This window comes from Taudactylus pleione, unplaced genomic scaffold (assembly GCF_031769625.1).
Source record: "Taudactylus pleione unplaced genomic scaffold, aTauple2 ptg000321l, whole genome shotgun sequence".
In the NCBI taxonomy this organism is placed as follows: Eukaryota; Metazoa; Chordata; class Amphibia; order Anura; family Myobatrachidae; genus Taudactylus; species Taudactylus pleione.
The window spans coordinates 119,082-407,439 of NW_028284722.1; the positions used below are offsets into that span (position 1 = coordinate 119,082).

General features: G+C 42.9%; 2 protein-coding genes across 2 annotated transcripts; one reads left to right on the forward strand and one right to left on the reverse strand.

Annotated features, from left to right (window-relative positions):
* The first annotated feature begins 28,335 nt into the window (after positions 1-28,335).
* Positions 28,336-202,730, forward strand: FAM135B (family with sequence similarity 135 member B). The gene is made up of 19 exons (XM_088443003.1): positions 28,336-28,412; positions 31,894-31,973; positions 45,307-45,446; positions 46,309-46,379; positions 127,565-127,738; positions 131,150-131,276; positions 133,734-133,887; positions 136,576-136,625; positions 157,875-158,030; positions 159,525-159,598; positions 161,104-161,258; positions 161,808-163,593; positions 167,813-167,973; positions 174,421-174,512; positions 178,247-178,344; positions 188,758-188,909; positions 194,122-194,232; positions 196,197-196,310; positions 202,525-202,730. The coding sequence occupies exons 1-19, from the start codon at positions 28,336-28,338 to the stop codon at positions 202,728-202,730; spliced, it is 3,978 nt and encodes a 1,325-aa protein (XP_088299129.1).
* Positions 52,052-53,309, reverse strand: LOC148509517 (uncharacterized). The gene has a single exon (XM_088443008.1). The coding sequence runs from the start codon at positions 52,961-52,963 to the stop codon at positions 52,052-52,054; it is 912 nt and encodes a 303-aa protein (XP_088299134.1). The 5' UTR covers positions 52,964-53,309.
* Positions 202,731-288,358: the final 85,628 nt, after the last annotated feature.

Sequence of the window (288,358 nt, forward strand, 5' to 3'; positions counted from 1 at the left end):
GTTTACCCGTCGCTATCCGGGTCTCGCGCATGCGCATAGCGCTCGCGAGCGGGTCTGAATCAGGCCCTCAGTCCACACTAGATAACTTAAGGCCCTCATACATCAGCAATGTATTGGGCCAAATCCCCGATCCACAGGGGCCAGGGTCGGGACATTGGTGAAATCTAACATGTTGGATTTTCCTGATTTGCTGATCATGATCAAAATATGACAGCGATCTGCAAATTGGGGATTTTTAACATGAAGAATTTTACTGATTACCGTTGTATCGGCAGACATATATGGCCGCCCATTGGGATTTTTGACTGGCAGATGGACAGTTCCAGTCTGATCGGGGGGATCAGTAAAATGGTTGCTTATTGCCGGGTCGATGTCGTCACTACCATCACATGCTAAGCCGTTGCTTGGAGATGAGATAATCTCTAAGCGCCGGCTATTCCTATGCAGTGAACGGGACTAGGGTCACATTGACCCAGGTAACCAGTTCACACTGGTTCAAATTAAGTTTTGGGGCTATTCATCAAAAAGTAATGCAGGAGATATCACAGATATACACCTTATACACTAGTATCACAGATATCTCCTGCTTACCTTCCTCTCCCGGAATGGCCCACTGTCCCCATACACTAGTATCACAGGTATCTCCTGCTTACCTTCCTCTCCCGGAATGGCCTGCTGTCCCCATACACTAATATCACAGATATCTCCTACTTACCTTCCTCTCCCGGAATGGCCGCTGTCCCCATACACTAGAATCACAGATATCTCCTGCTTACCTTTCTCTCCCAGAATGGCCCGCTGTCCCCATACACTTGTTTCATAGATATCTCCTGCTTACCTTTCTCTCACGATGTGGCCCGCTGTACCCATACCCTAGTATGGGGAAAGAAATTCATCAAATACAATATTTTTGGAGCTTGACTGTGGGAGCATTTGTCATCTTCCCTATGGGAAGGAGTCCCGAGTCGTGAAGAGGGATCCTTTCAGATCCATGAAGGGGCGTTCAAACGGACAGACATGCCTGCGTTTTTATGAACACTCCCCCAAACATTCACACTATTGCACAATCAGCTGATCGGCGTACGCAGTCACATCTGGAAACGCTGCTGAATCAGGCCCAAAGTCTTTAGAACAATTGTGTTAACGGCACCAACCAGTTTGGGCTTCCCAGTTTCATTGGAAATAAATTATTCTACAAAATGTATTTCTTTTTTTTTCTGTAAATTTCCTATGGCGATCAAACCTGCTATATACAACAATCATTTATAGGGAGACTGCACACCCTAATAGTAATGATACAGGGACGCAGGGCTGTCTTTTGGGGGTGCCCTGCGTCCCAGATGTGAACCCCAGAGTGTTAGGGATTCCTGTGTATACAAAAATCATTTATATTCCAAATGTTATCCCTGTCTATTGTGTTTAGAACCAAATTTATATGAGCACTCATCATTTCATAGGCCTGTATGATTGTCTAATTAGGACTGGGAATGTTGGAGGAGGAAGCATACTGCAATTTAAATGCAGAATTAGTCCAATTAACATCATTCTGCTGGAAATGTGTCATCAACCCCCTGAAATTACAAAGTGAGGCTTATATTGCCCCAATGATATTGCTGTGTAGTGCAGGTCGTAATTGAATGCTGAGAGAGTGCTGCAATTCAAAATTAAAAACCTACAGTACATAGCAATAAGTCATCAATGTTTCACCTTACAGGAGTGGAGAAGAGAGTGATCTGCAGGGGAGAGAAGCATGTGTGTGTGTGTGTGTGTGTGGGTGCGTGTGTGTGTGTGTGGGTGCGTGTGTGTGTGTGTGGGTGCGTGTGTGTGTGTGTATGCGTGTGTCAGACATATGCTTGTTCAGGCTGATGTACCCAGTTTCACCCAGGTAGACCTTAGATATTTTAATTTCCTTCATAGCATCTTAACTTATACAGTATAGTTAGCTTATTTTATGCTTCTGGTGTAAAGGCGTGTGCTAGTATCAAGTTTAAGTAAATTAAGTTTTTTTATTTGCAAACTTTTTTTAGGCACTAAGAGCAAAATAAACAGAAACACATTTGTACACATGCATGTTGGTTGGGACATGTCAAGGAGGCTGGTGTAGTTGTCTCCCTTGCTGTCATAGGACATGATGGAGAACTCCTCCCAGTTGTCGACCACGTGCCTCACAATTAGTTTACGCACCTCCCTAGCCATTAGCTGAGTGTCATACATGAACATTCAAAAACTCAATTGCCATGTTCTAGAAAATAAAAAATACAAATACAAAGCAAGTGAAGTATCTTAATGGAAAAAACCTTGTCAAAGTGTTAAGTCCTTAGTGGCAACACCAGAGGTGGAGCTGCAGCACAGTCCAATATTCAGATAGGGGAGCTACACCAACTGCCACCCCAACTGCTGCCAAACATCACTGGCAGTTGGTGTGGCTTCCCTATTTGAATATTGGACTGTGCTGCAGCTCCACCTCTGAAGCCGCCACTCCACCCAGACAATGAGCTTACAGTCCCACAGCACTTAGGACATAGGGGGTCATTCAGACCCGGTCGTTAGCTCTGATGCACTCGGACCGGGTCGATGGCCCCCCACAGAGCATGCGCATGACGGCGCCGGCGCCGGCGTGCGCATGCGTGAGACCCGCTACGACCGACAGCGCCGGTCGTAGCGGGTCTCGATCCAAAGGGGGCGAGCTGTCGATGTTGATTGACAGCTCGCCCCGTTTGGAAGGCGGGCCGGGGGGGTGGCAGCCCAAACGGGGGCGTTCCCATGGGAACGCCTACCGTTTGGGGGCGGCCCCACTGACCACTAGTGATGTCAGTGGAGAGCTTCCGGCTCAGACAGAGCCGAAAGCTCTCCGGGGCTTACGACAAGGGAGACCCTACCCTAGGGTCTCATCGTAAGCCCCGATGGTCGCGATGGTCTTGACCATCGCGACCATCACTAGGCAGTCTTAAGGCTGTGGGTGTTAACCCACAGCCTTACCAGCGCAAAGGAGGACATCTTGAAAATTCAAGACGTCCTCCCCTCATTCAGACCGACCGCACGCTCTGTGCGACCGGCTCTGAATGAGGTCCATATTGCTTTGTCACCCAATCACCTCGGTTGAGAGGAAACATTTTACCACTGTTCACCCCCTTAATGGGACGAATTTAGAAAAATCCCTGCTTAGTGGGTGCTTACGTCATGGAAAGAATATACTTCATGAAATTCATGTTTCTAGGTCCAGGGGCTGGCGATGAGCATTGATGAGACAGTCAGGCAGGACATTGCACAGGGGCAGGAAACATTTTAGCCCTTTTCAGACCCTTACTGTAGGAGTCGAATTTTGAAAATCCCTGCTTAGTGGGTGCCTACGGTACATCATGGAAGACATATACTCCCTGAATTACATGTTTCTAGGTCCAGGGGTTTGGGTTGGGCGTTGATGAGTCAGTCAGTCACTCAGGACATTTGATTTTATATATATATATAGATCAAATATGTTATCTGTAATATACAAATACACACACACATGCACGTTCGCACTCACTCATGTTTGTGAGGAGGCTGCTCCTGACAGTGCTGTAACAGAGTTCAAATGTGCCCTGTGCCAACATGCATTTCTGAGTGCCCCGTGAAGAGGAGGCGCGGCAGGCAGCAACGGTAAGTGTAGCACTGATCATAGCGTTCTGAGGACGTTCTGGTCAGCTGTACAGGCTGCAGGGTGCCTGTCTGGAGCGTCTAAAGGATGTTGATCCTGGCTAGAGGGTGGCATTTCAGGCACCCTGGTAGCCAGAAGCAAGCGCCGTGGGGCTACGACCGTGCTGACCACAGAGACCTGCGCCCTGTGCCGGTTGCCCATCCCCGGTTACAGCCCTGGCTTCTGATATTTAGCGAGTTTATAGGGGGTGCCATCCTGACAGCAGGGACCTCAAAATGTTTCACTTTGCAAAGGAAAAAGGTATGTTCAGAAATTATTTATACAAACTAGAACTGTTAACTCATACTTGCTGACTTTCCGGCTGCCCAGCAACTGCTGTCTCGCAGGGACAGAAGTTGCGGTAACCGCTGTCCTAGCGAGTTATATCCCCGGCAAATTGAAGAAGCCTTTCACAGAAGTGGAAGACTTGTCCTGTGGAAGCTGACACCGCGCATGCGCACAGCGTCAGCTTCCGGAGCCGGGCGGGGGCTGCGGGGGAGAGATCGAAAGATCTCTCTCCAGCCCCTGGGCCTCCACAGGTTTACAGCAGTTACACCATCCGAAAATGGTGTAAACTACTGGGGCCAAACTCCAAAAAGCTTTGTTTTTTTGGAGTTTAGTACATAGGGGTCAGATCATAGTCCCCATTGATAATAATGGGGACTGCGATCTGAAGTGCCAATCAGCGCTTTGTCGGAGTTTACTGTGAAATCTCCTGCATTGTGCCATTAGTACATAGGAACAGTACATAAAATTATGCAGATGTAAGAGGGAGGGGGGGGGTGGCGATCCGATTGGATTACGTTGACATTTTAACCATGTCGTAATTTTTCTGTTGACATTTTGAATGCTGACGTGTGAACCGCCGACATAGTGACTGCGTACCTTTTGTAGTATATGCAGCTCCATTAAATCATTGGCTGCAGGTCCCCGTCTGAGTATTTAAATAGATGACCAGCCTTGCTCTGTACGATTGTTTAGACATAATGTAAATGAAGTACTGCAGGCACAGCCCTCCAATTTCATATTAGGAGATTTATCGTGGCTGCCTTGCGTCTCCGCTGCGCTTATCCTTGTCTGGATTAGACTCTTAACATGCACCACCCCAAATTTCATTTACCACCTTAATTGGCTCTGTAATTGGTTTTCAAAGGATCAGTGGAGTCTGACTCTACGGCCTCACGGTAATATCATTAGGCAGCAGCCGCCCGACTAGGAATACGGGAATGTTACTGTCACACAATTCATATTCCACATAAGCAAGACAAAGGCTCAGTACTGTAATGTGTGCTCTCTGTCTGATGTTTGTGTGAGGTCTGGTTTCTTTTAAAGTGCAATAAAATTAGAGCTGGGAACTCTTATTTTAAAGTTATACCAAACCCCACGTCTATCTGTATGGGGTTTATTTACTAAAATGGGGCAATAGGCTTCAATGGTTTCTCACCGATCAAAGATTTGTTTTCATTTTCTAGGTTTGCACTAGTAAATGACCAGGGACAGGTTAACAGTGGGGTGAGTGGAGCTCCAGCTCCAGGCCCCCACATACAAATAGGCCCATCATCATCATGGCAGCATGATGGTGACCGGCCACCAGCTGGCCACACGCTCGGCCATCAATCATAAGTGTTAAAATAGTATTTTTAGTTTTCTCACATAATTATACAATTTTTTAATTTTTATGTAATTAGAAAGACAATATGGCTGGGGTGTAACTTGGGGTTTTGGCGCCCAGGGCAAGTTGAAAAAACTATGCCCCCACCACCCCAATTTATGTGAACTGGGTCTATTGTCCAGGGTCACTTACAGTGGCATGGGCCTAATGCTTGGATATCAGTGCCATAGCCTTAAGGCCTAGTGCCTGACAACCTGGTGGTCTAGGGAGGGGTTAATGACGGGTAGGCCTCACAGACGGCCTACCTGTCCGGTCAGAGACATGGGCAACTTCTCCACTGTTTTTCACTGCTTGATAAATAAACCGCTGAGTTTGCTATAGAGCAGGGTTTCCCAAGCTCGATTCTCAGGGCAACCCAGCAGTCCAGCTTTTAAGGATATCCATGCTTCTTCACATGTGGTATAATCAAAATGACTGAGGTACTAATTAAGTCCTCTGTGGTTAAGAATGGATAGTCTTAAATCCTGGACTGTCAGGGGGCTTTGAGAACCCGAATTGGGGAATCACTTCTATAGACAGTGGACAATTTTATTGAAGAAGCTCCCCCATGTAATTTTGGGGCACTAGCATTAAATTAAGAGCAGTGATGCTCCGTTAAGTAGACACAAATCCTTTGGCTCCTAAAAAAAATAGCGTTGGGGCCCCCCACTCGGTTACGATACACAGTAGCACTCATCACCGTATACAAAACGCAAAGTTATCTAACAAATGAAACCACCCTGCACACTGGCCTATAAAGTACAAGAAATTGCACAATGGCCAGTGAAAGAATCTCAGGGACAGAACTACATGGGGTGCCGTGGCTAAGGAGTCAGGCGGTGAGAGGGGCTAAGCAGTGCCAGTGCAGCCCCATCCCCTTCTGAGGGTCACGCTCAGCTCTAGAAGTTGATGTATCCAGCAGTGAAATGTGTAGAGAAGTGCACCAGTGGATAAGTTGGCCATAACAACCAATCAGCTTAAAGGTAGCATTCATCAAGTACATTCTATAAAATGATAGGTAGAAGCTGATTGGTTGCTATGAGCAACTTCTCCACTAGTCCATTTCTCCCCTACTTGATACAGTACTTCAACCCTGTGTTTTCTTCAATGTGGCCGAGCCAGTGTCTGACTAAGTTAGGGCTGGAAACAAAAATTTTAATGCAATATATGTTTATATGTTTCATACTGTAGTTTTATTTTTTCCTTGCAATGTACTGTACAGTTTGCACTGTGGGCCTGATCCAGCAAGGAACGCAAGTGAGAGAACGCACGCCCTCGGCCGATGTTTTCGCACTGTGCATGCGTATGCATTGCACTGCGAGTGTGCTAACGACCAATTGCGATCAGGTAAGGTTACGCAGACTACACGCAGTGTGTACACAGACCCTTCCGATATTAATTGACAGGAAGCGCCATTTGTGGGTGGTGAAGGGGGGTGGTTGGGCGAACGCAGGCGTGCCTGTGCGTTGGGACGCCATTATAGGGGCGTGCATAATTAAGGCAATGCGGCAGCAAACGCAGCCAGATGGCTCAATGCACGCAAGGAGTGGCCACAATCCTGCACGAGATCAGATCAACCTTTATTGTGCGTATGGTTCCGATGATTCTCGATGTTACCGATGTTTCCGCTGTCTTGCAGACTACTCAGGCTTTGAGTAAAGGGAAGTGGACGTCATTTTGTAGTGTGGGGCGTCTGCATCTTTTATGCATTGATTAGCATATACATGCAGCGGCCGTGTGCGTGCGTGCGCACACTTGCTTTCCTTGCTGAATCAGGCCCTGTATACAGTCTAGTAGTATACCAGTCATTATATACTAGGAAATTATTCATTACTTTTTCATTATTACTATTGGTTCCAGTAATTGTAAGGGTACGGCTCTTCTAATTTTCCAATGTGAAAATGTGAATACTGTAAACACTATAATCCCCCCTCCCCTCTGCACTTGGACCCCCAAACCATTAATCCAGCTCTACTCACCTTCATAAAACTAGATAATACACTCAGGCAAGGAACCCATAAATATGTATGACTTTACGCAGCCTTTAGCACTTATAACTCATATGTATTCAGTAAAAAACACATTTCTGTATCACCCCAAGATATGTGTTTTCCATCTCCTGCAATATTATATGTGAATAGAATATAATCACTCATATAGACAGCATGCGTTCAGGAAGCCGGCCGTCACAATGCCGACAGCCGGCTTCCCAACTACTTCATCCCAGCGAGGGTTAATTGACAGGCATCTAAATCTAGACGCCTGTCATTTTACCGACACCGGGAGACTGGCGCCCGGCATACCGATTAAAGAAATGCCGGGTGCCGAGCGCAGACAGCCGCGCGGGGGGGGGAGTGTTAGGTTAGGGGCTCCCGGGGAGGACTTAGGGTTAGGCACCCCCCCGGGAAGTTAGGGTTAGGCTAGGGGGAGGGAGGGTTAGGGTTAGGCACCCCCTCGGGGGACTTAGGTTTAGGCGGCGGGTAAAGGGGGGTTAGGTGTAGGCACTTAGACGTGGGATTAGGGTTAGGCACAGGGGGGTGAGGTTAGGGTTAGGGGGTAGAATTAGATTAGTGTATACTTACCTTGGGACAATAGGGATTTCCTGCTCTGTCGGGCTGCCGTTGCCGGGATTTGAACCATGTGACCGGCGGTAAATCATACCGAATGCATATAGACAATGCATTTGAAATATATTTTGTATTAAATATGAACTTCATATACCAATTATGGTTCTAGAGTTTTGGTGGTATAAAAATATGTCTTTCGCTCTTTCTATCGTACATATTTCTGGTCAGACTCGCAAAAGGTGCCTATTGCAAAAGGCTAAGGTGCCTATTTCTCAATATTTGCTGGCTATCCCCTAAACACACCAGTTTTTGGGAGTTACCCACAAATATTAAGTTACCCCTGGATGTATAAATGAGGGACCGCAGCAGTCTCCCATTGTCGATTAGAGAAGCAGCCTCCATGATCCAGTGGCGTCATGTACACTTACAAGCGGCCGCCCTGATTCTGTGCAACCGCTTGCATCTAACGACCGCCTCTGAGTGAAGTCCATTATCCCTTTCATATCAATATGTTGTTTATGCATGTCTTTGAATTGTATTTGTCTTATTGAGCACCTGTTTTTTATTGTAGCTCATAGTTTTTTCCTGTAGATGTGATGGAAATGGAAGCTAGCGCTTTCCTGTGTCATTTTAATTATTCTGCCAGTTACGCCAAGAAAACCTTTAATCGACATTACAGCCAAGTCAGCGGTCTTTAAGGCAGTTGTGCTTATTCACTGGAAAGAAGCATTTGCAGTACTGTGTAATGTGTAAGGAGCATTTGCATCACTGTGTAATGTGTAAGGAGCATGTTGCTGACGGTGCGAGTCACAGTGAAGTCTCTGGAAGAAATCATTTATTTTTTATATAAAGATATAAAAGCTCATTTTCAAATCTGCAAATCAACTACCTCATTGTGACATCACACGCACCTAATATTAAGGAGATGCGTATGTACTGGCAAGGCAAACCTGCGGCATCGGCTGGGTGCAATTGTCTGCCCAACTGGCGGGAAGACTTGGGTGGATTGCAAAGTACTCTGCTAAAAACAGGAGCGCAGTCCTAATATTGCACTGTAGGCGTTATTCAGAGATGGACGCAATGCCGGTATTTATGCAGTTGAGCGATATTATCTAAGTCGCAGTGTTCATGCGCCATGGTACATTACCTTCACCGCCCACAGCGACTATTTATCTGCACTGTGATTGACAGTCAGGCAGCATTTGGGGGACGTAATGGGGAGTGAAAGAAAAAAGGGCGTGATGCGACTGTTTTGGGGGGGGCTTGTCGCAGCCACAGGCATTTCTAGAACATCGACATATTCACAATGTCGACACGTGAAATGTCTACATTCTGCCGTTGCTGAAATGTTCGCTGTTGCAATTTTCGAGAGTGTCAAAATTAGAACTGTTGACATTATGACTGCATCCCAAATATGAAAGTCAGTGGCATCAGGGGCAGAACTATGGGAGACAATGGAGGCGAATGCCGGCGGGCGCCAGCACTGAAGGGGCACCTCCTCCATTGCCCACAATATATTCACCCCACTGAGGGCTGTAACTATGTACCCGGAGTGTACCGTCATGGCCGCCCAATACATGGCACCTCTTCCCAGACCTGAGAAGCCACCATACACTAGTGGAGAGCTCCATATCAGACCATCAGCTGCCGCCTCCGTCTATCTATAATCTGTCCCTACTCATTGGTGTGACACCAAATTATAACTTGCCTCCGGGCATCTAGGTTGAATTTATGCCACTCAGTGTAATATCTATAATGGGTGCAGGGAGTTCTGTGCACACATACCCCCAGGAGTACACACCCTGTACCCATATATTATACTTACCCAACCGGAGTCCTGTGGTGGTGCTGCATAAATCACCAGGAAAATGGCGCTGCGCCTACTTTACCAGAGATTTGTCTAGTAGAAAAATCACAGCAAACACGCACTCACATACATATATATATATATATTCACCTCAATATATAGAGGTATATATACTAAAGTGCGGGTTTTTAGAGCCAATCAGATTTTAGCTATTATCTTCTAGAAGGTGCTAGATAAATGTTAAGTAGAATCTGATTGGTTGCTATGGGCAACAGCTCCACTTTTAAAAATTTTCACTTTAGTAAATATACCCCCATAATGTAGTATTCTTCCACACATAACTATATTGCATTGTTTTTATGCCAGAAATAGATACAGTAATTGTTCTGCCTTTGCTCCAGGACTGAATCTATAAATGTTAGCGGAAGTCCCTGCGAGCCTCTCTATAGCGCACAGCATAATAAGTCACTTTTACATGGCTCAGTCCTATGGGATTCAGACGGTGTTAATTAAAATGCTAATAAATGTAAAAATATCCCTTCTGTTCTGTTTTTATCCTCAGGGACACAAGCAACGAATAATATTAAAATAAATGTATGTTTAATTTTTTTTTACTTTTTTTGTTCTGTGCACGATATAAACGCTTTATCCTGAAGTGGAAGGAAATTTATAGAACCGAAACTCACCGCCCGTAAATTATCTAATCCATGTAACAGGCATGTACAGTAGCATCATTGGCTGACAGGACAGGTTCAGAAAGTATGGTTGGTTTACCTGTAATGACTCACTACAAGGGCTCTTTGGAGTTCTGATGTTTTTAAATTAAAAATGTCCCCCCCCAAAAAAACCACTGCTTTAGGCATCATCAAAATATTTGACAAAACCACTACTTTCCCATAAAAGTGGAGGGTTTTTTAGATCAGTCTCCTGGATTGTGTCTGAAGTGTCTGTATTCTAAACCTGTCGGAATGCCGACGTCGGGATTCTGACCGGCAGTATCCCGAGAGCCGGCATCTCGTACCCATCCCATGAAAAATATAATTATGGCCCGTATTCAATTTGAGGCGAAAAGTCCAGATCCGTGCAACGTTGCGGGAACCCCCCTGCAGCCTTCAGACAGTCCCCCAAAGGTAAACTGTGTCAAAATTAAAAAAAAAAACACTTAAGGACACCCCTAAAAATGACTTTGGAGAAGGGGGCAAAAAAAAAAAAGTTGGGGTAATAACTAACGAACTTGACTCTGTGGGGGTCCCCAAGTATGCCCCAGGTGTTTTTTTGATTGCAGGTGCTTGTGGAAGATGGATTTTACACAATTTTTTGAACTTCACTTTACCAACTTTTAAATATGCTGACCCCCATTTTCAAGTACCCCAAATTTGCTGGGATAAGTTATTTTCTGGAAAAAATACTCCTGAATACTATTCTGCACCACGTATAGAAAAACGATATTTAGCAGCTATTGAGCCCATTTAAAAACACCAAGTACCTTCAGAAAGCCAAATCGGGGGGTACCATAGCTAACCCCCATATCAGAGCATATTTTGGGGGGTGTCAGGCTGATTTCCCCAAATCTGGCAGTACTTTCCGCCTGTTCAAGTTTCGCCGGGTTCCGTTTTCGCCTATTTTCAAATTGAATACGGGGTAAAGTGGGCATGCGCGCGATAGGCGAAAAGTCCGGGATGCGAAAAAGTATCGCGGCTCGGCTCAAATTGAATACGGCTCTATGACTCCTATGAACTGTAGCAGCAAATTTGATACATTTAGCAACATTGGCCATACATTGTACCCACCACTACTGCTGAGGATTAAATTACATAACCACAAACTCTTATCTTAGTTTATTGTGGGAAAGATTTATTACAAAAGTTGGATCAAGTTCTACAGAGAAAGTATCGAGTTACAGTATAAATTACGATTTGCAAATGAACGATAACGATATTGTTATCGTTCAATCGCTCAACTTGATCATCTAGTGGATGGGCACCTTAAGGATTTAATAACTATTGTACTATCAATTGTTTCTACCTAGAAACAGCATCAATTATCGGTTTTGCCTACTAATAGTATTTAGCACAGCTGCCCATTCATTTTTCTAATCAATTTTTAGACTTTAGTAATTGTATCAATTGGGAGCACTTTTTTTTACTTTAAGGTGCAATTTATTAATTGTGATTTTTAATTGTGATTATTACATTGTATTTCATTAAACTTGGTTTTGATCTTATATTTAGGGTATATTGAAAATATTTTCTAATGTTACTGATAAATAATTTACTGACTAGCGCAGAGGTTCCAAAACTTTTTTCTAACCACGACGTCCTAGAGCAAGCCTGGCCAACCTGTGGCTCTCCAGCTGTTGTGAAACTACAAGTCCCAGCATGCCCTGCCACAGTTTTAGCATTCCCTAATTGCAAAACTTTTGCAGGGCATGCTGGGACTTGTAGTTTCACAACAGCTGGAGAGCCACAGGTTGGCCAGGCCTGCCCTAGAGTATCAGAATTGATTTTAAGGCACCCCTAAGCCAGAGATTTGTTATTGAGAAATTCAGAAACAAATGTAGTGAAATAGTAAAGTGAAGTAAATTGTGCTGACCTGTCATCCTCAGGCTCAGTTATGTGGTGGGGGACAGGTTTGTGCTTCTGTTTGACCACATATTTACATTACATTGACCATAAATAATTTGATTTGGTGCTGGACCACTAACCTGAGGCACCCCTGCAAGTGTCCCGAGGCACCCCAGGGTGCCGCGGCACACAGTTTGGGAACCACTGGACTTGCGCCTCATTTGTTTTGATTATACAGTATATTCCTAATTTTTGGGGTGTCCAGTTCTCCTCATATACATGGTGACAGCTGCCAGTTAATTGTTGTATTTGTTTAGATTGCCCAACAGGTTAGCACCTGTATTGTTGTGTATCTATAATAGTTGCACTCTGCACCCATTTCACACTGTACAATGGATAGGAACATTTAAGGTGCCCATCCACTTGCAGATCTGAAAACGACTGCACGGCATTGTAACTGTGCAGTCGTTTGTCAGTCTGTGATGAGCCTGCACTGAACGAGCAGTCGTTCAGTGCAGGGTCATCAATCATCTGCACGATGATAGATGTCTAAACAAACAGCAGGCATGCGCATCGCTGGTCGTTTTAGACATTTTTGCAAATGATTTACGAACGATTTGCAAACGATTGAACGATCATTATCATTCAATCGCTCAACTTAATCGTCTAGTGGATGGGCACCTTTAGATAAATGGTCCAAACTAACCAACGAAAATCTTACTGGGCTCAGGCAGCTTGTGAGACACTAAATAGTATATTTTTTCTTAATTTTCACCAGTGATCACCTCTAATTTCGGGCTGCGTTTAATTCTAAAGAATTATTTTTTTTTTAAATACTTTCTTATGAGGTTCTGAATAAAATTAAAACTCACAGTCTGCTTCAGCGAGATGCAGGGAAACAGCTGGATACTGTGATTAAACGTTCGTGTAGAAGACGGAAGGAGGAGAAATAGGTATGGAGTGCTGTAGGGGCTGTGAGTCACTTGTTTTGTTCTGTAAGAACATTGCCTCTTTCTTGGCGCAGTGTGTTGAATGCACAAGCAGGACGGAGGGGCGGCAGGTCTCTCTCTGTGCAGCAGGGCCTGCTACACGCAATCCCTTCATTTCAAAACCTATTAGTTTAGCAAGAGCAGCCATACGATCCCTCGTCCAGCACAATCTCGCTGGATGATTCCGTTCAATGTACTGTCGGAATATTTATTCCTATAGTTCATTTTGAAACAAAAAGATTTGACCTTTCAATACTTTACAGTAATGTGGAAGTTCTAGCATGTTGTTTCTGTTATAAGTATAAAAATAAAATATGAAAAGAATAATAATATAAGAAAAAAAAAATTAATGTATATTAAAGGGTAACTACTGTATAGACAGTTCGTAACTTTTAATACTAAGGATGGGATGTACTAAGCATCGCATTCACGATGTTGTACATCCCGCCTGTCATCGGGTACATACCGTGGCTGATTACCGCTATAGGTACCTAGAAATGCGGTGAAAATCGCAAAGGACAGCTCTCCCGATAAGAACTGTCCTTTGCGATGCCTTGGCATAGAGGGACTTCCCGGGTTTAAGAACCAGAAGTTCCTCTGTCATCCGGAAGGATGCAGGACGCAGACTACTGGGGGAGATGGGAGGGATCCCGAAAAGAAACCTATAGGCTTCTACTGGGTAACGCCACCTGAAGATGCTTTGTACATATGGAAAATACGGTAAAACCCAGAAAATTGCATTTTTCGGGGGTTTTACCGCATTTTTCCCTTTAGCACATCCCGCCCTAAACCTCCCTCCTAAGGGCGGTGTTTATCAAAGCTCAGAGAGATTCAATTGTAAGAGATAGAGGGCGGGATGCATCCAACGACTCTTTACATCCATGTCGGCAGTAGTTAAAATCACAAAGGACAGCTCTCTCGGTAACACCTGTCCATTGCGAAAGAAGGATTCCCGAGTCTAAGATCCAGAAGTCCCTGTGGCGTCCTTCTGTGCATACACAGATGAACGTCCGCCGTGCAGTGAAAATGTGCTCATGTAAGCGTGTTGATGCATCTGGGGACCTGGATGTAAGCAAAAATACGCCTTCTAGAGGAATAGCTTTTGCACAAGAAACCAGGTGTATAAACTGCACACTGATGCGGACACCTGGGGATGCTAGAACCCTGCACATGGGAAGATCTATGCATTTTCTATGTGTAGGTTTCTATTGAGCACTCAGCCCCAATGACTGCTGTATGATAAATAAAGCTTTCCACTGCATCTGTCCATGGGGTTCCCTTAGTGCCTGGCTGCAGCTCGGTTACAGAACTCTGGTTCCTGGATGTGAAGAAGGTCCGGTGATGCTGGCTTGACCACAATGTTGGCTCTGCTCTGGCCTTGTAGGGGCCAGGACATGTGTGTGTTTTCATCACAACCCCGCTGGGCCTTTAGTCCCCGTACATGTCCATATGAGTTTAAGGGGTCTATGGACTAAGGGCCTGATTCAGAGCCGGACGCTCTTTGAGTGCGCTCGCTCTGAATCAGGGCGTCTCTGTTTTTTTTTAAAGACAGCCTCCTGGCCGCTCGCTAAGCTGTGGGTGACCACCATCAGCTTTAGCGAGCGGCCAGGTGATGGTAGCGATGGTCGCGACCATCGCGACCATCGGGGCTTGCGACGAGACCCTTGTGGTAGGGTCTCATTCCCTCAAGCCCCAGTGAGCTCTCGGCTCTAATAGAGTCGGAAGCTCACCGCTGACATCACTTGTGATGTCAGTGGGGCCGCCCCCAAACGCCAGGCGTTCCTTCAGGAACACCTCTGTTTGGCCAGCCACCCCCCCCCCCCCTGCCTGCCTCCTCCAAAATGGGGCAAGCTGTCAATCAAAATCGACAGCCGTCCCGCTTTGGTGCGAGACCCGTAGCATGCGCAGTGGGTTACCATCGACCCGCTTGCAAGCGCTGTGCGCTCGCGAACGGGTCTGAATCGGGCCCTAAGCCTTGGAGAGAGATAAAGTGAACAGTGATAAAGTACCAACCAATCAGCTCCTAACTGTTATTTAGCAAACACAACTTGTAAAGTGACAGTTAGGATCTGATTGGTTGGAACTTTATCTCTGTCCACTTTATGTCTCTCCAAGGCTTAGTACATAGACCCCCTAAAACATTCATTTTGCTATGAAGACTGGCGATGCCATGTTGTGCCGATGCCGTCGGTGACTATTTTACAGTCTAGGAAATAACATAATTTTGGAAAACCAGTTTTTCCTCATTCATATATCATTCCTGTGCAATGCACTACTCTCGTCCTTTATATTCTGCCGCAGTATGCCGGCAATTGTTTCCACAATAAGGTACTGTAAGTGGAATAAGCAAATAGCTATGCTTTAGATGTGAAGTCCCCGCTGTGTAGAGTAACCTGCTAGAACATATCATTTGTTCAAATAACCCTAGATTGCAGGATGTGCTATTTAAACACTGTTTTATGGAACAGTGGGTGACGTGCTGGAGCTATAATAACACTGTTTTGATATGTTCCCTTTTCTAAAGAACATTCCAGCGTCGCGTCCCACGGAACATGTCATCTTTTAAAATAGTTCACAATCAAGGTGACCCACTCAGTGTGTTTCATCTGAATGCCCAGAAATTATACCTACAGTAGGAAGTTCTTTTCCCGGCAGCACAGACAATTATCCTAGATCGTAGCGCAGGAGAATCTGACTATCGGCAATGAACATTTTAGACATATCATTATTATTGTCTGTTTATATGGTGCCACGAGGCTTCCATAGCGCCGTACATAGGGCATAGAAGAACTAGAGATGTGCTACAGTTCAGATTTCCTGAAAAACGAAAACACACGATTTTAGGGGTTCCGAGTCGTATCAAGTCCCAGTTCCGGTCACTTTTGGCAGTTCAGAGCAGAACCGGGTCTCGGCTGTAAGTTTGGAATCTCGGTTTTGGAATGCATGTGAACAGGTCCAAATAACAACATATTAAACTGTTTTGATCAATTTTAAAGCAATCCAAACCAACATTTCAGGATGGTTTTGCCAAAACCAAAACACGGGACTACACGCACATCTCTCTATACTGGAGAACATCAGTGTAATGTTACATAGATACAAGGTGACCAATTAGACAAGATCAGAAAATAACAATGTATATACATAGTCATGTACCAGCAGGGCCGTATCTAGGGTAGTGCGGGCGGTGCCATCGCACAGTGCACCGCAGGGCAGGGGGCGCTGTTTGGGCCTGTCAAATTTCTATTTATTATCATTCTCATTTGTAGCTTCCTCTTATTTCATCCCCAGCATCTCCTGGCCTCCCCTATCTCTTCCCTGGCCCTTCCCCATGAGGCCATTCCCCTTTTTTGGGTGCATTATGTCCCTTTGAAAAATGAGGGGGGCGCCAATGCTCTTTCTGGCACAGGGCACCAAAAAGTCTAGTTACGGCTCTGTGTACCAGGTCACTTCTCCAACCTGGGCAAATCCCTGCAGTCTCCTTCCCTGCACCAGTGCATGTGGTGTGATGACATTTCAGAAGAGGAGGCAGGGAGCTATTGTAGGTGCCAGGCCCATCCTAAGGACATGTCCAGCACCTATATACTGTAGGCAGTGTCTCTCCTGCAACACACAAACACCGGAAGAAGGAGCTGGCATGGACACCGGTGTTTTGCCTGTTGCCTGTTAGAAATATACACAAAAAAAGAATTCTCATCACTCTCCTTTAGGACCTTTGTTACTTCTTCACCTGCATAACAAACAACGGCACTGAGTGGGTCACTTTGATTGTTAACTATTTTAAAAGATGACATGTTCCGTGGGACGCAACGCTGGAATGTTTCTTAGAAAAGGGAACATATCAAAACAGTGTTATTACAGCTTCAGCACGTCACCCACTGTTCCATAAAACAGTGTTTAAATAGCACATCCTGCAATCTAGGGTTATTTGAGCAAATGATATGTTCTAGCAGGTTACTCTACACAGCGGGGACTTCACATCTAAACCATAGCTATTTGCTTATTCCACTTACAGTACCTTATTGTGGAAACAATTGCCGGCACACTGCGGCAGAATATAAAGGACGAGAGTAGTGTGCATTGCTCAGGAATGATGTATCTCAGGAATGATGTATGAATGAGGAAAAACTGGTTTTCCAAAATTATGTTATTTCCTAGACTGTAAAATAGTCACCGACGGCATCGCACAACATGGCATCGCCAGTCGTCATAGCAAAATGAAGAGGTAGAACGTCAATAATGTTTTAGGGGGTCTATGTACTAAGCCTTGGAGAGACATAAAGTGGACGGAGATAAAGTACCAACCAATCAGCTCCTAACTGTCACTTTACAGGTTGTGTTTGAAAAATAACAGTTAGGAGCTGATTGGTTGGTACTTTATCGCCGTTCACATTATCTCTCTCCAAGGCTTAGTGTTATAGGGGCTATGGAACAAAATATTTATCAACGGATGATATTCTTGTTATCACTCGTTACTAATCTTAAATTGGTGTTCCAACCAATAAGCTCCTAACTCATTTTTCAAACACAGCTTATGAAATGACAATTAGGAGCTGATTGGTTGGTACTTGATCTCTCTCCAAGCTTTTGATAAATCTCCCCATTTGACAAATAATTTCATATTTCAGCTATATTTTCATTTCTACCATTCAGTAGATCAGGAAAAGTTGATTTCCTTGGTTGATCGCTGTGTTACCCTGCTTTCTATGAAATGTGCAAACATTTGCAAAATAAACAAGTAGGTCTGATTGCTTTTCATCTTAAACTGCCTATATATTTGAAGATAACTAATGTCTTCTGTATTTCCCTACTGAAACCTCCTTAGTCACTTTTCTGTATGTAGCACAGACATTTTATAGTGAAACGTATCATTCATCCTCTCCCAAATCATTGTCTGTGTACAGATAACTAGAATTTGAAGTCAGTTATATTCTTCACTCCAGTCTCTGGGCCTGATTCAGACCCGCTTGCGAGCGCTGTACGCTCGCAAGCGGGTCGAAGTTACCCAAATGGGCATGCGCACGACGGAGGCGCCTCCGTCGTGCGCATGCGCGAGACCCGAATAACGACGGGGTAGCCGTTGTTATGGGTCTCGCACCAAAGGGGGCGTGCTGTCGATGGTGAGTGACAGCACGCCCCCTTTGGTGGGCGTGCCGGGGGCGTGGCTGACCAGACGGAGGCGTTCCCATGGGAACGCCTACCGTCTGGGTCCGGCCCCACTAACATCACTAGTGATGTCAGTGGGAGCGTTTTTGGCTCTGATAGAGCCAAAAGCACTCCGGGCTTGCGGCAGACGAGACCCTACCACAAGGGTATCGTCGCAAGCACGATGGTCGCGATGGTCTTGACCATTGCGACCATCTTTTTGGCCGCTCGCATAAGCTGTGGGTGGCCACCCACAGCTATGCGAGCGGCCAGGAGGCCGCTCCAATTTTAGGTAGCCCAGCCCTGATTCAGAGCGAGCGCTCTGGTCAGAGCGTCCGGCTCTGAATCAGGCCCTCTGTTCTATCTAGCGTGCTATAGGGGCTATTAAACAAAAGTCAGTCTATGTTTTTAAAAGCATTTGGGGCATATTTACCAATATTTGGGGATTAGTCCCGAAAAATGATCATTTCTTACTTCTGCATATCGTGACCTTAAAAAAATGAAGTTTCGCCAAAATATACCAATAATCACCTGCAGGGTCAGGAGCTCTGATAGGAGCCTGTCCCTGCGAAGTTTAAAAAGCTAAGTGAACAATAATGTGACAACTTAATTTCAGTGTTCAGACACAGACTTCATTTTGGTGTACCGCCCATGAGCATGTATGGATTACCGGGTTAGAGATCCGTAGGATGCTGTACCTTTCTTAAAAAAAATTGGCACAATGTAGCCCCATGACGTTAGCTATCGGGGCCAGCTACTGGAAAGTAATGCTTTCTGGATCTTGATACATTTCACAATCTGTCAGTCTACATAGAAAGCTTTGGGGGCTGCTTTTACAGTTGAAATTGGAGGAACTGCATCAGATATCTGAGATATTAAAGAAGATCCTCCCTTCTTATATCCTGGAGATAATTACTTCTTGCGAGTATCCCACAAAGTTACTTTCATAAATATGCCCCTTGAAGTTATGTTCCCATGACTAACAAAGGGCATCTCTTGGCCGCCCATAAGCGGGGAGCTACTGACAGCAATCCAGGGACGTGCAGTCAGGGTAGGCAGGGGAGGTAGTGACAGCAATCCAGGGACGTGCAGTCAGGGTAGGCAGGGGAGGTAGTGACAGCAAAGCAGGGATGTGCAGTCAGGGTAGGCAGGGGAGGTAGTGACAGCAAAGCAGGGATGTGCAGTCAGGGTAGGCAGGGGAGGTAGTGACAGCAAAGCAGGGATGTGCAGTCAGGGTAGGCAGGGGAGGTAGTAACAGCAAAGCAGGGATGTGCAGTCAGGGTAGGCAGGGGAGGTAGTGACACAATCCAGGGATGTGCAGTCAGGGTAGGCAGGGGAGGCAGAGCCTCATAAATAAAGTCTAGATCTAAAAGTCAGTCAGTAAGTTTAGCATCCATTAATCAATGGTATATGCCACACTGATGATTAGATCAGACAAGGAGCGCTAAATAGAATTGGATTGCATACATAGCGATGCTACAAAAGATATTTATTAACAAATTAGACATACACTGAAAATATAATATAATACACACACAACGACACAAATACATAAAAATCAATATATAAAACAGACTGGATGTATAATATCGCTTAGTGAAAACAACCCAGGAGATACACCCCTGCAGAAGGTGTCTCCTATTTGATCGTTACATAGAGATATTGCCAATAGTAGATGGTTCCATACAGTCACTGACAGCTGGGTGGGGGATATACATAAATCATCAAAAATAAGAGATCTTGTTGTTGCACAGTATTCTATGCAAATATTAGATTATTAGAATAATCTGTTTAAATCTCCGGAAAGTATGTAGCCTCTAATCATACATATATAGAGCACTGTTGGAATCGATATTGAATATCACTCTCTCGATAGGTAAGTGATTGTAAACCTCCGTTAAGCACTTTCTGACACAGTTCCAAATAGTGTGGACTAGGTCTTGATAATAAATAGACAGCACTGTCCATGCAAATACTGAGGTGGAGACTAATTCACATTAATCAGTCTCCATAATAATACTTTACTGCCGGCCGGCTTGTAAGGAAATGCTCTGTCAATCAGGCACAGATGTATTCCCGCAGGTCACACTCCCAAAGTGGTTTAGGCTTTATGCACTAGTTGTGGGAATCCCCTGCATGGACCTCCAGTGCTGGCTAGATTGCTTGTCAGTTGCCCGGACCGTTTATCAATTTGGCATAGTAGATGACCAGCTGATGATATATGAAGAAATCCCTTACGCATTTCTCCGCTACAGATCTTTGCGGTTTCGTCAGAGGGTAAATTTCTGATGATCCTGTCTGAGTTTTTAAACTCACATCAACCAATCCACTGTTGGCAATCAATTTAATCAGGATCACTTGTGTGTGTGTGTGTGTGCATATTCACATTCACATATCCAAAAAAATACATATATACAGTCAGGTGCATAAATATTGGGACATTGACAGAATTTTCATATTTTGGCCTCTATTCACCACCACAATGGCTTTGAAATGAAACAAACAAGAGGTGCTTTAACTGCAGACTTTCAGATTTAATTTGAGGGTAATTACATCCAAATCAGGTGAACGGTGTAGGAATTACAACGGTTTCTATATGTGCCTCCCACTTTTTAAGGGGCCAAAAGTAATGGGACTATCAACTCAAAAGCTATTTCATGGACAGGTGTGGGCTATTCCCTCATTATTTCATTATCAATTAAGCAGGTAAAAGGTCTGGAGTTGATTCTAGGTGTGACATTTGCATTTGGAATCAGTTGCTGTCGACTCTCAATATGAGATCCAAAGAGCTGTCACTATCAGTGAAGCAAGCCATCATTAGGCTGAAAAATCAAAAGAAACCCATCAGAGAGATCGCAAAAACATTAGGTGTGGCCAAATCAACTGTTTGCAACATTCTTAAAAAGAAAGAACGCACCGGAGAGCTCAGCAACACCAAAAGACCCGGAAGACCACGGAAAACAACTGTGGTGGATGACAGAAGAATTATTTCCCTGGTGAAGAAAAACCCCTTCACAACAGTTGGCCAAATCAAGAACACTCTCCAGGAGGTAGGTGTATATGTGTCAAAGTCAACAATCAAGAGAAGACTTCACAAGAGTGAATTTATAGGGTTCACCACAAGATGTAAACCATTGGTGAGCCTCAAAAGCAGGAAGACAAGATTAGAGTTTGCCAAACAGCATCTTAAAAAATCCATTACAGTTCTGGAACAACATCCTATGGACAGATGAGACAAAGATTAACTTGTACCAGAGTGATGGGAAGAGAAGAGTATGGAGAAGGAAAGGATGGGCTCATGATCCAAAACATACCACCTCATCAGTGAAGCATGGTGGTGGTAGTGTCATGGCGTGGGCATGTATGGCTGCCAATGGAACTGGTTCCCTTGTATTTATTGATGATGTGACTGCTGACAAAAGCAGCAGAATGAATTCTGAAGTGTTTCGGGCAATATTATATGCTCATATTCAGTCAAATGCTTCAGAACTCATTGGATGGCGCTTCACAGTACAGAGGGACAATGACCCGAAGCATACTGCAAAAGCAACCAAAGAGTTTTTTAAGGCTAAAAAGTGGAATGTTATGCAATGGCCAAGTCAATCCCCTGACCTGAATCCGATTGAGCATGCATTTCACTTGATGAAGACAAAACTGAAGGGAAAATGCCCCAAGAACAGGCAGGAACTGAAGACATTTGCAGTAGAGGCCTGGCAGAGCATCACCAGGGATGAAACCCAGCGTCTGGTGATGTCTATGCGTTCCAGACTTCAGGCTGTAATTGCCTGCAAAGGATTTGCAACAAAGTATTAAAAAGTGAAAGTTAGATTTAGGATTGTTTAGTTTGTCCCATTACTTTTGGCCCCTTAAAAAGTGGGAGGCACATATAGAAACTGTTGTAATTCCTACACCGTTCACCTGATTTGGATGTAATTACCCTCAAATGAAAGCTGAAAGTCTGCAGTTAAAGCACATCTTGTTTCTTTCATTTCAAAGCCATTGTGGTGGTGAATATAGGCCAAAATATGAAAATTCTGTCAATGTCCCAATATTTATGCTCCCGACTGTATATATGCAGGGTAAAATATAAAAAATGTTTTTCCTCCCATATGCTGAAAAGACTTCTTTTTGAATATAAGATTTATATTCTCATTAAAAAATATAATAAAAATAAGATACACTAAACAGCATTCAAAAGATATCGATTGTTAGAGTAAAAAAATGCAAATAATGATATTCTTTGGAAGTTTAAATATAGCATAATTTCACATCAAACACATATAGTCTGAGATAGCGCAGAAGCAGAGCGCCCGCTCAGTTCCCAGGAAACACGGGTTCGAATCCCCCATCAGCTACTTCTTTATTTGATCTAATTTCTGTAGCAATTTCAAAGACTTAAATATATATTAGAATGTCTATCAAGATTGAATAACAATCTATTTGTAATTATAACAAAAAAAAAAAAAGAAATGATGACATCAATTAGATTATATATATCATAATTGTGTGTCAAACATGTGGACCCCGAGACAGTATAGAGGCAGCGCACCTGCCCAGCGCCTGGGAAACCCAGGTTCAAATCCCCCATTGGCTTCCTCCTCAGCAATATGTTAGTTATTTTATTTCTCATAACCAATGTTATTTTTGCAGCAATTTCACAGACTCAATATACATAAGATACAAAGTTACACAATAAGCCATTAATAATATCATTATTGTCGAGAATGATGTTGCATACTCCCATATAATCACTCATTTATATCTCTTAATTTTTAAATTTTTGATTATTAATTTTTAATTTTTAATATTAGGACCCTCTAATTAATTAAGCTAAGAAGCCTGATAGAAGGCTCAAGGGCAGCACAACCTTCAAAGGTCCAAAACAACTCAGGTTCTAATGACTCATTAGCGCCTATCTCCTCATCGTCACAATTACCATCATTAATAATAGTCATATCTTTCATTGGCATTTAAAGAGTGAACATATAAATGTTTCATTCTCATAATAAAAGATCATTCTATACATATCAGAGAATAACATCAATTACAAGGGATAATATACAATTCTACAGGATACTTCTTGAATAACATCAATTACAAGGGATAATATATAATTCTACAGGATACTTCTTTTAAGGATGTCTGTATATACCATCGTATGTACATGCACATATAAATAATTCCTTATGATCCATAGGATTAGCAAAAAGGACCAAATTCTAATTCTGGGCATATGACTTGTATATTATATGAAAGCTGGCACGATATTTATAATGTCTAGCCCAATGTCAAAAGCCATTGAGTTCTATACTTTCATTAAGCCCTTGTGGGAACAATGGACCTGATTCAGACCCACTCGCAAGCGGCTGTCCGCTCGCAAGTGGGTCGATGGTCTGCACTGAGCATGCGCATGACGGAGGGAGCTCCGTCGTGCGCATGTGCCAGACGCGACGAGTGAAGGAAAGTCCTTTGCTCATTGTGTCTGATCAAAGGGGGCGTGCTGTCGATGTTGATTGACAGCATGCCCCCTTTGGTGGGCGTGCCGGGGGCGTGCCTCCCTGACGGGGGCGTTCCCAAGGGAACGCCTCCCGTCAGAAGCCGGCCCACTGATAGAGCCAAAATCACTCCGGGGCTTGCGGTTGAAAACCTCAACCGCAGGCTCCGGCTCGCAGTTTCGATGGTCGCGATGGTCAAGACCATCGGGGCCATCAAACTGCACGCTCGTATAGGCTGTGGGTGGTGACCCACAGCTATACGAGCGTTCAGGAGGACGCTCCATAGTTATGGAGGCCGGCCCTCATTCAGAGCGTGCGCTCTGCTCAGAGCGTACGGCTCTGAATGAGGGCCAATGTCCCCAGAGCAAATATCCAATAGGCTTATCGTTTGCAAAGCATTCCATACCTATCTCCCCCCCTATTTGTGGAAGGTATATGTTCAATACCTGTTACGGTTAGTACTTTATCTTCACCATTATGTGTGTTCCATAACCATCTACTATTGGCAATATCTATATGTAACGATCAAATAGGAGACACCTTCTGCAGGGGTGTATCTCCTGGGTTGTTTTCACAAAGCAATATCATACATCCAGTCTGTTTTATATGTTGATTTTTATGTATTTGTGTCATTCTGTGTGTATTATATTATATTTTAAGTGTATGTCTAATTTGTTAATAAATATCATTTGTAGCATCGCTATGTATGCAATCCAATTCTATTTAGCGCTCCTTGTCTGATCTAATCATCAGTGTGGCATATACCATTGATTAATGGATGCTAAACTAACTGACTGACTATTAGACCTAGACTTTATTTATGTTTGATTAGGGTGTTTGATACGGATGCATCACTATTAGGAGCAGCTTATTGTTTGAAGACATACACTATTCATTTTATACTAAGAGTTATATATGTGCGCCTGAATATTATATGTGGTAACACATATATTTTTTTTTTCCTGAGAGGTAGAACATCCCCTGTCATACTCCTGAGATTTAGAAATTATAGAATAATACAAAGTAGATATTTATAACTTATAAACATCTTCTTGTTTACTGTAATCATTTTTATAGTTAACACTCACCGGCTTTGTGGGGCTCCCCGGGACTGCAGGGAGATGAGAGATGAGGCAGCAACAGCTCAGCGTTGCTTCTGTATAGTCAGACACTGCTTGCAGAGCTGGGGGTGGGGCCACACCTGGGGAAGTAAGCTGCACAGAAAGAGAGCTAATAGAGGCATGCGTCTGAGTATGGGGGGCGTGCCTTGAGCAGTGGTGGACACCTTGGATGTGCCATGTGACCAGGAAGTGCACAGCAGTGTTTAGAGATCGGATCTCAGCAGCAGCAAGAGAAGACAGTGATGCAGGTAAGATAATCCATGGACACTGAAGCTTAGTGCAGTGAGGGGAGAGTTACAGTGAGTAGGGGGTGAGACAGGATCCCAGCACTCAGACCCATCTCCATGTGTCCATGTATGCCTTCCCAGCCATTGACCTCACTGCACGTCACTGCAGCAATCTGTCTGTGTGTCTAGGAGCTGTGCGCTTTGTTGTAGATTTGTGTGCACATTGAAGTGCATATTGTATCATCACTGGGTTCTTTTTAAGTGACTCTGACCTCTTGTAAGTGCCAGAGAAATTGGTTCTTTAGCTTACTTGTTTGAACTCCTCTACCTTCTACTGCATGTCCACTGACCTATCTGGATTCTGATTTTCTACTTGAGCTACCAGACTTGAACTTGCCCTGTATCCAGCTTGCTTCTGTTGGTCAGTGGACACCTAGGTTGACCCACGAGTTTCCTACTTGCAAAGTCCAACATTCTTTTTTGTGACGGTCCCTGATGAGGACTGAGGTTTCCATTAGTCTTCATACCCAGGGATAGTCAATGTCAATCACTAGTGGCTTAGTGGATCCATCTCTACGATGTTCTGTTTTACCTGATGTACAAGCCAAATATATACAAGTGAACAAGTGGCACACAATGAACAAATTAACAAAGAGCAAAAAGACAAAAAAAAAACCTGTAGATAAAGATTGGAAGAATAACAAAGACATGGATAAGTGGATTTTCACATTTATTCATGATCTTCCATTTATATCGGACTTAAGGCTCATACACACTAAACGATATGCTCCATGAGCGATATCATTAAGTGTCTTCCCTGCCATGCCGGGCTCAATGTCGTTAACGGCCTTGAGCATACACACTGAATGAGATCGTCAACAGTATCGTTCAGTGACGGCACCCTCCCTCATCCCCGTACTTACAGAACCTGATGATATGGTCAGGTTGCCCTGCAAGTACGGGTGATGAAAGACATCATTAATGATCCGCGGGAGCCCGCATCGTTAACGATATCATGCATACACACTGGACAATATTAAACACGATGAACGATAACGATATTGTTATCGTTCATATCGTCCAATTTATCGTCTAGTGTGTACACAGCATTACTGTACACTTTTAGCTTTTCTGTTACTATGTTCAGATCGACTATTTTCACTTGTTGTATGTATTTGATGTTATTTTGATGGTTATCCACAGTATTGAGTAAAAAGCTGCTCTTTTGGATGCATTAATGATGTAAAGAGATTTGTTGTGTTGTACATTATAGCTGGATAGTCTATACTCACCAGATAGTGTGAATAGAAGAGATTTAGGACAAGTTTAAGCCTAGTAAAATATTACTTTCTAGAGGTTTTGTAGGAGGGATCCATCTTCTTGTTTTAGGCAGAATTTGGGGCCTGATGTAGACCCGCGCGCGAGCGCATAGCACTCGCAAGTGGATCGATGGTGGCCCAGTGCACACGCGCGGCGTGTGCGAGCCCCGGAGCGAGTGAGACCTTCACTTGCTCCGGAGCTCGCAGCAATACGGGGCAGCTGTCGATGTTGATCGACAGCTCGCCCCGTTTTGTAGGCGGGTAGGGGGGGTGGCTGAACAAACGGAGGCGTTCCCGAAGGAATGCCTGCCGTTTGTGGGTGGCCCTACTGACATCACTTGTGATGTCAGTAGTGGACTTCCGGCTCTATTAGAGCTGGAAGTCCACTTGGCATTGCGAGTGCTGAGAACCTACCACAAGGGTCTCCTCGCAATGCCGATGGTCGCGATATTCGCGACCATCGCCAGGCCGCTCACACAAGCTGTGAGTGGTCACCCACAGCTGTGCGAGTGGCCTGGAGGCCAGTTATTTTTTTTAAATAAGGACACCCTGATTCAGAGCGAGCGCACGCAAATAGCGTGCGCCTCTGAATTAGTCCCTTGGTCTTTAAGTGAAAATAAAATATCCCATAGACACTGAATATTTGATTGCTGCTCTACACAAGAACACATGGGCTCAGGAAGTTTTAATGAGGCAAAATATTTATATTCAGAATGTGTGAGTTCCAGAGGTAAGGAACAGCAAGAGGGAAAAATTGAGGACTGTGCATGAATAACACACAATGCGTTTAATGAGTTGTTTGCGTGTTTGGTGTAATTTCCTGCACTTTGTATTTTCCACACAAGATCATTCATAAGTGATTACTTTATATCGTCAAACCAAAACAAATATTTAATGCGCAGCTAGAGACCAGCCAGCCGCCATTCATATCTCATCCTGTTCATTCACAGCAGAAATGTATTTGCAATTGAAATCTTAATACTGCCTAATTGCTAAAACAGTAATACTCAGAATTTGTTTGACAGTCTGATAATGAATAATCTATCTCTCATTGTCACTTAAAAGACTGGAACAAGAAGGGTTTTTAAATCCCTTTGTTAATTTGCAAGTAAGAGCAATTCCTAAATTATAGATTCCGTTCATTTGGCTCAAAGGAAGCATTTAACAAATTAGTTAATGAGTTAGTAATCCAATGTGGTGCCGTCATTTTTTATGCTATTTAGAGGAAGCATTGTAGTAAAATTCACAAAATATGTGCCGCGTGTACTGCAGATAGAAATGGGTAACTCTCCGTCAATCCAGCTCATAAAGCAACTCGTTATAGGTAGAAATGTGCGAGTCGATTTTCAGAAAACCGACAACAACCGTATTTAGGGGTTCCAAGTTGAACCGGGTCCAAGTTCGGAATCGTCAAACAGAGTTCCGGTTTGGACCTTCCCGTAGTTCGGAACTTGGATTTAAAAACTTAACTCGGGTTTTGGATTGCATGCTCACAGGTCAAAATTACGTAAATTTTAGCAGTTTTTTTTATTACTATTTTTTTTTTAGATACAGATCCAAAACACATGAAAGTGGTTTTGCAAATCCAAAACACAAAGATGAATCCGGATCCAAAGCCTAGGGTTCGGTGGCGGCGCACATCTCTAGCTACAGTATAGTTGACCAATAATTTTATGTTACCTAATAAATGACAACTGTTTTATATTGAATCAAAAAGGGAAATACCATATGTCTAATGTGTTCTCCCCTGTTTAGGTGATGACCTGAATATACCATGTCTGAAGTACAAGGGACAGTAGAGTTTTTGGTGGCACTTCATAAATTCCATAATGTGGATTTATTCCAGAGAGGGTGAGTAATTGTGTGAATATATCACTACCCATGTCTTATACTACAATATAGCTGTAAAATGGCCATCTGGGAATAAGCATAAACTAGCTGAAAAGTATTTATTTGTACTTATATACTGTAAGATTATTAATATTTGAATGAGTAATGGGTAATGGTTCCATAATTTTCTTCTGCAGATCCTTATTTTGGGGAATGACCCCATGGCGCAATCAGAGTTAGTATTAGGCAAATTAAGGCCGTCGCCTAGAGTACCATCCATCCTGGGGGATTTAAATGAAATGCACCCCCTCCGTCGTTGGCTGACAATGATGAAGAATTATTCTGAGGGCTCCCTCCCCATTAGGGGCATATTCAATTGGTGGCGAGGTTTAGCGAGGTAAAAAACCTTGCGCACTTCGCGACAATTTTGGATTACCACAGGTATGCGTGCTCCAGATACCCGCGGTATCTAATAAAATAAAATGTGGTTGCGGGGTTCTCCGAGCTGAAAACTCTGTGGCGCGTAAAAAGATGTATTGAATAAAAATTATACTTACCTGTGTGGGCGTCTCTTTGGCTCCCGGTGGCTTCTCCTCCATCTTGTCAATGGGGAGGGGGCTGCTGGGAGTTCCGGGGGCTGCAGGGAGGTGCATGGGCTGCTGGGTGATGTAGGTCTCTCAGCGCTGCCTACGGAGGGTATACATTCACACGTTGGGGGAGGTCACACTCACTAGGGATCACACATACTCAATCATACACTACAAACATTCACATACTCACCCTGCTGCAGAAGAGCCGACTCCCGACGCTGGATGCAGAAGACTCTGCTTCGGAAGGTGAGTAATTAATGACTAATTAAAGTTAATTGGAAACTTCCGATAGCTTAATTAGTCCTTGGAGACGGGGGGGGGGGCGGGAGGATTTGGGGGTGCCGCTGGAGTTGCAGAGCAAATCCCACTGATTTTTCCAAAAATGTATGATTTTAGGAAAAATCAGACTTGCTCTGGAGCTGCGAGAAGAAAGACTCAGTGATTTCTATAGAAATCACTGTGTCCCATTTTCAGGCATCTAATTGAATAGCAAAACCCCACGGCTGCAGGAAAAAACCTCTCGCCGCGTTTTTTTTTAAAGAATTCCGCTGGATTCCCTCCTTAATGTCTTAAAATTTATTGTTTATACAGGAATAAACTGTGATATTGGAACCCACCAGTGATGAGACCCTGGTTCTCCAGGAATAAAGTGGTGACCGGTTAGCTCGTACTTGGAGATATACCAGTGTGTACTGCCATACATGGCTTCAATATCCTCAATAATTCACCTACTACCATATAGTCATGCAAGGCCAGGCAGTCCTCTATAATGACAAGTTGTATCTGGTATTTCTGATCATTTTATTGTGACCTTGATGTGATGGGAGACTTCATCCAAACGGCATAGAGCTATGGAAGGTGCAGGTGGACGTGGGCTGAACTTGACACCACGGTGGTTATAATGCTTAGTGTAAGTGCCGAGGTGGCTATCTATACCGGCAGAGACCTTACCACAGTCATTTCATAACTGCCGCATTCAATCATATGGGACAATTGTTTCTCAACCCTAAGCACCACTGGTTCCGGTGATCACATCTCTATACACTGTTTAGTGATGGGGTACAGGGGGTCATTAAGCAGATGCAAAGATAGAAAATAATAATATAACTGGTGAGAAGATGAGGGAAAAAGAGAGAGGGGGAGAGGTATCAAACCGTGGAGAGATATAAACCTAAGAAGTTGCACAAAGCTACCAAACAGCTTCTAATATTTATCTAGCACAGTATTTGAAATTTTAGTTATAGCTGATTGGTTTCTTGGGGCAACTACTCCACTTTATCTCTCCACAAGGCTTAATACATCTCCCCTAGTGAGATAAGGATAGGAAAGGAAGTGTAGGTGGAGAAGTGGGGAGAGGGAGCCAGAGAGGCTGTGATGGAGCTTACTGTGCCACACATGGCATAAATGACTGTAAATGCTAAACTGTTGTTTTCTTTTTGCCATCTATAACTAATAGAACCTTTGCTTTGTGTATTTTTCGTATAACATATTCAATGTAAATCTTTATTGGCTCCAAGGACGAATTGGAAGGGTACTTGGCATCCTAGGATCCCCTACTCTCAGGTGCCTTAGGCTGGGTACACACTACACGATCTATCGGCCAATATTTTGCTCAGACGCGGATCGGAACAATATATTGTACACATCATATAGTGTGTATGCCCGGTCCGTCGGACACTGCCGTTGTTCATCGCCTCCCGTCCCATCTGCTCTTGCTGTATGTCTGATGGGAACATACAATGACTGATGCGGTGCACATGGTGTAGTGGGTATGCACAACCGCACACATTAATTGGATACCATCCCCCAACACAATATATATCCAGCCTTCTTTCCAAAGAGTGATTAGTGTGTAGGCTCTATAGCGAGTGCTCTGGGATTTAGTGAAATTGTAACAAACCGTTACATCGTCTGTTACAGTGCGTACCCAGCTTTACACTTTGAAAATGCCCACCTCAGAAACTGCACCTCCCCTCAACCCTGCTCCACAAACACCATACCTCCCAACATGACCCTCTCCAGGAGGGACACAGTGCTCTGGTCCTGGACTTCCTCTGGTCCTGGACTTCCCTGGTAATCTATGATTGGTGGAGGCTGCAGAGGTTGGGCTGCAGCACAGTCCAATATTCAAATAGGGGAGTCACACCAACTGCCAGTGAGTCCCAGCCAGTGATGTTTGTCAGTGTGTGAAATGACAGTTGGTGTGGCTCCCCTATTTGAATTTTGAACTGCGCTGCAGCCTCACCTCTTACCAGAGAAGTCCAGGACCAGATTGTTTCCCTCCTGGAGAGGGTCATGTTGGGAGGTATGAAACACACACACACACACATACACACACACCTACACACACACTACTTAACATGTGCAGAGCAGGCTGAGGAGCAGCAGCACGAAGAAACGGGGAACGACTTTGAGGACTAGTGCTGCTTGTACGTAATGCTGCTCCTCCGTGTCAGTAACGGGCACACTGACTGCACTGTGATACCAGGCCAGCACGCACCCAGCACGCACCTGTGGTAATCCAAAATTGGCCGCGAAGGGCGCAAGGTTTTTTTTAACCTTGCTAAACCTCGCCCCCAATTGAATATGCCCCTAAGGGGGAGGTGTATGAAACCTTTTAGTGAGTTGCGCCTAGCAACCATTAAGCTTCCAACTGTCATTTCATAGACTGTGCTAGATAAATGACAGTTAGGAGCAGATTGGTTGCAACTTCTCCACTTTAAGGCCTGATATATGTTTCGTTAAGACATCAAAAATTAAGGACTGTGCAATTGAGTTTTATCGTGAAGTGTGGAGCACTGTTATATTATTAGAAGTGTTTTAAATATATATTACTGTATATTTCCACAGAGCCATGTTTCAAGCAATACTACAGAAAGTCACATTATTTACTCCCTTTCTTCTCTCCCCAGGTATTACCATGTAAGAGCTACATTAAAAATATCACCCAGGACACCTCACAAGGTGACAGTATCGCTCGTTGGGCAGAAAGGTAATGAGATAACATAACACATTATGCAAGTCATTCAGTGCTGACTTTTATTATTTTTCTATATAATATAATGAAAGCAGCAAACACTAATAACCATAATTGTGCTAAATTCCATCAACTTTCACCAAATTGAATGCAAATTCTAGCTGAATAGCTGTGGGGATGTAAGGCTTGTTTTAAATGACCTAATACATTGACTCATATAATATATACCTACCAATATGTTTCTTATGCTGGGCATACACTATACAATTATCTGTCAGATATCTGTCCAATCTGGCTGGTTGGAATGAAAAACCTGGTAATGTATGGGAGCAAATGACAGTCGATCATATGGTTTTAAACACTGGAAAACGGACAAAAACAACTGTTCAAATTTGAAAAAGCCCCAGTTGAAAGGGGCGAAACGCGTCAGTGATTTCCCCTAACTACACGGCACCACCTACTTATGGATGATTCTTATTGGATCCACCTGCTGCTCTATTGGCAACCGTACTTTTTTCCACACAGCGGCACTACAGGGAAATACTGGCCTCAATAACCCAACTGAGCAACGCTATCGGGTAAGCAGAAACGAAGGGAGACTGAAGGACTGCTGATGCAAAGTTAGCCCTGCTCTAATACCCGCTCACCCTGACTGGAGAAGCCGGCTCTCACTGCACACAGCGGCGCTGTATCGCTGGACTTATATCATGGACAGCCGAGCATTCCTAATAGCATAGCAGGAGCCAAGGGAGATTGTATGATTGTCTGTTCTCAGCCAGCCCAGCTGTAGCATTAGCTCACCCCGACTGGAGAGGTCAGCTCCTGGTGCACATTGCGGCGCTGTACTGCCTGATTTCTACCACGGACAGGTACAATTTAAATACAGCGATATAAAAATATCCGGCTGGCAACATTTTGTATGACATCTATTTGTCTTTGTGGTGGACACATTATTACCATTCCAATTGGATTGCTCTGGGTATTCAACCTTTATATTGATTTCAACTATGTATGTCATATTATGCACAAGTAGTTTAGTGGTCTCTAGTGTAGATTTATATGATCAATAGAGGTTTATTGTTTCAATGTATTTTACATTTTATTCATTGTGAGATATCTCTGTTTTTATATTAATGTGTATATTTCATTATCATTTATTAATAATAAAAGACTAAAATTTTTATAAATAAATTAGTTTATATTTCCCAGTTTGGAGCCATGACTGGTTCTTGTATGCATGTGAATTCTGCTACCTCGCAGTAGATTTTTTTTATATTAGCGCAGTCTGATACAAATTGTGTTTTTGGTCTTTCTATGGGTGTTCACAAATCCCATGACTAAAGACTTGCTGCTTTCGGTTAACTCATAATTTTTGTACAATTGTTTGATATAATTTGACTTTTTAGATTACGCCGGGATCATTGGTTTGTTGAATTGTTCAAATTAGTTAAATTCGTGTGTTTTAACCAACTTGTCTTAACAACCATTTTTGTCCATTTTCCAGTGTTTGTGAGCAAATGGTCGATTGTCGTTTGCTCCCAGACATTACCAGGTTTTCATTCCAACCAGCCAGATTGGACAGATATTTGACAGATAATTGTATAGTGTATGCCCTACATTAGGGTGTAACTATAGTCTGCTTCTACTTTTCTAATTTACATTTCCATTGCCGAGCCGTAACTAGGGTAGTGTGACCTGTGCCATGGCACAGGGTACCGCAGGGCAGGGGGCGCTGTTTGGAACTGTACATTTTCCTGTTTATTATCATTCTCACCTGTAGCTTCCTCTTCTTTTATCCCCAGCATCTCCTGGCCTCCCCTATCTCTTCCCTGGCCCTTCCCCATGAGGCCATGGCCCTCTCTCAGGTGCACTATATTATGTCCCTATATATCCCCAGCATCTCCTGGCCTCCCCTATCTCTTCCCTGACCCTTACCCATGAGGCCATGGCCCTCTCTCAGGTCACTATATTATGTCCCTATTTATCCCCAGCATCTCCTGGCCTCCCCTATCTCTTCCCTGGCCCTTCCCCATGAGGCCATTGCCCTTTATCAGGTGCACTATCTTGTGTCCCTATTTAAAAAATGGGGGGGGGGGCACCAATACTCTCTCTGGCACAGGGCACCAAAAAGCCTAGTTACGGCTCTGATCCATTGTAACCTTGGGCGGGATGTATCATACATTGCGAATTGCATGAAATTCATCCCGACACTTATCGTATGCATAGAGGCGTTTAGAGACGCCATATGGATCAGCAACAGCATCAAATGATGGCATTGCCTATCGGCACAAGCTCCAGTAAGTTTTTCTTTCCGGAGCTTGGTATATACCGGCACATCACAGTCCCATATATATACTAAGGGGGCTGCAGTTCCGGCAGGCTGCAGGGGATATCTCTGATATAAATTACTGACCACTTTAATGCATATGGGATTGCGGCATACCTCAGAAAGCTGCATTTTTTGGAGGTTTGACCTCCTTTTTGGGGTTAATACATCCCGTCCCCAGAATGAAATAGTTAATTGAATTTAAAAGGGCCATTAAATCCAGTTAGGCCACTGTAATGGTAATATGAGACATAAACGTTTGTTGAATGATCCTAACACTCTATGTAAAGACATATATCGCATTCACTAGTGGCTATTGATTCTACACCAACTTTATGGTTTTGTGGTATCAAATTGCTCTACGCCAGCTGAACTGTGTCAAAGAGACATCCCATTTATTCAGATACTGTGCTTGTGTGTAGAAGAACTCCTTTGTGAAAACAAACCCAAACATTCTCATTTTAACCCTTAGTTGTAATTAACCTGCACATTTAAGAACTTGCAATCAATGGAATAGCATACATCCATATAGTGACCATGGAATTTACCTCATTAACTATACGACTTAATAATGAAAATGCACCTAGATTACACTGAGAGAGGACAGACCATGGTCCTCATTCAGAGGCGCTCACAAAATGCGAGCTGGTGCTCTGAATGTGGGCGGACGCTTGTGTTTTGAAGTGCGGCCTCCTGGTCGCTAGCTAAGCTTTGGGTTACCACCCACAGCTTTAGCGACCGACCAGGTTGATGGTCGCGATGGTCGCGACCATCTGGACTTCAGACGAGACCCTGAGGTTTGGTCTCGGCAACCGCAAGCCCCAGGTCGGCTTGAAAATGCTCGTGATTTAGGGTTAGGCACTAGAAAGGATGGTTAGGGTCAGGCACCTACCCCGACGGTTAAGGTTAGGCACTAGAAGGGATGATTAGGGTCAGGCACCTACCCCGACGGTTAGGGTTAGGCACTAGAAGGGACGCTTAGGATCAGGCACCTACCCCGAAGGTTTGGGCTAGGCACCAGTGGAGGGTTAGGGTTAGGATGAAGATTAGGGTTATAAAAAAATGTGTCGTCCATTTTCATGTCGACCATATGCATGGCGACCCTTTGACCATGTCGGCCATTTGTACGCCAACCTTTAGTGTGTCGACATTTATTGTGTCGACATTTAGTGTGTTGACCTTTTATCCCTGGCGACCTATTGCCTGTCTAACATCTGGTGTCTATCTAGACATTGTCTACCTTTTTACTGTAGATCTTTCAATCTCTCTTCGCACAATGAGATTTTCAGTGACATGCAGTGAACAATGCAGCTGGGATGCATTAAATATGCAGGGTCGTCTGCTGGGAGACAAAGGTTCACCTCTGCGATTAACAAAAGCGGATCTGCTAGATACAGCTTCCTAGGGGTAGATGTAACTACGAATCTAAAGGAGGTTGATAAAGGGGTATGCAAAGGCACGATGACTGCAGATAGTTTATTAAAGTGACCCTGTCCATTCACATCTGCTTTTATTATTCTGTCAGCGTGCTGTGCATGGATGCCTACTGTACTTGTGCTTAAGGAAACAGCAGAAGCTGCAGGTGCAAACCTGAGCATACACTTCCCTTGGTATAGCGGTTCCTAATGCAGAGGCAAACGCAGGATTTCCAGGGGGGGTTTCCAAATGCTTAATTTTAGAGCGAGTGTGGCCTGTCAATGAAAAGGGCAGAATTAGTACTTAACCAGCTTTAATAAGCGTCATACAAAGTGTATTGTGTGTAAAAATTCTAGCATATACAGGACTAGTGATCACAGTAACCCATTATATGTGTCATACATAGTGTATTGTGAGTCATAATTCCAGCATATACAGGACCAGCGATCACAGTAACCCATTATATGTGTCATACATAGTGTATTGTGTATAATAATTACAGCAGATACAGGACCAGCGATCACAGTAACCCATTATATGTGTCATACATAGTGTATTGTGTGTAATAATTCCAGCATATACAGGACCAGCGATCACAGTAACCCGTTATATGTGTCATACATAGTGTATTGTGTGTAATAATTCCAGCATATACAGGACCAGCGATCACAGTAACCCATTATATGTGTCATACATAGTGTATTGTGTGTCATAATTCCAGCATATACAGGACCAGCTGGACGCTTGCAAGCGGGTCGATGGTGCCTAAGTGCGCATGCGCACGACGGAGGGAGCTCTGTTGTGCGCAGGCGCGAGACCCGGCGAGCGACGGGGAATCCGTCGCTCGGGGTCTCGCACCAAAGGGGGCGCGTTGTCGATGGTGTGTGACAGCGCACCCCCTTTGGTGGGTGTGCTGGGGCGTGGCTGCCAGACGGAGGCGTTCCCATGGGAACGCCTACCGTCTGAGTCCGGCCCCACTGTTTTGGCTCTGATAGAGCCAAAATCACTCCAGGGCTTGCGGTCACCGAGACCCTACCGCAGGGTCTCGTCGCAAGCTCGATGGTCGCGATGGTCTTGACCATCGCGACCATCATCATGGACGCTCGCTATAGCTGTGGGTGGTAACCCACAGCTATGCGAGCGTCCATGAGGCCGCTCCAAGTTGAGGTAGGATGGCCCTGATTCAGAACGAGTGCTCTGGTCAGAGTGTCCGGCTCTGAATCAGGCCCTGTGTGTCATAATTCCAGCATACACAGGACCACTGATCACAGTAACCCATTATATGTGTCATACATAGTGTATTGTGTGTCATAATTTCAGCATATACAGGACCAGTGATCACAGTAACCCATTATATGTGTCATACATAATGTATTGTGTGTCATAATTCCAGCATATACAGGACCAGTGATCACCGTAACCCATTATATGCGTCATACATAGTGTATTGTGTGTCATAATTCCAGCATATACAGGACCAGTGATCACCGTAAGCCATTAGATGTGGCAGTAGGGCCATCCTGCCTGAGCTGAATGTATTTATTTTAGATGTGGGCACCATTCCAGAGTATTAGAGCAAGTCCGGGAGTCTGGGGGAGCAGCAGAATATCCTAGCACTGCCCTGGACATATATGTACATATTGGGCTCTATAGCAGTGCATCTCTAACAGTGCATGTTTTCCAGATCTTCTAGTTGGTGCACAGGTTATTTATTACTGGCTGATACATGTTAAAATATCCACAGGTGGTGCTAATTATTTCATTTGTGATACTGAGAAGAACATGCAGCACTAGTAACAATCTATTATATTACTATTTCTATTGTCGTCATGGTGTGGGCTGGGGAGGGGGGTTTCCAGGCAGACGGAACCCCCCCCCCTGCATTTGCCTATGTAATGCCCTGTCAATATACCAGTAGTTAAATAAAGGCTGCACTTTCCATAACTGCAGTAGTTTATGGAGCTTCTGGAGAGGAGCCAGGAGCTGATGGATGATTATCTATGTGTGAGCGTGAGATTTAATCAGTTTATGCTTCACTTGAGCAATCAGAAAAACAAATACAAAAATACTTCTCTCGTTTTGCTGGCTCGGAAATTAAATGAACCACAAAGTGACTCTGTGTTGGGCAGCAGGAGATTCAATAACTCAAAATATATTTGCTACTTACTTTGCTGAATCCCTGTCGCCTGGCGCTGACTTTCAGCACCATGTTACTCTGTTACTCAGCACTCAGCATCCCATATTGTGCTCACTGTGACTAACCAGACTGGGCTTTAACATTTTAAGGAAGTAGCAAATAAATCCTCTCAAGGATTACAATATAAATGGGGGAGATGTATCAAACCCTCGAGAGATAAAGTGAAGAAGTTACCCATAGCAACTACACAGTTTCTAACTGTCATTTTATAGGCTGTGCTGTATAAATGATAGCTCATCTTCCTCTCCAAATGTACTACATCTACTTCCCCTCTCCAACAAGCCCTACACTCCCCTTTTCCTCCAGAACCCAATTCAAATTCCTCACACTCACAAAGGGGCTGATTCAGAGCCGCTCGTAAGCGGCAGTACGCTCGTTCCGAGCGATGTTCGCACATCTGCGCATGCGTACGGTTTTTAGTACGCATGCGCGAACCAGTCAGTGCGGCCGAAAATCGTTTGTTCGCTATATAGCGAATGCCTGCAACTTTGAGTGACAGGAGTAGGCGTATGTGGGTGGTAACAGGGGAAGGCGCTTGAAAACGGGGAGTGGAGATCCGAACGCAGGCGTGCTTAAAGGTCAAAATGGGTGTTTTATGGGTGTACATAATTACAACAGCAGCGTCATTGACCACGTCATATGGTTATAGTCAGAACTGCTCGCAAAACTGTGGTAGGAAAAACCAGCCACAAGAATAGCGAGCAGTTCATACGCTGTTCGATGTACTCGATTAATCTAATAAATAGCGGACATGACGTATGATGCGAATAGCCAGGGGGCGTTTTTATCAAAATTTCGAGCGCAAATTTTGCTCGCTCGTTCAGACTTAGAGGCGTGAACAGACCGCAAAGAGCGAACGGTTCATTTGAATAGCCACCCCTTTTTTTAAAACGAACGACCGCAAATAGCGAGCGCCTCTGAATGAGGTCCAAAGCCCTCACCCAATCATCTCCTAATTACTGTACATCTGACCTCATCTCCCTTCACCCTCCCGTCTGCACACTTTCCTACACAAATGAACGCCCTCTCTCCTGCCAATTGATTACTTCCTCCCACTCACGATTCCAAGACTTTACCCGTGCTGCTCCTTACCTCTGGGACTCTCTCCCTACCAGACTCTCAACCTCTTTGCAAAACTTCCAGGGGCTCTCAAGACCCACTTCTTTATCTAAGCCTCCCAGCTCTCATCCTAGCCCACTACTCCAAGCTCCTTGCTCACTGTCTCTCCCCTCTATATCACTTCAGTCTACAGTATCTGCCTCTCGCCTTTAGACTGTAAGCTCTCATGAGCAGGGCCTTCTTCCCTCATGTGATCTTCCTTCCCTTACTTATATCATCATCTCCTCCCCACTGCCTACAACGGCACCTATCGATTGGGTTCTGCTGCTCCACTGCTCTATTTGAGTGTTATGACCGCTGATGCAGCAATGTCTATAAACCTTGTCCATGTCCTGCAATGTTCTGTATGTAAGTCACTTCTTTCTTGTTTCGGTCATACTGATTGTTTATGTACTTGGTAATGCTGGACCACTGCTGGACTTTCTAGGGTAAGAAGATCATCCTCTCCTATGGGAAATTGGCACAAAGGAGATGAATCACAGCCTAGCCAGTATGGTAGAAGAGAACGCAACAAGTGTTGCAAAACAAATAAAAAATCGACCAGCCTTATCACATCCATGCTGTAAATAAACCTTAGCAGAGCCACTCTATAGTATAGGTGAGGGCCACACAGAACAATAAAACAATAATTAGCCTCCAGTGCAACATTTACTCATTTCAAGATTCCACAGTCTATAGGACACCAACTGCCTCTCCACTAGTTGTCAGGAATATCTGTCACATCACTTAGATGGTCTCCAGATATCATACAATAGGTGTTTATCCATACATGCCGACAACGTGGCTGCCTCCTCATCGGGGGAGGGGGGGCTTGACTCCGTGATCGCGTCACCACGGCCACGCTCCAGCCACACAATGCCAAGATTACCTGCATTGTGCTGCCGGGAGCGGGGCCACGTTGACACGATTCAGCGCGGGTCACTTCATCGGCTCCCCTGGACTGCCCACTTAGGCACTTACAAGCCGGAGCGCCGGCCGCGAGACTTGCCCACCTTTTTGGGGGGCCGGGAGTGTCACACGATTTTCGGGAGGCTTCCCACCTTCCCGGGAGAGTAGGCAAGTACAGTATGTGTTTATTGTGTTCCAGATACTTCTATAGGTGCCCATACATGGGACGATTTTTTACATGATATGGCCAGTTACGACAGGTTGGACAGACCAATCGTGTGAAATTAGGTGTATTTTTTGTGTTCTGCGACCCCGATGCGCGTCCCCGCCGTCGTCTAGTTGGATCGCAGATCAGATGGTTTTGCAGAGAGATATACGATCTTTTGAGTACAATGTGATACACTTCTATGCATCTTATCGGAAGCGGTATGAAATACCGCCGGCCGCAAGGCTGGGAGTTCAAAACCCGGCAGCGTGAGTCAGACAGCAGGAGAGATCCCGGCAGCGGCAGCCCGACAGCGCTGAAAATCCCGATCGTCTCTAGGTAAGTACTTACTAACCTAACCCCCCTAACCATAACCCTCCTTAGCGGTGCCTAACCCTAATCCCCCCTCTAAGTGCCTAAACCAAACCTCCCCTTCCCCGTTGCCTAACCCTAACCTCCCCCTTGAGGTGCCTAACCCTAACCCACCCTCCCCCTAGCCTAACCCTAACCCTCCCGGGTGAAGCCTAACCCTAAGTCCCCGCGGGAGCCCTAAACCCAACCATCCGCCCCCTGCTGCTGTCCGCTCGCGGTGCCCGGCATCCCTTCAATCGGGATGCCGGGTGCCAGTCTCCCGGTGTCGATAAAATGCCCAGCGTCTACATCTAGACACCGGGCATTTTCACCCTCGCCGGGATAAAGCAGTCGGGAAGCCATCTGTCGGGCTCCCATCAGCCGGCTTCCCGATTGCATCCCATCTTATCCTATGATCGTAACAATCAATCGTACACCATTTGACCACATCTTATGAAAAATTTCAAGGGAAGAATTTCAAGGGCAATCGTACAACTCATCTTACCAACTTTGAATCGCACCGTGTATGGGGGCCTTAAGGGCAGTACTTTTTTCTATGAAAAAAGGTACCAGTACCCAGCTAAACTCATCTCTGGTTTGCTGGAGGTCCTGTGTCCGGGTACTTTAAGTATCTCCTTGCTCCATACAGTACCGTATATTGAACAGAGGTGATAAAAGACCACGATAGGTGTGTAAACGTATATATATATCAGTGCTGACGGTAGAAAAAAAGCTTGCGCCATGGTCAGAGGCGCTGGGGAGCAATCCATGTACTGGAGAGGTGGTAGTGCAGACTAGGAAGTCATGAGGGTACACAATGAAACAAGTTTCTACTACTTCGTTGGATCAATATTTGCATCATCTTGAATTTCTATCATTTTCTTGACCTTGATAACTGTAGGAAGATTCCACGTCTTAAGTCAGTTATTAAAGATTAGGCAAACTGAACTCCGAGACATCTTGTAAGAATTAACTTCTAAACAGCATTGAGTCAGAGATGCCCTAGAGTCATGTGTATATTCTTTTAATTAAGTACCAGGGAGCTGGTTCATTAAACCTTAAGGTCATTCTGCATACGTGACATCACATCGGGGAATGAGGAAATGTGCCAAACGTGGTGCATAGGCATGGCTATCTATGGAAACAGGGCATACATAGGGGCTCATTCAGAGGTACACGCAGCAGTGGCCGGTGGCGCGTATGTTTGCGGAATTGCGGCGGCTATAATATTCAGATGCTAGTTTCAGCCCTTCCACCTTGTGTACTAGCCTGCGCCTTACCCACTTTCAACATCTCTGGATGCTGTTACATCTCTGGTGATTCTTGACACTCCACCTTCGGCGCCCCATTGCGCGCACCATTGATATTTGCATGAGCTCTGTGGCAGGTGCAGGGTCTGCGTCTGAACATGTTGCGTGTGGCTGGGCCTCTGTATCTGAGAATGCAGCCACTGACACACCAGTGACACTCCCATAATACGCCCACGACACAGACTTTTTTTGCGCACACTTCAGGCCACCTCCCAGTCATCACCCAGGAAGGCCCATGGTTTTGCCTTACCAGTTATGATACCAGCTAAGTGCTAAAACTCCCTTGTTCGGGATTAAGATAGGAGTCGGTATTTCGATGCCTATCTTAAGTCCCCCATCGGGCTTTATCAGTCAGGATATAGACCGGCGGCATTTAGTCCGCCGGTCTATTAACTACAATTCCTCTATGCTTTACTGAGCGTCTATTCATGTGCTTCTGGCCACACTATCAGGGACTTCAGAATGGTTCTCTAACCGGTTCATGGAATAGTTTCTATAATTTGAATATTTGGGATAAATGAATGTTTGAGCCACACTGATTATTACGATCTTGTTTGGGTTTTTCTGGCTACATTTTATAGTATTGTTCAGGAATTGCCATAGGAATGGCAAACTTTGACCTTGAACACAGAGATTCTTGCTGTTGAAATAAAAAATAAATATGAAACAAAATCTATAAAATGTAACCATTTATTCTCAAACAGAAAACAGATTGAATACAAGTATGAAGTTCTAGAACTGGACAGAGGGGGTCAATCAGACCCGGTCGCAAGCACCGATGTGCTCGCAACCGCACTACGCGTGCGCAAGCCCCGGAGCGAGAGAGAAACTCTCTCGCTCCGGAGCTCGCTACAAAAGAGGCGGCTGTCGATGTTGATCGACAGCTCGCACCTTTTTGTAGGCGGGCCGGGGCGGTGGTTTCGAAAACGGAGGCGTTCCTTTAGGAACGCCTACCGTTTTGTGGGCAGCCGCACTGACATCATCAGTGATGTCAATGGGGAGCTTCCTGCTCAATCAGAGCAGGAAGCTCCCTGGGGCTTGCGAATGCCCAGACCCAACCTTAGGGTCTGGTCGCAAGCCCCGATGGTCACGATGGTGACCACCATCGCGACCATCACCCTGGTCGCAAGCTAAACTGTGGGTTTTAACCCACAGCTTAGCTTGCAACCAGGAGGCCGCACCAAAAAACAAGAAGCGCCCGCCCTCATTCAGAGAGAGCGATTGCTTCTAGCGACCGCCTCTGAATGAGGGCCAGAATCCGTTCAAATTATTTGCTCTCATTTAGTAAGTATTTAAATGCACTTATTTGTTTAGCACATACTGTACATATTCCACAGCACTTTACAGAAATATTTCAGTCATTCACCTCATTCTCTGCCCTGGAGCTTACAATCTATGGGGGTCATTCAGACCGCTCACGAGCAAAGTTCGCTCGCTAGCGGGTCGATGTTGTGAGAATGCGCATGCGCACAATGGAGGGAGCTCCGTCGTGCGCATGCGCGAGACCCGGCGAGTGACGAGAAATACGTCGCTCGGGGTCTCGCACCAAAGGGGGCGTGGCTGTCGATGGTGACTGACAGCACGCCCCCTTTGGTGGACGTGCCCGGGGCGTGGCGGCCAGACGCAGGCGTTCCCATGGGAACGCCTACCGTCTGAGTCCGGCCCCACTGACATCAGTAATGATGTCAGTGGGAGTGACTTTGGCTCTGAAAGAGCCTAACCCTAACCTCCTCCCCAAGTGCTTAACCCTAACCTCCCCCCAAGTGCCTAAGCCTAACCCCCCTTCCCCGCTACCTAAACCTAAATCTCCCGGGGGTAGTGCCTAACCTTAACCTCCCCCCGGGGGTGTCTAACCCTAACCTCCTCTTCCCCTAGCCTAACCCTAACCCTCCCAGGGGGCTGCCTAACCCTAAGTCCCCCCCCCCCCGGGAGCCTCTAACCTAACCCTCCCCCCCCCACGGCTGTCCACGCCCGGCACCCGGCTTACATTCGATCGGTAAGCCGGGTGTCGGGCTCCTGGCATAGGTAAAATGACAGGCGTCGGGATTTCGATGCCTGTCATTAGACCCTTGCCGGGATTAGACAGTCGGGATTTAGACCGTCGGCATCCCGACTACATACCGTTCAGAAAGGTGTGTAACAAATAACATTAGTGTCATGCAATGATCTAACAATACTAAGCAATGAAAACAATAACAGACAGTATGTATTAAAAAACAAACAAACAAACCTCTATTTATTACTAATGGGAATTGCAGTGTTATGGTAGTTCCAGAATAATGAAAGGGTGATTATTTGTATACCAATAACCATCACATACTCACCTACCCGCATCACCACAGACCCACCCTGCCTACTTCAGTGGGGAGAAGACTCCCTATAAATGACCCCAGCCTTGCCTTTTGGTCTGAGACCCTGGCTCTGTGCTTCATTGCGGAGCCTCCGTGATGTTCTGGCCCAGAAGTGAAACGTGCATTGGCATCATGACATCACAACGCAGCTGAGTCCTTCACCTTGCCGGCGGACCACTAAATACGCAACTGCTGACGTAATCTAGGAGGGTGGACTATTATTCCGGGAGTCTAAGGGGTAAATTTACTAAAGTGAGAGTTTTTAAAAGTGGAGATGTTGCCCATAGCAACCAATCAGACTCTACATCTATCTAGCACCTTCTAGAAGATAATAGCTATGATCTGATTGGTTGCTATGGGCAACATCTCCACTTTAGTAAATTTACCCCTAAGAAAACTCTCCGAAAATTTGTGACTCTCCAGTGGTGTAGCTGGGCCCCAAAGAACCCTGTGACGGCCCCGCACACTAAGCCATGACGTGGCGCAGAAGGGGCTGGGCCGCTGGCACCAGGAAGTGCAGCACTGTCCGAAGCATTCTGAGGATACTGTGAGCGGCTGCACAGGCTGCAGGGTGCCTGTCTGGAGCGTCCAAAGCACTGCTGCAGCAAAAGTAGCTGCGCTAGCCAGAAGCAAGGGCCGTGTTGCGTGACGGCGCTGCACACCCCTAGTAACGGCCCTGGTTGGATACCTGCGTTTATGTGGTTGGAGCATTGTATGGTCTTGCAGTGTTTCACCACCATACATTTCATTAACCATAAATAAATAGCTGAACATTTTAAACACCAAATAATGGGGCTCAATTATTAACGAGTTTTATCATATACAACAAGTTTTAAAACTCTTTGCATATGATAAATGGTGCTCCAGCCAATCAGCTCCCAAATGTAATTTTTCAAACAGATGACAGTTGGGAGCTGATTGGCTGGAGCACCATTTTTATACACAGCGACTTTTATCACTCGTTGTGAGTAATAAAACTCGTTGATAAATGAGGCCCTGTGTGTTCTAAGCTACTCCTGTGATATTTAACAAGTCTGCCTGGACTATAGGAAGACCTTGGTGAAAAGCATAGAAAAATAACTGTATTTAGTAAAAATCCAAGATGGTAGACACAACATAAACTAACCCACTATTGCTGCATGAAGGCAGAACACCACTTTTATTTCTTTCCTTCTTTCCTTCCAGATGACGGCGGAGAATATTCGCCATGCGTGTACGATAATGTCGTGTACAGTCGGATATTCCAAATACTGTATAGGAATGAAGACATCGATATCAATGATGTCATGCTGTTCAAGGTGCACCTATTTCTGGACGGAGAAAGGGTTTGTATTTTGTGTTCCTCCATTTACAGGCTAAGTATAGAAAATGCTAAACCACAGATTGTCACAGGCCCATAACAAATACAGCTGAAGGAATTATGGCTCGTTTCCATTTCTCCATATTACATATTCAAAGATGCTAAATGTTTACACCTTCCATGGTAAACAAATAAGAACTGAATTTGCATTGATTTGTATGCATTAAACAGAAAAGAAATAGAACTTTCCATCACTCGTACGTTAGTAGATATTTCATCTGCAGGATGAGATCTTCTGTTAGGGTTCCGGACTATAGACAGACAGTAATCAGTTAGACCATGTCTAGGTAGACACCAGATGTTATACAATTAATAGTTAGACAAGGATAAAAGTCAGACACACTAAAGTTAGACATGTACAAAAGATGTACAGGGTCAAAAGTTCGACATGAAAAAGATCGACACAAAAATGGTTGACACATTTTTTTTTTAGGATTTGGGATAGGTTTTGGGTTAGGCACTTACTGGAGGGTAAGGGTTAGGCACTTACCCCCACGGTTAGGGTTAGGCACTTACCCAGACGGTTAGGGTTAGGCACCAGGAGGGAGGGTTAGGGTTAGGCACCAAGGGGAGGGTTAGGGTGAAGATTAGGGCAAAAAAACAAAAAAATAATAATTGTCGACCATTTTTGTGTCGACCATTTTCATGTCGAACTTTTGACCCTGTCGACCTTTTGTACCTGTCGAACTTTTACATGTCTAACTTTAGTGTGTCTGACTTTTGTTTGTGTCTAACTATTAACTGCCTAACATCTGCTGTCTATCTAGACATTGTCTAAGTAATTACTGTCTATCTCTCATACCACACCCTTCTGTTATTCCTTTTAGGTAGAAGAATCCCTGAGTGAAGTAGATTTCCAGATGAAGTTAGATCTGCACTTTACAGACAGTGAACAACAGTAAGTATAGTTACAGTACTTAGTTATGAGCTGGCTCGGTGGTTTAGTATTGTAACTTATAAGCTGGTTCGGTGGCTTAGTAACGTCACTTATGAGCTGGCTCGGTGGTTTAGTAATGTCACTTAGGAGCTGGCTCAGTGCGAAAGGACTGCCTGCAAAATATCTATGTCCGATTCTTTGGGGATTGCACACGTCACTTTTCTGTTGTGTGCCAAAAAAAAAGGACACACAGTAATTACCTTTTCTTCGTGTAAGCCCCCACTAGTGCTGTATAATATACTGGACGTAGATTTACTAATGTATATTTTCCTGAACATGCATATAACATATGTACTATTGTTGTCATATTACATTTTGGAAATAGGGTTAAACTATATATGTGATATGTTTGAGGGTATTGTCACTTATTTTGTACCCCTCGGTGTGGAGGTTTGTTGAGGTGGATTACAGTGCTGGTGACCAATTGGCTCGAGCCATGGAACTGTCCGGAAGGTCCTGGCTGCCTCATGCCGGTTCTGGCTCACTCTGCTGGTGAGAAACACAAATAATATCCTGCACAGGACAAAAATGTAATTCAATTTATAGACCAGCAATTTAGTACATTCTAATAATTAGTTACAACATTATTATTACATAGCTGGAGGTGCCCCCTGGAATCGAATATCAAATACTCATAAAAAAAACCTTCCATTGGCCTCGGCTATTGTGCAGCAAGTGAGTCCTGTGTGGGGCGCTCTTTTATAATAAATTAATTGATATAATTGATATCAGGAAATATACATACTTACAATATAACTTTTAATCGGTTCCCTCTTTAAAGAGATTGTGGATTATTTTTACTCTGCGTGAAAATATGACAGAGTCACCCATCAATAAACATCCATAAATACCATATAGTTGATATCAGAAAATGAACATAATTAAAACAAAACTTTTAATCGGATCCTTCTTTAAAATAAATTGGGAATTATTATGACTCTGATTATGAAAATATGAGTCACCCATCACTAAGCACACATACTTATCCTATCCATCAATAAGTACACATACATATCCTATCCATCACTAAGCACACATACATATCCTATCCATCAATAAGCACACATACAGATCATATCCACCAATAAGCACACATACATATCTTATCCATCACTAAGCACACATACATATCCTATCCATCACTAAGCACACATACATATCCTATCCATCACTAAGCACACATACATATCCTATCCATCACTAAGCACACATACATATCATATCCATCACTAAGCACACATACATATCCTATCCATCAATAAGCACACATACATATCATATCCACCAATAAGCACACATACATATCCTATCCATCACTAAGCACACATACATATCATATCCATCAATAAGTACACATACATATCATATCCACCAATAAGCACACATACATATCCTATCCATCACTAAGCACACATACATATCCTATCCATCACTAAGCACACATACATATCATATCCATCAATAAGTACACATACATATCCTATCCATCACTAAGCACACATACATATCCTATCCATCAATAAGTACACATGCATATCCTATACATCAATAAGCACACATACATATCCTATCCATCACTAAGCACACATACATATCCTATCCATCACTAAGCACACATACATATCCTATCCATCGAAAAGAACACATACATATATCCATCAATAAGCACACATACATATATCCATCAATAAGCACACATACATATATCCATCACTAAGCACACATACATATCCTATCCATCAATAAGCACACATACATATCCTATCCATCAATAAGCACACATACATATCCTATCCATCACTAAGCACACATACATATCCTATCCATCAATAAGCACACATACAGATCCTATCCACCAGTAAGCACACATACATATCCTATCCATCACTAAGCACACATACATATCCTATCCATCACTAAGCACACATACATATCCTATCCATCAATAAGTACACATACATATCCTATACATCAATAAGCACACATACATATCCTATCCATCACTAAGCACACATACATATCCTATCCATCAATAAGCACACATACATATCCTATCCATCACTAAGCACACATACATATCCTATCCATCGAAAAGAACACATACATATATCCATCAATAAGCACACATACATATATCCATCACTAAGCACACATACATATCATATCCATCAATAAGTACACATACATATCCTATCCATCACTAAGCACACATACATATCCTATCCATCACTAAGCACACATACATATCCTATCCATCACTAAGCACACATACATATCCTATCCATCACTAAGCACACATACATATCCTATCCATCACTAAGCACACATACATATCATATCCATCAATAAGTACACATACATATCCTATCCATCACTAAGCACACATACATATCCTATCCATCACTAAGCACACATACATATCCTATCCATCAATAAGTACACATACATATCCTATACATCAATAAGCACACATACATATCCTATCCATCACTAAGCACACATACATATCCTATCCATCACTAAGCACACATACATATCCTATCCATCGAAAAGAACACATACATATATCCATCAATAAGCAAACATACATATATCCATCAATAAGCACACATACATATATCCATCACTAAGCACACATACATATCCTATCCATCAATAAGCACACATACATATCCTATCCATCAATAAGCACACATACATATCCTATCCATCAATAAGCTCACATACATATCCTATCCATCACTAAGCACACATAAATATCATATCCATCAATAAGCACACATACGTAAATATCCATCACTAAGCACACATACACATCCTATCCATCAATAAGCACACATACATATCATATCCATCACTAAGCACACATACATATCATATCCATCAATAAGCACACATACATATCCTATCCATCACTAAGCACACATACATATATCCATCAATAAGCACACATACATATCATATCCATCACTAAGCACACATGAATATCATATCCATCAGTAAGTCGCCCATTCGTTTTATCATTCTATTTGTTAACTTATCTTAACCTAAGCCTAGAAATGAACACACTGACACATGAAATGCAATTAAAGAGGTCACAGCCATAATTTATTGATCGAATTAGAATTGGTAATGGGTGGCAAGACAAAAGCAGTGCTCCGAGGCCACAGCCTTGCTTGAAACAATAATAAATAAACGGAAGCGGATTCCCGCCCCGCGCAGACTGGCCTGAGGTAGTACCATCCCCCCTTAATTGGCACAGCCTTCGGCCCTTCCCTTGGACAGGGACCAGGTCCCCCCTTATGGGCGGTGACCAACTTGCCGCTCTCAAAGGAAAGATGCTACCCAGTCACTCCTGCGCTAAATAATAGGCCGCCCAGGAGCACTGCTTCCCGCCAGGCTGAACTTCTACCTGTTGGAAGAAAACACAAAAATGCAAAATCCAACGAAACCAAAAAAGCATACCAACCAGCTTAGTCGGGTGGGTGGGTGGTTTGAAGAAACTGGAAAAGAGGAAAATGGCTCCTCTTACCAAGGAATATATATGGGTAATTTGTAACCTCCCACAAATCCTATGATAGGCTTATCACATCAACTGACCACTACCTAACCACACCTTACCCAGCCTTAACCCTTAACTAACTAACAAATTTTAAATATCAAACAGGGTGCTTATCTATCCTCAAACTTAATTAAGTATTCGTATGCATTAAGTCACCCATTCGTTTTATCATTCTATTTGTTAACTTATCTTAACCTAAGCCTAGAAATGAACACACTGACACATGAAATGCAATTAAAGAGGTCACAGCCATAATTTATTGATCGAATTAGAATTGGTAATGGGTGGCAAGACAAAAGCAGTGCTCCGAGGCCACAGCCTTGCTTGAAACAATAATAAATAAACGGAAGCAGATTCCCTCCCCGCGCAGACTGGCCTGAGGTAGTACCATCCCCCCTTAATTGGCACAGCCTTCGGCCCTTCCCTTGGACAGGGACCAGGTCCCCCCTTATGGGCGGTGACCAACTTGCCGCTCTCAAAGGAAAGATGCTACCCAGTCACTCCTGCGCTAAATAATAGGCCGCCCAGGAGCACTGCTTCCCGCCAGGCTGAACTTCTACCTGTTGGAAGAAAACACAAAAATGCAAAATCCAACGAAACCAAAAAAGCATACCAACCAGCTTAGTCGGGTGGGTGGGTGGTTTGAAGAAACTGGAAAAGAGGAAAATGGCTCCTCTTACCAAGGAATATATATGGGTAATTTGTAACCTCCCACAAATCCTATGATAGGCTTATCACATCAACTGACCACTACCTAACCACACCTTACCCAGCCTTAACCCTTAACTAACTAACAAATTTTAAATATCAAACAGGGTGCTTATCTATCCTCAAACTTAATTAAGTATTCGTATGCATTAAGTCACCCATTCGTTTTATCATTCTATTTGTTAACTTATCTTAACCTAAGCCTAGAAATGAACACACTGACACATGAAATGCAATTAAAGAGGTCACAGCCATAATTTATTGATCGAATTAGAATTGGTAATGGGTGGCAGGACAAAAGCAGTGCTCCGAGGCCACAGCCTTGCTTGAAACAATAATAAATAAACGGAAGCGGATTCCCGCCCCGCGCAGACTGGCCTGAGGTAGTACCATCCCCCCTTAATTGGCACAGCCTTCGGCCCTTCCCTTGGACAGGGACCAGGTCCCCCCTTATGGGCGGTGACCAACTTGCCGCTCTCAAAGGAAAGATGCTACCCAGTCACTCCTGCGCTAAATAATAGGCCGCCCAGGAGCACTGCTTCCCGCCAAAGCCCGGTTCATAGAACCAGGCCCGCCACCAAACTGTGACCCTCCAATACCTAAAGGAAACTACATAAGTCACTGATAAACAGCTCTAACCCTACTCCCGTTAGGTGTACCCCATCAGGCCTATAGAAGCTCTCCTCTTCGTAACGTAAACGTGGATGCCGTATGACGCGGCCACCCACACTGAGGATAAAACGGCCAACTGCCATATTGACCTTACGACGAACTCCGTCTAATGCCTTACCACCCTGGGGTCCTCGCCAAACTCGCCGTGGAACAATGTCCGACCAAGCAATGCGCACATTGGGCCAACGGTTAACTAGCACTTGCAAGTCGTTCCTAACAGCATGTATTAGCTCAATGCCTTTGCAAGTGCCCAAATCGTTCCCCCCTAAGTGAATGACCACCCAGTCCGGGGCCCCGAACTTATCCTCTGCCGTCCATAAGGCTTCCAGTAGTCGCTTCCAGCGCATACCGCGGAAACCTAACCAACGGACGTCATCTGCACCTAACAAAAGGGGGGCCTGCAAAGCTAAGGGGTGCCGACCAGCCCAAAATATAAATGAGTGTCCTACAAACCACACCCGACCGTTAGCATTCCTGGGTAACCCTGCAAGAAAAGTTACCTAGTCAGAAACTTAATCACAATATAACAAATAAATGCATCTAAAGGAAGGGAAAACAATAGTTGGGTGACCCAGCTGAAGGTGAAAAACATAAAACCTCTTTGAGGGCAAAACTGAAAAGCCCCTCAAACTCCAAAGCGGCAGTAGGCATAAGGCCCCTGGGTTTCCCAACAAACTCGCAAGGAGCTCAGCTACTTAAGCAACTTATCCTCCCTTAAATAAGTTTTATAAGCTGATGACTTCCATCGACCCAACTTTTGTAAGGTGTCGACCGAAGCACCATCAACCGCTGCGCAGGTTGCTGCCCCTATCCTAAATGAATGTGTCCCGAACTGGTCTGTGGGCAGGCCTAAGGCTATAAGGCAATTTTGAAACAGCTTTATGAACTGAAACTTAGATAAAGGTGTAAGATTAACATGTACAAGCCACTGCGCGCCACTTGGAGGGCGAAGAGCATTAAAACGCCGCGCCAAGGCAACTGGGCAGATAACAGCGTCTGAGTGTTCTTTTATAGAAATCCAACGACCCCTGCCAAGTTGGTCAGTCTTGGACCTATGAATTTTACACAATATCAATTCCTTCTTAACTACCATGTGTTTAAACAATAAACCCGATGTCGCGGAACTCTTACTAGAGGCTACAAGCTCTCCGATTCTAAACGCCCCGAAATATGCCAATGAAAAAGCTAAACTAAAAAGGGCCGATTCGTACTCGCCTAAAGCAACCCCTGATACAGCCACAATCAGATCTTTAAGCAAAGCCGGGTCAATTGGTCTACGCGTGTCGCCTATGCTAGGGTGTTCCTTCGCCCACCCCTTCATCACTTTGGATAGCAGAAACGATTTTGTGGGATCTGCAACGCCATGTAGTTTAGAAAAGTAAGCGATGCCAGACAGCGCCGCAGACATAGCAGCCTTAGAACGACCCCTTTCATGCCAGTTCCAAACAAACTCTGCCATACGGTCGTCAACCGTCTTACCTCCCTCACGTGTGGAAGCCAAGAAACCCTGCCAATTGTCCCAAGCTGCCGTGTAGGTCCTTAACGTGCTAGGGGCCAGAGACTTCATTGCGAGGCCTTTGATGCCGGCACGACAATCTGCCATACATGGGAGGGGCAGTTTAAACCATGAATAGAAGCGTAAGGAGCGAGAGAACGAAACCTGTCCCACTGCAAACGAGATAAGGCGTCTGCTATCTCATTAGACACTCCCGGAACATGCTGCGCCCTAAACTCAATGTTCCTCCGTAAGCAAAGAAGCGTCAAGTGCCTCAACAACTTCAAAGCCAACGGAGACTCCGCCCTCTGATTATTTACTGCCTGAACAACACCCAAATTATCGCACCAAAAAAGGATCCTCCTATTACAAAGCCTGTAAGCCCATAACTCAACTGCCACTACGATGGGGAAAAGTTCTAAGAGCAGTATGTTCTTCGTAAGGCCCAAAACTCCCCAAACTTCTGGCCAAGGCTCCGCGCACCAATCTCCTTCAAAAAAGGCGCCGAAACCGATGGAACCGGACGCGTCAGTAAATAACTGAAGCTCTGAATTATCTACTGGGGCCCGGAGCCATATACGAACACCGTTAAACTCGCGCAGGAAAAGCAACCAAACTCGAAGGTCTTCCCTCAAATCTTGGGATATTCGAACGAGGTGATGGGGCTTCTTGATACCCGCCGTGGCTCTTTCGAGCCGCCTACAAAAAACCCGACCCATGGGAATGACTCTACAAGTAAAGTTAAGGAGCCCTAGCAACGACTGCATCTGCTTCAGCGAGACTTTCTTTGACAAAACAAACGCTTCAAGCAACTCCCCCAAACGTCGCACCTTTTCAATCGGCAAACGGCATAACCCTAGCACAGTATCTATTTCTATGCCCAAATACGTCAAACGTGTAACCGGACCCTCCGTCTTGTCCCTGGCAACAGGAACGCCTACCACTGTGAACAAGGCCTGCAAGGAAAAAAGCAATTCCTCACAAACCTGGGTATCCGCTGGCCCCACCAACAGAAAATCATCTAGGTAGTGGGTAACCCCCGCTTGCCCTGTGCCCGCCTGTAAGCACCATTGCAAAAAGGAGCTAAAACATTCAAAAAAGGAACACGAGATGGAACATCCCATCGGCAAGCATCTATCTACATAATAGAGTCCCGCAACTCTAAAACCCATGTACTTAAAAGATTCGGGGTGAAGGGGCAACAGCCGAAAAGCCAACTCGATATCCACCTTGGCTAATAACGCCCTTCTCCCAAAACTCTGTACTATATCTAGAGCCTGCTCAAATGATTGGTAAATGACCCGACAATCCGATGGATCTAGCGCGTCGTTGACCGACCCTCCCTCGGGGTAAGAAAGATGCTGTATCAACCTAAACTTACCCGGTTCCTTTTTTGGTACGACCCCTAAAGGCGATATGCACAAACCTTCCAATGGTGGGGACTTAAAAGGGCCGCACATGCGCCCCAACCCTATTTCCGCTTTAATCTAAGTCGTACTACTTCCGGGTGTAGGCGTGCCGACTTAAGATTTCTTTTAGACACAACCGAGACCTCCCGTGTCACCGGTAAACGCAAACCTTCACTAAACCCATGAAACAAAAAGGCTGCTTCCTCCCTGAGAGGATAACGAGCCAACCAGCTCTTCAACGCCCCTAGGTCCACCAGCGAAGGTGCTTTACCTAACACCGCCCCGCGACTCGTCGGGCTGATCACCTCGATTTGTCCTTCCACCGCCGGTACGCCCGCATTCTTTAGCCGGGTGCCCGCTCCCGCAGAGCATGCATATGTGTCTATACCGACAGCCCGACCCTCTATTACATTGCGCATTATTATATGCGTAGCATTTTCCTCTGCCGGCTCCTGCACCGCCTGGGCGGGCCGGAAAGGGCTGTTTACGCACTACCAAGGAATCCGCAGAAGCGCGAGGCAGTTGGTTGACTTCCAGCCACACCTCTACGTCCTTGAAGCCAAACTGAAAATTCGCCTGCCCCTCTTGCTTTTTCCGGAATGTCTCATCATATTTCCGCCAAGCTGTACCCTTGCCTGACGAGTGCATGCCGTGCACCATATGCATATACTTGAGAACATTCATGTACTCAGTCGGGCGTGACTCAAGGTATGAAGCTGCGAAAACGAACATCCCTGCTTCCCAATTCTGGAATGAACGGAAGCTTTCTTCCGTGCCTGCACCAGCTGATTTTGCCCGATCTAAAGCCTTTTTAGCATCCGCTGTAATGGAAAACATGTCCACGAATTTCCCCTTCCTGATCCTTTCCCTAACCTTAGACCTCAAACCCCTAAGAATGGCCGTGTTTGCGCAATGCACCATATCCCCCGTAGAATCTGGGACCTTAGCTGCTGACACTGTGCTGGTCTTTTTGGGACTCCCCCGCTTCCCTTTAATCTTGTGCGATAAGTATCGCATAAGCTTACGCGGCCTCTCTGATGAACTTGCAGAATCGCTAGAGTCAGTGGAAGATGAGTGTGTGCTGTGCAATGTGGAAACAGCATGCTCACCAGAAACTGCCGTCGAAGGACCAGCCACTTCGTCCAGAGTGTTCGCCAAAAGTCCCTCGTTGCGCGGTGCACCCACCACGACTTGACTCGCCGAAGCCATCTCGCTGTCCGTCCGCTGAATCTCAGCTGCCCGATTGGAATGCTCCCCAACTGCAACCTGAGGACTTGACGTAATCACAGGTGACTCAGACTGCACATCAACTCCCCCCGTGGAAAGGGGGGCATGGGGGGGCCGCAGGGGCGCATGGACAGCTGCAGGTGGCTGAGGGGGGGGGGGGCGGGGTGGGAAGGGGGGGTGGGATATGCATGGGCTGGGCATATGCTGCAGAAGTGGCCGGAGGAAGGGCGAAAGGTGGCGGCAGGGCATGGTAATACGGGCCGAACCCTTGCGGAAGGGGGGCGGGCCCAGGGGTTAACGCAGGGAGGGCGTACTGGAACATAGTGGGGGGGAGGGCCTGGTGGAGCCCGATGGGGGCAGAAAAGTAAGGTGCTGCATTTGAAAAATGGGGTGGGCCGTAGGGGCCGGTGAAATATGGTGACCAGCTGGGCTGCTGCGCTGGTAAAGGGTTGAATGCAAGGGGGGGTTGCTGCATGTTGTAACCGCCACCCATAGGTGCGGGGGTGGCGATGGGTAATAACAAGCTGGGGGGGCACTTAGGGTACCAGTCCTGATGGACCCAGCAACTGATGCCACGCTGCAGGGGGAACCCTGGTGGCTGAATAATAGAGGTGAGGGCTGAGGAGGAGGGGGCCCCCTCGCTCCAGGGGTAGAGGGGGCTGAAGGGGGGGATGCAGAAATGCATAGGGCCCCCTGTGCTGGATCCTGGCTTAAAATGGCCGCCGCGACCCTGTGGGCGGGGCCAACTGAGGGCGCAGGGCGCGGGCTGGCCGAGGCAAGTGCGGGGAGAGGCGCTGGGCTACGGCCGCCCGTGCTGCTCGCGGCGCCGCCGGAGAGCCAGGCGGCCATCAATTGCGGAGAGGCAGCGGGGGAGGTGAGGGAGCGGGAGCCGGCGGGGGGTGCCCGCGCGGGAACGCGGGCGGGCACATGCTCGCAGCCTGCAGCGTGGTGCGGCCCGCGTCTGGATGGAGGGGGAGCCGCAGATGTAAGGGGCCTGGAAGCCTCCATCAATCGGCGGGGGGGGGGGGGCGCTGAGCGGCGGGGTCTGGGCATTATGAAACAGGAATGAGGGGGGGGGGCAGTAAAATCAGAGGACAGAGGGAGGGGGGGGGGTGGAAACAGCAGGTGGATGGGATGTTAAACACAAAAAAGGGGGGGGGGCTGGATAGAAGGAGCTGGAAGGAAAGGGGTGAGAGAAAGATGAGAATAAAAGAGATAGGTAGGATGTGAAATAAAAGAGAAAGAATTTAGACCAAGATATACAGCTATGCAGATACTATATGGAATACTTAGCCAGCCTGGTTTGAAGAAACTGGAAAAGAGGAAAATGGCTCCTCTTACCAAGGAATATATATGGGTAATTTGTAACCTCCCACAAATCCTATGATAGGCTTATCACATCAACTGACCACTACCTAACCACACCTTACCCAGCCTTAACCCTTAACTAACTAACAAATTTTAAATATCAAACAGGGTGCTTATCTATCCTCAAACTTAATTAAGTATTCGTATGCATTAAGCACACATACATATCCTATCCATCAATAAGCACACATACATATCCTATCCATCAATAAGCACACATACATATCCTATCCATCACTAAGCACACATACATATCCTATCCATCAATAAGCACACATACATACATATCCTATCCATCAATAAGCACACATACATATCCAATCCATCAATAAGCACACATACATATCCTATCCATCACTAAGCAAACATAAATATCATATCCATCAATAAGCATACATAAATATCATATCCATCAATAAGCACACATGAATATCATATCCATCAGTAAGCACACATACATATCCTATCCATCAATAAGCACACACATACATATCATATCCATCAATAAGCACACATACATATCCTATCCATCAATAAGCACACATGAATATCATATCCATCAGTAAGCACACATACATATCATATCCATCAATAAGCACACATGATTATCATATCCATCACTAAGCACACATACATATCATATCCATCAATAAGCACACATACATATCATATCCATCACTAAGTACACATATATATCATATCCATCAATAAGCACACATACATATCATATCCATCACTAAGCACACATAAATATCATATCCATCACTAAGCACACATACATATTAGGGGTGAGCGGGTTCGGATTTCTGAAATCCGAACCCCCCCGAGCCCCCCCGATCCGAGTCCGATCCGAGTCAGGCTCGACTTTTCCCGCCTGACTCGGATCTGACATCGAGGCAAAACGTCATCATCCCGCCTTCCGAGTCTCGCGGGTTTTGGATCCTATATAAGGTACCCGCGTCGGCGCCATTTTCTCACTCGGCTGTGGACAGTGAAGAGGGAGGGTGGGAGTTAGTGCTGTGTAGTGTAGTGTAGTGTAGTGCTGCTGTTGTCCACTACTTCAAAGTCCATAGGGGCTGGCTGTGTTGTGCTGTGCTGCTGTTGTTAATAGGGGCTGTGTCCACTACTTCAAAGTCCATAGGGGCTGGCTGGACTGTGTTGTGCAGTCAGTTCTCCATAGGGGCTGTGTCCACTCCAAAGTCCTGTGCAGTGTCCCAGTCCTAAAGGGGTGCTGTAGTGTTGTCCAGGGGGTGCTCTGTCCATCAGGGGTGCTCCCCCCAAGTGCTAAAAAAATAATATATTTTCTGTGTTTGTGAATTGTGTGCGCAGTAGCCGCACGTGCATCAACAAAGTAGTGCCAAGCGTGCGCCTGTGTCATAAGTAAAGGGCCGGCTGGCTTGACCGTTAAAGGGTGCTGTAACCCCCGAAAGTACACTCCAGTCCAAACCAAAAAAAAATTATTTTCTGTGTTTGTGAATTGTGTGCGCAGTAGCCGCACGTGCATCAACAAAGTAGTGCCAAGCGTGCGCCTGTGTCATAAGTAAAGGGCCGGCTGGCTTGATCGTTAAGGGTGCTGTAACCCCCGAAAGTACACTCCAGTCCAAACCAAAAAAAAAATTATTTTCTGTGTTTGTGAATTGTGTGCGCAGTAGCCGCACGTGCATCAACAAAGTAGTGCCAAACGTGCGCCTGTGTCATAAGTAAAGGGCCGGCTGGCTTGACCGTTAAGGGTGCTGTAACCCCCGAAAGTACACTCCAGTCCAAACCAAAAAAAAAATTATTTTCTGTGTTTGTGAATTGTGTGCGCAGTAGCCGCACGTGCATCAACAAAGTAGTGCCAAACGTGCGCCTGTGTCATAAGTAAAGGGCCGGCTGGCTTGACCGTTAAGGGTGCTGTAACCCCCGAAAGTACACTCCAGTCCAAACCCAAAAAAAAATTATTTTCTGTGTTTGTGAATTGTGTGCGCAGTAGCCGCACGTGCATCAACAAAGTAGTGCCAAGCGTGCGCCTGTGTCATAAGTAAAGGGCCGGCTGGCTTGACCGTTAAGGGTGCTGTAACCCCCGAAAGTACACTCCAGTCCAAACCAAAAAAAAAATTATTTTCTGTGTTTGTGAATTGTGTGCGCAGTAGCCGCACGTGCATCAACAAAGTAGTGCCAAGCGTGCGCCTGTGTCATAAGTAAAGGGCCGGCTGGCTTGACCGTTAAGGGTGCTGTAACCCCCGAAAGTACACTCCAGTCCAAACCTAAAAAAAAATTATTTTCTGTGTTTGTGAATTGTGTGCGCAGTAGCCGCATGTGCATCAACAAAGTAGTGCCAAGCGTGCGCCTGTGTCATAAGTAAAGGGCCAGCTGGCTTGACCGTTAAAGGGTGCTGTAACCCCCGAAAGTACACTCCAGTCCAAACCAAAAAAAAATTATTTTCTGTGTTTGTGAATTGTGTGCGCAGTAGCCGCACGTGCATCAACAAAGTAGTGCCAAGCGTGCGCCTGTGTCATAAGTAAAGGGCCGGCTGGCTTGACCGTTAAGGGTGCTGTAACCCCTGAAAGTACACTCCAGTCCAAACCTAAAAAAAAATTATTTTCTGTGTTTGTGAATTGTGTGCGCAGTAGCCGCACGTGCATCAACAAAGTAGTGCCAAGCGTGCGCCTGTGTCATAAGTAAAGGGCCGGCTGGCTTGACCGTTAAGGGTGCTGTAACCCCCGAAAGTACACTCCAGTCCAAACCAAAAAAAAAATTATTTTCTGTGTTTGTGAATTGTGTGCGCAGTAGCCGCACGTGCATCAACAAAGTAGTGCCAAGCGTGCGCCTGTGTCATAAGTAAAGGGCCGGCTGGCTTGACCGTTAAGGGTGCTGTAACCCCCGAAAGTACACTCCAGTCCAAACCTAAAAAAAAATTATTTTCTGTGTTTGTGAATTGTGTGCGCAGTAGCCGCACGTGCATCAACAAAGTAGTGCCAAGCGTGCGCCTGTGTCATAAGTAAAGGGCCGGCTGGCTTGACCGTTAAAGGGTGCTGTAACCTCCGAAAGTACACTCCAGTCCAAACCAAAAAAAAATTATTTTCTGTGTTTGTGAATTGTGTGCGCAGTAGCCGCACGTGCATCAACAAAGTAGTGCCAAGCGTGCGCCTGTGTCATAAGTAAAGGGCCGGCTGGCTTGACCGTTAAGGGTGCTGTAACCCCCGAAAGTACACTCCAGTCCAAACCTAAAAAAAAATTATTTTCTGTGTTTGTGAATTGTGTGCGCAGTAGCCGCACGTGCATCAACAAAGTAGTGCCAAGAGTGCGCCTGTGTCATAAGTAAAGGGCCGGCTGGCTTGACCGTTAAAGGGTGCTGTAACCCCCGAAAGTACACTCCAGTCCAAACCAAAAAAAAATTATTTTCTGTGTTTGTGAATTGTGTGCGCAGTAGCCGCACGTGCATCAACAAAGTAGTGCCAAGCGTGCGCCTGTGTCATAAGTAAAGGGCCGGCTGGCTTGACCGTTAAAGGGTGCTGTAACCCCCGAAAGTACACTCCAGTCCAAACCAAAAAAAAATTATTTTCTGTGTTTGTGAATTGTGTGCGCAGTAGCCGCACGTGCATCAACAAAGTAGTGCCAAGCGTGCGCCTGTGTCATAAGTAAAGGGCCGGCTGGCTTGACCGTTAAAGGGTGCTGTAACCCCCGAAAGTACACTCCAGTCCAAACCAAAAAAAAATTATTTTCTGTGTTTGTGAATTGTGTGCGCAGTAGCCGCACGTGCATCAACAAAGTAGTGCCAAGCGTGCGCCTGTGTCATAAGTAAAGGGCCGGCTGGCTTGACCGTTAAAGGGTGCTGTAACCCCCGAAAGTACACTCCAGTCCAAACCAAAAAAAAAATTATTTTCTGTGTTTGTGAATTGTGTGCGCAGTAGCCGCACGTGCATCAACAAAGTAGTGCCAAGCGTGCGCCTGTGTCATAAGTAAAGGGCCGGCTGGCTTGACCGTTAAGGGTGCTGTAACCCCCGAAAGTACACTCCAGTCCAAACCTAAAAAAAAATTATTTTCTGTGTTTGTGAATTGTGTGCGCAGTAGCCGCACGTGCATCAACAAAGTAGTGCCAAGCGTGCGCCTGTGTCATAAGTAAAGGGCCGGCTGGCTTGACCGTTAAAGGGTGCTGTAACCCCCGAAAGTACACTCCAGTCCAAACCAAAAAAAAATTATTTTCTGTGTTTGTGAATTGTGTGCGCAGTAGCCGCACGTGCATCAACAAAGTAGTGCCAAGCGTGCGCCTGTGTCATAAGTAAAGGGCCGGCTGGCTTGACCGTTAAAGGGTGCTGTAACCCCCGAAAGTACACTCCAGTCCAAACCAAAAAAAAATTATTTTCTGTGTTTGTGAATTGTGTGCGCAGTAGCCGCACGTGCATCAACAAAGTAGTGCCAAGCGTGCGCCTGTGTCATAAGTAAAGGGCCGGCTGGCTTGACCGTTAAGGGTGCTGTAACCCCCGAAAGTACACTCCAGTCCAAACCTAAAAAAAAATTATTTTCTGTGTTTGTGAATTGTGTGCGCAGTAGCCGCACGTGCATCAACAAAGTAGTGCCAAGAGTGCGCCTGTGTCATAAGTAAAGGGCCGGCTGGCTTGACCGTTAAAGGGTGCTGTAACCCACAAAGTACACTCCAGTCCAAACCAAAAAAAAAATTATTTTCTGTGTTTAGCCGCACGTATATATCAAATCGATATAACATAAATGGAGGACCAAACTTTCTCCGATAAAAATAAAATAGAGAAAGATCAAGAACCACTTCCTCCTAGTGCTGAAGCTGCTGCCACTAGTCATGACATAGACGATAACATGCCATCAACGTCGTCTGCCAAGGCCGATGCCCAATGTCATAGTAGAGGGCACATACAATCCCAAATGGCAAAGTTCAGGAAAATGACCTTGAAAAAGACATTTAAATCAGCTGAAGAGAAACGTAAACTTGCCAATATGCCATTTACGACACGGAGTGGCAAGGAACGGCTAAGGTCGATCCCTAGTATGTTCATGACTAGTGGTTCAGCTTCACATGACGATGGAAGCACTCCTCCCACTAAAAAAATCAAAAGAGTTAAGCTGGCAAAAGCACAGCGAAGAACTGTGCTTTCTAAGAAGATATCACAAATCCCCAAGGAGAGTCCAAGTGTGGTGGTGGTTGCGATGCCTGACCTTCCCAGCACTGGACGGGAAGAGGTGGCTCTTTCCACCATTTGCACGCCCCCTGCAAGTGCTGAAAGGAGCACCCACAGTCCACTTGCTGATATGCAAATTGAAGATGTCACTGTTGAAGTACAACAGGATGAGGATACTGGTGTAGCTGGCGCTGAGGAGGAAGTTGGCGAGGAGGATTCTGATGGTGATGTGGTTTGTTTAAATCAGGCTCCGGGGGAGACAGTTGTTGTCCGTGGGATGAAAAAGCCCATCACGGTCATGCCTGGGCAGAAGACCAAACATTCCACCTCTTTGGTCTGGCAATATTTCTATCCAAATCCGGACAACAACTGTCTTGCCATATGTACCATATGTAAAGGTGAAATAAGTAGGGGTAGGGACGTCAACCACCTAGGAACATCCTCCCTTATACGGCACCTGCAGCGCGTTCATAAAAAGTTACTGTCAAGTTCAGAAACTTTGGCTCAGACCGTAAGCAGTCCAGGGACACCTAAATCCCGTTGTCCTGTTGTATCCAAGCGCCTGCAAACCACACCGTCAACTCCCTCCTCGTCAATTTCCTCCTTAGTCAGGATCGGAAGTAGTCCTGCAGGCCATATCACTGGCATGACTGACTCTCCTATCCGGGATTCCTCCGGAGGATCCTGCATTGCTACGCCTACTGCTGCCGCTGCTGCTGTTGCTGCTGCTGCTGGGAGTCGTTCATCATCCCAGAGAGGAAGTAGGAACACCACTACTTTTACTAAACAATTGACCCTCCAACAGTCCTTAGCGAGGAGGATGAAGTACGACAGCAGTCATCCTGAAGCAAAACGTATAACTGAGGCCTTGACTGCTATGTTGGTGTTAGACGTGCGTCCGGTATCCGCCATTAGTGCAGTGGGATTTAGACAATTGATGGAGGTAGTGTGTCCCCGGTTCCAAATCCCGTCTAGATTCCACTTCACTAGGCAGGCGATACCGAGACTGTACAGAAACGTCAGAAAAAGTGTCCTCAGTGTCCTGAAAAATGCCGTTGTACACAATGTCCACTTAACCACGGACATGTGGACAAGTGGAACAGGGCAGACTAAGGACTATATGACTGTGACAGCCCACTGGGTAGATGTATCACCTTACGCAGCAACAGCAGCAGCGTCACCAGTAGCAGCATCTCAGAAACGCCAGCTCGTTACAAGGCAGGCTACGCTGTGTATCACCGGTTTCAGTAAGAGGCACACCGCCGACAACCTCTTAGAGAAACTGAGGGAAATCATCGCCCAGTGGCTTACCCCACTTAGACTCTCCTGGGGATTTGTGATATCTGACAACGCCACCAATATTGTGCGGGCATTACATCTGGGCAAATTCCAGCACGTCCCATGTTTTGCTCACACAATAAACTTGGTGGTGCAGAATTTTCTGAAAAGCGACAGGGGCGTGCAGGAGACGCTTTGGGTGGCCCGAAAAATTTCTGGCCACTTTCGCCATTCAGCGACTGCGTGCCGAAGACTGGAGCGCCAGCAAACACTCTTGAACCTGCCCCGCCATCACCTGAAGCAAGAGGTTGTGACGCGGTGGAACTCAACCCTCTATATGCTTCAGAGGATGGAGGAGCAGCAAAAGGCCATACAAGCCTATACATCCACCTATGACATAGGCAAAGGAGGGGGTATGCACCTGACTCAAGCGCAGTGGAGAATGATTTCCGTGTTGTGCAAGGTTCTTCAGCCCTTCGAACTTGCCACACGTGAAGTCAGTTCAGACACTGCCAGCTTGAGTCAGGTCATTCCCCTCATCAGGCTTTTGCAGAAGCAGCTGGAGAAAGTGAAGGAGGAGCTAAGACGGAGCGATTCCGCTCGGCATGTGGGACTTGTGGATGAAGCCCTTCATTCGCTTTGCCAGGATTCCAGGGTGGTCAATCTGTTGAAATCAGACCACTACATTTTGGCCACCGTGCTCGATCCTAGGTTTAAAGCCTATGTGGTGTCTCTCTTTCCGGCCGACACAAGCCTGCAGAGGTGCAAAGACCTGCTGGTGAACACACTGTCAGCTGAAGCGGAACGTGACACGTCAACGGCTCCTTCTTCATTTTCTCCCGCAACTGGGGCTGCCAGGAAAAAACTTAGGTATCCTAAGCAACCCGCTGGCGGTGATGCAGGGCAGGCAGGACCAAGTTTGGACATCTGGTCCGGACTGAAGGACCTGGCAACAATTTCTGACATGTCTACTGTCACTGCATATGATACTGTCACCATTGACAGAATGGTGGAGGATTACATCGGTGACAGCATCCAAGTAGGCATGTCAGACAGTCCATACCTGTACTGGCAGGAAAAAGAGGCAATTTGGAGGCCCCTGTACAAACTGGCTCTATTTTACCTGAGTTGCCCCCCCTCCAGTGTGTACTCCGAAAGAGTGTTTAGTGCAGCCGGGAACCTTGTCAGCGAAAGGCGTAGGAGGTTGTTTCCACAGAATGTGGAGAAGATGATGTTCATCAAAATGAATTATCAGCTCTTCCAGGGAGACCAGCCTCCAGAACGTACAGAGGGACCTGTGGTGGTGGATTCAAGTGGGGACGAGTTAATACTTTGTGAGGATGAGGATGTACACACTGAAGAGGGTGAGGAATCGGTGGATGAGGAGGATGAGGATGACATCTTGCCTCCGTAGAGCCAGTTTGTGCAGGGACACATTAATTGCCAGCTTGTTTTGTGGGGGCCCAAACGAACCAATCATTTCAGCCACAGTTGTGTGGCAGACCCTGGCGCTGAAATGATTGATTTGTTAAAGTGTGCATGTCCTGTTTATACAACATAAGGGTGGGTGGGAGGGCCCAAGGACAATTCCATCTTGCACCTCTTTTTTTCTTTGCATTATGTACAGTTTGGGGCCTAGTTTTTCTAACTGCCATCCTGTCTGCCACTGCAGTGTCACTCCTAGATGGGTCACGTGTTTGTGCCGCCCACTCGTGTCGCTTAGCATAGTCATCCAGCTACCTCGGTGCAACCTTTTGGACATAAAAACACTATTGTGAGGTGTGAGGTGTTCAGAATAGACTGGAAATGAGTGGAAATTAAGGTTATTGAGGTTAATAATAGCATAGGAGCAGAAAAACCTACAAATTCTGTGATTTTAGCTGTTTTTATGCTTTTTTTCAAAAAAATACAGATCCAAAACACAAAACCCAGAACCCAAAACACGGAAGGGTGGTTTTGGCAAAACCAATCCAGATCCAAAACACGAAGAAAGATCCAGATCCAAAACCAAAACACAAAACACGAAAAGTGGCCGGTGCACACCCCTAATACATATCATATCCATCAATAAGCACACATACATATCACAACCATCACTAAGCACACATACATATCCTATCCATCAATAAGCACACATAAATATCCTATCCATCAATAAGCACACATAAATATCCTATCCATCAATAAGCACACATAAATATCCTATCCATCAATAAGCACACATACATATCCTATCCATCAATAAGCACACATAAATATCCTATCCATCAAAAAGCACACATAAATATCATATCCATCAATAAGCACACATAAATATCATATCCATCAATAAGCACACTTACATATCATATCCATCAATAAGCACACATAAATATCATATCCATCACTAAGCACACATAAATATCATATCCATCAATAAGCACACATACATATCATATCCATCAATAAGCACACATAAATATCATATCCATCAATAAGCACACATAAATATCATATCCACCAATAAGCACACATACATATCATATCCACCAATAAGCACACATACATATCATATCCATCAATAAGCACACATAATTATCATATCCATCAATAAGCACACATACGTATCATATCCATCAATGAGCACACATACGTATCATATCCATCAATAAGCACACATACGTATCATATCCATCAATAAGCACACATACAAATCCTATCCATCAATAAGCACACATACATATCCTATCCAGCAATAAGCACACATACATATCCTATCCATCAATAAGCTCACATACATATCCTATCCATCAATAAGCACACATACATATCCTATCCAGCAATAAGCACACATAAATATCCTAACCATCAATTAGCACACATACATATCCTATCCAGCAATATGCACACATACATATCCTATCCAGCAATAAGCAGACATACATAACCTATCTATCAATAAGCACACATACATATCCTATCCATCAATAAGCACACATCCATATCCTATCCATCAATAAGCTCACATACATATCATATCCATCAATAAGCACACATACATATCATATCCAGCAATAAGCACACATACATATCATATCCATCACTAAGCACACATAGATATCCTATCCATCAATAAGCTCACATACATATCATATCCAGCAATAAGCACACATACATATCCTATCCAGCAATAAGCACACATACATATCCTATCCATCAATAAGCACACATACATATCCTATCCATCAATAAGCACACATACATATCCTATCCAGCAATAAGCACACATACATATCCTATCCATCAATAAGCACACATACATATCCTATCCATCAATAAGCACACATACATATCCTATCCAGCAATAAGCACACATACATATCCTATCCATCAATAAGCACACATACATATCCTATCCATCAATAAGCTCACATACATATCATATCCATCAATAAGCTCACATACATATCATATCCATCAATAAGCACACATACATATCATATCCAGCAATAAGCACACATACATATCATATCCAGCAATAAGCACACATAAATATCCTAACCATCAATAAGCACACATAAATATCCTATCCATCAATAAGCACACATACATATCCTATCCAGCAATAAGCACACATATATAACCTATCCATCAATAAGCACACATACATATCATATCCATCACTAAGCACACATACATATCATATCCATCAATAAGCACACATACATATCATACCCATCTCTAAGCACACATAGATATCATATCTATCAATAAGCACACATACATATCCTATCCATCACTAAGCACACATACATATCCTATCCATCACTAAGCACACATACATATCCTATCCATCACTAAGCACATATACATATCCATCACTAAGCACACATACATATCCTATCCAGCAATAAGCACACATACATATCCTATCCAGCAATAAGCACACATACATAACCTATCCATCAATAAGCACACATACATATCCTATCCATCAATAAGCACATATACATATCCTATCCATCACTAAGCACACATACATATCATATCCATCACTAAGCACACATAAATATCATATCCATCAATAAGCACACATACATATCATATCCATCAATAAGCGCACATATATATCATATCCATCAATAAGCACACATACATATCATATCCATCAATAAGCACACATACATATCCTATCCATCACTAAGCACACATACATATCCTATCCATCACTAAGCACACATACATATCCTATCCATCACTAAGCACACATACATATCCTATCCATCACTAAGCACATATACATATCCTATCTATCAATAAGCACACATACATATCCTATCCATCACTAAGCACACATACATATCCTATCCATCACTAAGCACACATACATATCCTATCCATCACTAAGCACATATACATATCCCTCACTAAGCACACATACATATCATATCCATCAATAAGCACACATACATATCATATCCATCAATAAGCACACATACATATCATATCCATCAATAAGCACACATACATATCCTATCCATCAATAAGCACACATACATATCATATCCATCAATAAGCACACACACATATCATATCCATCAATAAGCACACATACATATCCTATCCATCAATTAGCACACATACATATCATATCCAGCAATAAGCACACATTCATAACCTATCCATCAATAAGCACACACACATATCATATCCATCAATAAGCACACATACATATCCTATCCATCAATAAGCTCACATACATATCATATCCAGCAATAAGCACACATACATAACCTATCCATCAATAAGCACACATACATAACCTATCCATCACTAAGCACACATACATATCCTATCCATCACTAAGCACACATACATATCCTATCCATCACTATGCACACATACATAACCTATCCAGGTTTAGCAGTTAGTACATTCACTCCCTTTCTTCATTAATTCATTTATGTAGTAGCATTATATGTAACCAACATACACATAAATTAGAATTTAAACACTATAATGCTTCTAAAAACGGTTTTGATAAATGTTGCAGATATAGTATATACATACAGGACAGATATATTCTCGATATACTTTTGTTATATGAGAGATAGTTTTTTTATCTCAGTCTTTCTCTCAACTATAAATGCCAGCAATCAGTATCATGTATTAGAAACAAATAATAGACAATAAATAAATAAATGACACATCTAGTCATGTATATAATGTTGCAGCCCCTGTCTCCTGTGATTATTAATTATACTTCATGGAAAACAATTGGGGGAAAATACATGAACACTGCTATTCATAAATGAGCTGGCAGCAAGAACCAAAGAGGTTCAAAAAGGACAGATAAATGGTTATGTAAGGTGTGAGGGTCCGGTTCCTTCTGCTTTCCCAGGTCTTCAAATTGAACGGACCTGGGATGAGAGAGGAACACACGGCACCACCGTTGGAAACAAAAGATAGTCATGAGGGACAGTGCGCCTGTGTATGGTGTAAGGAGGGCCCTGTTACTTAAAATATTGCAGGAGCCGGTTGCGCCCTCGGGGTAAGTCACGACCCACCTGAAAGAGAAATACCTGACTTGAAGAGAATACGTCTCAGAGGAGCCTGCTGCCTGCCGCAAAAACGGTGCTGCCGTGTGTTCCTCTCTCATCCCAGGCCCGCTTAATTTTTGAGACCTGGGAAAGCAGAAGGAACCAGACACTCACACCTTACATAACCATTTATCTGTCCTTTTTCAACCTATTTGGTTCTTGCTGCCAGCTCATTTATGAATAGCAGTGTTCATGAATTTTTCCACAATTGTTTTTCCATGAAGTATAATTAATAATCACAGGAGACAGGGGCTGCAACATTGTATACATGACTAGATGTGTCATTTATTTATTATTTATTGTATATTATATGTTTCTAATACATGATACTGAGTTGCTGGCATTTATGGTTGAGGAAAGAAAGAGATAAAACAAACTATCTCTCATATAACAAAAGTATATTGATAATATATCTGTCCTGTATGTATATACTATACCTGCAACATTTATCAAAAATATTTTTAGAAGCATTATAGTGTTTAAATTCTAATTTATGTGTATGTTGGTTACATATAGAGCTACTACATGAATTCATTAATGAAGAAAGGGAGTGAATGTACTAACAGCTAAACCTGCCTATTTTACCCATTAGGGGATATGTTGTTAATGATTAAATATGATCACCACAATGTAATTATTTCATACACAATTACAGAATGTCTAATATATTTATGTGTGCTTAGTGATGGATATGATGTGCATGTGTGCTTAGTGATGGATAGGATATGTATGTGTGCTTAGTGATGGATAGGATATGTATGTGTGCTTAGTGATGGATAGGATATGCATGTGTGCTTAGTGATGGATAGGATGTGTATGTGTGCTTAGTGATGGATATGATGTGTATGTGTGCTTAGTGATGGATAGGATATGTATGTGTGCTTAGTGATGGATATGATGTGTATGTGTGCTTAGTGATGGATATGATATGTATGTGTGCTTATTGATGGATAGGATATGTATGTGTGCTTATTAATGGATATGATATGTATGTGTGCTTAGTGATGGATAGGATATGTATGTGTGCTTTTTGATGGATAGGATATGTATGTGTGCTTATTGATGGATATGATATGTATGTGTGCTTAGTGATGGATATGATATTTATGTGTGCTTAGTGATGGATAGGATATGTATGTATGCTTATTGATGGATAGGATATGTATGTGTGCTTAGTGATGGATAGGATATGTATGTGTGCTTAGTGATGGATAGGATATATATGTGTGCTTAGTGATGGATAGGATATGTATGTGTGGTTATTGATGGATATGATATGTATGTGTGCTTAGTGATGGATAGGATATGTATGTATGCTTATTGATGGATATGATATGTATGTGTGCTTAGTGATGGATAGGATATATATGTGTGCTTAGTGATGGATAGGATATGTATGTGTGCTTAGTGATGGATATGATATGTATGTGTGGTTATTGATGGATATGATATGTATGTGTGCTTAGTGATGGATAGAATATTTATGTGTGCTTATTGATGGATAGGATATGTATGTGTGATTAGTGATGGATAGGATGTGTATGTGTGCTTATTGAAGGATAGGATATGTATTTGTGCTTATTGATGGATATGATATGTATGTTTGCTTAGTGATGGATAGGATATGTATGTGTGCTTAGTGATGGATAGGATATGTATGTGTGCTTAGTGATGGATAGGATATGTATGTGTGCCTATTGATGGATAGGATATGTATGTGTGCTTAGTGATGGATAGGATATGTATGTGTGCTTAGTGATGGATAGGATATGTATGTGTGCTTATTGATGGATAGGATATGTACGTGTGCTTATTATTGGATATGATATGTATGTGTGCTTACTGATGGATAGGATATGTATGTGTGCTTAGTGATGGATAGGATATGTATGTGTTCTTATTAATGGATAGGATATGTATGTGTGCTTATTGATGGATATGATATGTATGTGTGCTTAGTGATGGATAGGATATGTATGTGTGCTTAGTGATGGATAGGATATGTATGTGTGCTTATTGATGGATAGGATGAGTATGTGTGCTTAGTGATGGATAGAATATTTATGTGTGCTTAGTGATGGATAGGATATGTATGTGTGCTTATTGATGGATAGGATATGTATTTGTGCTTATTGATGGATAGGATATGTATGTTTGCTTAGTGATGGATAGCATATGTATGTGTGCTTAGTGATGGATAGGATATGTATGTGTGCTTAGTGATGGATAGGATATGTATGTGTGCTTAGTGATGGATAGGATATGTATGTGTGCTTATTGATGGATAGGATATGTATGTGTGCTTAGTGATGGATAGGATATGTATGTGTGCTTAGTGATGGATAGGATATGTATGTGTACTTAGTGATGGATAGGATATGTATGTGTGCTTATTGATGGATAGGATATGTATGTGTGCTTAGTGATGGATATGATATGTATGTGTGCTTAGTGATGGATAGGATATCTTAGAGATGGATATGTATGTGTGCTTAGTGATGGATATGATATGTATGTGTACTTAGTGATGGATATGTATGTGTGCTTATTGATATATAGGATATGTATGTGTGCTTATTGATGGATATGATATGTATGTGTGCCTATTGATGGATAGGATATGTATGTGTGCTTAGTGATTAATATGATATGTATGTGTGCTTAGTGATGGATATGATATGTTTGTGTGCTTATTGATGGATAGGATATGTATGTGTGCTTAGTGATGGATAGAATATTTATTTGTGCTTAGTGATGGATAGGATATGTATGTGTGCTTATTGATGGATATGATATGTATGTTTGCTTAGTGATGGATATGATATGTTTGTGTGCTTAGTGATGGATAGGATATGTATGTGTGCTTAGTGATGGATAGAATATTTATTTGTGCTTAGTGATGGATAGGATATGTATTTGTGCTTATTGATGGATATGATATGTATGTTTGCTTAGTGATGGATAGCATATGTATGTGTACTTAGTGATGGATAGGATATGTATGTGTGCTTAGTGATGGATAGGATATGCATGTGTGCTTATTGATGGATAGGATATGTATGTGTGCTTAGTGATGGATATGTATGTGTGCTTATTGATGGATAGGATATGTATATGTGCTTATTGATGGATTGGATAGGTATGTTTGCTTATTGATGGATAGAATATGTATGTGTGCTTAGTGATGGATAGGATATGTATGTGTGCTTATTGATGGATAGGATACTTATGTGTGCTTAGTGATGGATAGGATATGTATGTGTGCTTAGTGATGGATAGGATATGTATGTGTGCTTAGTGATGGATAGGATATGTATGTGTGCTTAGTGTTGGATAGGATATGTATGTGTGCTTAGTGATGGATATGTATGTGTGCTTATTGATGGTTAGGATATGTATGTTTGCTTATTGATGGATAGGATACGTATGTGTGCTTATTGATGGATAGGATATGTATGTGTGCTTAGTGATGGATAGGATATGTATGTGTGCTTAGTGTTGGATAGGATATGTATGTGTGCTTAGTGATGGATATGAATGTGTGCTTATTGATGGTTAGGATATGTATGTTTGCTTATTGATGGATAGGATACGTATGTGTGCTTATTGATGGATAGGATATGTATGTGTGCTTAGTGATGGATAGGATATGTATGTGTGCTTAGTGATGGATAGGATATGTATGTGTGCTTATTAATGGATAGGATATGTATGTGTGCTTAGTGATGGATCTGATATGTATGTCGGCTTATTAATGGATATGATATGTATGTGTGCTTAGTGATGGATATGATATGTATGTGTGCTTATTAATGGATATGATATGTATGTGTGCTTAGTGATGGATATGATATATATGTGTGCTTAGTGATGGATAGGAAATGTATCTGTGCTTAGTGATGGATAGGATATGTATGTGTGCTTATTGATGGATAGGATATGTATATATGTGTGCTTATTGATGGATATGATATGTATGTTTGCCTATTGATGGATATGATATGTATGTGTGCTTATTAATGGATATGATATGTATGTGTGCTTATTAATGGATATGATATGTATATGTGCTTAGTGATGGATAGGATATGTATGTGTGCTTATTTATGGATATGATATTTGTGTGCTTATTGATGGATAGGATATGTATGTGTGTGCTTATTGATGGATATGATATGTATGTGTACTTAGTGATGGATAGGATATGTATGTGTGCTTAGTGATGGATAGGATTTGTATGTGTGCTTATTGATGGATATGATATGTATGTGTGCTTATTGATGGATAGGATATGTATGTGTGCTTACAGATGGATAGGATATTCATGTGTGCTTATTGATGGATAGGATATGTATGTGTGCTTATTGATGGATAGGATATGTATGTGTACTTAGTGATGGATAGGATATGTATTTGTGCTTAGTGATGGATAGGATATGTATGTGTGCTTAGTGATGGATATGTATGTGTGCTTATTGATGGATAGGATATGTATATGTGCTTATAGATGGATTGGATAGGTATGTTTGCTTATTGATGGATAGGATATGTATGTGTGCTTAGTGATGGATAGGATATGTATGTGTGCTTATTGATGGATAGGATACTTATGTGTGCTTAGTGATGGATAGGATATGTATGTGTGCTTAGTGATGGATAGGATATGTATGTGTGCTTAGTGATGGATAGGATATGTATGTGTGCTTAGTGATGGATAGGATATGTATGTGTGCTTAGTGATGGATAGGATATGTATGTGTGCCTATTGATGGATATGATATGTATGTGTGCTTATTGATGGATATGATATGTATATGTGCTTAGTGATGGATAGGATATGTATGTGTGCTTAGTGATGGATATGATATGTATGTGTGCTTATTGATGGATAGGATATGTATGTGTGTGCTTATTGATGGATAGGATATGTATGTGTGCTTATTGATGGATAGGATATGTATGTGTGTGCTTATTGATGGATAGGATATGTATGTGTGCTTATCGATGGATAGGATATGTATGTGTGCTTAATGATGGATAGGATATGTATGTGTGCTTATTGATGGATAGGATATGTATGTGTGCTTAGTGATGGATATGATATGTATGTGTGCTTAGTGATGGATATGTATGTGTGCTTATTGATGGATAGGATATGTATGTGTGTGCTTAGTGAAGGATAGGATATGTATGTGTGCTTAGTGATGGATAGGATATGTATGTGTGCTTAGTGATGGATATGTTTGTGTGCTTATTGATGGATAGGATATGTATGTGTGTGCTTATTGATGGATAGTATATGTATGTTTGCCTATTGATGGATAGGATATATATGTGTGCTTATTGATGGATAGTATATGTATGTTTGCCTATTGATGGATAGGATATATATGTGTGCTTATTGATGGATATGATATGTATGTGTGCTTAGTGATGGATATGATATGTATGTGTGCTTAGTGATGGATAGGATATGTATGTGTACTTAGTGATGGATAGGATATGTATGTGTACTTAGTGATGGATAGGATATGTATGTGTGCTTTTTGATGGATATGATATGTATGTGTGCTTAGTGATGGATAGGATATCTTAGTGATGGATATGTATGTGTGCTTAGTGATGGATATGATATGTATGTGTACTTAGTGATGGATATGTATGTGTGCTTATTGATGGATAGGATATGTATGTGTGCTTATTGATGGATATGATATGTATGTGTGCCTATTGATGGATAGGATATTTATTTGTGCTTAGTGATGGATATAATATGTATGTGTGCTTACTGATGGATAGGATATGTTTGTGTGCTTATTGATGGATAGGATATGTATGTGTGCTTAGTGATGGATAGGATATGTATGTGTGCTTAGTGATGGATAGAATATTTATTTGTGCTAAGTGATGGATAGGATATGTATGTGTGCCTATTGATGGATATGATATGTATGTTTGCTTAGTGATGGATAGCATATGTATGTGTGCTTAGTGATGGATAGGATATGTATGTGTGCTTAGTGATGGATAGAATATTTATTTGTGCTTAGTGATGGATAGCATATGTATGTGTGCTTAGTGATGGATAGGATATGTATGTGTGCTTAGTGATGGATAGGATATGTATGTGTGCTTAGTGATGGATAGGATATGTATGTGTGCTTAGTGATGGATAGAATATGTATGTGTGCTTAGTGATGGATAGGATATGTATGTGTGCTTAGTGATGGATAGCATATGTATGTGTGCTTAGTGATGGATAGGATATGTATGTGCGCTTAGTGATGGATAGGATATGTATGTGCGCTTATTGATGGATAGGATATGTATGTGTGCTTATTGATGGATAGGATATGTATGTTTGCTTAGTGATGGATATGATATGTATGTGTGCTTAGTGATGGATAGAATATTTATTTGTGCTTAGTGATGGATAGGATATGTATTTGTGCTTATTGATGGATATGATATGTATGTGTGCTTAGTGATGGATATGATATGTATGTGTGCTTATTGATGAATAGGATATGTATGTGTGCTTAGTGATGGATATGTATGTGTGCTTATTGATGGATAGGATATGTATATGTGCCTATTGATGGATTGGATAGGTATGTTTGCTTATTGATGGATAGGATAGGTATGTGTGCTTAGTGATGGATAGGATATGTATGTGTGCTTATTGATGGATAGGATACTTATGTGTGCTTAGTGATGGATAGGATATGTATGTGTGCTTAGTGATGGATAGGATATGTATGTGTGCTTAGTGATGGATATGATATGTATGTGTGCCTATTGATGGATATGATATGTATGTGTGCTTATTAATGGATATGATATGTATATGTGCTTAGTGATGGATAGGATATGTATGTGTGCTTATTGATGGATATGATATTTGTGTGCTTATTGATGGATATGATATGTATGTGTGCTTAGTGATGGATAGGATATTTATGTGTGCTTAGTGATGGATAGGATATGTATGTATGCTTATTGATGGATATGATATGTATGTGTGCTTAGTGATGGATAGGATATGTATGTGTGCTTATTGATGGATATGATATGTATGTGTGCTTAGTGATGGATATGATATTTATGTGTGCTTAGTGATGGATAGGATATGTATGTATGCTTATTGATGGATAGGATATGTATGTGTGCTTAGTGATGGATATGATATGTATGTGTGCTTAGTGATGGATAGGATATGTATGTGTGCTTAGTGATGGATAGGATATGTATGTGTGCTTAGTGATGGATAGGATTTGTATGTGTGCTTATTGATGGATATGATATGTATGTGTGCTTATTGATGGATAGGATATGTATGTGTGTGCTTATTGATGGATAGGATATGTATTTGTACTTAGTGATGGATAGGATATGTATGTGTGCTTAGTGATGGATAGGATTTGTATGTGTGCTTATTGATGGATATGATATGTATGTGTGCTTATTGATGGATAGGATATGTATGTGTGCTTACAGATGGATAGGATATTCATGTGTGCTTATGAATGGATAGGATATGTATGTGTGCTTATTGATGGATAGGATATGTATGTGTGCTTATTGATGGATAGGATATGTATGTGTACTTAGTGATGGATAGGATATGTATTTGTGCTTAGTGATGGATAGGATATGTATGTGTGCTTAGTGATGGATATGTATATGTGCTTAGTGATGGATAGGATATGTATATGTGCTTATAGATGGATTGGATAGGTATGTTTGCTTATTGATGGATAGGATATGTATGTGTGCTTAGTGATGGATAGGATATGTATGTGTGCTTATTGATGGATAGGATACTTATGTGTGCTTAGTGATGGATAGGATATGTATGTGTGCTTAGTGATGGATAGGATATGTATGTGTGCTTAGTGATGGATAGGATATGTATGTGTGCTTAGTGATGGATAGGATATGTATGTGTGCTTAGTGATGGATAGTATATGTATGTGTGCCTATTGATGGATATGATATGTATGTGTGCTTATTGATGGATTTGATATGTATGTGTGCTTATTGATGGATAGGATATGTATGTGTGTGCTTATTGATGGATAGGATATGTATGTGTGCTTATTGATGGATAGGATATGTATGTGTGTGCTTATTGATGAATAGGATATGTATGTGTGCTTATTGATGGATAGGATATGTATGTGTGCTTAATGATGGATAGGATATGTATGTGTGCTTATTGATGGATAGGATATGTATGTGTGCTTAGTGATGGATAGGATATTTGTGTGTGCTTAGTGATGGATAGGATATGTATGTGTGCTTATTGATGGATATGATATGTATGTGTGCTTAGTGATGGATATGGTATGTATGTGTGCTTAGTGATGGATATGATATGTATGTATGCTTAGTGATGGATATGTATGTGTGCTTATTGATGGATAGGATATGTATGTGTGTGCTTAGTGAAGGATAGGATATGTATGTGTGCTTAGTGATGGATAGGATATGTATGTGTGCTTAGTGATGGATATGTTTGTGTGCTTATTGATGGATAGGATATGTATGTGTGTGCTTATTGATGGATAGTATATGTATGTTTGCCTATTGATGGATAGGATATATATGTGTGCTTATTGATGGATAGTATATGTATGTTTGCCTATTGATGGATAGGATATATATGTGTGCTTATTGATGGATATGATATGTATGTGTGCTTAGTGATGGATATGATATGTATGTGTGCTTAGTGATGGATAGGATATGTATGTGTACTTAGTGATGGATAGGATATGTATGTGTACTTAGTGATGGATAGGATATGTATGTGTGCTTTTTGATGGATATGATATGTATGTGTGCTTAGTGATGGATAGGATATCTTAGTGATGGATATGTATGTGTGCTTAGTGATGGATATGATATGTATGTGTACTTAGTGATGGATATGTATGTGTGCCTATTGATGGATAGGATATGTATGTGTGCTTAGTGATGGATATAATATGTATGTGTGCTTAGTGATGGATAGGATATGTTTGTGTGCTTATTGATAGATAGGATATGTATGTGTGCTTAGTGATGGATAGGATATGTATGTGTGCTTAGTGATGGATAGAATATTTATTTGTGCTTAGTGATGGATAGGATATGTATGTGTGCCTATTGATGGATATGATATGTATGTTTGCTTAGTGATGGATAGCATATGTATGTGTGCTTAGTGATGGATAGGATATGTATGTGTGCTTAGTGATGGATAGAATATTTATTTGTGCTTAGTGATGGATAGCATATGTATGTGTGCTTAGTGATGGATAGGATATGTATGTGTGCTTAGTGATGGATAGGATATGTATGTGTGCTTAGTGATGGATAGGATATGTATGTGTGCTTAGTGATGGATAGAATATGTATGTGTGCTTAGTGATGGATAGGATATGTATGTGTGCTTAGTGATGGATAGCATATGTATGTGCGCTTAGTGATGGATAGGATATGTATGTGCGCTTAGTGATGGATAGGATATGTATGTGCGCTTATTGATGGATAGGATATGTATGTGTGCTTATTGATGGATAGGATATGTATGTTTGCTTAGTGATGGATATGATATGTATGTGTGCTTAGTGATGGATAGAATATTTATTTGTGCTTAGTGATGGATAGGATATGTATTTGTGCTTATTGATGGATATGATATGTATGTGTGCTTAGTGATGGATATGATATGTATGTGTGCTTATTGATGAATAGGATATGTATGTGTGCTTAGTGATGGATATGTATGTGTCCTTATTGATGGATAGGATATGTATATGTGCTTATTGATGGATTGGATAGGTATGTTTGCTTATTGATGGATAGGATATGTATGTGTGCTTAGTGATGGATAGGATATGTATGTGTGCTTATTGATGGATAGGAAACTTATGTGTGCTTAGTGATGGATAGGATATGTATGTGTGCTTAGTGATGGATAGGATATGTATGTGTGCTTAGTGATGGATATGATATGTATGTGTGCCTATTGATGGATATGATATGTATGTGTGCTTATTAATGGATATGATATGTATATGTGCTTAGTGATGGATAGGATATGTATGTGTGCTTATTGATGGATAGGATATTTGTGTGCTTATTGATGGATATGATATGTATGTGTGCTTAGTGATGGATAGGATATTTATGTGTGCTTAGTGATGGATAGGATATGTATGTATGCTTATTGATGGATATGATATGTATGTGTGCTTAGTGATGGATAGGATATGTATGTGTGCTTATTGATGGATATGATATGTATGTGTGCTTAGTGATGGATATGATATTTATGTGTGCTTAGTGATGGATAGGATATGTATGTATGCTTATTGATGGATAGGATATGTATGTGTGCTTAGTGATGGATATGATATGTATGTGTGCTTAGTGATGGATAGGATATGTATGTGTGCTTAGTGATGGATAGGATATGTATGTGTGCTTAGTGATGGATAGGATATGTATGTGTGGTTATTGATGGATATGATATGTATGTGTGCTTAGTGATGGATAGGATATGTATGTATGCTTATTGATGGATATGATATGTATGTGTGCTTAGTGATGGATAGGATATATATGTGTGCTTAGTGATGGATAGGATATGTATGTGTGCTTAGTGATGGATAGGATATGTATGTGTGGTTATTGATGGATAGGATATGTATGTGTGCTTAGTGATGGATAGAATATTTATGTGTGCTTATTGATGGATAGGATATGTATGTGTGCTTATTGATGGATAGGATATGTATGTGTGCTTATTGATGGATATGATATGTATGTTTGCTTAGTGATGGATAGGATATGTATGTGTGCTTAGTGATGGATAGGATATGTATGTGTACCTATTGATGGATAGGATATGTATGTGTGCTTAGTGATGGATAGGATATGTATGTGTGCTTAGTGATGGATAGGATATGTACGTGTGCTTATTGATGGATATGATATGTACGTGTGCTTATTATTGGATATGATATGTATGTGTGCTTACTGATGGATAGGATATGTATGTGTGCTTAGTGATGGATAGGATATGTATGTGTGCTTATTAATGGATAGGATATGTATGTGTGCTTATTGATGAATATGATATGTATGTTTGCTTAGTGATGGATAGGATATGTATGTGTGCTTAGTGATGGATAGGATATGTATGTGTACCTATTGATGGATAGGATATGTATGTGTGCTTAGTGATGGATAGGATATGTATGTGTGCTTAGTGATGGATATGATATGTACGTGTGCTTATTATTGGATATGATATGTATGTGTGCTTACTGATGGATAGGATATGTATGTGTGCTTAGTGATGGATAGGATATGTATGTGTGCTTATTGATGGATATGATATGTACGTGTGCTTATTATTGGATGTGATATGTATGTGTGCTTACTGATGGATAGGATATGTATGTGTGCTTAGTGATGGATAGGATATGTATGTGTGCTTATTAATGGATAGGATATGTATGGGTGCTTATTGATGGATATGATATGTATGTGTGCTTAGTGATGGATAGGATATGTATGTGTGCTTAGTGATGGATAGGATATGTATGTGTGCTTATTGATGGATAGGATAAGTATGTGTGCTTAGTGATGGATAGAATATTTATGTGTGCTTATTGATGGATAGGATATGTATGTGTGCTTAGTGATGGATAGGATATGTATGTGTGCTTAGTGATGGATAGGATATGTATGTGTGCTTAGTGATGGATAGGATATGTATATGTGCTTAGAGATGGATAGGATATGTATGTGTGCTTATTGATGGATAGGATATTTGTGTGCTTATTGATGGATAGGATATGTATGTGTGTGCTTATTGATGGATAGGATATGTATGTGTGCTTATTGATGGATAGGATATGTATGTGTGTGCTTATTGATGGATAGGATATGTATGTGTGCTTATTGATGGATAGGATATGTATGTGTGCTTAATGATGGATAGGATATGTATGTGTGCTTATTGATGGATAGGATATGTATGTGTGCTTAGTGATGGATAGGATATTTGTGTGTGCTTAGTGATGGATAGGATATGTATGTGTGCTTAGTGATGGATAGGATATGTATGTGTGCTTATTGATGGATATGGTATGTATGTGTGCTTAGTGATGGATATGATATGTATGTGTGCTTAGTGATGGATATGTATGTGTGCTTATTGATGGATAGGATATGTATGTGTGTGCTTAGTGAAGGATAGGATATGTATGTGTGCTTAGTGATGGATAGGATATGTATGTGTGCTTAGTGATGGATATGTTTGTGTGCTTATTGATGGATAGGATATGTATGTGTGTGCTTATTGATGGATATGATATGTATGTGTGCTTATTGATGGATAGTATATGTATGTTTGCCTATTGATGGATAGGATATATATGTGTGCTTATTGATGGATATGATATGTATGTGTGCTTAGTGATGGATATGATATGTATGTGTGCTTAGTGATGGATAGGATATGTATGTGTACTTAGTGATGGATAGGATATGTATGTGTACTTAGTGATGGATAGGATATGTATGTGTGCTTTTTGATGGATATGATATGTATGTGTGCTTAGTGATGGATAGGATATCTTAGTGATGGATATGTATGTGTGCTTAGTGATGGATATGATATGTATGTGTACTTAGTGATGGATATGTATGTGTGCTTATTGATGGATAGGATATGTATGTGTGCTTATTGATGGATAGGATATGTATGTGTGCTTAGTGATGGATAGCATATGTATGTGTGCTTAGTGATGGATAGGATATGTATGTGTGCTTAGTGATGGATAGAATATTTATTTGTGCTTAGTGATGGATAGGATATGTATGTGTGCTTAGTGATGGATAGGATATGTATGTGTGCTTAGTGATGGATAGGATATGTATGTGTGCTTAGTGATGGATAGGATATGTATGTGTACTTAGTGATGGATAGGATATGTATGTGTGCTTATTGATGGATAGGATATGTATGTGTGCTTAGTGATGGATAGGATATGTATGTGTGCTTAGTGATGGATAGGATATGTATGTGTGCTTAGTGATGGATAGAATATTTATTTGTGCTTAGTGATGGATAGGATATGTATGTGTACTTAGTGATGGATAGGATATGTATGTGCGCTTATTGATGGATAGGATATGTATGTGTGCTTATTGATGGATAGGATATGTATGTTTGCTTAGTGATGGATATGATATGTATGTGTGCTTAGTGATGGATATGATATGTATGTGTGCTTAGTGATGGATAGGATATGTATGTGTGCTTAGTGATGGATAGAATATTTATTTGTGCTTAGTGATGGATAGGATATGTATTTGTGCTTATTGATGGATATGATATGTATGTGTGCTTAGTGATGGATAGGATATGTATGTGTGCTTAGAGATGGATAGGATATGTATGTGTGTGCTTATTGATGGATAGGATATGTATGTGTGCTTATTGATGGATAGGATATGTATGTGTGCTTAGTGATGGATAGGATATGTATGTGTGCTTATTGATGAATAGGATATGTATGTGTGCTTAGTGATGGATATGTATGTGTGCTTATTGATGGATAGGATATGTATATGTGCTTATTGATGGATTGGATAGGTATGTTTGCTTATTGATGGATAGGATATGTATGTGTGCTTAGTGATGGATAGGATATGTATGTGTGCTTATTGATGGATAGGATACTTATGTGTGCTTAGTGATGGATAGGATACGTATGTGTGCTTAGTGATGGATAGGATACGTATGTGTGCTTAGTGATGGATAGGATAAGTATGTGTGCTTATTGATGGATAGGATACTTATGTGTGCTTAGTGATGGATAGGATATGTATGTGTGCTTAGTGATGGATAGGATATGTATGTGTGCTTAGTGATGGATATGATATGTATGTGTGCCTATTGATGGATATGATATGTATGTGTGCTTATTAATGGATATGATATGTATATGTGCTTAGTGATGGATAGGATATGTATGTGTGCTTATTGATGGATATGATATTTGTGTGCTTATTGATGGATATGATATGTATGTGTGCTTAGTAATGGATATGATATGTATGTGTGCTTAGTGATGGATAGGATATGTATGTATGCTTATTGATGGATATGATATGTATGTGTGCTTAGTGATGGATATGATATGTATGTGTGCTTATTGATGGATATGATATGTATGTGTGCTTAGTGATGGATAGGATATGTATGTGTGCTTATTAATGGATAGGATATGTATGTGTGCTTATTGATGGATATGATATGTATGTTTGCTTAGTGATGGATAGGATATATATGTGTGCTTAGTGATGGATAGGATATGTATGTGTGCTTAGTGATGGATAGGATATGTATGTGTACCTATTGATGGATAGGATATGTATGTGTGCTTAGTGATGGATAGGATATGTATGTGTGCTTAGTGATGGATATGATATGTACGTGTGCTTATTATTGGATATGATATGTATGTGTGCTTACTGATGGATAGGATATGTATGTGTGCTTAGTGATGGATAGGATATGTATGTTTGCTTATTAATGGATAGGATATGTATGTGTGCTTATTGATGGATATGATATGTATGTGTGCTTAGTGATGGATAGGATATGTATGTGTGCTTAGTGATGGATAGGATATGTATGTGTGCTTATTGATGGATAGGATAAGTATGTGTGCTTAGTGATGGATAGAATATTTATGTGTGCTTATTGATGGATAGGATATGTATGTGTGCTTAGTGATGGATAGGATATGTATGTGTGCTTAGTGATGGATAGGATATGTATGTGTGCTTAGTGATGGATAGGATATGTATATGTGCTTAGTGATGGATAGGATATGTATGTGTGCTTATTGATGGATAGGATATTTGTGTGCTTATTGATGGATAGGATATGTATGTGTGTGCTTATTGATGGATAGGATATGTATGTGTGCTTATTGATGGATAGGATATGTATGTGTGTGCTTATTGATGGATAGGATATGTATGTGTGCTTATTGATGGATAGGATATGTATGTGTGCTTAATGAAGGATAGGATATGTATGTGTGCTTATTGATGGATAGGATATGTATGTGTGCTTAGTGATGGATAGGATATTTGTGTGTGCTTAGTGATGGATAGGATATGTATGTGTGCTTAGTGATGGATAGAATATGTATGTGTGCTTATTGATGGATATGGTATGTATGTGTGCTTAGTGATGGATATGATATGTATGTGTGCTTAGTGATGGATATGTATGTGTGCTTATTGATGGATAGGATATGTATGTGTGTGCTTAGTGAAGGATAGGATATGTATGTGTGCTTAGTGATGGATAGGATATGTATGTGTGCTTAGTGATGGATATGTTTGTGTGCTTATTGATGGATAGGATATGTATGTGTGTGCTTATTGATGGATATGATATGTATGTGTGCTTATTGATGGATAGTATATGTATGTTTGCCTATTGATGGATAGGATATATATGTGTGCTTAGTGATGGATAGGATATGTATGTGTACTTAATGATGGATAGGATATGTATGTGTACTTAGTGATGGATAGGATATGTATGTGTGCTTTTTGATGGATATGATATGTATGTGTGCTTAGTGATGGATAGGATATCTTAGTGATGGATATGTATGTGTGCTTAGTGATGGATATGATATGTATGTGTACTTAGTGATGGATATGTATGTGTGCTTATTGATGGATAGGATATGTATGTGTGCTTATTGATGGATATGATATGTATGTGTGCCTATTGATGAATAGGATATGTATGTGTGCTTAGTGATGGATAGGATATGTATGTGTGCTTAGTGATGGATAGGATATGTTTGTGTGCTTATTGATGGATAATATATGTATGTGTGCTTAGTGATTGAAATGATATGTATGTGTGCTTAGTGATGGATAGAATATTTATTTGTGCTTAGTGATGGATAGGATATGTATGTGTGCCTATTGATGGATATGATATGTATGTTTGCTTAGTGATGGATAGCATATGTATGTGTGCTTAGTGATGGATAGGATATGTATGTGTGCTTAGTGATGGATAGAATATTTATTTGTGCTTAGTGATGGATAGGATATTTATGTGTGCTTAGTGATGGATAGGATATGTATGTGCGCTTATTGATGGATAGGATATGTATGTGTGCTTATTGATGGATATGATCTGTATGTTTGCTTAGTGATGGATATGATATGTATGTGTGCTTAGTGATGGATATGATATGTATGTGTGCTTAGTGATGGATAGGATATGTATGTGTGCTTAGAGATGGATAGGATATGTATGTGTGTGCTTATTGATGGATAGGATATGTATGTTTGCTTAGTGATGGATAGCATATGTATGTGTGCTTAGTGATGGATAGGATATGTATGTGTGCTTAGTGATGGATAGAATATTTATTTGTGCTTAGTGATGGATAGGATATTTATGTGTGCTTAGTGATGGATAGGATATGTATGTGCGCTTATTGATGGATAGGATATGTATGTGTGCTTATTGATGGATATGATCTGTATGTTTGCTTAGTGATGGATATGATATGTATGTGTGCTTAGTGATGGATATGATATGTATGTGTGCTTAGTGATGGATAGGATATGTATGTGTGCTTAGAGATGGATAGGATATGTATGTGTGTGCTTATTGATGGATAGGATATGTATGTGTGCTTAGTGATGGATAGGATATGTATGTGTGCTTATTGATGAATAGCATATGTATGTGTGCTTAGTGATGGATATGTATGTGTGCTTATTGATGGATAGGATATGTATATGTGCTTATTGATGGATTGGATAGGTATGTTTGCTTATTGATGGATAGGATATGTATGTGTGCTTAGTGATGGATAGGATATGTATGTGTGCTTATTGATGGATAGGATACTTATGTGTGCTTAGTGATGGATAGGATACGTATGTGTGCTTAGTGATGGATAGGATACGTATGTGTGCTTAGTGATGGATAGGATACGTATGTGTGCTTATTGATGGATAGGATACTTATGTGTGCTTAGTGATGGATAGGATATGTATGTGTGCTTAGTGATGGATAGGATATGTATGTGTGCTTAGTGATGGATATGATATGTATGTGTGCCTAGTGATGGATATGATATGTATGTGTGCTTATTAATGGATATGATATGTATATGTGCTTAGTGATGGATAGGATATGTATGTGTGCTTATTGATGGATATGATATTTGTGTGCTTATTGATGGATATGATATGTATGTGTGCTTAGTGATGGATATGATATTTATGTGTGCTTAGTGATGGATAGGATATGTATGTGTGCTTAGTGATGGATATGATATGTATGTGTGCTTAGTGATGGATAGGATATGTATGTGTGCTTAGTTATGGATAGGATATGTATGTGTGCTTAGTGATGGATAGGATATGTATGTGTGCTTAGTGATGGATAGGATATGTATGTGTGCTTATTGATGGATATGATATGTACGTGTGCTTATGATTGGATATGATATGTATGTGTGCTTACTGATGGATAGGATATGTATGTGTGCTTAGTGATGGATAGGATATGTATGTGTGCTTATTAATGGATAGGATATGTATGTGTGCTTAGTGATGGATAGGATATATATGTGTGCTTAGTGATGGATAGGATATGTATGTGTGCTTAGTGATGGATAGGATATGTATGTGTGGTTATTGATGGATATGATATGTATGTGTGGTTATTGATGGATATGATATTTATGTGTGCCTATTGATGGATAGGATATGTATGTGTGATTAGTGATGGATAGGATGTGTATGTGTGCTTATTGATGGATAGGATATGTATTTGTGCTTATTGATGGATAGGATATGTATGTTTGCTTAGTGATGGATAGGATATGTATGTGTGCTTAGTGATGGATAGGATATGTATGTGTGCTTAGTGATGGATAGGATATGTATGTGTGCTTAGTGATGGATAGGATATGTATGTGTGCTTATTGATGGATATGATATGTACGTGTGCTTATGATTGGATATGATATGTATGTGTGCTTACTGATGGATAGGATATGTATGTGTGCTTAGTGATGGATAGGATATGTATGTGTGCTTATTAATGGATAGGATATGTATGTGTGCTTATTGATGGATAGGATATGTATGTGTGCTTACTGATGGATAGGATATGTATGTGTGCTTAGTGATGGATAGGATATGTATGTGTACTTATTTATGGATAGGATAAGTATGTGTGCTTAGTGATGGATAGAATATTTATGTGTGCTTATTGATGGATAGGATATGTATTTGTGCTTATTGATGGATAGGATATGTATGTTTGCTTAGTGATGGATAGCATATGTATGTGTGCTTAGTGATGGATAGGATATGTATGTGTGCTTAGTGATGGATAGGATATGTATGTGTGCTTAGTGATGGATATGTATGTGTGCTTATTGATGGATAGGATATGTATATGTGCTTATTGATGGATTGGATATGTATGTTTGCTTATTGATGGATAGGATATGTATGTGTGCTTAGTGATGGATAGGATATGTATGTGTGCTTATTGATGGATTGGATATGTATGTTTGCTTATTGATGGATATGATATGTATGTGTGCTTAGTGATGGATAGGATATGTATGTGTGCTTAGTGATGGATAGGATATGTATGTGTGCTTATTAATGGATAGGATATGTATGTGTGCCTATTGATGGATATGATATGTATGTGTGCTTATTAATGGATATGATATGTATATGTGCTTAGTGATGGATAGGATATCTATGTGTGCTTATTGATGGATAGGATATTTGTGTGCTTATTGATGGATAGGATATGTATGTGTGTGCTTATTGATGGATAGGATATGTATGTGTGCTTATTGATGGATAGGATATGTATGTGTGTGCTTATTGATGGATAGGATGTGTATGTGTGCTTATTGATGGATAGGATATGTATGTGTGCTTAGTGATGGATAGGATATGTATGTGTGCTTATTGATGGAAAGGATATGTATGTGTGCTTAGTGATGGATAGGATATTTGTGTGTGCTTAGTGATGGATAGGATATGTATGTGTGCTTAGTGATGGATAGGATATGTATGTGTGCTTAGTGATGGATAGGGTATGTATGTGTGCTTAGTGATGGATATGATATGTATGTGTGCTTAGTGATGGATATGTATGTGTGCTTATTGTTGGATAGGATATGTATGTGTGTGCTTAGTGAAGGATAGAATATGTATGTGTGCTTAGTGATGGATAGGATATGTATGTGTGCTTAGTGATGGATATGTTTGTGTGCTTATTGATGGATAGGATATGTATGTGTGTGCTTATTGATGGATATGATATGTATGTGTGCTTATTGATGGATAGGATATGTATGTGTGCTTATTGATGGATAGGATATGTATGTATGTTTGCTTAGTGATGGATATGATATTCATGTGTGCTTAGTGATGGATATGATATGTATGTGTGCTTATTGATGAATATGATGTGTATATGTGCTTATTGATGGATAGGATATGTATGTGTGCTTAGTAATGGATGTGATATGTATGTTTGCCTATTGATGGATAGGATATGTATGTGTGCTTATTGATGGATATGATATGTATGTGTGCTTAGTGATGGCTATGATATGTATGTGTGCTTAGAGATGGATAGGATATGTATGTGTACTTAGTGATGGATAGGATATGTATGTGTGCTTATTGATGGATAGGATATGTATGTGTGCTTAGTGATGGATATGATATGTATGTGTGCTTAGTGATGGATAGAATATCTTAGTGATGGATAGGATATGTATGTGTGCTTATTGATGGATAGGATATGTATGTGTGCTTAGTGATGGATAGGATATGTATGTGTGCTTAGTGATGGATATGATATGTATGTGTACTTAGTGATGGATATGTATGTGTGCTTATTGATGGATAGGATATGTATGTGTGCTTATTGATGGATAGGATATGTATGTGTGCCTATTGATGGATAGGATATGTATGTGTGCTTAGTGATTGATATGATATGTATGTGTGCTTAGTGATGGATATGATATGTTTGTGTGCTTATTGATGGATAGGATATGTATGTGTGCTTAGTGATGGATAGAATATTTATTTGTGCTTAGTGATGGATAGGATATGTATGTGTGCTTATTGATGGATATGATATGTATGTTTGCTTAGTGATGGATAGCATATGTATGTGTGCTTAGTGATGGATAGGATATGTATGTGTGCTTATTGATGGATAGGATATGTATGTTTGCTTAGTGATGGATATGATATGTATGTGTGCTTAGTGATGGATAGAATATTTATTTGTGCATAGTGATGGATAGGATATGTATTTGTGCTTATTGATGGATATGATATGTATGTTTGCTTAGTGATGGATAGCATATGTATGTGTGCTTAGTGATGGATAGGATATGTATGTGTGCTTAGTGATGGATAGGATATGCATGTGTGCTTATTGATTTATAGGATATGTATGTGTGCTTAGTGATGGATATGTGTGTGTGCTTATTGATGGATAGGATATGTATATGTGCTTATTGATGGATTGGATAGGTATGTTTGCTTATTGATGGATAGGATACGTATGTGTGCTTAGTGATGGATAGGATATGTATGTGTGCTTATTGATGGATAGGATACTTATGTGTGCATAGTGATGGATAGGATATGTATGTGTGCTTAGTGATGGATAGGATATGTATGTGTGCTTAGTGATGGATAGGATATGTATGTGTGCTTAGTGATGGATAGGATATGTATGTGTGCTTAGTGATGGATATGTATGTGTGCTTAGTGATGGATAGGATATGTATGTGTGCTTAGTGATGGATAGGATATGTATGTGTGCTTAGTGATGGATATGAATGTGTGCTTATTGATGGATAGGATATGTATGTTTGCTTATTGATGGATAGGATACGTATGTGTGCTTATTGATGGATAGGATATGTATGTGTGCTTAGTGATGGATAGGATATGTATGTGTGCTTAGTGATGGATAGGATATGTATGTGTGCTTAGTGATGGATAGGATATGTATGTGTGCTTATTAATGGATAGGATATGTATGTGTGCTTAGTGATGGATAGGATATGTATGTCTGATTATTAATGGATAGGATATGTATGTGTGCTTTGTGATGGATAGGATATGTATGTGTGCTTATTAATGGATATGATATGTATGTGTGCTTAGTGATGGATATGATATGTATGTGTGCTTAGTGATGGATATGATATATATGTGTGCTTAGTGTTGGATAGGAAATGTATCTGTGCTTAGTGATGGATAGGATATGTATGTGTGCTTATTGATGGATATGATATGTATGTTTGCCTATTGATGGATATGATATGTATGTGTGCTTATTAATGGATATGATATGTATGTGTGCTTATTAATGGATATGATATGTATGTGTGCTTAGTGATGGATAGGATATGTATGTGTGCTTATTTATGGATATGATATTTGTGTGCTTATTGATGGATAGGATATGTATGTGTGTGCTTATTGATGGATAGGATATGTATGTGTACTTAGTGATGGATAGGATATGTATGTGTGCTTAGTGATGGATAGGATTTGTATGTGTGCTTATTGATGGATAGGATATGTATGTGTGCTTACTGATGGATAGGATATGTATGTGTGCTTACTGATGGATAGGATATTCATGTGTGCTTATTGATGGATAGGATATCTATGTGTGCTTATTGATGGATAGGATATGTATGTGTGCTTATTGATGGATAGGATATGTATGTGTGCTTAGTGATGGATAGGATATGTATTTGTGCTTAGTGATGGATAGGATATGTATGTGTGCTTAGTGATGGATAGGATATGTATGTGTGTGCTTATTGATGGATAGGATATGTATGTGTGCTTATTGATGGATAGGATATGTATGTGTGTGCTTATTGATGGATAGGATATGTATGTGTGCTTATTGATGGATAGGATATGTATGTGTGCTTAGTGAAGGATAGGATATTTATGTGTGCTTATTGATGGATAGGATATGTATGTGTGCTTAGTGATGGATAGGATATGTATATGTGCTTATAGATGGATTGGATAGGTATGTTTGCTTATTGATAGATAGGATAGGTATGTGTGCTTAGTGATGGATAGGATAGGTATGTGTGCTTATTGATGGATAGGATACTTATGTGTGCTTAGTGATGGATAGGATATGTATGTGTGCTTAGTGATGGATAGGATATGTATGTGTGCTTAGTGATGGATAGGATATGTATGTGTGCTTAGTGATGGATAGGATATGTATGTGTGCTTATTAATGGATATGATATGTATATGTGCTTAGTGATGGATAGGATATGTATGTGTGCTTAGTGATGGATAGGATATTTGTGTGCTTATTGATGGATAGGATATGTATGTTTGCTTAGTGATGGATATGATATGTATGTGTGCTTAGTGATGGATAGAATATTTATTTGTGCATAGTGATGGATAGGATATGTATTTGTGCTTATTGATGGATATGATATGTATGTTTGCTTAGTGATGGATAGCATATGTATGTGTGCTTAGTGATGGATAGGATATGTATGTGTGCTTAGTGATGGATAGGATATGCATGTGTGCTTATTGATTTATAGGATATGTATGTGTGCTTAGTGATGGATATGTGTGTGTGCTTATTGATGGATAGGATATGTATATGTGCTTATTGATGGATTGGATAGGTATGTTTGCTTATTGATGGATAGGATAGGTATGTGTGCTTAGTGATGGATAGGATATGTATGTGTGCTTATTGATGGATAGGATACTTATGTGTGCATAGTGATGGATAGGATATGTATGTGTGCTTAGTGATGGATAGGATATGTATGTGTGCTTAGTGATGGATAGGATATGTATGTGTGCTTAGTGATGGATAGGATATGTATGTGTGCTTAGTGATGGATATGTATGTGTGCTTAGTGATGGATAGGATATGTATGTGTGCTTAGTGATGGATAGGATATGTATGTGTGCTTAGTGATGGATATGAATGTGTGCTTATTGATGGATAGGATATGTATGTTTGCTTATTGATGGATAGGATACGTATGTGTGCTTATTGATGGATAGGATATGTATGTGTGCTTAGTGATGGATAGGATATGTATGTGTGCTTAGTGATGGATAGGATATGTATGTGTGCTTAGTGATGGATAGGATATGTATGTGTGCTTATTAATGGATAGGATATGTATGTGTGCTTAGTGATGGATAGGATATGTATGTCTGATTATTAATGGATAGGATATGTATGTGTGCTTTGTGATGGATAGGATATGTATGTGTGCTTATTAATGGATATGATATGTATGTGTGCTTAGTGATGGATATGATATGTATGTGTGCTTAGTGATGGATATGATATATATGTGTGCTTAGTGTTGGATAGGAAATGTATCTGTGCTTAGTGATGGATAGGATATGTATGTGTGCTTATTGATGGATATGATATGTATGTTTGCCTATTGATGGATATGATATGTATGTGTGCTTATTAATGGATATGATATGTATGTGTGCTTATTAATGGATATGATATGTATGTGTGCTTAGTGATGGATAGGATATGTATGTGTGCTTATTTATGGATATGATATTTGTGTGCTTATTGATGGATAGGATATGTATGTGTGTGCTTATTGATGGATAGGATATGTATGTGTACTTAGTGATGGATAGGATATGTATGTGTGCTTAGTGATGGATAGGATTTGTATGTGTGCTTATTGATGGATAGGATATGTATGTGTGCTTACTGATGGATAGGATATGTATGTGTGCTTACTGATGGATAGGATATTCATGTGTGCTTATTGATGGATAGGATATCTATGTGTGCTTATTGATGGATAGGATATGTATGTGTGCTTATTGATGGATAGGATATGTATGTGTGCTTAGTGATGGATAGGATATGTATTTGTGCTTAGTGATGGATAGGATATGTATGTGTGCTTAGTGATGGATAGGATATGTATGTGTGTGCTTATTGATGGATAGGATATGTATGTGTGCTTATTGATGGATAGGATATGTATGTGTGTGCTTATTGATGGATAGGATATGTATGTGTGCTTATTGATGGATAGGATATGTATGTGTGCTTAGTGAAGGATAGGATATTTATGTGTGCTTATTGATGGATAGGATATGTATGTGTGCTTAGTGATGGATAGGATATGTATATGTGCTTATAGATGGATTGGATAGGTATGTTTGCTTATTGATAGATAGGATAGGTATGTGTGCTTAGTGATGGATAGGATAGGTATGTGTGCTTATTGATGGATAGGATACTTATGTGTGCTTAGTGATGGATAGGATATGTATGTGTGCTTAGTGATGGATAGGATATGTATGTGTGCTTAGTGATGGATAGGATATGTATGTGTGCTTAGTGATGGATAGGATATGTATGTGTGCTTAGTGATGGATAGGATATGTATGTGTGCTTATTAATGGATATGATATGTATATGTGCTTAGTGATGGATAGGATATGTATGTGTGCTTAGTGATGGATAGGATATTTGTGTGCTTATTGATGGATAGGATATGTATGTGTGTGCTTATTGATGGATAGGATATGTATGTGTGCTTATTGATGTATAGGATATGTATGTGTGTGCTTATTGATGGATAGGATATGTATGTGTGCTTATTGATGGATAGGATATGTATGTGTGCTTAATGATGGATAGGATATGTATGTGTGCTTATTGATGGATAGGATATGTATGTGTGCTTAGTGATGGATAGGATATGTATGTGTGTGCTTATTGATGGATAGGATATGTATGTGTGCTTATTGATGGATAGGATATGTATGTGTGTGCTTATTGATGGATAGGATATGTATGTGTGCTTATTGATGGATAGAATATGTATGTGTGTGCTTATTGATGGATAGGATATGTATGTGTGCTTATTGATGTATAGGATATGTATGTGTGTGCTTATTGATGGATAGGATATGTATGTGTGCTTATTGATGGATAGGATATGTATGTGCGCTTAATGATGGATAGGATATGTATGTGCGCTTATTGATGGATAGGATATGTATGTGTGTGCTTATTGATGGATAGGATATGTATGTGTGCTTATTGATGGATAGGATATGTATGTGTGCTTAATGATGGATAGGATATGTATGTGTGCTTAGTGATGGATAGGATATGTATGTGTGCTTATTGATGGATATGGTATGTATGTGTGCTTAGTGATGGATATGATATGTATGTGTGCTTATTGATGGATATGGTATGTATGTGTGATTAGTGCTGGATAGGATATGTATGTGTGCTTAGTGATGGATATGTATGTGTGCTTATTGATGGATAGGATATGTATGTGTCTGCTTAGTGAAGGATTGGATATGTATGTGTGATTAGTGATGGATAGGATATGTATGTGTGCTTAGTGATGGATATGTATGTGTGCTTATTGATGGATAGGATATGTATGTGTGTGCTTATTGATGGATATGATATGTATGTGTGCTTATTGATGGATAGGATATGTATGTGTGCTTATTGATGGATAGGATATGTATGTTTGCTTAGTGATGGATATGATATTCATGTGTGCTTTGTGATGGATAGGATATGTATGTGTGCTTATTGATGGATATGATATGTATGTTTGCTTAGTGATGGATATGATATGTTTGTGTGCTTAGTGATGGATAGGATATGTATGTGTGCTTAGTGATGGATAGAATATTTATTTGTGCTTAGTGATGGATAGGATATGTATTTGTGCTTATTGATGGATAGGATATGTATGTTTGCTTAGTGATGGATAGGATATGTATGTGTGCTTAGTGATGGATAGGATATGTATGTGTGCTTATTGATGGATAGGATATGTATGTGTGCTTAGTGATGGATAGAATATTTATTTGTGCTTAGTGATGGATAGGATATGTATGTGTGCTTATTAATGGATAGGATATGTATGTTTGCTTAGTGATGGATAGGATATGTATGTGTGCTTTGTGATGGATAGGATATGTATGTGTGCTTTTTGATGGATAGGATATGTATGTGTGCTTAGTGATGGATAGAATATTTATTTGTGCTTAGTGATGGATAGGATATGTATTTGTGCTTAGTGATGGATAGGATATGTATGTGTGCTTAGTGATGGATAGGATATGTATGTGTGCTTAGTGATGGATATGTATGTGTGCTTATTGATGGATAGGATATGCATGTGTGCTTATTGATGGATAAGATATGTATGTGTGCTTAGTGATGGATATGTATGTGTGCTTATTGATGGATAGGATATGTATATGTGCTTATTGATGGATTGGATAGGTATGTTTGCTTATTGATGGATAGGATATGTATGTGTGCTTAGTGATGGATAGGATATGTATGTGTGCTTATTGATGGATAGGATACTTATGTGTGCATAGTGATGGATAGGATATGTATGTGTGCTTAGTGATGGATAGGATATGTATGTGTGCTTAGTGATGGATAGGATATGTATGTGTGCTTAGTGATGGATAGGATATGTATGTGTGCTTAGTGATGGATATGTATGTGTGCTTATTGATGGATAGGATATGTATGTTTGCTTATTGATGGATAGGATACGTATGTGTGCTTATTGATGGATAGGATATGTATGTGTGCTTAGTGATGGATAGGATGTGTATGTTTGCTTAGTGATGGATATGATATGTATGTGTGCTTATTAATGGATATGATATATATGTGTGCTTAGTGATGGATATGATATGTATGTGTGCTTAGTGATGGATATGATATATATGTGTGCTTAGTGATGGATAGGAAATGTATCTGTGCTTAGTGATGGATAGGATATGTATGTGTGCTTATTGATGGATAGGATATGTATGTTTGCCTATTGATGGATATGATATGTATGTGTGCTTATTAATGGATATGATATGTATGTGTGCTTATTAATGGATATGATATGTATATGTGCTTAGTGATGGATAGGATATGTATGTGTGCTTATTTATGGATATGATATTTGTGTGCTTATTGATGTATAGGATATGTATGTGTGTGCTTATTGATGGATAGGATATGTATGTGTACTTAGTGATGGATAGGATATGTATGTGTGCTTAGTGATGGATAGGATTTGTATGTGTGCTTATTGATGGATATGATATGTATGTGTGCTTACTGATGGATAGGATATGTATGTGTGCTTACTGATGGATAGGATATTCATGTGTGCATATTGATGGATAGGATATGTATGTGTGCTTATTGATGGATATGATATGTATGTGTGCTTATTGATGGATAGGATATGTATTTGTGCTTAGTGATGGATAGGATATTTATGTGTGCTTAGTGATGGATAGGATATGTATGTGTGTGCTTATTGATGGATATGATATGTATGTGTGCTTATTGATGGATAGGATATGTATGTGTGTGCTTATTGATGGATAGGATATGTATGTGTGCTTATTGATGGATAGGATATGTATGTGTGCTTAGTGATGGATAGGATATTTATGTGTGCTTATTGATGGATAGGATATGTATGTGTGCTTAGTGATGGATAGGATATGTATGTGTGCTTATAGATGGATTGGATAGGTATGTTTGCTTATTGATAGATAGGATAGGTATGTGTGCTTAGTGATGGATAGGATATGTATGTGTGCTTAGTGATGGATAGGATACTTATGTGTGCTTAGTGATGGATAGGATATGTATGTGTGCTTAGTGATGGATAGGATATGTATGTGTGCTTAGTGATGGATAGGATATGTATGTGTGCTTAGTGATGGATAGGATATGTATGTGTGCTTATTGATGGATAGGATATGTATGTGTGCCTATTGATGGATAGGATATGTATGTGTGCTTATTAATGGATATGATATGTATATGTGCTTAGTGATGGATAGGATATGTATGTGTGCTTATTGATGGATAGGATATTTGTGTGCTTATTGATGGATAGGATATGTATGTGTGTGCTTATTGATGGATAGGATATGTATGTGTGCTTATTGATGTATAGGATATGTATGTGTGTGCTTATTGATGGATAGGATATGTATGTGTGCTTATTGATGGATAGGATATGTATGTGTGCTTAATGATGGATAGGATATGTATGTGTGCTTATTGATGGATAGGATATGTATGTGTGCTTAGTGATGGATAGGATATGTATGTGTGTGCTTATTGATGGATAGGATATGTATGTGTGCTTATTGATGGATAGGATATGTATGTGTGTGCTTATTGATGGATAGGATATGTATGTGTGCTTATTGATGGATAGGATATGTATGTGTGCTTAATGATGGATAGGATATGTATGTGTGCTTATTGATTGATAGGATATGTATGTGTGTGCTTATTGATGGATAGGATATGTATGTGTGCTTATTGATGGATAGGATATGTATGTGTGCTTAATGATGGATAGGATATGTATGTGTGCTTAGTGATGGATAGGATATGTATGTGTGCTTATTGATGGATATGGTATGTATGTGTGCTTAGTGATGGATATGATATGTATGTGTGCTTAGTGATGGATATGTATGTGTGCTTATTGATGGATAGGATATGTATGTGTGTGCTTAGTGAAGGATAGGATATGTATGTGTGATTAGTGATGGATAGGATATGTATGTGTGCTTAGTGATGGATATGTTTGTGTGCTTATTGATGGATAGGATATGTATGTGTGTGCTTATTGATGGATAGGATATGTATGTGTGCTTATTGATGGATAGGATATGTATGTTTGCTTATTGATGGATAGGATATGTATGTTTGCTTAGTGATGGATATGATATTCATGTGTGCTTAGTGATGGATAGGATATGTATGTGTGCTTATTGATGGATAGGATATGTATGTGTGCTTATTGATGGATAGGATATGTATGTTTGCTTAGTGATGGATATGATATGTTTGTGTGCTTAGTGATGGATAGGATATGTATGTGTGCTTAGTGATGGATAGAATATGTATTTGTGCTTATTGATGGATAGGATATGTATGTTTGCTTAGTGATGGATAGCAATGTATGTGTGCTTAGTGATGGATAGGATATGTATGTGTGCTTAGTGATGGATAGGATATGTATGTGTGCTTATTGATGGATAGGATATGTATGTGTGCTTAGTGATGGATATGTATGTGTGCTTATTGATGGATAGGATATGTATATGTGCTTATTGATGGATTGGATAGGTATGTTTGCTTATTGATGGATAGGATATGTATGTGTGCTTAGTGATGGATAGGATATGTATGTGTGCTTAGTGATGGATAGGATATGTATGTGTGCTTAGTGATGGATAGGATATGTATGTGTGCTTATTGATGGATATGTATGTGTGCTTATTGATGGATAGGATATGTATGTTTGCTTATTGATGGATAGGATACTTATGTGTGCTTATTGATGGATAGGATATGTATGTGTGCTTAGTGATGGATAGGATATGTATGTGTGCTTATTGATGGATAGGATATGTATGTGTGCTTAGTGATGGATATGATGTGTATGTGTGCTTATTAATGGATATGATATGTATGTGTGCTTAGTGATGGATATGATATGTATGTGTGCTTATTAATGGATATGATATGTATGTGTGCTTAGTGATGGATATATGTATGTGTGCTTAGTGATGGATATGATATATATGTGTGTTTAGTGATGGATAGGAAATGTATGTGTGCTTATTGATGGATAGGATATGTATGTGTGCTTATTGATGGATATGATATGTATGTGTGCTTATTGATGGATATGATATGTATGTGTGCCTATTGATGGATATGATATGTATGTGTGCTTATTAATGGATATGATATGTATATGTGCTTAGTGATGGATAGGATATGTATGTGTGCTTATTTATGGATATGATATTTGTGTGCTTATTGATGGATAGGATATGTATGTGTGTGCTTATTGATGGATATGATATGTATGTGTACTTAGTGATGGATAGGATATGTATGTGTGCTTAGTGATGGATAGGATTTGTATGTGTGCTTATTGATGGATATGATATGTATGTGTGCTTATTGATGGATAGGATATGTATGTGTGTTTACTGATGGATAGGATATTCATGTGTGCTTATTGATGTATAGGATATGTATGTGTGTTTAGTGATGGATAGGATATGTATGTGTGCTTATTGATGGATAGGATATGTATGTGTGCATAGTAGGGGTGTGCACCGGACACTTTTCGTGTTTTGTGTTTTGGTTTTGGATCTGGATCTTTCTTCGTGTTTTGGATCTGGATTGGTTTTGCCAAAACCACCCTTCCGTGTTTTGGGTTCTGGGTTTTGTGTTTTGGATCTGGATTTTTTCTTAAAAAATAAAAAAAAAACGCTAAAATCACATAAATGGGCCTTTTTTTGTTCCTACGCTATTAATAACCCCAATAACATTAATTTCCACTCATTTTCACTCTATTCTGAACACCTCACAATATTGTTTTTAGGCCAAAAGGTTGTACCGAGGAAGCTGGATGACTATGCTAAGCGACACAAGGGGGCGGCACAAACACGTGGCCCATCTAGGAGTGGCACTGCAGTGGCAGACAGGAAGCCAATCAGCGTTATGGTGCCCATTTGCATGTAGCACGAACCCGGGAGATCCGTGCTACATGCATCTGTGTGATTGGCACAGAGCAATGACAGGTCCGTGAGACCCGTCTGTGCTGCTGTGGTAAAAAAAAAAAAAAAAACCTGTGTAAAAAAAGAAAAAAATGGCGTGCACCCCCCCAAAAAAGAGCAACCAGCCCCGGGCATTAGTAACCCAGTGCTGGGTGTGCTTAAATACAGGGGACAAACGACGTAGGGGTTCCCTGTACTTAAGCACAACCAGCACCGGGCTAGTCAGAACCAGCGCTGGTTGCCAAAATACGGGGGACAAACGACGTAGGGGTCCCCTGTATTCTGCGCAACCAGCTCTGGGCTCTGATCCGGTCCTGGTTCTGGAAATATAGGGGACAAAAAATGAGTAGGGTTCCCCTGTATGTTCCAGAACCAGCACTGGACTTTTTCTAGCGGGGGGCTGATGCCACAGCCAGGGGAGCCCTTTCACCGGGCCCCCCAGCCGCAGCATCAACCCTGACCGCTAGTCAGCCCAGGCCGGGGATCCCTGGAGAGCTGGGGACCCCCCCAATAAAGGGGTCACCCTCTCCAGGGCACCCCAGGCCCAGGCTGATAGCCCGGGGCTATCCCCGCCACCCCTGGTGGCGGTGGGTGGCGGGTTGATTGTGTGGTGTGGTGTAAATAAAGAATATCAAACATTGTCTTTACAAGTAGAACTGCAAGTCCCAGCTAGCCTGCCCCGCATGCTGGTACTTGGAGAACCACAAGTACCAGCATGCAGGGCATTAAGGGCCCACTAGTACCTGTAGTTCACCTGTAAAAAAAATGTTTAAAAAAACACAGGACACACACACCGTGACAGTATAAGTTTATTAAACATACATACACACACACACACACACATGTACACATACTCACCTATGTAACCTGTAGCATCGGTCCACTTGTCCGGTAAAGTATCCCTAGGGGACCTGTGAAAAAAAACATACTCACCATCTCCTATGCGAGGTTCTGTCCTCTTCGTTCCAAAGTAGGCATCCCCGGACTTGGCAAAAAAAAAAAACGAAAACGCGATCCACGAACTTAGTACCGTTCTATAGAACGGTACTTCCCGAATGAGAGCTTAGCGGCGGGGTATCACCATGGAAACCCCGCTGCTAAGCGTTCATTGGCTGAGAGAGGTCAACTCCCGTCTCTCAGCCAATGAACGGCTCCCTCCATTGTAGTCAATGGTGGGAACCGCAGGGTAAACTTTAATAACCTTGCGGCTCCCAGCATTGACTACAATGGAGGGAGCCGTTCATTGGCTGAGAGAGACGGGAGATGGCCTCTCTCAGCCAATGAACGCTTAGCAGCGGGTTTTCCATGGTGATACCCCGCCGCTAAGCTCTCATTCGGGAAGTACCGTTCTATAGAACGGTACTAAGTTCGTGGATCGCGTTTTCGTTTTTTTTTTTTGCCAAGTCCGGGGATGCCTACTTTGGAACGAAGAGGACAGAACCTCGCATAGGAGATGGTGAGTATGTTTTTTTTCACAGGTCCCCTATGGATACTTTACCGGACAAGTGGACCGATGCTACAGGGTTACATAGGTGAGTATGTGTACATGTGTGTGTGTATGTATGTATGTTTAATAAACTTATACTGTCACGGTGTGTGTGTCCTGTGTTTTTTTTAAACATTTTTTTACAGGTGAACTACAGGTACTAGTGGGCCCTTAATGCCCTGCATGCTGGTACTTGTGGTTCTCCAAGTACCAGCATGCGGGGCAGGCTTGCTGGGACTTGCAGTTCTACTTGTAAAGACAATGTTTGATATTCTTTATTTACACCACACCACACAATCAACCCGCCACCCACCGCCACCAGGGGTGGCGGGGATAGCCCCGGGCTATCAGCATGGGCCTGGGGAGCCCTGGAGAGGGTGACCCCTTTATTGGGGGGGTCCCCAGCTCTCCAGGGATCCCCGGCCTGGGCTGACTAGCGGTCAGGGCTGATGCTGCGGCTGGGGGGCCCGGTGAAAGGGCTCCCCTGCCTGTGGCATCAGCCCCCCGCTAGAAAAAGTCCAGTGCTGGTTCTGGAACATACAGGGGAACCCTACTCATTTTTTTCCCCTGTATTTCCAGAACCAGGACTGGATCAGAGCCCAGAGCTGGTTGCGCAGAATACGGGGGACCCCTACGTCGTTTGTCCCCCGTATTTTGGCAACCAGCTCTGGTTCTGACTAGCCCGGTGCTGGTTGTGTTTAAGTACAGGGGACCCCTATGTCGTTTGTCCCCTGTATTTAAGCACACCCAGCACTGGGTCACTAATGCCCGGGGCTGGTTGCTCTTTTTTTTGGGGGGGGGGCACGCCATTTTTTTCTCTTTTTACACAGGTTTTTTTTTTTTTTTTTACCACAGCAGCACAGACGGGTCTCACGGACCCGTTAGTGCTCTGTGTCAATGACACAGATGCAAGTAGCACGGATCTCCTGGTCCGTGCGTGCATCTGTGTCATTGAAATACACAGCAGCACAGACGGGTCTCACTGACCCATCTGTGCTCTGTGTCACTGTCAATCACACAGATGCATGTAGCACGGATCTCACGAGTCCGTGCTACATGCAAATGAGCACCATAATGCTGATTGGCTGAGAGCCGTGACAGACGGCTCTGTCAGCCAATCAGCACTTTGCCCATTAAAGGCAAAGGCATTTTTTTTAAAATGGCCGCTCGAGGCAAAACCTCGAGATCCGACAGCAGATCTCGAGGTTTTGCCTCGGGAGAGGGATCCGGGGCAGACAGGGAGATCCGAGCTTGGGCTCGGATCGCCCCGGATCCCCGAAGTTCGGGTGGGTTCGGTTCTCAGGGAACCGAACCCGCTCATCCCTAGTGCATAGTGATGGATATGATATGTATGTGTGCTTATTAATGGATAGGATATGTATGTGTGCTTAGTGATGGATATGATATGTATGTGTGCTTAGTGATGGATATGATATGTATGTGTGCTTAGTGATGGATAGGATACTTATGTGTGCTTAGTGATGGATAGGATATGTATGTGTGCTTAGTGATGGATAGGATATGTATGTGTGCTTAGTGATGGATAGGATATGTATGTGTGCTTAGTGATGGATAGGATATGTATGTGTGCTTAGTGATGGACAGGATATGTATGTGTGCTTAGTGATGGATAGGATATGTATGTGTGCTTAGTGATGGACAGGATATGTATGTGTGCTTAGTGATGGATAGGATATGTATGTGTGCTTAGTGGTGGATAGGATATGTATGTGTGCCTATTGATGGATAGGATATGTATGTGTGCTTATTAATGGATATGATATGTATATGTGCTTAGTGACGGATAGGATATGTATGTGTGCTTATTGATGGATAGGATATTTGTGTGCTTATTGATGGATAGGATATGTATGTGTGTGCTTATTGATGGATAGGATATGTATGTGTGCTTATTGATGTATTGGATATGTATGTGTGTGCTTATTGATGGATAGGATATGTATGTGTGCTTATTGATGGATAGGATATGTATGTGTGCTTAGTGATGGATAGGATATGTATGTGTGTGCTTATTGATGGATAGGATATGTATGTGTGCTTATTGATGGATAGGATATGTATGTGTGTGCTTATTGATGGATAGGATATGTATGTGTGCTTATTGATGGATAGGATATGTATGTGTGCTTAATGATGGATAGGATATGTATGTGTGCTTATTGATGGATAGGATATGTATGTGTGTGCTTATTGATGGATAGGATATGTATGTGTGTTAATTAATGGATAGGATATGTATGTGTGCTTAATGATGGATAGGATATGTATGTGTGCTTACTGATGGATAGGATATGTATGTGTGCTTAGTGATGGATATGTTTGTGTGCTTATTGATGGATAGGAATAGGATATGTATGTGTGTGCTTAGTGAATGATAGGATATGTATGTGTGATTAGTGATGGATAGGATATGTATGTGTGCTTAGTGATGGATATGTTTGTGTGCTTATTGATGGATAGGAATAGGATATGTATGTGTGTGCTTATTGATGGATATGATATGTATGTGTGCTTATTGATGGATAGGATATGTATGTTTGCTTAGTGATGGATATGATATTCATGTGTGCTTAGTGATGGATAGGATATGTATGTGTGCTTATTGATGGATATGATATGTATGTTTGCTTAGTGATGGATATGATATGTTTGTGTGCTTAGTGATGGATAGGATATGTATGTGTGCTTAGTGATGGATAGAATATTTATTTGTGCTTAGTGATGGATAGGATATGTGTTTGTGCTTATTGATGGATATGATATGTATGTGTGCTTAGTGATGGATAGAATATTTATGTGTGCTTAGTGATGGATAGAATATTTATTTGTGCTTAGTGATGGATAGGATATGTATGTGTGCTTAGTGATGGATAGGATATGTATGTGTGCTTAGTGATGGATAGAATATTTATTTGTGCTTAGTGATGGATAGGATATGTATGTTTGCTTAGTGATGGATAGGATATGTATGTGTGCTTATTGATGGATAGGATATGTATGTGTGCTTAGTGATGGATAGGATATGTATGTGTGCTTATTGATGGATAGGATATGTATGTGTGCTTAGTGATGGATATGTATGTGTGCTTATTGATGGATAGGATATGTATATGTGCTTATTGATGGATTTGATAGGTATGTTTGCTTATTGATGGATAGGATAAGTATGTGTGCTTAGTGATGGATAGGATATGTATGTGTGCTTAGTGATGGATAGGATATGTATGTGTGCTTAGTGATGGATAGGATATGTATGTGTGTGCTTATTAATGGATAGGATATGTATGTGTGCTTAGTGATGGATATATGTATGTGTGCTTAGTGATGAATATGATATATATGTGTGCTTAGTGATGGATAGGAAATGTATGTGTGCTTAGTGATGGATAGGATATGTATGTGTGCTTATTGATGGATAGGATATGTATGTGTGCTTATTGATGGATAGGATATGTATGTGTGCCTATTGATGGATATGATATGTATGTGTGCTTATTAATGGATATGATATGTATATGTGCTTAGTGATGGATAGGATATGTATGTGTGCTTATTTATGGATATGATATTTGTGTGCTTATTGATGGATAGGATATGTATGTGTGTGCTTATTGATGGATAGGATATGTATGTGTACTTACTTAGTGATGGATAGGATATGTATGTGTGCTTAGTGATGGATAGGATTTGTATGTGTGCTTAGTGATGGATAGGATATGTATGTGTGCTTATTGATGGATAGGATATGTATGTGTGCTTAGTGATGGATATGTATGTGTGCTTATTGATGGATAGGATATGTATATGTGCTTATTGATGGATTGGATAGGTATGTTTGCTTATTGATGGATAGGATATGTATGTGTGCTTAGTGATGGATAGGATATGTATGTGTGCTTAGTGATGGATAGGATATGTATGTGTGCTTAGTGATGGATAGGATATGTATGTGTGCTTATTGATGGATATGTATGTGTTCTTATTGATGGATAGGATATGTATGTTTGCTTATTGATGGATAGGATACTTATGTGTGCTTATTGATGGATAGGATATGTATGTGTGCTTAGTGATGGATAGGATATGTATGTGTGCTTATTGATGGATAGGATATGTATGTGTGCTTAGTGATGGATATGATATGTATGTGTGCTTATTAATGGATATGATATGTATGTGTGCTTAGTGAAGGACATGATATGTATGTGTGCTTATTAATGGATATGATATGTATGTGTGCTTAGTGATGGATATATGTATGTGTGCTTAGTGATGGATATGATATATATGTGTGCTTAGTGATGGATAGGAAATGTATGTGTGCTTATTGATGGATAGGATATGTATGTGTGCTTTTTGATGGATAGGATATGTATGTGTGCCTATTGATGGATAGGATATGTATGTGTGCTTATTAATGGATATGATATGTATATGTGCTTAGTGATGGATAGGATATGTATGTGTGCTTATTTATGGATATGATATTTGTGTGCTTATTGATGGATAGGATATGTATGTGTGTGCTTATTGATGGATATGATATGTATGTGTACTTAGTGATGGATAGGATATGTATGTGTGCTTAGTGATGGATAGGATTTGTATGTGTGCTTATTGATGGATATGATATGTATGTGTGCTTATTGATGGATAGGATATGTATGTGTGTTTACTGATGGATATGATATTCATGTGTGCTTATTGATGGATAGGATACTTATGTGTGCTTAGTGATGGATAGGATATGTATGTGTGCTTAGTGATGGATAGGATATGTATGTGTGCTTATTGATGGATAGGATATGTATGTGTGCTTAGTGATGGATATGATATGTATGTGTGCTTATTAATGGATATGATATGTATGTGTGCTTAGTGATGGATATGATATGTATGTGTGCTTAGTGATGGATATGGTATGTATGTGTGCTTATTAATGGATATGATATATATGTGTGCTTAGTGATGGATATGATATATATGTGTGCTTAGTGATGGATAGGAAATGTATGTGTGCTTAGTGATGGATAGGATATGTATGTTTGCTTAGTGATGGATAGCATATGTATGTGTGCTTAGTGATGGATAGGATATGCATGTGTGCTTAGTGATGGATAGGATATGCATGTGTGCTTATTGATGGATAGGATATGTATGTGTGCTTAGTGATGGATATGTATGTGTGCTTATTGATGGATAGGATATGTATATGTGTTTATTGATGGATTGGATAGGTATGTTTGCTTATTGATGGATAGGATATGTATGTGTGCTTAGTGATGGATAGGATATGTATGTGTGCTTATTGATGGATAGGATACTTATGTGTGCTTAGTGATGGATAGGATATGTATGTGTGCTTAGTGATGGATAGGATATGTATGTGTGCTTAGTGATGGATAGGATATGTATGTGTGCTTAGTGATGGATAGGATATGTATGTGTGCTTAGTGATGGATATGTATGTGTGCTTATTGATGGATAGGATATGTATGTGTGCTTATTGATGGATAGGATACTTATGTGTGCTTAGTGATGGATAGGATATGTATGTGTGCTTAGTGATGGATAGGATATGTATGTGTGCTTAGTGATGGATAGGATATGTATGTGTGCTTAGTGATGGATAGGATATGTATGTGTGCTTAGTGATGGATATGTATATGTGCTTAGTGATGGATAGGATATGTATGTGTGCTTAGTGATGGATAGGATATGTATGTGTGCTTAGTGATGGATAGGATATGTATGTGTGCTTAGTGATGGATATGTATGTGTGCTTATTGATGGATATGATATGTATGTTTGCCTATTGATGGATATGATATGTATGTGTGCTTATTAATGGATATGATATGTATGTGTGCTTATTAATGGATATGATATGTATATGTGCTTAGTGATGGATAGGATATGTATGTGTGCTTATTTATGGATATGATATTTGTGTGCTTATTGATGGATAGGATATGTATGTGTGTGCTTATTGACGGATATGATATGTATGTGTACTTAGTGATGGATAGGATATGTATGTGTGCTTAGTGATGGATAGGATTTGTATGTGTGCTTATTGATGGATATGATATGTATGTGTGCTTATTGATGGATAGGATATGTATGTGTGCTTACTGATGGATAGGATATTCATGTGTGCTTATTGATGGATAGGATATGTATGTGTGCTTATTGATGGATAGGATATGTATGTGTGCTTATTGATGGATAGGATATGTATGTGTACTTAGTGATGGATAGGATGTGTATGTGTGCTTAGTGATGGATAGGATATGTATGTGTGCTTAGTGATGGATAGGATATGTATGTGTGTGCTTATTGATGGATAGGATATGTATGTGTGCTTATTGATGGATAGGATATGTATGTGTGTGCTTATTGATGGATAGGATATGTATGTGTGCTTATTGATGGATAGGATATGTATGTGTGCTTAGTGATGGATAGGATATTTATGTGTGCTTATTGATGGATAGGATATGTATGTGTGCTTAGTGATGGATAGGATATGTATATGTGCTTATAGATGGATTGGATAGGTATGTTTGCTTATTGATAGATAGGATAGGTATGTGTGCTTAGTGATGGATAGGATATGTATGTGTGCTTATCGATGGATAGGATACTTATGTGTGCTTAGTGATGGATAGGATATGTATGTGTGCTTAGTGATGGATAGGATATGTATTTGTGCTTATAGATGGATTGGATAGGTATGTTTGCTTATTGATAGATAGGATAGGTATGTGTGCTTAGTGATGGATAGGATATGTATGTGTGCTTATCGATGGATAGGATACTTATGTGTGCTTAGTGATGGATAGGATATGTATGTGTGCTTAGTGATGGATAGGATATGTATGTGTGCTTAGTGATGGATAGGATATGTATGTGTGCTTAGTGATGGATCGGATATGTATGTGTGCTTAGTGATGGATAGGATATGTATGTGTGCCTATTGATGGATAGGATATGTATGTGTGCTTATTAATGGATATGATATGTATATGTGCTTAGTGATGGATAGGATATGTATGTGTGCTTATTGATGGATAGGATATTTGTGTGCCTATTGATGGATAGGATATGTATGTGTGTGCTTATTGATGGATAGGATATGTATGTGTGCTTATTGATGGATAGGATATGTATGTTTGTGCTTATTGATGGATAGGATATGTATGTGTGCTTATTGAAGGATAGGATATGTATGTGTGCTTAATGATGGATAGGATATGTATGTGTGCTTATTGATGGATAGGATATGTATGTGTGCTTAGTGATGGATAGGATATGTATGTGTGTGCTTATTGATGGATAGGATATGTATGTGTGCTTATTGATGGATAGGATATGTATGTGTGTGCTTATTGATGGATAGGATATGTATGTGTGCTTAGTGATGGATAGGATATGTATGTGTTCTTAATGATGGATAGGATATGTATGTGTGCTTATTGATGGATAGGATATGTATGTGTGTGCTTATTGATGGATAGGATATGTATGTGTGCTTATTGATGGATAGGATTTGTATGTGTGCTTAATGATGGATAGGATATGTATGTGTGCTTAGTGATGGATAGGATATGTATGTGTGCTAATTGATGGATATGGTATGTATGTGTGCTTAGTGATGGATATGATATGTATGTGTGCTTAGTGATGGATATGTATGTGTGCTTATTGATGGATAGGATATGTATGTGTGTGCTTAGTGAAGGATAGGATATGTATGTGTGCTTAGTGATGGATAGGATATGTATGTGTGCTTAGTGATGGATATGTTTGTGTGCTTATTGATGGATAGGATATGTATGTGTGCTTATTGATGGATATGATATGTATGTGTGCTTATTGATGGATAGGATATGTATGTGTACTTAGTGAAGGATAGGATATGTATTTTTGCTTAGTGATGGATAGGATATGTATGTGTGCTTAGTGATGGATAGGATATGTATGTGTGTGCTTATTGATGGATAGGATATGTATGTGTGCTTATTGATGGATAGGATATGTATGTGTGTGCTTATTGATGGATAGGATATGTATGTGTGCTTATTGATGGATAGGATATGTATGTGTGCTTAGTGATGGATAGGATATTTATGTGTGCTTATTGATGGATAGGATATGTATGTGTGCTTAGTGATGGATAGGATATGTATATGTGCTTATAGATGGATTGGATAGGTATGTTTGCTTATTGATAGATAGGATAGGTATGTGTGCTTAGTGATGGATAGGATAGGTATGTGTGCTTATTGATGGATAGGATACTTATGTGTGCTTAGTGATGGATAGGATATGTATGTGTGCTTAGTGATGGATAGGATATGTATGTGTGCTTAGTGATGGATAGGATATGTATGTGTGCTTAGTGATGGATAGGATATGTATGTGTGCTTAGTGATGTATAGGATATGTATGTGTGCCTAGTGATGGATAGGATATGTATGTGTGCTTATTAATGGATATGATATGTATATGTGCTTAGTGATGGATAGGATATGTATGTGTGCTTATTGATGGATAGGATATTTGTGTGCTTATTGATGGATAGGATATGTATGTGTGTGCTTATTGATGGATAGAATATGTATGTGTGCTTATTGATGTATTGGATATGTATGTGTGTGCTTATTGATGGATAGGATATGTATGTGTGCTTAATGATGGATAGGATATGTATGTGTGCTTATTGATGGATAGGATATGTATGTGTGCTTAGTGATGGATAGGATATGTATGTGTGTGCTTATTGATGGAAAGGATATGTATGTGTGCTTATTGATGGATAGGATATGTATGTGTGTGCTTATTGATGGATAGGATATGTATGTGTGCTTATTGATGGATAGGATATGTATGTGTGCTTAATGATGGATAGGATATATATGTGTGGTTATTGATGGATAGGATATGTATGTGTGTGCTTATTGATGGATAGGATATATCTATGTGTGCTTATTGATGGATAGGATATGTATGTGTGCTTAATGATGGATAGGATATGTATGTGTGCTTAGTGATGGATAGGATATGTATGTGTGCTTATTGATGGATATGGTATGTATGTGTGCTTAGTGATGGATATGATATGTATGTGTGCTTAGTGATGGATATGTATGTGTGCTTATTGATGGATAGGATATGTATGTGTGTGCTTAGTGAAGGATAGGATATGTATGTGTGATTAGTGATGGATAGGATATGTATGTGTGCTAAGTGATGGATATGTTTGTGTGCTTATTGATGGATAGGATATGTATGTGTGTGCTTATTGATGGATATGATATGTATGTGTGCTTATTGATGGATAGGATATGTATGTGTGCTTAGTGATGGATAGGATATTCATGTGTGCTTAGTGATGGATAGGATATGTATGTGTGCTTATTGATGGATAGGATATGTATGTTTGCTTAGTGATGGATAGGATATTCATGTGTGCTTAGTGATGGATAGGATATGTATGTGTGCTTATTGATGGATAGGATATGTATGTTTGCTTAGTGATGGATAGGATATGTTTGTGTGCTTAGTGATGGATAGGATATGTATGTGTGCTTAGTGATGGATAGAATATTTATTTGTGCTTAGTGATGGATAGGATATGTTTTTGTGCTTATTGATGGATATGATATGTATGTTTGCTTAGTGATGGATATGTATGTGTGCTTAGTGATGGATAGCATATGTATGTGTGCTTAGTGATGGATAGGATATGTATGTGTGCTTAGTGATGGATAGGATATGTATGTGTGCTTATTGATGGATAGGATATGTATGTGTGCTTAGTGATGGATATGTATGTGTGCTTATTGATGGATAGGATATGTATATGTGCTTATTGATGGATTGGATAGGTATGTTTGCTTATTGATGGATAGGATATGTATGTGTGCTTAGTGATGGATAGGATATGTATGTGTGCTTAGTGATGGATAGGATATGTATGTGTGCTTAGTGATGGATATGATATGTATGTGTGCTTAGTGATGGATATGATATGTATGTGTGCTTAGTGATGGATATGATATGTATGTGTGCTTATTAATGGATATGATATGTATGTGTGCTTAGTGATGGATATGATATGTATGTGTGCTTAGTGATGTATATGATATGTATGTGTGCTTATTAATGGATATGATATATATGTGTGCTTAGTGATGGATATGATATATATGTGTGCTTAGTGATGGATAGGAAATGTATGTGTGCTTAGTGATGGATAGGATATGTATTTGTGCTTATTGATGGATAGGATATGTATGTTTGCTTAGTGATGGATAGGATATGTATGTGTGCTTAGTGATGGATAGGATATGTATGTGTGCTTAGTGATGGATAGGATATGCATGTGTGCTTATTGATGGATAGGATATGTATGTGTGCTTAGTGATGGATATGTATGTGTGCTTATTGATGGATAGGATATGTATATGTGCTTATTGATGGATTGGATAGGTATGTTTGCTTATTGATGGATAGGATATGTATGTGTGCTTAGTGATGGATATGATATGTATGTGTGCTTAGTGATGGATAGGATATGTATGTATGCTTAGTGATGGATAGGATATGTATGTGTGCTTAGTGATGGATAGGATATGTATGTGTGCTTAGTGATGGATAGGATATGTATGTGTGCTTAGTGATGGATAGGATATGTATGTGTGTGCTTATTGATGGATAAGATATGTATGTGTGCTTATTGATGGATAGGATATGTATGTGTGCTTAATGATGGATAGGATATGTATGTGTGCTTAGTGATGGATAGGATATGTATGTGTGCTTATTGATGGATATGGTATGTATGTGTGCTTAGTGATGGATATGATATGTATGTGTGCTTAGTGATGGATATGTATGTGTGCTTATTGATGGATAGGATATGTATGTGTGTGCTTAGTGAAGGATAGGATATGTATGTGTGCTTAGTGATGGATAGGATATGTATGTGTGCTTAGTGATGGATATGTTTGTGTGCTTATTGATGGATAGGATATGTATGTGTGTGCTTATTGATGGATAGGATATGTATGTGTGCTTATTGATGGATATGATATGTATGTGTGCTTATTGATGGATAGGATATGTATGTGTACTTAGTGATGGATAGGATATGTATTTGTGCTTAGTGATGGATAGGATATGTATGTGTGCTTAGTGATGGATAGGATATGTATGTGTGTGCTTATTGATGGATAGGATATGTATGAGTGCTTATTGATGGATAGGATATGTATGTGTGTGCTTATTGATGGATAGGATATGTATGTGTGCTTATTGATGGATAGGATATGTATGTGTGCTTAGTGATGGATAGGATATTTATGTGTGCTTATTGATGGATAGGATATGTATGTGTGCTTAGTGATGGATAGGATATGTATATGTGCTTATAGATGGATTGGATAGGTATGTTTGCTTATTGATAGATATGATAGGTATGTGTGCTTAGTGATGGATAGGATATGTATGTGTGCTTATTGATGGATAGGATACTTATGTGTGCTTAGTGATGGATAGGATATGTATGTGTGCTTAGTGATGGATAGGATATGAATGTGTGCTTAGTGATGGATAGGATATGTATGTGTGCTTAGTGATGGATAGGATATGTATGTGTGCTTAGTGATGGATAGGATATGTATGTGTGCCTATTGATGGATAGGATATGTATGTGTGCTTATTAATGGATATGATATGTATATGTGCTTAGTGACGGATAGGATATGTATGTGTGCTTATTGATGGATAGGATATTTGTGTGCTTATTGATGGATAGGATATGTATTTGTGTGCTTATTGATGGATAGGATATGTATGTGTGCTTATTGATGTATTGGATATGTATGTGTGTGCTTATTGATGGATAGGATATGTATGTGTGCTTATTGATGGATAGGATATGTATGTGTGCTTAATGATGGATAGGATATGTATGTGTGCTTATTGATGGATAGGATATGTATGTGTGCTTAGTGATGGATAGGATATGTATGTGTGTGATTATTGATGGATAGGATATGTATGTGTGATTAGTGATGGATAGGATATGTATGTGTGCTTAGTGATGGATATGTATGTGTGCTTATTTATGGATAGGATATGTATGTGTGTGCTTATTGATGGATATGATATGTATGTGTGCTTATTGATGGATAGGATATGTATGTGTGCTTATTGATGGATAGGATATGTATGTTTGCTTAGTGATGGATATGATATTCATGTGTGCTTAGTGATGGATAGGATATGTATGTGTGCTTATTGATGGATATGATATGTATGTTTGCTTAGTGATGGATAGCATATGTATGTGTGCTTAGTGATGGATAGGATATGTATGTGTGCTTAGTGATGGATAGGATATGTATGTGTGCTTATTGATGGATAGGATATGTATGTGTGCTTAGTGATGGATATGTATGTGTGCTTATTGATGGATAGGATATGTATATGTGCTTATTGATGGATTGGATAGGTATGTTTGCTTATTGATGGATAGGATATGTATGTGTGCTTAGTGATGGATAGGATATGTATGTGTGCTTAGTGATGGATAGGATATGTATGTGTGCTTAGTGATGGATATGATATGTATGTGTGCTTAGTGATGGATATGATATGTATGTGTGCTTATTAATGGATATGATATGTATGTGTGCTTAGTGATGGATATGATATGTATGTGTGCTTATTAATGGATATGATATGTATGTGTGCTTAGTGATGGATATATGTATGTGTGCTTAGTGATGGATAGGATATGTATGTGTGCTTAGTGATGGATATGATATATATATGTGCTTAGTGATGGATAGGAAATGTATGTGTGCTTAGTGATGGATAGGATATGTATGTGTGCCTATTGATGGATATGATATGTATGTGTGCTTATTGATGGATATGATATGTATGTGTGCCTATTGATGGATATGATATGTATGTGTGCTTATTAATGGATATGATATGTATGTGTGCCTATTGATGGATATGATATGTATGTGTGCTTATTAATGGATATGATATGTATATGTGCTTAGTGATGGATAGGATATGTATGTTTGCTTATTTATGGATATGATATTTGTGTGCTTATTGATGGATAGGATATGTATGTGTGTGCTTATTGATGGATATGATATGTATGTGTACTTAGTGATGGATAGGATATGTATGTGTGCTTAGTGATGGAAAGGATTTGTATGTGTGCTTATTGATGGATAGGATATGTATGTGTGCTAATTGATGGATAGGATATGTATGTGTGTTACTGATGGATATGATATTCATGTGTGCTTATTAATGGATATGATATGTATGTGTGCTTAGTGATGGATATGATATGTATGTGTGCTTATTAATGGATATGATATATATGTGTGCTTAGTGATGGATATGATATGTATGTGTGCTTAGTGATGGATAGGAAATGTATGTGTGCTTAGTGATGGATAGGATATGTATTTGTGCTTATTGATGGATAGGATATGTATGTGTGCTTAGTGATGGATAGGATATGCATGTGTGCTTAGTGATGGATAGGATATGCATGTGTGCTTATTGATGGATAGGATATGTATGTGTGCTTAGTGATGGATATGTATGTGTGCTTAGTGATGGATAGCATATGTATGTGTGCTTAGTGATGGATAGCATATGTATGTGTGCTTAGTGATGGATAGGTTATGTATGTGTGCTTAGTGATGGATATGTATGTGTGCTTAGTGATGGATAGGATATGTATGTGTGCTTAGTGATGGATATGTATGTGTGCTTATTGATGGATAGGATATGTATGTGTGCTTATTGATGGATAGGATATGTATGTTTGCCTATTGATGGATATGATATGTGTGTGCTTATTAATGGATATGATATGTATGTGTGCTTATTAATGGATATGATATGTATATGTGCTTAGTGATGGATAGGATATGTATGTGTGCTTATTTATGGATATGATATTTGTGTGCTTATTGATGGATAGGATATGTATGTGTGTGCTTATTGAGGGATATGATATGTATGTGTACTTAGTGATGGATAGGATATGTATGTGTGCTTAGTGATGGATAGGATATGTATGTGTGCTTATTGATGGATAGGATATGTATGTGTGCTTACTGATGGATAGGATATTCATGTGTGCTTATAGATGGATAGGATATGTATGTGTGCTTATTAATGGATAGGATATGTATGTGTGCTTATTGATGGATAGGAAATGTATGTGTGCTTAGTGATGGATAGGATATGTATGTGTGTGCTTATTGATGGATAGGATATGTATGTGTGCTTATTGATGGATAGGATATGTATGTGTGTGCTTATTGATGGATAGGATATGTATGTGTGCTTATTGATGGATAGGATATGTATGTGTGCTTAGTGATGGATAGGATATGTATGTGTGCTTATTGATGGATAGGATATGTATGTGTGCTTAGTGATGGATAGGATATGTATATGTGCTTATAGATGGATTGGATAGGTATGTTTGCTTATTGATAGATAGGATACGTATGTGTGCTTAGTGATTGATAGGATACGTATGTGTGCTTATCGATGGATAGGATACTTATGTGTGCTTAGTGATGGATAGGATATGTATGTGTGCTTAGTGATGGATAGGATATGTATGTGTGCTTAGTGATGGATAGGATATGTATGTGTGCTTAGTGATGGATAGGATATGTATGTGTGCTTAGTGATGGATAGGATATGTATGTGTGCCTATTGATGGATAGGATATGTATGTGTGCTTATTAATGGTTACGATATGTATATGTGCTTAGTGATGGATAGGATATGTATGTGTGCTTATTGATGGATAGGATATTTGTGTGCTTATTGATGGATAGGATATGTATGTGTGTGCTTATTGATGGATAGGATATGTATGTGTGCTTATTGATGGATAGGATATGTATGTGTGTGCTTATTGATGGATAGGATATGTATGTGTGCTTATTGATGGATAGGATATGTATGTGTGTGCTTATTGATGGATAGGATATGTATGTGTGCTTATTGATGGATTGGATATGTATGTGTTCTTAATGATGGATAGGATATGTATGTGTGCTTAATGATGGATAGGATATGTATGTGTGCTTATTGATGGATAGGATATGTATGTTTGCTTATTGATGGATAGCATATGTATGTGTGCTTAGTGATGGATAGGATATGTATGTGTGCTTATTGATGGATAGGATATGTATGTGTGCTTAGTGATGGATATGTATGTGTGCTTATTGATGGATAGGATATGTATATGTGCTTATTGATGGATTGGATAGGTATGTTTGCTTATTGATGGATAGGATATGTATGTGTGCTTAGTGATGGATAGGATATGTATGTGTGCTTAGTGATGGATAGGATATGTATGTGTGCTTAGTGATGGATATGTATGTGTGCTTATTGATGGATAGGATACGTATGTTTGCTTATTGATGGATAGGATACGTATGTGTGCTTATTGATGGATAGGATATGTATGTGTGCTTAGTGATGGATAGGATATGTATGTGTGCTTATTGATGGATATGATATGTATGTGTGCTTAGTGATGGATATGATATGTATGTGTGCTTATTAATGGATATGATATGTATGTGTGCTTAGTGATGGATATGATATGTATGTGTGCTTATTAATGGATATGATATGTATGTGTGCTTAGTGATGGATATATGTAAGTGTGCTTAGTGATGGATATGATATATATGTGTGCTTAGTGATGGATAGGAAATGTATGTGTGCTTAGTGATGGATAGGATATGTATGTGTGCTAATTGATGGATATGATATGTATGTGTGTTTATTGATGGATATGATATGTATGTGTGCCTATTGATGGATATGATATGTATGTGTGCTTATTAATGGATATGATATGTATATGTGCTTAGTGATGGATAGGATATGTATGTGTGCTAATTGATGGATATGATATGTATGTGTGCTTATTGATGGATATGATATGTATATGTGCTTAGTGATGGATAGGATATGTATTTGTGCTTATTTATGGATATGATATTTGTGTGCTTATTGATGGATAGGATATGTATGTGTGTGCTTATTGATGGATATGATATGTATGTGTACTTAGTGATGGATAGGATATGTATGTGTGCTTAGTGATGGATAGGATTTGTATGTGTGCTTATTAATGGATAGGATATGTATGTGTGCTTATTGATGGATAGGATATGTATGTGTGTTTACTGATGGATATGATATTCATGTGTGCTTATTGATGGATAGTATATGTATGTGTGCTTAGTGATGGATAGGATATGTATGTGTGCTTATTGATGCATAGGATATGTATGTGTGCTTAGTGATGGATATGATATGTATGTGTGCTTATTAATGGATATGATATGTATGTGTGCTTAGTGATGGATATGATATGTATGTGTGCTTAGTGATGGATATGATATGTATGTGTGCTTATTAATGGATATGATATATATGTGTGCTTAGTGATGGATATGATATATATGTGTGCTTAGTGATGGATAGGAAATGTATGTGTGCTTAGTGATGGATAGGATATGTATGTGTGCTTATTGATGGATAGGATATGTATGTGTGCCTATTGATGGATAGGATATGTATGTGTGCCTATTGATGGATATGATATGTGTGTGTGCTTATTAATGGATATGATATGTATATGTGCTTAGTGATGGATAGGATATGTATGTGTGCTTATTGATGGATAGGATATGTATGTGTGCTTATTGATGGATAGGATATGTATGTGTGTGCTTATTGATGGATAGGATATGTATGTGTACTTAGTGATGGATAGGATATGTATGTGTGCTTAGTGATGGATAGGATTTGTATGTGTGCTTAGTGATGGATATGATATGTATGTGTGCTTATTCATGGATAGGATATGTATGTGTGCTTATTGATGGATAGGATATGTATGTGTGCTTATTGATGGATAGGATATGTATGTGTGCTTATTGATGGATAGGATATGTATTTGTGCTTAGTGATGGATAGGATATGTATTTGTGCTTAGTGATGGATAGGATATGTATGTGTGCTTAGTGATGGATAGGATATGTATATGTGTGCCTATTGATGGATAGGATATGTATGTGTGCTTATTGATGGATAGGATATGTATGTGTGTGCTTATTGATGGATAGGATATGTATGTGTGCTTATTGATGGATAGGATATGTATGTGTGCTTAGTGATGGATAGGATATGTATGTGTGCTTATTGATGGATAGGATATGTATGTGTGCTTAGTGATGGATAGGATATTTATGTGTGCTTAGTGATGGATAGGATATATATGTGTGCTTAGTGATGGATAGGATATGTATGTGTGCTTAGTGATGGATAGGATATGTATGTGTGCTTAGTGATGGATAGGATATGTATGTGTGCTTAGTAAAGGATATGATATGTATGTGTGCTTATTGATGGATAGGATATGTATGTGTGCTTATTGATGGATAGGATATGTATGTGTGTGCTTATTGATGGATAGGATATGTATGTGTACTTAGTGATGGATAGGATATGTATGTGTGCTTAGTGATGGATAGGATATGTATGTGTGCTTATTGATGGATAGGATATGTATGTGTGCTTATTGATGGATAGGATATGTATGTGTGCTTACTGATGGATATGATATGTATGTGTGCTTATTGATGGATAGGATATGTATGTGTGCTTAGTGATGGATAGGATATGTATGTTTGTGCTTAGTGATGGATAGGATATGTATGTGTGCTTAGTGATGGATAGGATATGTATGTTTGTGCTTATTGATGGATAGGATATGTATGTGTGCTTATTGATGGATTAGATATGTATGTGTGCTTAGTGATGGATAGGATATGTATGTTTGTGCTTATTGATGGATAGGATATGTATGTGTGTGCTTAGTGATTGATAGGATATGTATGTGTGCTTAGTGATGGATAGGATATTTGTGTGTGCTTATTGATGGATATGGTATGTATGTGTGCTTAGTGATTGATAGGATATGTATGTGTGCTTAGTGATGGATAGGATATGTATGTGTGCTTATTGATGGATAGGATATGTATGTTTTTGCTTAGTGATGGATATGATATGTTTGTGTGCTTATTGATGGATAGGATATGTATGTGTGCTTATTGATGGATAGGATATGTATGTGTGCTTATTGATGGATAGGAAATGTATGTGTGCTTAATGATGGATGTGATATGTATGTGTGCTTAGTGATGGATATGTATGTTTGTGCTTATTGATGAATAGGATATGTATGTGTGCTTAGTGATGGATATGATATGTATGTGTGCTTAGTGATGGTTATGATATGTATGTGTGCTTAGTGATGGATATGATATGTATGTGTACTTAGTGATGGATAGGATATGTATGTGTGCTTAGTGATGGATAGGATATGTATGTGTGCTTAGTGATGGATATGATATGTATGTGTGCTTAGTGATGGATATGATATGTATGTGTACTTAGTGATGGATAGGATGTGTATGTGTGCTTAGTGATGGATATGATATGTATGTGTACTTAGTGATGGATAAGATATGTATGTGTGCTTACTGATGGATATGATATGTATGTGTGCTTATTGATGGATAGGATATGTATGTGTGCTTAGTGATGGATAGCATATGTATGTTTGTGCTTAGTGATGGATAGGATATGTATGTGTGCTTAGTGATGGATAGGATATGTATGTTTGTGCTTATTGATGGATAGGATATGTATGTGTGCTTATTGATGGATAGGATATGTATGTGTGCTTAGTGATGGATAGGATATGTATGTGTGCTTAGTGATGGATATGATATGTATGTGTGCTTAGTGATGGATAGGATATTTGTGTGTGCTTATTGATGGATATGGTATGTATGTGTGCTTAGTGATGGATATGTATGTGTGCTTATTGATGGATAGGATATGTATGTTTTTGCTTAGTGATGGATAGGATATGTATGTGTGCTTAGTGATATATATGTATGTGTGCTTATTGATGGATAGGATATGTATGTTTTTGCTTAGTGATGGATAGGATATGTATGTGTGCTTATTGATGGATAGGATATGTATGTGTGCTTATTGATGGATAGGATATGTATGTTTGCTTAGTGATGGATATGATGTGTATATGTGCTTATTGATGGATAGGATATGTATGTGTGCTTAATGATGGATGTGATATGTATGTGTGCTTAGTGATGGATATGTATGTTTGTACTTATTGATGGATAGGATATGTATGTTTGCCTATTGATGGATAGGATATGTATGTGTGCTTATTGATGGATATGATATGTATGTGTGCTTAGTGATGGATATGATATGTATGTGTGCTTAGTGATGGATATGATATGTATGTGTGCTTAGTGATGGATAGGATGTGTATGTGTGCTTAGTGATGGATATCATATGTATGTGTGCTTAGTGATGGATATGATATGTATATGTGCTTAGTGATGGATAGGATATTTATGTGTGCTTAGTGATGGATAGGATGTGTATGTGTACTTAGTGATGTATATGATATGTATGTGTGCCTATTGATGGATAGGATATGTATGTGTGCTTATTGATGGATATGATATGTATGTGTGCTTAGTGATGGATATGATATGTATGTGTGCTTAGTGATGGATATGATATGTATGTGTGCTTAGTGATGGATATGATATGTATGTGTACTTAGTGATGGATATGTATGTATGCTTAGTGATGGATATGATATGTATGTGTGCTTAGTGATGGATATGATATGTATGTGTGCTTAGTGATGGATATGATATGTATGTATGCTTAGTGATGGATATGATATGTATGTGTGCTTAGTGATGGATATGATATGTATGTGTGCTTAGTGATGGATATGATATGTATGTGTACTTATTGATGGTTGTCTCTATCATATTTTCATAATCAGTCATAACAATTCCCATTATTATAAAAGAGCGCCCCACACAGGAATCACTTGCTGCACAATGGCCGAGGCCAATGGAAGGTTTTTTTCACGCTGCTGGTGCTCAGAATGGGTATAAATAGCTGGGCTGGAGTGTCGGTGATGCGCTCGCGAGGAGCTGGCTACCTGAGGGGAGGCATTTGTCTAGTGCGCTATTACCTCAGGAGGAGGATGGATGCACTTTGGAGCCAGTGTCTGGTTTGGTGGTGGTTATTTGACATGAGAGAGAGACCTAACAAGGGACCACAGAGAAGTGGGGAATGGTCTGGTGAGTAAAGGAGAAGGATCCAGGTCAGGACAGTGATCTGTGAGGTAACCTAGGGGGTGTGTGTGTTCCAGCGGCACAAGGTCCCGTGGGACAGGGAACGCTGAGGTAAGACCCCCCTCACAGTAAACAAGGATATACAGCACATAATAATCTGCGGGCTGCCTAAGGAAAGAGCCTTCTATGCAATTACTGTATATCAACCTGCGGAACTCTCTTCAAGCAGTCATATGTCCTAGTACTTCTGTAATTCATGCCCTTTGGTGCGTTAACGTAGTGAGCTTGATCAACCCTCAGCTTAACACTAAAGCACAGGCTAAAGGAGACAGGGAGTTGCCTAAGCGCTAACAATGGGACTGTATGCAAAATCAGCAAATACCAATATAGGTTCAACTATTCAGAACCCATTTGTCAGGATCGTTGTCAATCTACTTTGCAATTCCTTATATTTGAAGGTAAGTTGGGTGTGACTAGTAGCTTGTTTTAATAATTGCCAGTTACCAGCATTATACTCAATTATCCACCTGAGCGACAGCCTGGAGAACTCCCCTTCCAATGACACACAAAAAAAGGCTCACCGGGACCGGCGATGTCTCTGAAGAATAAGTTTGAACCCATGAATTGGCAGCGAGAACACCTCAAGACCGACAGCAAGACAGGCACCGTTAACTTTCTTTCCCGCAATAGACTAAAGCTGACAATCACAATAAGTGGGTGCGAGAACTTTCATAGAGGCAAGAGACCTCCCAAACAGAAAATCACTATTATAAACCAGCAACTCAACCCCAAAACTTCACTCATAACTGTATGAGAACTTCACTTAACAGGCTACAAATAGGACACACCCCTTACATTTTTATCCTTTGCTCCTAAATGTATTCTGACATAACTAAGTAATGTAGTTTAAATTCCTCCTGGCATATAAAATGCCTTCAGTCTTTCTAAGTACTGTAAATCACAATATGTAGTTTAGCAAGAATTACACTCAACACATCAGTTTATTCTTTAAAGACAGATTATTTATTTTAAAATTGCAGAAGTTAAATTGTAATATTGCAATATTTATGGATTTATTATAAAAACTAACTGACCACTAAAACACGATGAGATGTCATTTAGCATAAAAATGACTATTGAAGTAAAAATAAAAATGTATGAACATAATAAATTACTTATTTTAATTTATTATTTTTATTGCTGTGGCAACTTCTGAAAGTGTCATTGCTGAAAATTATCCAGAGCAATTATATTTGCTTATTGATTTGTAGACAGTCCCATCTCTGTATTGAGAATGTGCGGTGTTCAGTTTATTAGGTTCAGATCCCATGCAAGTTCCAGGCCCAAACAGCGTTAAAACAATGGTAATACAGGGATTCAACAGTAAAAAAAAATACGCTTTTTCCAGTAAAAACCAATAAGAGGCCCAAATTAATAACAGAACATTAAATGAAAACTAAAAAAAAAAATAATGCTGATCGTTTCTGTTCTATTGTTATCATATATCTTAAATATAAAATAAATGATTTATAAAATAAATGACATTCTACTGTACATTCTCGGCATAAGTCCTGGGCTGTTTCCTCATTAAAGTTAGTGATATGGAAAACGTCTCTCCACCTTCCGAGGTGCAAGTTGTTTTGTGAGAATTCATCACAAATGCAGATGCGATAACATTACAAGTTTCAACAAATAAAACCGAGTTTTCGTGGCTGCCTATTCTCCTTTCTTGAGGCAAAAAGCGGTTGTGCATTTGTGGATGTACAGTACAAAAGCGTGAAAAAATGTAAATTGAATCATGTGAAGGCAAAAAAAAAAATTATTTCATGGGTGAATCATTCGCACCTGGTTCCTGGCTAATTGAATAACCCCCCCCCCCCCCCCTCTAGAGTCGGATAGTCTAATTTGCCATTGTTCTGTGATTTTCCATGACATAAAATGAGGTTCGCTCACAATTGGTTTATTCATGGTATCCCAGAGAGTTATCCCCCAAACTACAGTATTTGCTAAATCTTAGCTGACCCCTATATGGAAATTACAATTCACTTCAAAGCAACGTAGCACTTGGCTGGTTGCAGCCAATCTAATGGATACCTCATTTAGGGCTCTATTTACTACAATCTGCATATTGAATGCAGATTGTAATGTGATATTAACGACTGAATTCGCATTGCGAATTCAGGCAATATCACAGGGATTTACTACAAATCCCTTGCAGGGACAGAACTTGCGATAAAACTCTGTCCCTGCGAATCCCCTCCGCACACTAGTCACGGTATTTTCACAAAAAATATCGTGACAAAGTGTCCGCGCATGCGCCGACCGGCCGCCGCTGCTACCCCCCCTGGCGCTAAGCCCCGCCCCCGCGATCGCGGAACCCCCCTCCCCCCCCCCCGCGACCCCCTCCTCCGTTAGTTACACTTACCTGCATGATCCGGGCCTCCGGTGATGTTCTCCATGCCTCCAGTCAGGTGATCTCCCATATTGCACTGGGACCCGATCCCCTGATGACCAGGCAGCAGTGCACTATGGGAGACCAGCTGACCAGAGGGGAGACATCACCGGAGCCCCGATCACCGATCCCTAGAGTCAGGTAAGTACATTTTTTGTTTACCAATTTTTTTTTCTTTTTTTTACATTAATCAGCTTGCGGTCTGTTTAGACCACACAGCTGATTACTGGGACTGGCTCCCGGCTCTGCTCTCCCCGTTACAGCAGAGCACGAGGCCGGTAACCGGGGGAGACCCTGGATAATGCCACCTCCAGGTGGCATTATTATCACAGGGCTTTCCCCGATATTTTTTTCACATTTATAGTAACTTTGGTCGGATCACATTTCCCATTACAGTTATAGGAAATACGATCTGATTACTAAAAATAAGTGATACTTAGGGGTTGGAGTAGAATTTTACGAATTCTACTCCAATTGCCCAGTAATAACTATAGGTGATACTAAAATAATGTGAAAAGGGTGTGAGAACACAAAACAGCCTTTATCACTTTATTTTAGTCAAAATAATGTTAATAAATAGAGCCCTTACTCCCCCACTTTAGCGATTTTAACTAAGCGCTCCAGTCCTCCAAGCACGGAGCCATACATCACTTTGTAATGGTAACTAGTCGTGATTGTACCGTAAGGCTTCATTTGGGGGATCTTTGTGGGCGAAGTCCCACCTGACTGCTATTCCAATTTGTAAGTACATCATCATAAAATAGAAAGCTCCTTAAAACAGAGTTTGGGATAACTTTGACTTCACAAGTGTATATTACGCTCCATAATGCAACTGTTATTTTACAGGGTGCATGTACTGTACGTTGATTTCGGTGATGTGGAGAGTAAGCTAAGGAGCCATATAGTCTGTTTAATTCATGCCCTCTTTGTCCTTTGGCTGGATACTTAGGACCCGCTGCTTCTTGTTTTCCAGCCCTTTGAAATTCAATATGGCGTCAACCTTTGAAACGGTTCTATATCTCCTGCGTCTGCATTTGTTGCAGCCTCCTTTATTATCTCACAATTTAAAGATGTTTTATGTTGCAGACTAGGGTACAATTCCAGTTAAAATCTGCTATAAAAATATAGTTGAGAGGTGTATTAACTTTTCAAATAAAGCAGTATCCCTCCCCCCAGCAGAATGTGTGCAGCCCCTTTTAATACAAACAGTGGATGGGAAATGTAACAACCCCCCTTCCCCAGTCCACATTGAGGGCCTGATTCAGACCCGGTCGCAAGCGCTGAGCGCTCGCAACCGGGTTGATGGTGGCCCAGAGTGCATGCGCACGATGGAGCCAGCTCCGTCATGCGCACGCGCGAGACCCTTATAGCGATGGGCAATCCGTCGCTCCAGGTCTCGCACCAAAGGGGGCATGCTGTCGATGTTGAGTGACAGCTCGTCCCCTTTGGTGGGCGGGCCGGGGGGGGTGGCTGCCCAAACGGAGGCGTTCCCATGAGAATGCCTACTGTTTGGGGCCGGCCCCACTGACATCACAAGTGATGTCAGTTGAGAGATTCCGGCTCTGTTAGAGCCGAAATCTCTCTGGAGCTTGCGGCAATGAGACCCTACCACAAGGATCTCATCGCAAGCCCGATGGTCGCGATGGTCAAGACCATCATCATGGCCGCTTGCTGTAGCTGTGGGTGGTCACCCACAGCTATGCAAGCGGCCAGGAGGCCGTTCTAAAGAAAACAAACCCGGCCCTGATTGAGAGCGACCAGGTCTGAATCAGGGCCTGAGTTTCACCTACCGTACTTAGGACCTGATTCAGCAAGGATCGCTGTTCTACTAATACGGATGCAAAGCAGTCGCTAATATCAGCGGTAATATGTAAATGTTTGCATTCGCATTGCGATCGCAGCCTGACATAGGGACACTCATTTCCCCTTACTCACATCTGTATACATTGGCAACATAGTGACATAATCAGTAAGATTGAATAACATCGGAACCATACGCACTGTTAAGGTAGTCCAGACCTCACTCAGGAATTGCTAACTTCAGCGCACGCTATGAGGCCTCAGGCCGCGTATGAGCCTCAGGCTGCCTATGCAATGGTGTTAAAACGCACTGGCATGCCCTCCCCCCCCCCATCGCCACCCACAAATGGTGCTTCCTGTCAATCACTCTGTGAGGGGTCTGCGTAGCCTCTGCGATCGCAGTCCCGATCGTGATAGCTAGTTTGCGCACTTTGATGCATGCACAGAACGCAACAATCGCCCGACTGCGTGCATATTAGCAACTGCGATCCTTGCTGAATCAGGCCCTTAGTTTGGCCTTCTGTGAATTAGACAATCAAGCCTGACCTATTAGTATACGTTCTATCAGTGATGTTCCATCAATAAATACATTATTCTATCAAGTATAATGGCCCACCATGTGGTATACTGACTAAAGGTTGATTAAAATCGATCAACATCGATATTGTGTTCCTGGGTCTAAATCACATTTTTACTAACAGACAATTTTTTTTTTTTGTCAAAAGTTTGTAAATGTGAGATTTAGGCCCAGAAACACATCAATATTGATCGATTTAGATACATTTTAAATCGTTTAAAATGAATTTAAACCATTAGTAAATACTGTATACAGGGCCTGATTCAGAGCCGGACGCTATTTGCGGACGGTCGTTCTGAAAAAGGGGCCGGATATTTAAATTAAGCGCTCGCTCTTTGCGGTCTGTTGACGCCTCTATGTCTGAACGAGCGAACGAAACATGCGCTCGCTATTTTGAAAAAGCGCCCCCTGGCCGCTCGCATCATATGTCATCTCCACTATTTATTAGATTAATCGAGTACATCGAACGGCGTATGAACTGCTCGCTATTCTTGTGGTAGCATTTTCCTGCCGCAATCATGCGAGGAGAGAGACAACCAAGTGACGTGGCTGATGACGCTGCTTTGTTATTTATGCACACCCTTAAAACGCCCGTTTTGACCTTTTGGCACGCCTGCGTTCGGATCTCCACTCCCCGTTTTCAAGCACCTTCCCCTGTTACCACCCACAAACACCTCATCCTGTCACTCAAATTAGCAGGCATTCGCTATTTTGCGAGCACACGATTTCCGACCGCACTGACTGGTTGGCGCATGCGCATTACAACCCATACGCATGCGCAGATGTGCGAACATCGCTCGAAACGAACGAGCGGCTCTGAATCAGGGCCACAGTAACTTGATGGCTTTGTTGCAAACAAAATATTATACTTGTAGACCTAAATATTTAATTCTCTTTCTTACTAGAAAAGTTTTTGTTTTCTTAAAGAAACTCTTTCAAGGGCCTAAAATTATACTCAGACAGAAAGCAGCCAAAAACAAAATGTTACGTTACTCCCCAATTCAAGGAATTATCAAACCTTCTAAAGAGGACAAGTGTATGTGGTGCCCATATCAACCAATCAGAATATAGATAGAATTCATCTAGTACATTCTACAGTATAAAATGATAGGTGATCTGATTGGTTGCTATTTCCACTTGTCCTCTATAGAAGGTTGCTACATGTTCCCCGAGTGTTTATTTCAATGCCGGCTGATGTGTATGCCAGGTCCTGCCGATAAAATGCCAAGTGGGAAATAACGACATCACTGCCGCTAACACGTGTAAACATTTCTTCCAGGCTCAAGGACATCTCAGCAGTCCCCTTGATAAGCAGCCGCACTTTAGGTCTTCATTTCCACCCAAGAAGAGGTTTGCACCATCATGTTCCTGTCATGTTCGACTATTTCCACTTGTCGGTGATCTCTGTTACTGTACATGCTTCACTGATAGCCTTACATCAGCCACTTACAAGGTAAAGCGTGCAGACACAACATCTGCCTGACTCTCTGTTGTTGGCATAGGATTGTAACACAAAGGGGAAAGCTATCAGTTGTTCTACAAAGCCCCTCTGCATTGCAAACAAGTCACAGCTCTTTGTCTGACCTGCTTCTGCATCGGTGACCATTATATCCCTCGCTGCATCCAAAAAAGGGAAAAGATAGAAGAATGAGTCACAATTTACATTTCATCGTCAGATAATCTTCTGTACATGTTGTCCTATTACTTCTACTAAATAGATGGGGTCATTTATGAAGTGCAAAAAAATTGGACCCCCAAAGAGCATTGACATATATGCCAGCGCTTCCGCTATCAGTAGGCAAGCCTAGGCAGTTACCTAGGGCGCTATTGGTTAGTGGGCACTGAAATAGAATGTTCCCACCCTTCATGGAGCGCTGGTCACTGACAAGATGGAGGAGCAGGGTGCAGCTGACTGCGGCTCCTCCGCGTCAGTGTTACGTTAGGAGTGTGACGGTGGTTATGATGTCACAGCCCAACGCCACAATCCTGTCTGAGGAGTCAAAGATGCTTCTCCCACTGCCCACTTGCCAAGGTAAGGAGCACCCGAATGGGGGGAACCACCCAAGGGTTTGGGTATAGCCTAGGACGCCCCCAGGGCTTGCATTGACCCTGACAAATGCACATTTACTTTTTGATTTGTGGACTTCTCTTTCAATTTACGCTGCTGCAACAGATATAACCAGTGTCGGACTGGGCAATGAGGGGCCCACCGGGGGAATCAGTGGTAAGGGTGTGGTCATCCACCAGAGGGGGTGCGCCCAACCACCACAGACACTTGGCTAACCATTAGGCAAATCTTGGTGTAGTTTCTATAGAAGGGAACCAAGATCCCATGTAGATCAGTGGTCCTTCTCTACCAGGTAACTGACTGTCTAATAAAGTAACAACCTATAATTTGAGGTCTACAACCTGACACTTAGAAGAGGGGAGGTGGGCCCACAGGCAGTGGGGCCCACCGGGGATTTCCCCTGTACCCCTGTGTGACAGTCCAACCCTGGATATAACACAATTTGATGGGAAAAAAATGGTAGAGCACAATCACCACGCTCTCTCCACTGTATACTGTATCTTCCAGTCGCATGGCTCGGTAAAGCGTATAAGGCACAATTGCCACGCTTTGTCATAGGCGCTAGATCATGTTGTTTGGCACAAAGATGTGTCTGTTCTTTCGTGCTTCTAACTTTAGAGACATTCCCTTAGTTTTAAATGTTTACATATTTCTATGAATATACTGATAAATTGAGTGTAATTTATATCTTCAGTAATCAGTAATTCAAGTGAGGGATTAAAGTGTACCTGGAATGTGTAAAACGTGTCTCAAGGCCTGATCACCATTTACAAAGATGCATAAGAAATATAGTAAGTCTTATGTCAGAGAAAAATCTATTGAATCAATCCCAACTAACCAAGGAACAACCAAATAATATAAAATAAACTTCCCGTACACCTTAAATAATATTTAAGTAATATGTTCAAATAAATGTTTTGTCTAACGTTTTAGCATTTGGGCTCCAAAGTAATTGAAACTTTCTGTGCATCTCCGCCAATCAGAAGATGCAAATGGCTTCAATTCCCGCGTACACCGCCATCTTTAGTGACATATACACGCGTTTCACGCACAAAACAAGCTCACACAAACAGATATGGGTCAGAATATGTCTCTGGGGCCTCAATTTTGCACTTCTGTAAATGATCTTTTAAAAGGAGGAAGTTAGTTTTATATATATATATATATATATATATATACACACTGTATATATGGGCGTAGTGGGTATTACCGCCGGACGCATGGCCGGCGGTTCAAATCCCGACAGCGGCAGCCCGGCAAGAGTGAAAATCCCGATCATCCCTAAGGTAAATATCGCTAACCTAATTCCTCCCCCCTAGGTGTGCCTAACGCTAATCCCCCCTCTAAGTGCCTAAACCTAACCCCCCCTTCCCTGTCGCCTAAACCTATGTCCCCCGGGGGGGGTGCCTAACCCTTACATCCCCCCGGGGGTGCCTAACCCTAAACCCCCCTACCCCTAGCCTAACCCTAACCTCCCGGGTGGGTGCCTAACCCTAAGTACCCCCCGGGAGCCCTAAACCTAACCCTCAATGCGGCTGTCCATGCCTGGCACCCGGCATCACTTTGATCGGGATTCCGGGCGTCGGTCTTCTGGTGTCTGGTTAATGACAGGCGTCTAGATTTAGACACCTGTCATTAGTACCACGCCGGGATTAGAACATCTGGAAGCCGGTGGTCGGGATTTAGAACGTCGGCTTCCAAACTACATCCTGTATGTGTATATATATATATATATATATTTAGACACACAGTGTGTATCTTTAGTATACAGTAGCTGCAGAAGTTCATGTATAATAAAAATAAATTAAGATAGGGATCCCATTAGTATAAATGACGTAGCTTAATACCTTTATATATCAGGTTTGTGTAATGTCTTATTTATTACAGCAAATATAAATACTAGTTTAGTTAGTTACTGTGGCGCCTCTGCGTCAGCCCCATAAGGCAAGTTCCAGTGACAATTAAAGCTCATCACGGTGCCTATAAAACAGCATTTTGTAAGACCTAAGCAGTCTAAGCCCTGATTCAGAGCCGCTCGCTCTGAATCAGGGCCGGTCTTTTTTTTTTTAACGGCCTCCTCGCCGCTCGCATAGCTGTGGGTGACCACCCACAGCTATAGCGAGCGGCCAGGAAGACGGTCGCGATGGTCAAGACCATCGCAACCATCGGGCTTGCGACGAGACCCATGTCGTAGGGTCTCGTAGCCGCAAGCCCCAGAGAGCTTTCGGCTCAAACGGAGCTGAAATCTCTCCCACTGACATCACTCGTGATGTCAGTGGGGCCGGCCCCAGACGGAGGCATTCAATTGGAAACGCCTCCATTTGGGCAGCCACTCTCCCGGCCCGCCCACCAAAGGGGCTGTCACTCAACATCGACAGCACACCCCCTTTGTTGTGAGACCCGGAGCGACGGCTTGCCCGTCGCTATCCGGGTCTCGCGCATGCGCACGACGGAGCCGGCTCCGTCGTGCGCATGCGCTCTGGGCCACCATCGACCCGATTGCGAGCGCTCAGCGCTTGCGACCGGGTCTGAATCAGGCCCTAAGTTTACCCAACCAATTTTATGTTAAGAGATCAGAGAAAACTTTCTAAAGTAATTTAAAATTGTTTTGTCTCTGGTAAAACAAACCTAAAGCCCATTGCTGGTGGGAGATTCACCGTCAGCAACAACTCCTTTACCTACTGTGTCTTTGATTTATTCTTATTCTTATTCTTAAAATGTAGGTGTGTCATCATAAATACATTCACGGTATCACTTATTTACCCTCTCAAAATATATTTCCCCGTTGTTATCCAGCTTTGCTTATCCAGTCAGAGGTTCCTGGTTAGGAAAAAGTAACCCAGAGCTGGCGTCAGAGCCACAAGTCACGTCACTGGAGAATCTGGTGTTTGGGGCAGCTTACTGTAAGCCACCTTCCTCAGAGGTAAGCAGTGGTGGGGGTACTACCTGCATTTGGCTTTTTAGAGACGAAAGAATAAAACGAGAACTCCAGGACCAAAACAGTATCAATATGAGCTTCTGAGGGCCGTATTCAATTAGCGGCGAAAACAGACGTTTTTCGGCAAAAAACGGCAATATTTTTGCCAAAAAACAGGCAAAAGCGCAATTGGCGAAAAAAAAACTGATCCAGATGTTTTCCCATTTTGAAGATAGAACTCGACCAATGTAATAGTGCATACGCGCACGCAGGGGGGGTTTCTGAGTACCTAGAAACCCCCCCTGGCTGCCGCTCCATCGCAGCTGAACCACTTCATCCCCTTGCTGAATATTGTCTGCTTTCCCTGCTCTGTTCAGCTGATTCTGACTTTGCAGCTCCGCTCAGTGCGTTAATTCCTGCAGCTGCACTGACCGTCCGCTGCAGATCATACTGATAGTCCCTCTTCCTTCTTATTGGTAGGATAGAGAGGAAGGGGGTGTACACCAATTTTAAAGCAGGCAGCGTGAAGGCCGCTTATACTGTCTGTCCTGCTGAAACAATGTAGTCCTGATGCATTACTGGGTGCCAGAGCCCGATTACCTGGGCCCAGTTATCCTCGGGCGGCCAGTGCCTGCCTGCTGCCACCACCATAATACAGCTGTAGGGACAGCCAGGTTCTGTGTGCGGGAACCCTCTCCCGGAGCCCCGGCAGTCAGATAATGTGACTACTTATGTTGCGGAAGCAATCATCTCCAGGAGGTCAGTGAACGCCGTGACTGTGCTCAGCCCCCAGCCCCAAGAGTCACTTACACAGGACTCCCTCCGGAGGTAGGAAGCCGCCTTCAGCCACCTATAATATCCTAAGGAAGGTGAGTGTGAGCTGCAGTGTTGTGACTGTTGTAGTTAGGGCAGATACCCAGAGGGTGTGGTGCTACCTGGCCACCTTGTGATGGGTGCAGCGTCTGGGCTGGCAGTGGTGGCTCCTGCATGGACTTAGCTACCTCCACATACATGATCTGTCACCTGTCCATCTCATGATGATGGTCTCTAGGTCATGTATCATTGTCATCATGATGATGACTGGTGTTTTCTTTTTTTGTAAATAAAAAAACGTAGGGGTGATATTTTTTTTTTATTGGAAACCCCCCTTTCAAAATCCTGCGTTTGCCACTGTAGTGTGAGCGTTTACTGCTAAAGTGTCACACTGTCTAACTCTCGCCCTATTACATTTGGCTGTACAGTGTGATTAGTCCAGATCCAGAACAAGGTCACTGAGCAAGTCTCTGATTGGTGGCTGATGATTGCTAGCTGTGTGTGACTGCAGGTTTGCACTGTGTTAGCACACGTATCAGTAACTTTGACCTATGCAGGCTCCTCTTAGTTTAGAATGGGCACAAAAGGGTGCAGCCACAGAATGCAGGGGCACGGTTAACACATGTTAATGTTTGGGGAGATGGGTTAGAGGGCGTTGGGGCACGATTTGTGCCATCATGGTAGCTACTGATGACGCGTAACCAGAAGTGTCATCCTCATATTTCACTAAGTTATTCAGACAAAAGATGTTATCATGCTGCAGACAGCAATAATTTAATATCTCACTGAGATAGGCACCCATGCTGCGTGACCATGACGATTATCAGAGTACCTGCGTATGGGCTGCAAATCTGTACACAGTTGCGGTGCTGTTTGCGATGGCTCTGGTGGGCGTCTCAGTGCTGTTAGGGGAGGGAGCTTACAATCGCTCCTCTGCAGCATATGAAATCACAGCTGTGATTGCAACAATTTACATCCAAATCAGGTCCTTACCTCATTGTTACATGACACACCTACACCACCGCCATCTAGTGGAACCAAAGTATATTGCTACTTTCAACAATATGGAGAACCTTAAAGTGCATACACACGTAAAGATTTTCTGTCCAACCATCCAACTAGTTGATTGGTTGGCATGGAAATCTGATAAGGTATGAAAGCAAATGACAATCAGCAATTTGCTCCCAAATGACGGAAAATGGATAAAAACTGTTGTTTGAAAAAATTGTTTAGGTCAAACATTTAATAAACTTGTCTGAACAACCATTTTCATCTGTTTTCTGGCATTTAGGAGCAATTGCTGATCATCAGTTACTCCCATATGTTACCAGATTTTCCTTCCAACTAATCAACTAGTTGGATGGTTGGACAGAAAATCATTATGTGAGTACCCAGCCTTACATTTTACTGAGTATTTATTTACTAAGCAGCCAGGGAGCCATGCAGGATACAGTCGCATGAGCTTTGCAAACCCCCCTCCCCCAAAACAGCTGCCTCCGCTGTGTGATAGGTGCCCTATAACTTCAAGTCAATAACATTTGACATTAGCCAACACATATTAGACACTGCAACATGCAATTAAAAATAATAATGCAACAATATGTACTACACTAGTACTACTACTGTGTATTTCTTTTCTTTTTTTACCAGGGGAGCTGCTATGTACTAACAGAGACCTGCGTGCAGCATGCCCATAAGTGGCACAAGGCCTTTTGCCTTCTCTTGCTGTCCGCTTACGGTGGGCTCTCCTCATACCACGCCAGCCTTTCCAAACAAATTCCGGATTTATCCCAACTTGAAATAGGTAAGTGCGATTGTTAATCATTGTGTACATACTGAAAATGAGTATTGGAGTTGTTACACAGAAACAGTGGCGTAAGTTCATCCCAGGTGCCCGGAGGCAAGTTATAATTTAGTGCCCCCCCACCAAAAAAAAGGAAAATTAATATGGTGCATATCTATCTATCTATCTATCTATCTATCTATCTATCTATCTATCTATCTATCTCATAGCTATCTATCTATCTATCTATCTATGACGGGAAGAGGTGCCATGTTTTGGGCGGCCGTGACAGTACACTCCGGGTACATATTTACTGCCCTAAGAGGGGTGAATATATTGTGGCCAATTGAGGAGGTGCCCCTTCAGTGCTGGTGCCCTGTGGCAGGTGTCTCCATTGTCTCCCATAGTTCTGCCCCTGTACAGAATAACAGTCCTATCACAGTGCACTGTTTTGAAAAATAATAATAATAATAATAATAATAATAAAAATAATAATAATAATAATAATAATAATAATAATGATAAAAATAATAATAATAATAATAAAAATAAAAATAATAATAATAATCTTTCAAAGAAAAGTGCAGAGAGAATTTGGCGATCTGCAGACTAAAAGTACTAAGGATCAGTGGTGTCACCCTGTGCGCTACATTTACGTTTTTAAATTAATCATGAGAGTCAGGTGACATTGGAACGGTCTTCACATTTCTCAGTCCCCATCTGGGGGTCTGGACGGAGACTGCACATGGGCACCCTCCTCTCCTAATACGCCCCTGGAAATATGCCCCCATTACAACTAGAATGAGATGGATCTCCAACATCTGAGGGAGCAAAAAAAAAAAAAATCACTTGTGGGATTATAGTTGTGCAGCCTCCTGCAATACAGGGACCTTCTCCTGTATCAGCGTTCTCCACCCTTTCATCTCATGAAATAGAATCTTCCTGCAAAATAAAATCTCATTAAATAATGAAAGTACAGAAATAAGAACGTTTTTCACCTGAGATTTCACCCTGATCCTTTCAACTGCTCCTATCATGGCTGACAGGTGCATCCGCGCCAAAGTAGGCGCATTACATCTTCAAAGAACATTTGTGCTATGGGCTTAGAAATAAGCCTCATTTGTTTGCAAATAATTTTATTTTCGATTAGGGTACATGAATTAAGGGCCGGATTCAGCACGGATCGCAATTGCGACCGCGTACGCAGATCGGCCGATTGTTGCATACTGCATGGCGCTGCATTCGCACTGCGATTATGTCCTCAGACAGGAATCTAGCGTAGAGTGAGTGACAGGCAGTGAGCGTTTGGGGGGTGGTGACGGGGGAGTGGTTGGAGAAACGCAGGGTTGCCTGTCCGTTTGAACGGACATTTCTGCAATGTGTCAGACCTACTGTAATTATGCGTGAGTGTACCGATGTTCTCCGATGTTACCGATGTATACGCGAGGTATTACGGATGTGAGAAAGCAGTAGTGGGCTTATCTATGCTGGCTGAGCGGTGGCAGGCATTAGCATATTTTCGCAGCTGCATAGCGTGCGATAACGCAGCTGCGATCGCAATAGCGATCCATACTGAATCAGACATGGGTAACATTATTTAATACGTGAGTGATTGAATGAATACATTACAGCAGATAAAACATGAAAACAAACAGAGAGAGAGAGGGGGCATGGCTGTGTGATTGCATCATTGTAGCCCTGCCCGCGCTTTACAATGCCGATATTACCGCCATTGTACAGCAGGAGGCGGGGCGACGATGATGCGATTCAGGACCTCATTCAGAGCCGCTCACAAAATGCGAGCACTCGCTCTGAATGAGGGCGGCTGCTTCTCTGTAATGAGTCGGCCTCCTGGCCGCTCGCTAAGCTGTGGGTGACCACCCACAGCTTTAGCGAGCGGCCAGGTTGATGGTCGCGATGGTCAACACCATCGCGACCATCAGGGTTTGTGACGAGACCCTTGTGGTAGGGTCTTGTCTGAGGCAAGCCCCAGTGAGCTTTCGGCTCTAATAGAACCGGAAGCTCACCACTGACATCACTAGTGATTTCAGTGGGGCCGTCCCCAAACGGCAGGCGTTCCTTCGGGAACACCTCCGTTTGGCCAGCCACCCCGCCTACAAAACGGTGCTAGCTGTCGATCACCATCGACAGCCGCCCCTTTTGTAGTGAGCCCCGGAGCGAGATAATTTCTCTCTCGCTCCGGGGCTTGCGCACGAGCAGTGCGGCCACTGCGCGTGCGCAGGGCCTCAACATTGACCAGCTTGCAAGCGCTCAGCGCTTGCGAGAGGGTCTGAATGAGACCCTCAGTGCGAATCGTGTCATCGGCCCCTGGACTGCCCACTTTCGCTTGATAAGTGGTTGTGACCAGGGGAGGAAGCGGGTGGCACTGGCCAATCCGTGATAGTTGCCTTCCATTGCGGGGGACGGGAACACCACACGATTTTCGCGTGGCTCCTGGCCGAACCAGAAGAGTAGACTACTATGGGGTATGCGTGGCGCAGAGAAGTCACAGTCAGCGATTGCTTTCTAGAGCACATGTGCAGATTGTAGATATTCCAGAGATCCATCCGCATTTGAAACTGCTGCCAACTCAGAACTGCGCCCGCTATCATTATAATGAATCATATATTTCAACAAGTGCCTTTTATTTTATGTTACATGAATGTATTCTGCTGATTAATGATGCCAGGATGCTTTTATTTTCCCTAGAGGAGCTTGAGCCTGAAAAGACGATATCCCAGCTCTGTAATCAGCTACAGGTAAGTCAGCAGAAAAGGTTACATACAGTATAGTATTGTGACTCTAAGCACACGTGTGTTCTACCTACAGGACTCCTGCACATGTATCTGTGTTATGTGTACAATACAAGCAGTCATGAATATGCTAAAATTGATAAGCATTTAGGGTCTCATTCAGACCCGGTCGCAAGCACTGATGTGCTCGCAACCGGGTCGATAGTTAGCCCTGTGCACGCGCAGCGGCCACACTGCACGTGCGCAAGCCCCGAAGCAACGGAGAAACTCTGTTGCCTCGGAGCTCTCTACAAAAGAGGCGGCTGTTGATGTTGATCGACAACTCGCCCCGTTTTGTCGGTGGGCCGGGGGGGTGGTTTCCAAAACGGAGGCGTTCCTTAACGAACGCCTACCGTTTTGTGGACGGCCGCACTGACATCATCAGTGATGTCAGTGGGGAGTTTCCTGCTCTTTCAGAGCAGGAAGCTCCCTGGGGCTTACGAGTGCCCAGACCCAACCTTAGGGTATGGTCGTAAGCCCCGATGGTCGCGATGGTGTTCACCATCGCGACCATCAACCTGGTCGGTCGTTAAGCTTACCGATCGACAAAGAGGCGGTCGTTCAGGATGCAAGCGGCCGCCCTGATTCAGCGTGATCGCTTGCAACTAACGACCGCCTCTGAATGAGGTCCTTAATACCCAGAAAAATAATGTGTTACGCTGCACATTTAGCGAATGCATACTGTACGTTGCAGGGGAGGCGTAAGCTTTGGGGCCAGGATTAGAGGAGGCACTTGTGATGTCAGCCCATCGTTCACACCCAGGGCCAGGGCCAGATTAACAATGGGGTAGATGGGACCACAGGGCCAGATTCAGACCCGCTCGCGGGTCCGTCGTGCGCGTGCGCGAGACCCGGCGAGCGATGAGGAATACGTCGCTCGGGGTCTCGCACCAAAGGGGGCGTGCTGTCGATGGTGACTGCCAGCTGGAGGCGTTCCCATGGGAACGCCTACCGTCTGAGTCCAGCCCCACTGACATCAGTAGTGATGTCAGTGGGAGTGATTTTGGCTCTGATAGAGCCGAAATCACTCCAGGGCTTGCAGCAGCGAGACCCTACCGCAAGGGTCTCGTCGCAAGCCCGATGGTCGCGATGGTCTTGACCATCACGACCATCATCATGGACGCTCGCATAAGCTATGGGTGGTGACCCACAGCTATGCGAGCGTCCAAGAGGCCGCATCACTTTTTAGGGAGGAGGGCCCTGATTCAGAGCAAGCACTCTGGTCAGAGCGTTCGGCTCTGAATCTGGCCCACAGTTCCAGGCCCCAACATAAATATAGGCCCTTCATCATGACACATGATGATGACCAGCCCACCCCCCCCCCCAGCTGGCCACGCAGTTGGGCATAAATTATGAGTATCGTAGTAAGTAACATCAGCCCCAATGAATTCAAATAGTAATGTTGAGGGGATGTTATCCTGAGGTTACAGCGCCGGTAATGTGTTTGCTGGATTTCCTCCGCAGCCGCAGAGCCCGGCACTTACGTATGACGGCCAAGCTCCGTCGCAGGCCCAGCATAGCATTCATTAGCGAGCCTTCCCATTATCCCACTGAAGACTATCATGGAACTAATTTGAAAAGGTTTTGTGCTATAAATTAAATGCACATGTCCTGTCTGTGGCATTTCCTTTCCCCCATCATGCACTTTGGCTTACTCATACGATGGAATGCTCGGCAATAATGATGGAGCTTAAGAGACAATGCAGGACTTTGCCATAGGAGAGCATAAATGGGAAAACACATTGCAAAACCGCCACCATTGGATCTATAGATTTATGAACAAAATACGTTACACATGTGGGAATATTTAGCAAATATGGTGAATGGTTAACTGCAAAAGGAGCAAACACGTGACTTGGCGTTCTAGGTTACAGCTCCCTTCTCTATCTGTGCAACAGTTTACAAGAAATGTCACCCATTGAAATACTGTAAGTTGTTTTGTTTTTCATTTTTTTTATTATTATTACGTAATATATTATATTTGAGGAATCTGAAGTTAGGCCCAAGCCCTGGGAATAATTACAGGTATGTTGCCACAAATGGAACACCCTGAGCAAATTATTACAGTGCACTGTCATTTAAAAGATAGCCCAGTTGGTGTAGTGGATAGCACTCACTGTGTGGAGTGTGTATGTTCTTGCTGTGTTTGCCTGGGTCTCCTCTCAGTGCTTCGGTTTTCTTCCATGTTTCATAAACATACTGGAAGGTTAATTGGCTTCTGAAAATATGTGTGTGTGAGGACCGTAAGGAGGGGCGTGGAGCCGAGGTACAAGGCCGGGGGGGGGGCGGGGGATTGGGGGATAGCTGAGCTTTGAGAGTCCTCAGGTATAAATCTTCATGTTTCTGGCACTTATTCTGTGATGCCATGGTGTCTTATGTGCCAAAAGTGGAGAGTGCTGGCCTGGGGTGCACATGAACCCCGGTACTGCACTGTGTTTGTTCATGTGATAGGGAACATAGATTGTAAGCTGGAACAGGACCTGATGCAAATGTCTGAAGAGCTCATTAAGTACCATCTATCTCTGATGGGCTGCGTACAGGATGCCGGTGTTCGGGATGGCGGCGGTCGGAATCCCGACCAGGTTAGATTGCCGATGCCACAGAAGAAAAAGGTATTCCCTCCAGCACCCTGCAACAATATCAGCAAAAAATACTAGAACCCCACATGATAATAGAAATTCAGTTCAGGTATTAGTTGCATACATTTGCAAATATATGATTAAGCGCCGGGCCAGCGTCAAGGCTCCTCTAACATTAAGGGGTTCACGTCCAAGGCGCAAGGCACCCCAAAAGAATCCAGCCAAGGACCATCCCCAGGGCATCACATGAAAAAGGGAAAAAAGGTGATAGTGAAGTGTAAAGTATAGATGTGTAAAGATAATCAATAAGTGTTAATATAATAAGAAAGAATTAAAATTACAGAAATAATAAACAAATAAATAGAAAGGTGATGAAAAAGTATCTATGTGAATTAAGTGGTGATGCCCTGAAAAAGGTCCAGCCAGAGCAACTCCGGGGGCCCCACACCCAAACGCTCACCCCAAAATAATTAATGCTACCTAATAGTAGCACCCACTCTGGGTCATATAATTACATATTAATGTGCCGCATAATAACAGCACATATATAAATATATCAGCCAGGAGCTGACTCACTTAGGAGGTACCCCAGAAACCTCCAAATGGCACTATATGGACCAGCACGTCCTCCCAATGCTGGCTCCCTTCATGCCTCTCAGAACTGCAAAAAAAAATATAGTGGTCGCTCACATCAGCTTAATGATATTGCACAGGTGCTTGTACAGGGCGGGGTATACTCTGAACCACAGAAGAAAAAGGTATTCCCTCCAGCACACTGCAACAATATCAGCAAAAAAATACTTGTACCCTACATGATAATAGAAATTTAGGAGGTGTTAGTTGCATACATTTGCAAATATATGATTAAGCGCTGGGCCAGCGTCAAGGCTCCTCTATACCCCTTTGATTGTGAAAGCAGCACCTATGAGTGCGGCGGTAAAGTGGGTGTGTACTGCTACATCTGGGAGGCGTGCCATAATACTGACTTACATCCAAATGTAAATAACCCCAAAGCAGATAGTAAGATCTACATGTTGATGAAAACACACTGACACTTATCAGAAAAAGCATATAGCCATAGTGATCATTGTGCCTTATAACCAATGCAGGGAAATGATCTCATTTGAATGTGTATACCTCTGTTATTTATTTATATGACAGCTTCATAATGTGGGTAAGGTGCAATCAGGGAGATTGTACCTGCTGGTACAGGTTGCAAAAAGACCTTGATTCATTAGGCCCCACCCCACGATGCAATGCAGTGATTTGCAGGGCGGGGCTTGCCATATTCGCTCCACCCCCAAAGCTGTCAATGTAGGGGAGGAATCAGTGTGTCGGGGGGGTCATGTGATAGTGTAAAGCCGGCCCCTCTCTCCCTTTGAAAGCTGATGCAGCAGCACTGACTGTGCTGCTGCATGCAGTAGAATAGCCGCAGCTGCAGAGCCTCATCTCGGAACAGGTGCCGCTGGACACCTGTTCTCAGCAGAGTCTCACCGACCCTGTGTGAGGGCCCCTCTGTTGCCCCCCTCCTTAATCTGGTCCCCATTGCCGGCGATGGGGACCTAGCAAAAAGAAAATCCTTCCAGGCTTCGCTGGGTCCAGGGCAGGTTGATACGCAATGCGCCTGCTCAGGTGGCCTTCACGCATGCGCATTAATCATTAACCCATCCCCCAGCAGCGATAGGCTGCCAGCAACTCAGCAGAGGACACTGCCTGGGAAGGGGAAAATACGGGACCCTCGCCAGCATTTTAATTAGTATCACTGTGATACCAAACAAAATAGGCTGCCGGCAACATTTAACATTGTTGAATGGAGCCCATTGTGCTGATATACAGGTAGCAAAACCTGCATTTAACAATGTTCATATAATGTAACTGAGGCTCTATAATTACATCATAATAACTTTGCTCCCTTGCAGATCGTTCTGCTCATATAATAACAATCTCTCCAGACAATGACCGGGTCACATTCTGCTCCAGTGTTATTAATAGCGCTAAACATAGATGCTCTGAGATACGTACAGTAAGCAGAGCGGTATAATCTGATGGCTGCAGCGTTTGATCGTCACCTTTCTGCTGCCTCTGTCTGATGTTACAGAGTTTGTGCGCTCAGATCAGCCCGATCACCACTCTACTACTTCAATGGTCTCCGCACAGCCGGCTCCTGTACACGCTGACTCTCTTATCTCTAATTCAGGCGGCTCAGGCTACATCTCTCAGGGGCTGTGCTGCTCGTACTGTACATACATTTACAGATGAAAAGAAATACATAAACCCATAACTACAGTGACACTTGTGACACTGACCCGCTGAGTGCCTGGCCGACTCCTCGATGTATCAATGATGATATCATGGTAAATGATTATTCATTTTTCCTACTGTAGTTGCACAAAGTGGGTAAAATTACAGATAATTTAAATAACTTGGATCACATAGGGCAGCGTAAAAATGTAGTTACAGCAATTAAATGAATTTATATTAAACAAGCTATGATGAAATAGAACTAAAACTTCTGGTGTATTAACTTTCATTGGTTGCCATAACAACGTAATGTACTAGTTGTTCACTGCTTTCCGCCATATATTGCAAAGTCATCATCTCACTACTGAGCTACTGTATATATCTGATGAAATGGGCAATTTCACTTGTTTTTGCTTGTACATTTTTTTTTAAATAGACAAAAGAAATAATTTAAGATGTAAGCTCTCTCTCTCTCTCTCTCTCTCTCTCTCTCTCTCTCTCTCTCATATATTTATAGCAGGGCGGGATGTACAAAGCATCACATCCACGATGTGGTACATCCTGCCTCTTATTGGGAACATACCAGCGTTAATTACAAAGATATGCGATTTAAATTGCAAATTACAGATCTAGGAGGCACACACTGCTGGGGGAGCTGGGAGGGATCCAATTGATCCCTCTCAGGGGGCGTCCCGATAACAAGCCCATAGGCTTCTATTGGGTAATGCCATCTGAAAATAGCGTTACCCACTGGGAAGAAGCACTTTAATGCACCGCATTCCGGTGCTTAGTACATTTGAGAAATTCAGTAAAACCCTCTAAAACTGCAATTTCAGGGGTTTTACTGCATTTCTACCCTTAGTGCATCTCACCCCTAGAGAACCATCATAGCAGTCTCTAGTCAGCAAAACCTGACATTATACAATTAATAATAGTAAAAAAAACAAACATGTTGGCTACATGATCTTTCATATAGGGCTGTGGTTAGCACAATCTTCCTGCATCACTATGATAGGAGCCTCACATCACAACTCAGTATAGTTGCCTAACCAACTTCTTCCACTATATAAATCTCAGTCTGTGGCTTCCTGCTGCCTCCATTCCCCTCCTCACATCATGTCACTGCCCCTGTCACATGCAGCCCTGTCCTCACTAAACACATCACTCATCTCCTGATACACTCTGTACTGCTGGGGACCCTGCTCCTTCCACTATATAACTCTCAGTCCGAGGCTTCCTGCTGCCTCCATTCGCCTCCTCACATCATGTCACTGCCCCTGTTACATGCAGCCCTGTCCTCACTAACACATCACTCACCTCCTGATATACTCTGTGCTGCTGGGAACCCTGCTCCACCCACTATATAACTCTCAGTCTGAGGCTTCCTGCTGCCTCCATTCCCCTCCTCACATCATGTCACTGCCCCTGTCACATGCAGCTCTGTCCTCACTAACACATCACTCATCTCCTTATATACTCTGTGCTGCTGGGGACCCTGCTCCTTCCACCATATAACTCTCAGTCTGAGGCTTCCTGCTGCCTCCATTCGCCTCCTCACATCATGTCACTGCCCCTGTTACATGCAGCCCTGTCCTCACTAACACATCACTCACCTCCTGATATACTCTGTGCTGCTGGGGACCCTGCTCCACCCACTATATAACTCTCAGTCTGAGGCTTCCTGCTGCTTCCATTCCCCTCCTCACATCATGTCACTGCCTCTGTCACATGCAGCCCTGTCCTCACTAACACATCACTCATCTCCTGATATACTCTGTGCTGCTGGGGACCCTGCTCCACCCACTATATAACTCTCAGTCTGAGGCTTCCTGCTGCCTCCATTCCCCTCCTCACATGTCACTGCCCCTGTCACACGCAGCCCTGTCCTCAGTAACACATCACTCATCTCCTGATATACTCTGTGCTGCTGGGGACCCTGCTCCTCCCATATATCAGTCTGAGGCTTCCTACTACCTTTCCCTTCGTCACACCATGTCACTGCCTCTGTCAAATGCAGCCCTGTCCTCACTATCACGTCACTCGTCTCCTGATATACTCTGTGCTGCTGGGGGACCCTGCTCCACCCACTATATAACTCTGTATGTTGCGTCCTGCTGTCTCCATTCCCCTCCTCACATCATGTCAATAGCCCTGTCCTCAGTAACACATCACTCATCTCCTGATATACTCTGTGCTGCTGGGGACACTGCTCCTTCCACTATATAACTCTCAGTCTGACTTCCTGCTGTCTCCATTCCCCTCTTCACATCATGTCACTGCCCCTGTCATATGCAACCCTGTCTTCACTAACATATCACTCATCTCCTGATATACTCTGTGCTGCTGCCTCCATTCCCCTCCTCACATCCTGTCACTGCCCCTGTCACATGCAGCCCTGTCCTCAGTAACACATCACTCATATCCTGATATACTCTGTGCTGCTGGGGGACCCTGCTCCTTCCACTATATAACTTTCAGTCTGTGGCTTCCTGCTGCCCCCATTTCCCTCCTCACATCATGTCACTGCCCCTGTCACATGCAACCCTGTCCTCACTAACACATCACTCATCTCCTGATATACTCTGTGTTGCTGTTGGACCCTGCTCCTTCCACTATATAACTCTCAGTCTGTGACTTCCTGCTGCCTCCATCCCCCCATCACATCATGTCACTGCCTCTGTCACATGTAGCCCTGTCCTCACTAACACATCACTCATCTCCTGATATACTCTGTGCTGCTGGGGACCCTGCTCCACTATATAACTCTCAGTCTGAGGCTTCCTGCTGCCTAGATTCCCCTCCTCACATCATGTCACTGCCCCTGTCACATGCAGCCCTGTCCTCACGAACACATCACTCATCTCCTGATATACTCTGTGCTGCTGGGGACCCTGCTCCTCCCATATATCAGTCTGTGGCTTCCTACTACCTTTCCCTTCCTCACACCATGTCACTGCCCCATCACATGCAGTCCTGCTGTCTCACTGACACAATCACACTGCTGTAAAGAATCAAATAATCTGATTGGCTACAGTTTGTTACATTCTTGCCCACTTCAACATAGATGACACTGGGACAAAAGGGTGATAAAGACTGGCATCAAATAGGTGCCCAGACACATCCTAATTTATTATGTATGCTTTGTAAAACCTCCCCTCCTTTAAATCAGTTGCTTAAAATATATCTTTGCCCTGTTTATGTTGCAGAATAGAGGTTCTGTCTATCTTCTGTATGTTTAGAGATTACTCGAAAGAAAAAAATATTAAGGACACTTCAATATTTTCAATTTCATTTTTCAATTTAAACCTGGTTAGAAGAGACAGCAAGTGATCACGGTGTAATATAGAATACTTGCAGACGCACCGATGGAAGTGCCAGCAATCTATTTCAAGATGTATGTTGACAGACGTGCAAGAATTACAAAAGGAACTATCCTGTTACATTTAATTATGTCTTAATGAACAGGCAATTAATAAGCTAACACAATGAAGACATGTTTAATCACCAATCTACTGTTAGAGAATAGCTAAATACCGGCTGCATTCCCCCTTAGCCTCTTGGAGTAACTTCAATATTTCATTTGACAATTGTGAATCTTGATTAAAAAACAGACAGTAAAACAGCACCATCTAGTGGCCTCCATGAGACATACACGTCACAGACAAATCCTGTAACTGTCCATATACTGTAGCTGTATCCATCAGCTAATATTTTAATGCCTGTCTGTTTAAGAAAAGCCATATAAGGCTCACACAGCTTCAGATGTGCAATTCAGTGCAGCTGGCAATAAGGAAGGTTTTGAAATACTGTTTTGATGCAGTTATTATAATTACAAAGTACCCTCAGATAATGTATTTCTCAGCACTGAAGGGTGGAAAAGCTTTCACAGTTATGATATAGGATTAATCGTTTGTTGGACTAGAAGCTTATGCTTCTTGCTAGTCAGACGTGGATATGATAAGATACTATACATGTGTAGATAAAGGATCTGTCACTCTTATCTCTGCGCCATTCAGGGGAACTCTATAAAAAGAGTCAGTTTTTGGATCTCATGCTGCACAATGTTTTATCATCCTGGTTCCCTGGGGAAGTCTCCCTATTCACTAGCACATAAATGTTGTTTATGTATTGTGACAAGAATCACATAGACTGAGTAAAATCAGACATTTATTTTCTCACCACACGCAGGAATACAGGACATTGCAGTGTTCACAGGCAAGATGTTACAGGCTGGTACACAGAATCTTCCAAACAGCAACACAGTTCTTTAGTGGACTCACAGGACCAGGATCCCTAACACTAGTCAGCCCCGGGCCTATAACCTGGGGGACTACTTCACCGTCAGGATCAGTTTCCCAGTGTCTCTGCAGCGCTTTTACCAGCCTCACACAGGTGTCTGTAATCAGCTGCCTTTCCAAACTCAAACTTACACACAAACCCTGACCTGGATCTGACAACTGATTGAGGCAACACTTGAACTATCTGCACATTCCACATTCACTTCATGTGGAATTATGCTGACCCTGTCACAGTATGTCTTATTGAAACTGCTGGATTTTCATAAACTACATATACAGTATTTAGCATCAGTACTACTGCCTAACATTACTGAGGCCTTGGGTTCAATTCCCACCACAGCCCAAACTATGGGTCTGATTCAGAGATGTATGCAAGCCCGATGGTTTGCATACATCTGTGATGGCGGGAGGACTGCACATTTTGTAGGCATGCTGGGGTCAGGGTCTGCATCTATTGACGCAGGTTTTCTGGCCTCGGCTGAGCAGGATCGTTGCCCATTCTGAGTGGGCGATGACTGCGGCCATCACGACTTCAGTAGGGACTGATGTGAATGATAAAATATTCTCTCTATTGCACTATGGAATATGTGTGTGCTATATAAATAACTGTAAATTAATACATTTGTATTGTGACAAACAGTCAAAAAATATATATTTTTAATCTATTCTATTTTCATTTACAGCGGGTAAAATAAGTATTGAACACATCAACATTTTTCTCAGTAAATACAGTATATTTGTAATGGGTTTATTCTAATCAAATTGTAACCAAATGTCAGCAACTACCCATGCAATCCACACATGCAAAGAAAGCAAAACATAGATGTCCATAAATTAAGTTATGTCCAATAATGTGAAATGACACAGGGAAAAAGTATTGAACACATGAAGAAAGGGAGGTGCAAAAAGGCATGGAAAGCCAAGACACCAGCTGAAATCTATCAGTAATTAGAAAGCAATCCTGTCCCTTGTCAGTGCAAATTAATATAAGCTGTTTCAGTCCCAACTGATGGCCTATAAAAAGGTGTCTCATTGACAAGGTGTCACACAAGAAACATCTCATGATGGGTAAAAGCAAAGATCTCTCTCAAGACCTTTGCAACCTTATTGTTGCAAAACATACTGATGGCATTGGTTACATAAGGATTTCTAAACTTCTGAATGTTCTAGTGAGCACTGTTGGGGCCATAATCCGGAAGTGGAAATAACATCATTTCACCATAAACCGGCCACGACCATGTGCTCCTCACAAGATTTCTGACAGAGGAGTGAAAAGAATTATCAGAAGAGTTGTCCAAGAACCAAGGACCACTTGTGGAGAGCTTCAGAAAGACCTGGAATTAGCAGCTACAATTGTTTCAAAGAAAACAATAAGTAATGCACTCACCCGGCATGGCCTGTATGCACGCTCACCACGCAGGACTCCATTGCTGAAGAAAAAGCATGTTGAAGCTCGTTTAAAGTTTGCTGCACAACATTTGGATAAGCCTGTGAAATACTGAGAGAATATAATCTGGTCAGATGAGACCAAAATTTAACTCTTTGGATGCCATGATACACACCACGTTTGGAGGAGAAATTACACTGCACATCACCCCGAAATCACCATACCAACAGTGACGTTTGGAGATGGGAACATCATGGTGTGGGGCTGTTTTTCAGCATACGGTACTGGCTTACTTCATCTGATTGAAAGAAGGATGAATGGAAAAATGTACCGAGACATTCTTGATAAAAATTTTATGCTATTTACCAGGATGCTGAAGATGAAACAAGGGCGGACCTTTCAGCAAGACAATGATCCCAAACACACAGACAAGGACACTCTCACTTGATGCCAGAGAAAGAAAATAAAGCTGCTAGAATGGCCCAGCCAATCACCTGACTTGACTCCAATTGAAAATCTATGGAAAGAACTAAAGATCAAAGCTCATAGAAGAGACCCACGGAACCTTCAAGGTTTGAAGACTGTTTGTGTGGAAGAATGGGCCAAAATCCCACCTGAGCAATGCATGCGGCTAGTTTCTCCATACAGGAGGCGCCTTGAAGCTGTCATTACTAACAAAGGCTTTTGTACGAAGTATTAAATAAATTTCAGTAAGCGTGTTCAATACTTTTTCCCTGTGTCATTTCACATTATTATTACACATAATTATGGATATCTATGGTTTGATTTCTTTGCATGTGTGGATTGCATGTGTGGATTGCTGACATTTGGTGAGAATTCCATTACAATAGCCCCATTACATATATATTTACTGAGAAAAATGTTGATGTGTTCAATACTTATTTTACCTGATGTGTGTACAGGTTGAGTCTCCCATATCCAAAATGCTTGGGAACAGGGGAATTTTGGATATCGGAATATTCCTTATTTTGGAATATATGCATACCATAATGAGATATCTTGGGAATGGGACTCAAAAATACACACAGCCGGCAGGTCATTTTATACAATATTTTTAATAATTTTGTGCATAAAAAAAAGTGTGTGTACATACATGAAATTCATTTAAGTTTCATATACACCTTATACACACAGCCTGAAGGTTATTTTATACTGTATTTTAATAATTTTGTGCTTTAAACAAAGTTTGTGTGCATTGAAGCATCAGAAAGCAAAGGTTTCACTTTCTCAGTCATGATAAAAATATTCCGTATTTGGAAATATTCCGTATTTTGGAATATTTGGATATGGGAGACTCAACCTGTATTATATACGTGTGTGTGTGTGTGAACAATAGTGTACGTGGTGCAACTAACCATACAGTGCCAGAAGAATCATAAAAATATATACAATAGTTGTAAATAAACAATAAAACTGTGATAAGTCAGTAGTGTGTTGCACTCCTTCTCTTCTTTGAGGTGGCTGCTTCAGTCTTCCAAATAGATGATATATTCACAGATCATCAGTAAAGAATAAAAAATAAGGTTATGGGTGAGCGCCTTCAGTGCACAATGGTGTAATACAAATCTAAACCTTGTTGTTTAGGTCCAAAGTGCTTCAAGGAATTTCCAATGTCTTTGTAGTACTGTGCAAAGTTTTAGCCAGGTGTGGAAAAAATGCTGCAAAGTAAGAATGCCTTCAAAAATAGAAGTGTTAATAGTTTATTTTTATCAATTAAAATGCAGAGTGAATGAACAGAAGAAAAATCTAAATCAAATCAATATTTGGTGTGACCCACCTTTGCCTTCAAAACAGCATCAATTCTACTAGGTACACTTGCACACTGGGCCTGATTCAGAGCTGAACGTTCTGACCAGAGCGCTCGCTCTGAATCAGGGCCGTCCTATTTAAATGTGGAGCGGCCTTTTGGACGCTCGCATAGCTGTGGGTTACCACCCACAGTTTATGCGAGCGTCCATGATGATGGTCACGATGGTCAAAGACCATCGCGACCATCGGGCTTGCGACGAGACCCTGCGGTAGGGTCTTGCTGCCGCAAGCCCAGGAGTGATTTTGGCTCTATCAGAGCCAAAGTCACTCCCACTGACATCACTAGTGATGTCAGTGGGGCCGGACTCAGACGGTAGGCATTCCCATGGGAACGCCTCCGTCTGGCAGCCACGCCCCCAGAACGCCCACCAAAGGGGGCGTGCTGTCAGTCACCATCGACAGCACGCCCCCTTTGGTGCGAGACCCGGAGCGACGTATTCCTCATCGCTCGCCGTGTCTTGCGCATGCGCACGACGGAGCTCCCTCCGTAATGCGCATGCGCATTCGCCCAACATCGACCCGCTAGCGAGCGACCTTCGCTCGCGAGCGGATCTGAATGACCCCCACAGTTTTTGAAGGAACTCGGCAGGGAGGTTGTTCCAAACATCTTGGAGAACTAACCACAGATCTTCTGCGGATGTAGATTTTCTCAAATCCTTCTTTCTCTTCATGTAATCACAGATAGACTTGATGATGTTGAGATCAGGGCTCTGTGGAGCCATACCATCACTTTCAGGACTCCTTGTTCTTCTTTATGCTGAAGATAGTTCTTAATGACATTGGCTGTATGTTTGGGGTCGCCGTCCTGCTGCAGAATAAATTTGGAGCCAATCAGACGCCTCCCTGTTGGTACTGCATAATGGATAAGTACTTGCCTATATTTCTCAACATTGAGGACACCATTAATCCTGACCAAATCCTCTCCACCATTCTTCACTGTTGCCTGCAGACACTCATTATTGAACCACTCTCCAGCCCTTTGGCGAACAACTGCCTTCTGTTACAGCCAAATAATTCACATTTTGACTAATCAGTCCAGAGCACCTACTGCCATGTTTCTGCACCCCAGTTCTTATGCTTTTGCTTGACCTTGCTTTTTTGTTGAAGGTATGACTTTTGGTCACAATTCTTCCATGAAAACCACTTCTGTTCTGTCCAGACTTCTCCGAAGAGTAGATGGATGTACAGTACCTGGGCCCCACTGGTTTCTGTTAGTTCGGAGCTGATGGCACTGCTGAACATTTTCCGATTTCGAAGGGAAGTAAGACTGATGTGTCTTTCATCTGATGCACTAAGTTTCCTTGGCCGACCACTGCATCTATAGTCCTTAACGTTGGACGTTTCTTAGTCCTGAGATGGGGGCATGGTGTTTGAGGGGCTACATCTCAAAAGCTATTGGATGTACTGAGCTGAAATTTGGCATTAAAGGGTAGAACTGTCGCTTGGTGCTGCACGTCAATCAGGTCAAAAAAATAAAAAATTAGTAATTGGGAGTAATCTAAAGTTTAAACTGACAGTTTTTTTCTTTCACTTTCTGTTTGGTCAAAACGGACATTTTTCTGCCATAGTCTGTGGGGGTAGGGTAGAGGACGAATTAGGACTTGGGGTTTGTTTTGTTAGGTAGCTCTTGTTCTAGTGTAGGGCCTTTTGGGGTTCAGGTAAATGAAAGTTCAGATAGCATAGATCCTCTGACGAAATTACCTGGAGTGAAGAAACGCGTTAGAAGACTGCTCGATCCTCCATTTCTTATATTGAATATTCCAAGGATTGCAGGGACCCGCTCAGGAAGCCTTTGGCTAACCACCTTCATTCAATTCTATGGACACATCAACCGGCTATTGCACTTAAACATCTATGGTGGACTCTGGAGTTCACCAGCGTATGAGCCACTTGTCTGCAGTCCAGTTTCCAACAGTCAATGGAGGAGTAACGGTCAATCAGACCGTCCTGTGTAGCTGACGTGCACCTCTCAGGGCTGGGTAGAGACGTCGGTCTCATTGAGCTTTGTGAATGGAGCCACTATCATACAGCACAGACTAGTGATTCCACGCCGAACATCTCTGCACAGCCTCAGTGTTACTATTATACCAACTCCAAGTGGTAAGCTATCCACTTAATCACTATTTGTGACTTTTAATCACAGCTTATAGCACGGATAAGAAGTTCAATTTTGGTAACTTCTTTATAGTCCTAATATTTCAACCCTATACACTGCAGTGTTAAACAGTTTGTTATTACCATCTAGGAGTGGCTTTTTCTATGGAACATCTGTGATTATTGCAAACTGCACCCTAATGGAGACATTGTTTCATATTCCAAGTCAATGCTCCTGACCGGATACAATTGTATCAATGTTCTTCTTTCCCTGCAATATACATGGAACATTTATTTCATTTATCTTTGGAGGATTATTGACATTTGGATTACTCTATAATATTGGGATTCATTATTCTTCCATCCAGGAAGGATATGTTCATATAACTTTTAAAGTATTCACTTTGCTTTTTATATTTATTTTAAATTATTCATTTATAATATTTCTATGCAATTTATTTCTGATTATGCATTTACAGTCTGAATAAATATACATATTTTTCTTACACTCTTCCCTTTTTTAGATTTTTTGTTGTCTAAATGAGAAAGTTACAGTTTTTCTAACAATTGGCCAAAATAAGCCCCATTTTAAAGATCGGGAATGTCAACTTGCTGTGCATGCTCAGTAGGTTGCCTCCTGTGGGGGGTGTACATTGTATTCACTTGGTTGCACTAACATGGCTGCCTTTTAGCTCACATCCCGGTGCAGGCGTTAGCGGCATCGGTACCCGGCGGAGGTAGCGGGTGGCGGCCGGACCCAGCAGAGGCGCAGGCGTTAGCGATGGCGGGACCCGGCAGAGCTAGCGAGCTTGGCAGCAGACCTGGATCTGAGAGGATCCAGTCCCTGCAAGCCATTCTACCAAGTTTCCAGCAGTGCCATTTTCAAAAACGGTGCTTTAGCACCATTTTTGAATCTCGAGATGGCCACCGCGAGCCAATCACGGCTCGTGATGTCGAGGCAGCAGCTGACAGTCCGCCGGTGGGGAAGGAGCATGCAAGAGCTCCTGAAGATAGATGTCAGAAGCCCTGGGGAGGCAGCGGCCATAAAAAAGAGCTTATAGGCCGCCGCTTCCCAGGGCTTCTGGTGAAGACACCGGAAGCCCTGGATGGGCGGCGGCCCCACAAGTGAAGATGCCGGGAGCCCTCAGTGGGCGGCGGCCATGAAATAGAGCTCAAAGCCCGCTGCCCCCAAGTGAAGATGCAGTATAATAAACTTTTATTAAAATACTAAAGTGTATTGTGTTTATTTTAATATTTTCTTTTACATGCAGACTACAAGTGTCAGCAGGCCCGTAATGCAATGCATGCTGGTACTTGTGGTTCTCCAAGTGCCAGCATGTGGGGGAGGCTTGTTGTGACCTGTAGTTCACCAGCAAAAGACAATATTAGTACATCTATTTAAAATTTTTACACCACACTTTACACAATCAACACTTCACCCGCCGCTCAGGGGTGCCGGGGATAGCTTTGTGCTATCATCCCAGGTCTGGAGTGCCCTGGAGAGGGGGACCCTTTTAATGGGGGGACCCACCAGTGCCGTATCTGGACAGCAGTACGCCCTGTGCAGCACTGCCGCCCCTCTCGCTCCCCCCGCCCCCTCCTCCCCTTGAGAGCTTAACTTTCCCTCCAGGTGGGTGGAGGGCGGGTGGTACCTTCTTAGTTCTTAGTGCGCCGCACACCACTGCAGTAGTTCTCTTCCTGCAGACCTCCGGAGCTGGGAAGTATGTGGCCGGTGACCCTGGAGGATTCCGCCCTGTGTGGAGGCACCAGCCGCACCTCCCTCTCTACAGTCCTGGTCCCCACCTCCCCAGGAATATTTAGCCTGGGATTCGGTGAAAGGGTTCCCCTGGCTGTGGGAAAGGGTCAGGTACTGGTTATGGCAATTACAGTGGACACCTCCGCTTTTGTCCTCTTTATTTCCAAAACCAGGATTGAGCCCAGTGCTGGTTGTGCTAAATACAGGGGACCTCTATGTCTTTTGTCCCCTTTATTCTGAAAACCAGGACTGGCTCTGGAAATCCGGTGCTGGTTGTGCTAAATACAAGGGGACCTCTGTGTCATTTGTCCCCTGTATTTTCACAACCAGGACAGGCTGTGAGAAAACCTGGGGCTGGTTTTGCTTTTGGTGGGGTGGGGGATGCAATTTATTTTTTCAAATTCACTTGTTTTCATTTATTAGCACAGATGCATGGACGGATCTCACTGTCCATGCATCATATTAATTTTTTATTCTCAGATGCATGCCGCACGGATTGCACTGATCCATGTGCGCATCTCTGAATTATTGTTTTTACACAGTGCCTGCATCATGGATCTTACTGATCTGCAAATCTTTAGATCTTATGTCTGAATGTGCTGTTTAAGCACCATATCATGTCCTGGAGTGCCGGGGAGAGTTCAAGGGAAATCGTTTACGATATTGCATCATGAGCACATCGTTCCTTGTGCAGGGGCCTTAAGAAGCAGTTCAGGGTTTGGACCATTAGTGCCAATGAGCCCCTCTGTCTCCCCCCACCGCTGCCACTGCCCCACACTCCCACTGCCACCCTTGTGAACTGCCCGGTGCTGCCACTGCCCTGCACACCTGCAGCCCGCCCCTGCAACCGTCTCTCTTGGAGGGAAGGCAGTGGTGCAGATGGTAGGAACAGAGTGGCATAGATGCAGGAAGACAGGGCGATGTGGATGGGGAAAGACAGATTGGTGCGGATGAGGGAATACAGACTAGCACAGTTAGGAGACCACACAGCAGTAGGGACTGGGGAAAATAGAGCAGCATGGAGGCGTATAGGGGAAGAAATTGCACATGCATAGACAGAGTATGATAATTTTGGCAATTATGGAGCTGAATGTATATTCTGAATGAGATAGATGTATGGAGCGAGAAGGATGTTGGAACCTAGTGGGATTGTTGTGGTGACTAAATTGAAAGATTGTGGACACTGAGTGGGATGTGTGTGCCACATAACTATTCAGTTCTCAGTTGCATAGACTGCATATGTGTATTCCAATGAGTACACCATTCTGTGAATTAGCTGCTCCACCATTTTGTGAGTGATAGCAATCTCACTCTGTGAGAGTGCTGAATCTGCAGTTAACCATAGGGTGTGATGGCATACCATATCTGTATTGCGCAAGGAACTTGTCTATTAAGGTGTCAGCCTTAATGATTGGAACTTCATTGCTTCTTTGAGTTTGAGTAGCAGAAATCCAGTAGGTTTTGTGAAATTTTAGATCACATCTAAGAAGCCTTAATGCAGTGTTGTCAAACTCGGGCCCTTCAGCTTTTGTGGGACTACATATCCCAGCATGCCCTGCCACTGTCTTAGCATTCTCTAATAGCAAAACTGTAGCACTGCATGCTGGGATGTGTAGTCCAACTGCAGTTGGAGAGCCCGAGTTTGACACCACTGCCTTAATGGAACATTATGAAAGCATAAGGTTTTTTTTGTCTATGGACATATATATATATATACACACAATCTAGCAGAATCATGAAAAAGAAAAGGCGGCACTTAACCTCCCCCCCAAGTGCCCAACCCTAATCCCCCCTCTAAGTGCCTAAACCTAACCCCCCCTTCCCTGCAGTCTAAACCTAAGTCCTCCAGGGGGATGCCTAACCCTAACCTCCCCCTGGGGGTGCCTAACCCTTATTCCCCCTTCCCCTGGACTAACCCTAACCTCCCCCCGGGGGTGCCTAACCCTTATTCCCCCTTCCCCTGGACTAACCCTAATCTCCCAGGGGGGTGCCTAAACCTAACCCTCCCCCGCCCCGCGACTGACCGTGCCCGGCGCCCGGCATCACTTCGATCGGGATGCCAGGCATTGGTCTTTCGGCGTCTGGTTAATGACAGGCGTCTAGATTTAGACGCCTGTCATTAGTACCACGCCGGGATTAGAACGTCTGGAAGGCAGCGGTCGGGATTTAGACCGTCGGCTTCCAAACTACAGCCCGTAATATCCGGTTGGTTTCAATTTGGCGCAGTGCCTTGGGAACTCTGGCGGTGCTGGGAAAACGTGACAGAGTGCTAAGTGTCAGCGGCGTACCCACTGCCTGTGCATTCCCGCACTCTATCCCGGTACGCTGTCAGGCACCCCTTTCAGCCACAACTGGAGGGAATGCTATACATACTGCAAACCATCGCAGTATGTAATAGCGCTAGCCTGGTACTTACCTTCCTCAAAAACACAGTTGAAAGACTGCCTGCCACTGCAGGGCTAACAGCCTAGTTGTAAGAACAGCGGGTGGGTCCGGTTCTCATAAGGACTTTAACATTCACAGACATCACTTCTGTTACCATAGACCACCCACATTATCGAAGGTGCCTATCTGGATAGTAATTTTCCTGGCTGACATCTTTGAAACATTTTAACAAATCCATTCCAATTGATACAATGTCTGTTTACCAATTTGGCAACTGTGTAACAAGCGGATCTCTAGGATTTTGTTGAATATCCTTTATCATCTTTTCTTCAGTATTGGACTGCTATTCAAATTTTATTTTCATTTAAATTTTTATTTTTATTTATTTATTTTATATATTTTTTTTAACTTCCCCCCTCTTTTTTGTGTTTCCCCCACATTCACTTTTCCCTCTTCCACCCTCATTTTTCCCACCAATACCTTTCCAAACGTTATTCATGTCTGTTTGTTTATTATAACATATTTATATGAGCTAAAATAAAAAACATTTATATTACACTGGAATATCATTTTGTCAACATTTTCTGAAACCTACTATTAACAAATAAACACACAAACCTCACTAAGTGAGTGTGAACTGGTTACATTATTCTATTTAGTAAATCAATCTGTCGACCAAATTTAGTTAGAAACCCACCACATGATACACAAAAAGGTGAGCGCTATATAAACCAATTTTTACTATATTTCTGAAAATGGATTTGGTGATCCCTTATATATAGCAGCTCCCGACCCATAACCCCAATAAATTGACCTAAGCGCAACGCATCTCCATCATATATTCGGAGGCCTTATAGTGCATGAGTGGTTGTGTTCTGCGCATACATGGAGACCTACTATCGATGGTTCAACCATGGATAATATCATACCAATGGTTATAAGTTACCAACCATCTATGGCATGTGCCTTGATGGACAGTCCTACTCTGTAGAGACATAGCAGGGGAGTTGTATCAAGCCTTGGAGAGATATAAAGTGGTTTCAGTTGCCCAAAGAAACCAGTCAGAATCTAACTGTCATTTCATGGACTGTGCTAGATAAATGACAGAAGCTGATTGGTTGCTTTGGGCAACTGCTCCACTATATCTCTCTCCAAGCCTTGATACCTCTCCCCCATAAACAGAGAAACAATGTCTCTCTCATGAGAATATGCTTCGCTACAGTACAGGTTCAGTCTGGAAGCAAATCAGAGTGAGAACCATTTAAGGTGCATACACACGGTCAGATTTGTCAGATTTGTCAGATGTGTCAGATGAACGATTGAACGATCTGAACTATTTGATGAACGATTTGACCAACGATTTGAACGATTTGAACTACGAACGATTTTTGACTCCATTAAAATGAATGGAATCGTCCAAATCAGACTGCAAACACATCAGATGTCAGATATCGTTATCTGACCATCGGGAACGCACATCGTTCATCGTTCAGACATGTCAGATTTTCCTTCAGATATGAACGATTGAACGAATTTTTAAATCGTTATCGTTCAGATCTGAAGAAAAATCTGACCGTGTGTATGCACCATTACTCTTTGTTGCTGCCAGACTGACCACACTGACAAATGTTGGTTGTACAATTTAGCTTAATTCTTCTGCAAATAACAAATCGTTATTTTTGTTAGCGCAATGCCCGATAAATCTAAAACAGAGGGCCTGATTCAGAGCCACTCGTAAGCGGCAGCTCGTTCGCTCTGAGCGATGTTTGCCCAACTGCGCATGCGTACGGATCATTATACGCATGCGCGAACCAGTCAGTGCGGCCGAAATTCATGTGCTCGCAAAATAGCGAATGCCTGCTATTTTGAGTGACAGAAAGAGGCGTATGTGGGTGGTAACGGGGGAAGGTGCTTGAAAATGGGGAGTGGAAATCAGAACGCAGGCATGCTTAAAGGTCAAAACGGGCGTTTTATGGGTGTGCATATTTAAAACAGCAGCGTCATGGACCACGTCACTGGGTTATTTTATAGTCAGAACTGCTCGCAAAATTGTGGTAGCAAACACCAACCCCAAGAATAGCGAGCAGTTCATACCCTTGTCGATGTTCTCGATTAATCTAATAAATAGCGGACATGACGTAGGATGCGAGCGGCTAGGGGGCGTACTTTTCTAAAAAACGAACGCAAGTTTTGTTCGCTCGTTCAGACATAGAGGCGTGAACAGAACGCAAACAGCGAACGGTTCATTTGAATAGCCACCCCTAGTTTTAGAACGAACGACCACAAATAACGAGTGGCTCTGAATCAGGCCCAGAATTCTGTGCCTGGCAGAATTGGACAATCTTTTATAAAGTTCCAACCTCAAACATGAGGTGGTGCCACTGCATTGTAGCTGGGGAAGGTTTTGGAGGAAAGCTGCGCTGTACATAACATGACTGTCTGAGAGGTGGGGGGTCCTCTCCTCCTGTTATCTAGTTTTAGGTAGGACGGTTGGGGTTCTCTGAATCCTAGTCAGGGGGGGACAGCTCCTTTCATGTAACTTAATATACTCTATATACTTCAACAGTTTGTTACATTTGGGAGTTGTAGTTTAGCAATGTCATAATTAGCTGTTACTAATTGTTTTATGTTTTTTGTCTCTTGCAGGAGCTGAACAACCCAGACAGGATAACCGAGCAGATCAGCAAGGATTTGGCATGGCTGTGTTCTCAGCTCTTGGTATTGTGGACCAAGTTTCTGGAAATAGTGACTCTCCAGCCAGAAGTGACGACCTACCTCATGCAAGAACACCACACCCTACGGGTAACTTATTTCTCCATATACATATATATATATATATATATATATTCATCCTAAATATGTTTCTATAGACTGCCAGGGATGGGGGTAATACTCCCAGAGGTACTCAGGGCCTGATTCAGCAAGGGACGCACGCTATCAGATGCACGCACCCGTCCGCTGCGAGAATATGCTAATCAATGCATACGCATGGAGACCGCAGCGCAAGATGCAGACACCCAGCCGCCCATCTCCCTTTACTCACAGCCTGATCAGCACGCAAGATGGCGTAAACATCGGTAACATCGAGAACCATCGGACCCATTAGTATAATAGTGGATGACCTGACCTGCTGCAGGATTTGGCCGCTTCCTGTGTACAGCTTACGGTATGGCTGCGTATGCCGCCGCACTGCCTTAATTATGCACACCCCTATAACGGCGTTATAACGCCTGCGTTCACCTGACCGCCCCCGTCACCACCCACAAACGTCACTTCCTGTCAATCAATATCGGAAGGGTCTGCGTGCACACTGCGTGTAGTCTGCGTACCATAACCCGATTGCACTGGCTAGTTCACGCACGCGCAGTGCGATGCATACGCATGCGCAGTGCAAAAACATCGGCCGAGTCCGTGCGTTCTCTCCTTTGCGTTCCTTGCTGAATCAGGCCCTCAGTCAAAGTAATCTCTGTGCTGTATACGAGGTTTGGCTAATAAATAACCAGACAGTACTAATGGGAGCTACAAGGGAGTGGGGGAACATTGACCTTGCACTATCCACACTCCTCGCACAGATAGTTTGTTACCATACAGCATTTGGAGAAGTTACGTTTTGCCCGTGCATTGTAAAAATGGGATGCGGTCACAATGCCGACGCCGGAAATCCAACACTTATCAGAATGCCCGTGCCGGCATCCCGACTGCCGAGAGCCTGAATGTACGTACTGGGATTAGACACTAGGGGGAGGGTTAGGTTTAGCGCCGGCATCTCATACCCATCCCCGTAAAAAGAGCTAACTTAACATTTTTAGTTAAATTGAACCAATCGCCCACTGTATACTTCTGTATGCTTACTAAGGCTTACGTGGCAGATTGTATGTCAGCATGTGGGAACCTTCTGGCTACTCCCAAGAGCTGATCAGGTAAACAAGACACAAAGGAAGTGGTGGATCACCAAACCATGCTCCCCCTAATACCACACATGGTGATGGGGGACACAAATAAGGCTGTTAACATGTGACATTTATTTATCTATGATGAGTGATTTCTGTATCTTCCATGCACTATAATTGGTCTAATTTTCCAACGGGCTTAAATTATTGGCAAATTTGGAAATTAATTCCAAAGTCATTCACAATTTTAGAAGCAGCCAAGTTGATATGCCCAATCTCCGTTCTATACCTTTTGCATATGTTGGAGATGTTTATAATTATTTCAAGGTTCAGTTACCGGAGCTGACCCCATCCCATTTCAGACCCCAACGATGTGTTTTAAAAACATTTGTCTTCCTTTTTCCAGGTACGAAGGTTTTCAGAAGCGTTCTTCTACGCTGAACATGAGAAACCCGCTGCCCTGACTTTTCAGGAGAATCTGTGAGTGTGATGGAATTTCTGCTACAAAACCATAACCCAACATCGGAGCTTAGTAATTACATAAAATGTGTTGCATTCGACCACTAAGGGTTTGCAGGCATGCCATGCACCATGTGTAAACCCTTGGCTGCATATGGTTCTTTGGCCATCCTGAAGACTACATGAGTTACCTCTTTATAGTAGACCTGTATGGGTGGTCCATTATACTAGAGGGAGTGCCATGTAATTGTACAGTGTATCCATTGGATATTCCAATATCTATATTCTTGAATGTTGGACAGACTTAGAAATTAATGTCCTGCCATCAAATGAAAGAAGAGATGTGTAACATTCTTATCCTTTATTTATATGGCGCTTCAAGGGGTCCACAGGTCTTTACAAAGTACATAAGCAGAAACAGTGCAATCAAAATAAAAAACATTACATAAGATAACATGGGATACAAGCTACAGTATATAAAAATACTACATAAACATAGGGTAGCCATATCATCCCTTTAATTCAGGACACATATGAATTACACAGGTCCTGTGGCTGTCTGACTTCAAGTCTCCATTTCATCTGGTTTTAATGAGCCGCAGAAACTATAATTCACCTGTTTTCCGAATTAAAGGGATTATATGGCAAGCCTATATGTGCAGTCATACCCAAACAAAAAGCTCCGGATGAGCCCAGAGGTACTGTACTGTATTGTTGGCAGTGAAGGGTGGTTGGGTAGAGGAGAGGGGGTGTGATATTAAAAGTGAGGCGGGGTGGGGACGGGACGATGATGATGATGGAGGAAGGCCCTGCTCGAGAGAGCTCACAATCTAAAACTTACAGTCAAGGGAAGTCAACAGTAAGAGTAGTTGAGAAATGAGGTGGATATAAATGACATCAGAGGCAATTAGAAGGACAGATACATTTTGACTGGGAAATGGCAGGGATCTCGCCCTGTGGGAGAAGTGGCGAAGGGGGAAATAGGGGGAGGGGGGGGCGATGACGACTGTTCTGTGTGATAGGTCATGAGGATTTGTGGACTGCCTAATCTGGCAGAATTTGAGTGTGAAGGAAATAGTATAGAGCAGTGGTAGCCAACCTCGGTCCTCAAGAGCTACCAACAGTTCACGTTTTCCAGACCACCTAGCTGGTGCACAGGTGCAGTCATTACTCACTAACACATTTGAAAAGATCCACAGGTGGAGCTAATTATTACACTTGTTATTCTGAGAGGATACCTGCAAAACATGCACTGTTGGTAGCTCTTGAGGACCAGGGTTGGCTACCCCTGATATAGAGTCTACACTCTGGTCTTGGGTTTATAATTACATCATTAACCGTGACAAACATAAACTTATTTATTTTCTTTGGATGCCTTCAGTTAAAATCATGCAAATCATCCTTACTGTAGTTATTATAATAAGAATGTTTTCTGTACATTCCAAAAACCTGCAAAATGAGTTATGGGAAAATATACAAACATGACAATTGTGTAAGGTAAAATAATACATCCTCTCTGGTTCCAGGATACAGAATAACAGCAACTTGTCAGGAGAGGCCAGGAGCTCCGAGTATTTTATGAGCATGCCCCCTCTACCTGCCGAATGTCTGGACATCGATGGAGACTGGAACTCTCTGCCCATTATCTTTGAAGACAGATATGTTGAATGCCCAAGGAAAGGTTGGTGGATGCGGTTAACCTGTGCCTGGCAGACTATTCAAAATGATTTGGGTTCTCCGGCTCCCTTCCCCTACTCCTCTCCTCCTCCTCATCCTTCTCCGCCTTCCCTTCTACATCCTCCTCCTCCTCCTTCGTCTTTTCCTTCTACCCCTCCCCCTTTTCCGCCTCTTTCTCTTCATCCCCCTTCTCCTCTTCTTCCTATAGGGGTAAATGTATAGAAATGGTGTAACCATAACAGGAAATAAAGTATAAACCATTACGATAACAGGATATAAAGCACAGAACATTACACTACAGACAAGCCTGATATTTAACAAACAATTATGTATGTACAGTCATAATAAGGACAAAGTGCCTGCTGGCTGAAACCTATACCCTAGCAGATGGGAGCGGCAGGCATATACGAGGCCATTGTAAGTATGGGGTAGATGATGGCAAATGTCAGGGAAGAGGGCCCTGCTCGTGAGAGCTCACAACCTATAGAGGATTGTCCACTGAATGCAATCATCTATTACAATTTCTTCTTTTGTGTCTCCTAACTCACTATAGGCATAACACTATTGGGAACAACTACTGAAAAAGATTCTGAAAATATCTTAAGCAGCAGCGATGTCAGCTTCCATTTCGTTCAAACTACCACAGTCTACGAAAACGCTTCATTTGAAAAAACCAGCCCATGCCTGGACGGTCCAGAAGGTATCGGTATAGACCAGAGCCCAATGCAATGTTTTCAAGACATCTCCGAAAAAAGACAATGTACAGAAAGACTTTCTGAACTTCAGGACAATATATCTGCCACTGACTTGCAAGTTCAAACCACTAGTGAGGATGAAGTGGCTCATAAATCTGATGGAGTCCCTGATGTTGAAGGGAGGCCATTTACATTTGATCAATATAGTGAAAGTGCTTCATGGAGTGAGTCTACAATAAATGCAGACTACAAGCATCAGTCTGCAGGAGTAATGAGTAGTGACAATGACAACTTGTCCTTTGAAAATATTGCGATGCAGGAGCTTGGCCACCATAAACCCAAACCAAGTCCAGAAAACAGGAGGCCACATCAAGGCATGCCCATATTGTCCAAAAGCAACAGCACTGAGTTAATAAGTAAATCCTTGAAAAATGCTCTTGCAGCAAAGTGCTTCCCCAGCGATAAACTCAAAGACTTCCCCTTGTGTTCTGGTGCCATGAAGAGGTCCTCATCTGTGATATCGGATTCTGGAATCGAGAGTGAGCCCAGCTCCGTAGCGTGGTGTGATACTCACACTAAAACGATGGACCTGACCAGTGATGAGGAACTGCTGCAGCAGCTGTCCGGGAAGCATAGTATGTACAGGAACTCTTTAGAGGGAGGACAAATGGAGAGTAACATGAGTTTGCCAAGTGGGATACAGGCCTCTCTGACCTCCATCAGCTCTTTGCCTTTTGAAGAAGAGGAAAGAGATGTGGAGCTTTCAAAATTGACTAAGTCTGTTTCGGCACCACAAATCAGTAGCCCAGAGGAGTCAGCGGAGGATGTGATACTGACAAAAGATGCAGCCAGCAGGGATGACCAACTGGACATTTTGGCAAAGAACGTTGACATAGGGAGGACAGACATAGCAGTGGCCTCTGAAAATTTTAGTGATTTGTTTTGTCCAAGTAAAAGTACATCTGTAGAGTCTCCCGTCGTAGATATGGAAGTTCAACATTTATTTTCAAATTGTAACAGTAATTTGGAGAACGTATACAGCGAAAATTATAAGGTCCCGTTCAATGAAAAGGATGTCTATGGGCCATCTATGCTGTGCAATGCAGACATGCCGGGCAACGAATGCTTTTCTGAGTGTCTGAACAAAGTGCCTGAGATGCTGAACCCAGCTCCCTTTTTATTGGCAACATCGGTGGACGGAGACTCTGCAGAAAGTAGTGCCTCCATCTTGTCTCAATCCAAAGAGGCTATGGATAGCTTTCCATTTCTGCATGAGATTGAACTCACAGAAGACTCGGGCAGCGATCAGATGGCAGATTCCAGTTCTGACCATGAGTTCTGCGATGCAGAGCAAAAAAGTAAAGCCAGTAGAAGCGTTTGTGCTTCCCTATCTGATTCCAACTCAAGCTCACCCACGGTTCTTGCCCTTGACGGAAGAAGAGGCGTAGAAATGGTGAATCTGTCTGTTTCTTGTACGGCGACGTGCTTGCCTTTCTCCTCAATGCAAAAAGACACTCCGGTTCTCCCTGGTTTTTCAGCAAAACAGGCGTTCTTCCCAATAACCAGACAGCCACTGGGCTCTTTCGGAGTCATCTCGGAGGGCTCCTCGGATGCTGGTGAAGAGATTAATGAGAGAATGCTCAGGTGAGATAGAAAACATTCCCTGACATTTAAAGTCTGCAAAGTTCATAGTTGCTTTTTGAGTTTGTCCATCAAGTTCGCCGATTTCTAAGTTCTAATTTTGTTTATCTAAAGGAAGACAAAACCTAAATGCACAGAGGAAGGGAAACAACAAGAGTCAGGAGCTAAAGTAAAAAAAAAAAATCCCCAATCAATTTTAATTCAAGTTAATAAATATATCATAACTACCTCCCATAATAGGCAAATTCACAGCCCTATTACCCTAATATGAAAAAAATAAAACTATTTAATTTTGTAAAAATATATATAGAATAAGGGTTGAACTGCAGACTGATATATTTGTTTGCACAACTTTATAATCATCGTGGATGGTCTGTCCCATCTCAGCCATATCCCGCGCTAATAGCTCCCACTGCGGTGGATGGGGTGAATGGTAAGAGGTGAAAGGTAGAGTAAGTGTAGGAGGTTAGGAGAGAAAGACCCCTCAACCCTTCAAATGACGGGTCCAATATGCCTGTTTAAAATAATTTAATTACTGTATGTTCTTGGACAAGGGCAATATTACATGGGATATAGTTAGATTACCAGTGGCCAGAGTCCCAAAATGGAAGCCCAACGCTGGATTAAAGATAGACGCTGAAATCCCGACTGCCGGCATCCCGAATGAAGGTTGGCGGGGCTTTCTATCTGTTAGCCGTGGGGGGGGGTGTTAGGTTTAGGCACCACCAGGGGGACTTAGGGTTAGGCACTCCCTGGGGAGGGCTAGGTTTAGGCTAGGGTAAGGGGGAGTTAGGGTAAGGCACCACTGGGGGGAGGTTAGGGTTAAGCATCCCCCCCCGGGAGGGTTAGGTTTAGTTTGCGAGAAGGGAGGTTAGGGTTAGGCACCGCCGGGGGGAGGTTATGGATACGTACCCCAAAGGGAGGGTTAGGGTTATGGGGGGGACAGGGGAGGGTTAGGTACTTACCAGCCCCTGGCAGGATGTAGACCATTCGGGCTTCCGGCATTGGTATTTCATTCTGCGGCTAATGAGCGATCAGCATATACCGATAACTACCTGCATTTAAGGGGTAGACTAACGGTCCAGGTATTAAGAATATCCATGGTTGAGCACAGAGGATGACATCAAATTGACTAATTAAGTCACATGTGCCCATGCATGGTTATCCTTAAAACCGGGACCATTAAGGTGTCTGAGGACCGAGGGCCTGATTCAGAGGCGCTCACAAAAAGTGAGCGCTCGCTCTGAATCAGGGCAGGCGCTGTTTTTTTTAGGAGCAGCCTCCTGGCCGCTCGGCTAGCTGTGGGTGGCAACCCACAGTTAAAGCGAGCGGCCATGATGATGCTCGCGATGGTCAAGACCATCGCGACCATCGGGCTTGCGACGAGACCCTTGTGGTAGGGTCTCGTGGCCGCAAGCCCCAGAGAGCTTCTGGCTCAAATAGAGCCGGAAGCTCTCCCACTGACATCACTGGTGATGTCAGTGGGGCCGCCCACAAACGGTAAGCATTCGCATGGGAATGCCTCCGTTTGTGAAGCCACCCCCACGCCACGCCTACAAAATGGGGCGAGCTGTCGATCAACATCGATCAACATCGACAGCTGCCACCTTTGTAGTGAGTCCCGGAGCGAGTGCTTATTGCGCTCGCTCCGGGGCTCGCGCACGCTGCGCGTATGCTGCGCGTGCGCACTGGGCCACCATCGACCCGGTTGCGAGCGCTCAGTGCTTGCGACCGGGTCTGAATCAGGCCCCGAGTTTGGGAACATATGGTGTAGATGAAATGTAAACTTCACTGTCTATACTGTAGGTAACAGACCTTGATTTATTTAGATGACAATTGCGCTCCAACGTGTAAAGGTGTCAGGTGTCATCCACTCTCTGTAGGTATCAGACCTACGTCACTGTGTGTAAAATCTAACTTCATGGTGCAATTCAAGCAATAAAATAAAGTCTCAGAAATGGTAAAGTAACAGGAATACTACAGTACTGATGTCCCCTCAATTTTATCAGCTAATTAATTTAGGTCACAAATGAGACTAAAAGCAGGATTTTAGAAGAAAATTATAAATGTTGAAATTAATGAAGGTAGCATGATCCTACAGTGGACGTGCGCTGTACGTTACTAATGACATTTGTACTGTTTTTTTTCCTGTTTCTAAATTATACTTCTAGCTATATTTACTAAGTAGGCCTATATTCGGCGGTTTGCCTGCTGGATTTAAAGCGACTATAATATTGAATGCAAAACAATACATACGGTATTTTGCATTTCATGTTATTGTCATCTTAGATCCTTCAGGCAAAAGAAAATACATATTTGTCCTCAGTCTCCCATCCCTTTTGCGCCGTATGGAACTTGACGAATGGTGCGACTTAAATGTTTCTCCATGGGTAGTGATTCTCTGAATTTTACACCTATGGCCCATATTCAATTTGAGGTGAAAAGTCGTTTTCGCGTGTTTTTGGCGGAAACTTTTCGCCAATGACGTCATTTCGCCAGGCGGAAAAGTATTGCCGTATTCAATTTGAAAGTCATTGCAATGTAATAGGTGAAAAAGTTTCGCCTATGAATAGCAGGCGGAAAAAAGTGCAGAATTGGGGTTTTGGGGTGCAACGTTGGGGGAACCCCCGTGCAGCCTTCAGACAGTACCCCAAAGGTAAACTGTGTACATTTAAAAAAAAAAAAAAACACTTAAGAACACCCCAATAAATCACTTTGAATTTAGGGGCAAAAAAAAAAAATGTTGAGGGACAAAGTTAAAAACTAGCGAACTTGACTCTGGGGGGGTCCCCAAGTATGCCCCAAGTGTTGTTTTCATTGCAGGGGCTTGCGGCAGGTGGATTTTTCACTTTTTTTTAACAACTTTAGCAACTTTAAAATATGCTGACCCCCATTTTCAAGTACCCCAAATTTGCTGGGATAAGTTATTTTTACTGCAAAAAAACCTCCTGAATACTATTCTGCACCACGTATACAAAAACACTATTTAGCAGCTATTGAGCCCGTTTAAAAACACCAAATACCTTCAGAAAGCCAAATCGGGGGGTACCATACCTAACCCCCATATCAGAGCATCTTTTGGGGGGTGTCAGGCGGATTTCCCCAAATCTGACATGACTTTCCACCTGTTTAAGTTTTGCCGGGTCCCGTTTTCGCCTACTTACAAATTGAATACGGGGATACGTGGGCACGCGCGCGATACTTTTCCGCCTGCAAAACACACGATGTAGGCGAAAAGTCCAGGAGGCGAAAAAGTATCGCGGGTCCACTGAAATTGAATACGGCTCTAAATCTTAATTTAGTGTCTGTGTCGCATCGCATCTGCCTCCAAAGTCGCTTAGACTGTCCTGGACATTTAGTATTAGTACTTTTGTTGCAATGCATTTGGTATAAAGTCGCATATTGAGCACAGCACTGAGTGGCGCAATGTATGTTGCGGCTCACTCTTAAGGTGCCCACACACATACCGACTTGCTCCCAATCAGCCGATGTACACGATTTCCCCAGAACTCTCCCTGAACTCTCCCCAGGCAGTCGTGGTCACGATTTGGAGTTAAAAATGTCCAATCTGACTTAAGATCTATCTTGCAGCCAGTGCATTGTATCCCAGATTGGCTAATCTGCCCTACAGCAGATGCGAGGTACGATGAGCGGGGATGCGCATCGGCATCGTGATCAAGAGTAGAAACTCACGATTCGGCCATTTTTTACATGATCTGTCGTCACGATTCGTCAAAGTCAGCCAAATTGGATGAAAAATCGGTATGTGTGTGGGCACCTTCAGCGTTCTTTAGCACTTTTTTCCAGGTTAGCGTCCCAGTTATCACACAGCGGCAGCTTGCAATGCCGGTGCCACTGTCCAGTGTACTCATTGTACGTTTGTTGCTTTAGTGATGCGTATTTGGTACAAACTCACTGGCGGGAGTGGGACACTTGGCGTGGCCTAGTCGCATAATCTGTGGCATGTCAAATGGGCTATTTGGTGCAATTTGATAGGATACGCTAGATCAGTGTGGATACACCTGTATAGTAAATTAGTTCATTAACAGTACAGTCATTTTAAAAACCACCTCATTGCAATTACATGATGAATTGTTAAATACAACAGGCTGTTATGTAACTTGATAACATATATTTTGGCATGAGAAAACACAAACACTGTAAAGTTATGTTATTTATGTATTGATAAAGCTTAGGTGTTGATAATAAGTATGTTTTCTAGTTTTTATCAGGCTAAAGAAAAATTCAGAGAACACGTGAAGTTTGAAGGTTTCCTGTACAGTGACCTCTCCGTACTCGCTTCTGAAATACCGTATTTTCCCCCAGAGGAAGACCACCCAGAAGACGGCATTCATCTAGTGGTCTGCGTACATGGTCTAGATGGTGATATAATTAATTTCAATATAAGAAAACTATACTATATGTAAAATTAATATGACATGCAGGTCACCTACTATAAATCGATTAGTAGAAATAATGGTAAAGATGACATTTTTTTAAGTAACTTAGAATTCTTTTCCCATCATAGACTCAACTAAAGGCAAATTGCCAGACATCGCTCAAACACCAATTTCTAAGTACGAAATACTGTATAGAACAGATGAATCTATGGAAGATTGATTTAGTAAATTGATCTTGGAGATCGCCAAAATGTTTAAGTGGTTTTGGCATTCAGAATGAACAAACTGGACCCATTCATTTCATTGTTGCTTCCATAGGTGCCCTATTACCTGTATAGAAATGAATGGGCACATTGAATAAATGTGAAATTCTCATCCTGGAATTTTCCATTACTAGATCAATGGGCTAGTTAATAACATATTTTTTCCTATTCTCAGAACTTCTTGGGAAATCTTTAACTAGTTTATTCATTTCTCAACATTTTGACAATGCTTAATATTGAAAGCTTACCACTAGTACACAAATATAATTGCATCTGCCCGTGTGCTGTATGTTAAAACTCGCTATTTGCGCCCGTACAAAGTGATAGGTCAGTTTCGGAATCGGCCACGACGTTCCAATATTTGTGGAAGGGAAATATCAAAAAGCAAAGTTGTTTTTCTCAACAATAAAACTGTCTTTGATTCTGAGCAGTTAAGATTAAAATATCCTTAGAGAATAATTTACTGTTAAAGGCATTGCTTTAGAGAAATAATTTTTTGCTAACTACGAAATTGCCTTCATAACATAAATTAAAAAAGAATAAAACTATTTCATCATCCTCAAGTTTTATTAGTTTTCTCGCCCTCTGAACTCGGTTCTATAATAAGTTTTTAATAACAGAGGGGCCAAACTTTACTCAATTTGCAAAGTGAACTGTGGAAATAAGGAATTTAATTGATTTCAAAACATGATTTTCATACAGTTCTTAGGATTATAAAGAAACTTTTATTACTTCATATAATAACAAGAAAGTTCAACAGTATTAGCAACATTTGGAAGGTGCATTTGAGAAGTGTCTGAGTACTTTTTGTTATCATTCTTTGGGGTCTATGTGTTAATCCTCGGAGAGAGATAAAGTGGATTGGGGTACAGTACCAACCGATCAGCTCCTAACTGTCACTTTATTGGCTGTGTTTGAAAATTGGCAGTTAGGAGCTGATGGATTGGTACTTTATATGCACTTTATCTCTCTCCAAGGCTTAGTACATAGACTCCTTTGTCTGATGCTATTGGGCAAATGTTTCAAACATTAATTTGAAGTCTGAGCACATCAGGATTAATATTAATAAATCACACCATTCCTGAATTAGAATTTAGCATTGTTATAGTATACTGTACTACAGTATAATGTACCTGCTTAAATCAGCATTACTGTTTTGCATGAAGTACTAGTATTAACCCTTTGGGGGTCTCTTACAGAAGATCATTCATTGTACAATCTGGTTCCCCGATAATAATAAATAAATGGAGATCATGCCCATCCCACTTCCGCAGTGAATGACCATGACCAGTACTGTAGCCTGGGCTGGTTATTACTACTAAATAAGGTTGTCATGTCAATGAGCATGTGGTCTCACAGCAAAAGCAGCATCCAGCACCAGGCTAAGCTGCTCACACTATGGGCCACATCCAATTAGCTGCAAAAAGCCACATTTTGTTGAAAAGTGTTTGCAGGTGTATCAGGCATCCCTATCCCCGAAACTTTTCGCACGTGCAAATTTTCCATAGACAAGAAACGGCAAACTGTTTTCACTACAGTATCTCAGACCAGTGAAAAAATTAGCAAAATCCCCATTTTTGCTTCAAAATGTGGGGACTTGTTCAGAACCCCTTGAACACCCTCCTAATGTCAAATTAGGCAAAAATATTTTTTTTAAGTACTGTAGCTTCATTTGCAATATAATCACATGTCATTTTTGGGGAAGGCTTGCCTACCCTCCCGATTTGGCCGGGAGTCTCCCGATTTTCAGGTGCCGGCCCCCCAGAAAGGCAGGCAAGCCTCCCGACATTCCCCAACCCTTCCGACCTCCCCCCAGAATACACTGGAAATCCCCACAGCGGGAGTTGGGGGGCGGTGACGCGATTCGCGATGAATCGCGTCATCGTGGCCCCGCCCCTTGCTTCACAGTGCCGAAAATGACGGCATTGTGAAGAGGGGTCGGGCCACGATGACGCGATCAAGTGGCCCCACCCCAACTCCGCCCCCAACGTGTCACAGATATTTGGACACGCCCCCTCTGTTAGCCGACAATCAGCTCACTCCCAGAGGGAGGGAGCTGATTGTCGGCAAGTATGTTCTTGCGGTGAAAAAATTAAAAGAGTTGGAAGATGGGTTTAAAGTACTGTGTCAGGTATTTTGGGGGGCTGTTTGGATGGGACACGTTTGTGTCTTTTAAACATGGTGGCTGCACAAGGTGTATTTTGAACATTTTTTAAAAGTGCACTTTTATTACACAAAGATTATCGAAATGACTGCATAGGAATGGAGAGGGTTAAACCTCCTAGGCTGGGGGCGGACCAGTGTGGAATCAGGTGATAATTATGGCCTATGGGTTTTTAGGATTGTAGTTTTTAGCAGGCATATTATAGTTTGTTGGAGGCGGAGTCAGCCTCTTTTGTTCCTGTCTTCCCACCCTCCCTCCCTAAATTTTACTTTCTGTGTTCTCTTGGATTTGGGTTTGGTGATTTCTTCGTTGGCTATTCTAGGCGGGAAAGAACGGCAGGTTACCTATTAGCGCTGTGAATATTGGTTTACTTTTTGTTTCGCTCACCTTCGTTGACTGTTAAAGTCTGCTGGACCACCCCGCCGGGGGCAGCATCATCACCTTACCGGGTGGGTAGTCAAGGTAGAAGGCTTGAGTGTATGTGTTGTGGTTGGAGTGTTTATAGCAGGGGTCTTCAAACTTGGCCCTCCAGCTGCTGTGGAACTACACATCCCAGCATGCACTGCCACCTTTTTGATATAACAGCATGCTAAAACTATGTGCAGTGCATGCTGGGATGTATAGTTCCACAGTACCTGGAGGGCCAAGTTTGAAGACCCCTGGTTTATAGTGTTAGGCTTGGGCTGTTGTTAGTCGTTCTTTCTTTGCCACCATATTTAAATTAATTTAATTAATTTTAGTAATTAATTCATTATCTGTTATTTAAATAAAATAGCTAACAATTCTGCCAAATACAAGTCTTTGGACCTCATTCAGAGTTGGTCTTAAGCGGCCAATCGGTCGTAGGGGAAAGGGTCCGGATATGCAAATGAAGCGATCGCAAGTTGCGGCCCTAAGATAAGATCGTTAGCTGGACGAGCGAGGGTAAGAAGCGGCCGCAAGACTAAAATCACGCCCCCTTCTCGAACGCAACACACGTCATCTCTGGGGTTATAAGGATTAATCAAGACCATCGGGACCCATCGGAGCTGGTCGTAGAGCTTAAGGCTGACCATACCCTCTCTTAAGCACTACGATCTAGTCAGTGTAAAAACCACCCATGTCACGTGTGCCATGACACTACTTTGTTAATTATGCACTCCCATTAAACTCCATTAGCATAGTCAGGCACGCCTGCGTTCGGAACACCACGCCTCCGTTCACAAGCACCTTCCCCTGTTACCACCCACAAACGCCTCATTCTGTCACTCAAACTAACGACCTGGCTGTGTTCAAGGAGAGAGAAATTTCCGATCGCAACAGCTAGATTGCGCACGCGCATTGCGAATCTTACGCATGCGCAGTTTAGCGAACATCGCTGGGTACGACCGAGCGGCCGCTTACGACCGACTCTGAATGAGGTCCTCTGTGTCTTTATTTCAATGGAGTATGTTTTCTTGTCAATGATTCATGCGCGGGTCAATCCTCAGACGATGGGAGGTTTATATATACTTGCACCTATTTTCATGTACCCCTAATTTAACTGAAGCATTTATTTTGGGCAAAAATATTTTTCACTGTTACACAAATATACTTATACAGTAACAGCCATTTAACACAATTTTAGAACCACAAATACTTTAATTAGGCCCATTAATACACTTCTAAATTGATTTTCTATGTCAGTAAGCCTTTTTATGGGGTACAGACAGATTTCCCCAAATCTTGCTGTACTTTTCGCAGGTTACTTCACTAACAGTTTTCATGTGAATGCATTTTCACGTCTTTTGTAATAGGATCAGGGGCGTATCTATAATGGGTGCAGGGTGTGCGGGGCACACGGGCCCCTGGGTCCAGGGGGTCCCGCACCGCACACCCTGCTCCCATAGTATTACTTACCTCTCCGGAGTCCCACGTTGGTGCGGGGGTCCGGCGCTGTAAAAACGACTGGAAAATGTCCGCCGCGGCCATTTTCCCATCAATTGCGCATGCGCAGTACAGGGAAAATGGGCGCGTGGCATTTTCCCGGTGACTTGCATATACTCTATAGACTCTGGGCGCACTCTAGTGCCCAGAGTCTATAACTCCGGCGCTGGCTGCGCACAGCTTAGTGCGCTGCCGGCCGCCGGACAGAGAGGAGGGGGTCCATGTCGGAGACTGCACATGTGCCCCCTCCTCTCTAGAAACATCGCTGAATAGCGCACATAGACCAAAGACGCAAAAAGATTTGTGCGAAAACTTCTCTGACGGCAAGTTTTCGATTTTTTGCGGCTAATCGAATATGGCCCGTAGAGCCGCAGTCAATTGGCCGCGAAAAGTGCCGCGCCCCAAAAAGTGGATTGAATTTGCCTTATTCGCCTGTTTTGACGCAATGTTTTCTCCATGCGCGTCCCCGCTTTTCCCCCTATTCAATTGTAAAACAGGCGAAAATGTGGATAGGCAAATGTTTTACAAAGCGAAACTAGCGAAAAGGACCTATTTTGGGGGGAAATCAGTCTGTACCCCATAAAAAGCTTCAGTGACCCTGGGAATCAATATAGAATAGTAGTAATAGCCCTAATAAAGGTATTTAGCGATCTTATTTTGTTGCAAAGGGCTGTTATATGCATATTTACATATATGTGAAAAAATTATAGAAAATAATGTTTTTTCTGAAAAATAAGTACCGAGGTTAACTTTGGGGTACCTGAAAATGGGTACTAGTATATTTTGATGTCTCTATAATGAAGATTTTAAAAATCTAAAAAATACAACTGCTGCAGCCTCCTGCAATCCCAAAAACACCTGTCTCACTCTCATCCATATAGCCCCCCAAAATATCAGGCCCTCCACTTTTACCCATTTTCAAACACTGACGTCTTTTTTGGGGTGAATTAAGATATTTTTTTACATTTATTTTGACTAATTAGTCATTAGGGAGGGTGTCTAGAGGGTTCTGAACCAAGTCCACACATTTGTACCCCAAAATATGGATTTTGCATCTCTTTTCTCCTGTCATTTGCTGGTGAAACTTTTTCGCCTGTTTTTGCCTATGGAGTTTTTGCCTAGAGAATTGAGGGCCTGATTAAGAGCCGCTCGCAAAAAGCGAGCGCTCGCTCTGAATCAGGGCGTGTGTTTTTTTGTTTTTTTTTGTTGCGGCCTCTTGGCCGCTCGCATAGCTGTGGGTTACCACCCACAGCTTATGCGAGCGGCCATGATGATGGTCGCGATGGTCCAGACCATCGGGCTTGCGACGAGACCCTTCCTGCAGGAGACCCTTCCTGCAGGAGCGCCTCCGTTTGCTCAGCCACCCCCCTTCCCCGCCTTCCAAACTGTCAATCAACATCGACAGCTGCCCCTTTTGGACGCGAGCGCCGGAGCGAGTGCTATTTGCGCTCGCTCCGGGGCTCACGAACGCACAGTGCGCACGCCGTGCGTGCGCACTGGGCCACCATCGACCCGCTTGCGAGCGCATAGCGCTTGCGAGCGGGTCTGAATCAGGCCCTGAATACAGAGATACTTTGAAAACAGGCGAAAAATGCAAATCGGTGAAAGCTTTTCTCCAAACGGCACTTTTTGCGGTTAACTGAATTTGGCCCTTAATCAGGAAAACCTGCAACTTCGGTCCTACTTGCCTCTAGCATGGGGCAAATTCCCCCTATTGGGGCCACAAAATCACCTAGTGCTGCAAACCAGTTGCTGAGTGGCACTGTGGCTCCTTCTGTCAGCTCATTATGATGTGTACCAAGTAATCTTGTGAAACTTTATGCGCTATATCTTCAAACACAAAAATAAGAAACACTTTGAAGCCAGTTTCATTAACCTAAAACTCCCCTAACCCATTATTAGACATGTATTAATTGTGCTTTATTATGTAACCCATATCCATATGCCATTCTAAGCAATACCATGCAGTACAATATTACAGTACTACTTGTGTGTGCACAGTTTAAACTGATTTTTAAAGATGGGTGGAATTCACCTTCACTAAAAATCTTAGAAAGTTGTGATGTCAAAACTTGACAATTGCTAACTTACTTTCCAGGTAATAGTGCAGACCTTCGACTGGTCAAGACTTTTCTTGAGTTGGGATTGCCTGGAGCAAACTTGGACTTCCTTATGTCAGAAAAAAATCAGGTACGGGGAAGCCATAACTAAACAATACAATCGTGAATGGATATTCTAAAGGTTAGAATATATATTTATACTGTTGTTGTATTTTGGACCCATCATTTGCTGGGTCGTTCGTTTGCTGTGCCCTGTCTGCTGTTTTTTCCCTGTCTTTCCCACCTTCCTTTCTCTGCACCCCATCTGTCTCTCTCATTTATGTTCCTCCTTCCTCCACCCCATGTCTGTCTTTCTTTCTTCCCTTCCCCCACCATCTGTCTCTCTTTCATCTCTGTCCCTCCTCAATCTCTCTCTCTAATCTCTTTGCTCCTCACCTGCTGTCTATCTCTTTCTAAAGGCAGTTGGAGATATGTGTGGCGGGTGGGGATGTGAGGTTTGCTGGGGGAGGCCTGCTTGCTCCAAGAGCTGACAGGTGTATTCACCCATCTTCCCGTCTCTGTCCCGATCCACACCCGTCTGTCTTTCTCATCTCTGTTCCTTCTTTCTCCCTCCTCATGCCTGTTTTTTGCTCCCTCTCCCATTTATGTCTCATCTCCTTCTATCTTTGATCTCTGTCCCCCTTCACCCACATCACCTGTGTGTGTGGGGGGTGGATGGGCAGTGCGTCCATGTGTGGAGCCACGTGTACATGTTTGTGTGTGTGGAGAGTGGGTAGCTCCAGGTGGTGACAAGATTCAGGGAACAAACCTGCTGGCTGGGGAAGAAGAGGTTATGTGTCTGTCTGTCTGTCAGGCAGCCAGTGAGAGCTGTGAGAGGAAGGGACAGGGCTTCCCTGCAGCTTTAGTCTGCACCAGTGCTAGATTTACACAATGGCTGATTATATAATAGATAAGTTATGGCTGTCATATTTACTTATATGTTTAGGAATAATACCTTTTAATAAAATATAATATTATTGTGGTATCCAGTTTCTAAACTATTATAGAGGGTGTGCCGATGTAACTGGGGGCAATGTGGAGTTGTGCCCTGACAATGATGACAGCTATGAAACCCAGCATCGGTATAGGGGGTGATGCAGTAATTCAGATACGTACAACTCTGCATACTGGCAAATTATCTATGCTGGCTGGTGTCATTACGGCCAGCTTGCATCAGCCCCATTAATTTCTTGGTTGTTCCTTGAAATGAAATGTCGCCAGCCCCAGTGGTCTGTGTCCCTGATTCAGAGGTGCTCGCTATTTGCGAGCGCTCGCTCTGAATCAGGGCAGGACGGTTTTTTTTTTCACTGGCCTCCAGGCCGCTTGCTAAGCTGTGGGTGACCACCCACAGCTTTAGCGGGTGGCCTGGCGATGGTCGCGATTATCGCAACCATCAGGCTTGCGCCGAGACGCTTGTGGTAGGGTCTCGTCCACCGCAAGCCTCAGTGAACTTCCTGGTCTAAGTTTACAGCCACCCACCCTGCATGCCTACTAAACGTTGCGAGCTGTCAATCACAATTGACAGCCGCCCCGTCTTGTAGTGCGTCCCGCAGCGAGTGAAAATTCACTCGCTACGGGGCTCGCGCAGTGCGCACGCCGCGCATACGCACTGCCCGGCCATCGACCCGCTTGCGAGCGCTGTGCGCTCACGAGCGCGTCTGAATCAGGCCCTGTGTATGACAACAATGAGAGATGTGCACAGACTCCTGTGTTTTGGTTTTGATTCTAAATCATTATTGTGTTTCGATTCGGATTCGATTTTGGTTGTGGATTTCTTTAAAAATTATTAAAAACAGCTAAAATCATTTAATTTGGCCTTTTTTGTTGTTCCTTTATTATTCGTAACATTAATAACATTAATTTCCAGTCAATGTTGACCACCTTGCAGCACCTGAGATCACGAGGAAGGGACTTACATGCAATCCAAAACACGTGGGATCCGGTTTTTAAGTCTGAGTTACGAATTGTTAGAAGTCCTGAGTCAGGACTCGATTCTACTCGTGACATAAAAGTGGTTCCGAACTGGGCTTTGATTCGACTCAGAACCCATAAGTACTGTGTGTTTGTATTTCGGTAAACTGAACCGCTCTGTCGCTTCCAATTGTTTTATTTATGTGAATAAGACGCAAATATTGAGCAAAAAAAGAAGTTTGAGACGGCTATTTGGCGCTACTGAAGCCACAGTACAAAAGAAGTATACAGTACTGCTTGATTCAGAGGCGAACGCATATCATAATCATCTGCAAGTTATCGCACATCTCATGTGTCAGATACAGTCTGAGACAAACATATGTATATCTCTGCGGATCTACGGTCTATTCAGAGAAGCACAGAAGCCAGCCAGATCTCCACTTGTGGCTAAACGCAGAGCCGGCTCTAGGTGTGTTCGACCAGTGTGGTCGAACAGGGGCGCCACCCATAGAGGGCGCACCCCTCCCCAACATCCCGATTTCAGCCGGACAGTACTGTCCCGCTGTTCCACCCGTGGGCCGAAATGTGGCCCCCGGGTGGTCAAATCAGGAGGTTGGGGACCCCCACCGCCGCAGCTGTGTGGCGGTGCCGGACCCCTGGAGTGTGAATGGATGTAGCGCGCATGCACGCGGCATCCATTCACTAACATGAGAGGGCTGCGGGAAGCCCAGCCAGTGACGGAGGGCAAGGCTTTACCCCCAAGCTGACGTTATTTGGAGGGGTGCCATGTGGGCACGCCCCCAAATAACGTCACTTATGGGGCGTGGCCTATGATAATGAAACCACACACCCAATTTCGGCCGCGCGCGATTACAGGGTGCAGCGTACCGGGCCGGCACAGGGTGCTCAGACCCCTGGAGCTGGCCCTGGCTAAACGTGTGCATCAACATAAGACTTAAGCCGCATTTCCACTTGCAGATAGTAGAACGACAATACGATTACAACATCGTAATCGTTCAGTCGTTCCTCATCCTGTAGGTGCCCACACTGAACGATATGTCATTCAGTGCAGGCACCCTCCCTCATTCCTGAACATGGACAACCTGTCGCTATCGGTAGATTGACCGTCATGTTCAGGCAATGATTGATGTCGGAAACGACCAGCGGGAGCGCGCATCGCCGGTTGTTTTCAACATTAACCTGCCCGATTTATGCACGATCAATGAGCGACTGAACGATTACGATGTCGTAATCGTTCCACCGCTCATTTATATCTACAAGTGGATACGCGGCCTTACACTTAGCATAAGTTTGCCGTGAGTGAGGCGTCAGAACTGCAGGCTATTCAGTGGTAATCCTATGCAAAGATCTGGCCATTACAGAGAGTTCCTTTGCACCGTGGATAGAGCTGGAGCAAGTCCATGCAGATCATGATGTATAGGGGTGGTGCAGGCACATAGGTGTGACCGAATCTGAATACCGGCGGAAATCCCCCCGCCATTTTCAAGCACGCAATGCGTCTATCTTGCGTACGACTCTGAATTCAGACCCATTTTCTCTGGGCTAAAGAGAAACAACTTATTAAGCACACGTACAAACATGACAAAGCTCATCAGCAACTGAAACAGTATGTAGATAATGCAGAGAGCTGGTATAAATTCTGACATCAAACAAACACTTATGGAAGCCACAGGGATCTGCGTATCAGACCGCAAAATGGGGCCAATTTGTACTGACAGCTGGACAGGGGATTTGAGATGAACGTCTAAAATGAGGATGTCAATGTTGAGTCACTTACTTTAAATACACCTTGCTGTCCTCATTTATTCTAGTGTCTCATTTATTCCAGTGTCTGCGCTTCCGTGTGCAAAGCCCGCGCACCACAATCATTCTCTGCTCTCTCTTCTCTTTCAGACTGACACATTTGCAGACTTTGATGCCATGACTGACAAACTGATTGATGAAATTATTCAGCACATCCAGCTATATAACCTCTCCATTTCCAGAATAAGGTGAGACGGAATGTTCTGTAGCAGCTTTTCAAAGAGAAACTCAGAATTCACTGAATAACAAATATTCCACCATAATGAGCCATGTGGAAAACGTATCCATGCCCTGTACAGTTTTACCGAGCATCGTATAAAACTTTATTGCACTGAGAAGGGCATTTATGAAAGGCAAAAGGGTTAAAACACAGCACAATTTGTAAATGCCAATGGATTGGAGACGGAAGGAGTTGGGCACAGGAGAGCATGCCTTGCTAAGTTTTGCTTAAGTGCATGAAAGTGCCCGGTTTTACATTAAGATGCAGAATGGGAATTTAATATTTGGATAGGATTATTTATAGTAATTATTAGGTCTACGAGGATGCATTTAAAAGATTGGTGTTTGAACCTCGTTTCACATGCAGATACATTTTACATATATTTTGTGCAATTGCAGCTGGCTTTGCTAACTAATGGCCATAATAGACATAGAAACTCTCTGATTGGTTACAGGTTGGATATAACTCCTCCTACTTTTTTTTTTTTCAAAACATTAGTAAATATGGAAGCTATTCCCTATCCAGTGAAATGCACCTAAACAAGTAATTGTGCTCCTTTGCTGGCACCTGAGCATTTTAGCAGAGTCTTATATTTTGTGAATAAAGGTGTATGTATCAATAGAATAAATAAATAAAATAAATGTATAGATGTCCTGAGCTTGCCCAAAGGAATCAAATGTCAGGTGTTAAAGCAGTAATAATTGTGTCCTCTGCAGATGTTATGATTAATAAGAATGTTTCTTTTTTATTATTGCAAGCACAAATAATTCAGCCTATCAGCATGCAGTTCTGCTTAAGTTTTTAAACATTAAAGTTCATAAAACCTGAGATCTAACCCTCAGGCACGGTATTTATACTGTACATTATACAAATAAGGATGGAAAAGTAGTAAGACAAGTAAATGTGTACTGAATACATGAAATACTTAAATCATGATTGGTCTGTATTTCCATAGCTTGAGATGACTGGTTTCATTAAAACTTGAAAATTTAAACAAAGACATAGAAAGTGAAACTACAGTAATATCCATTTTGACTCCAAACCATATTTGGCTATTCGGATATCTGACATCCATTCTCAACCTCTTCACTATGCTCTTTGTCTTATCTCCTTTACTCATTACTGGCAGGACACAGGTTCTAATCTCCTTTGTGTAATCTATTTTAACAAGCTATACTACCATTTTTGTTAAATAAAAAATAATTACATAGAGTAATTACTCTTGTTAAACTGCAGAATACAAAAGTAATTAAATACTGAAAGACTTGAACATTTGAAGGAAAGGAACCATTGAGAAATAAATTGCATGTGAAAATAAAATATACATTTTTAGTTTATCTTTATTGAGTAAAAAAATAAATAAACCATCCAACCTGCATGAATATAAATTCCACTTTCTCAGACCTGTCACCTAAATATACATTTTAGCAAATCTAAGCAACATATTTATTTGAATGTGTGCCTTAAATAGATTGCGCTCAACTCTGTTACGTACATTTAATATGAATATGCCGTCTTCTGAGTAAGTTCGACATTGTCATAACATTTTTGGGAACCTGATTTCATTAGGGGTCGTCAAGAGCATAGCAATGGCTGCTTGGCTAGCGAAGCTCGCCATTCACTTACAGCCACGTCAGTTACAATCGATCGTATGGATCGATTGTAACTGACTTTTAATTTGATATTCTTAGTATATCCTTCAAAAAATGTCACCAAGCGGGTAGCCCGTTTGTTAGTGAAGAAGAGAACACACATTCTTAAAAAAATATTTGCATGAAAGTTTAATCAGCTGCTTTACACGTTGCCTTATGCCCCAGACAAGCAATCACTACAGGCATTAATATAAGTTACATGGGATTTTATGATTAAAATTATGGCAAAAATGCTCATCTTCATACTGAAAAAGCAGAGCTGGTTGTAGGAGACTGTCTACTTTACATGTAACTGGTGTTGGCTCCAGAGTTGGGGCTGCAGCACAGTCCAAAATTCAAATAGGGGAGTTACACCAACTGCCAGTGAGTCCCAGCCATCTATGATTGGCAGCATTAGAAATGACAGTTGGTGTGACTCCCCTATTTGAATTTTGGACTGTGCTGCAGCCCCACCTCTGGAACCACCACTGCATGTAACTAGCAAAATAATAGAGGTACATGTGTACTTTACGGATTCATTGCAGAGAGAACCCAAGTGTCCTACATTCATTATTATTATCAGTCATGGTAATGTCTACTCTAAATCCCCTTCACGGAGAGGACCTTGACGTCATCAGCCAGTGTCCAGCGTCATTCCCAGTGTCCAGCGGCATTCCCTACCATCCAAGTGGGCATAGAGGGGGAATACAACCTTGTGGTGAGCGCAGCGAGCTACCGAGCCCGAAGCATGGTGAGCGCAGCGAGGGGACAACTTTCTTCTTTAGGTGGGGACAACTTTCGGTACTTATGTACGTAAAGTACACAAGTACCATATCAAATATTCAATGGGTTCGCTCTGCAATGAGTCCGTAAAGTACACAAGTCTCTTTGCAATGAGGGCCTGATTCAGAGCCGCTCGTAAGCGGCCTTTCGTTCGCTCCCAGCGATGTTCGCATGTGTATGGGTCGTAATGCGCATGCGCCAACCAGTTATTGCGGTCGGAAATCGTGTGTTCGCAGAATAGCGAGTGCCTGCTAATTTGAGTGACAGCATGAGGCGTTTGTGGGTGGTAACAGGGGAAGGTGCTTGGAAACGGGGAGTGGTGATCCGAACGCAGGCGTGCCAAACGGTCAAAACGGGCGTTTTAAGGGTGTGCATAATTAACAAAGCAGCGTCATCGACCACGTCACTTGGTTGTCTTTTAGCCTGAACTGCTCGCATGATTGCGGTAGGAAAATGCTACCACAAGAATAGCGAGCAGTTCATACGCCTTTCGATGTACTCGATTAATCAAATAAATAGCGGAGATGACGTATGATGCGAGCGGCCAAGGGGCGTCTTTACAAAATAGCGAGCACATGTTTCGTTCGCTCGCTCAGACATAGAGGCGTCAACAGACCGCAAAGAGCGAGCGCTCAATTTAAATGGCCAGCCCCTTTTTCTGAACGAGCGTCCGCAAATAGCGTCCGGCTCTGAATCAGGCCCTGAGTCCGGAAAGTACACAAGTACCGAAAATTAGATATACAGAGTATACAGTATATCAAGCAAGTGCTTTTACATAAGTGGGAATGCAGGGAGTGACTGTCAGTGTACATAATGTAGGGACTGAATCATGCTTCTTGTATGAGAACTATTAACCTTGCTCCTGAAATGTGTCTATAATGAATGGTATTCTGGTGCACGTGGTCCCTCAACCAGCAATACATTAGTGTAATGGGTAATAAGTGGTGTTTAAATGGTGCATATGAGCTCACCTTTCGCTAGTGAAATAAATGCTATGGACAATAATTGCACTAATGTCAGTACATGGTTGCTTAATGGCATGTTAATGCTTGGCATTATATGAGCAAGGAAACAGGAAACACAGATAGTGCCCAGTACCGTGTAACAAGGAAAAGACAGTAAGGCTCTGCGTCACCCGTACTGTATGTGTCTGCGCTCAGATACACTCTACAAATTCAACATTAAGCCCGCCATCACTAACTTCTCACATGTGATGTACATATAAAACAGATATGCAAATCTGAATCTGTCCACGACTGAACTTCACAGGGAAGGACGGTTTAGTGGCTCAAAGACGCCTTTTACAATATCTCTGTATACTTTATTTTAGTAGTTGCCACTTGCCAGTTGTTTGAGTTGAGCGAAGTTGCAGGAAAATTTTGTGCAATTCAAATTCTATAGCGGAGCAGACAAGTTTGCAAAGACAGAATGTTCCGGCGATATAGTCTTATGTAGGATACACACTGGAACCACGGATCTGGCCGACCGATTTAACAATTTCGTGAGGGTATGCACAAACGATATTGTGCACACCAGGGCCAGATTGGGACCAACAATAGGCCCTGGCAAGAAAACACAGGCCCACCTCGGTGTCAGCCTCTGGCTCTTGGCGTAGACTCCTCCCCTTACTATTCTCGACTCCTCCCACTTCTTAGTCTATGCTTTTACGAATATAATTATTATTAGAACAACTCACAGGTGTACGTCATTCTCTGTATTAAAATACACACAACAGAGGACATTCTGCAGGGGATTCAAACGTGACGGTCAGACATTTGGTATTTGGTTGGTTCTGTTAGGTAAAGCTGGCACTTCATTGGTGTAGGTCACACACAAAGAAAATGGAAGGCATTTTCCCAATTGACCAAGCCCTAGCTTAGCAGTTGTAGACGGTTAGATTGTTTTCACTGTAGGAGGTTTTTAGGGAAGGGGTGCTGAACACAGAGGACACATCTAAGCACACCAAGGCAGAGCCATAACTATACATTTTGGTGCTCTGTGTACATAAAGAGTATTGGTGCCCCCATCCACACCTCAAGGAGGGGAAGAGTGCACCATAGGCGCACGTTGAAAAACAAGGGTGTGGTCTCGCTGGGAAGCGGCGTGACCACACAGTAGTACAAGCAATTCAAATTCTATCACACAGTAGTCACATTGCATCACACAGTAGTGCCCCTTACACATTATGCCACACATAGTAGTGCCCCTTACACATTCTGACACACAGTAATTCCCTTTACAAATTATTCCACACAGTAATGCCCCTTACATATTATGCAACACAGTAATCCCCTTAGTCACATTAAACCACACAGTAGTGTCCCTTACACATTAAGCCACACACGGTAATGCCCCTTCTAACACATTATACCACTCATAGTAGTGCCCCTTACACATTCTACCACACAGTAATTCCCTTTACAAAATTATTCCACACAGTAATGCCCCTTACACATTATGCCACACAGTAATGCCCTTTACACATTATGCCACACATCATAATGCCTCTTACACATTATACCACACACTGTAATGCCCCATACACATTATGCCACACAGTAATGCCCTTTACAAATTATGCCATACAGTAATGCTCTTTACAAATTATGCCACACAACAGTAACCTTTAGTCATATTACACTGCCTTATTCATGCTACATCACACAGTAATGCCCCTTACACATTACGCCACACACAGAAATACCCCTCATGCATTATGCTATATACTGTAATGATACACATTATGCCACACACCGTAATGGCCTCTAAACATTATGCCATACACCATAACTGCCCTTACACACATAGGTGTAACGAAACATTTGGAAATTGGTGGTCCCAGCAGGGCTGCCAAAACACTGGGTGGGCCCAGGTATGGTGGGAGTGCATGAGCACATGGGAGGGCATGCCAACTCCCTCATTTACTGCATGATTATAGTGTGAACTGCTGAGAAGCTGAGGTGTGAGTTGAATTGTGTGTGATTGCAGCATCTTGGGGACATTGGTTACATCTCCCCTGTACTTCCATGCCTCTAAAGAGATTTGGGTACTTTGGACCTCATTCAGAGGCGGTTGTTAGTTGCAAGCGGTCGCAAGGAGGCGGTCGTTCAGGATGCAAGCTGCCACCCTGATTCATTAGGGCGGCTGCTTGCATCCTGAATGACCGCCTCCTTGTCGATCGCTAAGCTGTGGGTTAACACCCACAGCTCTAGCGACCGTCATGGGTGATGGTCACGATGGTCAAGACCATCGTGACCATCGGCGCTTATGACTAGACCCTAAGGTTGGGTCTGGGCAATCGTAAGCCCCATGGAGCTTACGAGCAGGAAGCTGCCCACTGACATCAGCAATGATGTCAGTGGGGCTGCCCCCAAATGGCAACATTGAGTCGGTTGCGAGCTCTCAGCGCTTGCGACCGACTCTGAATGACCCCCTTTGTACCCACCCTTTTGGGTCCCAGTTACAACCCATCACCAGAACCTTTGTTACCATGACAGCATGACACTCTGGCCCTGATTCAGAGCCGGACGCTCTGACAGAGCGCTCGCTCTGAATCAGGGCCGTCCTTCTTAATTTTTAGAGCGGCACCCTTGGCCACCCACAGCTATAGCGAGCGGCCAGGAAGATGGTCGCGATGGTCATGACCATCGCGACCATCGGGCTTGCGACGAGACCCTTGTTGTAGGGTCTCGTTGCCGCAAGCCCTGGAATGCGTTCAGCTCTATCAGAGCCGGAAGCACTCCCACTGACATCACTTGTGATGTCAGTGGGGCCGGCCCAAGATGGTAGGCGTTCCCATGGGAACGCCTCCATCTGGGCAGCCACGCCCCATCACTCACCATCGACAGCACGCCCCCTTTGGTGCGAGACCCGGAGCGACGGTTTGCCCATCGCTATCCGGGTCTCGCGCATGCGCACGACGGAGCTGGCTCGGTCGTGCGCACTGGGCCAACATCGACCCGCTTGCATGCGCTCAGCGCTCATGAGCGGGTCTGAATCAGGCCCTCTGTCTCATGACCATTACATGGGCAATAAAGTTTTCTAGCTTCATCTCTAGTCCCTGCGAGGTGTTAGGAATGAAGTGACTGCATCAGCGATATCTTCACTCCTCTTTCGGGAGTCCTGCGCATGCCTGGTCTGCTGACTACTCATGTCCAGCGGTCATTGCTGGGCAGGGTTCTGGGCTAACACCATCTTCAGATGATGTAAGCTGCAGGAGCCAAATCCTGGAATGCTTCATATTGCGGAGCTTGGCAAATCTAATAGCTGCACAGCCTCCATAGAAACCTATGGGGGTTGTGGCTGTTATCGGAAATGGAGTAACCACATCAGATATAGAGATATCTGCTGTGGTCCCCCCATGGTACCCTCGGGGGACACAGATGTTTTTAGGGAAAATCCTGCAAATATTATTTGATATATAGGCCTCATAAAGAGTCTAGGGTCTAACCTAGCGTGTGTTATACAGAAATGTACAATAGTGGACAACATAAATACACTGCAGAAATCCAAGCCACTCACTGTTAAATACTAGCCAAGACCAGGGGCGTATCTATAATGGGTACAGGGTGTGCGGGGAACACGGGCCCTTGGGTCTAGGGGGCCCCGCACCGCATACCCTGCACCCATAATAATACTTACCTCTCCGGAGTCCCACGTCGGCGCGGGGGGATCCAGCGCTGTAAAACGACTGGAAAATGGCCACGGCGGCCATCTTCCCATTGTTTGTGCATGCGCAGTACAGGGAAAATGGCCGCTGCGGCCATTTTCCCGGTGCCCTATGCATACACACTATAGACTCTGGGCACACTCTAGAGCCAAAAGTCTATAACTCCGGCGCTGGCCGCGCACAGCCTGTGTCGGAGAGTACACATGGGCCTCCTCCTCTCTAGAAACGCCCCTGGCCAAGACACTGCCTATATGAATATTGTCCACTTGTTAGATGTAACAGAGCAGAGATGTAAAAGTCAGACACCTATGTAACATGTCCATTTTCTTGTAACCACAAGTCCTGGCTGTTTTTTTGGGGATACGTTCAATATCCCGACAGTTGGGATGTCGGCGCTTAGAATAACGGCACCTGAATCCCAACAACTGTCAGAATCCCGAAGGTAAGTAGCGGGGTTAAGGGAAGGGTTAGGGGTTAGGCACTAGTGGGAGGGATAGTGTTAGGGGTTAGGCACTAGCGGGAGGGATAGTGTTAGGAGTTAGGAGGCATTAGGGGGAGGATTAGGCACTAAGGGGGGAGGATTAGGTTTCGGGGAAGGGGAGGTTAGGTTTAGGCACCGAGGGAGGTTTAGAGTTAGGGGTAGGGTACCGACCGACAAGCATACTTGTACTTGTCTACTCTCCCGGGAGTAGCGGGAGGCTCCCGATTTTTTTCTGGGAACCACCCGCACCCCTGAAAGAGTAGGCAAATCTCCCCCATCCCGCCCCCTTCCTAGTGAAGTGGGCAGGATGGGGAAATTTTCCAAGTAATTTGTGGGTCCGTGGGGAGGGGGCAGGGCTAAATGACACGAATCACTGCATTTAGCCCCGCCCCCTCCTCACGGACCCGCAAATCGCGGGGCTTTCCTCTAAAGGAGGCGGGCTTAATGACGGCTATAGTCAGGCTCCGCCTCCCATAGATGACAGCAGCCAGGTCCCCTCCCGGGAAGGTGCAGCAAGAAGTCGGTAAGTATGCCGACAAGTGTCAGTATTCCTAACCTTATTGGGATGCTGGCATTGGGGATTTCGACCGCCGGGACACCTAGCATCAGCATCAAGTACCCATACCGTTTTTTGTAGTGGACGGCACATGTTGAAACAGATTTTCAGCAGGAATTGGGATGTAAATGACAAACGCATTAGGAGCTGATAAAGGGAAGATGATCTGGAAGCCTGTTCTCTCCCACGTCAGAGGTCAGGTCAGCTCAGCATGCTCGTCTCCTATATACACACAGACAGCAGCTTTGTCTTAGCTTCCCCTGTTGCAGAGAGTTATAAATCAGATCTGAGAGCAGGGATACAGCACCACTGCTTCTGGGGAAAGCAACCAGCTCATACATGCATACTTGTGTAAGGGCAAGGAGGTTATAGGCAAGTGATAGACTTTTCTTACATGCCACAGCCACTCTCCTACCTTTTAGCAGAGCAGCTACCATTTCTGATACGTGCACAGCACAGACAGTTCAAATGTCATACAGAAAGTACTCAAAGTTCCAGACAGCACAACCGTCTGTACAATAACACACGGCAGCGCGAAGGAAGGTCAGGGAAGTGCCTGCTGCGCAGAGGAAGGGGTGTACTCAGGCATTTTCAGCAAACCAAAAGGTAGCACACATCCCTGTGCTAGCAGGAGTCTGGACACGTGAGTGGCGTGAGAGTGAGTGCGGTATGCGGCACCCGGTGGCTCAATAGTTCCAGCAGCGCATGTTGCAACCACCGATGGTTACCATCGATGGCAAAATAGCACGTACCCATTGATGGTTACAAACTATTCAAGGGATGACCATCGATGGTTTCACCAACCGATGGTCATCCCTGTCTTTTGACTGACAGGCCCGTGGGCTAATCAGAATGTGGGGGCAGGCTTTGCGGGTGCCGGGGGGCGGAGTTCCTGGCACTTGGTAAAAAAAAAATGACTGTACATTCAGTTATGCTTAGACATCGATGGAGGGAAACCATCTGGTTCTCCCCCATCGATGGTAAAAGCATTCAAAATCGGCCATTGACCATCGATGATTATGAATCATCCCTACATTTCAGCAGCCGAACCGGCCCATCTGGCCATCAGCCCTTCTGGCATTAGCCAGAACTGCCAGATGGCCAGACCGGCCCTGGTGCACACACGCACACTTACCATTCGTCCGCATGTTATGTCTGGTCAGAAGGACCAGCGGTGAGGTCATTTTCACTGGTTCCTGTGGCCAGCATATGGGCTGTAATTTGGTCATGTGTACACACAAGCAGATGTGAAAGATATATGCATAATATATTACATCTGTCATGCAGCACGGCCGATGCGATATATCTGTGAAAGCCATCACTCACAGATCTATTGTGTCTACACACTGCCAGATGGTCGGGACAATATATTATTTGTCTGCTATACGAACAACATATTGTCCACTGCTTTGTGGTGTGGTTGGGGTAAAAAGAGGGAGAAGTCATAGGGCCTGATTCACTACAGATCACAATACTACGAACGCGCGCAGGTCAACTGCGATAACAAGCCAAACCACTGCGATCGCAACGCAAACTCAGCACCACATAAGGACGCCTACTTTACCATACGCACATCCGTAATACTTAGCAGAATAGTGACACCATCGGTACAATTAAGTACTATCAGACCCATACGCACACTTGCACAAGCCCTGACCTTACTCAGAAATTGCTAACAGCCACGCCTGCTATAAGACCTCAGGTTGCGTAGGCTGTCGCAGTGTATAATTTATGCACGCCCCTGCAACGGCATTGAAACGCACTGGCACACCTGCGTTCGCCCAACCACCCCTCCCGTCACCACCCACAAATGGCACTTCCTGTCAGTCACTCTGCGATGGGTCTGCGTAGCCTCTGGGATCGCAGTCCCGATCGCAGTGGCCGGTTCATGCAGGTGCACTGCGATATATATGCATGCGCAGAACAAATCAAACAGCCGATTACGTGAGTATTAGCAACTGCGATCCAAGCTGAATCAGGCCCACAGATCACTCCAGACCAAATTCTGGATGACAAATGTGAATGAATAAAATATTGAAAAAGCTGAACCCTTAGTATCTACTGCACATGACTGTCACTCTCTATAAGTATCCACATCTCCCATAATGCTTAGCCGTGGCACTGCATCACCAAGATGCAATTGACGTATAAGCAGCAGGAATAAGCCAAATTGCATTTTATTGTTTTAAACAGTTAATCTAAATGCACATTGTTACTGTATTTAGCCCTGAATATTATGCTGTTGATTCTTCTCTATGCAGCTTTATCGGACATTCTTTGGGAAACATCATAATTCGATCCGTGCTTACTCGTCCCCGTTTCCGGTATTATCTCAACAAGTTGCATACGTTTCTCTCTCTATCGGGACCTCATCTGGGAACGTTATATAGTAATAGCACGCTGGTTAGTACAGGTAAGTTGAGAAGTGATTACTAGTTAACTCGTTGGAACACTCTTTCCACCAAATGTTTTCTGGTGAAATTGGTGAGCTTCATTTGTTCATGCAAACTGACCCGTATAAGATGTTTTAGTGGATTCATAATTGTTTTTTTTTTTTTTTGTTATTAAAGTTGTGTGTTTTATTAATAATAATTAATAATAATACTTTACTTTTGCACTGTCTCTTGCTGGAGGCTGGAGCACGTCATAGCTTCAAGTTTGTTGTCTAATCGAGAAGTGTCGGCAGAGAGACGGCATTAGCACTCGTTCCTTATTACCTCTAGCCGTAGTATTTTTGTTGCAAAAGAATTACTACTGTATAAAGTAGCAGGTTAGAATGCTAATAGTCACGTGGCACGGCTACTGTAAGGGATCTATTTATTAACATTATGTTTACTAAAATAAAGTGAAAAAAGGTGTTTTGTGTTTTCACACCCGTTTCACATTATTTTAGTATCACCTACAGTTACTAAATGGCAATTGGAGTAGAATTTGTTAAATTCTATTCCAAACCCTAAGTATCACTTATTTTTAGTAATCAGATCGCATTTCCCATAATTGTAATGAGAAATGTGATCTGACCAAAGTTACTAAAAATAAATTGTGAAAAAATACCGGGGAAAGCCCTGTGATAATAATGCCACCTGGAGGTGGCGTTACCCAGGGTCTCCCCCGGTTACCGGACTCCTGCCCTGCTCTGACGGGGAGAGCAGAGCCCGGAGCCGGCCCCAGTGATCAGCTGTGTGTTCTAAACAGACCACAAGCTGATCTCTGCTAAACACATCACACGCTGATCACTGCTACACTGACCACACGCTGATCACTGCTACACACACCACACGCTGATCACTGCTACACCCACCACACGCTGATCACTGCTACACACACCACACGCTGATCACTGCTAAACAGACCACACGCTGATCACTGCTAAACAGACCACACGCTGATCACTGCTAAACAGACCACACGCTGATCACTGCTAAACAGACCACACGCTGATCACTGCTAAACAGACCACATGCTGATCACTGCTAAACAGACCACACGCTGATCACTGCTACACACACCACACGCTGATCACTGCTACACACACCACACGCTGATCACTGCTACACACACCACACGCTGATCACTGCTAAACAGACCACACGCTGATCACTACTAAACAGACCACACGCTGATCACTGCTACACAGACCACACGCTGATACACTGCTACACACCACACGCTGATCACTGCTACACACACCACACGCTGATCACTGCTACACAGACCACACGCTGATCATTGCTACTCAAACCACACGCTGATCACTGCTACACTCACCACATGCTGATCACTGCTACACACACCACACGCTGATCACTGCTACACACACACCACACGCTGATCACTGCTACACTCACCACACGCTGATCACTGCTACATACACCACACGCTGATCACTGCTACATACACCACACGCTGATCACTGCTACACACACCACACGCTGATCACTGCTACACACACCACACGCTGATCACTGCTAAACAGGCCGCAAGCTGATTCACTATAAAAAAAAGTAAAAAAACAAAGTAAAAAAAAACAAACTTACCTGACTCCAGGGACCGGTGAATGGGGCTCCCGTGATGTCCTCTCTCCGGTCAGCTGGTCTCCCATGATGCACTGCGGCCCGGTCGTCACCTGACATTGTCCCAGTACAGTATGGGATGTCAGCTGACCGGAGGACATGGAGGACATCACCGAAGCCCGGATCATGCAGGTAAGTGTAATTAAGGGAGAGGGGGGTCCGCGATCGCGGGGGTGGGGCTTGGCGATGGGGGCGGGACTTAACACCAGGGGGGGTAGCAGCGGTGGCTGCATGCGCGGGGCACTTGTCACGGTATTTTTTTGCGAAATTACTGTGATAAGTGTGCGGAGGGGATACGCAGGGATTTGCAGTAAGGGATTTGTAGTAAATCCCTGTGATATTGCCTGAATTCGCAATGCAAATTCACTCGGTAATATCACACTACAATCTGCATTACCAATGCGGATTGTAGTAAATAGGGTCCTAAGTCACGAAATCTGTGGCGCACCAAATGGGGCTATTTAGCATGATTTGGGAATATGTGGAGACAGCAGCACAATAGCCTAATCACTGATTGCAGTGGTCTGAGTGTCTGATTCAGAGCCAGACGCTATTTGCGCTCGCTCGTTCAGAAAAAGGGGGTGGCTATTTAAATGAACCTTTCGCTCTTTGCGGTCTGTTCACGCCTCTATGTCTGAACGAGTGAACAAAACATGCGGTCGTATTTTTGAAAAAGACGCCCCCTGGCCGCTCGCATCATACGTCATGTCCGCTATTTATTAGATTAATCGACTACATCGAACAGCGTATGAACTGCTCGCTATTCTTGTGGTTGGTTTTTCCTACCGCAATCATGCGAGCAGTTCTGACTTTAAAACAACCAAGTGACGTGGTCGATGACGCTGCTGTATTAATTATGCACACCCATAAAACGCCCGTTTTGACCTTTAAGCACGCCTGCGTTCTGATCTGCACTCCCCGTTTTCAAGCACCTTCCCCTGTTACCACCCACATACGCCTCATTCTGTCACTCAAAATAGCAGGCATTTGCTATGTAGCGAGCACACGATTTTCGGCCGCACTGACTGGTTCGAGCATGCGTATTACAATCCGTACGCATGCGCAGATGTGCGAACATCGCTCGGAACTAATGAGCGGGCCGCTTTCGAGCGGCTCTAAATGAAGCCCTGAGCCCCAGCCTGCGCTTCCACATACACCATTCTGTGCTTTCCAAAGTTCCTCACACGATCTTGCCAACAGCTGTACTACCTGGTCTCCCCTCAATAAATTCATATATCCCCAAAACTATTGGGAAGAATAATGTTCTGCTTTATGCTGACTGCTCGTACAAGGACAGTTGCATGCACAGGACAGTGTAGAGGGTATATTTGTATCTTCTGCGGACATCTTACCCAATACAATGGAACCCAATATAATTACCACTTTTTGGGGTCCTTTTTTTTGCCGTAGCCTTCCTTTGCATGACCCACTAAGAATAGACAGCCCACTACTGAGAAGTCCAATGGGAGTCTACTTAGGACTTAGGACACTATCTTATAGATGGCCCCAAATCATGGTTACCAGTCATGGTTAGAGCAGGGGCTCCTTACGTCTGTACCACAGGCTAGCTAATAAGGTGCCATAGGTTTTTCTTGTGACTTTTGGGGACCATAATGATTGTGGTAACAAAAATAGGCCACTCCAGATGTCCCAAACTTGTTCTTTACTCAGGCCAACAAGGCACACAACAGACCAACCATCACAGAGGCACCTAAGGTTCATCACTAAAGGGGTATGTTTAATAAAGGTTGATTTTAATCAATTTAAAATCTGGGGCTAAATCACACATTTACTAATACTTAAAAAAACAAATTTGTCTGTTAGTATGTGGATTGCTTTTGATCTTTTTTTTAAATCTGTCAAAATCAATTAAAATTGACCTTTGGCAAATATACCCCCATGGTTTCCCCATGGTATAGTGAAATGGTGGTTCGGGTAGCATGTTGCCCTGTTTTTAAAATGATCTACACTATGTAGACAAAAGTGATTGGACATCACCGCATAAGCGAAAAGCATACAATGCATACCATTGCACACAAGTTCCAAATGGCCACTAATGTGGCGGTTTCGACAAGAACACTTGGTAGGGAGGCCCATGCACTCGCACTTCTACGGAAACAACAAATGTTTTTATCAGGACGACAATGTCACATGTCATGTTTCCAGGGCGACGCTGGACTGGTATACAGAAAATTCGGTAACCCGGAAGGACTGGCCAGCTCCATATCTTAACCCATTTAGAACCTCTGGGATGAATTGGGTGCGTTCTAGGCCGACTCTACCTCTTTCAGTGTCACAGTTGGTCACTGTACATAAGGCAGAATGGCAGAGCATAACGCCTGCTGGTATCCAGGGACTTGTGGACAGTTTGCCAAGAAGGGTGTCTGCAGTAATCTCTGCATGTGGTGGACCTACAAAGTACTGACGTCAATACAATCTCACTGATCTATATGCTGTCAGCGTCCAATCACTTTTGTGTACATAGTGTACTATACTCTGAACAGTATTGGGCTGATTGTAAGACACACAATAAGGATCTGTAGTTATGGGCAGCCGAGGAAGCTTGTATGATTACCTTATTCTAATGCCAGTATCCATTCAACGACTGCAGGTTTTCGTGCATGTGCAAGCGGGAAGCTGTGGCATCCATTGTTTTTTTTTGTTGCCCGCCACAGCCATCATCATTAATATCTGCACTAGTGCCAGTCCCATGCTAGGTACATAGGTTCATGTGATACGTCTGCAGCAGGCTTCCCTTCCCGGTATGCACGACACAGAATCACAGGGAGCGGGATGAAATTGTTCATTATTATGCCACCTGCGAATGTCTGCACTTTTGAATCGATTGAATTTTCCTGCCCATCTCTTAATACATTCCCCGGCGATTATATATTTACTGAACTTCATTTGCTTGTAGCATTATTGCATTGTAAATACTACACCTAAAAAGTTTAACTTGAAAAACCAAGAGGATGAGAACAGATAGTGTACAACGCATCACAAATTAATAACAAGAGGAAGTTCCACTATGTATTTAGCTACAAAATAAAAATAAAAAGAAACATTTCCCAGCGACAGACATTTTCAGAGATATATTTATAACCTGCATCGGTCCCTGGAAATGTCTGAGCTTCTCTGTTTAACTAAGGTTAATGTTGATGTACCGGTAATCATTGATTTCATAGGAAATGTACTGGATGTTATTAATTAGTGGTATAATTAGGTTTGAAACATTTTACTCCATACCATCGGTGACATCATTGGTGATGTCATTTCCCAAGTGATTTTGTTTGAATGTTGTCATAAGAAAATATTTGCGTTTGGGCTCATTAAACTTCTAGTAATTATTTAATTTCTTTTATACTAAACTATATATCCTGTATATGGAAATAGTTTCCTGCCCTCTGCTATTGCAGGAATAATCTCCTCCGTGGCAGTAGGAAGGTGGATTTAGACGCAGCGAGGTGTAGAGTGGAGTTGTTATGGGTGGGAATATGGTCAGGAATGACCTTATTTGTGTCATTAATTAGTCATTTTATTTACATCCTCCAGGTTTGTGGCTAATGCAAAAACTTAAAAAGTCCGGGTCATTGCTACAGCTGACCTTCCGGGATAATGCTGATCTGCGCAAGTCATTCCTCTACCAGCTTAGCCAGAAGCCAGGTATGTGTAGAATATATTAAAATGACATATTATATATTGGTTTCTACATAAAATGGAACTTGCTTACGAAGTGCAGCACAAAATGCCTTGGCTGTGTCCTGGGGCACCCTGCAAACGTCATGCTGTATACCTACATGTACACGAGCAGTCTCCCACCGCAGCCCAGGACACAGCAGCATGTGCTGGGCTGCTGTGAGGTATGAGGGAACTGCTGTGAGGTGAGAGGGAGAGGGGGGGGGGCAGCACCGAGCCCCTCCAGCAAGCCCGGGCCTGGGTAATTAGTACTCACTCCTCCCCATCACGGTGCCCCTGGTTGGAGCCTTTAGAGCCACCACGGAGCAGTAAATATTCTTTGGACACTCTTATTCTTCCTGGTCCCATCGGCCCCACCTCCTTGACATGACATCATGACATCACATCTTTGGGAGGCGGGGCCGGCACAGGCTGGATTATAGCGTTGCTACGGCTCTGGTTGGATACATCTGAAGAAGGATACTGTGCACAAATTGAAACGTCACATCAAAGTCTAGTTTCCGACCACTTTGCAACCCTTCCTCCCATTAAATTAAAAACTGCTGCTGTTCTCCTGAGCTGTTGAGTCTCAGTTATGGCTTATAAGGAGACTAGACACGGGGATGGACAAATAGTTTCAGGCAATTCCAGAAAAAATAATTCCTTTCCCTTCCTACACCAGAAAAATATAAAGAAAAATATACTCTACCATTAAAAAACTGGCAAATGCTCAAAAGCACCATGGACAAAAATTTACAAAAAGTCGATTTTGGTCGATTTGGTGTTTTTCTGCATTATTCCGATGATTTTGCAAATTGGAGATTTACTAAAACCAATGGGAAATCGCATGAAAAATCCAACTTTAAAAGGCAATAGACGGCATTAGACCATCGGACTAAACATCATATCCTTTCCATAGACAGCAATAGAAATCCTGGAATTACTAAACATCTTGTTGTTAAAAATGAGAGAACCCGCAGAAAAATTGCATAACAACAGAAGAAATAAATACACCAGCCTTGGATCGGCGGATTTGTCTCATGCACTGCACAGAACAGTATGATCTGTGCAGACTTTGGTGTGTAAAAGTGTAAATAAATAGTTATTTATAAAAAAAAAAAAAATTGTCTCATCCCCCTCCCAAAATCATCTGAGCATATTAACTCAAAATGTTGCTTTGCTCCTCTTGGTGTAATTAGTATAACCTCATTAGGTTGCCCAAAACAAAACGTTTCTCTGTGTGGGTCCCTTTGGGAACATTTTGAAAGGTTGCATATAAGGAACATTGGACCTCATTCAGAGTCGATTGCTTGCTGCAAGCGATCGCTCTGAATGAGGGCAGCCGCTTACTTTTTTAAGTGCCGCCTCCTAGTCGATCGCTAGGCTGTGGGTTACCAACCACAGCTCTTGCGATTGACCAGGGTGATGGTTGCGATGGTCAAGACCATCGCGACCATCGGGGCTTGCGACGAGACCCTAAGATTGGTTCTCGTCAACCACAAGCCCCAGGGAGCTTCCTGCTCTGATCGAGCAGGAAGCTCCCCACTGACATCATTGCTGATGCCAGTGGGCCGCCCCCAAACGGCAAGCCTTCCATCGGGAATGCCTCCGTTTGGCCGGCCACGCCCCCTGCCCACCTCCCAAACGGGGCGAGCTGTCACTCACCATCGACAGCTCGCCCCCTTCGTGCGAGACCTGTAGTGACGGCTCCGACGTGCGCATGCCCAGTGGGGAAACATCGACCCGGTTGCGAGCGCTCAGCGCTTGCGACCGGGTCTGAATGACCCCCATTGATTATTTTAGGGTTCATACCTTTAATTCTACTAGGTGGGAAAAAAGGGAAAAGGGTTTAAAATATTTGATTGAAGGCAAAATGTAGACATTTCTTTGTTATGTCCTAAAATGTTTCATAAAGTATTTTTTTTATTATTAATAGTCCTTTTTTTTCATAGGTCTTCAATATTTTAAAAATATTGTTTTAGTAGCTTCACCACAAGACCGGTATGTGCCTTTTCACTCCGCCAGAATTGAAATGTGTAAAAACGCTATCAAGGACAAACATACAGGTAAAGGACGTTATTATATCAAATTAAATATATTGTTACTCAGTGGTTTCCTATGATGTTTGGAAGATGTCTTCCCGGTAACAAGCCTATCGGCTTCAATCTGCAAACCTGCCAATTTCACCAATTACTGTGTGTGATCACAATATTTTGCTAGTTACAGGAATACTATGCACTCTTCTGTGCAGGGAAGAATAAAACTAATGAACCAGTTTTTAAACACTGTTTTGTGCTGATGCTGCTGTAAAATACAGCAGCTGTAACAACAAGTATGCTCGGTTAGGGGCTTATAATTAGCACATGCTCATTAAGTCAGCTTGACTGGCTGTATTGCAAGTTGTTATTTAAACAGGGTCAATCAACAGGCTCTGATTCCGCTAAACTTTATTATATCAATAAGTTACAAATTATATAAAGTATAAAACAACAACATGTAACATTCTTACAGTTTTCTATTCATTAACAACAGTCATTTTTTATTATTATTTCAAAGTCTAAAATGTTACAATATATATTTATATATCCCTACACTGCTTATATGGTTATTTACAAAGTCTCAGTATAGTCTTACCATAAGTCACCCATAGTTTTATTATTTTAAACACCACTCTTAAGCTATTAAGCTTCATTTAACTAATATATAAGACACAGACAACTGTATAGAATTGGAAAAAAGAGGTCACAGACAAATTTATTTAGATCGGATTAGAAATTGAAAGAGTTAGTCCTGGTGGCGAATAAGCAGTGCTACCTCGGTCTACAGCTCATAATAATTGTTCGCTTTACCAAAAATGGGGTGGAGTTTTCCACCCCATGCGCAAGCCATCCCGGGTAGTACCACCTCCCCTTAACTGGCACAGTGCTGTCCCCTTAACTGGCACAGTGCTGGTCCCTCCTTAAGATGAAGACCTGGTTCTTCCGTAAAGTAGCAACCGACTCGCCTCTCTCAAAGGGGGGATGCTAGCCAAGCTCCGCTGCGCTAAATTGAGCCGCCGAGGAGCACTGCTTTCCACCTCCTGCGCCTCACCTGCTGGAAAAGAACATAATATACTCCAACGAATAAATATTGGTACAAACCAATTTCTCACAACGAATAAATAGTGGTACAAACCAATTTCTCACAACAAATAAATATTGGTACAAACCAATTTCTCGCAACGAATAAATATTGGTATAAACCAATTTCTCAATATGCTGGGTGGGTGGGATCACAAACTGGAAAGAGGCAATTGACTCCTCCTCCAGCCTTAATATACCACTGCTACACCCCGCCTCGACGGGGCAGCTAATAGGTTAACACATAATGATTGGCAACTGACCTCTACCAATTATAACTATCAACAAAAACCAGCTCTAACTAGTACTGTACCAAATAAAAAACAGGGTGCTTATATCTTCTCAAGCTTATTCAAGCATTCGAATATTTTACTATCCCTTTAAACCAGGACACTCATGAATTACACGGGTTCTGTGGCTGATTAGAAGCAGGTGGCATGCAGGCTTGTAGACAGTCAGCCACGGAACCTGTATAAGTCAGGAGTGTCTCGGTTTAAAGGGTTAGTATGGTTTATTTACTTTAATTATTTTCTTTTGGATAACATACGGAAATAGCTTTTGTATTATCTACCAAAAATGTAAAGATTTCGGGCGGGATGAATGACGTGTTGCATTCGGGATGCGATACATTTCGCCACACTTTGCATCCATGCCGGCTTTAATTACCCCGGTATGCATGTCGGAAAACGCAATAGCTTTCCATTGTGAATGAGGGGCTTCCAGGTCTATGACCTAGAAGTCCCTCTGGACTTCTGGGGGGTGCCGTGAGGGAACTAATTGGATCCTTCCAAGCGGGGGCACCATAAATAGAAGCCCATAGGCTTCTATTGGGCAACGCCTTCTGAGAAGGCCATTGCCCACCGCATAAAGCCCCGGAATATATTGCATTCCGGGGTATGATACATATAAGAAATGTGGTCAGATCCCCGAAAACGGCATTTTCTGGGGTTTGACCACATTTGTTGCAACCTGCGTCCTTCAACTGACTTGTATAGGTTCAGTTTAAAAACATATTTGTGTGGGCACTGACGTTCCCCTCTTTTCTCTATTCACTACAACTGACTTGGCAGGGGGGATGCAGTTTATAGACCGGCGGACTAAATGCCGCCGGTCTATATCTGGACACGAGAAGCCCGACGGGGGACTTGAGATAGGCGTCAAAATACCGAAGCCTATCTGAATCCCCACGGGGGTGGGGGGAGGGTTAGGTTTAGGGAGTGTAGCGGGGTTAGGGTTAAGTTTATGGTACTTACCAGGTGGCATTGGGATCTCCTTCTGTCGGGCTTCTCGTGTCAGGATTTGAGCCGCCAGCATTGCATACTGATTCCTGGCAGGGAACCAGTAATATTGTTATTATTACATTTCTTTTAACACTGTTGTAAGCAGCTTATCCTAAGTCCATATTAGGCATCATAATTGATTCTGAGTTTGGATCAAAGCAAAAAACAAAAACAAATGACTTTGCACCTTGGTAAAACTATGTGGCACTGAGGGTGGGGGGCATCTAAAATATGCAGAGAGAGATAGATTTGGGAAGGACATGTCCAAAGTCAAACCTAAATTGCATTTTAAAATGGGATTCAGTTCATCTGGGATGCCAGCCGTCGGAATCCCATCGTGGAAAGCCCGACTCGGGATTAAAGAAAAGTGTCGAAATCCCAACGCCTATCATTCAGCCCAATGCCAAAATCCCGACAGCTGTCATCCTGAACGAAGGTAAGCGAGGCATGTTAGCTGTTATCCACGGGGGAGGATTAGGTTTAGGGACCCCCGGGGGACAGAAGGGTTAGGCACATCCCCGGGAGGGTTAGATTAGGGGAAGGGGGGATAAGGGTTAGGCACCACCGGGGGGAGGTTAGGGTTAGACACCCCCTGTGAGGGTTAGGTTTGAGGTGCAGGAAGGGGGGGTTAGGTTTAGGCACTACAGAGGGGAGGTTAGGGTTATGGGGAGAAATGGGTAGGGTTTGGGTACTTACCTCCCTATGTCGGGATCTTGATGCATCGGGATGCCGCTGTTGGGATTTGAGCTATTCAGCCACCGGTATTTCTTACCCAACTCGTGTAAAATAGAGCTGTCTAGTATCTGTTGGCTACATGTAGTAGCAGCCAGTATTTACCCCCCATGAAAAAAATAATACATGTATTTGCCCCCCTTATTGTGTAACATGGTTTGTCCAAGTGCAAAGTTATCTGCTATTTTCAGCTTTTCTCCCAAATCAGAATCAGCTCCTTAGTTTTGTACTTTAGTGGAAAAACCAATATTTAAATTTTCAGGATAAGATAATATTAATAAGCTGCAATGGCGGGGTAGTGGGGGCAACACATACTGTATTTAGGAAGGTGCTCCATGGTTTACAGGTAGGTGAACATCCTTTTTCTGTACAAATGAGAAATCTCCTGGTGGTCGAAGGTACTGGAAGGTCTACATTGTCCCTTTGTTTTTAATGGGTATTTTTTTCCAGGTGAGGGTACGAAATTTATACCAAACTAGAATTTTGGGGGTAAGGCAGTTCTTTTTAATTTTAACTGACTATAAAGTGCTTCTTTACATAATTTTATTCTCAGTCAACATATCATTTAGTACTTTAATGATTAGTAACCAGTGGTTCCATTTAAAAAAAAAAAATTCTGTGATATCGATCCTTATAGGAGAAAAATGTTTAGTGGTGAATTTAAATTGTTGTACGAGTTCGCCATGAGAAGGGCTTGCAGGACCCAAATCGCACCACAAATTACATTTGCATTTCAATTCCAAACTCACATTCATTTTTCACAGGTGAAAAGCTAGAGAAAAATCTTTATTTTAAAGGTAAAAATGTTGAGATACAGTGCAACACTTCTTGTACACCCCTCCCAATAAATTATAATGCTATTGGAAGGGTTTAAATAGCATAAATGACCAATAAATTTATGTCAGTTTTCTGGTGAAATTCTCTAAAAAGTTCAATATTGGGTTATCTGCTGTTGGACAGGTATGTGGAGGTGTAAATGATGTAGGACAGGTATGTGGAGGTGTAAATGATGTGGGACTGGTATGTGGAGGTGTAAATGATGTAGGACAGGTATGTGGAGGTGTAAATGATGTGGGACAGGTATGTGGAGGTGTAAATGATGTAGGACAGGTATGTGGAGGTGCAAATGTTGTGGGACAGGTATGTGGAGGTGTAAATGATGTAGGACAGGTATGTGGAGGTGTAAATGATGTAGGACAGGTATGTGGAGGTGTAAATGTTGTGGGAAAGGTATGTGGAGGTGTAAATGATGTAGGACAGGTATGTGGAGGTGTAAATGATGTGGGACTGCTATGTGGAGGTGTAAATGATGTAGGACAGGTATGTGGAGGTGCAAATGTTGTGGGACAGGTATGTGGAGGTGTAAATGACGTAGGACAGGTATGTGGAGGTGTAAATGACGTAGGACAGGTATGTGGAGGTGTAAATGTTGTGGGAAAGGTATGTGGAGGTGTAAATGATGTAGGACAGGTATGTGGAAGTGTAAATGATGTGGGACTGCTATGTGGAGGTGTAAATGATGTGGAGCAGGTATGTGGAGGTGTAAATGACGTAGGACAGGTATGTGGAGGTGTAAATGTTGTGGGACAGGTATGTGGAGGTGCAAATGTTGTGGGACAGGTATGTGGAGGTGTAAATGTTGTGGGACAGGTATGTGGAGGTGCAAATGTTGTGGGACAGGTATGTGGAGGTGTAAATGATGTAGGACAGGTATGTGGAGGTGTAAATGACGTAGGACAGGTATGTGGAGGTGTAAATGTTGTGGGAAAGGTATGTGGAGGTGTAAATGATGTAGGACAGGTATGTGGAGGTGTAAATGATGTTGGACAGGTATGTGGAGGTGTAAATTATGTTGGACAGGTATGTGGTGGTGTAAATGATGTGGGACAGGTGTGTGGAGGTGTAAATGATGTGGGACAGGTATGTGGAGGTGTTAATGATGTAGGACAGGTATGTGGAGGTGCAAATGTTGTGGGACAGGTATGTGGAGGTGTAAATGATGTAGGACAGGTATGTGGAAGTGTAAATGACGTAGGACAGGTATGTGGAGGTGTAAATGTTGTGGGAAAGGTATGTGGAGGTGTAAATGATGCAGGACAGGTATGTGGAGGTGTAAATTATGTTGGACTGGTATGTGGAGGTGTAAATTATGTTGGACAGGTATGTGGAGGTGTAAATGATGTGGGACAGGTGTGTGGAGGTGTAAATGATGTGGGACAGGTATGTGGAGGTGTAAATGACGTAGGACAGGTATGTGGAGGTGTAAATGATGTGGGACAGGTATGTGGAGGTGTAAATGATGTAGGACAGGTATGTGGATGTGTAAATGATGTGGGACAGGTATGTGGAGGTGTAAATGACGTAGGACAGGTATGTGGAGGTGTAAATGATGTAGGACTGGTATGTGGAGGTGTAAATGTTGTGGGACAGGTATGTGGAGGTGTAAATGATGTAGGACAGGTATGTGGAGGTGTAAATAACGTAGGACAGGTATGTGGAGGTGTAAATGACATAGGACAGGTATGTGGAGGTGTAAATGTTGTGGGAAAGGTATGTGGAGGTGTAAATGACGTAGGACAGGTATGTGGAGGTGTAACTGATGTGAGACAGGTATGTGGAGGTGTAAATGATATGGGACAGATGTGTAGAAGTGTAAATGCTATGGGACAGGTATGTGGAGGTGTAAATGATGTGGGACAGTTATATGGAGGTGTAACTGATGTGGGCAGGTGTGTGGAGGTGTAAATGATGTGGGACAGGTATGTGGAGGTGTAAATGATGTGAGACAGGTATGTGGAGGTGTAAATGATGTCGGGCAAGTATGTGGAGGTGTAAATGATGTGGGGCAGGTATGTGGAGGTGTAAATGATGTGGGACAGGTAGGTGGAGGTGTAAATGATGTAGGATATGTATAGAGGTGTAAATGATGTGGGACAGGTAGGTGGAGGTGTAAATGATGTGGGACAGGTATGTGGAGGTGTTGTATTGATGGGAGAGGGGCTTTCGAACTTGGTGTTTAGTAACTTTTTTGCACTTCTATACCAGTGGAAAGTAACCTACTATATGAGAACTACAAGTCTCAGCCAGCCAGCGATGTGCCTAATTGTCCACACACCAATAGGAATTAAATCATATGCTTACCGTTTCAGGTCCTATCTACACTGAAATGATCAACAATCTTCTCCAGCCAGTGACCGAGTCCAAGGACTGCACGTTAATTCGACACAACGTATTTCACGCTCTGCCAAACACGGCCAATACTCTCATCGGACGCGCCGCACATATAGCCGTGCTGGATTCTGAGCTCTTTTTGGAGAAGTTTTTTCTTGTCACGGGGCTCAACTACTTCAAATAGTTCCTTATACTTCTGACGTTCTGGACTACCGACCATATTCGTAAACCAAAAAGTTTCTGAAGTGCGGAACGTTGGCGTGTCATCATGCTGACATATCAGTGGGGGAAAAAAAGAAAGCATGGCCTTTATCTCTCTGTTCCTTTCACTGTACTTTTTGTGAACAACCGAGTAGCATTGTATAGTCTAAGTCTTTCAATTATTCTATCAAACAAGGAGTTTTCTTTTATGTAATTAATGAACAACTACTCCATGAATTGAGGTGCACTGACAGATATATCGTTACGATATGAATGATAACGATATCGTTCAATGATATATCGTCCATATCGCGCCATTTGTTTGTAACCAAAGTTGACCGATGCGCACTCCCACAGACGATCACCGATATCTTTTGTTGTCCGTGCTGCAAGGCCAATGTGGACGATATCGGTGAACGATCAAATCGCTACGTGTGTACACACCTTTAGAGTACATGCTGGGATTTCTTGAGAACAGACTATCCTGTCACTGACAGGTGAGGGAGGAAGGGGCAGGTGGCAGACCCAGGCCCCCGCTGGGCCATCCATTAAGCCCAGGCCCGGGTAACGATTACTGTTCTCGGCGACCCTGTCCCTGGTAGGCAACCTGTGGCCCTCCAGCTACTGTGGAAATTCACATCCCAGCATGCCCTACTACTGTTTTGCTGTTATAGCATGCAAAAAAATGTGGCAGGGCATGCTGGGATATGTAGTTTCACAGCAGCTTGAATGACACAGGTTGCCTTCCCCTGGAGAATAGAAAGGTTCTTGATCCTTATTTTTATCTACAGGTAAACATTTGTTCAGTACTGCAGGAGGAAAAGTATGAGGCATCCAGCTTGTAGAGTAATTGGGGTGCAGCGCATGAAGCTGCCAGTGACTTCAGGAGAATGAGGCGGCTGGTGATGGCTCATTAAGACCCACATTTTATTTTACAAGTTGGGCCACCAAGTCTTACTGTCATAACTTCTTACTGCCTGCAGGGGTCACTATTTCCACAGCTGATCAGTAAGCGTTTTACCTTACAACTAAAGCATTCTCTATACGTAATATATTAATTAGATACTAAGGGGTAAGTTTACTAAGGTGCCGATTTCTATTCTATGTCATCCGAGATCAATCTCGGATGACATCGTCCGTATTCATGCGCTTTATTTTTCAAACAGGTTACTGAAATTACCAAGCTGCCGATTTGTTGTCATTCATGTTGATCGATGGTGTTTTCATTCGTAACCATTCGTAATTTTCATTCGCATTTTGCGTTCGATTTTGATCATCTTGGCCGAACATGGAAGGATTTTGCATCTGCTCGTATTGAGCCAATGCATACGCAATCACTCTAACTCGGCCGATTTCGCAAGTTCCGAAAGAGACCGTGCGTGATTGGTTTAAAGTGTCATACGTGTGGGTGGCACACATTAATGTATGGTGTTAGTGTGCTATTGTGTAATGTTTTGTTTTGTTGTTAAATTGAAAACACTGGGTACTTACAGATGTGTCCACATACATCTATCCTCCACGCGCTACAAGTCGCGCCACACATAAGGCGGGAGCTCCGTGGATCTCGGTTGCACCGAATATCTTTTTGTATGACCTTTTTTTTCCTTTAAATGCATCTTTTTCACACTGTGATGTGAATAGATAGCACTAGCAGCTTCTGCTGATTAAAATGATATGCAGCATGCCTATGTTGTGTGTCGCTCACAGAATGTAGGCATGCTGCATATCATGTTAATCAGCAGAAGCTGCTTGTGCTATCTATTATGCATTGGAAGGTAAAAAGTTGCACAAAAAGACGCCTGGCGCTACCGAGTCATGCCACGGCATGTACAGTATGACTTCGCCAAGAGATGTTCTATTTGGGATTTCTATTTGGGTTTGTTTTAGCATCGGCCGTGATGACAAATTTGAATCCTTAGTAAATTTCCAGGTCCTATCGATGTCTATGGTAAAAGGCTGCAGAGTTGGATCGATGGTCTTTTTGTCAGAAAACATGTTACCATCCGAGTTTCAGGTCTTCTCGACCGATTTTTTTCCCTTTAGAATGGGACAAACTCAGGCGATTTTACCGTTTAGTAAATTGCGAATATGCATTTAACATGCGATTTAGCCGCATTCAAATTAATTTGAGCTTATTAAATTTACTAAGGAGAAGGATTGTACATCCTTACATATTTTGAAACATGCGCTTTTTTATTCTAAATATACATTGTAAAATTCCATTATATTTAATTATTTTTTACACGTGTGATGAAAGTTTTGCTATAATTTGAGGTTGAGAGAAATTCAACACAGAATATTTCACTTTTCAGCCCAAGAGCCTGATCCAGCAATGTACACAATCGCAGCTGCGATTTCGTACAGAACGCAGCTGCATAAATAAGCTAATGCTTGCCAAAGCACATCCGGCATAGGGACGCCATCTGCTGCTTTCTCATATCCGTACAGCCTCACTTTTCTGTGTATACATTGATCCCGTCGACGCACATCGGTCCGCCATGCAACATCTACAGCAGGTCTGACCAGCCGCAGACACTACAAGCCTTGTCGCACGCAGTGAGTACATAAGCTGCAAACGCAGTTCCTAATTTATACACGCCCATGAAACGGCGTTCAAATGGGACAGGCTCGTCTGCGTTTTTCTGGCCACTCCCCCGTCACCACACCCAAAGGCTGACAGCCTGTCACTCACTTTGCAATGGATTCCTTCGTGCATCCTTAATCGCAATGCGATCGCGGTAAACACAGTGCAGCTTGTACGCATACGCATGGGCAAGCAATCGCTCAACTGCGTCCGTAATCGCGATTGTGTACGCTACAGAATCAGGCCCCAAGTGCTGTACGTGACATAGCTCTGTTGTACGATTTTACCAGCATGTGTTGGAGTGAATGGCACTTAAGAAAATATATATATTTTTGCATAACTGCACCAGCGTAATCACATCCACCACACGCCGCCAGTCCCAGCATAGAAGGTGCCACAAAAGATTAAGGGGAATATTTATTAATTATCAGGTCCGGGACCCGATAATGAGATGTGAAAAAATATTGCTATGGGGTCCCTATAAGTCTTGCTGCACCCCTGGATGCGTCTCTTCAATGTACAGGATGCTAATTCCTTAGGATCACACCTTCATTAAATAAAATGTTACATTTTCCTCCAGATACAGTTTGGTTTATCATCTTGCAATATATATATTTTTTTTAATGAATCAAGAGATAAAATATAAACAGTTCTGTTTCATCAGACACAGGATTGAATAGGGGCTGAGTGCATTGAGTGGTCGTTATTTTGATGTGCTATGCTTCAGGGGATGGGGACAGAGGGCACGTTATTTTAAACATGTTTCAAGTAGGACTTTATTTATATATAATGTGCTGACATAGGGATGTTTTTCAGAGAGACGGGATGGGGTTTAAATATCTTTGGGAGCAGTTGTCCATTCATAGAGAGCACTAGCAGATCTTGAGATGTGTGTGATCCCGTGCAGTAAGGGCTGGGGATGAGGTAGGCAATGGCTTGGAGGGGTGGGGATAAAACACTGGGTAATGGGATCAGTAATTCCTACTTCATACTTGCCGACAATCAGCTCCAGCCTTCCAGGAGGGAGCTGATTGTTGGCTAACAGCGGGGGGCGGGGTCGGCCATTGGGGGCGGGGCTGGTCATTTTGTTTCACATTGGGGGCAGAGCCGCACGATTGTGTCATCGTGGCCCCGCCCCCTCTTCACAATGCCGTTATTTTCGGCGTTGTGAAGCAGGGGCGGGGCCACGATGACGCGATTCAGCGCGAATCGCGTCACCGGCCCCTCCCGCTGCAGAGGTTTCTAGTTTTTTCAGGGGGGTGGTAGGGAGGGTCGGAGACTTCCGGGAGGATTGCCTGCCTTTCCGGGGGGCCAGGAGCGGCACCCGAAAATCAGGAGGCTCCCGGCCACATCGGGAGGGTAGGCAAGCCTGTCCTACTTAAACCTTTGTGAGCATTCGAAAAATAAGTTGGATAGAATGAGGCTTTGGGGAACGGTGCTGTGACTCTCCCGCCTGCGTTTCTCGCATCTCATTTCAGTAGCTCACAAATTTAAGGTGCGTTTAGCTGGGAACTCTCCAATCCATCCAGCTCCTCCTATTAGAAGATGCCAAATTCTCACTGTCCCCCACTGCCACAGATGGTAACGTCCTGAGAGAGGGAACAAGTGCATCACTACTTCTATAAGATGGGCGCATTTGCTCAAAACCGGTGCACGGATTCCAAAGACAGAAGGGGCAACTTTTTTATTTTTACATTTATAACTAACCCTTAGGGGTATATACAGTATACTAAAGTGAGAATTTTTAGAGGTGGAGATGTTGCCCATAGCAACCAATCAGATTCTATTTAACATTTAACTAGCACCTTCTTGAACAGTGGTGTCAAACTCCAGCTGCAGTGGGACTACGCATCCCAGCATGCACCACCACAGTTATGCTTTTAGGACATGCTAAAACTGTGACAGGGCATGCTGGGATATATAGTCCCACAGCAGCTGGGTGGCCACGAGTTTGACACCCCTGTTTTAGAAGATAACAGCTAGAATCTGATTGCTTGCTATGGGCAACATCACTTCTAAAAACTCTCACTTTAGTACATTTTCCCCTTAATGTGCTGTTATAGCTCTATAAACGTTATTTACTAAGTAAATGTATTTACGAGTGAAAAGGGCAGTTTAATAATGTCCATTGTACTGTATATCACAGGGTATAATTTTCTGCATAACATTGTATCAGTCCAATGATTACTCTGTATACTGTATACTTATTCTCTCTCTGCCATAGCAGTCAGTGGGGCCAATTATTTAGTACAATACAACAATCATTTGATAGAGGTCTGCAGACCTGTATATGGGACATGGGAATACCATATATAAAAATTACGACATTGATTATTATTTAGCCAATCACATAAGGTCAATTTCCACCTTCCGTATAAGAGTCAACTGTATAAATTTTTTGTTAAATAAAAAGGTACAATTACAATTGTTCTCCACGGGGACCAAATGAAGATAGTTCTACAATATAGATGGCGTTACCCAATAGAAGCATGCCTATGGGCGCCCGCATTCCTCTGTGCATACGCAGAAGGACTCTGGTGGGACATCTGGGTCATAAACTCGGAAGTCCCTCTATCGCAAAGGACAGATCTTATCGGTAGAGCTGTCCCTTGCGATTTTCCAGATACATACCGGTGATAATATTGCCGGTATGTACCCGATAACTGGTGGAATGTTTAGTACATACCGCCCCCTCTGAACCTGCTTTCAAGCAGAATAAAAAGCAAACATATAGTGGTATATTTACTAAAGGTGGATTTTAATCGATTTAAAATCGATCAAAATCGATTAAAATCCACCTTTAGTAAATGTACCCCATAGAGTCTTAATAATTAAGTAATTTAAAAGTAATCAGGACACTCTGAATTGACATGATTTACGTTACCAATCAGATGCATTCTAATTAATACATGTTCCCACCTCCGCTCTGCACATTACAGGGCTCAATAAACAAGATTCCATCATTTCCTTCATTTAGATACTATGTAATAAAATCTAAAACAAAGAGAAATTGTGTAGTTAGTGGAACAATTGGATTAGTCATCTAGTGTCACCCCAATCCCTCACTTTCCATGATCTCTTTGTCTTTATAATTCTACTACTAAAGCCGGGATCACACTATAAGATAAATCAGATTGGAACGATATATCGTGCGGATGGTATAGTGTGTACGCCCGATTGCACGTGCACGACCGGGAATTCATTGCATGGTCCTCTCTGCTGTGCTGCACAGTAGAAGGAACGAGGAAATGAATGACATAATGCTGCTACAAACGGAAAGCAACGATATATCGCGTAGTATGCCGGGTTGCGTAAAGTGTACGGCGCTTGCAAAATATCGCGTACTACCATCGCTGTGTACACACATATGTACCCAGCTAAACTGCATGAACGATATTTTGTGGGAAAGTAGAAGAACATCATGCTGGGGACTAGGAAGGAGAGCCAGCGCAATGGATAAAGGATGCCCAGTACCCATATGTGAAATATATATATATATATATATATATATATATATATATATATAGTGTAGTTGTAATATGTGTGTGTGTGTGTTTGTGTGTAAATATTTTGTGTGTAATGTATTCATGTAGTATTTATTATTTATCAAAAAATATATTCATGGGTTTTACTATCCTTGGAAGTATATATTATGTTACCATTTTAATTTGTTAGAAGCCATTCGCTTCATGTTCATTCTAATATGACTATATGAAAAGATTATTATTGTTCTATAAATATATTGTTGGGGAGGCGTAATTAAAACAAAGTTAATGACATAAATTAGACATAGAGTATATAGTAATTTTATATGGTGTAAATAACTCAGAATGCTTACCAGCGATGAAAAGTATTTTTCTACAGTATAATCTGTATGTCGCCAAAACCATGTTGAATATTTCAGCAATAACTGTTCATTATGGAGTTGACATAATGTGTCTTTTACTCTGTTTTATACAACAGCTGCCGTCTATTGTAAATAGTGTAAAGAGATAACCTGTATGTGATCACTTATTCTATACAGTTGTACAATGTAACAAAACGCCTTTGAATGTTCTAAATGACTGTATACAACCACTATTTTCAATGATGTTTGAAAATAATTTGTGAAGCAAATGATAAATGTTATTTACAGCTTACATTATTAACCAACTGCTATATTTATATACGTTCAATAGTGTATCTGTATTTAACAACAATGGCGTCACTCACCTTGGTGACACCTGGTGCGGACTGGGTCCGGAGAGTATAGTAGTACGCGCAGCTGTAAAAAGGAGAATGGCCTTGTGGGTAGGGGCGTGGCCTGAACCCTCGTTTTAGTCACTCCTGGGGTCCCGGAGATGCGAACTTCCCCCAGGACCAGTTTGAGTGCAGTGCCGGCTCCCTCACTGTGTCAGGAGCAGAGTGCTGCATGTAACGCTACAGTGCAGCACCCGGCTCCTGTCCTGAGGAGAAGTCAGCACTTCAGTGTCACCTCTCGGCAGGTGACACCGAGTGCGGCCCGCACCTTCCTCCCGCCCCCCGCACCCGCCTTGTGACGCCACTGTTTACCAATATATTACTGCCTTTATGGTGATTTTAAACCTTGTTAGTGTTGAATGCCTGTTATTTCCATCTCCGTGACTTGTACTATGTTAACATGAAGGTAGGGATTTATATTCCCTATGACGTGACATTTGCTAAGTTTATAAAATCCGCTTATTACCACTTTCAGGTTCAAATGCAGTAAAAGGGGGAATTTGTTGTTATAAATTTACCTACAATCAGGGCCAGATTAATGTGAGTGTGGTACCCAGGGCAACTAACTTGTGAGGCCCCTACCAATAAAATTATCAATATGATATGCTGTGATGGTATTAAAAAGTATTATGTCTAAATACTCCCAGGCCCACATATTTTAAAAACACTGTAGTGTCCTCAGTTCACATTATGCCACACAGAACCCCCAGTTCACATTATGCCAGACAGAAACCCAAGTTCACATTATTCCACACATATACCCCAGTTCACATCATACCACACAGAACCCCCAGTTCACATTATGCCACACAGAAACCCCAGTACACATTGCACTACACAGAAACTCCAGTACACATTACACCACACAGAAACCTCAATTCGAATTACACCACACAGAACCCCAGATCACATTATGCAGCACAGAAACTCAGTTTACATTATGCCACACTACACCCCAGTTCACATTATGCCACACAGAAAACCAAGTTCACATTATGCCACACAGAACCCCCAGTTTACATTATGCCACATAGAAATCATTTTTACATTATGCCACATAGAAACCTCAGTTCACATTACACCACACAGAAACCCAAGTTCACATTATGCCACCCAAAACCCCCAGTACACATTGTACCACACAGAAACCCCAGTTCACATTATGCCACACAGAAACCCCAGTTCACATTATGCCACACTAAAACCCCCAGTACACATTGTACCACACAGAAACCCCAGTTCACATTATACCACACTAAAACCCCCAGTACACATTGTACCACACAGAAACCGCAGTTCACATTATGTCACACAGAAACCCCAGTTCACATTATGCCACACAGAAACCTCAGTTTATATTACACCACCCAAGTTCACATTATACCACACATAAATCCTTTCATATTATACCACACAGAAACCCCAGTTCATATTATGCCACACAGATTCCCCAATTCATATAAAGCCATATAGAAACCCCAGTTCATATAAAGCCACACAGAAACCCCAGTTCACATTATGCCACACAGAAACTCCAATTCACATTATGGCACACAAAAATCTATTTCACATTATACTACATAGAAACTCAAGTTTACATTGTGCCACACAGAAATCTCCATTTATAGTATGTCACACAGAAACCCCATTTCACATTATGAGATTCAGGGGGAGAATGGAACCATAGGGTATCCTGTACCTGCAGCCTAAGGAGATCTAAGGGTATCCCCAACCCTTAGGGTACAAATTGAAATACAAATGGAGGGTAAAAACATAAAACATGTCTGTGACAGAAAACTGTTACTAGGCATTCCCTTATGTGCCCATCCAGGGAGGGCACATGTGCATGTATCTGGGAAGAGCCACAATTAATAAAAATAGAACTGGTAACTACAAAATAAATAACCAGATGTTTATAACATAGGAATAACCCCAACAGGTTTAACAGATTTGAATAATGTATTTATTTATAAATGGCATTTTTATAATACATTACTGTTCTATCCTGGACAAATATGTTAACATAATAAAACAAGTTTTCACTATAACAGACAGTCAGTATGCAACTAAGTATAAAATGTATTTAAAAAAAAATCATGCAGCATCAAAAAATACTGTATAAGCATAAAATTATATACAGTGAGTAACTCTTTTACTGCTTGGGGAAGTGACCAGGAGAACTTCCCCAAGCAATCTTATGTTTTATTTTTTGGTTCATTTTTGGTCTATATGAGTTTATGCTTATATGTTATTTTGTTTGATGCTGAATGTTTTTTTAATTAATTTTATACTCTGCTGCATACTCCTTTTCTATTTTATACAGCATTATCTCAATACTACACACCTGGAAGGAAACTAGTTATAATTACTTCCCTAGGTATACACTTGAATTACTAAAGGAATTTTTTATTTTATTGTAAACCACCATGTATTCAATAACATATACTCTATACCTCACTGTACCACTCAGGTGAGTGACCCAAAAACATCACGCCCAATTATGCATATTTTAAAACTGGGACTTGATTTTAAAAGTTTCCCATAAATTTTCTTTGTTTATTACACTTGACATCTTTAGTTTTGCACGGAAAATATGTGTTAATTATTTTTTTTACGTACATTCTATGAATAATGATTATTATAATGATTAACAATTAACAGAAAGCGGATTGCTCTGCCTAACTTTGCCAAAAGTGCCGCCAAATTTCCCCAATAATTTTTATAAATTTTACTTTTAAACCCCATTAAACTTCCGACATCACATATTTTTAAAATGTACGTGTGTCCTGCTGAATCGTGGCTCTGCATAATTTCAATTATTGGATGTCATATAGTAAATGAATACGCACTTGTCCCTGACACCACTAAGGGCATTGGGGAACTCTGTCCAACTTTAAAAATATGAAAATATTTGCAAATGGCAATAACATCGACTGTATTTTAAGTTTTTATTTTTGTCTGGAATGGCTATTTATGTGGCTCACAGGAGAGTGATTATATTATCATAACCTCAAGGCATTTAAAGTTGGAAATGTCAGCGACTATAGGAACACTTTCATAATCTATTCTGTTATGGACTATTTCACTCTCAAGGAGAAAATAAGCTTCTAATCGCGGTGCCTGGAGGGTTTCTCAATGGTAAATGTCAGCAGCGAGCGGGCAAAAACAGTACTAGCCATGAAACTGTGCCGGTAGCATCTCATTAGGTCAATTTCAGGCAGTGACACAAAGACAAGGTAAAAATGTGTCACGCAAAAATTGTCTTGTCTTTGAAAGGGCTTTAACGTTAACAAAACAAATCTATGTATATTGTCGTGAAGTTATGTAATTAAAATGAAATACTTTACCCCTGGCTTACATAATATAACGAATGTAATGCTGAGAGCCACTGTAACAGCTTACTGCTGACTGGTTACCAGTAGCTTACAAAATGTATAATAACAGTTTGGAAGTCATAAGCCGGTCATCAGTGCTACTATGGTTCCATTATTTTTCTACATTTGCTTTTCCCGTGATTGTGGTTGTGGCTTTTTGCATTGTGAAAGAAAAATATATAAATAAAATTATATTGTTGATTACTATTAGTGTGATAGTATGTGTGTTATTTTCAAGTCATCAATTCATTGTACAGGTCTACATTGTATGTATCAATGAAAAGTCCAACTGTGACCAAACTTATTTGTTTGTATTGACTCGTGTGCTGAGTTGCAAATCTCCTAATATAAGAAAGGCAAATCGACCTGTATATCACTTCTTTTTTTTTTTCTAATGACCAAACAAGTAAATGGAAGTCATCAATTCATTGTGGAGAGTAGAGCAGGAAATTATATTTGTAAGGTGATTTGCACAATCTCCTGAAATAATCTCACTGGTTTCAGACTGTTGAACGGAGATAAGTGAGGTTTTCTATCCATTTCAATGAACCATGCATTTCAATTGCATTTCAACAGGTGCGGATAGACCAGAAAAATGTATTATCAATTGAAAAAAATAGGACATGCTCCATAAAGTAAAACAATAATATACATACAAGAAGCAATACATATTAAATACTATTGTGAAACTACAAGTTCCATTGACCGCTGACATACTGTATATAGAGCTATAAAAGTCCTGCCACTACCTGGGACCTGTAGAACTATAAGCTCCAGCATGCCCTATCAGCCTAGGCAGGCTGGAACGGTTTTCTCAGTAGTATATCATTGCTTTGCCACAAGCTACATTGTATCTATTGTTTGTGTTATTTTGGCATCATTTGGCGTAATGTCCCTAGTCTCTGTGCTGATATGGTTCTACTGCAGGATATCAGTTTCAGTTCCAGGAGCTACATACAGGGGGCTCTTTACAGGGAAGATTTTAATCATTCACATCAGTCCCTGCCCCAGTGGAGCTTACACTCTATATTCCCTTTCACAGGTACACACACACGCTATCCGAAACCAATTTATTTTCTACCAATACAGTAGGTTTTTGGAATATGGAAGGAAATTGGACCACCCGGAAGAAACAAACGCTAATAAAGGTAAATAGTATATAAACAAATACCATTACAACAAAACAACAACATGGTGCTTATCAACAGTGCTGCCCACGGCATCTGCTCGGTTTACTAATACGTGATATTCAGCCCTGATCCTCAGTTGATCTCTTTTCTGCCACGCCTCATTCTTTGTTTGCCTGTATGCTAGTACTCTAATAATAATAATAATAATAATAATAGTAGTAATAATAATAATAGAAGTGGTTGGGGGAGGTGCTGTGAGGTGGACATTGAGGGGCTAGTGGGGTCTTGTGAGGGGGACATTGAAGGGGCTGGAGGAGGTGCTGTGTGAGCTGGACATTGAAGGGGCTGGGGAGGTCCTGTGAGCTGGACATTGAAGGGGCTGGGAGAGGTCCTGTGAGCTGGACATTGAAGGGGCTGGGAGAGGTCCTGTGAGCTGGACATTGAAGGGGCTGGGGGAGGTCCTGTGAGCTGGACATTGAAGGGGCTGGGGATGTGCTGTGAGCTGGACATTGAAGGGGCTGGGGGAGGTCCTGTGAGCTTGACATTGAAGGGACAGGCAGTGGCAAATGCAGGATTTCTAGAGGGGGGTTTCCAAATGCGTGATTTTAGATTGAGTGTGGTCTGTCCATGAAGAAGGTATAATTACCACTTATCCAGCTTTAAAATGTGTCATACACAGTGTGTTACATGTCCTAATTCCAGCATATACAGGACCAGAAATCACAGTAACCAATTATATGTGTCATACACAGTGTATTATGTGTCATAATTCCAGCATATACAGGACCAGTGATCACAGTAACACATTATATGTGTCATACACAGTGTATTGTGTGTCATAATTCCAGCATATACAGGACCAGTGATCACAGTAACCCATTATATGTGTCATACATAGTATATTGTGTGTCATAATTCCAGCATATACAGGACCAGCGATCACAGTAACCCATTATATGTGTCATACACAGTGTATTGTGTGTCATAATTCCAGCATATACAGGACCAGTGATCACAGTAACCCATTATATGTGTCATACATAGTGTATTGTGTGTCATAATTCCAGCATATACAGGACCAGTGATCACATTAACCCATTATATGTGTCATACAAAGTGTATTATGTGTCATAAATCCAGCATATACAGGACCAGTGATCACAGTAACCCATTATATGTGTCATACATAGTGTATTGTGTGTCATAATTCCAGCATATACAGGACCAGTGATCACAGTAACCCATTATATGTGTCATACACAGTGTATTGTGTGTCATAATTCCAGCATATACAGGACCAGTGATCACAGTAACCCATTATATGTGTCATACACAGTGTATTGTGTGTCATAATTACAGCATATACAGGACCAGTGATCACAGTAACCAATTATATGTGTCATACACAGTGTATTGTGTGTCATAATTCCAGCATATACAGGACCAGCGATCACAGTAACCCATTATATGTGTCATACACAGTGTATTGTGTGTCATAATTCCAGCATATACAGGACCAGCGATCACAGTAACCCATTATATGTGTCATACATAGTGTATTGTGTGTCATAATTCCAGCATATACAGGACCAGCGATCACAGTAACCCATTATATGTGTCATACATAGTGTATTGTGTGTCATAATTCCAGCATATACAGGACCAGTGATCGCAGTAACCCATTATATGTGTCATACACAGTGTATTGTGTGTCATAAATCCAGCATATACAGGACCAGTGATCGCAGTAACCCATTATATGTGTCATACATAGTGTATTGTGTGCCATAATTCCAGCATATACAGGACCAGCGATCACAGTAACCCATTATATGTGTCATACATAGTGTATTGTGTGTCATAATTCCAGCATATACAGGACCAGTGATCACAGTAACCCATTATATGTGTCATACATAGTGTATTGTGTGTCATAATTCCAGCATATACAGGACCAGTGATCACAGTAAGCCTTTAGATGCGCCAGTATGTCCATCCTGCCTGAGCTGAATGTTTTAATTTTAGATGTGAGCACCATTCCAAGAACATGCAGCACTAGTAAAATTATATTATATTACTATTTCTATTGTGGTAACTGATGTGGGATGGGGAGGGGGGTTTCCAGGCAGATGGAAACCCCCCCTGCATTTGCCTATGGGCAGGGGGAGGTGCTGTAAGCTGGCCATTAAAGGAACGGGGGAGGTGCTGTGAGGTTTTTATTGTATATTACTTCCTATATTATACATCAGTCACTAAAATAGTATCTGTTTATCAGACAGTGCTGGTAGATGACATAATGATTTTTCATATACAGTATTTCATTACACATTTAGGGTGGGATATGCTAAGCATTGCATTAGTGATACAGTACATCCCCTCTGACTTCTGGTACATACCGCGGTTCTTTACATCGGTATGTACCAAAAATTTTGCAAAGGACAGCTCTCCCGATAAGAGAACCCAAACAGATCCCTCCCAGCCTGGAGCGTCCCGATAAGAAGCTTTAACACGGATTTGGTTCCCAACCTATACCCCAAGGTCTCCCTGTGGAGCCTATGGACCCTGAAGAAGAAACAGGGTTTACCTGATTTTAGCACAGGAAGCTCATCCTTCTCTCCTTTACATTTAGACATAGCAATGTGTAACAGGTATAAGGTATAGAGTATAAATGCAAAGTGACTTTAAATGAAGAAACCCCACACACCTTCAGAGGGGTCAGGAAAAACACAGTGATAGATATATCTGACAGTTTTGAAAAGAAAAAGGCAGTATAAAATATAAAGCTGAATTTTCGGGGGTTTTACCGCATTTTTACCTTTAGTACATCCCGCCCTTAACCCTCATTCTTATTAGATAAACCAGGCCTGCGGTTTCTTGCCACGTCCAGTTTGCTGTTGCCGTGCACTGGTAGAAAAGTTGGGGCCACTTCATTGCATTTGCCCCCAAGGATAAAAGTTGCCAGCCAGCCCCTGCTCCTAATATCTGTAAATGGCCAGCACTGGCGGATAATACAATGGACTGTGAAAGCTTTTTATACGCTTGAAGGAATGTCACGCCTAAATATCATCAGCTATGGGACCACTGTGTCTCTCCAAATTGGGACTACATGGCGATCCCCCTTCTGAGCCATGAGTCACTCCCGCTATTCCCGGCTACGCACAGTAGTCATGTATGGTCATGTATTTTTGGACCTTTTTGTTTACACTACACTTTGTTTTCCTTGCACACGTCTGTATTGTACTCTGTGTTCCTCTGACAGCACTTTCTCTTTTTGTTTTCTTGAAAAATTCTACAAAAAAAACTAGACTTAAAAAAAGAAGAATAAATAGAAGTTTTAGGCTGCGATTTGGCTATATTTCCTCTTCAATTCATTTGTAGAAGAAGCTAGTTTCACTTTGACTAAAAATGTCAACATAAAATGTCATTTATACAGCGCACTAGCTGATCACATACTGTAAGTATGTCCTGGAAATGTTTGGACTTCCATTTCTCCAAACCGACATGGACGGGCTAAACGTCACCATGAAACTGCCAAACCACAGGATGTTCCAGTCCTGCAAGTGTCAAGACCACAATGGGGGTCAGTACCTTGGACTGATAATGGCAGGGGCGTATCTATAATGGGTGCAGGGTGTGCGGGGCACACGGGCCCCTGGGTCCAGGGGGGCCCCACACCACACACCCTTCACCCATAGTATTACTTACCTCTCCGGAGTCCCACGTCGGCGTGGGTCCGGCGCTGTAAAATTCCTTGAAAATGGCCGCGGTGGTCATTTTCCCGTCGTTTGCGCATGCGCAGTACAGGGAAAACGGCCACCGCGCCCATTTTCCCGGTGACCTGTGCACACTCTATAGACTCTGAGCACACTCTTGTGCCCAAAGTCTATAACTTCGGCACTGGCCACGCACATTTTTGGATTTTGGCGTGGGGCTAATGATAGGCGTCAGTATTTAGACGCATTTCTTTAGTCCCATGTTGGACTTCCAGTGTAGGGATTCCGGTGGTCGGCAATCCGGCAGCCGGCATCCTGACTACATCCCATATCCCGACTGCCGCGATGCCAGTCCTCAGATGTCGGCGCTGGAATTCCGACACCAGTCAGAATCCTGACGACAGCATCCCAACTGCCGGCATCCTGACAGTAAGTATTGGGGTTAGGGGGAGGGTTGGGTTTAGGCTGCGGGGGAAGGGGGGTTAGGGTTAGGCTGCGGGGAGGGAGGGTTAGATTTAGGGGGAGGGTTAGGATACTTACCAACAGGTGTCGGCATCCTAAATTTGAACACATTTTGATGTTAAATGTATGTGCAATGGTAACGCCAGGACCCGATTGGCTATCTGGCACTTCTAGCAAGTACCAGGAAAGTCAATGGCCTGATGGGCCGGTTCGGCCCAAAAGCCTGGTCGATCAGCTCCGCCTCCCGGTGCTCTGCTCAGCCGGCATGTAGAGAGACAGGGGCGTGCCGTGACTCATGGCACGCCCCCGTGAGGTGTGACCGAAGAGGGATGCCGCGGCTGTTCTACAGCCCCAATCCGTCCCTGGGTAACACCATAACACCATACTTGTTTCCATAAAATATTTCACTGGACCTTTTCCTAAGGATTTACGCTGTAAGTCACGTATTTGAGAGTGCTTATTTTTCATGGTAGAGAGTGATGTCAGTACTCCTTGACACAGATATAATGAAGCATCTCCTCCTGCTCAAGTTATTCCCTTTAACATTACCTTATAAAGGCAGCCTTAAGCTTTCTGAAATGAAATCTTTAAGGGACCAGCTGTAGTGGCCCTTTATCTGTCGGTGAATAAATGGATAAAATCAAGAATCCGTACCAGCCTCTTTTCACAGTTTGAAAAGATGGCATTTGTTCTCTGGGATGTTACCGGCACAGCGGGAAGCATGCTGTTCTATACACTTTTAAACTTCTTAAGACTGATCAAAGAATGCTTATGTGTTACATAATTTATGAGACAAAGGTAACTTACTGCACTATTTTTAAATGTCTCCGACTTTGATCTGCGCACACAGCCAGCGCCGTAGTGACAATCCTGCCTGTTTGTACCGATGTTGGAGAATATTTCTTACCATTACTTAAAATAATAAATCTAGACCTGATTTACTTCCACAAAATTATGATGGCAGTACGAGAATGAACAGTGGGGTATGTAGCTACTGTATATAGAGTAAGTGACATGGTAAATATATAGTACAGCCTATTATAATAGATTTTTATTTTTTATTACCATAATCCTTTATTTATATAAAGAAAATGCAGTGACAGGAAACAGAAGGTGAAGATGTTCCCCAAGGAGCTTACAATCTAACAGGAATACAATCAGATCAGCAAGTAAACGTACAGTTGCTGATGGTTACAGCAGAGCTGTGTCATTGTCTAAGCTGCAATGTTACCGCTGGCCACCCGTTAAAACTGGACAGAATAAAACAAGAAAAAAAAAAAAACTGAAATAATGAGAAATAATTTAGCCCCCAGGAAATTATGTCTCTCTCCTCTCCCATGCTGCATTAGGGGCATCATTATAAAATGATCCCCAGCATGATGCTTGGGGCACCAATTGTGTTGTGAATAAAATATTAACATAACCCCCCCCCCCCCCAGACATAAACACAACTTACTCTTTACAGAACATTACAGATAAATGACATTGCTCTGAATGTAGGTGGAACAGCCTCTCCTGCTCAGCCAATCACAAATGTGCAGATTCTGATTGGCTGACCAGACAAGGTTCTCGGGGTCAATGCAGTATAATTATAAAACCACTTATGAAACAAGTTGGTGATGTTGTTTCTTCACAAGCATCCATAAACCAGCGTCTATACCACGGGAGGCACTCATAGGGGCATATTTACTAAAGTGAGAGTTTTTAGAAGTGGAGATGTTGCCCATAGCAACCAATCAGATTCTAGCTGTTATCTTCTAGAAGGTGCTAGTTAAATGTTAAGTAGAATCTGATTGGTTGCTATGGGCAACATCTATTTTTCCAAAAAATCACACTAGGCAGGGTTAGGGTTAGGCACTAAGGGGGGTTAGGCACTAGGGATAGGGTTAGGTTACAGGAAAGGAGAGTTAGGTTTAGGCACTGGGGGAGGGCTAAGGTTAGGATGTAAGAGGAGAGGTTAAGGTTAGGCACTAGGGGGGATTAGGGATATGCTATGGGAGGGGAGGTTAGGTTAGGCATTTAGGGTTATGCTATGGGAGGGGAGGTTAGGATTAGGCACTTGGGGGGATTATGGTTAGGCTATGGGAGGGGAGGTTAGGGTTAGGCACTTGGGGGGATTATAGTTAGGCTATGGGAGGGGAGGTTAGGGTTAGGCACTTGGGGGGGATTAGTGTTAGGCTATGCGAGGGGAGGTTAGGGTTATGCACCTGGGGGATTAGGGTTAGGCTATGGGAGGGGAGGTTAGGGTTATGCACCTGGGGGATTAGGGTTAGGCTATGGGAGGGGAGGTTAGGGACTTGGGGGGATTAGGGTTAGGCTATGGGAGGGGAAGTTAGGGTTAGGCACTTGGGGGATTAGGGTTAGGCACTTGGGGGATTAGAGATAGGCTACATGAGGGGAGTTTAGGGTTAGGCTATGGGAGGGGAGGTCAGGGTTAGGCACTTGGGAGGATTAGGGTTAGGCTATGGAAGGGGAAGTTAGGGTTAGGCAGTAGGGGGGATTAGGGTTAGGCTATGGAAGGGGAGGTTAGGGTTAGGCATTTGGGGAGATTAGGGTTAGGCTATGGGAGAGGAGGTTAGGGTTAGGCTATGGACATGGAGGTTAGGGTTAGGCTACAGGAGGGGAGGTTAGGGTTGGGCACTAGGAGGATTAGGGTTTAAGGTTACTCACCACCGGAGTCGCTGCTGGATGAGCCAAAAGTCTTCATCTGCTGAAAGCTAGACCCAGAAGACACAATATTACAATATGCTATCGATCTGAGTGTCATGTCCTGTATCTGGCAGTTTACAATGATAATTTATCAGGTTTGGTCAAATTATGGTTTTGCCTGTGCTCTTGCACGCACTCACTCACAAGAAAAATAAATGACACATGACATAGATCTACATACAGCAAAGCAGGCCATCCAATCACATTCTTCCATTATTTACAATAGAAAGGAATCAGTTACTGTACATACTGTATATATGAAAGACAGGAACGTTACTGAATATGACCTGTTTCTGTTACTAATTTACTAATATACAGAGCTTGGAGATAGAAAATGGGGCAATTATCTTAAGAATAAAGCCTGCAGGTTAGTCAGGAGAATAATGCAGAGGAAACTTAATATTGATTGCTTTATACACCAACTCCTGAGGCAAATAGAGAGAGGTTCCGATGTTTGATATTATCTGTAATGTTTGTTGATCCTTTAGCCCAGATAACAATCTTGTGTATTGCAACAATATTCCGGAACTTCTCTTACCAGAATATCGAGCAGACGACTGGTGGCTCTTTTTGGGTAGTTCTAAAAGGAGCTTAAAATGCGTATTACTGCACAATGGGAATAAATTTGCGTCGATTCCTTAAAGAACAGTATAAAATATCAAGTTAGTATTAGAAAATAATTCCTTATTCTCAGCAATCGTGGTCTGTTTGTGTTGATTTAAAAATGGTAAAGTGGATCTACTAAGTATCCTTGTCACATATGCTTATGGGATACTCGTGCAAAACAAAACCACTGGCAGCAAACTCTATGGCCTCCAAGAGAAGTTATAACTGTAGGAGAAGCCAACATCATTCATGAGCCCTTAATTGACAGGGAAAATATCATACTGTTGCCTCTCCATATCAAACTGGGTTTCATAAAACAATTTGTAAAAGCAAGTCAGGCGATTGTTACACGTATATATTTGGCAAAAATTTCCAGGAGTTTTGACGACCCACAGATACGGAAACTGGTGAAGGATCCAAATTTTACCACATCTATGACTGAAACCGAATCTGAATCATGGCTGAGTTATGTGTCTGCCATTCAGAATTTTTTAGGCAATCACAAGGCAGACAACTATCATGAATTAGTCCACAATATGCTAACATTTTTCGAGAAAGTAGATACCAACATGAGTATTAAAGTAGATTTTTTGTACAGCCATTTAGATCACTTCCCGTCCAATCTAGGAGATTTAAGCGAAGAACAGTGTGAATGGTTCCACCAGGATATTCAGGTAATGGAAGAAAGATATAAGGAAGGTGGGATCGTCACATGATGGCCGATTACTGTTGGAGTCTGCAGAGGGACTGACCGCAACAAGAAAGCAAAAGAAAATCCAACAAAAAAACAGTTCTCATAGCTTCCTAGCACATGTATGTAATTATCCTGTGTCTTTTTGTAACATTTTACGAATCAAATTTAATCAGAATAATAAAAAAAAACTTTTTAACTATTTTTAACATCGTTTAATAAAATTTTTCATAAATTAATTAAAGACATATGCACATCTCAAAAACTAGAGTCAATTGAAAAATAAGCAAGGCATATTCATGGTCAGGAGCACAAAATTAATCGAAATAGTCTCTTAAATCCCTGGCAACAGATCGACTGTTCCCCAGTGTAATAATATTGCATGACTCATGGCCAGCGATTTCATTGATTCATAATACATGAGTCACTTTTGGCATCCACCTGTTCCAGAATGGTCTGATTAGAGGAGACTTTTACTGTACACAACATGGTCCAATGCAACATGAGATTCGCCTAGTGTGTTTTACATTACTTTATGCATTCAAAGTTGTTGTTTTTATAATAGATATATTTAACTGTGTAATATACATATTTTTTCATATATTACAATTTCACACTTTCTAACAGGGCCATTGTGAGATCAATGGGACCCAGGTACTGGGTGGGCGGGGCTAAATCAAGTAGGCATGACCACTCCCTCTCCCAGTAAAACCTGAAACATAGTATGCTCAGCATCGTAATGGGAGGAAGTTGTGACCGTCAGCAGCTGATCGGGGCCCAAGCCAGCCATTCCAACAGGACCGGGCATGAGTAATCAGTAGGAAGACCTAAACTCTTCATCAGAAGCAGCAGAAACAGTAATGGGCAAATGAAAGCTTCTGCAGCATAAGTTATACCCTGAAAGATAAGGTTACTGTTAGAATGACACTGTATATCAGCGTCTCCCATCAGTTCAGGCAACACAGACCACAAAGGGTGGACTGATAACCTCACTAACTCTTCAGTCCAACACACAGGTAGCAGAGGGAGGTCTCCAAAATATTTGTAACAGTGGTGCAGTCCACCCAGGGCTGGTTCTAGACATTGTGGAGCTCAGGGCGAAAGTTCCCAGTTGCGCCCCCCCCCCCCCCAAAAAAAAAAAGAAAGAAACAACTTTTTTTAGATAACATAACATTATGCCACACGTAGTAATGGCCTTTATAACACATTATGCCACATGCAGTAATGCAATTTATAACACACTATGCCACACGCATTAATGCCCTTTGTAACACATTATACCACATGCAGTAATGCCCTGTATAACACATTATACCACGCGCAGTAATGCCCTTTATAACACATTATACCACACGCAGTAATGCCCTTTATAACACATTATGCCACACACAGTAATGCCCTTTATAACACATTATGCGACACACAGTAATGCCCTGTATAACACATTATGCTATATACAGTAATAACCTGTATAATACATTGCGCCACACACAGTAATTACCTCTATAATACATTATCCCCAATTCAAATTACACCACACAGTAGTCCCTTATGTTATGACACAAAGTGGTGCCCCTTTTACATAATGCCAAAATTAGTGTACCTTATACACAAGGCCCACAGCAGTAGTGCCCCTAATACAATGCCCACAGTAGTAGTGCCCCTTATACAACGCCCACAGCAGTGGTGCCCCTTACACAATGGCCCCAGTAGTGGTGCCCCCATTAGTAGTACCCCCAGTGGTAATGCCCCCAGTAGTAATGCCCCCTATAGTAGTTCCCCCAGTAGTAAAGCTCCACAGTAGTAATCCCCCAATTAGTAATGTCCCCTATAGTAGTGCCCACAGTAGTAATGCCCCCATTAGTAGTGCCCACAGTAGTAATGCCAGTAGTAATGTCCCTTATTGTAGTTCCCTCAGTAGTAATGCCCCCCAGTAGTAATCCCCCCATTAGTAATGCCTCCTATAGTTGTGCCCCCATTAGTAATGCTCCCCAGTAGTAATCCCCCCATAAGTAATGCCCCTATTGTAGTGCCCCCATTAGTAATGCTCCCCAGTAGTACTGCCCCCATTAGTAATGCTCCCCAGTAGTACTGCCCCATTAGTAATGCTTCCTAGTAGTACTGCCCCATTAGGAATGCCCCCTATAGTAGTGCCCACTGTAGTAATGTCCCCAGTAGTAGTGCCCCCAGAAATAATGTCCCCTGTAGTTGTGCCCACTAGTAGTAATGCCCCCTATAGTCATCTCCCAGTAGTAATGCCCCCCAGTAGTAATCCCCCTATAATTGTGCCCCCAGTGCTGGTGCTTCCGACTGTAAAAAAAACAAAAAAACACAATACTTACCTTTAGCCCCGCTCCTGCTTCCGCTGCCGTCCGGTCCTACCGCGGCTCCTCGGATCTATGGGGAGACGTCATGACGTCCCTCCCATAGTACTCTCTCTCTGCCGGAAACCGGAGCTCAGGAGTGAGCTCCGGCTTTCGGCTGCCGCTGCAGGGAGGGAGCTGGGTGCCTACCGATAACAAATATCAGCGGGCGCCTGGCAAATGCAGCTTCCCGGCGGCGGCGGTGGCGGGATTGGCGCATTTTTTTTGCGTTTTTTTTTTCCTTCTAGGTTTTTTTTTCGGGGGGGGACTCAGTGGCGCCATCTAGGTGTCGGCGCTCCAGGCGACGGCCCTGTTAGCCCGCACCTAGAACCGTCACTGAGTCCACCTGTAAATAGCACTATTATTTAACCAAATACACTATTAACTCCGTGCCCAGAGCTGGTTGCTCTTGTGGTAGGGGGACCCCACACTCTGTGTCCCCCTGCTATAGCAGCAGCTGCCCTGGTTGGTTCAGCATAGTGCTGTTATTGGAAAATAGGGGGGACCTCAGGCTGTATTCTCCAATACCAGCCAAGGCTCAGAGACCCTGGGCTGGTTAATGATTTGGGTAATGGGGCCTGCATAAATCATAGCGATTTGTACAGTGCTTCACAATTTGCTGCACGACAGAATCAGGTCAGATATACGGTGGAACAGGGGCTTCAAAACTGATGATTTTGAAATGACAGTCAAAACCGATGCTTAGTAAATGCTGTATTTTCAGGACTAAACTGCTTAATAAATCTACCGCTAAACATCGCTGTGTCACTGTCGTGTTCGGATTTGTCTGTGGATCCGGACCTGAGTCTCTGGCAGGAGTGGGTTCTGGAGTGGATGTCTGGAAAGAAACTGGCTGGTCTAATATAGTTATGGCTCATGGGAGGTAGTCTGAGGCTGGGGGAAGCTGGACAGTACTGGGGAATTGGCTGAGACCCTGAACAGAGGTGCGGAGTCTTACACACCGGTGGTTTTCACCAGGGACCCCCGCAAAGGAGTTTAGGTTTAGCTGCACCCGACGTGCAGGTCACGGTCCTCTGCTTGGGTTTTCCTGTACTGGCAGCTGATGACTGAGGGCCCGATTCAGACCCGTTCGCTATCTGCGTACGCTCGCTGGATGCGTATGCAAATTTGTCAAAGTGACACCACGGGAAGCGATCGGTCGTCAAGGCATAAGCATGCCCACCATGTCTTAGCGAGCGGCCACTTTGTGTATGCGTACGTCCAATCGCACAGGCAGAGCCGCCCACCAGCAACATGTCATCTCCAGGAAGTGTAATAAAACATTGGTACATCGAGCACCATCAGATGTGAACGCAGTGCTTGAGGCTGCTTTACCCTACCGCAAGCATTGCGAGGAAATCAGTGTAAAAAAAAGGCATGTGACGTGTATTATGACGCTGCCTATTAATTATGCACGCCTCTAAAACGGCGTTAGAACACTCAGGCACGCCTGCGTTCGCTTCTCCACAACGGGCCTCTCCTGTCACTGATTACCCAGAGCTGCCTTTGCTGGGCGAGCGAGAGGGTTGTGATCGCAGTGTGTAGTTCGCGCACACGCAGAACGAAGCATGCGCATGTGCATACGCAGAACATCGGGCCGTTTGCGAATGCACAGCGCGAGCGAGCGGTCCTGAATCAGGCCCTGAATCTCTGTGAGGGAACCGGACTGGACGATATCAGACTGGAACTTATGGTATAGGATATTGGACTGGAACCAATGGAATAGGATATTGGACTGGAAACGAGGGTACAAGATATCGGACTGAATCGATGGTACAAGATATCAGACTGGAACCGATGGTAGAGGATATCGGACTGGAACCGATGGTAGATAATATAGACTGGAACCGATAGTAGAGGAAATCGGACTGGAACCAATGGTAGGGGATATCGGGCTGGAACCGAAGATATAGGATATCGGACTGGAACTGATGGTAGAGGATTTCGGACTGGAACCAATGGTAGAGGATATCGAGCTGGAACCAAAGATATAGGATATCGGACTGGAACTGATGGTAGAGGATATCAGACTGGAACCAATGGTAGAGGATATCGGACTGGAACCAATGGGCTGGAACCGATGGTATAGGGTCTCTGGGAAGGAACCAGATACTAGAGTGCAGCAAGATGGAAATCTGCACAGTCACTGAGTAGAATATAATATCCACAGCAGCTCTCTCTAATGCTTCTACAGCTGGGCTGAAGAGAACATTGCACTAGCAGGTGCTGTGTGCAGGATGAATCCTTATTTACCCCTGGGAGAGTAGGAATTGGCTACAGGTGTCATGTGACCGCATACTGGTGTCCTGTTGGTGGAGATCTGGTCACCTGATCCAGACTGTCATGGCTGCACCCAGCAGCCGGCACTAGTGGGAATGCTGCATGTGGAAGCCGGGGAGACTGCAGGAGATGAGAAGAAGCTGCAGCTGTAGGAAGTCTGACACAGAGCCAGACCATGGAGCGGGGAAAGAGGTAAGCGACCCGGCAGCTGTAGCAAGTTGTGCAGTTTGTGACACACTGGGTAATTTTGTATGATTTCATTTTTTTCTCTGTCCATTTTTTCCCCATTTATTATACTAGTGTGCCCTTTATATGCAAAACTAATCTCTTTTTATGTAGAGATGTTTGGTACGAATACACCTGAACTTGAGGGTTCCAAGTCGAATCAAGTCCTAGTTCAGAATGACTTTGAGGTTCTGAGTTGAACCAAGTGCCGGCTCGGGTCTGTTGTCCGTTCGGAACTGGGATTTAAAAACCTAACTCGGGTTTTGGAATGCATATAAACGGGACTGCTATCACAGTGACTGCGCAGACCCATCGCACAGTGATTGACAGGTAGTGCCATTTGTGGGTGGTGAAGGGGGAGATGGACGACGAAATGCAAGTGTGCCAGTGCGTTTAGACGCCATTGCAGGGGCGTGCAAAAATTATCCACTGTGATGCCATACGCAGCTTGAGGACTCATAGCGTGCGATGAAATGAGCAATTCCTGAGTAAGGTCAGAGCTTGTGCAAGTGTGCGTGAGGTTCAGATTGTACTCGATGTTACCGATGGTTTCGCAGTCTTGCTTAACATTACGGATGTGTGTAAGTTAAAGTGGGCATCCTTATGTAGTGCTGCGATGGTATAGCGATCGCAGTGGATTAGCATACTATTGCAGTGAGACTTCCTGCGTACTCGCTATTGCAATCGCAGTTGCGATCTGTAATGAATCAGGCCCCAAATTATATGATTTTAGGTGTTTTATCGATTTTTCATTGATTTTTAAGGGATCCAAAACCGAATCCAAACCAAAACACAATGATGAATTAGAACCAGAACCCAAACACACATCTCTACTTTTTTGTATCTAAAAGGGATTATTCTGCATTAGGATTACCAGAGCTCACACAGTTATTGTTTCAATTTAATTATATTGAGCAATGTATCATCCAGGTGTAAGATATTTTAGATGCTCTCTGTGGGGAGATTCCTTTGTGTAAATGCTATATTTACCTTCATATTTAACATCTTAATCCATATACTTTTATGTATTATTATTGTTACCTAATTTCTATGATTAGTTCGTACACAAAGAGAAGTGGCTGCACGGGGAGAGGGACATAAGGGTTTTTATTTTTTGTTTATGATGTAAGGAGGATACAGGTGTGTTCCTGTGTAACCATATGGAGCCAGGGGGTAGTAAACTTAATTATTCAGAATATCGACAGTCAGAATCTCAACATGAACATTAGGTCGACAACACACATTTCGTGTTGACATTTAACACATCGACATACAGTTTTTGCAGAATTTAGCCTCACCCTAACCAGTGGCAAACGCAGGATTTTGAAAGGGGGGTTTCCAAATAAAAAGTTACAGAACCAATGACAAAAAAGTCTAACCAGAATAAGCCTGCAACATTCACTTTATTGTGTACTTCAAGTGTTCTAATATAAATAACAATAAATAATATAAATAACAGTAAATAATATAAATAACAAGGCATAAAACTTGCTTATGCACAATGTGTAACAGTATGTACAAACAAAATGTAAACTACCAGTGAAATTTCAACATTTGAACTAAATGTAACTGACAGACACACTCATACACATACACATATACACACACACTGACCGACACACTCATACACATATACACACACACTGACCGACACACTCATACACACACACATATACACACACGCTGACCGACACACTCATACATATACACACACACTGACCGACACACACTGACCGACACACCCATACACATACACATATATACACACACTGACCGACACACTCATACACATATACACACACACTGACCGACTCACTCATACACATACACATATACACACACACTGACCGACACACTCATACACATACACATATACACACACACTGACCGACACACTCATACACATATACACACACACTGACCGACACACACATACACATATACACACACACTGACCGACTCACTCATACACATACACATATACACACACACTGACCGACACACTCATACACATACACATATACACACACACTGACCGACACACTCATACACATATACACACACACTGACCGACACACACATACACATATACACACACACTGACCGACACACTCATACACATATACACACACACTGACCGACACACACATACACACACACTAACCGACACACTCATACACATAAACATATACACACACACTGACCGACACACTCATACATATACACACACACTGATCGACACACACATACACACACACTGACCGACACACTCATACACACACACATATATACACACACTGACCGACACACTCATACACATATACACACACACTGACCGACACACTCATACACATACACATATACACACGCACTGACCGACACACTCATACACATACACATATACACACACACTGACCAACACACTCATACACATATACACACACACTGACCGACACACACATATACACACACACTGACCGACACACTCATACACATACACATATACACACACACTGACCGACACACACATACACACACACTGACCAACACACTCATACACATACACATATACCACACACACTGACCGACACACTCATACACATGCACATACATACACACACTGACCGACACACAAATACACACACACTGACCGACACACTCATACACATATACACACACACTGACCGACACACATATACACACTCATACACATATACACACACACTGACCTACACACTCATACACATACACACACACACACACACTGACCGACACACACATACACACACAGTAACCGACACACTCATACACATAAACATATACACACACACTGACCGACACACTCATACATATACACACACACTGACCGACACACACATACACACACACTGACCGACACACTCATACACATACACATATATACACACACTGACCAACACACTCATACACATATACACACACACTGACCGACAAACTCATACACATACACATATACACACACACTGACCGACACACTCATACATATACACATATACACACACACTGACCAACACACTCTTACACATATACACACACACTGACAGACACACACATACACACACACTGACCGACACACTCATACACATTTACACACACACTGACCGACACACACATACACACACACTGACCAACACACTCATACACATAAACATATACACACACACTGACCGACACACTCATACACATGCACATACATACACACACTGACCGACACACACATACACACACACTGACCGACACACTCATACACATATACACACACACTGACCGACACACTCATACACATATACACACACACTGACCGACACACATACACACACACATACACACACACTGACCGACACACACATACACACACAGTAACCGACACACTCATACACATAAACATATACACACACACTGACCGACACACTCATACATATACACACACACTGACCGACACACACATACACACACACTGACCGACACACTCATACACATACACATATATACACACACTGACCGACACACACATACACACACATATACACACACACTGACCGACACACTCATACACACATACACACACACTGACCAACACACTCATACACATACACACACACACTGACCGACACACTCATACACATACACATATACACACACACTGACCGACATACTCATACACATATACACACACACACTGACCGACACACTCATACACATATACACACACACTGACCGACAAACTCATACACATATACACACACACTGACCGACACACTCATACACATACACATGTACACACACACTGACCAACACAATCATACACATATACACACACACTGACCGACACACACATACACACACACTGACCGACACACTCATACGCATACACATATACACACACACTGACCGACACACTCATACACATATATACACACACTGACCGACACACACATACACACACACTGTCCGACACACTCATACGCATACACATATACACACACACTGACCGACACACTCATACACATATATACACACACTGACCGACACACTCATACACATATACACACACACTGACCGACACACTCATACACATATACACACACACTGACCGACACACTCATACACATATACACACACACTGACCGACACACACATACACACACACTGACCAACACACTCATACACATACATACACACACTGACTGACACACTCATACACATATACACACACACTGACCGACACACTCATACACACACACTGACCGACACACAAATACACACACACTGACCGACACACTCATACACATATACACACACACTGACCGACACACTCATACACATACACATATACACACACACTGACCGACACACACATACACACACACTGACCAACACACTCATACACATATACACACACACACTGACAACACACAAATACACACACACTGACCGACACACTCATACACATATACACACACACTGACCGACACACTCATACACACACACTGACCGACACTCACACACACACACACCCATATACACGCACACTGACTGACACACTCATACACATACACACACACACTCATACACACACACACACTGACCGACACACACATACACACACACTGACCGACACTCATACACACACACACCCATATACACGCACACTGACTGACACACTCATGCACATACACACACACACTCATACACACACACTGACCGACACACAAATACACACACACTGACCGACACACTCATACACATATACACACACACTGACCGACACACTCATACACACACACTGACCGACACTCATACACACACACACCCATATACACGCACACTGACTGACACACTCATACACATACACACACACACACACTCATACACACACACACTGACCGACACACACATACACACACAATGACCGACACACACATACACATACACACACACACTGACCGACACACTCATACACATATACACACACACTGACCGACACAAACATACACACACACTGACCGACACACTCATACACATACACATATACCACACACACTGACCCACACACTCATACACATGCACATACATACACACACTGACCAACACACACATACACACACACTGACCGACACACTCATACACATATACACACACACTGACCGACACACATATACACACTCATACACATACACATATACACACACACTGACCTACACACTCATACACATACACACACACACTGACCGACACACATACACACACAGTAACCAACGCACTCATACATATAAACATATACACACACACTGACCGACACACTCATACATATACACACACACTGACCGACACACACATACACAAACACTGACCGACACACACATACACACACACACTGACCGACAAACTCATACACATACACATATACACACACACTGACCGACACACTCATACATATACACATATACACACACACTGACCGACACACTCATACATATACACACACACTGACCGACACACACATACACACACACTGACCGACACACTCATACACATACACATATATACACACACTGACCGACACACTCATACACATATACACACACACTGACCGACAAACTCATACACATACACATATACACACACACTGACCGACACACTCATACATATACACATATACACACACACTGACCAACACACTCATACACATATACACACACACTGACCGACACACACATACACACACACACACTGACCGACACACTCATACACATTTACACACACACTGACCTACACACTCATACACATACACATATACACACACACTGACCGACACACTCATACACATACACACACATTGACCGACACACACATACACACACACTAACCGACACACTCATACACATAAACATATACACACACACTGACCGACACACTCATACACATGCACATACATACACACACTGACCGACACACACATACACACACACTGACCGACACACTCATACACATATACACACACACTGACCGACACACTCATACACATATACACACACATACACACACATATACACACACACTGACCGACACACTCATACACATACACACACACTGACCGACACACTCATACACATATAGACACACACTGACCGACACACACATACACACACATATACACACACACTGACCGACACACTCATACACACATACACACACACTGACCAACACACTCATACACATATACACACACACTGACCGACACACTCATACACATATAAACACACACACTGACCGACACACTCATACACATATACACACACACTGACCGACACACATATACACACTCATACACATACACATATACACACACACTGACCTACACACTCATACACATACACACACACTGACCGACACACACATACACACACAGTAACCGACACACACATACACACACACACTGACCGACAAACTCATACACATACACATATACACACACACTGACCGACACACTCATACATATACACATATACACACACACTGACCGACACACTCATACATATACACACACACTGACCGACACACACATACACACACACTGACCGACACACTCATACACATACACATATATACACACACTGACCGACACACTCATACACATATACACACACACTGACCGACAAACTCATACACATACACATATACACACACACTGACCGACACACTCATACATATACACATATACACACACACTGACCAACACACTCATACACATATACACACACACTGACCGACACACACATACACACACACACACTGACCGACACACTCATACACATTTACACACACACTGACCGACACACACATACACACACACTGACCAACACACTCATACACATATACACACACACTGACCGACACACTCATACACATACACACACACTGACCGACACACTCATACACATATAGACACACACTGACCGACACACACATACACACACATATACACACACACTGACCGACACACTCATACACACATACACACACACTGACCAACACACTCATACACATATACACACACACTGACCGACACACTCATACACATACACATATACACACACTGACCGACATACTCATACACATATAAACACACACACTGACCGACACACTCATACACATATACACACACACTGACCGACACACATATACACACTCATACACATACACATATACACACACACTGACCTACACACTCATACACATACACACACACTGACCGACACACACATACACACACAGTAACCGACACACACATACACACACACACTGACCGACAAACTCATACACATACACATATACACACACACTGACCGACACACTCATACATATACACATATACACACACACTGACCGACACACTCATACATATACACACACACTGACCGACACACACATACACACACACTGACCGACACACTCATACACATACACATATATACACACACTGACCGACACACTCATACACATATACACACACACTGACCGACAAACTCATACACATACACATATACACACACACTGACCGACACACTCATACATATACACATATACACACACACTGACCAACACACTCATACACATATACACACACACTGACCGACACACACATACACACACACACACACTGACCGACACACTCATACACATTTACACACACACTGACCGACACACACATACACACACACTGACCAACACACTCATACACATATACACACACACTCACCGACACACTCATACACATACACACACACTGACCGACACACACATACACATAAACATATACACACACACTGACCGACACACTCATACACATGCACATACATACACACACTGACCGACACACACATACACACACACTGACCGACACACTCATACACATATACACACACACTGACAGACACACTCATACACATATACACACACACTGACCGACACACACATATACACACACACTGACCGACACACTCATACACATACACACACACTGACCGACACACTCATACACATACACATATACACACACACTGACCGACATACTCATACACATATACACACACACTGACCGACACACTCATACACATATACACACACACTGACCGACACACTCATACACATATACACACATACTGACCGACACACTCATACACATGTACACACACACTGACCAACACACTCATACACATATACACACACACTGACCGACACACACATACACACACACTGACCGACACACTCATACGCATACACATATACACACACACTGACCGACACACTCATACACATATACACACACACTGACCGACACACACATACACACACACTGACCGACACACACATACACACACACTGACCGACACACTCATACACATACACACACACACTGACCGACACAATCATACACATATACACACACACTGACCGACACACACATACACACACATATACACACACACTGACCGACACACTCATACACACATACACACACACTGACCAACACACTCATACACATATACACACACACTGACCGACACACTCATACACATACACATATACACACACACTGACCGACATACTCATACACATACACACACACTGACCGACACACTCATACACATATAGACACACACTGACCGACACACACATACACACACATATACACACACTGACCGACACACTCATACACACATACACACACACTGACCAACACACTCATACACATATACACACACACTGACCGACACACTCATACACATACATACACACACTGACTGACACACTCATACACATACACATATACACACACACTGACCGACACACTCATACACACACACTGACCGACACACAAATACACACACACTGACTGACACACTCATACACATACACATATACACACACACTGACCGACACCCTCATACACATACACATATACACACACACTGACCGACACACACATACACACACACTGACCAACACACTCATACACATATACACACACACTGACCGACACACTCATACACACACTCTGACCGACACACAAATACACACACACTGACCGACACACTCATACACATATACACACACACTGACCGACACACTCATACACACACACTGACCGACACTCATACACACACACCCATATACACGCACACTGACTGACACACTCATACACATACACACACACACTCATACACACACACACACACACTGACCGACACACACATACACACACACTGACCGACACACACATACACATACACACACACACACTGACCGACACACTCATACACATATACACACACACACTGACCGCCACCCTCATACACACACACTGACCGACACTCATACACACACACACCCATATACACGCACACTGACTGACACACTCATACACATACACACACACACTCATACACACACACACACACACACACATACACACACACACACTGACCGACACACCCATACACACACACACTGACCGACACACTCATACACATACACATATACACACACACTGACCGCCACACTCATACACACACACTGACCGACACTCATACACACACACACCCATATACACGCACACTGACTGACACACTTATACACACACACTGACCGACACTCATACACACACATACACACACACTGACCAACACTCATACACACACACACTGAACGACACTCATACACACACACACTGACCGACACTCATATACACACACACTGAACGACACTCATACACACACTGACCGACGCACACACTGACCGACACTCATACACACACATATATACACATACTGACAAAACACACTCATACACACACACATATACACATACTGACAAGACACACTCATACACACACACACACACACACACACCGCAGCGCTCACCATTAAATATCATCCCCCCCCCCCAAATACAGCAGTCCTCTCTCTGGCATCATTTATTAAATATTATCCTCCCCCCACAAATACAGCTGTCTTCTAGCATCATTTATTAAATATAATCACCCCTCCCCCCCACACACCAACACACTAATGCAGCAGTCCTCTGGCATCATTTATTAAACATTATCCTCCCCCCACCCCCCTACAAATACAGCAGTCCTTTGGCATCATTAACCCACCCCCCTCAAAGGCAAATGCAGCAGTAATCAGGCATCATTTGTTAAATACTATCCTCCGCCCCGCCAACCTTCCCCTCAGCAAGTGCATACAGTTGTGTGCTGGCATCAGTTATTAAACATAATCCTCCCCCCCCCCCCCGGCACCCCCACCTACGTCGTGCGGCTCCGGGACTCATCAGCGCTGGCAGTACTGGACACGGTGTCCCGGCTGCAAGCGCTCTTATCCACTCAGGTTGCTGGTCACGGTGCTGCTATGGGAACTGACTGGGAGGGGCTTGCACGCTGAAGCTCCCCCTACAGCCAGCCCAGGCAGTGTCTCTTCTTTACAAAAAAGTTATTTTGTTCAGCTGCATGCCGGGCTGGCGGTGATGGAGCAACGGGCGGGGGGGGGTTTTCTAGGTACTCGGAAACCCCCCCTGCGTGCGCGGGTGCTAACCCCCAAAAATACACAAAAGTGAAAATCTGCTGTCAACATGTTGAATATTTAAATTTTGACATTTCAACCATGTTGACGTTTGTGAATGTTGACATTTTGCATCTCAACTTCTGTCCATTCTGACCTTCTGACGTTTGACATTCAGAACCTGACTAAACTCTGGTGTCGACATTCTGACCTGGAAACCTGGCACAATTTCACTTGGCGTGACACAACGGTGGCGTTTCTAACTTTTTCCTGAATTGTGCATCCTCTTTGCATCGTAGCTTCATACAAAGTATCTTACAGTGTAACAATGACACTAGTAGCTGCATACAGAGTATCTTACAGTGTTACCAATGACACTAGTAGCTGCATACAAAGTATCTTACAGTGTAACAATGACACTAGTAGCTGCATACAGAGTATCTTACAGTGTTACCAATGACACTAGTAGCTGCATACAAAGTATCTTACAGTGTTACCAATGACACTAGTAGCTGCATACAGAGTATCTTACAGCGTATCAATGACACTAGTAGCTGCATACAAAGTATCTTACAGTGTTACCAATGACACTAATAGCTGCATACAAAGTGTCTTACAGTGTACCAATGATACTAGTAGCTGCAATCAAAGTATCTTACAGTGTTACCAATGACACTAGTAGCTGCATACAAAGTATCTTACAGGGTTACCAATGACACTAATAGCTGCATACAAAGTGTCTTACAGTGTACCAATGACACTAGTAGCTGCATACAAAGTATCTTACACTGTACTAATGACACTAGTAGCTGCATACAAAGTATCTAACAGTGTACCAATGACACTAGTAGCTGCATATAGTGTATCTTATAATGTTACCAATGACACTAGTAGCTGCATATAGTGTATCTTACAGTGTACCAATGACATTAGTATCTGCATACAAAGTATCTTGCAGTGTTACCAATGACACTAGAAACTGCATACAAAGTATCGTACAGTGTACCAATGACACTAGTGGCTGCATACAAAGTAGCTTACAGTGTACCAATGACACTAGTAGCTGCATACAAAGTATCTTACAGTGTACCAATGACAGTAGTAGCTGTATACAAAGTATCTTACAGTGTTACCAATGACACTAGTAGCTGTATACAAAGTATCTTACAGTGTACCAATGACACTAGTATCTGCATACAAAGGATCTTACAGTGTTACCAAAGACACTAGTAGCTGTATACAAAGAATCTTACACTGTACTAATGACACTAGTAGCTGCATACAAAGTATCTTATAGTGTTACCAATGACACTAGTAGCTGCATATAGTGTATCTTACAGTGTACCAATGACATTAGTATCTGCATACAAAGTATCTTGCAGTGTTACCAATGACACTAGAAACTGCATACAAAGTATCGTACAGTGTACCAATGACACTAGTGGCTGCATACAAAGTAGCTTACAGTGTACCAATGACACTAGTAGCTGCATACAAAGTATCTTGCAGTGTACCAATGACACTAGTAGCTGCATACAAAGTATCTTACAGCGTATCAATGACACTAGTAGCTGCATACAAAGTATCTTACAGTGTTACCAATGACACTAATAGCTGCATACAAAGTATCTTACAGTGTTACCAATGACACTAGTAGCTGCATACAAAGTATCTTACAGTGTTACCAATGACACTAGTAGCTGCATACAAAGTATCTTACAGTGTACCAATGACACTAGTAGCTGCATACAAAGTATCTTACAGTGTTACCAATGACACTAGTAGCTGCATACAAAGTATCTTACAGTGTACCAATGACACTAGTAGCTGCATACAAAGTATCTTACAGTGTTACCAATGACACTAGTAGCTGCATACAAAGTATCTTTCAGTGTTACCAATGACACTAGTAGCTGCATACAAAGTAGCTTACAGTGTACCAATGACACTAGTAGCTGCATACAAAGTATCTTACAGTGTACCAATGACACTAGTATCTGCATACAAAGTATCTTACAGTGTACCAATGACACTAGTATCTGCATACAATGTATCTTACAGTGTACCAATGACACTAGTATCTGCATACAAAGTATGTTACATTGTAACAATGACTCTAGTAGCTGCATAGAAAGTATCTTACAGCGTACCAATGACACTAGTAGCTGCATACAGTGTATCTTACAGCGTACCAATGACACTAGTAGCTGCATACAAAGTATCTTACAGTGTACCAATGACACTAGTAGCTGCATACAAAGTATCTTACAGTGTACCAATGACACTAGTAGCTGCATACAAAGTATCTTACAGTGTACCAATGACACTAGTAGGTGCATACAAAGTATCTTACAGTGTACCAATGACACTAGTAGGTGCATACAAAGTATCTTACAGTGTTACCAATGACACTAGTAGGTGCATACAAAGTATCTTACAGTGTACCAATGACACTAGTAGCTTTATATAAAGTATCTTACAGTGTTACCAATGTCACTAGTAGCTGCATGCAAAGTATCTTACAGTGTTACCAATGACACTAGTAGCTGCATACAAAGTAGCTTACAGTTTACCAATGACAGTAGTAGCTGCATACAAAGTATCTTACAGCGTTCCAATGACACTAGTATCTGCATACAAAGTATCTTACAGTGTACCAATGACACTAGTATCTGCATACAAAGTATCTTACAGTGTACCAATGACACTAGTATCTGCATCCAAAGTATCTTACATTGTAACAATGACACTAGTAGCTGCATACAAAGTATCTTACAGCGTACCAATGACACTAGTAGCTGCATACAGTGTATCTTACAGCGTACCAATAACACTAGTAGCTGCATACAAAGTATCTTACAGCGTACCAATGACACTAGTAGCTGCATACAAAGTATCTTACAGTTTACCAATGACACTAGTAGCTGCATACAAAGTATCTTACAGTGTACCAGTGACACTAGTAGGTGCATACAAAGTATCTTACAGTGTTACCAATGACACTAGTATGTGCATACAAAGTATCTTACAGTGTACCAGTGACACTAGTAGCTGTATATAAAGTATCTTACAGTGTTAACAATGACACTAGTAGCTGCATACAAAGTATCTTACAGTGTAACAATGTCACTAGTAACTGCATACAAAGTATCTAACAGTGTTAGCAATGACACTAGTAGCTGCATACAAAGTATCTAACAGTGTTAGCAATGACACTAGTAGCTGCATACAAAGTATCTTACAGTGTTACCAATGATACTAGTAGCTGCAATCAAAGTATCTTACAGTGTTACCAATGACACTAGTAGCTGGGTACAAAGTATCTTACAGTGTTACCAATGACACTAGTAGCTGCATACAAAGTATCTTACAGTGTACCAATGACACTAGTAGCTGCATACAAAGTATCTTACAGTGTACCAATGACACTGGTAGCTGCATACAAAGTATCTTACAGTGTTACCAATGACACTAGTAGCTGCATACAAAGTATCTTACAGTGTACCAATGACACTAGTATCTACATACAAAGTATCTTACAGCGTACCAATGACACTAGTAGCTGCATACAAAGTATCTTACAGTGTTACCAATGACACTAGTAGCTGCAGACAAAGTATCTTACAGTGTACCAATGACACTAGTAGCTGCATACAAAGTATCTTACAGTGTACCAATGACACTGGTAGCTGCATACAAAGTATCTTACAGTGTTACCAATGACACTGGTAGCTGCATACAAAGTATCTTACAGTGTACCAATGACACTAGTAGCTGCATACAAAGTATCTTACAGTGTACCAATGACACTAGTAGCTGCATACAAAATATCTTGCAGTGTACCAATGACTCTAGTATCTACATACAAAGTATCTTACAGCGTACCAATGACACTAGTAGCTGCATACAAAGTATCTTACAGTGTTACCAATGACAATAGTAGCTGTATACAAAGTATCTTACAGTGTACCAATGACACTAGTATGTACATACAAAGTATCTTACAGTGTTAGCAATGACACTAGTAGCTGCATGCAAAGTATCTTAGTGTTACCAATGACACTAGTAGCTGCATACAAAGTAGCTTACAGTTTACCAATGACAGTAGTAGCTGCATACAAAGTGTCTTACAGTGTTACCAATGACACTAGTATCTGCATACAAAGTATCTTACAGTGTACCAATGACACTAGTAGCTGCATACAAAGTATCTTACAGTGTACCACTGACACTAGTATCAGCATACAAAGTATCTTACAGTGTACCAATGACACTAGTAGCTGCATACAAAATATCTTACAGTGTTACCAATGACACTAGTATCTGCATACAAAGTAGCTTACAGTGTTACCAATGACACTAGTAGCTGCATACAAAGTATCTTACAGTGTACCATTGACACTAGTATCTGCATACAAAGTATCTTACAGTGTACCAGTGACACTAGTAGCTGTATATAAAGTATCTTACAGCGTACCAATGACACTAGTAGCTGCATACAAAGTATCTTACAGTGTAACAATGACACTGGTAGCTGCATACAAAGTATCTAACAGTGTACCAATGACACTAGTAGCTGCATACAAAGTATCTTACAGTGTACCAATGACACTAGTAGGTGCATACAAAGTATCTTACAGTGTTACCAATGACACTATTATGTGCATACAAAGTATCTTACAGTGTACCAGTGACACTAGTAGCTGTATATAAAGTATCTTACAGTGTTACCAATGACACTAGTAGCTGCATACAAAGTATCTTACAGTGTAACAATGTCACTAGTAACTGCATACAATGTAGCTTACAGTTTACCAATGACAGTAGTAGCTGCATACAAAGTATCTTACAGTGTTACCATTGACACTAGTATCTGCATACAAAGTATCTTACAGTGTACCAATGACACTAGTAGCTGCATACAAAGTATCTTACAGTGTACCATTGACACTAGTAACTGCATACAAAGTATCTTACAGTGTACCAATGACACTAGTAGCTGTATACAAAGTATCTTACAGTGTACCAATGACACTAGTAGCTGCATACAAAGTATCTTACAGTGTTACCAATGACACTAGTAGCTGCATACAAAGTATCTTACAGTGTACCAATGTCACTAGTAACTGCATACAAAGTATCTTACAGTGTACCAATGACACTAGTAGCTGGGTACAAAGTATCTTACAGTGTACAAATGTCACTAGTAACTGCATACAAAGTATCTTACAGTGTACCAATGACACTAGTAGCTGTATACAAAGTATCTTACAGTGTACCAATGACACTAGTAGCTGTATACAAAGTATCTTACAGTGTACCAATGACACTAGTAGCTGCATACAAAGTATCTTACAGTGTTACCAATGACACTAGTAGCTGCATACAAAGTATCTTACAGTGTACCAATGACACTAGTAGCTGCATACAAAGTATCTTACAGTGTACCAATGACACTGGTAGCTGCATACAAAGTATCTTACAGTGTTACCAATGACACTGGTAGCTGCATAGAAAGTATCTTACAGTGTTACCAATGACACTGGTAGCTGCATACAAAGTATCTTACAGTGTTAGCAATGACACTAGTAGCTGCATACAAAGTATCTTACAGTGTACCAATGACACTAGTAGCTGCATACAAACTATCTTACAGTGTACCAATGACACTAGTAGCTGTATACAAAGTATCTTACAGTGTACCAATGACACTAGTAGCTGCATACAAAGTATCTTACAGTGTTACCAATGACACTAGTAGCTGCATACAAAGTATCTTACAGTGTACCAATGACACTAGTATGTACATACAAAGTATCTTACAGTGTTAGCAATGACACTAGTAGCTGCATGCAAAGTATCTTAGTGTTACCAATGACACTAGTAGCTGCATACAAAGTATCTTACAGTTTACCAATGACAGTAGTAGCTGCATACAAAGTGTCTTACAGTGTTACCAATGACACTAGTATCTGCATACAAAGTATCTTACAGTGTACCAATGACACTAGTAGCTGCATACAAAGTATCTTACAGTGTACCACTGACACTAGTATCTGCATACAAAGTATCTTACAGTGTACCAATGACACTAGTAGCTGCATACAAAGTATCTTACAGTGTTACCAATGACACTAGTATCTGCATACAAAGTAGCTTACAGTGTTACCAATGACACTAGTAGCTGCATTCAAAGTATCTTACAGTGTACCATTGACACTAGTATCTGCATACAAAGTATCTTACAGTGTACCAATGACACTAGTAGCTGTATACAAAGTATCTTACAGTGTACCAATGACACTAGTAGCTGCATACAAAGTATCTTACAGTGTTACCAATTACACTAGTAGCTGCATACAAAGTATCTTACAGTGTACCAATGTCACTAGTAACTGCATACAAAGTATCTTACAGTGTTACCAATGACACTAGTATCTGCATACAAAGTAGCTTACAGTGTTACCAATGACACTAGTAGCTGCATTCAAAGTATCTTACAGTGTACCATTGACACTAGTATCTGCATACAAAGTATCTTACAGTGTACCAATGACACTAGTAGCTGTATACAAAGTATCTTACAGTGTACCAATGACACTAGTAGCTGCATACAAAGTATCTTACAGTGTTACCAATTACACTAGTAGCTGCATACAAAGTATCTTACAGTGTACCAATGTCACTAGTAACTGCATACAAAGTATCTTACAGTGTACCAATGACACTAGTAGCTGGGTACAAAGTATCTTACAGTGTTACCAATGACACTAGTAGCTGCATACAAAGTATCTTACAGTGTACCAATGACACTAGTAGCTGCATACAAAGTAGCTTACAGTGTTACCAATGACACTAGTAGCTGCATACAAAGTATCTTACAGTGTACCAATGTCACTAGTAGCTGCATTCAAAGTATCTTACAGTGTACCATTGACACTGGTAACTGCATACAAAGTATCTTACAGTGTTACCAATGACACTAGTAGCTGCATACAAAGTATCTTACAGTGTACCAATGACACTAGTATCTACATACAAAGTATCATACAGCGTACCAATGACACTAGTAGCTGCATACAAAGTATCTTACAGTGTTACCAATGACACTAGTAGCTGCAGACAAAGTATCTTACAGTGTACCAATGACACTAGTAGCTGCATACAAAGTATCTTACAGTGTACCAATGACACTGGTAGCTGCATACAAAGTATCTTACAGTGTTACCAATGACACTGGTAGCTGCATACAAAGTATCTTACAGTGTACCAATGACACTAGTAGCTGCATACAAAGTATCTTACAGTGTACCAATGACACTAGTAGCTGCATACAAGGTATCTTACAGTGTTACCAATGACACTAGTAGCTGCATACAAAATATCTTGCAGTGTACCAATGACTCTAGTATCTACATACAAAGTATCTTACAGCGTACCAATGACACTAGTAGCTGCATACAAAGTATCTTACAGCGTTCCAATGACACTAGTATCTGCATACAAAGTATCTTACAGTGTACCAATGACACTAGTATCTGCATACAAAGTATCTTACAGTGTACCAATGACACTAGTAGCTGCATACAAAGTATCTTACAGCGTACCAATGACACTAGTAGCTGCATACAGTGTATCTTACAGCGTATCAATGACACTAGTATCTGCATACAGTGTATCTTACAGTGTACCAATGACACTAGTATCTGCATACAAAGTATCTTACAGTGTTACCAATGACACTAGTAGCTGCATACAAAGTATCTTACAGTGTACCAATGATACTAGTAGGTGCATACAAAGTATCTTACAGTGTTACCAATGACACTATTATGTGCATACAAAGTATCTTACAGTGTACCAGTGACACTAGTAGCTGTATATAAAGTATCTTACAGTGTTACCAATGACACTAGTAGCTGCATACAAAGTATCTTACAGTGTAACAATGTCACTAGTAACTGCATACAAAGTATCTAACAGTTTACCAATGACAGTAGTAGCTGCATACAAAGTATCTTACAGTGTTACCATTGACACTAGTATCTGCATACAAAGTAGCTTACAGTGTTACCAATGACACTAGTAGCTGCATACAAAGTAGCTTACAGTGTACCATTGACACTAGTATCTGCATACAAAGTATCTTACAGTGTACCAATGACACTAGTAGCTGTATACAAAGTATCTTACAGTGTACCAATGACACTAGTAGCTGCATACAAAGTATCTTACAGTGTTACCAATGACACTAGTAGCTGCATATAAAGTATCTTACAGTGTACCAATGACACTAGTATCTGCATACAAAGTATCTTACAGTGTACCAATGTCACTAGTAACTGCATACAAAGTATCTTACAGTGTACCAATGACACTAGTAGCTGGGTACAAAATATCTTACAGTGTACAAATGTCACTAGTAACTGCATACAAAGTATCTTACAGTGTACCAATGACACTAGTAGCTGCATACAAAGTATCTTACAGTGTACCAATGACACTAGTAGCTGCATACAAAGTTTCTTACAGTGTTACCAATGACACTGGTAGCTGCATACAAAGTTTCTTACAGTGTTACCAATGACACTGGTAGCTGCATACAAAGTATCTTACAGTGTACCAATGACACTAGTAGCTGCATACAAGGTATCTTACAGTGTTACCAATGACACTAGTAGCTGCATACAAGGTATCTTACAGTGTTACCAATGACACTAGTAGCTGCATACAAAGTATCTTACAGTGTACCAATGACACTAGTATCTACATACAAAGTATCTTACAGTGTTAGCAATGACACTAGTAGCTGCATACAAAGTATCTTACAGTGTACCAATGACACTAGTAGCTGCATACAAAGTATCTTACAGTGTACCAATGACACTAGTAGCTGCATGCAAAGTATCTTAGTGTTACCAATGACAGTAGTAGCTGCATACAAAGTGTCTTACAGTGTTACCAATGACACTAGTATCTGCATACAAAGTATCTTACAGTGTACCACTGACACTAGTATCTGCATACAAAGTATCTTACAGTGTACCAATGACACTAGTAGCTGCATACAAAGTATCTTACAGTGTTACCAATGATACTAGTAGCTGCATACAAAGTATCTTACAGTGTTACCAATGACACTAGTAGCTGCATACAAAGTATCTTACAGTGTACCAATGACACTAGTAGCTGCATACAAAGTATCTTACAGTGTTACCAATTACACTAGTATCTGCATACAAAGTATCTTACAGTGTACCAATGACACTAGATTTGTACATTTATTGCAAACGAATTGGCATACAGTTACAGATTAAGCATAATGATACTTGGCACAAGGCATAACGTGGGTCACTCATTTGCGATCTCTCTGTTTTTGTCCAGATTAGTGACTGAGCCGTGCTCACAAGTACACAAACTGCCAGCTCCCGTTGTTACCGCACCCTTGCATTGTACATTCGCTGCATTAGTGATGCAAATATGATGCATATTTTGGGAAATAATCTCTGGTGAGATCACTATACCCTTGTAGCACCAAACCGGTCTATTTGTCACAATTTCAGGACAGTAGTATCTGGCAGCACTTGTGTTTTATCACTTTCTATCTTACTTTGTGTAATAAACTGTTTTATGCTGAGAAGCAATCCTTAAGGTAGTATGATGCAGAACACGTACAGTATAAACCATAGCTCAGTACTATACAAACCACAATATAACTGAACAAAAAAATCCAGGATACATAAAGTTAATAGTACACACACTGCTCTTTCCAGCTATTTGCCTTCAGTCTATTACACCATGTTACAGGCTCTGCGATGTGTCCTTGTTTAATGTACCCTGTGGTACAATTTGTATCGACATTGGAACATTGTACCAGGCGTGCAGGGAAAGGTGGTCTGGGGTCAGCTCATGTATTATATCATGCTCTAAATTTACAGCATCTGTCAGTAATAGTTAGGACTATGTTCTGCCTACCAAGTTATTGTAACTTAACAGACCTCTAAACCCCCAAATTAAGATATGAATCTTAGTAAAACTCATTGTTTAGTGTTACCTTGACACTTCAACCAAAAGAATTAACTACCGGGCGCAAAGTGTAATTAATGAAACAAAAAAACCTGAGATGAGTTATAATCATAGTTCCATCTCGTTAATACTGGATTAGCACTCAAACAATTACGACAGAGAGGAGTGAGATAACTCACAACTGGGAGCGTGATAAATAATCAATAAGTTGTTTTAACCATAAAAGTCTATCCACATTTATTCCCAATTAATACACATAAAAATCAACTTTTAAAATTATAACACTCAGTAAAAAGTTCCTCTAGTAAATATACCACTGCTAAGGATTGCTCACTTGTTTGTTGATATTACTATAGGGTCATTAACTCAAAGGCCCTGATTCAGAGCCGGACGCTCTGACAGAGCGCTCGCTCTGAAACAGGGCGTTTTTTTATTTTTGGAGCGGCCTCCTGGCCGCTTGCATAGCTGTCGGTGACCACCCACAGCTATAGCGAGTGGCCATAATGATGTTCGCAATGGTCAAGACCATCGCGACCATCGGGCTTGCGATGAGACCCTTGTGGTAGAGTCTCGTGGCCGCAAGCCCCAGAGAGCTTTCGGCTCAAATTGAGCCGGAAGCTCTCCCACTGACATCACTTGTGATGTCAGTGGGGCCACCCCCAAACAGTAGGCGTTCCTTCAGGAACACCTCCGTTTGCCTGGCCACGCCCCCGGCCTGCCTACCAAAGGGGGCGAGCTGTCACTCACTATCGACAGCTCGCCCCCTTTGTTGTGAGACCCGGAGTGACAGAGTGCCCATCGCTATCCGGGTCTCGCGCATGAGCACGACAGAGCCGGCTCCGTCGTGCGCATGCCCAGTGGGCCACCATCGACCCGGTTGCGAGCGCTCAGCGCTTGCAACCGGGTCTGAATCAGGCCCTATGTTCTGCCTACCAAGTAATTGTAACTTAACAGACCTCTAAACCCCCAAATTAAGATATGAACCTTAGTAAAACTCATTGTTTAGTGTTACCTTGACACTTCTAACAAAAGAATTAACTACCGGGCGCAAAGTGTAATTAATGAAACAAAAAAACCTGAGATGAGTTATAATCATAGTTCCATCTCGTTAATACTGGATTAACACACAAACAATTACGAAAGAGAGGAGTGAGATATCTCACAACTGGGAGTGTGATAAATAATCAATAAGTTGTTTTGACCATAAAAGTCTATCCACATTTATTCCCAATTAATACACATAAAAATCAACTTTTAAAATTATAACACTCAGTAAAAAGTTCCTCTGGTAATTATACCACTGCTAAGGATTGCTCACTTGTTTGCTGATATTACTATGGGGTCATTAACTCAAAGTCTCTTGTGGATGCCAGCCAGAAAGTCCTTGCAGATAATTAAATATGGACTTATAAAAATAGGTTCATGTTCCTTTAAATGGTTAAATTTATACAGTATGGCACCAGTTTAAGCCGTATATTCATACAGGGGAGGGCGCAGACTAGATTCCACAACTGCGCTATGCTCAACCCTGGAAGGATGTAATAAGAAACTGCAGCGTAGCTTTGTTAGTGACAAGCAGAGGGAGAGCGCTGACCGTTTCGCTGTAAGCCCGCGCCTTGCTCAACCTCTCACACAGCCACCCGTACATGCACTGGAAGATGTGCTCATCAGTTGTTCTTACCCCAGCTTGGAATCCATGCATAAGAAGTACAGTTACAATATTAAAAGAATAAAATTGTGGTCCAGTGTGCTCTTGAACAAGAAGCTAATTGGAGGGTGCTACTCATATAGGGTTGTTAATTCCTAATGCTGCCCCAAGTGCCTGTAGCTATCCTTTGCCACTCTTAACTTAAATGATAATTGTGATGCGGATGAGGCGCAACATAGGAATCCAACATTTAATGAAAAAAGTGCATACAAAATGTAAACAAAATCTAAATATAAAATACTGACTCAATAAAAATTCCAAAGACTTCAAAACAGCACTATGCATGCTGATGAGGTGGTTAAAATAAACTACAATGGATTTGTAATACTGGCATACCAGGTACCTTAATAAAACCAATGCTTATGCAATTTCATGGAATTAATCAATGTAAATGTAATAATAATCAATACATACAGTATAAAAACAATACAGATTGCTCCCGGAATAAAAATCCATCATGCTTATTTTGCAGTGAAAAAACTCTGCGAATTTGCCTTCAGCATGTCTTTTGGCTGATCTTAAAAAAAATGGGTACACTTAATAAGTTGAAGTGAAGTTTTAGGTATCAGGTTGTACCTCTGTCTCCCCCTGGGTGAGAGAGATCTGTCCTTGCAGAGAATCTAGTGGACGTAGAGCGGTGCGCGCACCTCCTACCTCTTGGTCCGTGTTAACGTCTGCTGATTGCTGTGTTGCCTCCGTCGGGCTGCTTCCCGGGTCCCGATGATGATGTTGGAGACCCGTCCTTGGTGGGTCTCGTGATGGGGCTGCCGGATCACAGTTCTCTTTGGCTGCTGGGAGTAAGGGGTCGCCGGCGGTGAGCGTGCACGCCTGTGTCACCGTCGGATCCCTTCTTCCGGGTAGCGTTCCGTGCAAGGGGCGGTCCCAACGCGTTTCGCCCGTCCAATCAAATGCGGGCTTCGTCAGGGCTGTCTGGAATTTTTATTGAGTCAGTATTTTATATTTATATTTTGTTTACAGTTACAATATGGTCCGTTCCACACGGTGGTAATGTTACCTGTAAATCGGGGGACCGCTGGCCAGCAATCTAATAGGGCTAGTGTCTTTGGAGTGGAGTCCTAGAGGTAGAATAGCTGGTACTAACGCGTTTCTCCTTCCAAATCAGTATTGATGGTTTCTTCTCAATTATATCAATAATAATGATGTTCACAATATAATGTACTATACTACAGGGGCATTATATGAGGGCACTACTACAGGGGCATTATATGGGGGCACTACTATGGGGGCACTACTACAGGGGCATTATATGGGGGCACTCCTACAGGGGCATTATATGAGAGCATTACTACAAGGGCATTATATGGGGGCACTACTACAGGGGTATTATATGGGGGCATTACTACAGGGGCATTATATGGGGGCACTACTACAGGGGCATTATATGGGGGCACTACTACAGTGGCTTTATATGGGGGCACTACAAGGCAACTATATGGGGGCACAGCTACAGGGGCATTATATGGGGGCACTGCTACAGGGGCATTATATGGGGGCACTACTACAGGGGCATTATATGGGGGCACTACTACAGGGGCATTATATGAGGGCACTACTACAGGGGCATAATATGTGGGCACTACTATAGGGGAATAACTATGGGGGATTACTACAGGTGCATTATATGAGGGCACTACTACAGGGGCATTATATGGGGGCACTACTACAGGGGCATTATATGGGGGCACTACTATGGGGGCATTATATGGGGGCACTACTACAGGGGCATTATATGAGGGCACTATTACAGGGGCATTATATGGGGGCACTGCTACAGGGGCATTATATGGGGGCAATGCTACAGGGGCATTATATGGGGGCACTACTACAGTGGCATTATATGAGGGCACTACTACAAGGGCATTATATGGGGGCACTACTACAGGGGCACTATATGGGGGCACTACTACAAGGGCATTATATGGGGGCACTGCTACAGGGGCATTATATGGGGGCACTGCTACAGGGGCATTATATGGGGGCACTACTACAGTGGCATTATATGAGGGCACTACTACAAGGGCATTATATGGGGGCACTACTACAGGGGCACTATATGGGGGCACTACTACAAGGGCATTATATGAGAGCACTACTACAGGGGTATTATATGGGGGCACTACTACAGGGGCACTATATGGGGGCACTACTACAGGGGCACTATATGGGGGCACTACTACAGGGGCATAACTATGAGGGCACTACTACAGGGGCATTATATGAGGGCACTACTATAGGGGCATTATATGGGGGCACTACTACAGGGGCATTATATGGGGGCACTACAACAAGGGCATTATATGGGTGCACTACTACAGGGGCATTATATGGGGGCACTACTACAGGGGCACTATATGGGGCACTACTACAGGGGCATTATATGGGGGCACTACTACAGGGGCATTATATTGGGCACTACTACAGGGGCATTATATGAGTGCACTACTACACGGGCATTATATGAGGGCACTACTACAGGGGCATAACTATGGGGGCACTACTACAGGGGCATTATATGAGGGCACTACTACAGGGGCATTATATGTGAGCACTACTACAGGGGAATAACTATGGGGGCACTACTACAGGGGCATTATATGAGGGCACTACTACAGGGGCATTATATGGGAGCACTACTACAGGGGCATTATATGGGGGCACTACTATATGGGGCTTTATATGGGGGCACTATTACAGGGGCATTATATGGGGGCACTACTACAGGGACATTATATGGGGCACTACTACAGGGGCATTATATGAGGGCACTACTACAAGGGCATTATATGGGGGCACTACTACAGGGGTATTATATGGGGGCACTACTACAGGAGCACTATATGGGGGCACTACTACAGGGGCATTATATGGGGGCACTACTACAGGGGCATTATATGAGGGCACTACAAGACCACTTAATGGGGGAACTGCTACAGGGGCATTATATGGGGGCACTACTACAGGGGCATTATATGGGGGCACTACAAGACCACTATATGGGGGCCAACTACAGGGGCATTATATGGGGGCACTACAAGGCCACTATATGGGGGCACTGCTACAGGGGCATTATATGGGGGCACTACTTCAGGGGCATTATATGGGGGCACTACTATATGATTTCCTTCCTTTCAAATCAAGGGGGTAATGTCGGCGTATCTAAATATATTTTGGGCTAAAAGGTAAAAAAGTTCTCTGACCCCTGTTATAAGGTATCCAGTTCAATTACATATGCATATAGTAGCAATTCTCATCTAGAAATGCTACTTTCATAGGATAACCATTATGCAGCATGAGGACAGTTCAAAACAATGGAGAACTAACTCTCCACATTGTTTCCCTGCTCATTCTTATACTGTATCAGTTACCAGGCGGAATAACTGAACCTATGAATCACATCACACAATATAAAGACAAACATTTAGGTCTTTGGAGAAGTGCCTGCGTGTCTAGTGCATTCCCGTCCTAAGAACGCGCAGAACATGTAATCTTATCTGGGCCCAGAAAAGCCTTGCGCAGAGCATTATGTAAGTAGCGTGGTATATAGGCTGAAGGTCTCATCTCTGAGTGCATCAGCTTCTAGTGAATTGCTAAAATATAAATTGTACTTGTCTACTCTCCCGAGTTTATGGGTAGCCCCCGTACCCCTAAAAGAGAGGAGGGATCTCCTACACTTTCCCAATTCCTATTGAAATAGGCAGGATGAGGAGATAATATCAGGAATCGCCAGTCTGTAGGGATGGGGCGGGGCTAAAATTATGCAAATTGCTCGGCCCCCTCCTCACAACCCTGTGATTTGTGATATTTTGCATGCCGGGGGCAGGGCCTAATGATATGCAAGTCCGCCCCCCCTGTACAGAGCTATGTATCTATGAGGTCTATTTACTAAGGTGCCAGCCAATCAGCTCCCAACTGTCATTTTTCAAACACAGCCTGTGAGATGACAGTTGGGAGCTGATTGGCTGGTACCTTATCACTTTCTTATCACTTTTCACTCTGTCTCCTAACACGCTTAGTAAATAGACCCCTGTATACTTACTGCTCCAATCTGGAGGCCATTCCCTATGCTGTCCCTTGTCTGTTAGAGATCTCCTGAAGAGGACAGACACTTACCAGCTCCCCCAGGACCCTATCCTTTTTGAAAATGTTTTCAATGCCGCAAGTGCTCCCTTCCTATCAAAGGGTTAAAGTCCCATAAGCCAAAACCTTCCTGGAATCTAATTTCAAAGCCATATATCAGGCTAATTAAAATGGGCGGGAGCAGGGGCGTAACTAGGCATTTGAAGGCCTCATACCATAAGTTTGTAAGGGCCCCTATGTATCACCTAATGGTGAAAAATGTACATGTAACTTTGACAAGGAAGATGGGCTCCCCTCAGCTCTGGGTCCCATAACAGCTGCACCCCTTGTACCTTTGGTAGTTGTTACAATGGGCAGGAGCATGGGAGATTCTCTCTATTCAAAATGCTGACAGAAGTGATTCCACTTCATGGCGCTACTAATCTAACATAACCCCCTCGCTGCCGCAACCAGTCACTGACTGCTAAACGTTAAAGTACGCCTTTACAGCTCTCCCTCTCCCCCTCTTAGTCATGTTCCCGTTCCAATATTTTTGCTGGTTCCAGAGTTCTCTTGACCGTGCAGCATCAATACCACACTTTAAACATACCTGCTGCGCTACACAAGCCCAGCGTCCGTGACTTGGGCGTTACTGCCAGGCGTTACACTCAATGTAGCGCTCAACTTTCAGACAGGTTACAGATTTATCTGCAACATAGCCCAATGCAGGCCCCTGAAAATGTATATACCACTAGTCACTGCCACCACTTGTATTTAGAGCAATAGAACCCCAAACCGGGCAGTTTAAGAGAGGAAGGGGCACCTCCATGCTAGTCCCCCTCCTTTTCGAGCAGCGCAGTAGACTCTGGTCTTGCGGCAGAGTTTACTGCACATGTGCATGTCTCCGGGAACATGGGGTCCGCGCTATGTTCCCAGAAACGTCTCTACTGCGCATGTGCAAGTCACCCAGGAAAATGGCAGCCCCACCATTTCCCCGGTGATCTCTGTCCGCAGCGCAGGCTGATGCGGGAATCAGGAGAGGTAAGTATTATTATATAGGCGCATGCTGTGCGTGTCCCCCACACCAACTGCACTCATTAGGGATATGCCAATGACACAAACCCACTCACACAAATGGACCCACTGACACACAAACCCCCCTGGAGTTTAGGAGTCCACACACCAGCATTCAAAGGGGTAACACAGTCTTGCCAAGCATACAAAGTGTCAACACTGCCAAAATATAACAGGGTCAGCATCGTCAAGCAAAACCTATTACATTTTGGAATTAAATTTACAAGGCACCAGTGTGTCTGTCTCTAATTTTGTATGTGCACAGACGGATTGCATTTTATATGCAAGTAGTTTATTAAACCCCAGAGTCTGTTGGTCTGCTCCGGACAATTAGGGGTTAATGTTTTAGTGAGATAATGTGGGGTGGAGTTAGGAGGGTTTTTTCAGCCTATTGAATTGTGTTGGGGGAGGGGTTTCAGGGCCATTTTAGAATTACTGCAGCATCCATTTTAGTGTGTCTTTACCGTGAAATTGGTTCCCGCACCCCCTCCCTTGGGTTTTTGGTTTTGTTAGTGTCGGCTTTGTTTTGGTGGGAAAGAACGGTAGCAGTCGCTATCTGTCTTTGCAGCTTGAGGTGCTCTCCCTTCTTAGGCTGATTCTACCCTACTGGGGTCAGCGGCATCCACCAGGGGCGTTTCTAGAGAGGAAGGGGCCCGTGTGCAGTCTCCGACACGGGCCCCCTCCTCTCCCTCCGGCGGCCAGCAGCGCACTGAGCTGTGCGCGGCCAGCGCCAGAGTTACAGACTCTGGGCACTAGAGTGTGTCCGGAGTCTATAGAGTATGCGCTGGTCACCGGGAAAATGGCTGCGGTGGCCATTTTCCCTGTATTGCGCATGCGCAAACGACGGGAAAATGGCCGCAGCGGCCATTTTCCAGTCGTTTTCACAGCGCCAGACCCCCGCCGACGTGCAGCTCTGGAGAGGTAATATTATGGGTGCAGGGTGTGTGGTGCGGGGCCCCCCTGGACCCAGGGGCCTGTGTGCCCTGCACACCCTGCACCCATTAAAGATACGCCCCTGGCAACCACCTAACCAGGTGGGCCTTATGTTGTGTCATTGGGGTGGGAGGTGGATACCTTGAGGATGGTAATGGGCTGGCTCATCGCCACCCATTTGGAAGATCTGAGTGAGTGTGCAGATGGTGATATTGCTTAGTGGGGGCGTTCTTTCTGCGCCACCATACTATGTCTATTCTTTCCTTCTTCTACCTTTACTTAGTTAAAACCTAAATAGTAGGTTAAATAGTTAAATCAGTTATAATTCAATTAAACTGACCTTTCTTTCCCCTTAAGTAAGTCTCCATGGGGCCTATTCATCATACCTAAAAAAAATTATCTGGAGGTAATTAGTTTAGAGCTCGCATGGAGTTCTACCTAATTACCGGAGGAATTCATCATTCTTCAATGTTTTTTTTTTTTTCTAAACTTTATTGTGTTCTGTTGGGAGAACACAGTGTCAGAGCAGCCACAGGAGCCAGAGCAGGGAACAGAGTGACGGAGGGAGATGCCGGGGGACCTCACCAGCTGGAAGCAGGTAAGTGTCACCTGCTATTCGCCACCTCACAGTGCCGTATACCAACTCCATCAAATTCCGAAAATACATAATTTTCGGAATTTGATGAATACCATAATTTCCACATCCCCATACTAATGTACTAATGTACGGGGAGTGTGGAAATTAACGCAGGGGGACTTAACCGGGAGATATCAGTGATATCTCCTGTGTTACAGTAAGTCTCTTCATGAATAACGTTAATTAAGGAAAATGTCCTTAAAAACGTTATTTTAGTGTTGATGAACAGGCCCCCGTGTCTTTATTTCATTATGGTAAAAGTTTAGGATGTTTTACTCATGTTGGTAGGAGGGAGCACATATCAGATGATGGGGAGTTTAGTCTTCCTTTGTCCCTGCAATGTGTGTCTGTTCCCCATTGTGTGTATCTGCCTGTCTTGCTTACCCCTAGTTATATATTCCTCCCCCCCCAGGATCGTCTACCATTTTAACCACCACCCACTTTTCCCCTGTGCCCCTCATAGTTTTCCTCTGGCCTGACAACCTATTATTCTTACACTTCTCCCTTATTCACCTGTTTTCTTTTGTCAAAGTTGTTGGGTTTTGGAGCCAGGTGATCAGAAGCGACGTTGATGAACGATGGTACAATCCTGTCCTAAGCCACATACCGTAACTGAACAATGGTCCTCCAGTGAGGGCCGTCGAGAGCTGGCAAGGGTCCAGTTACTTGGGGTGAGCATGGCCAAATCCAGGAGGCTTGGCCACGTCCCATCCATTTAAAAAGGAGAATATATACTATGCGCAAGGCTGCAAAGCGCGTGCCGCATGCTACAAAAGGGGGCATTTGTCCCCCTCAGCAGTACTGCAAAGGACAGTGGGCCTGATTCAGGAGAGACCACACGCACTCGGCCGATGTTTTAGCTCTGCACATGCATCGCAGTGCGCGAATGCATACTAGTGTATTGCGATGCGTGCGCAGAAGCATTGCAGACCCACAGAAAGTGATTGACAGGAAGTGCCGTTATGTGGGGGTGGACGGGCAAACGCTGGCGTGCCTGTGCCTTTGGACGGCATTTTAGGGGCGTGCATAATTAAGCCCTTGCAGCGACGTCCGTTGCCTGAGGTCTAGTTGCACGCAGGAAGCGGCACACATCCTGCGTGGTGTCAGGTCAACCACTAATATGCTAATGAGTTTGATGGTTCTCGATGTTACCGATGTTTCCGCTGTCTTGCGTGGTATAACAGAACGCACGTTAAGGGAAGTGGGAGGTATTGTGTTTTGCTAGGCTTATTCTGCGTGCGTATGCATTTATTAGCATATGCTCACAGCGGGCTGGTGCATGCGTCTGCATCCGTGTGTTCCTTGCTGAATCAGGCCCAGTGTCCCCAACAGCAGCTAATTTAGGCTCCTCCAACAAGCATGGGCACGGGTAATCAGTGCATGCACCCATTCCTCCCGCCGTCCCTGCCACTAGTTGCTGGACATGGATCTAATGACTGGCCACATCCCCTTGGTAACTGGGCATGCCCCCTCAGCTCTGCTTCTCACACACACTACTGCATGGGCCCCTACCAGGAGTGCCGAGAGGAGTACTGGGTACTGAGGGGCCTGCTGGGGGCTTGGGTCAGCCGCCCCCACCCTTACCTGTTGGCAGCAGCCTGTGTCTCCCCAGCTCAGCACACGCTGTTATGTGCTGGGCTGGGGTGGGTTCAGGGAGGATGTTGATCTACAGCAGCAGCAGACTGCTCTGACTGTATGGGGTGGAGCGATCACACTGATCACCCCCTCCCTGGATTTGCCCCAGGCTGAGGGGCGCACAGTGCCCCCCTGTGGAGCGTGCTATTTTGTAAATATTTTGGGTGATGGGGTGCAGCCAAGTCTTCTTACATTAGGCCATGCCCCTGAAATGACCTGGTGCCCAGCACCTATCTCTAAGAATGTATCACTTGCTAAAACAAGATCATTTTACTTTGCAAGTCTTTAACTGTACAAAATATAGGAATTTTAAAAGTTCCTTATTTATCATTTTAGGGACGGTTCAACATACATCTAAATCTACATTCTGCAATAATAGGGTAGGGGGCAGGACCGCATTTGGGATGCGAAGCATCCCGCCGCCCTTCGCATGCATCCATGACGTTCATTTCTTGAGTATGCATGAAGAAAATAACAAAGGACATCTCTCTCGGTAAGTGCTGTCCTTTTTGAATGAGGGAATTCCGGGTGTATGATCCAGAAGTCCCTCTGGCGTCCTTTTACGCATGCAGAAGGACGCGCGGTGCGGGAGGATGTTGGGAGGGCAGCACAGACAGTGTAATGGTTAGTATTACTGCCACACAGCACTGAGGTTGTGAGTTTGTTTCCCACTACGGCCCTAACTGTGTGGAGTTTGTATATTCTCCCTGTGCTTGTGTGGGTTTCCTCCGGATGCTCTGGTTTCTTCCCACACTCAAAAAATATACTGATAGGTTCATTGGGTCTCAACAAAATTAATCCTAGTGTGTAAGTGTGTGAACATGTGGTAGGAAATATAGGGCCTGATTCAGACCTGCTCGAAAGCGGGTCGATGGCTGGGCAGTGCACCCGCTCCGGCGTTCGCATCCAAAAGGGGCGGCTGTCGATGTTGATCGACAGCTCGCCCCGTTTGGTAGGCGGGCCGGGGGGGGTGGCTGGCTGGCCAAACGGAGGCGTTTGGGGCGTCCCCACTGACATCACGAGTGATGTCAGTGGTGAGCTTCCTGCTCTATTAGGGCCGGAAGCTCACTGGGGCTTGCGACGGACTAGACCCTACCACAAGGGTCTCGTCGCAAGCCCGACCATCGCGACCATCATCTGGCCGCTCGCTAAAGCTGTGGGTGGTCACCCACAGCTTAGCTAGAGGCCAGGAGGCGGGAAAAAAAACCATGCGGCCGCCCTCATTCAGAGCGAGCACTCGCTTTTTGCGAGCGCCTCTGAATCAGGCCCATAGATTGTAAGCTCCACTGGGGCAGGGACTGATGTGAATGGCTAGATATTCTCTGTAAATCGCTGCGGAATATGTGTGCGCTATATAAATAACTGATAATAAATAAAATAATAAATAATAACCGCATCAAAGCATCAAATGTATTGCATTCTGGGGCTTGGTGCATCTGAGAAATGCGGTCAAACCGCCGTAAATGGCATTTTCGGGGATTTGGCTACATAATTGACTTGGCTGCATCCTGCCCAATGTAAGAAAATAAATACCGGTTTTTGCATTTTAAATGTACTCTTTTGTTATGATGTCAATCTTCTGTTGCTATCTATTCAATTCATAAGACTATAAATAAAAACAAATGTAGAATTAGGAAATCCCAGCCTCAAAGCATAAGGAAAATGCAGAGACTCTCTCTTAAATCATATAAAAAAACAAATAACAAACACAGTATAGCAAGATAAACACAATAATAATAATACTAATACTTATAAAAATAATAATATTAGTAAGTAAGTAATAATAATTATTTGTATCACAATAGAAAATCCAATTTTTTTTTTATTTCTTAACTGACAATACAGTATTTGCAGTTTCCCACCCACAAACTGAAGGTGGCGCTGTTTAATTACCATTTATTACATGCTGTCAATTTCAAAGTGTAATGAAAAAAAATAACCAACAACATTAATGAACCTATTTTTTATGTTATTTTGACATCAAACACAACAGAACATATTGTTTAATTAATTTATGATTTGCAATAATAATGCCGTCCTTATCGCTGATCTGTTATTTCCAACATTTCGTATTCTTCTGCAGAATCTAAACAAACACACCACGTACTGGTTTAAGAATCTTTAATTTACGCCTAAATACATAATAATAACCTAGCACCTATTGTTTAATGTACTGCACTCACAACAGCCATTGTGCTGCAGTTATTGCTGACAGCAGGAGTTTCTATGGAGAGAGGGGGCTATAGGAATATTGTCATGTTACGTGCTGGGTTGTCTCTCTAATTGAACTTTTACAGCAAAGAAAACTGAGCTCTTCCCCCATTTGTAAACTGGCGTTGACGTGAGTCTCTGAGGACTTCTGAATGAGCGTTTATTTCTGAAAGTAAAGTGGAAAAAATGGCCCCTTTCAAATATTCCTACAGGCTCCAGCCTGCCGCATGTGGAGAGTGTACAGTTTAATTAAACAACGCATCTCTGTGGCTCACTTGAAAACACAACCTTTAGCCGAGCCCCCTGTGAGACCGAGAACCAGTAATCAGACATATTTATACGTATTGCAGATTAGCATGAGTTGGAGCTGAGGTTTAAGAATGCTTAATACAGAACGAGTCAATTACATATGTCAAATGTTGCAATGGAAAAGCTGGTATAAGTCTCCCCCCATTGTACTAACAATGGTCCTGCACATGAAAGAATTGGCTCTTCTAGAAGATTACAGCAATTGCTTGAATAACTGAACATAGTGCATAGTACTGTATTTGCTATAGCGGTATTACTGTAAAGGGAATCTGTATGAAATACCGCCGGCCTCATGGTTCGATTCCTGGCAGCGGCAGCCCGACAGATGAACAGATCCCAGCAGCGGCAGCCCGACAGCGCTGGAAATCCCGATCGTCCTCGGGTAAGTAATAACTAACCTAACCTAACCCCCCTAACCCTAACCCTCCTTAGGGGTGCCTAACCCTAACCTCCCCCCCAAGTGCCTAACCCTAATCCCCCCTGTAAGTGCCTAACCCTAACCCTCCCTCCCCCTAGCCTTACCCTAACCCTCCCGGGGGGGTGCCTAACTCTAAGTCCCCCCCGGGTGCACTAAACCTAACCCTCCCCCCCCGCGGCTGTCCGCTTGCGGCGCCCGGCATCCCTTCGATCGGGATGCCGGGTGCCTGTCTCCCGGCGTCGGGAAAATTACAGATGTCTAGATATAGACGCCTGTCATTTAACCCACGCCGGGATAAAGCAGTCGGAAAGCCGGCTGTCGGGATCACGTCTGCCGGTTTCACGATTGCAACCCCTGTAAAGGACACATTCACTTTCAGATATCTCCTCTGTCTTATTTCGTTAGATGTCCCCTAATACTGTAGGTTTTGTGCAGTAGATCAGTGGTTTTGAACTCAAGGCCTCAAGTAGCCCCCAACAGGTCATGTTTTCTGGTTTACTTTCGTCAAGCACTGTGGAGTTGTTTTATTTTGCTGGGTCAGCATTTACCCCACCTGTTTCCACAGACAGAAATCCCGAAAACATGACCTGCTGGCGGTATTCGGGTACTGTTGTGTTCATAATCGTTGCAGTAGATGCAAATATCAAAACCGAGATATCTACTTGAAGTTGGACTTTTCCCTCGAGTACTCCCACCCGCTGGTTATTTGTAGGATGTGATGAGATGTGGATGAGAACCTCCAAAAAGTTTAAAACGTTCGCTCCAATGTACCCATACCTTCCAAAATTAAAGGTTTCTTATGTCTACAGTCACCCGTCTGTCTCTTAACCAAGATGTATTATTCGTACTCATTACTTGATTGTCAGTTGTCCTGTGTTTATTTTCCTATGTTATACGATAATAAACTAACGTTCGCTTTCACCGTCCTGCTACTGTTTCCCCAACCACCAACTGGTTCACCAGGGTATTGTCGGGATCTCTGCCAGTCTGTGTTTGCCAGGACAAAGTATGGAGGCACTTGGCTCTCTCCACAGGCACCTACTGTACAAAACCTCAAGAATGTTTTGTGTGGGGATGCAGGGAGGAAGCCAACAGTCGAAATGCTGACCACTGGCTTCCCGACTGTGCAATCCCGACAGAGGACAAATGATAGGCGCAGAAATCCCAACACCTATCATTATCCCAATGCCCGGAGCCCCGACGCCTGGCATACTGAACGAAGGTAAGTCGGGCGGCGGGCACGGACAGCCGCAGGGGGGAGGGTTAGGTTAGGGACTTCTGGGGGGGACTTAGGGTTAGTCACCCCCCTGGGAGGGTTAGGGTTAGGCTAGGGGAATAGAGGGTTAGGATTAGGCACCCCCGGGGGGAGGTTAGGGTCAGACACTACCCCCGGGTGGGTTTGGTTTAGGCTGCGGCGAGGGGGGATTAGGTTTAGGCACTTATGGGGGGGTTAGGGTTAGGCACTAGGGGGAAAGGTTAGGGTTAGGTACCCCTAAGGGAGGGTTAGGGTGGAGAGAGGATTAGTCATACTTACCTTAATTACCTGTCGGGATCTTGACTGCTGCCGGTCTTCCGGCGTCAGGATTTGAACTGCCGGACATTCATACCGATCCCTTTGTGTGCATGTGTGATCTCACCAGCCAATCTTGAGATTTCTGGTCTGCTCATGGACGAGCTGGTAGGTGAAGATGCCATCGGACACTGCAAGACTTTAGGTCACAGATGGAGTTACGGTATTAGTATGGGGACTTGCTAATGGAGAGCTTGGAACATCTCTAAGAGGTCTATTCATAGAGCAGAGATAAGCCCTGTCTTGAGGAACACAGGGCTTTTCATTGCTTATTGCTAATCACAGAGCAGGTTACCGTGGAGAAGATCATACATCAAGTATACATGAATTGCTACTTAACAAAGCTTTACTGTATACTATACAGTATATCGCATCGAACCGATGGGATGTATAGTGAAAACTAACTATTCTGTTCTCATTTTTTTTTTCATGAATAGACCTCTATATGGTATCGGGATGTGACTGGCAGTCTGATTTCTGGATTTTTTGGTTTCAATTATAAAAAAATCATCTGTAGACCGAAATACCCAAATCTCAATATTGTTTTGTGCGCATACACAGCCTTACCCGTTCATGCATGTGCAATGCGTCCAAAAAAAATAAAAACTTCACTTGGCATCAGCCGTCACAGCCAGAGAGGTACTGTAGGTTTACGCACGACCTCGTCTGCCAATGATTTAACTTAAAAAATAAATGGTCTCAAGCGGAAAAAAAAATCATTAAAAAGTGGCAATAATATACAGACTACAATACATTATTTAATACCCCTCATTCATTAACACTTAAAAACACTGATTCATTTTGCATGTAAAAAACTGATATCAACGATCATAAACGCTGAATTCCCCCAAAACAATAAACACTGAAGACCGTAAACCTTACGGTTCTGAAAAACAACAATTACACAAACATGAATATACTGTACAGTGATTACAGGTGGAAAGGACACTGCTGGCAAAGGCTTACAGGTACACGGAAGTGGCGTGAATTGCTGCAAGCTGAGATAACCTGGCTGCATAATATAAACAAAACCAAAATGTCATTTTTACGCTTCAGTTACTGGCGTTTGCCTTTCAAAAACCAAGGACGCCTTCTGTCTCGTGTCAGTGTTATGCTCTTTCTAACACTGAGGATCCAAGCACACTCTTCTCTGAATACCAACAGCCTGTTTTTTCTGTGTGCACTGAGGTCAATAATCACCATTTTGCAAAGTCACTTCAATTTAACCTTGACACGGTAGCTGCTTTCTGTGACATTTACTGCCTGCTTCCCCAACATGTTTCATATTCCATCTCCACAAGGGGCCCGCCTACCAGTACCTGCTAGTGGCTATCATTAATCTCTGGCTGGGGAGAGGGCCATCCCTAATAGTGCTAAGCTGCAATGCTTCTTCCAGTGTAATCATTTAAATGAGCCAAGGGGTGCCCCTTAGGATCAGGGTTGTGTAGGAAATCACAGCCGCAGTGAGGGAACGGAATATCTTGGCTGTCATTGAAAAGGAACGTCGCTTGAGTGGCTCGATGCTGTGTCACTTATCTTCCTTACGCTGGAAGTGTCGCCATTCGTATTTTTGTAGCAGTCCAAAAGGTGTGTGTGCGGAGTGTTCATTTATTTATTCTGACATCAGGGAAAAACAATAATTATCCATGTGTCACTGTAATCATTATTGCGTCAGTTGTTCTGCATGTCAGATTGGAAATTTACACTACAGTTTAGGGCCATATTCAATTAGAGGTGAAAAGTCCGAGGTCGGACTTTTCGCCATCATCGCCGTTTTTCCTGGGGATAAAGTATCGGGCACGTGCCCGCATATCCCAGTATTCAATTAGGAATCGGCGAAAACAGGACCCGGCGGAAAGGTAAGTATCAAAGTCCTGTCACTTTTGGGGAAATCAGCCTGTCACCCCCCAAAAGATGGTCTGACATGGGGGATCACTATGGGTACCCCCGAATTGGCCAGCTAAAGGTATTTGGGCTTTTTAAACGGTGTCGGCAGGAGCTTTTATACGCATTTGCAAAGGTGGTAAAGAGTAGCATTTAGCAACATTTTTTGTAGGGAAAACAACTAGTCCCATCAAATTTGGGGTACATGAAAATGGGTGCAAGCATATTTTGAAGTCCCTAAAGTGAACTTTTAAAACTCTTCAAAAATCCACCTGCTGCAACCAGCCGCATTCTAGAAAACACCTGCCGCATACTTGGGGACCTCCCTGAGTATATTTCACTAGTTTTTAAGTTTGTTTCCCAACTTTTTTTTTTCGCCCCCAAAACGAAACCCCGTCTTTTGGGGTGTCCTATGCTATTTTAAAAAAAATGTAGTCTGCACCGCAAAACCCCAATTCTGCACTTTTTTTTGCCACCTATTCTATGGTGAAAACTTATCCCCGTCTTTTGACAAACGAAAAGTCTTTGAAATTGAATATGGGGATAAGTGAAAATGACATCATCAGACTTTTCGCTCCATATTGAATATGGCCCATAATGTTTAGTTGCCTGTGAGACTATTTTCTGGCCAAAATTGAAAATTTCCTACTGTTCGCCTGGATTATGGACCTGATTCAGAGATGGACGGAATGCCGACTGTTATGCAGTTTATCGATTATCGGTGGTTGCGCATGTGTCTGAATCGCACAGTAAATGTGTCTAGTCCATTACCAATGTCACTCACAGTGTAGATTTATTTGGAAATTGATTGACAGGCAGGGGCCATTCGTGGATGGCAATGGGGAGGTGATTACTCAAAGGCAGATGCATCGCCACCATTTTTGGAATGTGTCCGTAACTGCGATCCCGTATACAGCGTTTCCACGTCTCATTTCTGGCGGCCGAGCTACTCAGAAGTCCGATAATCGACTGATCTGCGGCCGAGCTGCGTCTTTCTATGCAGTCGCTTGGATTTGCAAAGCCGCTGGTTGGCGTCTCAGTTCAAATCCTGGTGACTGCGACATTTGCATATTTTCTCACAGCCGCTGCTTACAAATGCGCAGGTGCGGTGGCGATATTAATGTACATCTCTGAAACTGGCCCTATGTTGCTTAAGTGGTTTGCAAAGTGACTCACCCACTGAACTGCTGACCCACCACCTACTGGTATAATAAATAGTTATGCAAAGAGCAAAAACTAGAAAAAAGACAAATAAGCCTTTGTTGGGGCACTCTTAGGGGACTAGTTACTAAGCAGTGTTAGGAGACAGAGTGAAAAGTGATAAGGTGGCAGCCAATCAGCTCCCAACTGCCATCTCACAGGCTGTGTTTGAAAAATGACAGTTAGGAGCCGATTGGCTGGCGCCTTATCACTTTTCACTCTGTCTCTTAACACTGCTTAGTAAATAGACCCCTAAGAAAGGAAATGTAATGAAAATTAATGAACAGAATTATATGAAATTAAAACTTAACTTTTAATAGTGAACTTGGTAAGATAAATTCTCTTCAGTTAGGTAACTCACGTGTAAAACAAATACATATAGGGAACAAACGTAAACAACATAAATGTTGCAATCAGCATACAGTAAGAAAACAATTGTTGGTATATATAATATAATATCTTATAGTGATTTACCTTGTATCACAAGTCATTGATTGAATGGCAGCAGGGAACAAGATTATTTAGACCCCATGGGGCCAAATGTAATAGGGTGTTTGTTTTGGTAAATTGCGAGTTTGGTGCTAAACTCGCAATTTTTCACAACTCTCCAATGTAATAGGGTGTCTGTTCACTAAAACTCGCATTTTTCAGAGTTACTAAAACTCTCCATTCTCAAACTCGCATCCAGATGTTTTCACATTGAAAACAATCAACTCGCCCAATGTAATAGAGTGTCTATTTCAGACTCTCAAAAAAAAGATTACCAAAAGTCCCCAAATAATAGACCTGCTTCAGGCTAGCGAGTACATCCTGAGCAGGTCAGATTAACACAGAAACATGCACATATCCATGAGATATGTACATGTACGTGGTTCTCCAAATACCAGCATGCAGGGGAGGCTTGCTGGTACTTGTGGTTCTACAACTAAAGACAATATGGAAACTTTATTTTTACACTTTACACTAACACCCCGGGCTATCAGTCTAGGCCTGGGGTGCCCTGGAGAGGGGTACCCCTTTATTGGGGAGGTACCCAACTCCCCAGGGATCCCCGGCCTGGACTGACTAGCGGTCAGGGATAATGCTTTGGCCGGGGAAACTGGTGAAAGGTTTTCCCTGGCTGTGGCATTATCCCCCCGCTAGAAAGAGTTTGGTGCTGGTTTTGGAATTTTCAGGGGACCCCTACTCGTTTTGTCCCCTGATTTTCCAGAACCAGGACCAGATCAACAAAGCCCTGTGCTGGATCTTAATATACAGGGGCCTCCTACGCATTTTGGCCCCTGTATTTTTAGAACCAGAACAGGCTTTGTAAAGCCCGGGGCTGGTTCTGCTTTTGGGGAGGGGGTGCACGTTTTTTTTTTAAACACACACACAGAAGCCATCACGGATCTCACTGATCTTTGATGGCTTCTCTAAAACTCGCACCTTTTAAAGCTACTCGCATTAAAAGGTGTCCTTTTACATAGGGAAAAACTCGCCTAAACTCGCAATTGCAGTAGCCTCGAGCAGAAAAGATTGCAGGCTATTGAATTTGCGAGTTTCAGTACAAACTCGCACTTTTTAAAAGTGCGAGAAAGTGCGAGTTTGTACTGTTAATAAAACAGACACCCTATTACATTTGGCCCCATATGTACCAAGTACATCAATCAGTGTAAATCCGCTGCCAGTTAGAATGATGTATAAACATGGATAAAGAGCACAGATGTTACAATCAGGACTAAAGAAAACACTCAGTTTATATATATACATAAAACAATGTGTCACCTCACCTTTATCTTGCATAAAGGAGTATTTAACAACATATATATTCTCCTGTTAGATCTATAAAAGTAATTCTGCTGTTAATTATAGGCAAGGTGAAAAAAAATGGGCGAATATCTAAGACTGAATTAACCCTTCTTCCTAACTCCACTTGTTTGAAAATCACAGTGGGTCAGAGAGAAAACACACAGATGAATATAATTATAAGAATAATCGAAAATATACAGGCACCAGCAGTTCTAATCTATAGGTCTGCTGTAACTATCACTTCTAAGGCAAAAAACGGTTTAATACAATGCAGCTGAATTGCTCAGGATCTCAGGCAGCAGTAAGGTGAAGATTAATTACACCATGTAACAAGATCAAGTTCTGTCTAATAGATACAATACAATAAAAGAACAGCAATTAGATCATATGAGATAAATGAGTGTCACATGCAAAAGATCTTATGGGAATGCTGCCGAAGAAAGTAAGGTCTGTGGTTAAGAAAACGCTAAATCACTTCTGCTTTCCCATGTCCAATTCTAACATGGGATGAGAGAGTGCAAATAGTCACCACCACCTACTGGGGCTGATTCGGAATCATCTGCCGCCGCTGGTCTGTGTGGTTGGGGCAGCCAAGTTACTAGCACATGCTAATTCGTGTATGCTGAAACATCCATGCGTCTGCATGTGGAACGCGGTTCCTCGCACTGTTCTTCTGTCTGTGGCCGCAGCCGTCACCTGGACTTGCATCGCTCCCTGCTGGGTACAAAGCTTTTTTGATGCCTAATAGCAATGTGTTTTTGCATTCAAAGCAAATGGTTAAAAATATGTATTTATTTTTGTGCTTATTGGGGCCAACTTCCACATATCTTGCAATGCGTACGCCTCATGATATCAGTTTACATTATTTTTTACGTCCGTCTTTTCCTAGCATAAATTCTGCCCAATTTGTAACTAATTCTCCATCAGGCTGTAAAAGCACAGAAGCATCAGGAGCGAGAGGCTACAGACATCATGTTGTGCTATGCTAATTATTTTGTTGCTACATCGTGTCCATTCAGCTTCATGTGAGATTCTGGCATAGCCTTATTACATATGAGATGGGTTTGGTATATTAGGTCAACATTCAACATGTTGACAACGTTCAATATGCCGACATTCAGCATGTCGACACGGATAAAATGTCAACACGGTCAGAATGTAGACGCTGTCTGTTTCAGGTGAGCCTTACCGTAACTGTAACCCCACTGCTAACCCTAATCCAAACCTTAACCCGAACCCTAACCTTTAAGCCTACCCCTAATGTCAACATTTTCACAATGTCAACATTTCATATGACAATATTTTGTCCATGTCGACATGGCAGATGTCGACACAATATTGTCATTTTAGCGATGTTGCCATAACTATCGACATTCTGGTGTTGACGGTGTAAATTTTTGACTTAGTGACTGCATACCTATAAGGTTCCCCAGGCTGTATTGCCCGGGAAGTAAAGCAAAGTGGGAAGCAGCCACCTGTGACTATCTTTGAAATGGAGCATTGCCACGGAAAAGGCCAATGCTACTGTACAAAACGGCTACCTTGTGGCGGTTAGATTTCAAGCCCATTTGCAGTGAACATGACAGCGCTATAGCCAACAATCACCGGCATACAAATGCTAAACACACCAAGAATGTGTCAGCCTCAGCACTCATGCAGGACGTTCCTCTCAGGACATCAATCAAAATGATTTATAAAAGTGAAACGTAATAACAGAACACAGATCCTGGCAGCACAAGTACACAGGGTCGTCTTAACAGCAGTGTGGGCCCTGGGCAAAGCAATGCTCTGGGGCCCCTACTCACCCATTCACGGGAAAAAAATTGAAATGGTCAATAAAATTAAACCCTCGTGCATGCCTAACAGACCTCCCATACATGCAGAGAGACTCTGGGCCTGATTCAGAGCTGGACGCTCTGACAATAGCGCTCGCTCTGAATCAGGGCCGTCCTAACTAAAATTGGATCGGCCTCGTGGCCGCTCGCATAGCTGTGGGTGACCACAGCAGGTACAGGAGACCCAGGAGACTTTGGTAGTTGCCGGTCACTGGCTGAAGGTGTAGTAGTGCGCTGCAGTTACTGTAAAGCTGGTAGAGAGACACAGGGGACTGTGGTACAGTAGTTGGTCACAGGCTGAAGGTGCAGCAGGGTGCTGCAGTAGCTGTAGTGCTGATAGAGACACAGGGGACCGTGGAAGCTGGTCACAGGCTGAAGGTATAGCAGTGTGCTGTGGTAATGCAGATGGAAACACTCTAGCAGTGCAAGCCTAGAACAGAGAGGGCTATCTTGTGTCAGTCTAAGTGATCCAACATTGCAGAATGTACCCAGAGACTAGAGAGATACTTTAGTGGATTTTCTACTTTATGTGACCTGGAACTATACTTCCAGGATCCAGGCAGCTGACGGGTGATTTCCAGGAACCCAGTCAAATTTAAAAATATTATAGCACCGAAGCAAATTGCACATCAGTAGACCGTGTGCCTGATTCAGCAAGGATCGCTATTCTGCTTATACGCATGCAGCGCAGTTGCTAATATCAGCGGTGATATGTAAATGTTAGCAATCGCATTGCACTCACAGCCTGACATAAGGACGCCCACTTCACCTTACTCACATCCGTATACTTGGGCAACATAACAAAATAATCGGTAACATCAAGTAACATCGGACCCATACGCACAGATAAGGCAGGTCAGACCTCACTCAGGAATTGCTTCCTACAGCACATGTTATGAGGCCTCAGGCTGAGTGTGGCCACGAAGTGGATAATTTATGCACGCCCCTGCAGCAGCGTTGCCACGCACTGGCACGCCTGCGCTCGCCCGACCATCCCCCCGTCATCACCCACAAACGGCATTTCCTGTCAATCACTGTGCTCCAGGTCTGCGTAGCCTCTGCAATTGCTAGTTTGCGCACCAGCGCACTGCGATGCGTACGCATGCGCAGTATACAACAATCGACCAATTGCGTGCGTATTAGCAACTGCGTTCCATGCTGAATCAGGCCCGGTGTGTCCTTGAGCAGTGATGACCCTTTTTTCTGCATATTATCCAAGAAAAGGGATTATTTTTACTTTTCACTATGTAAGACAAGGACTAATGGTCCCTAACTCATAGGCAAACGCAGGGGGGTTTCCGGTTGCCCGGAACCCCCCTCCCCAGCCCACATTAGAAATAGTAATATAAAATGTTACTAGTGCTGCATGTTCTTCTCACTATCACAAATGAAATAGTTAGCACCACCTGTGGATCTTTTAACATATGTCAGCCAGTAATAAATACACCTGTTCGCCAATTAGATCTGGAAAACATGCACTGTTAGGGGTACACTGCTATGTATAGATCCAGTGCATGATGAGACCCATAAGTACATATACTGTATGTCCAGGGCAGTGCTAGGTTCTTCTGCTGCTCCTCCAGACTCCCGGACTTGCCCCCATGCTCTGGAATGGTGCCCACATCTGAAATAAAAACACTCAGCTCAGGCAGGATGGTCCTACTGCTGTATCTAATGGCTCACTGTGATCACTGGTCCTGTATATGCTGGAATTATGACACACAATACACTATGTATGACACATATAATGGGTTACTGTGACAGCTGGTCCTGTATATGCTGGAATTATGACACACAATACACTATGTATGACACATATAATGGGTTACTGTGATCACTGGTCCTGTATATGCTGGAATTATGACACACAATACACTATGTATGACACATATAATGGGTTACTGTGATCACTGGTCCTGTATATGCTGGAATTATGACACACAATACACTATGTATGACACATATAATGGGTTACTGTGATCACTGGTCCTGTATATGCTGGAATTATGACACACAATACACTATGTATGACACATATAATGGGTTACTGTGATCACTGGTCCTGTATATGCTGGAATTATGACACACAATACACTATGTATGACACATATAATGGGTTACTGTGATCACTGGTCCTGTATATGCTGGAATTATTATACACAATACACTTTGTATGACACATATAATGGGTTACTGTGATCACTGGTCCTGTATATGCTGGAATTATTACACACAATACACTGTGTATGACACATATAATGGGTTACTGTGATCACTGGTCCTGTATATGCTGGAATTATTATACACAATACACTTTGTATGACACATATAATGGGTTACTGTGATCACTGGTCCTGTATATGCTGGAATTATTATACACAATACACTATGTATGACACATATAATCAGTTACTGTGATCACTGGTCCTGTATATGCTGGAATTATCACACACAATACACTATGTATGACACATATAATGGGTTACTGTGATCACTGGTCCTGTATATGCTGTAATTATTATACACAATACACTATGTATGACACATATAATGTAGGGATGAGCGGGTTCGGTTCCCTGAGAACCGAACCCACCCGAACTTCGGGGATCCGGGGCGATCCGAGCCCAAGCTCGGATCTCCCTGTCTGCCCCGGATCCCTCTCCCGAGGCAAAACCTCGAGATCTGCTGTCGGATCTCGAGGTTTTGCCTCGAGCGGCCATTTAAAAAAAAATGCCTTTGCCTTTAATGGGCAAAGTGCTGATTGGCTGACAGAGCCGTCTGTCACGGCTCTCAGCCAATCAGCATTATGGTGCTCATTTGCATGTAGCACGGACTCGTGAGATCCGTGCTACATGCATCTGTGTGATTGACAGTGACACAGAGCACAGATGGGTCAGTGAGACCCGTCTGTGCTGCTGTGTATTTCAATGACACAGATGCACGCACGGACCAGGAGATCCGTGCTACTTGCATCTGTGTCATTGACACAGAGCACTAACGGGTCCGTGAGACCCGTCTGTGCTGCTGTGGTAAATAAAAAAAAAAAAACCTGTGTAAAAAGAGAAAAAAATGGCGTCCTCCCCCCCAAAAAAAGAGCAACCAGCCCCGGGCATTAGTGACCCAGTGCTGGGTGTGCTTAAATACAGGGGACAAACGACATAGGGGTCCCCTGTACTTAAACACAACCAGCACCGGGCTAGTCAGAACCAGAGCTGGTTGCCAAAATACGGGGGACAAACGACGTAGGGGTCCCCCGTATTCTGCGCAACCAGCTCTGGGCTCTGATCCGGTCCTGGTTCTGGAAATACAGGGGAAAAAAATGAGTAGGGTTCCCCTGTATGTTCCAGAACCAGCACTGGACTTTTTCTAGCGGGGGGCTGATGCCACAGCCAGGGGAGCCCTTTCACCGGGCCCCCCAGCCGCAGCATCAGCCCTGACCGCTAGTCAGCCCAGGCCGGGGATCCCTGGAGAGCTGGGGACCCCCCCAATAAAGGGGTCACCCTCTCCAGGGCACCCCAGGCCCAGGCTGATAGCCCGGGGCTATCCCCGCCACCCCTGGTGGCGGTGGGTGGCGGGTTGATTGTGTGGTGTGGTGTAAATAAAGAATATCAAACATTGTCTTTACAAGTAGAACTGCAAGTCCCAGCAAGCCTGCCCCGCATGCTGGTACTTGGAGAACCACAAGTACCAGCATGCAGGGCATTAAGGGCCCACTAGTACCTGTAGTTCACCTGTAAAAAAATGTTTAAAAAAAACACAGGACACACACACCGTGACAGTATAAGTTTATTAAACATACATACACACACACACACACACACACATGTACACATACTCACCTATGTAACCCTGTAGCATCGGTCCACTTGTCCGGTAAAGTATCCATAGGGGACCTGTGAAAAAAAACATACTCACCATCTCCTATGCGAGGTTCTGTCCTCTTCGTTCCAAAGTAGGCATCCCCGGACTTGGCAAAAAAAAAAAACGAAAACGCGATCCACGAACTTAGTACCGTTCTATAGAACGGTACTTCCCGAATGAGAGCTTAGCGGCGGGGTATCACCATGGAAACCCCGCTGCTAAGCGTTCATTGGCTGAGAGAGGCCATCTCCCGTCTCTCTCAGCCAATGAACGGCTCCCTCCATTGTAGTCAATGCTGGGAGCCGCAAGGTTATTAAAGTTTACCCTGCGGTTCCCACCATTGACTACAATGGAGGGAGCCGTTCATTGGCTGAGAGACGGGAGATGACCTCTCTCAGCCAATGAACGCTTAGCAGCGGGGTTTCCATGGTGATACCCCGCCGCTAAGCTCTCATTCGGGAAGTACCGTTCTATAGAACGGTACTAAGTTCGTGGATCGCGTTTTCGTTTTTTTTTTTTGCCAAGTCCGGGGATGCCTACTTTGGAACGAAGAGGACAGAACCTCGCATAGGAGATGGTGAGTATGTTTTTTTTCACAGGTCCCCTATGGATACTTTACCGGACAAGTGGACCGATGCTACAGGGTTACATAGGTGAGTATGTGTACATGTGTGTGTGTGTGTGTGTGTGTGTATGTATGTTTAATAAACTTATACTGTCACGGTGTGTGTGTCCTGTGTTTTTTTTAAACATTTTTTTACAGGTGAACTACAGGTACTAGTGGGCCCTTAATGCCCTGCATGCTGGTACTTGTGGTTCTCCAAGTACCAGCATGCGGGGCAGGCTTGCTGGGACTTGCAGTTCTACTTGTAAAGACAATGTTTGATATTCTTTATTTACACCACACCACACAATCAACCCGCCACCCACCGCCACCAGGGGTGGCGGGGATAGCCCCGGGCTATCAGCCTGGGCCTGGGGTGCCCTGGAGAGGGTGACCCCTTTATTGGGGGGGTCCCCAGCTCTCCAGGGATCCCCGGCCTGGGCTGACTAGCGGTCAGGGTTGATGCTGCGGCTGGGGGGCCCGGTGAAAGGGCTCCCCTGGCTGTGGCATCAGCCCCCCGCTAGAAAAAGTCCAGTGCTGGTTCTGGAACATACAGGGGAACCCTACTCATTTTTTGTCCCCTATATTTCCAGAACCAGGACCGGATCAGAGCCCAGAGCTGGTTGCGCAGAATACAGGGGACCCCTACGTCGTTTGTCCCCCGTATTTTGGCAACCAGCGCTGGTTCTGACTAGCCCGGTGCTGGTTGTGCTTAAGTACAGGGGACCCCTACGTCGTTTGTCCCCTGTATTTAAGCACACCCAGCACTGGGTTACTAATGCCCGGGGCTGGTTGCTCTTTTTTGGGGGGGTGCACGCCATTTTTTTCTTTTTTTACACAGGTTTTTTTTTTTTTTTTTACCACAGCAGCACAGACGGGTCTCACGGACCTGTCATTGCTCTGTGCCAATCACACAGATGCATGTAGCACGGATCTCCCGGGTTCGTGCTACATGCAAATGGGCACCATAACGCTGATTGGCTTCCTGTCTGCCACTGCAGTGCCACTCCTAGATGGGCCACGTGTTTGTGCCGCCCCCTTGTGTCGCTTAGCATAGTCATCCAGCTTCCTCGGTACAACCTTTTGGCCTAAAAACAATATTGTGAGGTGTGAGGTGTTCAGAATAGAGTGGAAATGAGTGGAAATTAATGTTATTGGGGTTATTAATAGCGTAGGAACAAAAAAAGGCCCATTTATGTGATTTTAGCGGGTTTTTTTTATTTTTTAAGAAAAAATCCAGATCCAAAACACAAAACCCAGAACCCAAAACACGGAAGGGTGGTTTTGGCAAAACCAATCCAGATCCAAAACACGAAGAAAGATCCAGATCCAAAACCAAAACACAAAACACGAAAAGTGTCCGGTGCACACCCCTAATATAATGGGTTACTGTGATCACTGGTCCTGTATATGCTGGAATTATTATACACAATACACTATGTATGACACATATAATGGGTTACTGTGATCACTGGTCCTGTATATGCTGGAATTATTATACACAATACACTATGTATGACACATATAATGGGTTACTGTGATCACTGGTCCTGTATATGCTGGAATTATTATACACAATACACTGTGTATGACACATATAATGGGTTACTGTGATCACTGGTCCTGTATATGCTGGAATTATGACACACAATACACTATGTATGACACATATAATGGGTTACTGTGATCACTGGTCCTGTATATGCTGGAATTATGACACACAATACACTATGTATGACACATATAATGGGTTACTGTGATCACTGGTCCTGTATATGCTGGAATTATGACACACAATACACTATGTATGACACATATAATGGCTTACTGTGATCACTGGTCCTGTATATGCTGGAATTATTATACACAATACACTATGTATGACACATATAATGGGTTACTGTGATCACTGGTCCTGTATATGCTGGAATTATGACACACAATACACTATGTATGACACATATAATGGCTTACTGTGATCACTGGTCCTGTATATGCTGGAATTATTATACACAATACACTGTGTATGACACATATAATGGGTTACTATGATCACTGGTCCTGTATATGCTGTAATTATTATACACAATACACTGTGTATGACACATATAATGGGTTACTGTGATCGCTGGTCCTGTATATGCTGTAATTATTATACACAATACACTATGTATGACACATATAATGGGTTACTGTGATCACTGGTCCTGTATATGCTGGAATTATGACACACAATACACTATGTATGACACATATAATGGGTTACTGTGATCACTGGTCCTGTATATGCTGGAATTATGACACACAATACAATATGTATGACACATATAATGGGTTACTGTGGTCGCTGGTCCTGTATATGCTGGAGTTATGACACACAATACACTATGTATGACACATATAATGGGTTACTGTGATCGCTGGTCCTGTATATGCTGGAGTTATGACACACAATACACTATGTATGACACATATAATGGGTTACTGTGATCGCTGGTCCTGTATATGCTGGAGTTATGACTCACAATACACTTTGTATGTCGCATATTAAAGCTGGATAAGTGTTAATTATGCCCTATTCATGGACTGGCCATACGCACTCTAAAATCCAGCATTTGGAAACCCCCCTCTAGGAATCCTGCGTTTGCCACTGTAACTTACTGTAGCATTATGTGGACTTACCTTTCTGATGCCATGTTCTGATGCTCTTCCCAGCGTGTTCGGGCATGCACCGTCTGTTCCATATAACATCTTGATGGGATATTATGTTTTCTTGTGCGCCGGGCAGGCCACATGTGAATTTAAAAATATTTGTATTATGGTTCCTGTTTTGTTTTTGATCAATGTTTTCTTGTAGATGAACCACTAACACTACAGAAGTCTGCAGCTCCGTTTCTGCATTATACAATGTGCAAACTACAATGTCATGTGATGGTGCATACACACGGTCAGATTTTTCTTCAGATCTGAACGATAACGATTTAAAAAATCGTTCAATCGTTCATATCTGAAGGAAAATCTGACATATCTGACATGTCTGAACGATGAACGATGCGCGTTCCCGATGGTCAGATAACGATATCTGACATCTGATGTGTTTGCAGTCAGATTTGGACGATTCCATTCATTTTAATGCAGTCAGAAATCGTTCATAGTTCAAATCGTTCAGATCATTCAGATCGTTCAATCGTTCATCTGACACATCTGACACATCTGACCGTGTGTATGCACCTTTACACTGTCTGCATTTGTCAGCTACTAAATTGTGTCTGTTATATACATTTATAAATATGAGTTTAAAAAAACTATTAAATGAAAAACATTAATTAATTTTCATGTCTCTTACAGGAACATACTGAATTGGCCGAATGAGTAAATATTGCCCTGTGCATGGTACATATTAATATGGAAAGTTATGGCTTACATTTTTGCTTGTTTGCATATAGTAATGCAGTCCGGCAATAAGATACTGGTCTGTTTCTATACTGTACATACCCTACATCATAGTAATGTAAAAATTGCGGAGATAATATCATTTTTTTTTTTTAAACTTGGTGACATTTTACATTAATTAGGTTTAAAATTTGAGAGGATTGAGCGCTTCCCGTTCTGTCATTTATACATTCTGTGCACAGAGCAGGAACTTGGAACAATGGTTAATATTCCGGCTGCCTCTCTCCTCTCCATCCCTGTTTGTATTGGGAGCAGCTGCAACGGAGAATGATTTCTACGTGACCCAGCCAGTCAACATTCACTCTCTACAGTCTGTAGAGGTTACGGCTGCAGCCACAATAAAATATCCTTCACTGAACAGACTTTAAAGGACCAAGACTCGTCTTTTTTCAATATGTTGTAAAAATAAAAAAAGAGGAAAAAAGAAATTAAATGTGTTCATATAATTTATTGTGTTTACAGACGGGGCAGATGTACTAAGCTCTGGAAAGTGATACATTGGAGAGTGATAAGCTACCAACCAATCAGCTCCTAACTGTCATTTTTCAAACACAGGGGTCTATTTACTAAGCAGTGTTAGGAGACAGAATGAAAAGTGATAAGGTGCCAGCCAATCAGCTCCCAACTGTCATTTTTCAAACACAGCCTGTGAGATGGCAGTTGGGAGCTGATTGGCTGGCACCTTATCACTTTTCACTCTTCACTTTTCACTTCTCCTTACACTGCTTAGTAAATAGACCCCACAGTCTGTAACATGACAGTTAGGAGCTGAGAGGCTGGTAGTTTATCACTTTCCAATTTATCTCTTTCCAGAGCTTAGTACTTTTCCCCCATGTAAATGTCGTACCTCCTTACATATTGGATGAAAGGACATAACCAGTACCACCAAGACATCATGCAGACTTTGCTGGAGTCACGGCATTGCCAATTGCATGGGGCACGGACATTTTTTGCTAAGAATGTGCACAGTGGCGTGGCGAAGGGGGGCACTACTCAGCCTCCCAATCTGACATGCTCCCTCTGGCCAGGCACCAGACAGGCCGGAGAAATCTGTACCTGCACAATTCCCCTTTCAGTTCCCCTGGAGATAACCACACCATAAAGGAAAGTAGCCGCATAATGATGATTGGGGGGGTGCCTCTGAGGGGCTAGGCCGCTCCTGTTCTGCTGGCATCAGTCATCTTCAACTGACTCTCCTGCTGTCAGCACCTGCAGCAGCCAGCACAGCCGGGCATCTCTCACCTGAAGGTGAGCCTTTCATAGTGGCAGCACGTCCCTCTCCCCAGCTTGATCCGGCTACTAATACCTGGCACACTGCAGCAGTGTCAATGACACCTGGTGCGGCCCAGAGACCCCCAGCGGCTGAAAAGGGGTTGTGGCTTCCCGATTACTTCCCACTGCCGGCTCCTTCTCAGTGACAGAAGATGCTGAGTGCTGCAGGATAACGTCGCACTGCAGCACCTGGCTCCTGTAACTGCAGAGTAGTCAGAATTTTGGTGTCACCCCCTGGAAGAGTGACACCCAGGTGCGGCACGAACCCCCCCTTGTAACGTCTCTGCGCTGCAGTATGGCCAGCCCCAGAGGCTGGGACTGGAGTAGTGATGGTGCCCTGCTCTGTAAGGGCCGTCTGAGGGGGGCTGCTATCAGGTGACGGCGTAGGCTGCCTCCCTGACAACCCCCCTCCTCCATGTCCCCTGGGTCCAGAGCCTAGTGCTGAGATCCCCAGCCTGCCTCCTACAGCCCCTCACTGTAAGGGGCGCAATCTGCCATCACATAGTGTAGCAGTTTGGGTTACGGGTTAAGCTTAGTTTTGGGGTTTGGGGTAGGGTTTTAGGGATAGGGTATTAGGGTTGGTGTAGTGGTTTGGGTAGGGTATTACTGTTGGTGTAATGGTTAGTTTAGGGGTTTGTGTTAGGATATTATGGATGGGGTAATAGGGTTAGTTTAGGGGTTAGGATATAAGGGTTAGTTTAGGGGTTTGGGATAAGGTATCTGGGAAAATATAGTGCTATGGATTGTTTGAGGGGGGCCCCAAACTTGTATCTTGCCTAGGGCCCCACGATGTCTAAATCCGTCTCTGGTCTACAGGTCCCAGCAAGCCAGCCCCGGCACTTGTAAGACAACAAGTACCAGCATGCTTGATATTAACGGCCCGCTGGCACCTGTAGTCCGAATGTAAAGAAAATATTAAAATAAACACAGCACATGGACAAAGAATGTGGTAATCCTTTATTTAAAAAACAAAAACAAAACACCAATTACATACTGACCAAAGCCTTCATTGGCTTCCTCTCTGGTCCATGTAGAAATCCATAGGTCTTGGTAAAATAAGAATAAACCCACAAACCCAATTCCCATGGAAAGCACGCCACTCTGTACAGTGACTAAACCCGAAATGACCGCTAACTGTTGTTTCTGTGAAGCCGCGGAACCCGGATTTACTACCGTTATACTAATGCAAAATTCCATACAGCTAATGTGAGATTCTTTGCATCTGCAGGCAAGAAGCTCGCGGCGTCCACTGATTTTATGCCGACCGCCACAACCGTCATCATTAGTATCGGCACTCATACCAGCCTCAGCCTAGGTGCACGAGATCCATCAGGAACAAACTTCCCTTCCTCCTACGCTCGGATCTTTAGCCACACGCCCCTGAGACAGATCCCTTGCATGTTGCCGGCCAGTTTCAGTACATTTTGCGCAAAGCGAGATCTGGCAGAAACAGACCAACTCGGAATCCATCGTAAAAATGCGGAAACTCTTCTGCGCACGCGATGTACGGTAAATATTTCTATTTGCGTCCGTGAGGAGAGATCCATCCGTCTCGGAATAAGGCGCATAGAGCCTGATTCACTACGGATCGCAATATTGCGCACGCACGCAGTTCAACTGTGATAGCAAGCTAATCCATTGCGATCGCAATGCGAACTACACAAGGACGCCCACTTTACATTGCACACATCCGTAATACTTAGCAGAATAGCGATACTATCGGTACAACCGAGTACCATCGCAGCCTCACGCACACTTGCACAAGACCTGACCTTACTCAGAAATTGCTAACAACTACGCACGCTATGAGACCTCTCACTGCTTAGGCTATCGCACTGGATAATTTATGCACGCCCCTGCAACGGCTCGACCACTCCCCCGTCACCACCCACAAACGGTGCTTCCTGTCAATCACTCTGCGATGGGTCTGCGTAGCCTCTGTGATGGCAGTCCCGATCACAATAGGTAATTCGCGCACACGCACTGCTATGCATACTCATTCGCAGAACGCAACAATCGACCGATTGCGTGGTATTCGCAGTTGCGTACGGTAATGAATCAGGACCGCAGTTTTTAGATTTGATGTGCAGAATGTTTCTGTCTTTTCAAATGTGGTTTCAAAGAAAAAGGATAGTAAGTTGAATTTCCCTGCACAGCCCCGAGCTAATATGTGTATCGCAGATAGAGGAAATGTAAAATGCAGCACACCAGAGATCAATGGAGCCCTTTACTTTCATATGTCTACAACAGGGAGAAAATAAAAAGTATATTTCTATGAACTCAAAGGTAGCAAGAATGATGCAGAAATGCACAATAAACCTGATGTACCATTTTTATATTTATTTTTAGAAAAGCGCGATGCCAACAGAAATATATATATATATATTTTTTTTAATTAACGCTGAAAACATTTCTTCATTAACAGGATGTTCACGGTTTTATTTTTATACAGCAAATGTATTCTACTTCCAAACGGCAATTTATCTTGCTGCATGACACGGGGATTGCGGTGGCAAAAATAGCGTGCTTTTAAAAAAAAAAAAAATGAAGTCAAGCAGTTTCCTGAAGCGCTGGGAAAGTAATTACTGGATCAAAGTTAGACCCGTAATAGGTTTTGTTATTTATTACAAGATTGCGTGTGTACGTTTCGCTGTCGTGTGATAAGTGTTAATGATACCCTGTATAATATCATGAAATGCCGAACATCCCAAATATTAATTTACATAAGCATCGTGTGATTTGCATTATTATCATTATTATTGAAGAGGAAAAAAACTTGGTAGAAACATTTGATATACTGAAACATTAAAATGAAGGGTGAATTATACGTTACGCTCAGTAAATCACTTACAGTATGTAGCCCCTGTACACGGCCATAATTTAGAAAAAAATCTGACTTTTCTTGAAGTCACTAACGTGCGGATTTATAAATATTATTTTTACTAAAATAATGTGAAAACGAGTGTTTTCACATCCTTTTCACATTATTTTAGAAACACTTAAATGTACAGTATTAAAGGACTTTTGGAGCAGTTTTTGTAAAAAAAACTACTCCAAGCATTAAATTTGCCTTCTTTGAATAAGCAAATTGCATTTCCCATACTTGTAATGAAACAGATTTACTAAAAGAAACTGTGAAAAAAATAAAAAAAATACTGACAGGGAGCACTGCGATAATGACCCTATCTGGAGATGGGGTTATGCAGGGTTCCCCTCCGATTCACCTACTCCAGCTCAGCCTTCTCTGTCTGCTGACAGCGAAATCTGAGCCCAAAGCTGGCACATGTGATCAGCCTGTGTATCTGATAGACCACAGGCTGATTACAGAGAAAAAAATAAATAAATAATAACACTGACCTGTACCAGGGGCTGGTGATCAGTGACCTCCTCCATGACTCTGGTCAACTAATCGCTGGGCTCCTGGTCAGCTGCTCTGCTGTTGAGATGCTGGCTCTGTGATCCTGGCTCACCACACGGAGCAGCTGACTGGGGTCATGGAGCAGGAGCCTTGAATTCAGCTGACCGGAGTCACACATATCATTGTGCGAGTACTGTAAGTGTTAGCTAAGGTCGCGGGTGGAGGGCAGTTGTGCTGGAGCATGCACAGTCACACTCTCAGAGTATTGTTTGCAAAAGAATACCCTGAGAAGACCAGGGAGAGGATTCGCAGGGACAGAGCTTTCACGTAAGCTCTGTCCCTGCGTGCGATGTTTGATACGTCCTTGCAATGTTTTCAAATATCGCATTGCGATTTTGGCCGATATTATCACATCCCATCCACACCTGAGATGGGTCATTTATAAACCTAGAGCTTGACTCCCTTGTTGTATTTCCAGGCCCTTGGAAATCCCATGCAAATATCTGCTCGGTTTCATAGTCAGACGCATCAATTAGACTGCACCACCCCCAGCTCTCCGCTTGTGACAGCAGCCATCATTGCTATTGTCAGCATCTGCACCAGCCCTAGCCCAGCCCTAGCCTTAGTGCAGGAGTTCTGACTGAACCTGATGGCTAATGGATTGAAAGATCTACAGTAAAAAGGTAGACAATGTCTAGATAGACACTAGATGTTAGACAGGCAATAGGTTGACAGGGACAAAAGGTCGACACACTAAAGGTCGACATGTAAGAAGGTCGGTAGGGTCAAAATGTCACTATGAAAATGGTCGTTGTGAAAATGGTCGACACATGTTGTTTTTTCTAAGCCTAATCTTCAACCTAACCCTAACCCTCCCCTTGGTGCCTAACCCTCCCTCCTGGTGCCTAACCCTAACCGTCGGGGTAGGTCCCTGACCCTAACCGTCCCTTCTAGCGCCTAACCCTAAGGGTAAGTGCCTAACCTTAACCCTCCGGTAAGTGCCTAACCCCCCCCCCAAAAAAAATCACGTGTCGACCATTTTGATTACGACATTTCGACCCTGTCGACCATTTGTACCTGTCGACCTACTGCCTGTCTAACATCTTGGGGGTAAATTTACTAAAGTGAGAGTTTTTTTAGAAGTGAGTTTTAAAAGTGATGTTGCCCATAGCAACCAATCACATTCTAGCTATTATCTTCTAGAAGGTGCTAGTTAAATGTTAAGTAGAATCTGATTGGTTGCTATGGGCAACATCACTTTTAAAACTCACTTCTAAAAACTCTCACTTTAGTAAATGTACCCCGTCTAACAAGACATTGTCTACATTTTTACTGTAGATCTTTAGACCGGATACTATCTGAAGGACCCTCAAATCAGAAGAGGATGCACCTGTGTACACGCCCACGGTAAATCTATTTTATGCGTGAACGCCTCCGTCCCCATCCCACCCAGTAAAGCCCATACAGCCACAAGTGAGATGCAGCCCATGGCACATACTATAAATCGTCCAATCCATCCGCATTCAGAATTCAACTGCAACTCAGAACCAGGCCCTTAATGGATGAACGTGATTACCGCGGATGGTAATGTGATGTCACAAATGTATTCAGTATAGTATATGCAAATGGTTCACATACTTCTAGTAATTGTGCTTTCATTTATATGGCAAAATCAGGACCTTCTGATGGCTCTCACATTCCTACTCCTCTTGTCTCATGGCTGGTACCCACCATTATCGTCTCCATTGGTGGAGTGTGTAAAGTCCCCTCCTAAGTATGACCAACATGATAAAGTCTCCAAATACATGGACACCATGTAATCAAAGAATTATCTTGCCAGATGTATGTATTTTGTTGCCCCTGGTTACAACAGCAGAAAAGCTCGGATATGTGCAATGGCCACAACAGTGCCTAGACAGGAGATCTAATGTGACACCTAAGGGCAATGTATATAAATAAATCTGCCTGAACAATAGGAGTCTTTGAAGGTGGCATTGTCCTCTAAGCACAGTTTCGAGCTTCCAGCACTTCTATGTTAGTGTTTGTTTATCTACATTCTCAGCAGTGATAATATATGATGTAGATATTACTGTACTTTTCCTCCAACCACTTAGCAGTCTGCTAAACTAAGCAAATGACTATTCTTTCTGCTTCTACACTAATTACTACACTACTCCAAAGTCCAGGAGCCATGTCTCCCGTACATCTGGTGCAGGCATGTCAAACATGCGGCCAGCCCGAAAAACCATTTTCTGCGGCCCCAGAGTGTGGGCTCACACACTATAATATGCGGCCCACACCCCTGCCGCGATCGGAGCACAGCTCCGATCGGGCAGTGTTTACTTTACAGGCTGGCAACAGTGGTTTCTGAAGCGATCAGAAGCCGCTGATCGCTTCAGAGGCCAGCGTTCCCAGTGATGCAGCGCAGTCAGCGGCAGAGTCTACGTAGGGCGGCGTGGACTGGAGCGGTACCCAGCGTCCATCGTGAAGAAAGGTAAGTACTGCACAGACAGGTGAGTGGGGCCTGTTCTATACTGGGAGGGAGCACAGCATAAGGGGCATTACTGGGGCACAACATAAGGGGCATTACTGGGGGCACAACATAAGGTGCACTTCTAGGGGCCTTACTGGGGGCTCTGCATTAGGGGCATTACTGTGGCTCTGCATAAGGGCATTACTGAGGGCTCTGCATAAGGGGAATTATACTGGGGCACAACATAAGGTGCATGTCTAGGGGCATTATTGGGGGCTCTGCATAAGGGGCATTACTGGGGCACTGCATAATTGAATATTCGGCACAGTTGGTATTTTGAGTTTGACATGCCTGCTCTAGTGTCTATCATAAACTTATACTCAACCACTTTTTATTTTGTCATATCAAATGATGAAAATAAATTATGGTTCGCTCACCTCTCCTTTACACTTTGAACTTTTTTTCGGTTCTCAGAGAACTGACAATGACAGAATATAGTTGTTCCGAGTTGAAACTTTGGGCCTGATTCAGCAAGGATTGCTATTGCGATCGCAGCTGCGATTATGTCCGCAGTTCAACTGCGATAGTATGCTAATCCATTGTGATCGCTATGCCACCGCGGCACTACATAAGGACGCTCACTATACCTTACACGCATCTGTAATGTTTAGCAAGACTGCGTAAACATTTGTACAATTGAGTATCATCGCAGCCTCACGCACACTTGCACAAGCTCTGACCTTACTCAGAAATGACTAACTTCAGCGCACGCTATGAGGCCTCGCAGTATGGCATCGCAATGAATCATTTATGCACGCCCATGCAACGACGTTCAAACGCAATGACACGTCTACGTTCCGCCGACCACCCCCCGTCACCACCCACAAACCCCACTTCCTGTCAATCACTCTGCGATTGCAGTCCCGATCGCAGTTGCCGGCTCGCGCACTGCGGTGCATACGCATGTGCAGAATGCAACAATCGGCCGTTTGCGTGCGTATTAGCAACTGCGATCCACACAATCCTCTATCACATATCTGGAAACCCCCTTTTACAAATCCTGCATTTTCCCACTGCCCCCAGTGTTGCTAAACCCTAACCTCCTCCCCAAAGCCTATCCCTAACCCCCCCCCCGTAATGCCTAAACTAACCCCCCCTCCCGGTGGGTAAAAGCTAAGGCGTCCCGGTGTACCTTCGTTCAGCATGGTGGCTGTCGAGATTCCGGCGTCCGCCGGGATGCTAACTACATCCCGTATTGAACATAAAGAAATAAATATACAGTATTGTCAGCTTTTGATAATCATACAACAGCCATGCACTATAAAGGATTGCCCTTTAAAGGGCACAAAGCCATCTAAGAGTTAATGCACAAACTCCAGCAGGACATGAGCACAATGTAGTGAGCGCATCCATTCTTCTGCAAGAAGTTCCCGGTGCATCTCTTAAGCAATAATTCTGCCTCGGGAAGAAGAATCATGCTTCACTTTTTTGGTGATTGAAATACGATCTGATGAAGACCTAAATAAAAAAGAAAAATTAATAAATCAATCCCTTCGCCTCCTGCAATTTTTATTTCTGCATTTGCTAGAAAAGGAGGTAACACATAAATAAGCCATCTGAGTGGGAGGGGGGGGGGGGCGATATGCTGAATAGATCAAAATAGCGAAACGGGTCTGTGTGCGTTCCAGAATCGTTTAAGTGAGGTTCACATATTATTTATTTTTCTCAGACTTGAATAAATGGCTGTCATTCTAAGCAGTGCTATTGCTGGGAACAGATGCAATCCATTTATTTCTATGCCATAATGCCGTAGGCAAGATGTATTGAATCAAGATGTTCCACAACACCAAGCCATTGACCTCATTCGTGATGCGGAGAAATCACTGGTGGAAAATGAAACGGAAGAAGTTGTTATGCTTCCACAGAAGACGCCGTTAAATATAAGAGTATCTCGGCACTGCTATTACCACTACAAAGTCAGTAATAACAGATAAGGTTCTCTGGTTTACACATGAAGATCTGGAACCTGCCTGTAAGACTGCAGAGGATCGCTATCACTAAAGTGTACGCAGATGGCCGGTTGATGCGTACTGCGTACTTGTGTGCATCGCGGTATCCGGTCATTAGGTCTATAGTAAATAGACAATGTTTGGGTAGACAATGGGAGATAGACAGGCAATAGGTCGACAGGGACTGAAGGTTGACACACTAAATGTCGACTAGTAAGAAGGTCGACAAGCATGAATGGTCGACATGTTTTTTGTTTGTTTTTTAGGGTTAGGCACTAACTCCAACAGTTAAGGTTAGGCACCAGGAGGGAGGGTTAGGGTTAGGCACTTACCGTAGGGTTAGGGTTAGGCACTAGAAGGGATGGTTAGGGTCAGACACCTACCCTGACTGTAGCCACCAGGAGGGAGGAGGGAGGGTTACGGTTAGGGTGAGGGTGAAGATTAGGGCTAGAAAACGAAAAAACATGTATCTACAATTTGTGTGTTGATCATAGGTGTGTCGACCTAATGACCATGTTTACCTTCAGTACCTGTCAACCTTCTTACTAGTCGACCTTTAGTGTGTCGATCTTCAGTCCCTGACGACCTATTGCCTGTCTATCTTCCATTGTCTACCCAAACATTGTTTGTCTATTTACTGTAGACCTAATGATCCACATCCATGCATCGCAGTTCGCGAGTCGGTGATGGACAGGAAGTGCTGTTTGTGGGGGTGGTTGGCCAAATGCAGCCATTCCACTGCTTTCGCACGCCGTTTCAGAGGCGTGCATAAATTAGCCAGTGCAAAGCCATATCCAGTGTGAGGTCTCATAGCGTGCGTGGCTGTTAGCATTTTCTGAGTAAGGTCAGGGCTCATGCGAGTGTGCGTGTGAGTCCGATGGTACTCGATTTTACTAATGGTTCCGTCATTCTGCTAAACATTATGGATGGGCGTATGGTAAAGTGGGCTTATGTGGTGCTGCGTTTGCATGGCAATCACAGTGGTTTGGCTTGCTATCGCAATTGAACTGCGTGCGTACGCAATATTGCGGCCCGTAGTGAATCAAGCCCTCTGTACCGTTTTGGTGATCCTTGAAGCCTCCTTAGTGATAGTAGCTGCAGATGAACATGGGGAAAGAGCCAGCCCTAGGCATAGGCAGTAGAGGAAAATGTCTAGGGACATCTGGAAAAGCCTAGGGGAAACTGGGCAGGATGGACATCTAAGCTCCACTGTACCAGCTCCAGATTTCAAAAGTCGTGTCTATCAGTGGCTGTCCTCCGATGGGATGTACAGGTTTTCCGGAACTGTTTGTCATTTTATAAGACAGCCAGCAGAGAAGGAGCATCAGAAACTCTGCACAGCCCAGCACCGAACATTCAGCTCCTGCAGCTTCCATCAGTGTGACGCTGGTGTGACCTAAGGTTATTCACAGCAGAGCGGGCGCCACAGAGAAGCAGAGGGGAGACAGCAGAGGTATGTAAATTATGAGTGCTTATTAATGAGATAGGCCGGGGACTGGATGGGTGGAGAGATTTGGGAGAGAGGGAGATGGCTGGAGAGGGGGAGAGATTTGATGGCTGGAGACACTGACACCCTCTGCCTCCCCAGTCGCCCACTGTCATGAGGCCATGTGCATTCACGGAGGCCACACCCCCTTCTCGGGCCCCGCATTGGGGAGGGGGCACCAACAAGAAGCTTGCTTAGGGCATGAAATTGGTCAGGGACCATGGGAACGACTACCGTCTGGGTCCGGCCCCACTGACATCACTAGTGATGTCAGTGGGAGTGATTTTGGCTCTGATAGAGCCAAAATCACTCCAAGGCTTGCGGTCACCGAGACCCTACCGCAAGGTCTCGTCGCAAGCCCGAAGGTCGCGATGGTCGACCATCGCGACCATCATCATGGATGCTCGCATAAGCTGTGGGTGGTAACCCACAGCTATGCGAGCGTCCAGGAGGAGGCACCAAAAGAAAAAAAACGCCCTGATTCAGAGCGGGCGCTCGTTCAGAGCGTCCGGCTCTGAATCAGGCCCTTTGTTTCCATAACACTAAACAACACAGCTAGAACAAGCTGGGAGATACTTGTGCAGCATGAATACAAAAGAAGAACTGAAGGCTCCATAAGCCCGATGTAGTTTAAATCACAAGGCTGATGACTATTAGTGGTTATTGGGTCTGTTTGGAAGGGTTATTTATGCCTATGTGTAATACCCCATATATTTGGGGTATTATGCCCACCACTCTACATTGTGTTTACATGCAGAAGTAGAGATGCCCTGTGATAGGTCAGCTGGATGGCTGGAGACAGTTGGGAGA

Coding starts and splice junctions, on each gene's coding strand:
- FAM135B (XM_088443003.1), top strand. CDS start 28,336: ATGTCTGAAGTACAAGGGACAGTAGAGTTTTTGGTGGCACTTCATAAA. Junction 28,413..31,893: donor GTGGATTTATTCCAGAGAGG/GTGAGTAATTGT, acceptor TTCTCTCCCCAG/GTATTACCATGTAAGAGCTA. Junction 136,626..157,874: donor AGCTCTGTAATCAGCTACAG/GTAAGTCAGCAG, acceptor TGTCTCTTGCAG/GAGCTGAACAACCCAGACAG.
- LOC148509517 (XM_088443008.1), bottom strand. CDS start 52,963: ATGGCAGATTGTCGTGCCGGCATCAAAGGCCTCGCAATGAAGTCTCTG.